Source organism: Melospiza melodia, chromosome 12 (genome assembly GCF_035770615.1).
Source record: "Melospiza melodia melodia isolate bMelMel2 chromosome 12, bMelMel2.pri, whole genome shotgun sequence".
In the NCBI taxonomy this organism is placed as follows: domain Eukaryota; kingdom Metazoa; phylum Chordata; class Aves; order Passeriformes; family Passerellidae; genus Melospiza; species Melospiza melodia.
Genome location: NC_086205.1, coordinates 19,387,424 through 19,612,337, shown reverse-complemented (window position 1 = coordinate 19,612,337; position 224,914 = coordinate 19,387,424). Strand labels below are relative to the sequence as shown.

The following is a 224,914-nucleotide window of genomic DNA, read 5'->3' as shown; positions in this document are numbered from 1 at the left end:
TGTGCCCAGGAGTCCAGCCTCAGCTCCTTTGGTTAAAAAGTGCAGCTGCATTTCCGTCACTTCGGGGTGCAACAGATGCCCATGACCCCAACTCTGTCCCTGTAAAAGGAACTGAGGTTCCAAGGTCCCATGTCCATTTGTGCGCGGCCCATCTTTGCTAGGGGGCAGAGATGGGTGCCTGTGTCCAGAGATCTGTGTTTGCTAGGGGTAGGGGGTGTCCGTGCCCTCATGTCCTCTGGGGAACAGGGGGTGCCCGTGCTCAAATCTCTGGACTCCACAGGGGTACCCACACCCCGCTCTCTGCCCCCAGTAAGTGCAGCAGGTGCCCCTGTCCCCATCCCTATTTCGAGTCCTGCGGCTGCTCGTCCCCATTAGGGGCAGGAGCGGCTCTGTGCCCGCGCTCCCCCTGGTCCTCCCGGCCGCGATGGTGCCAGCGGGGCGCGGACAATGCCGCTTCAGTGGCACATCAAAGGCACGGGCTGCCCGCGGCTGGCACGGCGACAGGCCCGCCGCAGATGAAAGCCCCGGCCGCGCGGGCTCCCACCTCGGCCGCGGGGGCACGCTGTGCCTCCGTCCCACGGGGGACGGCGGGGCCGAGTGGGGGGACACAGCCCCGCGGCTCACAAGGGCGCGCTCTGCCGCCCCGTCCCGGTGTCCCCGCACGGATCCCCCCACCAGCGACACGCGGGGATCCAATCGATCCGCTGACCGCAATCGGCGCCCACGCGGGAACTTGAGGCCGGAGTGGTGCTCGCCCCCGGCCGCACCGTGCCCCCCGCTCCCGGTGCCGGTGCCAACCCCATTAACCTAATTGGCGAGGCGCTCGGCCGCCCCGGGCGGCGGCGGCAGTGGGACCCCGGGGCCCGGGCAGATCCCAGCCCAGGCAGCGGGCAGGGGGAGACGGTGCCCCCGGGGCCCCAATTGTCCGGTAATTGGCGCGGGCAGCCGAGCCCGGCCGGCAGCGCCGCGGGGCGGGTGGGCGGACATGGGCGGGAGCTGTACCGGAGCTCCCGGGAGGGCCCGGGGCTACATGAGCGGGTATCAGGTGTTGACCACTGGGGGGTCGGGGGCAGGGGGCGCGTGGCGACGCAGGGGCGGGTTTTGGGGTGCGAGAGGAGTGGGGCGAGTTCGGAGGACGCGAGTGGGGGGACAGTGCCGGGGACCAGAGTGGGGAGACCCCGGAAGGGCCGAGAGTTGTGGGTGTAGAGTGACGCAGGCTGGGGAGGAAGTCACTGTGGGGGTGTTGGGGTGTGGCTTGGGGGGCGGTGGAGGGGACCACTATGGAAGAGCATTTTGGGACGGAGGACAGGTGACAAGAGAGAGGGGCTGTGGGCGGGGCCACTAAAGGGGCGTGGGCAGAGTGCACGGTGGGGCGGGGCCTCAATGGTGGGCTAGCACGGGGCGGGGCCTATCGAGGGGCGCGGTCGGAGGCGTGGCCTGAGCGGCGGATCGTGGGCGGGGCCGTGTGTGGGGCGGGGCCCGGCGGGTCGGGACCGGGTCGGCGGGCGGGGCTGCCGGGGCGGGGGCCGGGGCCGGGGCCGGGACCGAGACCGGGACCGGGACCGGGACCGGACGCTTTTCGGGATCGGCGGGGCCCGAGCCGGGCCGGGCCGGGCCATGGCGAGCTCGGAGCGGAGCGCGCTGCTCACGTACCGCCTGTGTGGCGGCTCGGCCGAGGAGGAGCGGGGCCGGGAGCGCGGCCGGGCCGCCGCCGCCCCCCGCAAGCTGCCCACATTCCTGGGCGTTGTGGTGCCCACGCTGCTCTCCATGTTCAGCGTCGTCCTCTTCCTGCGCCTCGGTGAGTGCCGCCGCCCCCGGGGCACCCCCCGCTCCCGGCCGCGGCCCGGGGACCCTCGAGAGTCACCAGCTCTGCCTGGTACCCCCAGCCCGGCCACCGTCTAGTCTCGGGGCCCCCGCCTCTGGAGCCCCGAGCCACCCAGTCTGGGTGCCAGTGCCCTCCCAGTGCCCTCTCCTGGGCCTCCGTCTCTGCTGCAGTCCCAGTGCTCCCCTCCAGTGCGTACCCCAGTGCCCACAGTTTGCGGTCCCCTTGCCTTTCCCCTGCCTGCTCGATTCCAGACCGGGCTGGGGTCCTGGTGCTGTGTCCCCACCTGACCCCACTAGGCTAGGGGCTCGGGACAGGAACCTGCACTACAGGAACCCAGTTAGGACCTTAGGGACCTGCGTAAGGGACCCTGGTTCAAAACCCTGATGTTCCGGGAGTAGAATCCTGTGTCTTCCCCTAAACGGGATTCCAGTGCCTTAATGTCCACCTGTCCCCTAGTGCTGGGATCCTGCTGCCTCCCAGGCATCCTGCAGCGCCAGGCTCCAGCACCCCAGTTCTCTCCCGCATCCCATCCAGTGTCCCAAGGGCAGAACCCTGGTGTCCCCCAGCAGATTCTCAGCTTCCCCTGTGTGCGTGTGCAAAGGGCACGCATTGTTTCCCAGTCTGCCCCCAGTTTGGTTATGAGTCTGTTACTGTGACCCCTGGGAGACGAAGGGGGCAGGATGGGCATGGGCTGGGGCAGCTGGCAGCCTTTTGTGGGGCCTGAAGGGGTGGGTGCCCCAGCATGGCCCGGGGCAGGCGGGGCGGGCAGTGTTTGCTCTGGTCCGGGAACGGGAAAAGCTTTTCCTCTTTCGCTTTCCGCCCACGGAAAGCCCAGGGCGGGAGTTGGCGGCGTGCCCGGGGGGCCCCGCCGGGCCATGGGGACCTTGAGACCATTCCCCTGTCTGGGAGGCCCCCAGGATGGGGGCACGGGCCATCACCCCTGTCATCGTTCACCCCTTTCCCACTCCCCTGCCTGGGGACTTCGTACAGGCTCTGCCTCCCCCAGCCCCACAGCGGGCACCGGCCTCTCCCTGCCTGACCTGGCCCCCGCCCGGGGCTGTGTTACCCCGGGCACCGCGGGGCTCTAGGGGAGGTGCGGGTGGAGGGGAAGGAAAGCTGCCAGGAAGAGGAACTTTCCCACTCTGGGGAGCCAAGGCTCTCCCGGTCGGCTCCCCGCTTCCCCCACACCCTCACATGCTCCCCACATCTCCTGGGTTAGCAGCCCCTCCTGCTTAGACCCGCAGTGCTTCTGGGGCATCCCTTTATTTCCACCACACCCCCACCCCCCCTTACATGTGGCACTCGGATGCCCTCCGGCTCTCTGGGGACCGCAGCGGGTGCCCTCAAAGCCAGCGTGTCGCCCCGAGGGCTCCTTGCGGTGCCGGTGCCCCGGTCACCCCCCCTCGCCTCTCCCGCGGGCACATCCGCGGCCTGGCCTGTGGCTGAGATAGGGCAGCGCCCACAGCCGCGGGCAGCCCCTTCCCGCCCGCAGTGTCGCCAGCCGGGATCGCTCCACCGGGATCGCTGCCGTCACCCCGGGCAGGGCCGGGGGGACTCTGGGCCCCTCTCTGCGGGAACACCCACCCGCCCCACTGGGAGCGGTGCCGTGGCTGGCAGGGACACCCGCACTGCTTCTACTTCCTGCTGTGCTGTAGGCAAGCAGGCAGCAAGGGGACCCCTGTGGGGAGCTCCTGACTCCCCACTCTGGGGAACAAGGGTGGCAGCATGGCACGGGGGTCCCAGTAGCAGAGCCCCTTCCCTATTTGTTTGGTTTTTGGGCACACCTGGGCCGGACACGGGTGGAAAATGGAGATACCCTGAAAGAGGGAGACACTGGTGTGGGCTGCTGTGGGTGGGAGGTGGAAGCATCCTCATCCTGGATGGAAGGGGGCTGGCAGGTCCTGGGGGAAGGTGTGGGCACAGGGATGGGAGTGGCCACGTTCCTCAGTGGGGTGAGGTCTGTGTGGTGGCAGTGCCAGGGACTCTGTCCTGCAGGTTGTCCATGCTCAGCTAATGGGCACACTGGCCTCTCCCATCCTTGGCAGGGTTTGTGGTGGGTCATGCTGGGCTGTACCAGGCTCTGGCCATGTTCGCAGTGGCATATTTCATCATTGGCATGACGGTGCTGTCTGTGTGTGCCATTGCCACCAACGGGGCACTGGATGCTGGAGGAGCCTACTGTATCCTTTGCTGTGGGTGCTGCTGGGACAGTACATGTGGGACAAAGCTGAGTGACTACCCAGTGGCCTTGGGGTGCCATGCTGAGGCTGGGACCCTGTTGGCCTGGGAGAGAGGGGAGGGAGCATCTGATGGTGGTTTGTGCTGCTGACATCTTCCCTTGACGCGAGCAAGATATGATCAGCCGTGCCTTGGGCCCGGAGTTTGGCGGCAGCATCGGGATCATGTTTTTTCTGGCCAATGTGTGTGGCAGTGCCCTCTATGTGCTGGGGCTGGTGGAGGCAGTGGTGGACAGCTTTGGGATCCCGCCTGGTGAGTACCACCCTGCGTGGTGGCAGGGGACAGCAGGTATTCCTTACCTGAGCAGCCCTAGTGCTGTGCCAGGCATGCCAAGCACTATGCCCAGCAGAGCCAGCATGGCTCACCCAGCCCTCTGGCCAGTGAGTTGGTGCCCATCATGCTTGACACAATGCTAGTAGCTCTCAGCTCCCTGTGATGCCCCCTCTGAGCTTGGCTGATCCTGACTTGTCTCTGTGCAGGGCAAGAAGCGGGCACAGGTGTCCACGTCCTGCCCCAGAGCTACTGGTTCGAGCTGCTCTACGGCACCGTGCTGCTGGCGCTCTGCCTCCTTGTGTGCCTCGTGGGTGCCTCCATCTATGCCAAGGCCACCTTCCTCATCTTCCTCATTGTTGCAGCTGTCTTGGGCACCATCCTTGTCAGCTTCTTTGCCACACGGCCCCTGAAGGTGCCCATCCGCCTGCCCGACAGCAATGGCACTGAGACTGATAATGGCTCCTTCACCGGCTTCTCCCTCAGCACTCTGCGAGACAACCTGGGCGGTGAGGAGAGGCTTCTCCCACCTGCCTGCCGTGCCCACTGGCACTGCCACATCACATGGGGCTTGCTCGAGGGTGGGGGCAGCTGGTGGGCACAAAGCAGGTGCTGTGGGGTGGTTTCTCTTGGAGGTTATGTGTGGGGACATGGAGGAGTGGGCCTGTGGCGGGGCTGTGCCACCCTGGACAGCCTGTCACAGCTTCTGTCTGTGTCCTGCAGGTAAGTATGATGTGGACTACACCACCGGGCAGATGATGAGCTTCAGCTCCGTGTTTGCAGTGATGTTCAACGGCTGCACTGGCATCATGGCAGGCTCCAACATGTCAGGTATGGACAGGAGGTGCCTGGCAGGGTGGCACGAGGAACAGGAACTGGGAGAGATGAGGGGTGTGCTGTGCCTGTGGGCACTAATGCTGCCTGCTCCTGCCCACAGGGGACCTGAAGCGCCCGAGCTATTCCATCCCACGGGGCACCATCTCTGCTGTGCTCTTCACCTACCTCGTCTACAACCTGCTGGCTTTCCTCATGTGTGCCACCTGCAACAGGTATGGCCACCTCTCCGCCTGCCAGGGTGTGCCTGGTGCCAGGGCAGGCTGGCCTGGGCTGAGGCAGATGCCAGTGTGTGTGTGTCCCTCTCCAGGACCCTCCTGCAGAAAGACTATGGCTTCTTGCGTGACATCAGTATCTTCCCACCGCTGGTCACTGTGGGCATCTATGCTGCCACTCTCTCTGCAGCCATGAGCAACCTCATCGGGGCATCCCGCATCCTGTACGCCCTGGCCCGGGATGATCTCTTTGGTGAGTGCCCAGAATGCCCTGGCACTCGTTGGAGCCCCCTCAGCAGGTTGTCCCTGCTAGGGACCAGCCCTGACAGCAGGGAACTCCCTTCTTGGTGTGGAGGTGATGGTTTGTGGGCTGGTGTGTGCCCATTTGGGTCACCTGCATGTCCTGGAATTTGCCCACGCCCCAGCACTCAGGGTGGGGATGGGACTCTGGCTGGTGGTTGAACCTGTGGCTGCCTACTGGGGTGTCCCAGCCCAGCCTCCCTGCTCTGCCTTGCAGGCCAGGCACTGGCACTGGCCAAGAAGACATCTGCCAGTGGGAACCCAGTGATGGCAGTGATCCTCTCCTGGCTGGTGGTGCAGGTGAGTTTGTCAGCCATGCTTCTTTCCTGGCCTTGGTGGGTGAAGGTTGGTTGTTACCCGGGCTGGGTGTTGTGGAGCCTGGCATGTCCCCTTGCCCTGTGGAATTCCTCTCCCAGCCCCCCTGGGTGTCCTACTGAAGTTGTGCCCTTCCCTCCCTGAGGCAGGAGGTATCCCATAAATTAAGGATAAATCACAAAAAGGAAGAGGGACTCCTGTCTGTACCCTTACCCATCATACCCTTGGGATACACCCCAAGTGGACAGGGGTGGCTTGGGCACATGCCTGATGTGCCATCCCAGGGTATGCATTCACCCTGTGCTCTCTGCAGCTTGTGCTCTTTTCTGGGAAGCTCAACACCATCGCAAGTGTCGTGACAATCTTCTTCCTCCTGGTTTATGCCACTGTCAACCTGGCCTGCCTGGCACTGGAATGGGCCTCGGCCCCCAACTTCAGGTACCCACTGCCACAGGGGAGAGAGGCTGTGCTGAAATGTTTGGCAGGCACCCATCCCTCCATTCTTTTGTCTGTGTTTCCCCTGCCACCCCTGTGCCTGAGATTTATGATGAGATGGTGGGCAGAGATGCTGAACTCCCCTCTCCTGGGCATTAGAGGGACAAAGACACCCCTATCCTTGGGGAGAGAAGGGGACAGGTCCTGGAATGGCACTGGCTTGGCACGGTTCTTGTGCACTGGCACTGCTTTGCTGAGTGGATATGGATAAATCCAGCACCATGGGTACCACCTGCCCCCTCCCCTCAGGCTTCCAGAGGTAATTTATAGCCTGGGCCCGGCCGGCATCCCCCGGGCAGTTTGCCAAGCGGTGATGGAGCCCACTTTCCATTAGCGCTAATTAAACTAACAGAGAAGGGGGAGGTAGGAAGGAGGATTCTGGGTGGGAGGAGGAGAAAATATCTTCCAGGAAGAAGGAGTATGTGTAGCAGGCAGGCCCAGCCTGTGGTACAGGGTGTGGGGTACCCTGGTGTGAGTCTGGGCTCGTGGGGCTGCCCAGATCTGGGGTGCTGGGAATGGCCGGGGAGCCTGATCTCCCTCCTGGGTGATGCCCACTGCCCCCAGTGCAGGCTGCTGACTCCCCAGCAGGGAGAGTCCCCCAGGTGGGCAGAGGTGTTGCTCAAGTAGGGCTGGGTGGCACTGCCTGGGAGTCCCCCAGAGGCCCCATTCCCAAAGGAGAGCTGATGCCTGTGCCAGGCTGTGGCTTGGCCCCCATCTGCCCTGCCCAGCTGCTTCCTTGACTTGGCACGGAATGGGGCAGGATCAGTGCCTCGGGGGAGCCTGCTGGGACGGGTAGCAACAGGCCCCTCACCCACCCCACATCTGGTGCCTCCCCCCTCCCCTCACTGAGGTCTGCATCAAGCACAGCGGAAAAGGATTTTAATTACCTTTCAGGAAAAACAGCAATTAGAGAAAATAACAGCTTCTTGCCTCCCCGCCTCTGCCTTCCTGCACCAGAATGAGCGGGCACCATGGCTGGCAGCGCTGCCATGCACTGCCCATTACTACCTGGGTGTTCCAGGACACTGCCAGTCCCATGGCCATCATTGCCCTGTCTGCCTAGGGCTGGCAGCAACAGGCTGCCCACTGCCCTGGGAGATACCATCTCCCCTCCATAACTTCTCCTCCAGGTGCATAGGTGCCCAACATGCCCTGGGCTGGCACAGCAGAATCACTGGGGGTGGGTGGTGTGGCCCTTTGGCACAGCTCCCCTTGCTGTGCCCTTCCCACAGGCAGCATGGGCACCACATGATAGCAGGTGTCCCCTCCTCCCTGCTGCAGGCCCACTTTCCGGTACTTCACCTGGCACACGTGCCTGCTGGGCATCGCAGGCTGCTGCGTCATGATGTTCCTCATCAGCCCTGTGTCGGCCTCAGCGAGCCTGGGCTTCCTCCTCCTCCTCCTCCTTGCCCTTCACTACCTCTCACCCAGCAGCACCTGGGGCTACATCAGCCAGGCCCTCATCTTTCATCAGGTAAGTGCTGTCCTCTTGTTGTCCCCTTGGGGTGGAATGCTGGTGTCCCTGTGGCAGCTCAGCTGTGTCCTGGGCAGCATGTGTTCAGGACTGGCATCCCCAGGGGGTGGAATGGTGAAACAAAAAGGCTTCCTCACCTGTTTCCCTCCCTCCGTCCTGCAGGTGCGGAAGTACCTGCTGATGCTGGATGTGCGGAAGGACCACGTCAAGTTCTGGCGCCCGCAGATGCTGCTGATGGTGCAGAACCCGCGAGGCAGCGCCCGCCTCATCGACTTTGTCAATGACCTCAAGAAGAGCGGCCTCTATGTCCTGGGCCATGTGGAGCTGCAGGACTTGGGTGAGGATCTGCACTGTCTCCTGTGCTAATGGCCTCTGCACTCTGCTGTGGTGCCAGAGGGCTCCTGGGCTTCTTGGATTGACACTGCTGACCAGTTGATGGCTGAGGAATGTCAGTGTTTTGGGCACATGTGTGGCACATTGGGCTTGGCTGCTATGGGGACATCAGTGAGTTGTGTCTGTCCCATGCCTCCTGTGCACACACACTTATACATGCATGTGCATGAATGTCCATCCCTACATGTGCACATGGGGCTCTGCATGTGTCGGTGTTGGCATGAGGCGTGTGCCAGCCAGGTTAGCACCTGTACACGCCCAGCACACACGTGGGCACACACTTGGCACAGACTTGCACACATGTGTGCCTGTGTCCATCCTCACCTCACACCTGCTGCTGTGTGTCCAGGTGCCTTGTGGGTGTTTGCACTCTCATGTGTGTTGCACACGCGTGCTCTCCCTGGCACATGACATGGCTGATGCACAGGCTCTGTTCCCCCTTCCCTGCTGTTGCTGTGGTGACTAATGGCCTGAAATTGGGGAGTGGGGATGGGGCTGCCTGGGGTTTCTTATACATTTATATACAATTTTATATCTCTCTCTGTAAGCACCTCTCCATCTCACCCATGCTGGGGTGGGCACAGGGTTTTGCAGAAGGGGTGGACACCAGGGTTAGCCCCAGTATGGGATATCTGTCCCACTGATGCTGGTTTTGTCCCCCACCCAGACATGCTGCCCTCAGATCCACTGCAGGCCCAGCAGGACTCGTGGCTCAGCTTGGTGGACAAACTGAATGTCAAGGCCTTTGTCAGCCTCACCCTTGCACCCTCAGTGCGGCACGGTGTCCGACAGCTCCTCTTCACCTCTGGCCTTGGTAAGTGGTGCCTGGTCTAGACATGGGTGAGTGTCCATCCTGCTGTCCCCGTGGGTTGAGAAGTGCCAAGGAGTTTGGAGGCACCTGGATGGTTGATTCCACCAGAGCCAGGTTTGCTCTTGGAAGCGCCTGGGATGAGCTGTAGACATTTTGGGGTTTGGAAGCATCACTGTTGGCAGTGTTGAGGGGCTTGAAGATCCCTGCATGAGATATGCCAAGGAGTTTGGAAGCACCCAGTGTGGGCAGTCCCAAAGCCAAATGGAAGAGGTATTGAGTGGGCAGTGCAAAAATGGAGTCAGGTCATGGAGCTATCTAGGTTTGATCCTGAGGGGTCTGAAATTGGCAGGCTGAGCAATGCCAAAGTCAAGCTGTGCCTTGTTGACACCTGCAGTGCCAGGAGGGCTGGTGGAGCCCTCTGCCTCTGCTCAGCTGGGCTGGCACGGTCTCTCTGGCAGGCGGGATGCGCCCCAACACCCTGGTGCTGGGTTTCTACGACGATGAGGCACCGCAGGACGGTCTGGCCCGGCACCCCGCCTTCACCAGCGCCCGTGAGGAGGTTCCCCTGGGCTTCCCCCCACTGCGGGCAGCCGCCACTCCCAAACTGCTGTCAGCCCGGGAGTACGTGGGCATTGTGGCTGACGCCCTGAAGATGCTTCGCAATGTCCTGCTGGCCCGGCAGCTGGAGAGCCTGGACAAGGCCTGGGAGCTGCGGCGGGCCGCCAGCCCCCCACCCACCATCCACGTGTGGCCCGTCAACCTGCTGCGGCCCGACAGCGCCCGCTATGCCGACACCTGCAGCCTGTTCCTGCTGCAGATGGCCTGCGTCCTCAACATGGCGCGGGCCTGGCGCCGGGCCCGCCTGCGCCTCTTCCTCTGCGTCGAGGCGGGCACCATGCCCCATGCCCAGGAGGAGAAGCTGCGCCAGCTCCTCAAGGACCTGCGCATCCAGGCCCAGATCCAGCTGGTGCCCTGGGATGCCATCACCCGCCTGCACTGGCAAACCTGCCAGGGACCCTCAGGAGGGCCAGCGGAGGAGGAGGAAGAGGAGGAAGGGGTTGTGAACTTCCCGACCAACACCACCCAAGTGTCAGATGAGTACGTGCGTGCCGCCAACAAACTGGTCCTGGAGCAGAGCCCCGCGCCGGCCGTGCGCTTCCTGTACTTGCCGCGGCCGCCGGCCGACACCAGCCTCTACCCGCTCTATCTGCACCAGCTGGAGCTGCTCACCCGCGGGCTGGGCCCCACCGTGCTGGTGCACGGGGTGAGTGCCGTCACCAGCACCCAGCTCTAGGTGACCCCCAGGTCCCCCTCGGCACCCTCCACACTCCTTTGCCCAGTGCCTTTAGCAGCCCGAGCCTGAGGATGGCCCTAGTGTCTCCATCCTGGTGGGCAAAGAGGGTACCCCACAGTGAGATGTGGGTGCAGGGAGGGGGTTTGATTTTCGGGGATGTCTCCTGCAGAGGATTAAAGCTGCCCTGGCAGGATCCCGGCACAGCTCTGGGGCTGGATGGGCAGCACGGTGCATTCACGGTGCCTTTTCTTTGGAGTAGGGCATAGCAGGGTCCTGGAGGGGGCGAGCACTGGGTGCCCCAGTTGTCTGCTGGGAGCCCCTTAGCTGCACCGTGCAACCCTCTCTGTAGTTCCTCCCCTGCCGCAGCCCCCGTCCTCTCCTCCGCCAGCTCCTCCGGGCACCCAGCCAGCAGCGGGGATTGATTAAAGGCAGCCTCGACCTTGGTGCCCCAGCTCCCCGCCATCCTCCTGCCTTTCATTAGGAAAAATTAAATGGGAAAGGGTGGGGGAGGGGAGCCTGGAGGCCTGGGCTCCCTTTGTGAGGCTGGGTGGGGGAAGCAATCGGGTGCTGGCCCTAATGGCTGCAATGTATGGCACCCTGGATCTTGCTCCGTACCCCCAGTGCTCTTAGATGGGGGCTATCCAGATGCTCCAATCTGTAGTCCCCCCCACCCCCATGGCTGCTGATCCCTGGTGCTGGCAGAAAATGGGGAAATTATTTGTGGTGGGGTCCTTACCCACACACCTGGGTCTCCTGACCTGTTTTTTGGGGCATTTTTATTTCCCCACACACATCATGACCTGCAGGGGGAAGCTGGCCTTGCCCCCTGCCCTCCCTTATTGATTAGAGGAGGGCAGGAAATTGCCTGGGTGCAGCACGATAAATCCATCGGGTGCCTGGTGGGTGGGCAGTGTGCCCAGTGCTGCCTGATGAATTGCTTCCTATTAACCCCAGCACGGGGGGCTGCTCCCCGCCAGGCTGGGCTCCAGCAGGGGTGACAAGTGGGGCACTGCTGCCTGTGCCTGCTCTCACCAAACTTGGCACTGCTGGCTGGCAGCTCTGGTCAGGCAGAGGGCTGGCAAAACCCAGGTGGTTGGGTGCAGCTGGGAGGAAAAACGGTGGAGACCCACATTTTGCAGTGGATTGTGCCCTGGCTGGGGAGGAGGGGGCTGGGGCTGGCTTTGCTCGCTCCTGCAGGAGCTGGGTGCCCTGGGGCGAGCACCACGCGTCCCACGGGATTTATTTACAAACAGTCGGAAGCTGGCACAGGGCAGCCTGGCACCAGCGGGACCCGGAGGCCTATAATGTTAATTATCACCACGTAATTAAAAGCCCATAAAAAGCCTCACACTTCATTAAATTAAAGCTTCCCCTCACTGTGCCCATGGGCTCCAGCAGAGTTAACCTTGGCCATGCCAGGCACCAGCACCTCTGCAGGCAGGGTCCCGGGGCTAGGGGTGCATGGGAGCCCAGGCTCAGGACCGTGCAGCCCCCACAGCGTTGCAGGGGGTGCAGCATTGCCCATGCATGAGCACTCTGCAACACCATTCATGTCACACCTGAGCCGCTGTGCCTGGGCACATCCAGGGCTGCTGTCCCAGTCAGAGATGCCCACGCAGGGACATGGACACGTGTGCCCATGGCACCGCTGCAGACACACTGTCACACACCCCGTGGCCCGGGCAGGGGCTGACACGGGCACACACAGGCACAGCCAGGTGTGTCCGTGCAGCATCACGGCCGCTGCAGAGGCAGCACCACGCGCCCGCGCCGCGGCTCCGGCAAACCAGCTCCGGCACGCACCGCCCACGCGGCACACACCTACACAAACAGCAGCTTTCCTCTTTCCCAACAGCCAGAGGTGCAGACAAACAGCCACACTCACACCCCTGCATCTCCTCCAGACTCCCACCCATTGCTGTCTGTGCCCAGAGGGGATGGACTGTGCAGAGAGCACCCATCTGTGCCTGCCCCCTCTGTGCCTTGATTTCCCCGAGCGCTGGGCTGTGCTGGGGTAGAGCCCAGTGAATGGGTGACCCCCAAACCCTCTTGGTGCTCTGCATCAGAGGTGCTATGCCAAGGTCTGGGGAGGGACACAAAGTGCCCACCAGCACATAAGCAGGGATGTGTGTATGTGTGTAGATGTTCAGGCAGGGATATGCATAAAGGAGGAGAGTGTGCGTGTGCACATGGGAGGGGTGCTGTGCTGGGGGCTGTACACGTGCACAAGGGCTGTCTGTATGTGCACACACGTTGGTGTGGGTGTATATACCCACCCCTAGGTGTGACACCCCGATGTGCACACAGGGCTCCAGGAAGGGGGAGCCAGGGGGGCACGCACCCTTGTGCATTCGGGGTGTGCAAACTGACACATGCATCTGCCCAGAACCCCAGGACTCTGCTGCCAAGTGGGGCCGTGGGCAGGGGCCTCCGGGGGTGGGTGCCCATGGCCCGGCCCTGCGGGGGTGGGCAGCCAACAGGGCCTCGGCTATTTCTTGGAAATTTTGCAGCATTCATTTCAGTGCAAATAAAAGCTGTCATTGCCAGAGAAATGATACTGATCGGGGTCTGAAAAGACAGCAAATTACCCGCCTGAAAATGCACCGCTGGAAAAAAATGCATATTAAACACACAAAAAGGCACTTTGCCATCAGCCGCGCTTCCCCCGCCGCTCCAGAATAACCACACTTTACATAATTCTCCCTCTCCACCTCCGAATTAATTTCGCAGACAGAGGCAGAGGCAACCCTCTGACAATAGCGGAGGGGAGACGCGGCGGCTGCGGGGGGAGTGGGGCTGGGGGCTGCTGGGGAGTGCCGTGCTCTGAGCTGGGGGCACGGCACTAAAGGGATGCCAGGTTTGGAGCTGGGGGAAACCGAGGGGTTTTGGTGGGGAAGGGGACAATGACGACGACTGAGGGGTTTGGGAAAGGTGAGTCCACGGGTGAGGGTTGTGTGTAATGGGTGGATGCACCCAGCTGTGGGGCGGAGCACTCTCCTACTCCCGCCTTGGGTGCTGGGGATGGGCCTCCTTGGGGTGGGACTTGTGGGGTGATGCCCACCCCAAACAGGCAAGTCTTGGGCCAGGTGTTTCCTATAAGGGACAGCCCCTCACTGGTGCAAACCTCCGCCAGCCTGTGGGTGCACCAAAAGGCCGTATTGCCCACCCAGGCTGACACTCCCAAGCTAGCATCCCTCTAAGAAACCCCCGGGAACCTGCCCTGCTTTATTGGGCGTGAGGGCACCATCCCTGCGCCCCAGCGCTGCCGAGGGAGCACAGCGGGGCTCTGGAGGTGATGGTGGGGGGGTTCATCTGGCTGGGTGCTCAGCGCTGAGGGGCTGACAGAGGTGAGAGCGGGTGGCGGAGGTTGGCACCGCGCTGCTTTGCATTTTCAATGACAGACCCATGCCGGGTGCTCGGGAGAGTGGAAAAATCTTATTTGTCACCTGCTGGCGATGCGCGGAGGCTCCCGCGCCGCGGCTAATCTTGGGGAAAATGAGGATGCCGGCGGGGTGGCCCGCGGGATGGGCAGGGCGGAGCGGGGCTGGCGGGCTGGTGATGATGAGCGCCGGGCCACGGGATGCTCACACCCACCTGGTGATCTCTGGGTGTGTTGACCCCATGGCACGGATCCTGCTGTTGGGTGTGTGTGGGCTGGGCAGCGCTTGGCATCCAGAAGCAGGTGCCCTGTCCCCCAGGCCAGTCTGCAAAGGGGTAAATTCTTTTCTTCCATTCCAGCTCCAGCAGCAGCTGCTTGCCTTGCAGTGCCAGTTCCACAGGTTGGCACTGCCTGCACATCCTCTCAGGGCACTCAGTGGACCTTTTTAGGGACAGTCAGGGTGCAGGCACTGCCTGATGCCCCATATTTACCCACAGGTGCCCACCCCACACCTGCTGTACCCTGGCTTTTTGAGATGCCAACACCTGCGGGACACCACAGCGCTCTGCGGCCAGCTCAGATTTATCCATTATTTTATATCCACACGCCTTTAATTTTTACAGCCCTGTTGGAGCAATACCCAGGGCTGTTAATAACACCAGGCCCTCCCCGCCCCCACGTGCATCCATCATGCTCCAACCAAGGCACCAAGCACATCTCAGGGCTGGGTAAGTGCAGGCATGGGGAGTTCCATGCTCCTATCTCCCTCATGAACAGCAGGGTGGATTCCCTGTGCCCAGCCTGATGGGGTGCTCTTGCATCCCACTGGGGTTGGTGATACCTGGCTGCTTAGGGTGCCTGAGCCTGAGGTGCCTCTCTTGTGGGACTCATGATTCTCTCTGCTTTGGTGTGTGCCCCATGAAAGCTGAGCTGCAACACCTGAGCTTTAGTTTAGTGTGCCAGGGTACACGTGGAAGGCAGTGAGTGCTTGAGTGTGAGAGCGTGTGTGAAGGCACAGAGTGTGTGTCTGTGCTGGTGCATGTCAGTGTGTGTGGGTGTACACGTGATGTACATGTGTGCCACTGCCTGTGCAGGTGATGCTGGGCCTGGCTGCTGCGGAAGGTGCTGTGCCCGGGCCATGCCCAGCAGCCCAGCACAGACAGAGCAGCCTCAGCAGCCCCAGGCACCGAGAGCTGTGCCTGGGGCCAGCCCACAGCACCCACAGGACGAGAGAGCAAGTCCCACATCACTGAGCCACCTGTGCCATGACAAGCAGGGCCCCATGCCACAGCACAGCACATGCTGTCCCTCCCCAGCACCCAGGAGACCCAGAGCCCCCTCTGAGCACCCAGGGATGCACTGCCACAGGAGGGTGAGGGTAGCAGGGCACCCCTGAGCATGACAGGCAGGGTGGCCACAGGGGGCCAGAGTACCCAGGCACTGCAGGGGGCCACCGTGGGAATCGCTGGGCTATAAATCTCCTTGCTGGGCCCCCCCGTGGCAGAGCAGCTCACGATATTTATGTTGGGGATTTATCTGCAATGCAGTTTAATATTCCCGGACCTTTGCCTGTGTGCTCAATGCACGGCTTCCTCCTCGTGCCACCCCTGCCACCCCCGTGCCCGCCATCTCACCCAGAGCCTTTCAGGCTCTGTCTCCTGCCCACCCGCAGTCCTGTCCCCCTGCACCCACTGTGGCAGAACAGGGCCGGGCCGGGCTGGGCCCCCGGGGTGCCCGGGCAGGGAGGGGGTGCCAGGATGCCTCTGGCACAGGCCGTCGGCTGTGCCCACTCGTGCCCCTCGGGGATCCGGCTGCCGGGGGTGACGGCACGGTCCCCGCACGGGGAGTGCCAGGCGGACTGGCACTGCCAGCCCTGTGCCAGCCCCCCCCCCCGGGGTAAAGGGGCCCAGGGACACCCCTGCCCTACCTCCCCGCCGGCGAGGATGAGGTAAGGCTGGCGGGTGGCACAGGGCTGCTTCTTTTGCATAATAATCTCGTTAATGGAGCCTGGCCTGCGGGAGAGCCGGGCTGGAGACACCACCCCCTCCCCGCCCCGCCGCCTCCCTCCGGCCCCGCCGCTCCGCCAGCCGCGGCGCGGGGCGCGGAGCGGAGCGCGGGGCGCGCAGCCGGACGGGTGGCGCGGGGCTGGCCAGCCCCCGGCAGCCTCCTGACACCCCTTGAGAGAGCCGCTGAGCACCCCCAGGGCCCCCCGAGCATCCCGGACGGCGTCCCCGAGCATCCCGGCAGCGTCGCCACGGCATCCCGGGAGCATCCTCCAAGTATCTCGGTGAGCAAACCACGAGCGATCCCCGAGCACCCGCGTACTCCCGGGCAGCAGAACGAAGATCATCCCCCCAGCATCCCTCGAGTACCTCGGTGAGCACCCCACGAGCAGCCCGGGGAGCAGTCCCCGAGAATCCCCCGAATATCCCGGGAATCATCCCGGGGAGCACTTCCCGAGCATCCCTCGAGCAACCCTCGAGCATGGCCCCGAGCACCAAAGGCATCATCCCGACCGGCATCTCCCTAGCACCCCCCCGAGCATTTCCCTGCCATCCCGGCATCACCTTCCCGAACATCCTGGGCAGGCGGCATCCTCCGAGCATCGCGGGCAGCATCCCCCGGGAACCCCCGAGCATCCCCTGAGCATCTCGGGCAGCGCACTGAGCAGCATCCCTCGAGCTTCCCGGGCAGCCCCCTGCCCCCCCACGCTTTGCCGTGCCGGCTGCCGGCCCCGCTAACTTTCCGACGGCAGCAGCTCCCTGGCACGGGCACTGCCGGGCTGCTGCGCCGGGGCACAACTTTGCCCAAGTTGCGGAAGGACGGGGCACGGGGCAGCCCCGCTGTGGGGATGCCGGCCACATCCCGAGCGGCTTTTTGTCCTCCCCCACCTGCAAATCCGGATACCATTCTTCACCTAGCAAGAAGCAGGGTGTCCCTTTGAAGACCTCTCCTCACACTCATCTATGTCCCTACCCTCCTTTCCCCATGGGCAGACCCCTCCTCCCAGCGTGTCACCCTGACAGACACCCCTGCCTGTCGTGCACCTCCCAGTGGAGAGGGGTTGGGTGGATGGTGGCGATGATTGTGGGGGAATGCTGTGCTGCGTCCACGGGGTGCAGGGTTCCCCCCAGACTGGAATTAACTTTGTTCACACATCACGCACTGCTCCACAATTTGACACAATGCAATGCAACACGGCGCAGCACCACCCCACACAGCACAATGCAACACCGCCCGCCATGGCGCAGCACCACCCATGCAACCCAGTGTGGGGCCACTCAACCTGGCCCAGCCCACAGCTCCCCTCACAAATCTCCCCAAAGCCCCTCTTCCCCAGTCTGCTCACCCCATCCATACCCCACCCAGAGAGACTGGCAGCCTTCTGCTCCCCCTTGTTGCGAAGGGTTCTCATGGTGCTGAGTTTGGGTTCATGGAACACCTTGGACATCCACCCAGCATGGGTACTCTGGCTGGAGCACTGTGTGGGTGTGGAGGGTCTGAGATTAGCTGTGCCAGAGACTGAAATCTGCCATCATGCAGGTGTCCTGCATGCAGATGACCTGCCCTGTCACCAAAGGAACTGGCAGAGGGGACAGACATGGGTAGAGGTGCCACCAAGTTCCTGGCGCTATGGACAATCTCAGTGCCAGCAGTGGGGCACACATGGGGATGGATATACAGGCAGCAATGACGACAAGAAGTAACCCCCCCACCCTTGCTCCTCCCAATCCCCCCCCCCCCCATCCATCTCCTCTGCCTTTTCCAGGAGCTTCCTTACTCACCCGGACATCGCCAGTTCCCCGTGGCAGGCACGGCTCCGGCATGAACTGCGGGCTGCCTGAGCCTGCCCTCCGCCTGCCCTGAGCCCCTGCACCAGCGCTGCTGGCGGGGAGCCCCATCCCCGGCCATGGAGAAGACCTACTCGCTGACAGCGCACTACGATGAGTTTCAGGAGGTGAAGTACGTGAGCAAGTACCAGAGCGGGACGCTGCCCAACGGCTTCGCGCTCCAGCTGGGCGCAGGTGCCAAGAAGCGCCGTGGGGGGCTGCCCCGCTGGAGCCGCCGGGAGGTCTGCCTGCTCTCAGGGCTGGTCTTCGCTGCGGGGCTCTGCGTCATCTTGACGTGCATGTTGGTCCTCAAGTACCTGGCGACCGAAGGGGACAGCTACTGCCTGGAGGGGTGCCAGGAGAAGAAGGCCTTCCTGCGGGCATCCCGCTTCCTAAGTGCCAACATGGATGCTACCATCGACCCCTGCCAGGACTTCTACTCGTTCGCCTGTGGCGGCTGGCTCCGGCGGCACGGCATCCCCGAGGACAAGCTGGTGTACGGCACCATCGGGGCCATCGCCGAGCAGAACGAGGCCAAGCTGCGGGCGCTGCTGAGCCGGCCCGTGCGGCGCCGGGCCCGCGCCTCGGCAGAGAGGAAGGTCAAGGAGTTCTTCCGCTCGTGCCTGGACCGGGCCGAGATCGATCGGCTCGGGCCCCGGCCCATGCTGGAGGTCATCGGGGAGTGCGGTGGCTGGGACGCCCCTCCGGAGCGCAGGGACATCAACGAGCTGCTCTACAAGACACAGGGCGTCTACAGTGCTGCCGTGCTCTTCTCCCTCACCGTCAGCCTGGACGAGAGGAACACCTCCCGCTACGTCATTCGGGTGAGGGCACCGTGCCCCTGGGGCTGCCCCTGCCCCGGGCACCCAGCAGTGCCGCTGACACCTGGCGGTGTCACTGTCCTTGCTGCAGAGGCACCTGCGCAGGGGCTGGGCTTGGCTGCAGCAGGTGGCTGGGTTGGGGACCCCTCCTGTCCCTGGGGACCCTCCTGTCTTTCCAGCATGGGACCCCTGTGTCAGGGGCACCTCCAGGACAGGGCTGAGGACATGGGCAGAGGCGTGCATGGAGTGAGGCAGTGCCACCTGCCTGGGTGCTGAGGACAGCCCAGAGGGCACCAGGGTCTGCAGAGTGCTGGCAGCCAAGCCCTCACCTTGGCATTGTGGCTGCCACTTGTGCACAGGGACAAGCCCCAGACAGTGGCAGGGGGATGCCCACCAATCCCCCAGCACTGTGCCAGGGCATTTTCCCATGGCTTTCTCAGTCTTTCCCATCTCTGCCAGACCACGTCACTCACCCTGAGGTGCCACCAGAGTACAGGTGGGCTTTGTCTGGCTAGCCAGGTCTCCTGGTGGGTGTGGGGATGCAGTGGTGGGCATGGAGGGAGCACAGCAGTGGCACAGCAGGGATGCCGTGGTGGGCTCGGTGATGGGCACGGAGGTGGGCATAGCCGGGAAAGGGTGAGCACGGGTGGGCGTGGTGGGGACGAGGTGGTGGTGATGGCGAGGGCAGTGGGGGGACGCAGCGGTGGAGCCGAGCCGCCCTGTTCCCTGTGAGGTAGTGGGGCTGTGGGATGTGAGTGTGAGTGGGTGTGCGGGGCAGGGCGGCTCGCTGCCGGCTCCGGCCGCGCGTCTGCAACACTAGAGGGAGCGTCGGTCACAGGGAAAGGATGGGAGGCTGAGCGGGACCGGGAGTGCGCGGGGTGGGACACCGGGGTGAGGGGGGAGATGGGTGTGACAGCCAGGGCTAAGGGTCAGGGCTTGGGGTATCGGGGGTGTGATTGCGGTGGTGTGCGATGGGTGTGAGTGGACAGGGTGTATGGGGGGCTGGGGGGTGTGTGGGGGCTGCAGGTTTCAGCACCCATCCAGGAAAGCAAAGGGGGCAGAGGGGATGAGGAAGATGGGGAGGAAGGCTGGAGGTGCCCGTGGGTGCGCGGGCAGTGCTGTGGCTGTGTGAGGGGAGGGGGGCTGGTGCAGTGAGCTGGGGGGAGCTGAGCCAGAGAGAGAGAAGGAGAGAGTGCGTGTGTGTGTGTGTGTGTGTGTGTGTGCGTGTGTGTGTGTGCGTGCATGGAGCAGGGGTAAAACAGAAAAATGGACGTTGCTTGTGTAGGCATGTGAACATCCATAGGTGTGTGTCCAGAGGGGTGAGTTACCTGTGTGCTTGTGTGTGTGAGTGTGCAGGTAGGTGCAAGTGTGCTCAGGTGTGTGTTTGGCTTGGAGGCTGTGCCTGTGGTTGCAGCCCAGCAGGGCTGTGTGTGAAGAGCGAGGGTGTCCATGCAGCTCGCCATGCAGGCTGCAGCACAGCAGTGGGGCTGGCCATGGAGCAGGTGGGGGACACCAGGGAGCAGGGATGGGGCAGAGAGTGCTGGCAGCATAGGGCAGGCTGTGGGGCAACCCATGTGCCAGTCAGGCCGTGGAGCAAGGGCCTGCTCTGTGCCCGGCACTCCCAGCCTGTTGCATGCTGCCTGCTGCAGCTCCAGCAGCCTCCAGCAGGAGGGAAACTGAGGCAGGGACGTGCCCATTCCTGGGGCTGCTCCAGCACACTGCCATCCTTGGCTCCAGGGACACCGGGGCCATTCTGTGATATGGGGAAGGCGAGGGGAGCCTGGGCCTGCACAGGGCCCTCCCTCTGCTCACCCAGTGCCCATCTCTCGCCCCAGATCGACCAGGACGGCCTGACCCTGCCCGAACGGACCCTCTACCTGGGGCAGGACGAGGAGAGCGAGAAGGTAAGGGGGACACAACAGTGCCCTGGGGACAGCAGGAGAGGGAGCAGCATCCAGCATGGCTGGCAGAGAGAGGGCACCCAGTGCCAGCAGTGCTGGGGACTGGGGTGCCACAGGACAGTGGGGGGTGGCCCTGAGCATCCCTTCCCTCTGAACAGATCCTGGCCGCATACCGAGTGTTCATGGAGCGACTGCTCACCCTCCTGGGGGCTGAGAACGTGGAGCAGAAAGCCCAGGAGATCCTGCAGCTGGAGCAGCACCTCGCCAATGTGAGAGGGATACATGCCGTGAGCCTTGGGGTGCCCTTGTCCAGCCCTTGGACATCCCAGTCACAGATTTTGGGGGACATCCATATCTGCTTCTAAGCAATCTCATTCCAATCCCTCCATGGGGACTTCCTCTCCCAGCCCTTGGGTACCTTCAGACCTAGAACTTGGGGATCTCATCCTCTTGACGACCTCATGGCAGAGCTTCAGGCACCCAGTCCCACATTCTGAGAACCCTCAGTCCCAGCCCTTAGGGCAACCAGTCCAGCCCAGCATCTACTCCTTGTGAGGCCACTCTGGGCCCTTGTAGGCTCCACATACAGGTCTTAGGGACCTTAGTCTGGACTATGGAGGAATGTGTGTGCCCATTCCTCAGATAACCCAGTTCCTTGGCACCTTCTGACTAGCCCTCAGGGTCCCTCTGGCAGCAGAGGGTTCCTGGGGCAGGGAGTGGGAAGGATATGGGTCAGTACCCACATTAGCGATGCCCAGGGCACTATCCCTGTGTCACCCCAAGGGGGGCAGTGGGGTGGTGACAGCCATGCCCACCCTGTGTAGATCACGGTGTCCGAGTATGACGACGTGCGCAGGGATGTTGGCAGCATGTACCACAAAGTGACCCTGGCCGAGCTGCAGCGCATCACTCCCACGGTGAGTGCCCCCGGTGCCAGCCTGCCCCCATCTGCCTGTGCCCCACACTTGTGCCCGTCCCCCTCCTCCATGCCCTCAATGCCCACCACCTGTCCCAGTTAAATCCACCTGAGGATAATGCACTCCTCTGGTGGGAGGCTGGAAAGGCTGAAGGGCGTCCCCTCCAGGGTGGCATGGAGTGGGGGTCCCCATGCCCCCCTGACAGTGCCTGCCCTGGCAGCTCAAGTGGAAGCGCTTGCTGGATCGCATCTTCCATGACAGCTTCTCAGAGGAGGAGGAGGTGGTGCTGCTGGCCAACGACTACATGCACAAGGTGTCCAACCTCATCCGTGTGACACCCAGCAGGTGAGGGGGCTGGCACCCCCTGTGCCCCTGGCACCTTTCCCAGCCTGGCAGGGGGCACAGGACAGCTGTGCCTGGAACCTCCCACCATCACCCTCCTCCTGGTGCGGGAAGGCCGTGCTGGGCACAGGAAATCTGGGAAAGCTTGTGGGAAAGGCTCTGTTGTGAGCCCCACAGCATCCTGGTCGTGCCTGGACACCTGCTGAGCCACCCCCGCCAGAGGTCACCAGACTCATGGCACCTCAGGGAGGGACGTGGTGCCGGCCTGTCCCTGTGCCCCACCAGCCATGGCCCCTGTGTCCCCGATCAGGGGTGTCCCCAAGCAGAGGTGTCCCCGAGCAGGGGTGTCCCCATCCTGGCACATGCTCCCACGGTCCCTGTGCCTGGGGACATGCTGAGGGCCGCCCCTGTCCCTGTCCCAGGATCCTTCACAACTACATGCTGTGGCGCATCGTGGTGGTGCTGAGCGAGCACCTCTCCACCCCCTTCCGCGATGCCATCCACGAGCTCTCCAAGGAGATGGAGGGCAATGAGAAGCAGCTGGAGCCGGGTAAGATCTGCCTGAGCCAGGCTAACAAGCACTTTGGAATGGCCCTGGGAGCTCTCTTCGTTGAGGAGCACTTCTCCTCTGCCAGCAAAGCCAAGGTAGGTGATGCTGCCTATGGGCAGAAGCCACCCCAATCTCCCATCACCTTGCCAGAGTGCCCACTGCCCCCAGCAAGGGCTGTCTGGCCGGTGGTGGATGGTGGGGATGCCATTCCAGCACCATGGTGACCCACCATAGGTGCAGCAGCTGGTGGAGGACATAAAATACATCCTCGACCAGCGCCTGGATGAGCTGGACTGGATGGACGAGGAGACACGGAGAGCAGCCAGGGCCAAGGTAGTGGCCCCTAGCATGCACTCGTGTCTTTGGCCCCATCACCAGCACAGAGGCACACGGGATAGGGGCCTGAATACACCACTGATTTTGCCCACAGCTCCGGTACATGATGGTGATGATTGGGTACCCTGATTTCCTCCTGAAGCCAGAGGCCATCGACAAGGAATATGAGGCAAGGGATAGCCTGGGAGCATGTGAGGACATGGGCACATGGTGGGGGAAGATGGTCCCCACATCTGCATCAGGCTCTGTGGAGATGCCACCACAAAACAAGCCCCCTCCTGGTGCTCACTGCTGGCAGGGTGCCCCACACTGGCAGTGCCATACAGTCCCTGGAGTCTGGGATGGTGTTTCCTTCCCCACATTGCAGCTCCCAGAGCTCAGCCCCATCCTTGGCAAGGACTGGGGGTGCCAGCGTGGCCCAGGGACCTCCCAGAGCTGGCAGAGAAGCAGCTGCCCCTGTGGGCACCCAGCATGGGACATGAGAACACACTTGTGACACTTCCACACAGTCACCAAGGCTCACAGGGGTGGGAGGACACCACAGGCCTGCCCTCCACACTCTTGGGGCTGGCATGTCCCCTGATGTGGCTGTGTCCCCCCAGTTTGAGGTGAATGAGAAGACCTACTTCAAGAACATCCTCAACAGCATCGCCTTTGGCATCAGGCTCTCGGTGAAGAAGATCCGGCAGGAGGTGGATAAGTCCGCGTGGGTATCCCCTTGTCCTGGGGGCACATGGAGGGGCCCAGCATGGTGCCAGCAGCGTCCCCTGTCCCCATGCCTGGATGCAGCCCACAGGCTGTAGGCAGAAGGGCACAGGGATGCCAGGAGTGCCCCCCTGTTCCCCAGCAGTGCAGAGGGATGGCACTTCCATGTGCCTCGGTGTTGTGCAGCCCAGCACTGCTGTCTCTCCTTGCAGGTGGCTGCTGCCTCCCCAGGCACTGAACGCCTACTACCTGCCCAACAAGAACCAGATGGGTGAGCACTGTCTGCCCTTGATCTGCCCCCGGGGGGAGCGGGGAGGATCTGGGATGGGGACAAGGCCCAGGGTCCCGTGGTGCTGGGTGATGCTGTGGGTGGGTACAGGGCAGGGTGACACCAACTGCAATGTTCTCCTGTGTCCCCAGTGTTCCCTGCTGGCATCCTGCAGCCCACGCTCTACAACCCCGAGTTCCCGCAGTGAGTGTGGGGCTGGGGGATGGCTGGGCGTTGCCATGTCATGGGGTCACCCCCATCTCTGCCAGCATGGTGCTCTCCACCCTCTCACCTCTGTTCCCCATCCAACAGGTCGCTGAACTATGGTGGGATTGGCACCATTATTGGACATGAGCTGACCCATGGCTACGATGACTGGGGTGAGTGTCCCTGCTGTATCCTGCCCGGATGTGAGGATGGGCTGGGGCAGCCAGGCAGGACGCCTGGGTCCCTTGGGACTCCTGGAGGTGGCGGTTGCCTCGGCAGGGGGACAGTATGACCGGCACGGGAACCTGGTGCACTGGTGGACGGAGCGGTCGTACAGCAAGTTCCTGAAGAAGGCGCAGTGCATCGTCAACCTCTACGACAACTTCACTGTCTACAACCAGAGGGTGAGACCCCCTCTCCTTCCAGGCGATGGCCAGCCGGGCACAGCTGCCCCATGGTGGGGTCTCTGCTGCCCCATCGCTTAGGGCTGGGTGCCTGCAGGAGAACTGACTCTGCCCTGCCCAGCCCTGAGACCAGCAATTCATCACCCTAAGCCTGGAAATTCCTCAGGGCATTTGGGGAGTTCTCATCCCCTCGGTGCCAGCATGGGGATGGGGACACCTCTGTTGATGCTGTCACTTCTCCTTTGGCAGGTGAATGGCAAACACACACTGGGGGAGAACATCGCTGACATGGGGGGGCTCAAACTCGCCTACTACGTGAGTGTCCCCCCACCCTGGGTGTCACAGCCATGGGGAGCTGCTTTTGCCATCCCTGTTGAGGGGGAGGAGATGCTCCAAACCCTCCTTACAACCTGCAGCAAGGGGTGGTCAGGATCCTGATTGCTGCTTGCTGGGGGTTTGGGGTGGGTCCAGGGTGGGTTTGTGGGAGTATCCAGGCCATGCTATCCAGGCATCCCTTGTTCTCCAGGCCTACCAGAAGTGGGTGAGGGAGCATGGCCCTGAGCACCCCCTGCACCACATGAAATACACACACGACCAGCTCTTCTTCATCGCCTTTGCCCAGGTGAGCCCCTGTCCTCCTCACATGTAACAGCTATTGGGGCAGGAGGGTCACCTTGTGTGGGGCCAGTAGCCCAAAGGGATGGGCAGAGAGCCTTGTGGAACACATGGCCAATGGCCAAGAGCTGGGCTCAGCTGCATCAGCAGGTCCTGAGCTCAGGGTACAGAGCTCAGCCCTGAAGGAGCACCCCCAGAGACCCTACAATAACAGACATGACTCCATGCTCTCCCAGCCCACCATGTACACAGGCTCCTTGGAAACCCTACACTAACAAATTCAATCAGGGCATCACTGCCCTCAGTCCCTAGCAGCCAGAAGGGCCACGGTGTCCTGGTGGTTGCCAGGACCCAGGGTGCCCCGTGTGGTTTGTCCATGGAACTTTTGTCCCCTGCAGAACTGGTGCATCAAGCGGAGATCCCAGTCCATCTACCTGCAGGTGCTGACAGACAAGCACGCCCCGGAGCACTACAGGTACTGGGTGCTCCCAAATGGGGGGGCTGGGGGCATGGTGGGTGCCAGCCTTCCCCACAGATGTCAGTGCTGTGCAAAGTGGGACGAGCACCCTTTGGAGTGCTGGTGCCAGCAGATTTTGGGTGATATCCCTGGGGCAGGGGTGGGGTTCTGCTGGGGCGAGCACGTACTGCGAGTGGGGTGTGAGGCAGGAGTGCAGGGGGTGCTCTGAGGTCCTCTCCTCTCCCGGCAGGGTCCTGGGCAGTGTCTCACAGTTCGAGGAGTTTGGACGGGTCTTCCACTGCCCCAAGAACTCACCCATGAACCCAGTGCACAAGTGCTCGGTGTGGTGAGGCTGATCCCCTTCAGCAGGCTGGGACCCTCCATCCCCTCCCCTGCCCAAGTGACGCATTGTGCCTACTCCCCAAATTCCCATCTCCCTTCTGATTCTCCAGATAAAGGGGGCACCCTCGGGTGTCACGGGGGTCACCCCAAAGGCAGGCAGCTGCCATAGGGCTGTAGGCAGCAGAGACAATTGGGCTGGGCAGCTTCCTCCTGCCCATCCCCCTCCCATCCACTGCCCTGTGCAGTGAGGGATCCTCATTACCCATGGAGGAACAAGGGCACACCCAGGCACACCTGTACCCCCTTTTGTGTCCACCCAGCCCAAACCCTTCACCCAGGCCAACCACTTCCATCCCAGCATCAGTCAAGGCAGGTGGAGGACTTCACTGTCTCCAAGGGGCTGCCCCATGCCAAAAGCCTCCCCTGCACGGTGCCCTCCCCATGCCAGCCCCCTGTCCACGCACCAGCCCTGCCCGGGGGGGCACAGCGGCGCAGCCGGGCCGGGCGATGCCGGCCTGCCTGGGAGCGCAGGCACACGGACACTGCTGTATTTTCCGCTGCTGTTTCTGGTCAATAAAGCGCTGGATATGCTGGGTGGCTGCCAGGGGCCATGGCCAGGGGATGGGAGCAGTGGGCAGCACCCCCAGCCCTGCCCACATGGCACAGGCACCCCCACTCCATGAACACGCCTGTCCCACCAGAGTCACACTGCGTGTTTATTTAACCCCCCACTGCCCGGGATTCGATGTCCCCATGGCTGCTGCGTCCAGAGCAGCGATGCTTCAGAAAGCTGCCTGCAGGTGCCACACCGTGGGGAGGGAGGGGAAACGTGAGTGTGTCCCGTGGGGTGCCCTAGGGACACGGCATCAGCGGAAGAGGGGCAGAAGGAGGGCAGGCAGGAGCAGGGCCAGGGGGCTGCCGCGGATGCCGGGGCCGGAGTTCCGCTGGCGGCAGTCAGTGTAGGGCTCGATGCAGGCGGCGTAGGCCATGGCATGGGCTACATAGGTCTGCTCCTGCACCCCGTGGAAGAGGTGGGCCATGGGGCCCTTGGCCAGGATGGCCACGTCCTCACCGCCATGGGTCTCTGAACCCAGTGGCACAGCTGCCTGTGGCAGGTATTCATATTGCACTGTGGAGGGGAGAGAAGGAGGTGAGGGAGGGCAATGATGGCCCCCAGCCCCACCCCACCACCCAAGCCATGGCCTCTGTGTCCTCACTGGCTGTTTCTGGGTCCACGTTAGGCCGTATACCGCTGGGATATCCTGGCCCATTCCCGTAGAGGATCGATGTGTAGTTCTTCCCATCAGTAGTTTTCTTTTGGCCCAGAGCTGGGGAAGGGGAAATGGAGGAGGAAGATGAGGAGGAGAAGAAGGAGGGGGATCATCCAAGGAACACCCATATCACCCCTCTGGCCACAGTCAGGGTGGCACAGGACTGGCAGTAGCCAGGACAGGGCACGGCCCTACCAAAGATGGAGGAGCCACGCAGGGTGTAGCCCCCGAAAGCGAAGACGTGCGAGTGGTCAGCGGTGATGACAGTGAGGGTGTCATCCTCGTCTGTCATGGTGCCTGCCCGCTCGATGGCCCAGTCAAACTCCACTGCTTCTGTCAGTGCCTTATGGGCTGCACCATCATGGTGGCCGTGGTCGATTCTGCCACCTGCAGATGGGCACACACGATGGGCTGGGGACCAACAGCAGCACGCACAACTCATATCCCCCCACCCTACAGCCCCCTGTAACTGGCCCCAGGGACATGAGCCCCAAACTTATCTTCCACAAAGAGGTAGAAGCCATTGGGGTTCCTGCTCAGGACGGTGATGGCTGCTTCTGTCATCTCGGTGAGAGACGGGTCCAGGGTGGTGTTACGCACCAGGTTGTACTTTGTGTCCACGGGTTCAAAGAGACCTGTGAGGGAATGTGTTGGGGACAGCATCAGTGCCTGAGTGTCCCAGCGCCTCTTGGGTCCTGGCACAGGGATCATTTGTTACCCATCAAATAATTCACGTTGGGGTCGGCAGCAGCTGCCAGCATCTCTGTCCTGTTCCAGACATAGCGGGCACCCTGTGGGCAGATCCCCCGGGGGGTCAGTGGGTGCCTGTCCCTGTGCCAGGGCCAGTGGGCAGAGGAGCGTTCCTGACACGTCACGCACCGGCCGTGCCTGCAGCCACATGTCGATGAGGTTGTTGCCATCCTCGCGTATCCCATTCTGGCTGCTGTCGGCGGGGTACTCAGGGTCCGGTGTCCCCGCGGGGGTCATGTATTTCCGACCACCACCCAGGATCACCTGGAGGGGACGAGGTGGACAAAGTGTTGTTAGTGGGGGTGCCCTGAGAGGGGTCTGTCCCTGCTCTCCTCCTGCGTGCGGCGCTCACGTTGATGTCGACGTTGTGGACCAGCTGCCAGGCGATGTCCTTGCAGCCCTGCTGCCGCGCCTCCTGGGGCATGCTGGCGTCTGCGTACCACTCCCGGTTCACCACGTGTGCGTAGGTTCCCGAGGGTGATGCGTGCTGCACCCGTGTCGTGGTCACGATGCCCACTGCCTTCCCTGCCCAACCCGGCTCATCAGGCCCCACCAAGGACCCCAACACAGAGTCCCCACCACCGAGGGAAGCCCCCAGCGTGGCACCCCTTGTTCCCCCAGGGCTCCCCCCAGCCCTGCATCCCCCGTTACCAGCTCTGCGGGCTCGCTCCATCACTGAGATCACCTCGTTGCCGAACGTAGTGCTGCACTGTGAGTGGCGGGCGGCCGCGCTCACCCCGATGGTCTGGTAGTTGCCCTTCACCCCGCAGAGATAGGCTGTGGCTGTCCCTGCACTGTCAGGGACCTGCCTGTCCACATTGTAGGTCTGCCAAGGATAGAGGGACTCAGGGCAGGAGTCCACAGTGGGGTGTCCACCCAGCAACCTGTGCCACACTCCTTCACTCACCCATAAATACATGTGGCATGGGGAGGTACCCCATACACAACATACGTGCAGCTCTGGGCTGCCAGCAGCCCCATGCTTGGGAAAACCTGGCCCCATGCCCAGGATCACAATGCCCCATGCCCGGCAGGATGAAATTTACCTTAGACAGAGCCACGTAGGGGAAAGCATCCAGAGCAAGAGGGGTCTCAGGGCCGAGCTTCCCTTGCTGCTGTGCCTTGAGGATGCGGGTGGCTGTGATGGTGGGGATCCCAAATCCTGGGCAGAGAGAGGGTCCTGGTCACCCTTGGGACCAGGTGCCCTGCACACATCCCACTCAGCAGAGTACTGGCCACGTCAGCCTGCTTGCTGGGGTGCAGCTGGACTCACCATCCCCAAGGAAAATGATGAGGTTTTTGGCTTTGTGTATCCTCGGCTGGAGTTCTAAGGAGGCTTCGATGGCTGCAGCTGCCTGCTTGTACCAGAAGGATGGATTCTCCTCCTCCGCTGGGACAGTGCAAACACCCATCAGTCCCAGCACAACAGCACCTGCATCCCTGGGGCATCCCTGAGGGGTACCCAGAGCCCAGGGATACTTGTTCCCTGAGCACTCCCATGCTGGGGCCTCCTCTCACATGCACCAGGTGGTTTGGGGCTGTTTGGGGTGGGGAGAGACCGTGCAGGCTTGCACGGACTGCCTGGCCCCAGGGTCCTGGGGCAGGGAACAAGGGGGAACAGCAAAACCAGACACAGCCAAACCCATGGTAGGGAGTGGTGATAAGAGGATACAGGCGCTTCCCCCAGACCAGCCCCCAGCACAGAAGCAAGTGAAAATCTGAGGGAAAAGTGGTGCCCAAGAAGGGCAGGGGTGACAAAGCCCCATTGATTCTTGTTCAGCTGGGCAGCCCCAGCTCCTCTCCCCAGGCCCTCCTTGTGGCCAGCCTGGCTGACACCCTGCTTCCCTGGGCACCCACCGCAGCCAGCCGGGCCCCAGCCCCGTCCTTGTGCCCACCTGGAATGACAGCGGTGCCAAGCCCTGCGCAGAGGCAGAGGCTGAGGGATGCCAGGAGCTGCATGCTGAGATCTGACAGGCCAACACTGCTGGCAGTGTCTGTAAATCCAACAGCTGTGGGAGGGACTTTGGACAGGGATCAGCCCTAGCAGGGTGTGTGGAGGTGTGTGTCACCACATCTCTGCCGAGTGCAAAGGCCGCGGCCTGGGCTCGTGTCACCTCCTTGGCACAAGGCCCTGTGCCTGCTGGGCACACATGGGCTTGGGGCACAGGCAGATGCAGGGACAAGAGGAAGTGCGGTGATAGCATTAAATCCTGCCCTGGGCACCCTGGCTGTGGTGCCAGGCAGGGCCACGCCCTGTCCCAGGCTGCCATGGGCAGCTCTCAGGTGGGATAACGGTGGGGATGGGAAGCACCTGTGGTCACTCGTGCACTGAGCACCCTGCTCTCTTCCCAGGCTTTCATGGGCAATAAATCCATGGATGTGGACTACAACTCTGCTCCTTGCTCAGCCCTAGATAGGAATGTACCAACCCTTGTGTACAGTGCTCCAACCAGGCAAAGCTGGGCAGGACATTGCCTCTCCTCACCCGCATTTCATCACCTCCCGCACCCCAGTGCCTGCAGTGCTGGTGCCAGGGTAGAGCCAGGAGGCACAGCCAGCTGGGGGGGCAGGCACAGGGCAGCAGCACCTCAGGAGGTGACAGCCACTGAGAACTTTTGCAGGGCAGATGGAGACAAGCAACCCGTGTTTATTGCATCCCTTGGTCCTGCCCACAGTGGGACTCAGCCAGAGCCTGTCAGCCCCTCCCTGTGAGGGCAGCCATGCAGAGGGCCAGGAGGGCCAGCAGGGGCTGTGGCGAGCACCGTGGGCCATGGGAGGCCCTGCGGGCTGCTCTGCACCCGGGCTCTGTGGCATAGGGCTCGAGGCAGGCGGCGTAGGCCATGGCGTGGGTGATGTAGTGCTGCTCCTGCACCCCATGGAACAGGTGGGCCATGGGGCCCTGGGCCAGCACCACCACGTCTTCCCCACTGTGAGTCTTTGTCTCCAGGCGTAAAATTGATGTTGCCTGTGCAGGCATGTGAGCATCCACAGGTGTGTCCAGAGGGGTGAGTTACCTGTGTGCTTGAGTGTGTGTGTGTGAGTGTGCAGGTAGGTGCAAGTGTGCTCAGGTGTGTGTTTGGCTTGGAGGCTGTGCCTGTGGTTGCAGCCCGGCAGGGCTGTGTGTGAAGAGCGAGGGTGTCCATGCAGCTCGCCATGCAGGCTGCAGCACAGCAGTGGGGCTGGCTATGGGCAGGTGGGGGACACCAGGGAGCAGGGATGGGGCAGAGAGTGCTGGCAGCATAGGGCAGGCTGTGGGGCAACCCATGTGCCAGTCAGGCCGTGGAGCAGGGGCCTGCTCTGTGCCCGGCACTCCCAGCCTGTTGCATGCTGCCTGCTGCAGCTCCAGCAGCCTCCAGCAGGAGGGAAACTGAGGCAGGGACGTGCCCATTCCTGGGGCTGCTCCAGCACACTGCCATCCTTGGCTCCAGGGACACCGGGGCCATTCTGTGATATGGGGAAGGCGAGGGGAGCCTGGGCCTGCACAGGGCCCTCCCTCTGCTCACCCAGTGCCCATCTCTCGCCCCAGATCGACCAGGATGGGCTGACCCTGCCCGAACGGACCCTCTACCTGGGGCAGGACGAGGAGAGCGAGAAGGTGAGGGGGGCACAACAGTGCCCTGGGGACTGCAGGAGAGGGAGAGAGGGAGCAGCAGCCAGCATGGCTGGCAGAGAGAGGGCACCCAGTGCCAGCAGTGCTGGGGACTGGGGTGCCACAGGACAGTGGGGGGTGGCCCTGAGCTTCCCTTCCTTGCTGGCCCTGGCTGAAAAGGATGGAGGGGGTCTCCTCCAGGGTGGCATGGAGTGGGGGTCCCCATGCCCCCCTGACAGTGCCTCCCCTGGCAGCTCAATTGGAAGCGCTTGCTGGATCGCATCTTCCATGACAGCTTCTCAGAGGAGGAGGAGGTGGTGCTGCTGGCCAACGACTACATGCACAAGGTGTCCAACCTCATCCGTGTGACACCCAGCAGGTGAGGGGGCTGGCATCCCCTGTGCCCCTGGCACCTTTCCCAGCCTGGCAGGGGACACAGGACAGCTGTGCCTGGAACCTCCCACCATCACCCTCCTCCTGGTGCGGGAAGGCCGTGCTGGGCACAGGAAATCTGGGAAAGCTTGTGGGAAAGGCTCTGTTGTGAGCCCCACAGCATCCTGGTCGTGCCTGGACACCTGCTGAGCCACCCCCGCCAGAGGTCACCAGACTCATGGCACCTCAGGGAGGGACGTGGTGCCGGCCTGTCCCTGTGCCCCACCAGCCATGGCCCCTGTGTCCCCGAGCAGGGGTGTCCCCAAGCAGAGGTGTCCCCGAGCAGGGGTGTCCCCATCCTGGCACATGCTCCCACGGTCCCTGTGCCTGGGGACATGCTGAGGGCCGCCCCTGTCCCTGTCCCAGGATCCTTCACAACTACATGCTGTGGCGCATCGTGGTGGTGCTGAGCGAGCACCTCTCCACCCCCTTCCGCGATGCCATCCACGAGCTCTCCAAGGAGATGGAGGGCAATGAGAAGCAGCTGGAGCCGGGTAAGATCTGCCTGAGCCAGGCCAACAAGCACTTTGGAATGGCCCTGGGAGCTCTCTTCGCTGACATGGGGGGGCTCAAACTCGCCTACTAGGTGAGTGTCCCCCCACCCTGGGTGTCACAGCCATGGGCAGCTGCTTATGCCATCCCTGTTGAAGGGGAGGAGATGCCCCAAACCCTCCTTACAACCTGCAGCAAGGAGTGGTCAGGATCCTGATTGCTGCTTGCTGGGGGCTTGGGGTGGGTTTGTGGGAGTATCCAGGCCATGGTATCCAGGCATCCCTTGTTCGCCAGGCCTACCAGAAGTGGGTGAGGGAGCATGGCCCTGAGCACCCCCTGCACCACATGAAATACACACACAACCAGCTCTTCTTCATCGCCTTTGCCCAGGTGAGCCCCTGTCCTCCTCACATGTAACAGCTATTGGGGCAGGAGGGTCACCTTGTGTGGGGCCAGTAGCCCAAAGGGATGAGGAGAGAGCCTTGTGGAACACATGGCCAATGGCCAGGAGCTGGGCTCAGCTGCATGATCAGGTCCTGAGCTCAGGCTACAGAGCTCAGCCCTGAAGGATCACCCCACACTCTCCTGTTGTTCCCGTGGACCCTACAATAATAAATTAGTGTGTCCGTCATGACTTCCAGAGCATCAGAGTGAAAAACACACTCAATCCCAAAATTCTAGGAAAAGCTGCAGCCAGGCAGCTTACAGTCAAGGCAGGTGGAGGACTTCACTGTCTCCAAGGGGCTGCCCCATGCCAAAAGCCTCCCCTGCACGGTGCCCTCCCCATGCCAGCCCCCTGTCCACGCACCAGCCCTGCCCGGGGGGGCACAGCGGCGCAGCCGGGCCGGGCGATGCCGGCCTGCCTGGGAGCGCAGGCACACGGACACTGCTGTATTTTCCGCTGCTGTTTCTGGTCAATAAAGCGCTGGATATGCTGGGTGGCTGCCAGGGGCCATGGCCAGGGGATGGGAGCAGTGGGCAGTACCCCCAGCCCTGCCCACATGGCACAGGCACCCCCACTCCATGAACACGCCTGTCCCACCAGAGTCACACTGCGTGTTTATTTAACCCACCACTGCCCGGGATTCGATGTCCCCATGGCTGCTGCGTCCAGAGCAGCGATGCTTCAGAAAGCTGCCTGCAGGTGCCACACCGTGGGGAGGGAGGGGAACGTGAGTGTGTCCCGTGGGGTGCCCTAGGGACACGGCATCAGCGGAAGAGGGGCAGAAGGAGGGCAGGCAGGAGCAGGGCCAGGGGGCTGCCGCGGATGCCGGGGCCGGAGTTCCGCTGGCGGCAGTCAGTGTAGGGCTCGATGCAGGCGGCGTAGGCCATGGCATGGGCTACATAGGTCTGCTCCTGCACCCCGTGGAAGAGGTGGGCCATGGGGCCCTTGGCCAGGATGGCCACGTCCTCACCGCCATGGGTCTCTGACTCCAGTGGCACAGCTGCCTGTGGCTGGTAATCGAAGTGCACTGTGGAGGGGAGAGAAGGAGGTGAGGGGGGGCAATGATGGCCCCCAGCCCCACCCCACCACCCAAGCCATGGCCTCTGTGTCCTCACTGGCTGTTTCTGGGTCCACGTTGGGCCGGTCAGGGCCAGGGTATCCTGGCCCATTCCCATAGAGGATCGATGTGTAGTTCTTCCCATCACTGGCTTTCGTAGGGGCCAGACCTGGAGAAGGGGCAATGGAGAAGAAGAAGGAGGAGGATCATCCAAGGAACACCCATATCACCCCTCTGGCCACAGTCAGGGTGGCACAGGACTGGCAGTACCCAGGACAGGGGAAAGCCCCACCGAAGATGGAGGAGCCACGCAGGGTGTAGCCCCCAAAGGTGAAGACATGCGAGTGGTCAGCGGTGACAACGGTGAGGGTGTCATCCTCGTCTGTCATGGTGCCTGCCCGCTCGATGGCCCAGTCAAACTCCACTGCCTCCGTCAGTGCCTTGTGGGGTGAACCTTCGTGGTGGCCGCGGTCGATTCTGCCACCTGCAGATGGGCACACACGATGGGCTGGGGACCTCCTACTCCTACCCTACACTGGCCCCAGGGACATGAGCCCCAACTTATCTTCCACAAAGAGGTAGAAGCCATTGGGGTTCCTGCTCAGGACGGTGATGGCTGCTTCTGTCATCTCGGTGAGAGACGGGTCCAGGGTGGTGTTACGCACCAGGTTGTACTTTGTGTCCACGGGTTCAAAGAGACCTGTGAGGGAATGTGTTGGGGACAGCATCAGTGCCTGAGTGTCCCAGCGCCTCTTGGGTCCTGGCACAGGGGTCATTTGTTACCCATCAAATAATTCACGTTGGGGTCGGCAGCAGCTGCCAGCATCTCTGTCCTGTTCCAGACATAGCGGGCACCCTGTGGGCAGATCCCCCGGGGGGTCAGTGGGTGCCTGTCCCTGTGCCAGGGCCAGTGGGCAGAGGAGCGTCCCTGACACGTCACGCACCGGCCGTGCCTGCAGCCACATGTCGATGAGGTTGTTGCCATCCTCGCGTATCCCATTCTGGCTGCTGTCGGCGGGGTACTCAGGGTCCGGTGTCCCCGCGGGGGTCATGTATTTCCGACCACCACCCAGGATCACCTGGAGGGGACAAAGTGGACAAAGTGTTGTTAGCGGGGGTGCCCTGAGAGGGGTCTGTCCCTGCTCTCCTCCTGCGTGCGGCGCTCACGTTGATGTCGACGTTGTGGACCAGCTGCCAGGCGATGTCCTTGCAGCCCTGCTGCCGCGCCTCCTGGGGCATGCTGGCGTCTGCGTACCAGTTCCTGTCCACCACGTGTGCGTAGGTTCCCGAGGGTGATGCGTGCTGCACCCGTGTCGTGGTCACGATGCCCACTGCCTTCCCTGCCAAACCCGGCTCATCAGGCCCCACCGAGGGCAACACATGGTCCCACCACCAAGCTATGGGATCCGCACTGCAGGGGAAAGACCCCAGTGTGGCACCCCTTGTTCCCCCAGGGTTCCCCCCAGTCCTGCAACCCCCTTTACCAGCTCTGCGGGCTCGCTCCATCACTGAGATCACCTCATTGCCAAATGTGGTGCTGCACTCCCCGTAGCGGGCGGCCGCGCTCACCCCGATGGTCTTGTAGTTGCCCTTCACCCCACAGAGATAGGCTGTGCCTGTCCCCGCACTGTCAGGGACATGTCTGTCCACATTGTAGGTCTGCCAAGGATATAGGGGAGGGTCTCCAGTAGGGTGTCCTAGCAGCACCCCCTGCCACACTCCTTCACTCACACATGAACATATGTGGGATGGGGAGGGATCCCAAATCAACATACGTGCAGCCCTGGGCTGCCAGGGCTGCACATATGGGATAACCATGGTCCATGCCCAGGATCACAATGCCCCATTCCCAGCATGCTGGAATTTACCTTAGACAGAGCCATGTAGGGGAAAGCATCCAGAGCAAGAGGGGTCTCAGGGCCGAGCTTCCCCTTCTGCTGCCCCTTAAGGATGCGGGTGGCTGTGATGGTGGAGACCCCGAATCCTGGGCAGAGAGAGGGTCCTGGTCACCCTCAGGACCAGGTGCCCTGCACACATCCCACTCAGCAGAGTACTGGCCACGTCAGCCTGCTTGCTGGGGTGCAGCTGGACTCACCATCCCCAAGGAAAATGATGAGGTTTTTGGCTTTGTGTATCCTCGGCTGGATATTGAAGGAGGCATCAATGGCTGCAGCTGCCTGCTTGTACCAGAAGGATGGATTCTCCTCCTCCGCTGGGACAGTGCAAACACCCATCAGTCCCAGCACAACAGCACCTGCATCCCTGGGGCATCCCTGAGGGGTACCCAGAGCCCAGGGATACTTGTTCCCTGAGCACTCCCATGCTGGGGCCTCCTCTCACATGCACCAGGTGGTTTGGGGCTGTTTGGGGTGGGGAGAGACCGTGCAGGCTTGCACGGACTGCCTGGCCCCAGGGTCCTGGGGCAGGGAACAAGGGGGAACAGCAAAACCAGACACAGCCAAACCCATGGTAGGGAGCGGTGATAAGAGGATACAGGCGCTTCCCCCAGACCAGCCCCCAGCACAGAAGCAAGTGAAAATCTGGGGGAAAAGTGGTGCCCAAGAAGGGCAGGGGTGACAAAGCCCCATTGATTCTTGTTCAGCTGGGCAGCCCCAGCTCCCCTCCCCAGGCCCTCCTTGTGGCCAGCCTGGCTGACACCCTGCTTCCCTGGGCACCCACCGCAGCCAGCCGGGCCCCAGCCCCGTCCTTGTGCCCACCTGGAATGACAGCGGTGCCAAGCCCTGCGCAGAGGCAGAGGCTGAGGGATGCCAGGAGCTGCATGCTGAGATCTGACAGGCCAACACTGCTGGCAGTGTCTGTAAATCCAACAGCTGTGGGAGGGACTTTGGACAGGGATCAGCCCTAGCAGGGTGTGTGGAGGTGTGTGTCACCACATCTCTGCCGAGTGCAAAGGCCGCGGCCTGGGCTCGTGTCACCTCCTTGGCACAAGGCCCTGTGCCTGCTGGGCACACATGGGCTTGGGGCACAGGCAGATGCAGGGACAAGAGGAAGTGCGGTGATAGCATTAAATCCTGCCCTGGGCACCCTGGTTGTGGTGCCAGGCAGGGCCACGCCCTGTCCCAGGCTGCCATGGGCAGCTCTCAGCTGGGATAACGGTGGGGATGGGAAGCACCGGTGGTCACTCGTGCACTGAGCACCCTGCTCTCTTCCCAGGCTTTCATGGGCAATAAATCCATGGATGTGGACTACAACTCTGCTCCTTGCTCAGCCCTAGATAGGAATGTACCAACCCTTGTGTACAGTGCTCCAACCAGGCAAAGCTGGGCAGGACATTGCCTCTCCTCACCCGCATTTCATCACCTCCCGCACCCCAGTGCCTGCAGTGCTGGTGCCAGGGTAGAGCCAGGAGGCACAGCCAGCTGTGGGGGGCAGGCACAGGGCAGCAGCACCTCAGGAGGTGACAGCCACTGAGAACTTTTGCAGGGCAGATGGAGACAAGCAACCCGTGTTTATTGCATCCCTTGGTCCTGCCCACAGTGGGACTCAGCCAGAGCCTGTCAGCCCCTCCCTGTGAGGGCAGCCATGCAGAGGGCCAGGAGGGCCAGCAGGGGCTGTGGCGAGCACCGTGGGCCATGGGAGGCCCTGCGGGCTGCTCTGCACCCGGGCTCTGTGGCATAGGGCTCGAGGCAGGCGGCGTAGGCCATGGCGTGGGCGATGTAGTGCTGCTCCTGCACCCCATGGAACAGGTGGGCCATGGGGCCCTGGGCCAGCACCACCACGTCTTCCCCACTGTGAGTCTCTGTCTCCAGGGGCACAGCTGCCTGCTGTCTGTAGTCCTTGTCCTCTGCAGGGGGAAGAGGAGAAATGAGGCTGGGGTCTGTCTTGCTGACATGTCACAGGACTGGGGGACAGCTCCCATCACTCCTGCACCAGCCTGATTTCTGTAGTGGGGTGACTCCTGAGGCTCACAGTGGCACCTGGACCCTGTGTGGCATCCATGGCCATGCCAGTGTGATACTGTCCCCAGCCAGTCTGTGCCTCCACCCAATCCCCATCAGACTCACTGGGAATCTGTCCCCAGCCACCCCATGGCTCTGCCACCTCCCCAGCAGACTGGTACCTGCAGCAGGGAGGCTGGCAGCTGGACGGGCCCCATCACGGATGCTGTAGCCAGGACCGTTGCCATAGAGGATGCTGGTGTAGGCTCGCTTGTCCTTGGCTTTCTTGGGGGCCAGCCCTGGCACAGGGAAGGACATTGTCACCTCCTGTCCCAGTTGGGTACCCCTCCCCAGCTCCCTGCCTGGGCAAGCTCAACCTCCCTTTGGAGCAACAGGGTGAGGTGGAAAGAGAGATGCTCACTGCCCCTCTCCAGGACCCACCAAAGATGGAGTTGCCTCGTGGTGTGCTGCCCCCAAAAGTGAAGACATGGGAGTGATCGGCCGTCACCACGGTCAGGGTGTCAGCAGGGGACGTGAGCTCTCCTGCCCGTGCCACCGCCCGGTCCAGCATCACGGCCTCCATCAGCGCCTGCTTGGCTCGGCCACTGTGGTGGCCATGGTCGATTCTGCCACCTGCACAGGGAATGTGGCTGTCACCCTCTCCCTGGTCCCCTTGCATGGCCACCTACTCCCAGGACCTACATCCCACCTCAGCCCCAGCCACACTGCCCGCCTGGAGCTACTCATCTTCCACAAAGAGGAAGAAGCCCTTGGGGTTCCTGCGCAGGATGCGGATGGCCTTTTCCGTCATCTCCACGATGGAGGGGTCTGTGGATGTGTTGCGGTTCAGCTCATACTTCATGTCCTTGGGCTCGAAGAGGCCTGGGGGAGGAGGGTGAGGGGGTCCATGCCGGGGCTGCTTTGTGCCTCTGCTGACATGTCCAGAGAGGGGAGGAGGAAGCATTGCCACTGGTGCAGCCAGTGATGCTCCTACCCATAAGGTGGCTCACAGAGTCGTCTTTGACCGCATCCAGGCTCTTCTTGTCCCAGACATAGTGGGCACCCTGCCAGCGAGAGCAGAACCAGTGCCAATGACACACACCCTGTGCCCAGGGTTCCATCTCCTCTTCCCCCACACACTACCTGCTTGGCACTCAGCCACTCAGCAATCAAGTCCCGACCGTCCTTCCTGGTGCCATTTTGATCCGGGTCCTCTGGATACTCGGGGTCCGGAGTGTGCCTGGGGGTCATGTACATCCTCCCGCCGCCCAGGATCACCTGTGGGGAGCTCAGCAGACCCTCCCAGTGTTCCATGGCCCCTCCCTCCCGCTCCCGCTCCCCAGCTCACGTTGATGTCAGTGTTGTGCACCAGCTGGAAGGCGATGTCCTTGCAGCCGTCCTGCAGGGCCTCCCTGGGCATGTTGGCATCAGCGTACCAGCTCCGGCTGGCCGAGTGCGCGTAGGCTGCCCCGGGGGACGCGTGCTGCACCCGCGTGGTCGTCACGATGCCCACAGACTTGCCTGCAGCGTGGCCAAGGGTTTACAGGGAGCCCATCCAGCCCTGCATGGCACTGGATAGCCGTGCCTGGCTTTCCCACAGGGTTTCCTGCTGTCCCATACCCGCCAGCCTGGCCCGGTGCAGGACAGAGTCCACCTCGTTGCCAAAGGTGGTGTGGCATTTCCCATAGACGGCTGCCCCGCTCAGGCCCAGGGTCTTGGCGTTGGCCTTCACCCCACAGAGGTAGGCGGTGCCCGTGCCAGCGCTGTCGGGCACCTGCCGGTCGATGGTGTAGGTCTGGAAGCAAGATGGGTGCAGTGGGGTTTCAAGCAGGGGCAGCAGGAGTGTCCTCCCAGCCCTGCCCCGCTCACCTTGGCCAGGGCCACGTGGGGAAAGGTCTCCATGGCCAAGACGCTCTCCTCGCCCGAGCCACCGGCCAGCTGCCCCTTGTAGATCCGAGCTGCTGACATGGTGGACAGCCCCATGCCTGTGGCCATGTCTGAGTCACTGGGGGGCAGCGGGCCGGACCAGGGACAGCCCTGCCCTCCCCAGGCACTGCCTGAGGGCTTGCCCCAGCCCCATCTTCTCATCAGCCACATCCCCTGGCTGCTGGGGAGCCGCAGGGCCTGGCAGTGACCCGGGGCACTCACCGTCACCCATGAAGAGGATGATGTTTTTGGCCCGCTGTGCTGCTGGCTGCAAGGCCAGAGCCAACTCCAGCCTCCTCCTGGCACCTTTATTCCAGTAGCCCGGGGTCTTCTCAGCATCTGGAGGTGAGAGCAGAGCTGGGAGCCTCCAGGTGCACCCCTGGGATGTCCAGCATGCTCATCTCTACCCAAGGTGAATTTAGCTGCTGTAAGCCCACCCCATGGAGGACCAGGAAGCCCCAGGAGATCAGCATGACTTTTACAGACCAGCATTGCTCAGAAACTACCTGCAGAAAGGAAACTGAGGCACAGCTTGGCAGGGAAGTCGCTTGTACCTCTTGGCAGAGTGGATGAGGAGCCTGAGGATCAGCCACAGCAAGTGTGCAATGGCTGGGTAACCACGGCTGGCTGTGGCTATTGGGCCACTTATCCAAAGTCAGGAATGGGGGTTGGGAGCAGCAGGGACGGGGCAGGGGGGGAGCAGAGCCTGCTCTGGGGGGAAGCTGAGACAAACCCATTCAAAGGTTGTGGTATCAGAGCACCCTGAGGTGGCAGTGAGGGTTCCCATTTGCTGGCATCCCAAGGGGAGGTGACATGGTCCCTGGAGATCCCCAAGGAAGTGACACCAGCCCCAGCATCCCCCACCAGAGGTTCTTACCCCACTGTCCCACACGTGTCCTCTCACCAGAGGCTGCAGCGGCGAGCTGGGCGAGGAGGCAGAGGAGAAGGCAGGTTCCAGAGGAAAGCGGCCGCCCCATGCTGCCCACCGCGGCTCCTCCTGGAATGCTGCCTTAGTCCAGGCCCAGGGACAGCCCTTTATGGTTCTTCCCTGTCCCGTGAGATGATGAGCTGATAACATTCACCGGCTATCTCCCAGCCCTCTCAGGGCCCTCCCAATGCCAGCGCCCCACCCTGGGGCCATCCCTGCCCCCACCAGCAAGGCAGGACCTCCAGCCTGTCCCTGAGGACCAGGGCACCTCTGGGCCCCAGCTCCCATGGGGGCGGCTGCTGGGGGACCCTGGGGAGTGGGAGGGAGAACACAGGGCAAAGGGCTGTTTTTGCAGACAGGCTGATCTGGGCCAGGCTGGATTTGTCTGGTTTCTCCTGAGACAAACCCGAGGAGGGGGACACTGGGCTGAGGGGTAGGGAGTGGACATATTGGCTTTGGTGTCAGTGTTCTCTGGTCCCCGCTCCCAGCAGAGTTACACGCTGCCTACTGGCTCCTGGGACAGCTGGTGCCGGACATGCTGGGTGCCCTGGGGTACCTGCTGTGGGCAGGAACAGCCCCTGTCACCAGCATCAGGTGACATCCACCCGTGATTGCACCAGGCCATCTGGAAGGGCACTGCATGAGCACAAGTCCTGGGGACTACAGGTGTCACTGATGGCTTCACCAGCTCCTAGGAAGTGTGCAGTGCCCAGCCCTGATCCCCCATCCTGACCCAGGCAGTTGAGGTTTGGCCAGCTCCTGGCTCCTGCAGATGGCTGACGTGCTGGTGCTGGCCATGGCTGTCACCACAGCAGAGGGATGCAGGGCACCCTTCCTGCCTGGCACAATGGATCCATTCCTTCTTGCCAGATGTCAATCCCTTCACCAGCCACTGCTTTTGATGATGTGGAGGCTGCCAGAGCAGCCCACGCCCCCAACACATGCTCAGAGTGTGGGTGGGGGACATGGGGAGAGAGCAGGCAGAGGTGGCTGGAGATGGCAGAGGTCAGTTGGTCAGTGAGGCACTGGATGCAAGGACATGGTGCCATAGCGCCCCTGAGCAGGGTTAGGCTCGAGGCCAAAGTGTGAGGGACTGGAGCAGACACACAGGAACTCCTGGTGAAGTCAGAGGGACTGAGGGAATACCTGCAGGATCAGGAGCTGGGAACACCTGCCCTGATCTCACATCTTCTGGCCAAGCATATCTGAGGCTGGGACAGGCAGTGAGGCCAAATTCCATAACGCCTGGGAAGTGGCAGGCATGGGAAGGCAGGGGGCTGCCCAGAGGTGAATTACTGCTGGGAACATGGAGGGCACAAAATAAAACCTGCACGAGCTCCACACACAGCTGCTGACCCGGCTTTTATTATATGACACACAACCCTGCAAGAAACCCTCCTGTGCGGCCCCATGGCTGCATCCCCCTGTGTCCACATCCCACCTGGGATGGTGGAGCCAGCCCCTCTCTGCTCCTGGGGACACATATCCCCTCTCTCAGCCCTCACCACGGGCACTGAAGCTGCAGACGGACACCACTGCCTTAAAAAAACATTAAGAAAGCATCATGCTAAAAATACCCAAGAGTAGAAATGTTCTGCCTGGGGCAGGCTCAAGCCCTGAGCCCTGCTCCCAGGTGGAGTTAAAATCCAAACCAGAAATAAAACCACAATGGTTTTAAAACTCAAAACCCCAAAGTCCTTGTGGGTCCCTTCTGCCTCCAGCAGGTGCTGGAGCAGGGCCTGGGAGGTGAAGGAGCATCAGGAGTGGGGAGCACACAGAGCCAGGGCTCTCACTTGTCCAAGCTTGGCCTCTTGAGCAGGGCAGTGTACTTGAGGGGGCCACCATCTGCCGTCAGCACCACCTCCACCAGCGTGAAAATGGTGATCACCTTTATCAGGGGAGAGAAAGAGAGAAAAGAGGGTTTTCAGGCAGCCTGGAATCACACCAAGATTTGCTTAAAGCTGTGTTGGCTTTTGCTGCCTCCATCAGTGCACCCATGAGGAACCAAGAATTAGGGCAGGATGGATTCAGACAGCTCTGCTGGGGTCCAGGATGCTCCTAGGGCTGGAGACAGCATCCTCAAGGGCAACACCACGAACTCTGACACCACCCAGGGCATCCAAGCCAACCTGAATGAGCCTCCCAAAACATCCTCACTTATCCCAGCATGATCATGCCCCACTCTTGCTCTCCACACAGTCTGGGAAGAATTGTGGGCATTTGTGTCCTTGGCTTTGGGTCCCAATCTCCCCTCAAGGCCACCCGTGCCTCCCCTCTCCAGCCACAGAATCACATCACCCCTTAATGGAGCTTGGCCAAGAGCCAAGGCTGAGCTGTGCTGAGAAGGGTTTCCACATGACTTGAGCATTTCATCAGCATCCCACAAGGAAGGAACAATGTGCCTGTGCTCCCACAGGGAGAGGAGACCCAGGAAGGGAGCACAATAGATAAGAGAGATGCAAGGGAATGCAGACCCCAGAAAATCAATCCCTCCTGTTCAGGAACTGCACTGCTGCTGCCCTCTCCCTGCTCCTCCGAGCCCAGCTCTTCCTGTGATTGATGGATTGGAAAGTATTGATCTGGTCTGTCCTTGAGGCACACTTAAGGGGCTGGCTGGGACATTGGGAAGGGCTGTCCTGGGGTCATGCACAGGCATTTGGGGACTTTGCTTGCTGGAGCCTGTTCCCTGTGCTGTAGCAGGGCACACTGGGGCCATCTGCTCAGGGCTGGCCCCACCAGAAGCAGGCTCAGAGCTACTGGGGTAACCTTGTCCAACCCTTCCCAGCTCATCCAGCACCAGCTGCTCCAGATTGATCATTCAGACAAGGAAAATCTCATTGAGACTTAAATGTACCAAAGTGTCCAGTGAGGAGCAACCTGCAGGAAAATCCTATCACAACTGGCTGCCAGAGAGCTGTGAATTACTGAGCATCAGCTCCTGCCCGCCCCAGCTAGCTGCAGTGCAGGGGCTGGTGTTCAGGGGAAAGCCCCCACATATGGGGGAGTCAAAGGGGGAGAATCAGGATCCTCCCTTGCAATCCTGCATTATCCCTTTGCTGAACTGCTGTGAAACAGCACAATTTCACATCAAATCCTCTGAGTCTTAGATCCACTTCTTACTCCACCCCTGAGTGATGTCCACTAAGGCCCTGGTCATCTCCTGGAGATCAGAGAGAAATGGGGGCAACATCTGCCCTCTATAGCAGGGCCAAACAAACAGCCAGACCCCAGGACACCTCCTCACTTACAGCCTTCCCTGATGCTCCCACTGCCTGGCCAGGCTCAGCTAAACTAGGAAGCAGAGACCAAGGGCTGGGGCCAGCTGGGGAGCTGGGATGCTGTGGGGTGTCCAGGTGACATCTACCAGAGTTCAGCATGGCTCACAGGAATCTGGCTCATCCCAGGGCTAGAGATTTATAAACTCAAGGATATGCTGGCTTGGAGGACAGCTCAGAGTCTGATCCCATGGGAGAGCTCCAGTGTTTTCTTAGGAGGTGTGGAAGGTTTGTAGAGGAGTTTCCTCTACCAACTGTTTTCTTAACCAAAATGGGCCCTGCTCATGCTGGGGCATCATTTTTCATCAGTTCCCTGCTAGGGTGTAAGTGATCCCTGCTCCTGTAGGAAAGGGGGAACTGAGGCCACTCCAGGCTGCATCCTCAGGGCTTCTCTGAGCCAAGCTGAGAGAGGAAAGCTCAGCTTCAAAGGGAGGGAAGCCTGCAGAAATGTTTGCAGAGCCAGATCCAGCTCTGATCACAACATCCACCCTGGGAAGGGAAGGACTCTCCAGCACATGCATCACCCCAGCTGGGAAGGTCAGCCCACTCTGTGTCAGGAAACCTGAGTGGGCAAGGATGGGATGTGCTGGGCTTGGATGGAACTGGGGCTCAAGTGCAGAGCCCCTGGAGCAGTGCAGGGAGAGGCTGGGATTCAGCCCTTCAGGCAGAGATAGCAGCAGTCAACACAGCTGGGGTTTTACAGCCATGCCAGACAAAAGCTGGCAAAGAAGCACCACTTAATCAAGCCAGACAAATGTGATTGCTCCCTTTGATTGAGTTACCAAGTTAATAGATGACAGGGACACAAGAGAGAGATTTCTAGATGCTGTTAAGCCTTTTGAGACTGCATCTCAGGAAGTCTGATTTAAAAAATTTCTCCTAATTGAGGCTCAACCCTGTCACAGGGATGGAAACCCCAAGAAAAAGCCATGTCAGGGACAAAGAGTGCCAGGATGGGGGAAGGGTCTAGACAAGAGCTGCCTTAAGGCTGATTTTACTTAACATCTTAATTGATGATCTGGAAGGAGGAAGTAAACAGCATGTTAATTCAATTCCTGGAAAAACCTGAACCGGGAGGCAGGGCACACAGCAGGCAGGGCAAAGACTGAAGGCTGTGGAGGGGTCAGATTGTGAGGGCAGTGATGGGACTGGAATGGACGGCACAGGAGGCTGAGGTTGAAGCTGGGCTCACTGGGAAGGGGACACAGCAGGACTGACACCCTGCGAGGCAAGTCCTGCCTCCCAGACCTGTCCCTGCAGACATCACAGCACCCACATGTTGCCCACAGCCTCCCTGGTGTTGTGAGCCTGTCCCATGCCGTGGAGGTCTTACCTGGGGCACAGATTCCCCCTCCAGCTCCTCTGGTTCCCACAGGAGTGTCAGCTCTGGCTTCTTCCCTGCCTTCTGGTAGCGGAAGTCCACCAAGGGCAGCGCCTGCAGGCAGGGACAGTGTTGGGAATGTGCCCCCCCAACTCTCCTCCAGCTCCCCTGTGGATGGGGCTGAGGCTGCTTCTGCCCAGCACAGCCCAGCTGCCTCTGCAGCTCTTCAACAACTGGGATGCAGCAGCCTGTGAGCCTGAGCCTAGCACGTAAATCAGGGGCTGCTGCCATACACTACCAGCCCATATATCATGCTCTATGTCCTGTTTAAAGATGTCATTGCCAGACATATAACCAGGTTATTAAGAGAGGATGCTGTCACCAAGTGCAGGTGCTGGCCCACAGCACTGCTGTCACAGCCCCAGATAAACCACCTGATTAAATGAAATGAAAACCAGCCTTGCTCCCTGTCCCCACTTCAGATCCACACTTATCTCTGTTCCCCTGAATCTGGCTTTATTCCCTTTTACCTACGTAAACATGTCACAGGGAGAAGCTGGTCCCCAGAGACTGGGCTGATCCAGACCCCCCAGTCCCTTGTGCCTGCCTGGGCTGAGGGATGGAAGGCAAACTCCAGGAAGGTTCCCTCCCCTCTGGCTGGCCCAGCTAGGGCACAGCTCTGCCTCATGCAGGGCTGGCACAAAAGGGCACCGGGACAGCCGCTGCCCTCAGTGACGCCAGGCTGCTCTGGCAAGGCAGGGTTGGCACTGTCTCACACTGGTGAGGTACTTACATTGCAGTAGATGCGCTTCTGGACTCCAAACTTCAGCACCAGGACATCAAAGGCCTTGCTCAGGACACCCATGACCATGGCTTCTGACTCCAGAGGACCACATTCCTGTCAAGAGACAGAGCTGTCACTACACAACAGATCTCATTCAGCAATCCCCAAGACAGTGTCTCAAGGTCCTGGGATCCAGCAGTGGTGGCTGCTGAGTGTGTCCTCTCACTGTTTGCTTTTCCTAAAGACAAGTGGGCAGAAACAGCCCCTGCCCATGTAGGCTGGGCCTTCACAGGGAAATCCACAGATACCTTGGGAGACAAGAGCCTTGGGTCTTACCCTGACAAAGACAGAGAAGAAGAGGTCAGCACTGAGCTCCTGCACCCTCTTGGAAGCCATCTTCCGGTCATTGCAGTGATCGGCCTGTTTCTGGATGGCCTCCTTCTCCATTGTGATGGGGGATCTGGCACCTGCAAAGGGAACAAGTGACAATAACATGCCCATGGTCCCTCCTGCTCCAGAGCCATGCATGGCCCCTGTCCCTGTCCCAGCCCAGCAGGAGCAGGGGAGCACACGCACCGAGCGAGGCGGAGAGCAGGCGGTGCACGACGATGTCGGCGTAGCGGCGGATGGGGGACGTGAAGTGGGTGTAGAACGGCACATTCAGGGCGTAGTGGTGAAAGAGCCTCTCGTCATCCAGGACGCCAGTGCAGAAGTAGAGAGCCATCTGAAACGGGGAGAAACCAGGCAAGGCTGTGAGCAAGGCTGGTGCCATGAGGCTGGAGGGGTCTGGCTCTGTGAGACACAGCGCCAGCAGCCAATGGCCCTCCTGTCTGCTTATGGTCCTTCACCTGCTGCTCAGTTTGGGCTGCACAGGCACTACAGAAACTGAGCACAGAATAAAAGGGGCAAAGCCACTGCCAGGAGCTGCTGGCTGCCAGCTGGCCCTGCCTGGCCCCAAGGATTGCATCAACTTTCACATCATCCATAGGTCTAAGCAGCTTCCTGCTTCTGTTCAGGCCCTAGGGCTCATTTGCCTTCCTCTCATCTTCCAGGGGAGAGCCCAGCTTGTTCTGTGCCCACATCAGGTGCTCTTTGGTTCTGAGTCTGGCTGCAGGCTTTACACACACACTGTGCATGCTTGGAGAGCACTGGGGGCAGGTATGATTGGCTTCCAAGGAGGAGAGAGAGCCCTGTTGTTATCCCTGCTGCTCCATCCCACCACGGCAGCTGGGGAGCTGAGCAGCTGAACCACCCATCTAAACCAACACCAGGGCAACAGCGGCACCACTGCTCAGCAGCCTCTTACAGCAGGAACTGCTCCTGTGTCACCCCTGTTATCCCACAGGTTACAGCTTTTATTTTTACATCTGTGAAACACCAGCTCTTGGGGCTGGGAAAACACTGGGGGCTGGGCCCAGGCGGGGAGGGGAGGCTGTGCAGGTCAGGGGGGTGGCGGCGGGGTCACGGCACAGTGGCGATTGAATGAACTCATTTAAAAATAAGAGCAAGTGATTTAAAAAAAAACAGGAGTAGCCAGCTCTGATTACAGAGCCGTCCTGGGATCCTTGGTTTGGGCAGCTGTATCCTGCACTCTCCAGGCCAGTGGCGCAGCCAGCTCCTGCTGAGCAGCAACGCACTGATCCGGGCAAGTAAATAGAGCAGGTTAAAAAAAGCAGCATCAGTCCCAGCCTTATTATGAGACCCAAGAGCTGGGATAGGAGCTGTAGTGGCTGCCAATTTCCACAACCCAGAATTAAATTGTTTCTGATGGACTCCACGAAGTATGGTCTCCACTCAATGAGCTCAGCTCCCACAGAATGAAGCTGGGCAGGGAGACACACCGAGCTCCAGAGGCTGCTGTGGGGGAGGATGAGTGCCCTTGTGCTGACAGGCAGCACAGAATCACAGGGAGCTTCCAGCCACTTGTGCCAGGCTTCTGAGCAGAAGGCAGGAAGGTCCCTACAATGCCAGGCAGGCAGAAAGCAGAGCACCAGTCAAAATCCCTGCTCTGAGAAAGACAATGGGAAGAGCCCATCCCTGCCCTATGCCTAGCAGTGTTTCGAGTTATACCCCACCTTGTTTAAAGTCAGAAAAGATGCTGAAGGTCCTGTGCTGCTTGCTGTTGTCTTCATTGATATACTGGGGCCACTGTGGGGTCCAGCACCATTCTGGACACCCTTTTGGCAGCCCATGGCTCTCACTGACATTTGCAGCAGCTTAAGTATCCCAGCAAAAATACTGCCCTAGGCCATGGAAGGGCTGCAGCCTGCAGGGAGCCCAGTCCAGTGTGTATCTGACACCCACCCTCACCACTGACAGCACAACCCAGTGACATCAGCCTGGCATGAAGCAGATGTTTTCTCATTAACAGATTCGACTCACAAGAGGTCTCAAATCCCCAAAGTTTGCTGCAATCCCCGGAGAACTGCGAGGAGCCTGGAAATAAATCAGCCCCAGCCAACCAGGGGCAGCTTTGCTTTCATGGACAGATTGAATTCCCGAGTGACTGAGCCCCTGAAAAATGGTGTGTCACTGCTCCTTCATCTGTTACAGGGCTCCTGGCATGCCAATCCAGGCATTCCCTCAGGCACACACATTACCAGTTGCTTCCCATCTCCCTCCTCCTCCCAGAGGCTGATGTCTTGACCACCAGCACTCAGTGAAGAGCGAAGACACAGGCTTGGCACAACCAGGGGTTAAATCTGTGGACAGGTTGTTTAGGCTGATTTAGCTGCAGCCTTGTCCCTGAAGCATCAGCTTTATCACTGGGAGCTGTGACATGTGCAGGGACACAGGTGACTCCTCAGTGCCCCGACCAGACGGTCTCGCTGCACCATCTGCCAGAGCAATGGCCCAGCCCTCACCACCAGCCTGGGCCCCTCAGTGCCTGTGCTCTGCAGCTGCCAGCACTCAAATCTGTCCTCTCCCCCATAAGGGATCACGACATCCAGCAGGATGGGGCTGATTCTTCCATCTGCTCTCATGCTGGTGGCAGACAGCAAAAAATTACTCCTCTCAGGGAAAGCTCCTTCCTTCCTTGGAAGCTGTTTGCCCCCTTCCAAATGTTTTGCCTATCATGGGAGTGTGCCAGGCAGCAGGTTTGCCACGTATGGGAGGACTGAACAGCACACCTGAACACACAGGCACCTTTGTCTTCTGATGATGGAATGAGACTAATTCCTGGCAAAATCACATCTTGTGGAGTATCTCCTTTAAAAGTGCCTCTTTCTCTGTCTGGTATCTACTCTGCAGAAGACTTCATCCCCAAAACCTTGGCAGCTCTTTCATGTAATGAAATCTAACATATTCACAAGGCTAAATCTTAATGAGAGCCACTGTGTGGTATCTGAAATTATTCCCACTGCTTCTCCAACCACAGTCTCAGGAGACCATAACAGCAAGATCTCAGCAAGTCCATGGGTCCCCAAAAGCCCATCTCCTCCTTGGTGCCACTGCAGAACTTTCTCCTTGCTCATCCATCCTGGCCAGCAGCCAGGCTTGCTCCATGTGCTCCTACTGGCAAAGGCAGGCTTGTGCCACAGTCAGCAGGACCAGAGAGGGAATCAAAGGAACTCATGTCATCAGTGTACCTTCCACCAGAAAAGGAGGATGTGACAGAAGGGACAGGATAACCCAAAACAGGATACAGGATCTGGGACAACACATCCAGCTCCAGAGGACACTTCCTGCCCTTTACAAAGCAGCCCTCCTGAGCTGGACCCATGTGAGAGGATGATTTACTAAACAGCCTCATAGCCCAGCGCCGTTTGCAAACAAGCAATAAGTCCCGGAAACACAGCAGGACTTCAGGCACTGCTAATGAGTAAATGAAGCAAATAAGCTAATTACAAGAGTGACAGTGAAATGAGTGATGTTGGGAAGATGATTCATTCCTGCAGTGATAAGCAGGCCACAGCAGAGAGATCATCTCAGGAACCTGCCCCTTCTCCCCACGGGGTAGGACTTTCCTCAGAAGAGGTTGTGCCGTGCCCAGCTGCAAATGCAGCTGATGCCTCACAAAAACTTTTCATGATGGTGATAAACACCCAAGTAAGTGTCCTGAGCTACAGATGCACCAAACATGACAACTGGTGTGAGCAGCACAAGCCTCCATTGCAGAGACTGTCAAAGAAAGCCACCTGGGCTGGAGGGAGACTGAAGGGTTTCCAGAACTTTCCTTCTTCCAAGAGCAGGTACCAGACTGTGCCTATGGCCAGCTGCACACCCCTACTCTTAATTCCTTCTTTGGACCAGTTGGGATACCATGACGTGAAGAAATGACACAAACATGAACCATGAAGGCCACCCCAGCTGTTCACAGGGCTGGGTCCTTGTGAGTCTGCTAACAGCCCTCATGCAACTTCAAGGGTGAAATATCCCAACCAGTAATAACAGGGACACTGTGGGCAGTGAGGAAAGACTCAGCCTGACCTTGCCATCCAGTGAAGCTTTGTTGCTCCAGTGCCTCCAGTTCCAGCTGCACAGGGCTGGAGGCACTAGAGGAAGCTGCTGGCAGCCCTGGAACACCACATTCAGTATTCATTCTCTCCCTCTGTGTGCAACAACCAGCCTGGTAACTCAGAAGGGACAAGGATTGAAGATAAAGCCACAGCAGAAAGCTGCAAGCAGCCATACCCAACAGCACAGCGTTGTTCTCACCTGCATGGGCCTGGAGAACATGTAGGTCAGCACTTCTTTCCTTGCTCTGGAATATTTGTCAGCACCAAATGTTTCACTTAAGCTTTTCTGGAGGAGAAAAGAGAGAGCATTCAGTGTTGACATGTTATGGTGGTAAAGGGACCCAGGCAGACCTTACTGATGGTAACAGCAGCCTGTCAAAGCCAATTTCCCCTTCTTCCTGAAAATCCCCTTGTAAGCCAAAAGGTGCACATGAAATTGGGTTTTGCTGTAGTCCCAGCAGCCCCAGGTAGGACTGCACACACAGTCCTGAGCACTGGCTCTCCTCCTGGGGTCAGTGGCAGGGAGCACCAGGGCATGGGGACTGCTGGCTCTGCCCCAGTTGTGCAGTGTGACAGAGAGGATGCAAACCCTCTCCTGACTCGTGCCTGGCTCCCATCCAGCTGCTGAGAACTTCAGCACAGGGACTAATGGGACTCTGGGGAGACATGGATATGGGAGGCCACTGCCTGGGGGTAGCAGTGAGGAAGAGCTGGAGGGTTCAAAGTGCAGGAGAGGAGCTGAGTGAGCAGCCTTGCCTCTGCTGATATAGGCTAGGCACAGCAATCAGGGAAAGCAGTCCCAGCTGCTGGAGGGGTGTGCAGGAGCCAGCAGGGATGGGATTAACAGAGGATTATCCACAGTCCAGTTGCGGTGAGTAAAGAAAATCCTGGAAGCTGCGCGGTGCTGTTCAGCTGGAGTTCAGCCTCAGGACATGCTCCGCACAGGAGTGCTTGGACACCTCTTGCCCTGGCTGCATCTGACCTTTCCCAGCACTGCTTTCTAGTGCTTCCCAGTCAGCCCACTCCCCACCCTGCCCTCTCTGAGACCTGCACCAGCCCAGACAGAAACAGCCCTGTGCAGAGCTACTTTCCTTGTGCTATGGAGCAAATTCCCTGCCCACAGAAGGAAATCTGGGTGTCCCAGTGAGTGCTCCTGCACTGAAACATCCTTCCCATTGCAGGGAGGGCAGTGCAGGGGTCACTTGCAAGGTCCTTTCCACCCTGCTCTAATCTCTGTGCACAACATGGCTGACCAGGCCAGGCTGGGCCACCCCTGCCCAGTGCTAATGGGATCAATAGTGGGTGAGGGAGGTGTTTTGTTTTGGCATGGCATAGCTGTCAGCTGTGCTTGGGCAGAGAGGGCCAGGGAATGAAGCACACACTGCCACGAGCATGCCATCACATAGCTGCCCACCCTTGTCCCCACAGCCCTGGCAGGCCACTCACATGCAGGGTCCCCGCGCTGCTGAAGTCGATCTCGAGGCCAACTTGGTTGCAGAAGTCCATGAGGTCTTTCAGCAGCTTGGTTTGGGGCGGGGGGTGGCGGCGCAGGAAGGCCTGCTCGGGGAAGGAGCGGTAGATCTGATGGGCCACAGCCATGTTTGCCAGCAGCATGAACTCTTCCACCAGCCTGCGGCACGAGAAAAACAACCCCAGGCCTAGGTTAGACAGGGGAGCCCCTGGGAAGCCAAGCCAGTCCATAGTGATGGGAACTAATATGACACAGGGGACAGGGGAGCAGCTTGTAGTTGCTGACATAAGCACAGATTAGCCGTGAGATTGCAGCAAATCCCCCCCAAATTCTCACTTTCTAGTGGAGGTTTCCCCAGGGACTCAGAGTAAGCTGTCCTGCTGGCGCAGACAAGCAGAAGTCAGTGATAAATTGACAGCTTAAATTAGGATAAAATAATCTCCCTTTAGGTCATTTTATCTCCTGAAATGCTTGACAAGCAAAACAAACGCCGTGCGAGAGATAGCACAGAAAACAAACACACATCTCTGTCTTCCTGGGCCAGAGCAAACAGCGCCTCGCTTGCTCACCATCCCCAGCTCCACATGTGTGGCCAGGCCCAGGCTCTGAGCCCTGCCCCACGCCAGGCTCCCACCCACAGCTCTGTCCCCAGGCAGGACAAGCCACCAGCGCTGCTCCAGCAGGGCTGCCTTTGGCATCCAGGGACTCCACAGGCTCCTCCACACAATCTCCAGAGTGCTGGGGTATTCCAGGCTGGGCTGAGCCCCTCACTTTCCACTCTGAATGTTCATGCATTGAATGGAAACCTCTGGGGTTGCACAGTGCTCAGGAAAGCAATCCCAGCACTGAAGATCATCTTTGGCATCTGTATGGGCTGTGCTACCAGCAGCAGGGTTGTGCCACGGGGGACTTGTTTAACTGGGCTTGATAAGCCAGAGATGTGCTTAACTGGGCTTCCTGCTATTTCCTGCACATATTCCCAGGGCTCCTAACTGGTGCTAATTGCCAAAAAAGATAATAGATTTACAGAAGCAACCTCATCCTCCCAACAATGCCTGAGTGAGCTATTGCTGGTTGTGCCAGCCCAGCCCTGTTGCTCCTGCAGGCAAAGCAGTGATTTTGCAGGGCTGGCTGGGGGACCAGGGCTGCAGCCAAGGGTTCCTGCAGCTCCCAACCCTGGCCACTGCTGGGGACACTGGCCAGGTGAGATGTGCAAGGAGCTGCACTCCTGGGGCACTCCTACAGCAGTCATACATTCTCAGCCTGGGAGTACTTGCCAAGAACTAGAAAGAGAAAGGAAATAAAGGCAAGCCCAGAGGAGAAATAAGCACCTGAGAGTGATCATCAGCAGTAGAAATATCAGTCTTTAATGGGAAGGAGCTCCCTTATTAAGAGCCCTGTGGATTCTCACAGAGGGTTTTGTGCCAGAGGCCAACACTTGAGGCCCCACAGGGAGGGCAGGAGGGACAGGGGCAGTGTGGGCAGGGCAGGAGCAACACGGTCTAAATGGGAATGGGCTGCCTGCCCTGTCCCCTGGAACACGGGCCCATGGGGACATGCTGCCAAAGGCCAAGGGCTGGGTCGCAGGTGGGCAATGCTGAGCAGGATCAGGACAACTCCTGAGGGGCCACTTCAAGGGGGCTGAGCCAGGCTCTCGCTGCTCCTGTGCAGCAGAACCGGCAGATGGCAACCTCGGTCCCTCTATGGCCACCGGCTCCGGGGGGTCCGGGACAGTGTGGGACAGCATGGCCCGGGGGCACGGGGCACCCCGGCCGTGGGACAGCCAGTGGCAGCCAGCGGGTCATGGCATGGCCATCTCCATCTCCCGAGAGTGGGGGTCACCGAGCAGCACGTGGGGAGCATGGCCTGAGGACGGGTGTGAGGCTGTGCCAGCCCATGCTCACACCTGGGAAGCCCCTTCTGCCCGAGCCAGGTCACAGCGAGGCACAGAAAACAGGGCAGGCTGCAAAAGGCTGCACCTCTCCTTCCCATGGGCTTTGGTGCAAGCAGAGGGAGGCACTTCCAGCATCAGCCTCAGCTACATAGATGCACACTTGGGCAAAGGTTGGCCATGGAGTCCCCCTGCATCTCCCTTGAGCTGCAGCCTCTACAGAAAGAAGATGCAAGCCCATTTTTAAGGACAAAGCAATAAACACCTGTGAACAAAATCTCCTCCTTGTCATAGGCAACATGTGCTCATTGCATGTCTCAGAGAAGAACACTGTGAGCAAATGCTGCAGCAGACCCTGGTGTGTCTGTTCCTGACGAGCACGGGAGCGTAAACCCTTCATCTCCCATCTACAGTGACACTTTTGGCTGGATGCAATTTCCACCTGATTATTAACTTCTGCATTTTGTTTTATCATTCTGTGGCTTGGGCTTTTACAATTTCCAGGACATATCTTTGTTCTGATGTTGGAGGTACTAAATGGAAGCACATACCTGAGCACCTTCCTGCCAGGGATGCTTTTATTGTTGAAGTAAAACTAACAGCACATACTACCCACTCTGCTCTGCAAAATCCCTTACCCTGGGAAGCACCCAGGAGCTTTGCACCCATGACAGGGTGTGCAGGATGTGACCATGGATATTCAGAATTGAAAAGCTATTCTTGCTCTCTCACCCAAAGGCAGAGACAGGCTCTGGGAGATGCATGTGCAGCTCAGGCTTTCAAGTATCAGGTAACACGGATAAGGTTGGACACTCCTCTATCTGGGAGGAAAGGAAGCCCCAGGATCTGATGGGTTGGTTTGTGTCAGCTCAGAGTAACAAACCAGAGTGCCCTGGGAAGGCTGCAATGCCCTGGGGGCTGATGCCAAAACCCCCTGCAGGGACAGAGGGTCCTTCCCAGCTCTGGATCACTGCAGGGTCATGGAGCTGCTCCCCAAATGCACCCTGCTGCAGCATTCCTGCAAGCTTGAAAGGGAAGAAGAGTGTGGGGCTGCTCTATAATTCCTAGTCAGATTTGCTCTAAACATCGGGAGTTCAGGAAGAGAAAGCAGCTTCCAGTAGGCAAAGTCACAGCTGGGGTAATCCACAGCATGTGAAAGCTCACCAGGGTCAGAGGGAACAGGGAACAGGAGACAGTGAAGGAGCTGGCACCTGTGATGGGAGTTAAGCCATGTTACCTGTTCCAGCAGAGCAACAGAGTCTGGGGCTCAGGACACAGACAGGAGACAAGATCTGCATGAAACAGCTAAATGTGATGGCCTCAGTGCACCTGAAAGGAAAACCTTAATCCTGAGAGGAGCTCACACTGTGACTGCATGGGATGTTGGTGACTCAGGAGGATGAGCGAGGGATAGGACTGCCCATGAAGCCAGCAAGGCTTCAGGTGCTGAGGAGCTGGAGGGCACAGCAAAGCTGCTGCCTTCCTGCCCTCCCCACGTGGCCTTTCAGTTGCACTTTTAGCTCATGTTTTCACCAGGGCTTCAACTAAGCAAGCACTACACTGTGGCCTGGAGAAAAGCAATGAATGCTGGGCTGGTGGGAGCAGAGGTTGGCTGGCAGAGCATGGACCCAGCCCAGTGGCTGCTGCTGATGCTGCTGGGAGCTGTGCTGAAGCCCTGCTAACTTGTCAGCAGGTCAAACGACAAGAGGTTTTGGGGTTTCTGTGGGTTTTTTTCTTAAAACAGCCCAGCTTGGAGTCTGGCTCAGTGCAGCTGGCAGACAGGAGTACAAAGAAAAATATTTAATGGCTAAAAAAATGGAGACAGAAAGACTGGTCCATCTGAACGCGCGCTGAATGAATCCCATGTGAAATGCATTCTAACGCCATCGCTACAGTTTCCTCTGGATTAGCTGAGCTATCCTTGGCTCCTGGCTCCATAAAATCCCATAAACAATCTGATCTGAACTTTTGCCCTTTCTGTGCTGATGTGAGGCTTCCTCGGCCATCCCACAGACAGGGCTAGGGGTCAACAGGTGGCTGTCCCTCCATAGGTGCCTGCAGATCCCAGCTGTCCTGCTAACCAAGCTGCAGGAGGGAGCATTTCCAAACATGTTCCATGCATCATTTAACATGTGAGGACAAGGAGAGGGAGGGATGGGATGGCTTTTGAGCTCTCTAATATGTACATCTCCTGTCAGCTCTTTCAATATCCAACTTTTGCTTGTGAGTTATGTGGATGAAACTCATCCTCAGCCTGCCTTATGCAAGAGGTCAGCTGGAGTGTATGGGCTCACACTCACCCGGGTTTCAAATGTGACCAAGGCATGCCAGTGCCTACACCTCACCAACTTCTGGGGAGATTTCAAGCTCCTGAGATGTTCTTAAACACAAGTCTTGGTGTTTTTCAAAGTATTTTTGATAGTCATAGCTTCTGTAGGGAAACAGTCACCTATGAAACCATTCACTGAAGAGGACTGATGATATCTTCATTACATCCCAAAACTTAAGCTAGTGGCCTGTAATTCCTCTCAGACAACTCCTGCCAGTGCCAAACATCTATGGGATGTGGAGAGAGGAACTGCACATTCAGACCCTTGACCTGCTTTAGTATCAGCATTACTATTTGCTCCATTAAATGTTAGGTAGACCCTTCCCAATCTCCAGATAGCAACCTTGAAAAACTACTGATGTCCTCAGCAAGCTGTTTGGTTGATGGCAAATAAAATAATGTTTTTTCATGGCAAATCTGCAAAGAGAGGCAGGGCAAGTAAAATGCCCATTTGGCTGCTTGTCTCCATGGCAATGCAGCTAGGCTGCACAGCAGCCATCCAAGTGTCCACTCTCCCTGATTAACTTGACAAATGACATTAGCTAAGAAGGGTTTGCTCAAAGGGAGAGACAAGGAGTACTTTGTGTGCAATCCAGTAAGTGCAGGAAGGAGGCAGGCAGCTTCCTTAAAGCAAAAGGACACTAAAATACCTGCTGTTCCAGAGGGTAACAGATGCAGGACTTCAGAGCAAAGGGCAGTGAGGTGGGGCTGGACAGATGAGCCCAGCTGTTCCCCCATAAACCCTTCCACACCTCCATCCTCTCCTGCAAGATGTAACTGATGGGTATATCCAGGTGTTGGAAGAGTTATCACAGCTGAGGTGTGAGAGATAAACCCAAAACACCACACAGCCCTTCCATGGCAGGGTTCTTTGCTTTTGATGGGCTGGAGAAGTGTAGCTCATTGTGGAAACCTACTCCCAAAAGGACGCAGCTGAACTGTTCTGAGCTGGAGTCTGAGCCCCCCTTCCAAAGGTGGTCCCACTGGCTGGGTGAGCTGCCACCAAGCAAATCCCCAGCATTCTTCCAGCAGTTCAGACTAGAGCCAAATGTGACCAACCTCTTCTGCAAGGGTTACCAAACTTCTTTCTCCTAACCCATCACAATATCTCATCTGCTTCTCTCCATCTTGCCTCTCTCTCATAGCACGCACTCCCTCCTACAAAAGGAACAAGATTTCTGCTATTCAAATTTCTTCCTATCTACAGACAGATTTACCATCCCAGATCAGCATGGGTTAGTGCTTCAACCTGCAGTCAAAGGCATCCTGTTTCTCAGCCCATATCTATGTGCCTGCCTCAGGTGTGTCCAGCTCCGTGCTGGGTCCAAGCAGGGTTAGGACAGTATAGCTTTGAGAGCATCACACTGGAACCAAACAGTGTCATGGAAAGCTGGTGCTGAGAAAGGCAGCCCTGATGTGTCTGTGTGTGTCTGAGAGAGCTCTAAAGACACTGATGGATTTATGCTCCCTTGCCAAGGGCAGTACACTGCTGGGAGCCCCTGCTCTCTGCTGGCTTGGAAGGGATTATTGTTACAGCACAATCTCATACCAAACGGGAGATCTACAGCCACCCCCTGCGAATGGGACTCTAAATCCTGCTGCATTCACCCACAAAGTCACCTTCCACAGAAGGCTGCAAATAGTCCTGTTCACATCCAACAGGAGCAGCATCAGCTGAAGGAAAACAGTAAAGAAACAGCAGCAAGGCTCAACCAACAAACCCTCTCCCAAGGTGTTAGGTCCAAAGATGCTGGATGTGGTATGACTTTTTCTTCCTTAAATCGTGTTCGCCTATTTTTGATTACAGCTCTTCCATGAAGCAGAGGAACTTGAGAGGTTTCTATAAAAGCTCTTCTAAAACCAACATTAGCTAATCCCACATCTCCTGAGAGTGCAGCCAATGACACAATTATGCTCTTTGGTGAGTAGCTGGGCGGGCACTTCCAATGGCTCTTTTCCATGCAAAATTATGCAAGAATAGTGTGCTGTTTTCTTGGTGACACTCTGCCTATCCAACAAACAGGAGCATCTTCAGCCATCCACTCTGGAACAGCACTGCTGCCTGAAGAGCCATGAAAATCAAATCCGCTATTATCCAAAAAAACTGGATTACAGAGTTACATATGAGCCTTGTAATGTTGGTGTGGAGCTCCTGTTGCCAATGACAGTTGCCAAAAGACCAAAAGACCTACTTTTTTTTTTGAAAGAAAAAGTAGTAAAAGGCAAGAATGCTGGCGGTTCCTGGCTTGATGAAAGTCATTTGTGCTCCTCTCACAGCTAGCAGTAGCCCTGTACAAAGCATAGCTGAATAATGGAATTACTCCACTTTCTGAGATTGCTCAATTAACTCTTGGTTAAAACTGCTACCATTGAAACTTGATGAGAATAGCAGCTCTGAGGCAGTTTTAGATTCATTTCTTACTAAGCTAGAATGGCTTTTCCCTATAATGAACACCCTTTCCGGGGTATAAAGAATGCCCTTTATATTAGCTATGGTGCCTTCCCAGTAATAGATGCCTACAACACAAATGCATGGGAGGGTTCTCTGAATACAAATGTCACTTATGGACCACTCTCACACCTTGAGGCTGGAAATGCCACCAGACTGCTCTCTTTGCTTTATCCAAATTATCTGTGGTACAGTGGAAAACTGTTTTAAGTTCTCAATGCTGACGCTGGGCTCCTGAAGGCATTTGGCATGATTACGAATTAATTGCTTAAAGCCTGATGTACTGGTCTGCACACAGGGATTAAGACTGCTAGAAAAACCTCAGCCATTTGACTGAATTTCTTTGAAATTATCAGCACCACTTTGCAGCCCTGTTAAATGAAATTGCTGAGTACATCTGGCAGCACAGCATCAGGCCAGACGTCGCAGTGCAGGATGGCACAAGCGGCCACAGAGCTTTGGGACCTCTTGGCTCTCAGCTGTGTGGGTGGAAAAGGCCCCTTGCCCAGCCTGGAGCTCCTCACCCTCATCTGTGGTTCATATGGAAGGGATAAAGTCAATACCTGCCCGTCCTATCATCCTCCCTCCTTGTCTGGATTCAAATGGCAAAGGAGGCATCCTCGGACTGAAGCGTTGGTGTTGCAGAGGATGCAGTCACTGCGGGCTGTGTCTCTTCATTAAAGGTTAATATGACTGCAGTCTGCTCCTTTCCATGCTAATTGGTGGCAACCTTCAGACTCCTGGCGTGGTGCTCAAGTGCCCCTCTGTGCCAAAACAGAGTTTTCAGCTGCTGTGGGCCAGGGATGAAAGCTTAGACCTGCATGCATGTGCTGGGCCACACAGGATGGGGAGGCACAACTTCAGCAGGCTCCCTCAGCCTCAGCTCCACTGTTCTCCACAATCTTCTCACAATTACCATATTTTTGAGCCCAGGGCAGAGGACTTTACTCTCAGCATCACACACAGAGGAAGAACTCCATCCAGGAATGGCCTTCCTAGATCTAGACATCCCTTTTTTCATGGGCCCCAAAAAAGCCCCTGGAGTGCTGCTCACTCACAGTGGGCACACAGTCTCATATACATCTCCTTCTAGGAATGTCTCCAGTCCTCAGGGCTGCCTGGCACTGCCATGCTGACCTCCTACTTGTGCTGGGTGTCAGCATCAAAGTGACAGCAATGTTAAAAACCCTCCCTGAATGCACAACCCCTTCACCTTTGTGGGGAAGACAATGGGAAAGAGTTTGCAATCCTCCAGAAGCTGTGCAGTTGGGAATCCCAGTCCTGCTTTCCATAGATCTGTATCAGATCCAGTCTGTCTTTCCAAGGAGCCACCAGGTCTCTAAGATCTCGGCTCTCAGAGGCAGCTATGATGCCAAGAGCCCTGCTCCCATTCTGCAGAGCCACAGGGAAGGGATAAGGATGGATCACTAATGCACAGTGCTGTCCTCAACTACCGGGTCTCACGAGAGCAATGACACCTGGGCTGGCAACCCTTACATCTGGGAATGCATTAGGATGCTCCCAAGCAAGGGAGTGCCCAGCCACCTTGGGCCAGTGCAGGCACCTGAGACCTGAGTTTTCTCCAGCCCATGGTAATTTCGGGAGGGTGAATGAGCTCAGAGCCAGGCTGGGGCTGGGATGGGGCAGAGGAGAGGGGAGATACCTCACAGCCAGTGTCCAAGCTGGGCAGTCCACATTCCTGAGACGTGCAGTCTGATACGCCACTGGCTCCCAAAGCACAGCTTATGACAAGACACATAATATTAATGTCATCCAGAGTCTGGCTAGGAGGAGAATGGAAAGAATTCCTAATGAATGCAGACAGTCCCTCTGCTGACAGGAAAGTCTCCAGCCCCACACATCAGGCCAGCACTGCCTGTTATCAGACTGCCTTTCCCACTGGAAGGAGGAAACAGGAATGAAAGGCACTTTTCCTCACCATTTAAAGTTTATGCAAGTTATTTATGGGTCACAAAAATTAGCAAGTGCGTTGCTGAGTGCTCCACACAGCAGCGTGTGTTACGTGGCTGCTGACCAGAAATGCCAAGACTCATTAGGTGGAAGCAAAGGGCAGCATGATGGAAAGTTAAAGATGCTTTTTGCCGATTTAATTAATTAGCCAGGTCTTTTCTCCATCCCCTGCAGCCTTCATTAATGTAATGTTGAAGTGAAGAAATATTAACAATTCAGACAACACATTAATATTAACACAACACCTGCAAAATGCAAGTGTAAGTCCATTAGGTAAACATGATCTTAAGCCATTGAGGCAGAAATAATATTCTGACATTTCCTAGCCTAAGTATCCTGCAGAGATACTGTCCATCACTTATGCTGCCTTATAAGCCATGGCCCCTGGTACATGGGGGCTCTTCATCTGTTACTAGTCCCTGAAATGATGAGAAAAACTTACATTTCCATTAAGATATTTACCCGTTCCATATGGAAAGTGTCTTACTAAAGCCATGTCATGAACCAGAAAGATCAGAAGGGATTTTTAAAAGGATTTTATCTCTGTGCCAGCAAGGGATGGAGATAAAACCTGAACCTGATAGCTTGTAAATATTAACCTACACTTGGGAATGCTCCAGAACATCAGCTTTCTATTATGGTGGTTTCATCTGAGACAAGTTTTCATTAAGGGAGGAACAAACAGTTAATCACCCAGAGAACTGATAGTGCTGCAGGGAGTCACAGACTGCTAGAACCAGCCTTCCTGTTTCACATTCCCCATCAGCTACTGTTCTCCCAGACATTCCTGCTGAGGAGATATTCACATCCTGTGTGTGCTACACCCTTCAGCCTTTGGACTTGCTTTTTCCTAGTTTACCTGGCATTAAAGAGTTGATTACTTCCAAAGAAGGAGATAATCTGATGGTCAAGGGGGAAATAAAGAATACTGGATGAACATTCCAGACTAGAAGCATACTCTGAGATAGTCAATGCCTGGGAGAGCATACATCTCCCAACCAGGATGTGATCCAGGGACAAACAAGGAGTCTGCACAAACTCATTGAGAGATTAACAACAAAAGATAACAAAAAAAGAGTTCAAAATACCAAACCCACGGGAAGTAACCTACTTAATCTGGCAGCCAAAGCCAGTGGTGGCACAACAACTCAGCATACACCCCTGATGTTCATGAAGTGGAAGTCAGGCAGTGACTTGCTAAGTAATGCCCTCTTCTGGTGCAAGTCTCTGATCCAAGCAGTGCAGAGTAACTTCAAAGTTGCATTAGGCTGGCCTTTTACAGTTGAGTTCTAGCAATCCCCACCTTCAACTTTCTCACAGCCTCTCTGGGTGCTTGTTCCAGTTCTTAACCATGCTCACAAACATTGTTTGGGCTCTTGGGAAGGGACCTCCAGGAGAAGCAATCACCCAGACTGGCCAGCCTTCAGCAAGGGCATTGCCATTGCTCAAGAGAAACGCTGCAGATCAAGGCAATCAGAACGACCACTGGGACCACTGGTTCTGAGAATATCTGTGTCAGAAAAACACATGTAACTTAGCAAGTTCCCAAGGTCCCCAGCAGACAACACCCAAAGGTAGCTGCTCCCTGGCCATGGGATGCTCTGCTGGGGGTGCTGCTTTCCAGGCTCACAGCATTTCCATGGGTCAGGGCTCACAGCACTGCCCAGCATCGCTCTGGTTCAACCTCAGATTTGCAGTTGTAGCACTGAGTGTGGGCAGGTTAAGGGGAACAGTTGTATCAATACAGAGCGAGGGATCCAGCTGGCTCTGGCTGTATTATTCTTGGTCTGAAATGATTGCAAAGCAATCATGAACCTTCTGGTTACCAGGACTTTCAAAGACATGGAAACCCGAGGGGGAGGGAAGCAAGGTATGGGGGGACACTAACAGCAGATTGGGGTTAAAACAACCGATAAAAATTGGCAGGGAAATGAAAGGGAAATGGGCCACAGAGAATTTGGGGGGTGATGTTTTCTAAATATGCTACTGAAATACTCTGGATAACTTCTGCTTTCAAGCAGCCTCTTGGCAGATTACAATGTCCCAGAAGGTTTTATATCCAGCTCCTACGATCTTAAACTAAATATTAGGTGAGAAAAACATGCTTCTAAGGAAAAGTCAAACATAGCCCTGAGTGAAAAACAATGATCAGGAGAATGAACATATTGGGTTTGCTGAATATACAACCAACATCCATTTTCTTGCCCAAAAAATAAAGCCAAGGGAATAAAATGCAGAGATGAGCAGAATGGAAAAGCTGCAGGAAATTCAGGCAGTCTCCCCTCACCCCACATATTTCCCCAGGCAGGACTCTCACCCTGCCTGGCCTCAGCCAGCAGGCTTGTAGCTTTGCTTTGAATTCCTCAGAGAGCCTTACCCACTCTGCAGCAGGACAGGCTCAAGGTACAATGGGTCTTTTCCATCTGTAACTTCTCTCCCTTGACTTTTATGTGCATCGATTCAAAAGCTGTTTGATTTACTGATGCAGGGGCTGTGAAGAGTCTAGTTTGGTCTAAGGACAGCCTGAGGTTAAAGGCAGCAGTGCAATTTCACCACCCTGTCCATTACAAGAAAATGTTCAGATCTGGATTTACAGTCATGTTCCAGTGAGCCCACACATCATGGCAGGCTAAAATTAGTCTCATTTTCATAATGGGATTGAGTAAAAATGGATCAACATCCCACTGGGGCTGGACACCCCATGGAGAAAGCCACGGGAGCGGGTCCTGAACGGCACCTTGGAGGGTGTGTGGCTGTGGGTGACAGAGAGCTCTTTGTCCCCAGATGGAACTACAGCAGCCAGATGGCAGATGAGGATAGACGAGGCAGTTTCAATGAGACCACAACAAGTGAGGATGAGTGGCATGGGACCTATCACTGTAAGCAAGGGAGAATTGTATCCTTCAAGTCCAGAGATGGATATGATGACTCTCCAGAGCTGCACTGCAAGAAAGGACTTTGTAATGTGTCCCAGTCCCTCTAGTGTCTGCAAAGCATCAGATGCTGCTGGGTGAATTTAGCAATTACCTCCCTCCCTGATTGTCACAGTCATAACCTGGTTATTCCAGCTAGTTCCTCCACTGACTTTTATGGATCCCTCAGCTCCATCTAAGACCAGAGAAACCAAAGCTAGATCCATGATGATATGCTGGAACTGCTCCTTTGGGTTAGTGTTTTACTAGACGAAAGGAAGCTTGGTTAAAATGAAGACCTAGGTGCAATGAAGAACTCTTGCAATGTTACCTTGCAGCTCTTCCAGAGTTCAGCAGCACAGATCAACCTCCTGAAAAAAATCTACCATCACAAGAAAGCAGACACACAGATCTGTCAGCACATTTGTGCTGCTGAAACTTACGGATCTCAGCACTGGATCGTGGTAAGATTTGCAACACTGTCATCTTGCAAAGCCTTGGCAGTGCCTTTTAATCCTTGGAAAAGGAGTACTTCAGGCATCAGTTCTTGACTTTGCATTTGAACGTTGCAAAGCCAAAACAACAACGTCTCTTGGAGCACAGGGCATATCCTAAGATGCCCTGGAGCTTTCTTGTCCTACAGACATTGAGTAGCAATCTCCAAATGACAAAACAGAAATAAAACCATATATCCTCACGCTTTGGTGAGCCTCCAATCCAAGCCTGACAGATACCTGGCTATGAGTGCTGTATCTCTCAGACTGCTTAGCACTTGAATAAACAGGGGAAATGTACATTTAGAAGAAGCCCGGGTTTATCCCTTTCTCTTCCAATGAGCCCTATTAACTCTTGGGGAAAAATCCTTTTTCCCCTTTGAGACATGTGTACCCTGTCTGTCACCAGCAGGCCTGGTGTTGTGTAAAGTAACCAATGAGCAGGAAAACCCCAAATTAAACCCCAAAATCTTCAGTGACCCCAGGCCTGGAGCCAGCGATTGACTTGCTTGTTCTTACTGTTTCTTCCCTTATCATTTCCTGTAATTGGAAGAATAGGGATGATATTGCCTGTTCTCCTGATCCCTTAGTCATCCCAAACCATTGAAGTATCTCTTGAATGCCCTTGGACTTGTTGCAACATCATTGCTGCCTACGTGAAAAATCAATAATGGACCATATCTGAGGGCCATACCAGGTGGGAAGTTTTCACTTTTATAACTTGGCCTCAGGGAGACAGCAGACTTCCCTATGGAGTGGGTCTAATCTATGTATTGGGCCTTTGGCTCTCTACCAAGGGTTACTCAATAACATCCAAGTAAAAGCTTTGGAAGCTTCCTCCAACTGATCAACCTGTTGAATCTGGACAGTTGAGAAGGATGGTGAAGCTCCATCAGATACCCTTCACTGACCAGTTTCAGCAGGGGACAAACCCACTCAGAACCACTGCCTGCAGCAGCAACATGACTGTGCCAAGAGGTGTTAAGAAAGGGGACACGCAATAGTTAAAACAGACAATCCAAGTACCTGGAAAAGGGAAGGGATTACAAGAATCTGGTAACCACCACAGGGGATACAACAGCTTCTCTTACTGCCCACACTTCATGTGCTCACTTACTGCTGTCTGGACATAACAGACCCAGCCGCTTCTGGGGATGCCTGTGGGAGCATGTCCCTCCACAGCAAGGGAGGCACCAACCCCACTTCAGCCTGGCCTTGCTCCATATCACACCAAGACAGATCCCATATGGAAAGGAAACAGTTCGGGAGCGAAGCATGGATGGGCTGAATGTCAAAGCATGGGAAATACAGCTTAGGGTACGTGCAATCCAGGCACATTATACCCTCTTTGAAACTCACTCTCCCATTGTTATTTAACATCCTGAAGTTTCAGCCAGACTCCCATCCGCGCCCCAAACTGGCCTGGGTATGGCTGGGAAGAAGAAAGGGAGCTTGAAATGAACTGTGGAAAGATTTAAGTGCTCTAACTGCTGCTTTCCAATACAATTTTCCACTTGGGGCAGGGGAAGGGAAGGAGGAAAGCCTGACAGTAGTTTAGAGCCAGTCACAATTGTGACAGGTTCTTCTTTTCCATTTCCAACCAGCTCACAGGCAGGAGGAGCACTTTAACTTCCATTAATTATCACAGCCTTATTCCAGTGCAGGGTTTCAGAGCAGCAGTGGCAAACTTTTAGGACCTGTGAGGAGCAGGTCCTGCCTCAAAGTGTGCTACACTACTCAGTGCACTAAAACTCTGTAATTCATGGAACCAAAAGCTACTGCAACTCTTCCTAGAGTACCTCAGTTTGCAGCTACTGAAGGCAGTACAAGGGCATCTCCTGTAGGCAGCACCAGTTCTGTCAGAGAAGAGGATCACACAAACAACTTCTTGCACTCCAGACTCTGAGAACAGGTTAACAGGCCATTTAACAGATGGATCTCTTGCACACCCAAGCTGTACACACAGAAAAAAAGGAGATTAACAGAGGAGTAGATTACTTCTGTCTCCTCCCTGGCAACCAGAGACTCCTGTTGTAACTCTACGGCCACGTGAAGTTTATGGCATTTATCAGTACTGATCACTGGATACACAGCCTCAAAGTGCAGGCGTGGTGTTTAGGGAGATGCAGGCAGCTCAAACACACAGTCCTCATGCAACTGGGGCAAAACTCTTATGAAATATTGCTACGTGGTTTCTCCCACTTTTTGGCTTCATTACAAACTATCAATGAACATTATTTAAAAATAGCTGTAACAGAGATGTGCCTGTGCAGGGACTAAGATGCCCTGCACAGGCACATGCTGCCCCCTGTCCCTTCCTGCTCCTCTGCCAACAGGGCTGATCCATCCTCAGCTGGTCTTCCCTGCTGATACCCAGTCCCTGCTTCTAACCACTCCCAGCACCCAGCTGCAGGTACCATCCCCTCATGCTCACTGATGACAAAATGTGCCATTCTCCATTCCCCAGCTGACACCAGACCTTTCCAGAACTGCCCCCTCTGACACTCACAGGTATTTTGGCACTGAGTAATGAAAGCAGGGAGATGCTGCTGCTGCTGCTGGATGCAGCCAGACCTGCTTCCCAGGGACCCCACAGTCACCCCAGCAGATGCTGGTGAGCATGAGGGATTCAGGTGCTTCATGGCTCTGAGTGGAAAATGAGCCCAGCCACAAGCACTGTTTCCCTGCCTGCACCACCTGAACAGCTGATCCCTCCAGCTGTGGCAAATCTACCAGTCTGGAGCAGGTGAGGGGCAAGCCTACATCTGCATGGACACATCCTAAAGGAGGAAGGAGGACTGACTATGAATTCAAATTTAGAGTGACTGGGATAGCTCACACAGCAGCTCCACATTCAGCTCTGAGTCACACAGGATCCAGCCTGGGGAGCAATTACTGGTGCACAAAAGCTCTTGAGCTGCAACAAAAGAATGGCAAGGAGCTTCTCATCAAAACCTCTTGAAATCTTTATCTTGCCCACTTAGGCTTGGGAGGATACTTCCTTCTGCTAAGAGAAGTGAAGCCTCAGCAGAGCATTTGGGATGCTGGAGAGGAAATGTCCAGTCAGGGGTGAGCGGCAGCCACTGCAGCACAGCAGCAATGACAGCCCTGACAACATCATCCCATTCCCATGCCAGCACTTGGGACTACAGGAACTACACTCCATTAGGAACAAGCTGTTCCCCTAATTCAGTCCTCCTAACTCCTCTGTTAAAACATTTTCCTGAAACTGTGTAGGACTTTGACTAAGCAAATGCACTTTGGCATCTGAATTCAGCCCTCTAGCTGCCAGTGCATCACCCCCTGCAAGCCCAGCCTGGGCTACTGAGAGCCACAAGGCAAGAGGAAATCCCCAAACCACAGCCTGCTCCCAAATCAGGTCTGTAGCACCAAGGAGCTCCCCACACTTCAACCCTCCTCCCTGCATCCTCACACACAGAGCTTTTTACTCTACAAACCTCACAGACTGCTCTAGGACTGAAAGGGAATTACATTAGAGCAAGCACACGCCCAGCTGTTCATTTAGTATGTGCTGACAGTCTCGTTTTGACTCCACTTTCTACGTTTAAGGTGTTAATGGGAACCTTGATGCATTTCAGAGGGAACGTGCACAGATAGAAGACAGATGCATGAGGCTAAAACCTGGCTCCCAGATTTCATATCAAATGCTGGATTTGTTTATATCCATATGATGCAATCTCCATAAAAGCAATCAACTACCACCAAAAGGAGATGTTTCAATATCTGCATAGCCTTCACGCACAAGGCATTAGGGTTGCTTTTATGATGCAGAATAATATAATGGATTTCTTCCACAAGTTCCCAAATGTTGTTATTAAGTGTTGCTTCTCTAATAAAATATGCTGCAACATACAGCAGTACATGATGTGGCATTTACACAAGCCTTTTCTCCATATAGGACTTGCTGGCTTTTAACAAATCTGTCTCTTCTATACACTACAGAAGCACAAGATGAGTAATTATGTTCTCTGCTTAATAATGTTTTTGCACTGGCCAATTTAACAGCTAATCTCCACAAACCTATGAGATCGTCCCCCAGCAGCTAAATTTGCATGTTGTAATCAAGTCTTGCTATTAAATCATACTTTGCAACAATAGCTGAGCTGTCAACGACAAGCAGCAGCTCTCGGCTCTTGCACTGGCACCATGCAGGCAAAAGCCCTGGATAAACATGCACAAAGCCTCACTGCTCTGCCAGCTAGGAGAGCATCCCTTTGCACTTTTGGGAGCCTGGAAATGGCTACACCCATGACAGATCTCAGGACAAGCATCCTTTGTCTCGCTCAGCTCTCTGGTCAGTCAGCTTGCAAGCTGTTTTCTCCAGGCCTGCCTGCTGCTCTCTGCAGTGATGCAAAGCCAAACTGGTTTGGCTGTGGTGTGCTCTGTCATACTTCTCTGACTGCTTTTTATGGTGTCCTTAAAAACTGAGCATACTGTGTGCAACAGAGAGTTCCCTTTGTGGTAAAGGTCCTGCCTTGGCTGCGTGGGCAGAGCAGCTTGTGCAGCCAAGCTGTGATCAGAGCACTGCCCCCTTCAGGGTTAGCCATGCTCCTTGAAAATGCCCTGCCCTATTTTCCAGTTTCTTTGCTGTCCTTGTCGATCACAGTGCAGCAAGAGGATCAGAATCAGTTCAGTTAAATGTCCCTGTTAGTGTCATCACAGTTTGGATGAATAGCTGGTGTGACACACACATTAAACAGATGTTTGATCTCCCTCCACTGGCTTTGACCAGGGACTGATCCCCTGCTCTGTACTTCCCATTTGCCCTCACAAAACCTCATCCCCAAAGAGACCCACATAAACTCCAGCTGAGCTCAGCACCATATTCTTGCTCCTGTACATTCACTGAAGCAATGTGTCCCTTCTCCTCTGCTTTCCCACAACCTCAGTTTTCTCTCAGTGACTGTAAATATCTGAGTGACCTGAGTGCATCTGTCAAAGAACAGCACCAAGAGGCAATTCCTCTGAATTCCTGCAGCAAACATCACTGCTCTGGTCCAGGCTGTTACTGGTACCAAAAACTCTTGCTCTGAACCATATTCTGACTCTCTGCAAAATGCTGCAAATGTGCAATAAATAGCATAGTCCTTTTGAATCCTGCCTTTTGCAGTACCTTTACCAGAGGCAGAATTTCAACACAGCAACGTGGATCAGCCCCAGCCTGGCAACATCGATGATGTCTTTCTGTCCTAATGATTCTTCCTAGGCATTAGCACAACATTTATTTCTACCTTGCCCTGTTCTTCCCATTTATCCACAGATCTGACAAGGTCTCCTTCCTTTTAAAACACAGGGAAAGGAGAATTTCTCGCTGGAATAGGCTCACTCTGTGAAAGCAGAAAGATCAATCTAGATTCAATCTGTCTCACTAATTGTTGGAGGCTGGAACTGACCTGGGGCTGGCCTGGCTGTGAGTGAGCATGTGAGCAGAGACAGCCTGCTCCCAGCTTCTCCTGCTTTATGCTGCAAACAAATCACACCAGACTTCTTTGTGCATGGTGGACCCTGTCTGCTCCTGTTACCTGGACCCTTGTGCCCAGCCACATGTCACCAGGCAGTGCCTGTCTGCCAGCAAGACTGCAAATGAGCACTGAGCTTAAATAAAGCATGAACCACTCCTTAAGGATGACTTATCCTCACCTCACTTTAGGTCCTATTTTACTACAAAGTCCCTCCCAGGAGTACTTCCAGAGGGGCTAAGCCAGTGTGTTCTTCCTTGAAAGTCAGGACAACTGCAGGTGTAGCTGATCACTAAATTGATTATGTTGAGATGAGCAGAGTTTGCATCAACTCTTTTATTACATCAGACTGTTTAACCTGGACTGTCTCAGCAAAATGAGATTATGCCAGAGATGCAACATGTACAAGAGCTGTGCTAGGGCTGGTTTTCACCACAGGGATGGTTGATGAGCAGTCGAGATGTCGGTCTCTGTTCAGCTCAGTGGAGACGGAAAGAAATATCTGTGAGCAGCCCAGAGGCAGGCAAGAGCTGTGCTGTACAAGGCAGGAGTGAGCAGTGATCTGATCAGCCAGAGATGTACAGGAACAGTTCATCACTGCTGTGCTCAAGTGTCAAAGTTACTGGAGGAGCTGAACGGCAGAGAGCAAGGAAAGTAGGAGGGGAAGAGGGGGATCCTGCGCTGCTCAGCTCACCAGGCCAGTGCCCAGAGTAGTGTGGCCATGCAGAAGAAGGAAAGCCAGACAAGACCTGAGCCAGGCTAAAACCCAGGCTGGGCTCTGCACCTGTCTGTACCAGCCAAACACCATGTGCAGGTAATTGTGCCCACAGCAGCAGAGCTTTGCAAAAACTGAGAGTTGAGTGGCAATGATAAAAGTTCACTTTTTTTCTATTCTCTTCTTTTTGATGATGGCAACATGCTTTATAAATGCTAATAAAAAAGCCCCCAAGGATTCTTGAAGGATTCTTGCTCCTTTTCGCTCTACAGAGGGTGGTGGAGCAGAAAACAGAAAACGTGACTTGCCAGAGACCATGCAAGGAACAGCCTCTGAGTTGGGAGCTGACCATGGAGCTCCCACCCCATGTGAGCTGGTGAGGGGTCCAGTGGGACCAACAGAGAACTGGACATTCCCAGAGGCAGAAAAAGCTTGCAGCACATCTTGGCCAGTAATGAGGCTGCTCATTTAAGAGTGCTGCATTTCAGATGAGACAGGTGAAGGACACAAAATTTAAGATGTTCAAAGCTGTTCTGAGGTATTTCAAACCAACTTCCATTAAAATTAATGGAAACATTAATGCAAAGTACACTCAAATCCTCAAGCAGGTTCTTTTCAAGCAAAATCTTTCCATTAACTTGAAAGGAACTTGTGCCCAAATCCTCTTACATTGCTGGGAACATCTGAGACAGGCAAAGTCAGGTTACAAACCCATTAGGCTCCAGACTGAGTAATAAATGGCCAGTTGAAAGAGGTGAAAGTGCTAAGCTGTGAGAGGAACCCCACTCAGGGTGACCTTGAGCGAGGGGCTGAGCACACAAAACATGCATGTGACTTGGAGTTCCTTTTTTCAATGGAGAAGAAGTAGGGAGGTGTGGAGAGAGTGGAATCCACTGCCAGACTGATGTAGCTGCTCTGAACCGTGGAAAAAAAAACATTGAAAAAGCAGCAGGACCAAGAACAACGCTCAGCAGTAGCTGGAAAAATAGAACTGGGACCTTAGCTGCTCAGGAGAGGGTAAGAAGAGATAGTTCCACTCTCACCCTCTAATTTGTGAGGACATAATTTCAATAAGGTCCATGGAATGCCCAACTCAGCAGAGTATATGGAGAGAGGAGTAGTGTCAGTGCAAAATTGGTCCTTTACACTAACACAGAGCAATGTGTCAGGGATTTAAGACTGGAAGGATTATTTCACCAGCTGATGCTGTGTGCCTGGACGCCTTTAGGTAGCTACTACTCCATTAAAAAAGACTTGCAGGGTCTAAAACACATTCCAGAAGCATTTGTCCTTGAAAGAGAATTCACTGTTCCTCTCTTGGCCCAATTTCCCAGTTAATCTCTCTTGCCTTTCAAATGTGTGCTTTATTTCTAATCTGAACCCTTCAGCTTTCAGCCAGTAGCTCTTTATGAGAGAGCAATCCCAGCTGGCTGACAATCCACTGGGTTACTCCAGCTCACACTGCCCATGCCCTGGGGAACCGAGGCACTCGGTGCTGCACAGACCATAGAGGTCCTGCCTGTGGCAAACCAAAACCCTGGCTCCCTCTGGGCAGACAGCACAGATCCAACAGCAGGATGCTGAGCAGGAATGGCAGGTTTATCCCCAAGCAGAGCATCCCTCATCACAGCCAGCTCCAAGTACTCAGGATTCCCTTCATCACCTTTGGTCTTACCCCACTGTCTGTCCTTGCAAGGAACTCTCCATCCTTTGTACCAAAGCACCTCCTGACAAAGCAAAAGAAGGCAGCACATCCTCTCACCCTCTGTTCCAGCTTGTAACATCCCAGGGTGGCCACCAAACATGCTACTGGCAGAGAAGTCACTCTGCACTCTGCCTATACATTCAGTGACACAGAGACCAGGCCAAAACAAGGACACCATTTCCCTAATCATTAAGAAAAAGACATAGAAATCCTACTGGGAGAGGGATAGCTGGGGGTCTGGTGGTTTTTCTAGCCAGATCCCAGCTCAGGAGAGTGCCTTCCTTGACACAAAATCAATTCTGCAACTAGGGTTCATGATGAAATTGAGAGGTGCCTCTTGTGGAGGGATGATTAGTCATTCTTTCTCACGTCACATCTGTCCTCTCCCATGTTCATAAGGACTAATCACAGACTCATCCAATTCAGGGCTGCTAAGAAACCCATATGCACAGGCTGGCAATTCAAGCCCAGATATAGCTCACTGCCTTGAGCATTAGTCAGACACGTACAGGCCAGGGAAATGGTGCCGAAATGCTGCTGAGGGCTGTAAAAAACATATTGTTAAACAAATGGATGTGTAAACAGAGCTCTGGGATGACACATGGAGACAGCACCTCTGACTCAATTACAACTGCAGCTGATGGTCTCACCTACCTGACTGCCACCAAATACCCAGACACCTAACACCGACACAAGGAGGTTTTACAGCTCCTTCCCAAGCAAACACTGAAACAGGTAAGATAACAAACTCCTTTGATTCAGTCTAGGGAGAGAAGAGAGGTCCCACACTCACTGGGATGTGAGAGCCCAGTCCTTCCTGCCTCTTGTGGGTGGGAGCACACACTGACTGCTCTGGAACCCTGATGAGGATTTAAAGAGGGCTACTGGTCACTGTGGGATACTGTGTAAGTCCCTAAAGAAAGCTTCAAACATTTTTTTGTAAGGGATAAGTTTATGTTCAAATCCCATCTGCCTGCTCAAGAAGAAGGCAGGTTTCCTTGATCACCTTTTCCATTTGCATCCTCCTCATTGCACTGACACTTCAAGGATTTGGCAGTTACTATTTCTACAGCTCTGATGGACTGGAAAACTATTATTAAGCAGCAGGGTGGCAGGAGGAGACAGGTCTGTGTCAAGAAAAGCAGCTATGTAGTACCTGGGCAGAGCCTTTTGCAATAGTCATTTTACCCCAGCTAGGAATGGCCACAGGGCCCCTCTGGAAGGAAAGAACAACTCTCTGCTCCTCAAAGTCTCAAGTGACAAAGGCTGCTTTGCAGCTTATGTCCCAACAGCCTGTGGAGGTGCAAGACAGAAAACCCAGCTCATGCCTTAGGCAGGAAGGATTCCATATCTTTCAGTTTTAAAGGTCAACCTCCAGACTTATTCTCCTGGACAATTTACCCTTCACTGAACCAATGCCAAAACCAGGAGGACTGGTTTATCTCCATGTACAGTGACAGAATAATTCACCAGCCTTGCTGGCAAACTCCAATGCTCACCCTCTGCCAGGTGAAGGGAGTACTTGTGTAAAGTTTAGTGTCAACAGAGAAACAGAAAACAACACATGGTATCAAAAAAAAAAAAAAAAAAATTCCAATGTGCTATCCTATCCTTTTTTTTTCCCCTGGCAATTGCAATGATTTTGTTTTGTTCTGAGATCTAAACAAAGCATTTCACAAGTTTCAGGTGAATAACTGCTGCAAGAAAGCATCTGTCCAAACCTGTGACGTCAAGGGACATGCACATGGATTCTCCCCATGAAATTCCAGTCCACCTCACAAGACAAACAGGAGAAGATGCCACTTTCAGAGACTTCTCTAGCCCTGCAAGTTGGAGTGGGGCAGAGCATGATCACTAACTGGGAAATCAGACGCCACAAGGGGAGTTCCTTTACACAAACAGAAGCAGTGCTCATTCACTGGGATGTGTACCATGAAACAACCATGTAATAAGGCAGGTCAGACACCCAGGGACTGTGTGAGCTGTGCAGCAGCTTCTTGTGCAAACAACTCACTCTGCAAGCCCCAGTTTCTCAAAAGGAGCAAAAACACGGTAAGCCTGCCAGCTCATTGCAGAACAACCAGGTCCATGCTAAAGTCCAACACATGAGCTGTACACCTGGGAAGTATCCCTGAAAACAAATCAGCAGCTGTGTCAGCTGTTGTACATATTTTCTTCCTAGCACTGCCAGTCAATATCTCTTCTAGCAAAAAAGAATAAACTCCAAACAATTCTGCTTTGCTTTTTCAGTAAAAACAAACCCTCCCAAACCTCGACCCAAACTCTGTTTGCACCAAAACTGCTTCAGTCCTGAATAGGAGCAATAAATGGAGTGAGCTAAAGTGTTAGTGACAAATAACCCATTCAAACGATTCCAGCATAATTATAGGTTGGCTCTCTTGATGTCACATTGGGTACATCACTGCAGATATTACATTCACCTTGTGAAAAGATTGCACAGAGCAGCTCAGTTGGTAACCCAAACAGCATTATGTATCATGAGTCTGTCAGCATCAGGAGTGCATGCACCCTGGCATTTGAAGTCCTGGTGTTTCAAGTGATAATCCAATGTACCAGACATCACTGATCTCTATATAAAAGGGGGCACCACTTTTCCTTTCAACTGGAGCTGTTTTTCACTTCTCATTCTGAAGAGTTGTGTGGTGCTGCCCGCAAGTGGCTACACTGCACAGCAGCTCAATCTGCAGCACTCTGGGTCCCCAGAGAGAAGAAGTGATCAATACTCCAATGCTGCTTTTGTATGAGGTCTCTAAGTGCTTCCATGCAAGATGCTGCTCCTCTGGGTTTTGAAATTACTCTGAAGAGAATGTGAAAGCCCCCACTGCAAATTCATAATCCTGACACAAACTGCAGCTGTGGTACAGAATGAAAATGAAATTCATTGGTGAGCTGCAAGCTGGTCTATTGGCAAAGATGGAATCTGGGATGTGGGGAAGGGACCTCAAAAACAGACCCAAACCTCGACCCTGAGGGAGCAGGAAAATCATATTAGAGAAGTACCAGCTGGGGACAAGGAAGTGTCATACTTGACAGGGATTTACACCTCTCTGGTGGATCTGGGATGGCATAGACCCCGAGCACTGCATCATCTGAGAAAGGTGGCAGTAATCAGTGTTGGGAGGGAAGACAAAGGCATTTGAAGGATCAGACTTGCTGTGGGTAGATGGGCAGAGTCTAGAAGGTCTCCAGAGAAGCATCTGGATAGTGATGGTGAGTGCAGAGAACAGATTGCATTTTCTATTTCTTGGATACAGCCAAAAGACACTGAACTTCTCGCAATTAATTTCTTCCAGGGGGATCTTGAATTGGCTTTGGCTCTTCCTGCACACAGGCTGGAAGAAGTCTTTCATGCTGAGCTGTAACATTTAGGACTTCATCCTTCCTGCTGCCTGCAGCCCACAGGAGCAGGACCAGGCACGCCAGGCAGGCTGGCTTCAGAGTGGGCAGCTGGAGCTTCCTCAGCACAGCCCATAACACATTCCTGGAGCAGGGCCTTGGTGAGGGCATGTTGTAAGACAGGATTCGTGAGCCATGGTGGGTGTGAATGAACTTGATGGTCTTTTACTGCCTGGCTGGGTTTTGCAATTGGATCCTGTGCAGGATCAGAGAAATCCAGCCTGTGTCAAGTGGCAGTGAAAGAAAGCCAGTCCCATTGTCAACACCTGATATGTGCTGTGTCAACACCTGACAGGATGCCTGGCAGGGCTGTCCCCTCCTTGATGTCACTACTCCAGGGCCATCTGAGGGTTGACAGTATGCTCCTGTTCCAAGTGTCACCCAGCACCTGTCACTGTCTGTCTCTGTGTCACAGCACAGTGCTCCCCTCACAGGACCTGGGTGATCCTCCTCTGGCTGATCTCCATTAGGGAGAATTTAAGCAACATGACTTAAAAATGTGAAAGCACATTGCTTGCTTCCGTCAGGTCAGGCCACTTCCTCTGGGGCCAGGAAGGACTGACAAGCTGGAAAGGACTGGATGCCCAGGGGATGAAAACACCTAGGTCTGAGCAGGAGGAAGGGGAGAAGTGATGTCCCCTGGTCTCACCCCTGCGACTGCAGGAGCAGTAACAGCTCTGTTCCTCCATACAGCTCCAAGCTGCCACTGGGACTATCAAGTGCCACTGGATACCTATCTATTATACCAGGGGTTGGAAGGGCAGGGCAAGCAGCTGGGAGCTCAGCACCTCTTTTGCTCTCAATCCAAGGTGTCCAAGACTTCCAAGGTTCTGCTGAGTCCAATCCACCCAAAGTGCTTGGCACCCAAGGTGGGTGGCACTGTGCCCATGAATGTTCCTGCAGACAGGCAGGCAACACACAGCTGACTGGAGGAGGAACATATCCTTGGAAGGGTTTTATCATTTTAAAGGGAACAAATTCCAATTGATTGCCCTTGTAAGAGCCTGCATGGTACTTGCACTTCTAGCCTAATCAATAGAAATTTTAATTGCTCTGGTAATTACACTTTCAGCAATGCTGCAGTCCTTTGTTCTCCAAGTGGGAGACCAATATCCGCTGTTCTCCGGTGGCCCCATCTGGCTGCAGCCTGGAACAGCATTTGCCACTTGCAGGGGAGGGGACATTCCATCAGTGACCAAGGTGACACCAAGCCTTGACACACACAGCCTGGCTGGTGCAGATCTCTGGGGCACAGGGTGCACTCCCCAGGTCAGAATGTGATTCTGCCAGCCAGAATCACCTCAGCATTCTCCTGTTAAAGCTGCTGCTCAAGAGCTTCACACATCTCCATGCCTGCCATAAGTTTTTCCCTGGAGCAGGTCCCAGTTCTGATGCTTTGCTGAGGGCACTGGCCTCTAGGGTGCACATTTCCAGTCCCTCCCATGCATGAGCTTGCAGTGTGTCACCAGTATTTCTTCTCTGGGCTGTAAATGGTTCCAAAATACAATGTAGATACCAAGGTTATGTTACTTTAGCTTCTGGCTGCATCTTCAGGAGGCAGAAGAGCTGTTACCCCCTAAGTCCTGATGGGTACTGTTAATGCCTGACTGCACTTGGGAGAACACAGGCCCTACAAGTTACCCTGGAAAATTACTATAATGAAGAACCATCGTGACAAGTGCCATGTTACTGTATGGACATCAGATTAACCCTATGGCAGGCCCAGTGCTTGAGAAGAACAGTCTCTGCTTTGCTGAGGAGGAGCCATGTCTGGTGCTTCCCAACACTATTCAAATTTAAAGGTCTTGTGCTTGGTTCCAGAACCAAGCACGTGTTCAGCTCAAGGGTGTTTTACCTGCAAGAACACGTCAGCTGTAGCACAGACCTTCATGCTTCAGCTCCCCAGCCCAGGACTGCCAGAGCACTGGGCTGCACACAGGGTTTGGGGGGGCTAAGTGTGTGTGCAAACCTAGCAAGGCTCTCCCTGGGAAATGGGATCCTGCTCCCCACAACTTGGTAAAGCAAGCTATGAAATATAGAGTACTGCATGAAGGTGTAACTGCAGTGTGGATCTGTCAGGCACACACAAAGTCTGGATTTACTTGCAATTGCACTCATCCTGCCCACAATGTATTTTTTCAAGCCATGATGCTGGCTGGCATGGCCCAGGGTGGCTCAGCTCCCATGCCTGCCAGAATCGCAGGACACAGCCATACATCTCTCAATCAACAGCTGTTAATGTGACACAGCTACTTTGTCACACACTGGGCCTCTCACAGCTAACAGCAAGGTTTCCAAGAAGAATTGCTACTGGCCTTAGCACTTAAACAAAACAGTTCTACTCATGTCCCTGGAGTTTGCTCAAACAATAGCAGAAAACACCCACTGGAGCCTGAGGAGAGGAGGGTCCGTGGCAGAAAAACCACAGCTGCTGATTTTTGAGATATATACCACACAATTAGAAACACTGGTCTATAAACATCCTCAACAAAGCCTAGCAGGTCTGGGGGGTTTCTTTTCCTCACTGTCCATTGTGTGCCACTGCCTTTAAAACCCGCAAAAACAGAGGCTCCTCCCTTGGTGATTTTATGCTTTGGTGCTGAACTGCACGTTGCCCTGTGAGCTTGGTGGTGCTGGAGGCACCAGCTCTGCCCACACAAGGCTCTGGGCCTGGGATACTTGGGATGGGACCATGTACCATGGGTGCTAATCACCCACCCACAGGCAGGAAGGAGTCTGCCACAAATGACCTCCCTTCCTGTTTAAATATTAAGATTTCTCAGCTAAGACCCTGCTCTGTGCATTTGCAGATGTCCCTCTTCTTTGCTGGGACTGCTCTTGTTGGCCTTTCTGAGAAGATCTAATTACAGGCTGTTCTGTTCATTGACAATTTCATATACTGTCGTTTTTTAGGTTAACTTGAATAACTGGCAAGAAGCAGAACTCCATGGGTGGAGTAACAGGCCATGGATTTATGACATGCTGGTATTCAGGGCGAACACAGAAATATCCTGAACTCTGCTGCTGCTGTCAATTTGATAATGAGAATGTGATTTGAAATAAAAACATCTTGGGTGCCAATTCACTACAGCAGCTAGTAAAAATAGGCAGAATACCTAGAAATAGAGGACTCTGTGCTCTAAACACATCCAAAGCTTGAATATCATATAGTATCTTACAAAAACAGAGCACGTGGCTGCACTGGGGCTATGGTACCTCCCAGGCTATTCAGTGAACCCCTGCATGAGCCCCAGCAGAGAGAACAGGATGCTCTGTGAGTCCAGCTAAGCACAGGTGAGGGCTCTGCTTTCAAGTGCTCTCAGCCTTTGGGTGCTTTCCCCCAGGCCATGCTCCCAGAGCCACCCCAACAGTGTAGAGTGTGAGTCACAAACACCCTTGGGCAAAGCCTGGGTGAGCTCTGTCAGAGCTCGAGGTACCCAAGAGCAGGCCTTTTAGACAAATAAAAGCAGCCTTTAAAAGCTAGAGAAAAAAAAAAAAAAAAACCAAGGGGCTGCAGGGCCTCGTGCATTTTAAAGAATCTGGCCTTTACAGGAGTGTTCCTAGTTTCAGGTCAAGCCTAGGGTCTTCTTTAATCCACTTTTAAGTGGTACAAGCAGTTGAAGCAGTTGTGATCCCTTTTCCAGGAGGCAGGGCAGTCTCCTTTCACTGCACCTTCCCGTGTTTGCTGTGTGTAATCTTCCACAGGACTTACCTGTTGCTGTCCCGGTACTGATAGATATAACAGCCCTGAGGCATCCCACTCTCCTGGTCCAAGGCAAACGAGAGCTTCATCTGCACACAGGAGAAGGGGTGTGGGACAATGAAAAGAGAGAGAAAAAAAAAAGGAAACATTTTAGGCTCTTGATAATTACAGCAACTTCAGGCAAGGCTTGTGGGAGAAAGCTTAACTCACCAAGGCTGACACGCAAACACCGTGGCCTGGAACATACTGTGGGGTTCCAAACCTCAGGGAAAAGTCACATGCATTGCAGAAACCTCTTGCTTTTTCCACCCTTTGTTACTATAAAGTGTTCGTGGTTCCTCTGAAATGCACGGGTTGTAACAGCTGAGCCCTCCAAACCCACCCACACACAGCACCCTCAGCAGCGCGGCTGCGGTTCCCCTCAGACACTGCGCAAACGACTTTCTCCAGCGGCAGCTGCAGTTCCCACGAGCCTTTCTCTGAAAACCTTCCCGGCTCCATCTCGTTCCTCCAGTGCATTAGAACAGAGGAGAAACCACAGAGGGAAAGGTGACAGATTTTTCCTTCTGTGCAGAGTTATTAAAGAGCTGTTAGAAGGGTTTGCAGTTTGGATCCGCCTCCGGCAGCAGGCTATAATGGGACCTGGAAGCTGCTTTGGTTGCAGCTCCAAGAAGGCATTCAGCAAGGGTTTTTGGATTTCAAACACAGCTTGTTTTATTAAGGGGGAAAAATTAATCCTCTTTCAACAAGCAACAGAATGGTTCTGTGGGGAGACTTTTTTGCTGAAAATGTCTTCAGTGATTTTGTACACTGAGCTGCCTAGAAAACAGCATGGAACTGAGTTCTGCAACAGCCCTGTACATCCAAGCAGGTCCTCATTACCCTGGGGAAGGCTGCTGGCCCCCAGGTCAATGTCCCACCACTCTCACAGCCATGACCCCTGGGCTCAGCTAAAGAGCTGCAGACCTTGACCAGGAGCCAGCAGGGAGGGTAAGAGGGGCAGCATCCTTTAGAGAAGGCAGCTGCCAGTCTTCATGCATGTTTTTGGGGTCACAGAGATTACTATCAGCAGGGCTGTTGCCAGTGCTGGATTGTGCAGGACTCCTGAAATGGTCTGGGAAGATCACCACAAGGGCTAGAAGTCAAAGGAGGTTTGTTATGATGAGCCTGACCTTTTTAAGCAAAGAAAGGAGGAGAGCAGTGTTGAGCCACTGCGTTTGATCCCAGACTCCTCTCCTCTGGGCTCCAAGAAAATTGCTAACTCAAATTAATGGCTTTTTCAGGAATGAACACAGAATTAAAACATCTTTCTCCTCTAGGCTGTAAAGAAACCCTGTGTGCTGAATCACTAGATGATGCACTGATTTTCCCCTCCCTAAAGAGTAGCAAAGTCACACACTGTGCTCTCACTGACCCAAATAAAACTGCATGCCAAGAAATCATTGAAAAATTCACCACCTTGAATACTGAGTTAAGAACCAAGTACTAGGCTGAGGCCAAATTCAGCTGAGCTGCCTTGACATCCACAGCCCTACCAGTGTAAGGCACTCTGAAACAAGCTCGTGAACACCACAGAACATGAGTGCCCATGGTACACACGTCACATTTATAGCACTGTCAAGACAGCTCTTAACACTCTCCACAGCTCCCCCTCTTGCAAGCCCTGATCTTGCACCAAGCAAGGTCACTCAGAGCCACTCTGGAGAGCAATGTTCATGGCAGGACAGCAGGGCTGGCTGGGGATGCTGCTTCTGGCCAAGACCTGTGAAGCCTGGCTGTGGATACAGCCTCTCCAGATGCTAGGATGGCTCATGGCAGCTACCACATGGGAGCAGGAGGTCAGCAAGAAACAAAGGAACCTCCCCAAGACAGACAAGCAATCACCTTGCTGGCCATATGTGCTCCATAAGCAGAGTTCCTGGTGCGGGGAACTGAAGGAGAAACTGGGAACTGCTTAAAGCCATTTTTTCTGGGCCAGGTTTTTCCAAAGCTTTCATGCTAGGATATTAGGAAGCATCTCTGAGTCCAAAGGGACAGCAATTATTGCCGACACAGATCCACCAGACCCTTTTCTCTGTGGAAAAGGTGCTGCACCAGAGAATCGGTGGAGACGAAGCACAAAAGGAGTGCAAAATTTGGCAAAATTGTGGCTTTGGCAACTTCCAACAATAATTTGATCAGGACAAACTCAGGAGTGCCTGAACCTCTTGCAGCTCTCAACTAAGTGGGCTGTGGGGTTACACTGACTGAGCATTCCAGAGCTCACCTGGGCTCTGGGTGCCCAGCACAGCTCAAGGGTGGAACCACCTCTGTGCAAGGACACAAATCCAGGGGGAGGGAAGAAAGGAAGGAAGGAAAAAGGCTGGGAAGGAAAACAGCCTTGTTTTGACAGGCTGCTAGGGAAAGCCTTGGGGCAATCAGGTATGGGAAGGTGACCTTTCCACTATCTGGGGGGGATGCGATCCCGTGGAACCTGCCTACCCCAAAAGGAAAGATCACAGTTCCCAAAGATAACGGGTTTTCAACTTTCTGTTATTTCAATCCTTCTTTGTCTGCTCATGATATTCCAGACAAATAAAACACACCCTGCTTGGCAGGCTCAGCCATCTCTGCATCATCTACCAGTGCCAGCAAGGCCTGGATAGTGGGGACTACACATGGCTTGACCATCTGGGTCAAAGCTGTCAGGCAAGAGGATGTGGGCATCACCCACAGTGACAAGAGGACCACACTCAGAGAAAGGTCAGGGTCAGGCTGTCACACAGAGAGGTGTGTAACTAAAGGTCTGTCCCAGCAACCAAAGCTCAAGGCAGCAGTCACTGACTCACAACCCATGCTTTTCTGTCCATCTGCCCTGCTCATGCACTGTCATGGTCAGCCAGGAGGGGGAAGAGGGGACCTATGCTTGTCACCAGGAGTCCTTACAGACCCCAAATGAACAGTCAAGCTCTGACTGTGCAGCCACCAGCAATGGTCTGGCTGCCTTTGCTCCTTTGGTGGTATTTGGCCTCTGCAGAGAGCACAAAGCCCTCAGGCAAAACTCATCACAGCAGGTAAGGCAGCTAGGGAAGGACTAGCTGTGCAGGGAGCACACTGGGAATGCAGAAACTATAAGCTTCCTGCTAAGCTTAACAAGGTTGTTCACACCTACTCAACATCTTGCAGTTGGGTCCTCTCTGGCACTGGAGCCTCGGGAGAGCTCCACCGGCCAGACTCTGTCACTTCTGCACTGCCCTGCTCACTGTAAAGGCACGCATGCTTCCCAGCACATCAGTGCTTTGGAAGGCCAGCACAGATTTTTCCTCTCATGCTAATGCTAATCTATGAATCTAATCTGTGGCCTGCTGCCATAGACTTCTGAAAACAGAACTCAAGTGTCCTTTCCCAGCTCTCTGCACTCCTACAGCGCTGCTTCTCTCTGGTCCTATCTTCTCCAGAAGATGCCCTTTCCTTGCGCCTTCACTCACAACACACAAAACCTCTGGTTACTTCTGAATCACAGAAGGCTGCAGGGCAAGGCTGGGACAAATGTCAAGAGCTGATTGACCACTTCATCATTCTTCTGACTTTTGCTGCAGCAAGGTCACGAGACATCGAGACATCGAGAACCTCCTGCATACACAAGGCCCTACAAATCCAGCAGCCTTTTGCAATTACCCCTCTGGCACAGCTTTAACTCTTAACCAATTTGACAGCATTGCTCCAACACCACATTGCTGCTTTGAAGCTCCTTTTTGTGTGTGTCACTGTTCCTTGTCAGAAAGGGCTTGCTTTAAAGCCAGCAAACAAGCCAATACCACAGCACAGGGAAAGGCACTGCTCCCAAAAATATTGCATTTTATACCTGCAGGGGCAATGGGGGACTGAAGTATCTTAGAGAAATGCAAGTGCAGGGTGACCCCCATCACAAGGGAGGTTCATCAGATCAAGGAATCTTCACCATTAGACATATGAAATAATTTCATTTTACAAGACTCTGCTGTGCTTCCCTGGGAGAGGAGGGGGAGAGCAAATTTCCAGTGCTGAACTGTGGTGTGATTTGGCTTGCACTGCCCCGTTTGGTAGTGCAGCCCTGGAGCTCACATGCTAATAAAGATCCCTTTCCACTCCAGTGTCTCTGCGCATAAAGGAGCGTTCGGCAGGGTGTGTGCATGAACTCAGTGGGAAGGGGAGCTGGAAGGCAGCCATGCTGAGAACAGAGTGCTGCCTACCAGGAGAGCCCCATCAATAATTGAGACGTCAGAGGCACAGGGAGGTGTGTGAAAAAGAGTTGTCAAAAGGAGTAATTTGAGTCTCTTTGGATACAGTGATGGATAGGCTCACTCGTCACCAGACACAACTGCAATACACCCGAACAGAAGAGCAGCAGAGCACTGAAATTCAAAGGGGCTGGGGCAGGATGCTGCTGACTCCATGGATGGGAGTATCTCTTTTAAGGCACCAAGCAGGTGTGAGCTATCCTGTGACTGGTCAATGGAGTAAGAGAATGTACTCACAGCACACAGAAGGCCTCACAAATCCTTGGTGTGGTTTGGTGGCATGGCATGTACAGCAAACTCAAGGTGAAGGCAATGCCACCTCCTTGAGGAAAGCCACCTTAAGGAAAGGCATCTCCTGAGCTCACATAACACTTGTGAGCACATAACACTTGTTTGTACAATTACTCCACTCTTTGGATGAGTAACATACTCCCACTCTCTATCCCTACATCCTTAAGCCAAGGATGCAGCTGGCTGACAGCAGGATGCTCCTTGTTTCCCCATGTGCAGACACTGATGCGCTTCATCTGCACCCAAAGAGCTCATCCCACCCTCAGCATAGGTGAGCAGACACTAAACCAGTGCACAGATATGAGACATCAGTGAAGCAGAGAAGCAACTGCTCCTCAGTGCACGCTGTGCTGCCTGAGCCCCGAGGGGATCCCATGCCCTGCTCAGGCAGACAGGACTTGGTGAGAGTGTCAGGGAAGCTCCCCACATCTTGTGGCTTCTTCCACCAAGGCTAAGAAGAGATTTTTAGAGAGAGTGAACAGTGCTTCGCATCATCACGGACCTCCAGATTTGCCTGGGTTTTGGTGCAGCCAGCAGCCATCCTCATTTTAAAGAATGCTTTAGACCTGCAGCAGCTGGGGGCTCGGCCATGCAACAAAGCCTGGTGTAGGCTCAAGAAGAAAAGAGCATGAGGAGCACTCCTGGCTGCTGAAACACTGCCAGTCTCTATATTGACCTGACTGGGCAAATTCTGCATGCCCCCCTTGAGTAAATGGCTTGGCTTGGATCCTCTGTTCCCAGCCTTGGCTCTGAGCACCAAACCTTTGTCATGAGATGAAAAGTTTTCCCTACACATGCACTGTGTCAGAGAGGTATTATCGGTTCAGCTGGGGAACCAGGTCAGACCTGAGCTGTCCCAGTCACAGGGCGATGTAAGGGCAGCCTCAGTTGGAACTGGTCAAGGTAATTCCACTGATGTAGGGGGAATTCAAGCAGAAAGAGTTCACCCAAGGCAAGGAGGTGAGGCAGAATATGAGCCTCTGAGACAAAAAACAGGGAACTGATCTAAAGATCACACTGAAAACAGTTTCCTGAAAGGCAGGGCTTCTTTTTCACCAGTTTTAACCCCATTTGCATGGAAGTCCAGAAAGACTGGTATCTGCTCTGAGTTGGAATAAGGCTCCCCTCTCCAGCAAGCTCTAGAAAGCTTTTTAAGAATAAACTTAGTCATCAAGCAGGTTTTTATGCCCTGCCCAAACTTTGGTTTTGACCCGAAAAAGAAATAGTCCTGAAGTCCTGACACTCACTTTTAAAACCACAAAAAACGAGCCATGCTCCAGTAACGTAATCACAGAGTTTTCTGGCACCTCATCCCTTAAAAATACATCCATCTGCCTCCACGCAGGCCATCAAACTCAATCTTGTTCACAATGGATTTCCCAATTCCTGCGTGCTGGAAGCACTGCAGCGGTGCTGGCTGTGCCGGCTGGATGAGCCCTTACAGCAGCACAGGCTGCAAACCTCACAGCTGTGTTTTCACTTAAAGAGGCTCCTCTGGAGACCAAAGCACTTCTTCCATGAGCTTTTCTATTTGTGCTGCAGCTCAAAATTGCTGGAGAAAGACCCTGGGTAGTGGATGAAGAACATGTGGTAAGGACAGGATGGGGGTAATAAAGGACAAACCAAAAGTCCTACAGTGGAAAAAAGAGGAAAGACAAGGAAACTTGCTACCAGCTCAGTGAGTTACCTCTCACACTGGGCTGGAGCAGTCCTTTCCTTTTGGCTTTGTAGACAGCAAATCTCAGCACCTGATTATGGGACTGCTGCTGCTACTGGCCGAAAGTCATTAATTGGTCCTAAGGTGGTACATCACACCTACACTACCTCCTCAGTGAGGCTTCTTCTCTCCATCCCTACAAGCACAATTTCCAGGTGAAGGTTTAAATTCTCTAAAAGGTCCCTGAAGCTGTCCCTGCTGCCCCACTTCCTCAGCACATTAGCCAGCAAAGTGCCTTTGTTAACAGGCTACAAGGTCCATGCGTGTGGCTAAGGACAAAGTCAAATCAAATCTCAAAACAGTCTAGGAGAAGGAGATGAAAGACATTTGGGGTATTACTCTGGTCTGAATCCCACTGCTTACTTTTATTTTAAAATTCTATCATTTACTTTTACTTAGCTGCTGTCTGCATTGCAGCTGCATAAAACACAGGAAAAGCCAGTGAATTCCTGACATGGCAGATGGAAGACAGAAGACAGCTCTTCCCTCTTAAATTAATCTGGAAACCCAAAGGTTCCCAGCCTGGGACCCAAAGCCACAATAAGCTATTACTAAATCATCCCACAAGCTGCAACAGCTCTTTCTCTGCCAACATCAGCCCTGGGATGCAGTGAGGGGTCTCCCTGTCACAGAAGTGAAGTCACCAGCACATATTCCCTGGCACATAGGAGGACTGCCCTATTGATGGCTAGTGGCCCCCAAAACCTCTGCTATGGGTGGCTGGGCAGCACAGCAAAAGCAGGAAGATCTGTCACTGGATCCTTTGCAAAGACAGGCAGATGCTGTCACCAAAATGACAAGCTGGCATCACACCTTTGGCTTTTACATCACAGCTGCAAGTCAAAGCTGAAGAGCCTTTCTAGAAACACGGGGCACAAGAAAACTTTCACCACTTGGCAAAAATATAAACTGCAAATGAGTTTATTTTTAAGCATTCACACTTGCCTGCATCGGAGGTTTCGGATGCAATCCACAAAGAAATGGATCCAGATTTATTTAGAAAGAAGAGCTGGATACTTCCGTTCATTTTATAAACTGGATGAGCTCATTCTCTACATGCACGATTAGGAAACCACAAAACTAAAATACAGATTATACAACTGTGAAGGGTTTGAATTTGTGGATTAAAAATACCTTCTTCAAAAGCTAACAAACTATGACACTGCACTGCATGCCCTAGACCACTAGGGAACTGTCAATGAAGTTAAAAGTATTTTCTACACATATACCAATTTGAAAATAGAAGCAAAACATCCCTAGGAAATGCCACATTAAAACAATGTGACACTAACAAGACATATGCCAAGTTTCACTGCTTGGCTGTTTCATTTTCTGTTATTCTGAGAGCTGCCTCATGCCAGGAACAGAGCAGAGAGCAGTGGTTACCTGGAGGAGGAGGTGACACTGTGCTGTCTTCAAATTGCTCCAGGCACAGGGAAGGCAGGGTAAGAGCCGTGGGGGCAGATGTGTCTGGGTATGTGGCAGGAGGAAGAAAAGTTTGGTGTCTTTTACTGCACCTGACTATAGCACAACTTTCCCTCACCCCAGGAGCCCTGGAGGATGCTGATATATGTTTTACAAATCAGCCTATTTTGTGTCTTCCCCATGACTACTTTGTGCCTTCCCATAATGTGCCCAGTCTGTCATTGCTACTGGGAGGGTACAAGGAACCGAGGGCAGATCAAACAAAGCAAATCCTATTTTCTTAAGTTTGTTAATGGAAACTGCTTCCCCTGCTAAGCCACTAATGGAGCTGTGAGAATCCAGAAGCACAGATTAATTCAGCACCCAGGTACTGCCTCATGCCTGGAGGGATTTCCATAGAGTCTCACTGGAAGACAGATAAAGCTTGTAATACCCTCCATACAAGAGATAAATCCATTAAAAAATGAACAGCCCCTGTGCTGACATGGGAAGAGCTCTACCAGGTAACAAGAGCAATCACAACAGTATTTCTAGGTTCAGTTATATCTGCAACCCCTTAACTGGGACTGTGAAGAGCAGAATACCCTGATTACACCACACTGATCTCAGTTTGACAGACACACAATTCTCCCCCATCCCTTGGGGTGCTGCTGTGAAATACCTGGCAGTCCTGAAATCCAGACCTAGTGCTGCTGACTCAATTTTTGTTCAGTCTCTGGGGACAACCTGGACTTCCCAGCAGGCAGCTGTACCATGTCCTTGGCCTAAACCTTTTCCCCCTGACACTGTTACAGCATGGGGATGGGAAGACATCTCCTGGCATACACACAGAGCTGCAGAGCATCTTCTCCTAAGGCTGCATGCCACAGAACACTGCTCCACATCCCACCAGGGCAGTGCTGGCACCCTCCTCCATGGGCACAGGTCAGCTGTGTGCCATGACCTCCTTTCCCTGACTTCACCAAAATCCCGTGGTAGGTCTAAGCACAGTTTCTCAGTGCATGAGTAGGGGATCCAAAGCTTTCCACAGACATCCCTCTCCATTCCCATGGACAGCACAAGCTGCTGCTGTGAGCACAACTGCTGGGCTCCCCTGGGAAGAGACTGTTTGTGGCGTGGTTGAATTCTTCTGGCAGCAACCTGCTCCTGCCCACATTTTCCTAGAGGCTCCAGGCTCCTCTGTCACAGCAAAAGAAGGAAGCAGGAGTGGACAGTGGCCAGGAGAGTTGTCCCAGCAAGCCCAGACCCCTTGGCAGTGGGACAGGCACCCGGCCCTCCAGCTCCAACACGGCTGTGCTTCAGCAGAGAAGCAATTTCTGCATGCAGGCACTTCAGAAAGGGCTCTGGCAAGGTTCACACTGAAAAGGTGTAAATTCTATAGCATTTTTGTAGGGCCAAATTAATTTCAGAGCCTGTGATGGTGCTGTGGATCTCTGGGTTAGAATGTAGGGGGTAGGATCAGGGAATCCTCTTCCAGTGCTAATGCACAGCAGGCTGTTACAACCCTCTGTTCCACACTGTGACTAAACATATGTAAGGGGCTCAACATGGTTTATGTTCAGTAGCTGTGGTTTCCAAGCAGTATTGCATTTCTTTAAAATGAAGATACATCATATTTTAAAACTATTTTTAAAACCAGCCACAAATCTGCAACCTTTTACATCATTCCTCCTTCTTCCCACCAAACCTAAAACACAGCACACAGTCAGAGAAGATCAGCAAGCTCATGTGTGAGAATTTGGCTGCAGGGATCTCATGTGTGCCCATGCACACTCATACACAGAGGGAAACTCAAAGCTGAATTCAGGTACAATCTATGTTTAGGGTTACCCAGGATGTATTCCATTATTTACAGGTGTGAATACCAGCATGCTGTACACAGGGTAGGAGAATCCAAGAGCTAAACCAAAGCATGAGGTCGTTTATTTAACAATCTGCCTCAGCAAGTGTAAGGTTTCCTGCCTCTAGTTCAACATACAAGCAACCTGATTGTGTATCACCCTAAAATCTCATCACAGCCTTCCCTTGCCAGGACTGCTCCCATTCACACCTAAAGCAAGTCACAACACAACTGAATCTCAAATTTCCATTTTTAACATAGCCCTCCACAGGGCAGCATCAGCTGGAGCAGGGAAATCTTACCAAAATCCTTAGAAATTATCCTTAAAAGACATTCTGCAAAGGCTGCTCCCTAGAAATGCCTGTCTGCTGTGAAGTACAGCAGCTCTTGCGGAGCTCTCTGAGTTTTGCAGTAGTCTTGCATAAATCAGGCTTCTCAGTTACCCAGCTTGATGGACTTGAGTATTTGTTGGGTTAATTTTGTCCAGTCAGTCCTGGAATAGGAGTTGTCCATACCAAAGCAGTAAGTTTTAAAGGCAAAAACCAACACCGTATTTTACAGACAGATTCAAGTTCTTAAAATTAGCTATTTATTCCAACAATATTAAAAGGAGACACACCACTTTCTCAGTCATTTTTCCATTCGTAGTATTTTTATTTTTTTTAAACCCATAAGCCTAATCCCTAATTTTTCTATGGAAAAGCTGGAAGGAAAAGATCACAGGGAAGAAGGATCAGCCTGCTAGAGCATCCAGTGTGCTTGTTCTCCCTTTGGAGAGGTTGTCGGGCTTATGGTTGAGAGTATATTTTTAAATACTTTCTGAAAGTAAATAAATAAATAAAAATCTCTCCAGGCATCAGTATTATCTTGTGAAGGAGACCCAAACAATGCATGGGAGGCTAGAAAGGAGCCAGTAAATTCTAAGGGTGTAGAACAGGAGAGGGGATTAAGCCTGGTGATTAAATTAGGCGACGCATGAATACATTCCAATGCACAACATCACTCAAGCACTGGACAAAACATATGGCAACAATGGAGAGCGCTGCCCACGAGGTCACCTTTAATATGATTAGCCATGGACGCCTGAAAGGAGATCTCCCGAGTACCAGCGTGGTAACCCTGCTTTGTGCAGCCTGGAGGAGCTCCCTGTGAAAGCCTTTGAGGCTCCCTGAACCCACACAAACGCTGCTGTGTGCTCAGGGATGTGCCCAAGTCCACTGAAAGCAGGACACAGACAAAAAAAGAGCCTTGAGGCCGGGCGAGCTTTTTGTTCCCCACTCCCAGGGCAGCGTTGGGCCCGGTCCCCAGGGTGTCCTGCCTGACAGCTGGGTCACCACACGGGCTCCCCTGTCCCACTTGGACTTTTCAACTCTGCCGTGCCTCATTCACTGGCACCGCTCCTCACTTTGAAGGGGGAGAAAGCGCCTCATCCATCACTGACACGAAGGCAGTTAATTCACTTCTTTACAACTGGAAAGGCTTTTGCTGTGAGCAGGAGGGAGTGCAGGAAGAGTAATGAAATCCAAAAGGGAGCCAAATGATGCTTTCCTCTGCTAGATGCCAGCGCTGGCAGTGCTTGCTGCTGGCACTGTGCGTGGTGGGTGAAAGGAGACTCTTTTGTGGTATGCCATTAGCTACATCCAAGGCCCCAGTTCATGTTTACCACAGCCACTGCCTTACTTCACTTGGTATTTTTTTCCAGTCCTGTTGATCATACTGCAGAACTGACCGAGTCCGTTTGGAAGCCTTGCTCACAGAAAGCAGAAACAAATTGCTTTTAGAAAAGATTTTTTTTTTTCTTTTGTAAACCAAACCTCACGCTGCTTAACCTAACCTAACCTAAAGCTGAAATCCTCACTTAGAACTGAAGAGCAAAGGTCTGTGCTAGACTTTGCCCACACTGGTGGGCTCAGCCATGCCACTCGCCCATGGAGATGCCACAACCCATGGGAGCATCCAGCTGTGCTGCCCAGACTGCACAAGAGGGCATCTCACACTCTGGCACTACTCTGCAGCCCCAGCAAGTAAAACCCCATCACAGCTGCAGCCAGCAGGTTGTCACAGGATCACAGAATATTCCGAGTTGGAAGGGACCCACAAGGATCACCAAGTCGAGCTCTTAAGTGAATGGCCCCTAGGGGCATCAAACCCACATTATTACCATGCTCTGACCAACTGTCCTGTCAACTGTAATGGGAAGAAACACTCCATGACATCAAAGATAATCTCGTGTGAGTCACTCTGCATGACAACCTTGCTGTAATCAGGTGAGCCCTTCAGACTGCTGAACTCTACCCCAGAGGACCTTGGCACACTCAGCTGAGTTCCCCACAAGATTTCTCCAGGCCTTTGGCATTTCAGATTCCAGGCAATGACTAACTGGGGACACATGAGGGACAGGTCCAACGGCAACTTCTTTCACACACTTTGTATCTGCATGGCTGGAGGGTGAAAGTCATGGAGACAACCCCAGGAGCAATTTGTTCTGGCTCACAGGTCCCAGCAGCTACAAAGGCTCAGTGACAGAGCAGCAACAAACACAGCACAGGACTGCTACCAGCTGAGCTCCTGCTACTGCCAGGAAAAGGATCATCTCCTAAAGCCCTTTCCAGTTTTACATTTCCAGCATGCCATAACTGCAGAGCCTTGACACAACACACGCCAGGCACTGCACTGTCACAGCCGACATTCAATAAGCTGGGAGATTCCTACCCTCTCATACCATAGAGTCACCTTTGATCCTTCTAATAGATCTCTTAGACTCTCATGGAATCTGCCAAGACTGAAGATCAAGCCAGTTTCTAATGAGACAAGGCAGACCGTGCAGCTGCACACTAGTTCTAAAAACATTTGGGGCAACAGGTACATTAAAGGTTTGGGGTTTTTTTTAATTTCAGACAAACAAAAAACCCTTCTACAAACCCTTCCCTCTTCCACAATGAAAATTAATGAGGGCTGGGACAAAAGCCTGGGTAGCTCCTATTTCTTGGCCATTCAAGCTCTTTTCAGTAAATCTTCCTCCTCTGAACTGTGTTTTGTACCCATTGCTGTGCTACCACTATGACAAAGGCTACTTGAGGCAAAACTACTGATCCTCAATGTTGGGTCTAAAGTAAGTTACAGACAATTCTCCTGAAGGGATGATGCCCAGGTGATGTTACTTTGTCCAGCTGCTTGGGGTTGGGGCAAGTCCTCTGTCCCCTGCAGAGCTTGGCTGCAGGTGGCAGCTGTGAACTCTGAAGAAAGGTGGTCATCCAGTTCACTCCTGAGGAGTATCCATGTCTCCCTATGAAGTGGGCACACAAGGACAGGTTTGACACATCTCTGTCTGCTGAATTTCTTCATGCCAAGAAAAATGTACAACATCTTGTTGGTCCCAGCATGTGGAGACCAACTGGCTCCTGTGTTGGGCCTGGCCTGTGGAAACTCCATTCAGATATTCCATATTTCTATCTGGCATCTCCCAGTGCTCACTGTGTGCTCTAGTCTTTATCTCACAACTCCTGGGATTCTCAGCAATAGCATTCTTCCAGCGTGGAGAACCTCAGAGTAGTCTCTTGCACTCTTTAAGGAAAGACACACCCCTTTACTCTCTCAGCTGGTGGCAACAGCACCATATGCATGGTCTTTAAACTGATTTCAAGGAACCTCTATAAATGCTTGAGAATCTGATAACAGATGACCACACTGCCAAAGGATTTCAAGGTTGGCCCCCCTGGGTAAAGGATATTTGTCAGCAGCCCCCCCTGGAACAATGTTATGGATCTATCAATATATCTGCCTTTTATTCCTACCTAAACATGAGAATTCAATAACTCCCCAGCTCATTTAACCACCTGCATGTTGCCCATTGTCTTATTTAAAAAAAAAAAACAAGCAAAACACCTAAACAGCAAGGCAATGTGAGCACAGAATTCACTTTCAGTAATGCTTGAAAATAATAAAAAACAGAGAGCTGAAGTGAGAATTCAAAACCTCAAAGTAATTTCAACCATACATACATGAGTAGGGAAAAGTTTATACATGATGCAACAGAAAAAATTACTCACTTTCTGAAATGCCAAAGCCTGTTTTAGTTCATTTTGTCTTCTATACCTGCTAAACACATCAATGACTGAGAAATAATTTAATAAATTGCATTTTTTCAAATCCCATTTTAGCTATTTAAGCATTTTATTTCCCAGTATTGTAGGTCAGGTTCTACCTCTAACATGCTAATCAGAAATAGAGTGCAAGCTGGATCAAGGGGTTTGCTCCTCAGAAAAGCAAGGATAGTCTTGAGATTAAAACAGAGACCTTGAAATTGAGGTGAAACTACAACCCTAAAGTTAATGCAAAATCTCCTGCTGACTCATGGGACTGTGAATTTTTCAGCATTGCCATGAGACACTCAATAAGCAACAGCTCTGAAGCTCCCCAGTTCTGCAGGATCACACAGATCAAACCCATGACAGGGCAGGTTTACTTCAACTGTCAAGGATGGTACAAATTAAATTTTGTTGCATTCAGGCTAGGCTGGTTTTTTACAAAAAAGGCCAAGCAAGAGTGACTGCTTGGTTAGTTTGTATTTCTGTGACAGAAACAAGTTTTTCAAGCCCAGTTAAAGGAATTGCCCACAAGAACCCCTCCACAGTGATTTTGCATGGCTGGTTTCTTCCAGATGTCTCAAGTCCCTCATGTCACTCAAGTCCAACAAACTCTTGAGGCTACTTTCTCACTGCCTCTTGCTTAGTTTTCAAGTGACCACCAATTTAATGGCAGCCCATCACAGATGGGCAATGGACTGTGGCCAGCTTGGTTGGTAACTAATTAGCACAAATGCAAGATATTAGCTGCCAGATGAGATCCAAAATAGAAATATGCTTCCTTCAGAGGGCAAAGTTTAGCAGTGTTGGCAGGTTTAAGGTGTGACAATGCAGTAACTTGTGAATACATATCATGGGCACTCACATGATGTGTACTCACAAGCTGATGGGAGCGATGGGTGTTTGTGCCTCAAGATGGAAGCAGGAAATAACAGGGAATGTGTCCCCCAGCAGTGAGACACAGAGCTGCACAAAGAAGGAGCACACTCAGGGAGAAGGTCTTCCTCAAATCCCATCTAAGGAAATAAGTGCAACGTGGACCAACAACCTTATCTGAGATGTCATGCCTCATGCTCCCATTTTACGCAATTTCATATTGAGGGGAAATCCATATTCTGAATTATGTTTGTTTGCTTAAACAACTTCCCTGTTACCACATGAAGATGCAGAAAAGGGCAAGATAAATGATCCAGACTACCCAAGACAGATTCAAAGCCACTTGCTTTCAAAACAAACCCAAGAGGTTGCTCAACAAAATGCACTCCAAATGAATCACTGCAAACTTTAACAGGACATATAACTTCAGAAGATGTGAGCCTGCACTTGGAACATTTAAAGATAAACCCAAAATTGGACTTCGGCAGGCACTGGTTTCCTCAGATGGGGCAAGATCAGCTCTGTCCTCACCTGCTGGGATCTTGGCTAAAATCTTGGCTATGCTTGGATCCTGTAGTCTCATTTCAGAGGGCTATGAAAACCACAGGTGCTTTCTGAGCTTCTTTGTACTTCAGCATCCGTATGCTATGAATGACAAAAGATAAAATACCCCAGGACTCAGAAGGAGTGATCATGCCCAGAAACACCTGATAAAATGAGTTGTGGCCATGAATATTTTCCCTTCTCACTTTGGAATTGAAATGAGAAATCACAGAACTGTAATGTCAGAATCTTTCATCTCCTTCCAAACGTTGTCTTTTGTTATTATACAATTAGCCTTTCTTCTATATACTGTTGGGTGAAACTGAAATGGCTCTGACAAAGAGCTGCTACATCTTCACCTATGGCAGATTGATCACATTTGCAGCTATATCAGTCAACACCCAGTGACTCCATCTAAAGAGGATGATGGATTAGCCTTGCAGTCAACTATAATTAATACCTGAAAAAAAAAACCCTTGTCAAGTCTTTGTTCAAATACGTGACAAACAGAATCTGGAACAACAAGAGACTTTCTGATGACGTCTGTTCATCACCAGGGAAGAAAAACACCATTAAGTGGAGGGCAGGAGTCTCAGAGCAAGGATTGTTCCCTCAGCAGAAGATGTAAAATAAGAATTTCCTCCCAGCACTCACCCCACATGCACCTCTACACAAACGTGTTTTCCTGGGTTTTATTTGTCTTGCTATCAGAGACACTGAAGAACCAGTTTGTTTCTGCTTCATCAAGAACCAGTTTTTCCATCCTGAACCTTTTTCAATATAGCCAGCAGAAGCCACTACTCTCCCTATCAACCTCAAAAATACCGGAGAGCAGCTTTCTCAGCTGGATCAAGCACTGAATCCTCTGTCCACCTGAGCTATCAGCATCACATTTGGGACACATTCCATCACACTAAGCCAACACAGATGCCCTCTATTTCCCCTAGACATGCTATTTGGCACTGTCTGAGCAGATGACACCAGGCTGTCTGTCACAAGGCAAGGGCAAGACCCATCTGCGAGCAGTTAATCCACAGAATCAAGAGATGTGTACTTCATGTGTGAATCTGGAGTGCTTGCAAACACCTTCAACCTTGCTTGCAGGTCAGCATGCAATGACTGCCAGCTCATCCCCCTTCTACAATGGCTGATCACCAACTGGATTCAAGCAACAGAAAAAGCCAAGCGATTTGGAAGGTCTAAGGATGTACTTGCCCACTGCAACTCCATCCCAGGCAAGCAGGAGGGACTTCTATAGCATAGCAGCCCACTGGCTTGGTCCCGGCACACATAGGCAAAGCCCAAGAACTGAAAAGAACGGGGAGGGAGGCTACTTGTGAAACACACCAATTGCTTCTGCACTGCTGAGATGCGCTGGCCACAGTTCAGCCCTCATGTTTCTCTGCTCTGAATTGTGAGATGTATCTGCTGGGGAAGCAGGATAAAAACCCCTGTTCTTAACTGGGCCAGCAATACACAGCAGAAACAAAGAAGCACCAGTTCTTATTCAACAGGTGTCAGTAATAAATATGAGACGAAGAGAATGGTCAGCATTGGCCCAAGGCACTGGATTGGCAGGGAAATCAGATAAAGTCCTGTCAGCTCTGCCACCAACACACCATGTGAGCTTGGGCAACTGTTTCACCTCTTCATACCATTCCCATTGTCTGGAAGGATGAAGCCAGCCTTCCCTCTGATACTTGCTCTGAGGCTAGCAGGTGAAAGAACAACTAACACTTCTGCTGTGTCACACAACATCTCAAAATTAAACCAAAAGACCTGGTTTTTACAGGGAAGTTTCTCAGCTTGCACGTCTGCAATAAATTTACTAAAACTCAAGGGTTAAGCTGTGTTTGTTTAGAAGAAAACCACTCGTACACCATCAGAGGTCTTGAATATCTGAACAAGTGGCTGGAGTACTTTCTCCAGGAAGAATAAAGTCATAACCCACTCTTGCATTACTGATGGTAAATTAATGCCAGAGCACCACTGTGTGGGGAGCTCCTTCCTGGCTGTGTTTGCCCAGACATCTGGCTGCAGTGGCTCCCGGCACAACGCTGCACAGCCGAGCCCTGTGCTCCAGCGCCCGACTCCCCGCGCGTGCCGGAGCCAGCTCGGCCACTGCCCAGCTGCTCCTGCTGGGACACAGCTGCTCGGCTCCACCGGGGAACGGCGGGACGCGCCCGAGGACATCAATCCTACTCACACCCCTGGGAAGACTTCATTAAAACCCCAGGGCAAAAGACTAGATTCGGAGAGCTTTCCACTCAAAATCCTAATTTAATCAAATTATTTTAAAACCTCCTGGCAACGCAAACATCTCTATGCAAGCAGAGAGATGCTCAGCCAACACACATCCCCTCTACAACACGATCCCAGAACTCCTCCATCCCATGCGGATCCTCGGTGTGTGCGCAAACTTCCTGACCTAAGCTGTAGCTGCTCCTGACCACAGTGGTGACATCTCATATTCTCCTGCCAAGCACCATGTTCCTCTGTGGTATGGCAAGGAAGACATGCTGAAAATCCTCCCTATTTTTCTGACACACCTTTGTACAGCTTTGTACATTTTGGGTACTCCTGCAGGAGAGTACCATTCCCCAGGAGGAAGCTGTGGCCTCAGATGCTCGTTTTGATGTATTAACTGGGGCTACACAAAAGACACAAAATCCCCAAAGGAAATTAATCTCCAAGTACATCCAACACTCCCCCAGCTGCCTTATGTATCACACAGTATAAGCAACTATCCATAATGATCATATAGCACCTGCTGTCCCCATTCTGGGTTTCAGTGATGTCTCTTTAACCAGACATCAAAGAGAAGGAGCAGACAATGCTGGAATTGTGATAGGAAGTGAATAGTGAAAGCTCCTTGTCAGTCTGAGTTTCCATTTATCTCACAGCCCCGTACACACTGCCCACCCTGCCTCTGCTGGCATGTTCATGCACTTTTGCTGTAACAGCCTCTTTAGGAAGGTAAAGAGGCAGTTTTCAGGCTTTTATAGATGGGCCTTTTGGATTTTCTCTTGCACCAAAGCCTAGTGCCCAGCCAGGTACCTACACCTCAACCTACCCTGATGGAACCAAATCCGAGATGAATTTGGTACTCTCACATGCCATGCAATGAGCACCACGACTTTCTTTTTGAGACTGACCAAGAGATGCAGCCCCTGCTCCACTCAGGGGCTGCAGAAAAGCCATTTACTCCTCCCTTGAACAGTCCACACACTCAGTGTGCCGGGGAAGCACATACAGCAGCCTTGGACAGAAAACTTAAGGATCACTCCAGAGAGTAGCCAAGCCAGGATGAACCTTTCTGCCCCAACTGCATTTTGAGACATAAATTCAGAATATGCTATTAAAGAAAACACATCAGATTGAAGTCTGTGCAACATTATAGCCCTTTTCTGTCCCATCTAAACACTTCTTCCAACCCTAAGTCTTCCATTCATATACTAATTAACTGTATTTTGCACACAATGACTGTTTAACCAGGGTAGAAATATTTATTACTTTCACAAAGCAAGAATAAAAGACTGTGAATGCTTACTATACAGATATGAGGCAGGAAATATGACAAAACAATTTTCCATAATTATTTCCAGCAGTTGCTCATATTGGAAAATGTTAATAATGAGAGTAATTCATTTGTGGTTCTTGAGATTTACAATTAAACAGCATTAGCAAGGACAGTTGTCTAAAAATACATCTTTCTGCTCTATCCCATTAGCTACAACCAAAACCGAAATTTCCCAACATACAGTTCCCCAGGCAGTGTCCTTCCTCCTCCTCACCTTCCATGTGTGAGTGGCTTGAGTCAACTTCTCAAAGCCATTTGCACCAAGCAGGCAGACTAGGTTCTGAGGGCTTCAAAACCTATATAGAGCTGGCTACTAAATCCCAGATGTCACATACCTGGGTGGTTTGGAGCTGGCACTCTGCACACATCTTGGTGTTTGGGACCTTTGTGCTTGTTTCCCTATGTTTCCTGAAGCTCTATTAAATGCTCTCTTACTTCAGCAGTACCACCAGTCTTAAATAAACAAAGCTATTCTCAAAGATCACTGATTTCCTTATCCTCAGCAGCCATGGTACAAGACCATAGGTGTCCAGCGTTCTACAGAGCTACAACAACACAATTTTTACTACCTCTAAGTTACTCAAAATAATACAGACCCATAGGGAACAGCAACCCTTGCTCGCATGACAAGACAATGGCATCCTACACAAGCCGGGAACAAGCACAAGTGAGACCATTTCACTACCAATTCAACACTTAAATTCGTGTAACACTCTCATCTTTGTCATTTTTGCCCTTTTTCCCCTTCCCTTTTCCCACACACCTGCAAAGCTAAATGTCTGTTTTGCAGAAAACAAAGAGAGAAGCTATTCTAGCAAACAATTCAGTGCCATTAACTGGTACAATGCAAATGCACTTTGGGTTGTTCTCACAAGAACTTTGGTCAATGCTGATGTTTTGAGCGCCCAGGTGTAAATGTGCTGGTAAAGGTAGAATCACTGGCACAACAAAAGGAAATGCTTAGCTCACAGAGAGTTGTCATAGAGACAGATCAGCATCCCGGGGTATTCTCATTTTAAAAAGGCACAGAAATCCTTTTTAACCTGTCTTCCCGTAGGCATCTGTCCTCGTGATTCATTTCTAAACTGCTGAGGCCAAAAGAGAACCATTTATCAGCACGTCTCCTCTAGGCAGGCTGGAGCTAAGAAGCTTTTCTGCAAACTTGATGGTTTTTGTTGAAAGTAAGTTTCTATCTGATTCTCTGGCTAGTGTTTCTAAAAGCTGTGGGCTGGGGAAGTGATCCAGCTTCAAAGTAACCTGGCCAGGAAAAAAAAAAAAAAAAAGAAAGCTGTGGGTTGTGCTCACTTTGCTTTTTAAACCAGGTCAGATCTCTGCTCCAATTTATAGACTGGCTACACCAGGAGCTGTGAGAGGACAGCACAGAGGGGGCATTTCATGGTCCTGTGCGGGAAGGAGGTGTGAGGGGGAAGACAATATCGTAAATACCTGAACATTTTTTCTTAGTCACATACAAGACTTCTTGCTTTGCACCTAAAAGCTGCAGCTCTGAATGAGAAGGAAAAGAAATACATTAATCTCTGTCTGTGTGGACAAAGTTTCATAAGCTTCTTAGCTGTTGAAGGTGCAAAATCTTTAAACCTTTAAAACTCAGCTCAACTGCTTTTTGGAACTAGGAAGCTGGCAGGCAGCACAGGAAACCATATTCTAGGGAAAAAACCCCAGAAGGGGCCTATGGGGACAGCTGGATCCCCACGGAATGACAGATGCGTGGCTCTGGTTGCAAACATGGTCCTCAGACCCAAGGTCCAATGCAGCAGGATTCTCTGCAATCCCAGCAGGATTCCCAGAGCTCAGCAGAGGCATGACAGGAACTGGAGAGTGGGGGGAAAGAGGGGTCACAGGTATGTGGGTTAAAGTCATGGCCAGGATTAAACTAAAGCAGGAATTCAAAATTGCACACCCCCAAGAGGCACACACATACTGACACTGAACCCACAAACTCTGAGCTTTCCAGACTGTGTACTATCTCTGTAATGTCTCATGGTCTTTTGTGTGACACAGATATGTAATTCCTAAGTTATTAAAATATATATATATATATATATATATATATATATATATGTATATTCTTCATAAGTTGAGCTATGGAGATTCTGCTTCTAAAATTGCTGCTAAAGGATAAAACTATGGGCAAGCAGATGCTGCTCTCACATTAAGTCATAAAAATTCAGCAGTGACATTCAAAGAAGAAACATTCTTCTCATCCCAGCAGGACCAGCCTGACACTGCTGCATCCTACTGGAGCCATTCTGTGTCATGTCCAAGGAGCTCCCTGGCCACGCAATATTTCTGCTGTTATAAAGATATGCCCATGAATTGCTTCATCTGAGAAATGTTCTTAGCTTTGGGGAATAAATCCTAAACTGCATGGATACTATGGGACACATCAGTATCAGTCCACAGAGAAAACTGAGGCAGACAGGGAGAGCACTGGCCCAAAGCCACCACAGCCAGTGGCAAAGGAGAACAGGAGATTCTTTCCCCCAGGATTTTCTTAATACCAACAGGAAGCACATGAACACTTCACACTGAAAAATGGCAGGGTGGAAGTAAACAAAAAAAGTTATCATTGTTCAATCAGGAGTTACCCCATGGCAGAACTCTCAAACATAACACAATGTATAGGAAGAGGGCTCACATCCCTTGGAAAAAAAAGCACAGAAGTCATCCATGCTCAGCCACCCCCTCCCTTAAGACTGTGAGATGATCATTTCCTTCACTCACATATTTATTTGGAATCCGATAATTCATTGCCCCAAGCTTCCTGCTGGAGTTTGTCTGCCATTGTTCAGGATTTACATTACTCAACAGGAAATCAGTGAGAGGTCCAGTGATTAGAAAGGTGTGTTTCCCATTTGGGCCCACCCTTGCTTGCTCATTTGGGGCTGGAAGTGGGACATGGCACACAACTGTGCCCATGGGAACTCAGGGAACTGGGGAAGCAGGAGTAGAGGAGTTTGTCCCCTTCTATTAAAGGACACAGATTGCTTTGTCCTGCCATATGCCACTGGCCACGTCCTCAAACCTGTCCCTCAAACACTGTTCATATTCAGGCCTTGGAGCAACCACTTCCTCCATGGGCTGGGGAGGGTGTAGTTTATCAAAATAAAGCTATCAGGGCAGTACTTGACTCCACTAAGTGTGGTGAAAGTGTCCCTTGATCTAAAATATGCTTCCTTCTCAAAGACCATTACTTTGACACTCTTGCCAGGGGAGAGAGATTCTGCACAGTATAAAGTGGCATTTGTGACACATAACTCAGTTTATCATGATGGCTGGGAATAGGCTGAGCAGGAATCAACGGCCTCTGGTGCCCTTAGCTGTGGCTTTTAATCCCAATCTCACAAATGATGCTCCAATATGTTCTCTTTAATGGCTCCTCTGCAGGAGCACAGAGCAAAACAAAACACAGCTAATCTTTTATGGGCTATCACTGGAACAGGATGCTTCCCTGGCCAAATCCTCCCATTGAAAATGTCACAGCTGGTTTAAAACATATTTCCCCTGAGGTTAGCTTGATAACAGGTAACTCAACTTGGGGGCACACAGCTAGCAGTCAGCACTACACTGTAACAGTGACTTGTGGAAAGCAGCTGGTGACCTTTCTGGGCCACAGCTTCCAGTCATCATGGACTCTTTTTCCAAGCCAGATACCTCCAAGGCTTCCCAGGCAGCTGATCTCGTGCAAAAGCTGTGATTTTTATGTTTCTCTAGCATTCAGGGTGTGCTTGGGAACAAAGGCCCAGTTTATTAGCCATTGTGCACTAAGCCTCAAAGAAGGAAGTCTCTGTTCCAGAAGAGGTTTAAGAAAACTTCAAAGTGGAATTTGATTTCCAAAAATAGTTTTCAAATTAATTTAGGGAGACCTTAAGCAAATGACCTTGCTCCAGGCTCACTTATGTGTGCTGAACCAGTCCTCTGAGACCTCCTACAACAGACGTAGGCAAGACAGCCCCAGACACTTCACTGCCTACAGCAGGTTTATCCTAAAATAAAAACTCCTCTGCTGAAACTCAAAATACAAATTTGTCATTCTGTCCATCTTAGACATGGGGGAAAGCACATTGCCTCTTCTTCACAGCAGCTCCACCAGAATGTTGAGGAAGGTCACAGATTAGAGACACCTCTTGCTCCTGTTGCTCTGCAATGATTTCTCTAAAATTAGACTTTCTTGCAACTGGAGACAACACTACAATGCTGAGTCAAATGGAAGGGTTTCAACATATATCTTACATACAATAGCCCTGTTTACACCACTCCTAGCTTCTTTCTCAGCAATATCCTTATGTTTACTCACACTCATTTTGCAAAATGAAACAATAGAGCTTCCTTATATTAAAAGATTATTTTATCTCCTGCTCAGGAAGACCACTGGGTTCTACAAATTACTGGAACCTCCTATCCAAAAAAACTATCAGAAGCCACCTCAGAGCAGCTGAACATCACGCAAAAGTATTTTTTGCTGTGATAGCCTAATATATCTGGATCTCCTTGTAAAACAGAAATGACACATACCACTACTGATACAAGATTATTTAAATCACCCCAGACAGAAAACCTCCTCACTAGCATTTTTTCCTCTGTAACACACCCAACACTTACAAGTATTAGCTTAGATAACATTTAGTCATTTTCCCAGCATAGAGAACCGCTGTGAAAGCTGTGGAAAACAAGAATATTGCAAGCACAGAAAGAAATGTGGAGGATGAGCCTTTCCCAGTGAAATGTGCATTAATATCTGAACTGCACGATAATGAATGACATTGTCATGATTTGTTTCACTGCATGAATTACTTACCCAGTCCAACAGGGTTTTAGGATTTTGAAAAATGTTGGAAAATGGATCACTCCTTAAAAACCAGGGATTTTTTTCTTTTCATCCTACTTACTGCTTAGGGTACATAATTTGATGCCGCTCTTAAGACAACACTGGCACTCAAACCTGCCTTTCTATTCCAGCCTTGATTTTACCCTTCAAGTCTTTAGACTGGTCAGAAAATCCGTAGAGAGCACAAGGTGAAACTGCTGTGGTGGAGCCTGAAGGGGCTGGACTCACTCACCTGGTCTAAGTGCAGGGCGCCCTCGGTGAAGCGCTGCTTGCGCAGGCGCTGCGCCACGCGATGCAGGCTCAGCACAGCCTCCTGGATCTCAGCTATCGAGTGCTGGGGTGAGACAGGGGGGAGCTCTTCAGGTGCCAACACCTTCCCAGGGCTGTCAATCATGCTCTGGGCATGGTCATAGCTGAGCTTCACGCAGGAGCAGATGACCGTCCTCCCAAACCACTCGTCAAGGATCTGCAAAATTGCCAAGTGGAAATGGATCTGAGGACTCATTCTTCTGGTGCACAAAAGCTTGGGGAGTTCCACAAACACTGGGAGGAATGACAGCAGACTTCCCCACTACCTGTGATCTCTGGGTGAAGATCTTGTCCTACTGAGACCTTCAGGCCTTTTGCCCATGCAGATTCTCTGGCATCTAGTAAGGTGTATACCAAGCAACAGGTAACAATGTACTGTGCACATACATAGGAGACTGCCTGGATCTCCCTCCTCTACCTGACTTCCCTCCTCCACAGAGCTCCAAGAACTACAGACCATCTGGGAGCTGAACCCAGTCTGTTGACACACAGGTTACCAGGTGCAGGAGTGACAACAGGCAGACACACACATGCCAGAGAGGTTCTCCTGCCTAAAACACAGCAGAATGGCCTAAAGTCTGGCCACCAGAGCACAAGAGACTGGTCTTAAAATCCTGTTTTCAGGAGTACTGCAGGAACCCCAACATCTGACTAGCACTTGTGAAAGTGCCTGAGTAGGACTTCAGTGGGTCTGGAGGAGAGATGGGACAGCCACTGACCCCTTGCTTCTCTGATCATGTCCATGGTTCTAGGTCCAAACTCAAGCCAGGAACATTTCTGGGCTTCCAAACTACTTTGGAATTGAGAGGAAAATATTCAATAAACTGCTTAAAAATTAATTTATTTTAAACCAGAAGCCACTCTCATTTAGAATTCCCTAAAAGAATACTGGTGTAAAAGTAGGAATTCAGAATCATTTCTAAAGCAGACAGGAAAACCTATTTTCAGCTGACATATATAAGAGAATCAATCCAACAGCTCATCAAGACAGTTATAAAGTGCCAAGGGACATGGGCAGAAGGATTTTCACAAAAGTAAAGAGCATTGGCATGAGGGCTCTGGAGACAGATGCAGTTTGTGATAAACCATTCAAAGCACAAGTGGTCAGAGAATGACTGAAGAATTGTAATTCTGCCTTAGCTGCCAGTGCCACCTTACTCCTCCATCAGCCCAACAGGACAAGGTAAATTCTGCAAGTGACAGAGTCCAGGGAGAAGGGCGAGCTCTCTAGAACAGCCTTATCAAGGACACTGCTTCAGAGACAAACCTTCCTCTTAATAGGAAGGGACTGATTCCCAAAATACCTTTGCTGCCTCCTTCCCTAATGCATCACAGATGTGCTGTATAACTCAGCAACCCAGAGCTCTGAAAGTCACAGGGCTTTTAAGGTTATTTCTACTTCGAGAGTGCTTTAATAGCAGAGATGCAGCAAGTAGCATCTTGCAATGTAAAGTACAGCTCATGGTTATTCCCTGTATCTCTTCTTCTGTGCTGTGGAGAAAGAAAGGAAGAGAAAGAAAAAACAAAAAAACCAAACCAAACCAAACAAAACAAAAAAAACAAACCCAAACTGGAGATGTTGTGACAGTGGTGAGTGGTGGCAGCACCTGCTCTGTGTTCTGCTGCATCTGTGCAATGCAGCTCAGCTTCTTGTGGTGATGGGGGATGCATGTCCAGTAAGTCAGCAGCCCCTGCTGCTTTGGAAACCCCCCCAGAGGAATGGGCAAGCTCCCATGGGCTGGCCCATGTACCATGGCTGAGGGATGGGCAAGGCACAGTGGAGGAGCAACATTTGGGGGTTGTGAGCTGGGACCTAGAGATTACAATGACCAGCCCACAAGATGAGTCTGCAAAGTTTCCCCCATCACAGCAAACCTGGTGCACCCAGAGTCCACAAAGAGCACCAGCATCTAAAGGATTTCTAAAGTTATGATAAGGTTTCCCCAGTTCTGCCTGCTTTTGAGCAAAATCCATAGTCCTGAGCAGCATCCTGTCCTCACTGTCAGTGCTCTCAGGGCTCTCCACCAACAGCTGAGGTTCAAGGGCTGTGTTGGGGCCTTTGACTCACCCCCCTTTCACCCAGCAGAGTGTCAGGGAGCATGTGATCCTGCTTGCACTGAGAAACAGGTATACTAACACCTAGAAATACCAGCTTTCAGAAGAATGCCCTCCTGGGCAAAAGCCCTACAACCACTCTTCCTCTTGGAAAGAATAAATTCTTCTCCGGCCTTCACCTGACATCCACATCAAGTGACCTCAAGTAAGACTGTAACCCTGAAAGGCCTTGTAGGAGAAACCAGTTTGCTGAGATGGCCATGGGCAGTCTGCTCTCCCAGGGACAGCATGGCCACAGCCCAGACCACTCCAGAGTCTGCTCTCTGAGCTGAATGCTACAGCTCCTCTATTTTCTCACTGGTCAGACAGGGTTGGACTGAGCAGTGCTTGAAACACAACCGATATATTGCATGGAACAAGAGACAAGATGTAATTAAAAGCTTATTTTAATTAAGACTTGACTTTTAGCTGTTCAAAGACAACTCAGAGTCAATAAAAGGTCTACCTAGTAGAGTCTGCTCTTAGAAGGTCTCATGAGCAATCATGCTGTTGCTACAGGAAGGTGAACACTTTTCACAGCAGACAAATACAACCCACTTCAATGCCAGAGCAGGGATTCACTGCAGAAATACAGAATCAGGTTGGCAACTGTATTTTGCTAAGGCACAAAGATAGATTCAGCATCCTTTAGAGCAGCTGGGACAACAATAAGGAGGTGAATCTTTGTGGAGAATTACCAAATTGGCACAAGAAATACTGTCTACAGAAAGATTTGTAAATATAATGACAATGGTTAAAAAAAATCTCTGAGTACAAAAAGTGTATTTTGCATAGACTAAAGTGTGCTCTGGTACTGCCCTCCCTGATTAGTAAGGGGAGATTACTAAGGGGACCCTGTGATCACCAAAGAGAAGATTTTAGGGTAACAAAGAGTGTGGGAGAGGAATAGGGAGAGAAATGAAGACCTGGGGAGTGGTGGAAGGCAGCTGCAGGCAGCTGAGTGCACCAACAGACTGCCTCCACTACTGCTCCCTGGAAATAACACATGCAGAGAGGATGGAGCCATGCCTTTGCTGAAGGGCTATCATGCTTTATTTGGACTGATGTAATTTGCAGCTCTGAAGAGGAATTAAACAGCCTGTTTAGCAGAGAGGCCACAGAGGCACAGTGCTGCATCTGCCGCACTGCACAACTGCCTGTGAGCTCCAGGAAGGCCTGGAGTCAGGGGCACAGCTCATCCACCCAAAGCATCAGCTCTGAATTGCTGCTGGAGGTAAGACATTACATGGTTGGGTGACCTGGCAAGGAGCAGGACATTCTTCATTCCTCAGATTCATACAAATGTTCATCCTCTCCCAGCCATACTGAGAGATGATTTCAGTTAGAAATTCCACACTATGTATTCAGCAAGACAAGACATAGGGACAGTCTACATCCTCCAGTATTGTTCACCTTTGCTATCCACCTGAGTGTTGAGGGATGACATTTTTACCATTACAAGAGACGGGGCTGGCCATGAGGAAGGATTGATTGGCAGGATGATTGCCTGCTGCCTAAGGTACCTTGCCTTCCGGAGTCAATTTCCAAATCACAGAGAACGTCAGTCTGTCTTGCATGGGATTGAGACTGCAGAGCTCCTCACAGAGCAGCCTGGGAAGCATTGGGATCACCTGTAAGAGAAGAGAGCCTTGGTGAGACACAAGCTTTTAGTGGGGACAAGCTTCCCTGAGCAGCTGGTGAAGAGAAAATATGTTAAGCTGTCAGCATCACATTCTCTGTGGCAGGAGTGGCCACGTCACAGCTCTGGGATGCATCACCCATGCCAGAGCTGTATCACATGGCAGAGAGTGTGCTGGCATGGAATGAGGAAGAAAACCAAATCCTCTGAAATGAGAGGATTTCAGACATGGCTAAGACCACCAATATCCACACCAGCCCCATCCCTCAATGAGACCAGAGGCAGTTTTAAGTCTCCAACCTGGGAATCATCCCAGTGCTCCTCTCTGAAGAATGGAGTAAGCATCCTGGAGTGATCTGCATCCTTGGTTATGCAAACACTTACACTGCAACTTTTAAGGTCACAAAGTTTGCTCTTTTCCACTTCTTTGCCACTGGGAAGAATGAGGAAAGGCACATCAGGAAATTTAATGTTGAAGAAACATGGTCCTGGCAGTCAGAAGCTGGAGAGGTTGGATTGGGGAACTGCGTTTCTTGCTTTCCCACTGAAAACCATGTAACCAAGAAGTAAATCCAAGTCCACTCTCTGCAGAGCATACATGAAACTTCTCCTACGCAACACAGGAGCCTTGCTTGGCTTCAAGATTGGATCATGCTTTACAGCACAGACGGGAACTTGTAGATGCAGGTGAGTAAAGTAAAACAAACGTACCTGTGTTATGACTATTGACCATGCTGTTTGCAAATGGAGAACAATTACTTTATCATACTTAAAATTTGAACAAAATGTCAGCCAGCATAAATTTCTGCAGGATTTTTTAACCCATGTCCTAATTCCTTACAACTAATCAACATTTCTGCTGCTGAACGTTGAATTACCAAATTCCAAATTACTCACCTGACTACATCAACAAAGCTGAAAGCTTTTGAGCATATTCATATTCATGCTAGAGCAAACCTGAGTAGCTCCGTTTCCACCATCCCTGAGTTATTTCCTAAGTGAAGTCTGTATTAAAGATAAGCTTTAGCAGCTGCTTAATGAAGCAAAACTCATTATTTGAGTTTCACTTCTGACTTCCCTTCTCATTATTTACCTTTGTGAAGAAGCAATAACTGCCCTCAAAAAACCACTACACTACTCCTCCAGTTTATTTTGAATGGCAACATGGAATGGTGCTTTTCAGAAAAACAGAGAGAAATGCTCTACTTGTGTGCCATAAAGTAATTTAGCTATTTAATTTAGTTTCCGTTTTGACTGCTCTGTGTGCCAGCCTGTAAATATAGGACCAGCAGGAAGCTGACTGGCATACAAATCCCAGCTCTTCCAAACTCTGACACCTATTTAGTGATTTCACAGATAACTTTCCTACCTGGAGGCAGGAGAACCACTGTTCTTCAAAACAGTATGAAAAAACAGTCTCAGGTGCCCATTTTCTCCTCAGGTGCCCACAGTTTACACTTACCTTTTGCTCTGAAGGAAAGACTTAAAATGTTTAATCACATTTGTGGTTTGGCACCAGAAAATGACTATAAATCTCTTCTAACTGCGGTGCACACTAGTGCCAAAAGGTTAACTGCATGGTCTGGGGCTCTCAGGGAGTCACACCATGAATCAGCAGCCCTGGTTCTCCTGGCAGGTCACAAGGGCACAGCCTATGATAAGCTGTTTCCCACAACACAAAGCCGCCAACTCTGTTATTGCAGTTGCGAGCAGAACGTTAACAATGCTGCTACATTCATAACTCACTGCCCTGGTACGTGAGCCTGCCCATGCTGCCTGCAGGGACCCACAGGGGTATAAATTCAGTGTAAGTGATGCCAACCCATAGCAGAAAAGAGAGAAAATAGCTTTATAGACTCTCGGAAATCCCTGCCTGCTCAAGATCACCCATGGCCACCCTAAGACCCCGAAGTTCAGGTCACAGTGAACAAAGTGCTAGCAATTTAATAAAAGCTCCCATGCCCTTTCCCACCCAAATTAAAAGCTGCTTTTCTCTCTCTCTCCAGCTTTGATAATCTGATAACGGTCTGTACTTACTGAATATTTGTGTGCTTTTGCACATCCTCTTTCCCTTCCCATCTCCTGGAGCAATATCAGTTTGCTAGAAAAATGCCTGCGTGGAACATGAAGGCCCATGCTCGCTTTAAGTGTACTTGAGCAGGATTAATATCCAATTCAAGTGGCTGTAATTCAGTGGAAGGGCTTTCAATGATGTGAAACACAAGCAAAGCTTTAACTCAGATCATAATTACAGCACAAAACACTCACCAAGCAATTAGCTGTAACAAATCTACTGTTAGGGAAGCATCAGCCTGTGTTACCTTTGTTTTACAGGAGAGAAACTTTAGGCAAAGTAACTTAACCTAAGCCATGGAGGAAGTCTCACGGGAGAATAAGAATGCAATCAACCTTTTCTTGGGCTCAGCAAACACATACATAACATAACCTGACCTTGCACTGAAGGTATCTCAATTTATTCTACCTTACTGAATTAAAAGAAACCTGTTTCCAACACCACAACAGTCTTGCCTGATTGCCTCCTGCCTTAACATCACAATTCCTCTTCACCCTCTACATGGAATAAAAACCCACTGTCACAAGGCACAGGAGTTAAAGTTATAAATACACATTTCTTTTTTCCCTAACGTGATACAGTCACAGCCTGAAAGGATTCCCAGGAATTGCAAGCCCAGCATTTAACATACAAAGATGTCACAATTGTATCACACTCAGAGAGCGAGATGTTCCAGGAGTGATCCCAGGGGCTGCCCAGAGGAACTCTGGCCAACAGGATTATCTCCATCTCTTTCTGACAGAGACACGGAGTGAGAGATTTCCCTAAGCACATCTTTAATGTCCAGATTTGCAAAATACCAGAGTTGTGTAGAATTGCCTTGAATAATCCAGAGGTTGCCCAGCACCTTTTTAATGCTCTGCCCTTCCCGTGACTGTCTGCCAAGAGCAGCAGTGGCTGCCAGCTGTCCTGTGGAGTGCCAGGGCACACAGGAATCCAGCCAGTGAAATCCTGCTGAGGGATAGCACCTCCAGTGGGAAGTGGTTTCCTTGGCAAATTGCTACGGATGTGCCTATGTTGGGGATCACACCATTCAGGCTGATTTTACTGCAGATGGAAATCAAGTCACCTAGGCTTATACAGGGGTCATAAACCTGGAATTAAGGGTTTATAAATGTAGCTGAATCTAGAAATGCAGTTGGAGAGGCCCAGCAAAGCTAGGCAAAAAAATTTCACAATGTAAAAAAGGAGCTACACTCCCCAGGAAATCCTTTCTAATGAATATGTCATAGAAACCAGGGCTTGGGTGGTGAGAGCTTGTCTGGTTTTAATCCCCCTCTATTACTCAGGCTAATAAAAGACATCATCTCTCCCCACAAGCCTAGCAGTGCCCAAGAGATACTGGAAAGGGCACTTCTTTGAGTGGAAGGTTGATATCAATGCTGGCAGCTGCAGGTCTGCATTTCAAATCAAACCACAGACAGAGGATTTCTCTCTCCCTATTTCCAAGTCTTAAATGCAAAATCTTCAGCACTACCCTTGAGACTCAGTTGTCCAGCACTGCCTGACAGCCTGCTCCATGCCACTGGTTCTCCCTGCAGGCAGCCCCACATCCCAGAAAGCCAAAGCAATGGCACCACTGGAAAACCACAGTGAGAGAGGGCACTTCTGGGGCTGGGGAGGTCCTACACACCATCATGCTGGAATTATAAAACAGATGGACCTGTGGCCATGGCTAGTCACACTGCTCAGCAACTGGCTCCTCTGCAGGGGAAGATCCAAACCCCTGCTTGTGAGAGCCCAGGGGTTTGTTTTGTTTTGTCTCTTCAACTAATAAAGTGCTTCCAGAAACCAAATGTGAGTTTCCAGTCTCAGACTCATTCCTAAGGAGTTGGGCAGGGGAGGGAGGAAGCACATGCATGCTGAGATGACAAAAGTTCTTGCTCCCTATAAAATCAGAAACATCTGCTGCAGCCAGCCAGGACTAACTCACTGGCAGGTTCAGAGCAGGTTAGCCCAGAGCAGCCCTGATCAGTGAACTCACTGTAGCAGCTTTTCAAGGAATAGAAGGGGAAAACTGGTCAGCCAGTCAAGGGGAAAAAGGAACAAACCCTGGTCAAGCATAATCCTCTATCTTCACCACAAAGTTACATGAGCAGTTTTGCTCCCTTCAAAATTCATTCTGCTGGCATCCTGCTTTGGCTGCCCCTTAATTCTTGGTTGGTGATGACCACCACTGATCCCCAAGGTGATCCTTCTCCCACAGGCAGTCCAATGGGGAGGGATTGTATTAACCAAGAGTTTCCACTAGAGCTGGTAGGAGAACCCTGAAGTTCAACAGTGGAGTGGGCTCAGCAAATCTCTTGCTTGTACACTGAAAGTCACTCAAAGGAAATAGGCAATTTATTTATGAGCCAAGATTTCTCCTCAGGAGTTGTATCAACACTTCCATGAATTCAGAGTTCGAGCAACTCTTTGTTACTCAGCCTGAAATTACCAAAATATCAACACCCTGACAACCTGCTGGTGTCAAAAGTGAATGTCTTGAAGTCCTTGGACTCAACATGAAGACAGGCTTACAGTTCTCATCTTTGATCTCCAGTGTAAAATAGGACCAGTAAAATATTATAGGGATTTATGGCTGAACTCTCACTCAAGCTGCTTCACACCTAAAATAACACTGTGAGATGTGCCAAAAAAGAGGAAACTGTTTAGGTTTTCTTGCTTCTTAAAACCTGATACATTCTTATTTCAAAAACTTTTGACTTGTATTAAATAGACCACTAGCAATTACACAATAACTCCCCTTCTGATTCAGGAAAATTAAATATGTGGCTTTATTTAACTTCTTTTGGAGGATTAGCATGGTGCTAACCTCTTGCAGAATCACAGCTGTCTTAGGAAACAGTTTCATCAAAGGAAAGCATATTTTCTACAAGAATCATGCTACCATCTTGTTTCAGACAGCCTGGCTGTGTTCCTTTGCCCATCCCCTTGTTTCTTTTCATCTCTTGTAATTAAAATATTGAAAATTTCATCATCTAACCTAGTTTTGTTATTTTTAAAATGTGTTTTCTGCAGGGCAGAAGTGTGGCTAAAACACCAATCCTGACTGCTGGGCCATGGTGGGTGAAGATGAATTGAAGATTAGGAGCAGCAGGTAACTTATGCTGGCATTGCACAGGACTGGCAGTGCTGTAGGGAAAAGGCACTTTGAAAGAAAATTCAATTTGCTTTGCATCCAACTAGATTTTCATGAAAAATGTCTCCTTTCTTTATAAAAATCTTCCTTCTTCCTTGACTAAAAGAATCACATGGCCGCAAACCACCAAATTTTGACTTGGAAATGCTGCCACAGGATCCTCCTGGAGGACAGCTTTGCTGCCCCCAGTGACACCCCCCCTAGGCCAGCCCACACCTCCCACCATCGAGTCATCCATCAGAGGGGGAAGCCAAGGCCTAACAACTGGAGAGACTGCAGGATTGGGAAGACTGGTGCCAGAACTGCTGTTTCCAGGAGATACACTATATAATATTCCATTGCTTCCCACTTGTGGAGAACAGCAAGCACAGGAACTGAGCTCTCTCAGCACAGAGCAACTCTGTGCTTTTGGTGTCACTGCCACTGACCTGGAAGAGACACTCTGGCATTGCTTTCACAGTGGTTCCACAGGGAGCTGAAACCCACCAGACTCCCTGGGACCCCCAAAGCTGTGCCTTGCTGCTCCTACCCAAAGAATGCTATGGAACAGCTGCTAAAGGTAACAGCTTGATATCAAACCATTAGTCTGATTCCACTAGTGCAACATAAATCATTTTATCATCCAGAAAGTGAAGAGAGGACACAGGAAGCTACTGAAACAAGCATCATTACAAAAACCTCCCCAGATAACAACCCTGAAAACATCCAGGAAGGGAAGGGACAGGAAGAATCACTCCTAATCCTGAGTAGCAAGTAGGACATGCTTATTTATTATAGAAAAGACATCCTGTCATTCCAGAAGAGGCTGTGGAGACAAGGACTTCAGCCTGACTGAATGGGAGTGTGGGGATAGGTAGATAATTCTGCTCCATGAAACTGCTTCAACACTCCTTTTCATGCAGCTCATGCCCCAAGCCTGCACAGACACTGACAGCCAGGTTTTCCAGCTTCCCTACATGCACAGTGCCAGTGGTATCTGATGGGCCACAAAGTGTTTCTTCACATTCAACTGAAAATGAGACAGACACAGACAAAGCCTACATATTTCCTTTCCAACAATGTTAAACCTGAATCTGCTCATTTGTAAAGCTTAGAAGTCAACTTCAAACTTGAGCTTAACATTTGATTCTGATAAGCTAAAATCAGTATAATTTCAAGCATCCTTTCACTGCATGATGAAGGAACACCATTCCTCCATCATTTGGGATATCCAGATAAAGTAAGAGTGTGAACCTTTTGTTTTACCTCAAGATGTATGTTTGTTTGTTTGAGTGTTTACACCCTATTCTGACACAAAACCATTTCTCTGAGGCATTAGTTGGATTCTTGGACCAAAGGCAAGACAAAATCCCCCACATCTGCCAATCTGAAGCCCCCAAAAGCAAAGCAGAGGATCCAGCTTGGGTGGGTAAGGCTTGGCTCAGGTCAGCACTGACCAAAGTTAGAGGGTTACAAGCTGCTGCTCCACCCCAGCCTCTCTCCATAAGCTCCAAGGTAGTGAGCAGCTATACCAGCTTCTGTGTTTCCATCAACTTACTCATTTTTGTACATGTCCTGCAGTAACAGCCAGATTTTGATTGTGAGCTTCTGAAAACTAACCTTGAAAATGAATTTATGGTAAATGGAAATCACAGTCATCAGACAGACAAAGGAAAAGCTGTCTTACCTTCTGCACCAGATAGACACTGGTGGCCCTTTCACTTGCTACTTTATCCAGGGCTGTCTCTTCCAGTACGAAGTAGCTCACATCTGCAATGTGGACTCCCACTTCCAAGTTCCCTGGAATTGCACAAGGAAGTCAGTAGGCTGTGAGCAGAAATGAACTGATTACATATTTAACCCTGACTCCTCTCCCCCTCCCCCAACCTTTTTGCTTTATGCCAAAATCTCACAAAACCAATACTTCTTTCCACTTCTTCCACCTGGTATGAAAACCATGGTCTCTCAGGACACTCTCAAATTCACCACCATGGTGGCTACAACATATAAGTGAATGTACACAGAAGTGAATCCTCAAGTACAGAGGAAATGTGAAAGCCCTTCAAAATCATGTGGATAAATCTTTCCAGTTAGGAGCTTGTCATAGTGAGCCCTGTCCCCATCCCTTTGCTGCCAGACAATATATGAAAGAAAGATGGAACCCCACCTCAGAAGCACACAGGCAGTGCAGGATCCCATTTTCCTGGTATGGAGCAGTCAGTCCCACACACTTTTGGGTTACCAGAACTGCACCAACCTGGTTGAGCCCAGTTTGCTGCTGGGGACATGGGAAGTCTCCAATTACTTTGGATCAGGCTATGCTGAAGTGCAGCTTTCCACTAGAAGAATATTTCCACCATTACCCTGCCTTTCCTTCAGATTTGGCCTTTTATCCTTTAATTAGAGTCCAGTTTAAAAGCATCTTAAGTCAAAGTTAGGCTGGAGAGGAGTACTACTGAGGTTTATCATGAGGTTTTGGCAGTAATTCCGATTTGGAAGTAGTGATCATCCTCAGCTTTGGAAGTAATTAGTACCTGGGTCCAAGAAATTCGGGTTTGCTAATCCTCAAAGCAGCCTATTGACCTTTGTTTTCTCTGGAAGGACTAGGCTGGATTTGAGGTGCTTATTTGTAGAATAGTTCTAAGTGCAGTGGGTTCCTAATTATAACACTTGGTTCTTTAGAGGAATTCACTAACCTCTTGGTATCTATAAATATTTTTTCTTTCCTTAATTTTTTTAAAGAGACAAAGTAATAAGATCCCACACTGGTGACAATCCTGTTTATTTATATACCTTGCAAAGAACATTATCAAAGGCCTTCTCTCGAGTGTCACGTTTTTGAAGGATAAATGGTTCATAGCTGTTGTCATTAAGCAGTCCATGTGCCCGTGTGCCCTTCTGATGGATACCAGAACAGGATTTCAGCAGAGTAGGAGTGGAAACAGATGAAGAGGAAGCACGAGAGGGTTCAGCCTCCTATTAGTGGGAGACACCCAGCCCACTGTGGCCCAGCTGGGAACTCGGGGAAATGAGTAGCAGCCCACCCTGCAGAGCTGCCTGACTTCATAACGATTTAACCTCATTAAGCCATGTTTGCACAGCACTGTGAGCACATAAAGCATAACCTTGCCTTTTGAGCAGCCTTTGTGCATCAACAGAGCACAGATGTAAAGGCAGCAGAAACACACACAGAAGGCAGGAGGGATGGGGTTTAGATGTGCCCACATAGCCTCCAGCCACTGGGAGGGCCTGCAGAGACTAAATATGATGGCAGCAGGGAGAGAGGGCAATAATCCCATCGCACACCAAGGGACAAATTCCACCACTTGTCAGGAAGCTGGGAGCAAAGACTGCAGATTAAATGGTTCACCTCAGAAAGCTGCCTACAGCTGTGTTGTGATATTATCACATGCCTTGAAAGCTGCTCTACATGGATTAGGCATGCAAGCCTGAAACTACTTAGACAGTAAGTCTTAGACCAACAGTTCAACCAACAAGTTTAATATTACACACACTCGAAGCCAACACACTCAGAAGGTAAAAAGATATTGAATACTTTGAAGTCAATATTGTAACGTATTGACCCTGCAGGCAAATATTGACTAAAGGAAAAGGAGAGGGGGTCATTACATCATGCCTTTAATCGCACTTTAATTCAATATGTGCACTGTTACATACATGAACTTTTTGTCCTCGATAGAAAATCGACAAACCAAGAAAGATCTCATTGCATGAGATAATAAAACATGGAGTCAGCCAAGGAAAACACACTGAGCAGAGTTAAATTTCATTCAGGTTTCCCACCAGAGCTTCTAAAAGCTCGGGTCAGAGTGAGCCCCTTGCTTTTGAACTTTTAATGGAAATTCTATCTAAATATTTTCTTACATACATTGACATAATGCAAACTGGCAGCTCTTGGGTTTGTCTTGCTCATGTATGAATCACCCTATCCCCCTCACCCCCAAAATATTCAGACCAAGAGAACTTGAAGGTACAGCACAGTGATAAACCAATCTGATTTCTCTCAAATCATTGCTTTTGAATGTGCTAGACAAAATACCAGCCTAAGCCTGCACAGTTTATTTGCTAATTAAAGTGAAAGAGCATTGTGGATAGAGAAATACTATTCACTAGAATTCTGTTCTAGGTCCACAAATTGTTTTTCTAGTCTCATTAATTTTTATGACAAAGTCACAAAACATTTCCCACTGTAAGTCTCGTGTTATTTCCCAAGGAAAAAAAAAGTGGTCTGAAAGGGAAAGCGAATTTAACCAGGAGTCATGGAGTAAAAAAGTCTTGTCAAAGAGATCAGAGGAAAGGAGCAGAGGGCCAACACCACATGGTCCACACACCATAGGCCACTACACATGGTCTACTTAACCTCAATTTTGTTGAAAAAAATACACTTTTCCAGCAAAGAGAGGCTACAAACCTCTCCACAATGTAGTTCTCCATTGTGACAGACCTTTTATATCCTAAATTTCTTAGAAATACAAGTACTTTTACAAACTACAGATTTTTTTCATCCCAAATTCTCTAACAGGGAACTTAAAGCTGCACAACAACTCCTTATGCTAGGTATACACTACCAGTATAAGGTTAGGGGTTTTTAAAAGGAATTTACATAAAAATGTACAGAAGATTAAGCCAGACACTTCACATGCTGCTATTAAAGCAATAGCTGCAGGGAGCATCTATTGCAATGAAAAATGCTGAAGGCACTTGGATGGTTTCTTTAACTCAGGATCTCTGGGACTCTTTCATTTAAAATCATTTCATCTGAAAGTGGATGCAAAACTGTCGTGCCATTCAAATTCTACCACTGCAAAGCTGCTCTTGGGAGATGTTTAGCAACAGGGAATGCAGTTTAGAATCAAGCAAGGCATGTTTTATTAACCAGCTGAGCCCTGTAAGCTCCTCTCTGCAGCCACAGAGATGGAGACAGGAGCATTGTCTGAAATCACACCCCAGTGAAGAGGCCCTTGGCAATGAGGAGCTCTCCTGAGATCTGCAAGCAGAAAGGGAAAGGGATGGGCACTCAGCCACCCAAACCCCCCTTGGGCCAATGCTCTGTGCCACAGGGACAGGACTTGTCACCCTACTGCAAACAACACAGCTGTGAGCCACAAGCAGAGAGGACGACTTCCCTTTCATTTACCATCACGGGGCTGTGAGAATGGCAGAACAGAATGGACCTGTGTCTCACCAGCTCTCTGGAAGCCTGGAGGCCCTTCTTGGAACTCACCAAGTGACAGAGCCATGAAAGGCAGATCTCCCCCAGCACAACGGGCACACAGTGGTTTTGGAGAAGGTTCAGCCCCTTGAGCTGAGGATCTGGCTTGCTTGAACCCACCCCAAAATCTCCTGTGCGTCAGTATGATGCTAATATCAAAGGAGAGCAGTGGCACCTTGCAGAAGAACAAAGAACAGGCTGTTTCTTTTTTTTCTGCTGATGATCTCATTCTCTATGACAAAACAGCTCAGAAAACTTATTTCCTTCTTTATTGAAAAAATTATAAACAAAAAGGGATTAGTAAGAAGGAGCTGGAAGAGAAGGAAAAGGCATTTTCAGCCTGTAAATGCTTCATAAGAACTGTCAACCCAGCAGGGCACGTCAAGCACTTGCCCCTGGAATTAGAAAGTTGAGTTGAATGCATTTGAACAGTATGTGAGGGAACACACTGGAAGTAAATCCCTCCTCTCTCTCTTCAGCAACCCTACTCACTCACAGCACAAATCCAGAGACAAAGCAATTTCACTTCAAACCCTAGCATATGTGAATTTTAGGGCCATATAACTGAAAAACACAGCTCTTCAACGATAAAACATCAGAAAGTATTTCTCTACCATGCAGACACTCCCCCATTTATTTCCATCTCACCTTCAAGCATCATCATTCTCAGGAAGGAACTCAAACATGAGCAAATGTGTGAAGTCAACTTAAAATCAAATGCCAGGGTTTTTGGTATATCACTGCTTCCCACACGGTCTTCACCTTTCAGTGAGACAGAGAAGAGTTCAAACCAAATTGCAAAGTGTTTGCTGTATCCAGAAAACAGCCAACTCCCCACCTGCTGCCAGCAGTTCAAGGCAGTCCCAAGCTGTTCCCTGGTTAGACCAAACTCTTGCAGCAAATAATTACAGCTCTTCCCATTCCACAAGCCCTGGGGGTTTGATGCAGCTGCTCTTATCTGCTATGCAATACTTAGCACCTTGCAAAAGTATGAAAAGCTTGCATAAAGAGAGAGAAATGAGGCCTTTAACCTACATGCACATTTTGGTGCTGTTGGCAGTGCTGCAGAAGATCAAGAGTCTTCATCAAGAGGAAGGACAGTGTCTGCCACAGAGGGTCACAGTTACAGAGGGGACAGCCAGAGGGGCTGCACGCCATAAAGGGGTGGTCATAAACCCAGTGTAAGCTGCACTGAAGCAGAAATTGGCACCAGGACTTGGGGAAGCTGCTGGAAGCAGGAAGGGCCCATCACAGACCTTCAACACACACACCTTTAAATGAATGACATGACCCAAATATTTCTGCTTCTTTTTGGCATATGTATGAACACTTACAGCTCAAGGGTTATAGAAGTGAACATCTTGGGATAGAGAGAGAAGAAATGAGAGAAAAAAGAATGACTGATAAGGAGAGAAGAGCAAGTGGGAAAGCCAAGAAAGTGCAAGACAGAGAAGTGGAGGAGAAGAGTTTAATAAAAAATAAAAGTGGAACCGTGGAAAGAGCAAGTTTTTTGTCTGCTCTGGAGTCTGAAGACAAAGGTGGGTGGCTTTAATTCTCAGTTGAGGTTACTTTTCGACCAAAGGAAGCCAAGTTGTTGTTCAAGAAAGCAGACTGTGTGTTTTACTTATTTTGAAATAACAAGGAAAGTGCTTAAATTTTACTTGCATGCCCTAGGGCCATTTTGCTTTTTGAAGACACAGTGCAACTGAGCATAAGAAACCAAGAAACCAAATTTTTAAAATTATCACATGATGGCCCTTTAGCCAACTGAAATGCAACCAATTGCACCCTTTTTTGGGCAAGCAACAGCTTTTTCCTTCTCTAAAGGTCTCTTCCTTGACATAACCTCACAAGAAGACTCTGGCAAAAGGATCAGATCCTGTATCTTGAGAGCAGGACAGGTCCCCAGAGCACAGAGCAGCAACTCCATCCAAACATTTCCATCCACTTTGTAAATGTTGCAACAATTTCAAAACTGAAAAACTGTCTGCCCAAACAAACAACAAATATCTCTGAAGAGTAACAATCAAAAAAATGCTGCATGCTATCAAACCCCTCTGCCACTGGTTTGTGTGAAAAATGTCCCTCAGAAATAACCAAATTCACCTACCAGTGACAAAGAGACTTAGACCATCAGGAACAGCCTGGCCAAGGTTTCAAGAAATTTCAACTCTTCTTTGAACTATGCTTGGTCACTTTTTTGGGGTCTGTAGCACCTGGAGAGGTGGCCAAGGTCAGACCCTTGACATTCACATGGCACACTGTGGGACATGCACTGCGCCAGCATCAGGCTGCAGAGCGCTGGCTGGGTCTGGACTTTTGCTTTGCTTCTTAAATCACAATTAAAACCTTCAACCTTCATCCTCTCCTTGAGGAGCTAGGCTGATGTAGAGATAATAAAACCTGTGACTTTTCTTATTTAACTGCTGAATTCCCAACATGAGCAGAACTGAGAATGGCCCCAGTTACTCCAAACTGAGAAACAGCACGAGATCACAAGAGAAGAGAGGAAAAAACCCAAAAACATCTTTACATGTTAACTCTCCCCATAATGAAAGTCTAGGCACTTCCTCAACTCCCACAAGCATCTGAGAAACTACTGACAGGAATGGTGACGTTGCAAAGTGATGCTTTTAGCAGTTCTAAGAGAATAAAAAAATATTTGTTTTTCTCAAAAACAAACCATAACAGGGTATTTGTTACTTTCTTTTTTTCTTCAAGTTAAAAGGTCAATGTTGGACATCATTGAAACTAAAATCCAGAATAACATGATTCTTAAGGTACTGTTTTATTCTGACCTTTGGCCACATTGTCCCTTGCATCAACTGAATGTTACAGAGACAACTACAATTGTACAAACCAATTTCTGACTGGCTCTAGGTGAGGTCCAAAACAAAACTCATCTGTTCATTAAGTGCAGCAAAGGACAAGTGAAGATGAAAAGCAGAAATATTTTCTAGAGTTCTCCATGAGCCATCAGCAATCCTTAAAACAGTTTCAGAATTATGAGACTATATCTATTACTAAATTAAATTCTGGAAGCAGGTCTTTCATGTGAATTGCATAAAATTTTTGTCTGCAGCAGCTAATAAATTCAGCAATGTCCTAAAACCACTTTATATAATTTTAAAGCCACATTTTATACCTCAAAACAAAGCCAGGACACCTTCACAGGGTGGCATTTCATGCACTATGCACTACAGAGCCCCGAGTTTTACACACAGACCAGCACAAGCCCCCGCAGGAAAGGTGGCTCTCCACATCTGAAGGGGATGCTCAGAGATGGCTCTTGGTCAGCATGAGGCTCTCTCAGGAGAGCAGGAAGGTCAATCCTCCCATGGGAACACAGGGCAGATCTTTGTGCTGGTGGTGTTCCCCAACTTCCAACCTCCCATGAGCTGGAGACGCCAACCAGCTCCAGACCTCACGGATGGTATCACCCCACCAGGCAGAGTAACACAACAAGCTGCTTGGTGAGCAAACCCACATCAGCTCTTCCTCACCTTGTGACAGAAGATGCTGCCACCCAGAAGGCACCTACTACCTACACCTGCCCTGAAAACTACTTTAAAAACTGATGCAATAACTCTGGAGAAGAATGAAAGAGCCCTTCTGTGCAAGCACTACTACTGCACCATTAAGTTGGATACTTACACAAGGAGGGAATTCTCCTGAGGGAAAAACACTAAATTCTCAGGACAGAATTCACACAGCATGTATAAGATAAAACATTTAATTGCAGACTGAAGGACACAGGCAATGATATCTAACAGAATAAGCACACTGAATAAGGATTTTTTTCACACTGCTAAGCAAGATACGAGCAGGAAAATACAGATACAAATGCGGCACAAGTATTGCAACAGTAAAAAATCAGGAAAGAGCACAGAACAATTGGGGACAAACAGTATAACGATGGAAAACAAAGGGAACGTGACATTCCTTTGATGTATCAAATGTGTCCATTGGAAGACTGAGACCAGACACAGTGGTTCCAGCAGTGCCTGTGTCCCACCTTCTGGCCATGCAGCTTTTGTCCCCACTCCTGTGCTGGCACCTGCTTACACTGCAGAGGTTCACAGCAGAGCTGATTTCCTCTGGGCCTGCATGAGTGCTGAACAGACCGTGTGAGGTGCCAAAGACAAAACTTCCACCATGGTAAACTGTAACAACTTCTTTGCAAGACTCAAGGAATTAGCAACTTAAGAGAAGCTACAAATCCCAAACACATCAGATTTATCCACCGAATGCCGTCACTAATTATATGGTCACATTTGGGAGAACCTCTAGTTGACTACTTAAAACTTAGACCCAGCATGAATCTTAGTCATGTAGACTCAAATTCAACATTTGGAGGATGGATCTTCCACCCTTCATCAAGACAAGACGTCAAGACATCAGCACACACAGGCAATGGCTGTGCTGCTGTGACTCAGGTTCCTGGCTCAGAAAACAATCTCTGCTGGTGGGGAAGAGTGACCAAGGCAGACTGTCCTGAGCTCTCTCAGCAGCCTCTCAGCAGTGAGGTTTGCAGCCAACATGATGAAGGTAAAAGGACAATTTCTGGCATTCACATCATCAATTGTTTGTATTCCAAGACTGATTTAAGAGGCTCTATCAGGAAATCAGCAGTCTTTGAATTTAAAGAGATGGGAAGTGGCACTCAGCAGCTTTGAGATGTATTTTTGGGTGTAGGATATCATCCTGTTCGTGAAATTAAAGTTTAGAGTGGGGAGGGACCAGCCTCTCTGTACTGCTAGGTCAGTCCCTTCTGTGATATCTCTACTGTACTCAGTAATCCAAGGCTGAGTGAGCATTCCAGGCATTCAAAGAGACCTTGGGATGCAGTGCTAGGCCAAACACATACAATGTACTTCCACAGAACAGCCTTGACATTTCTTCAACTTCTTTGGAGATAGAATTAAGCCACGGAGATTTCAATTTTAGCCATCTAACTGTTTTGTTTATTTTTGGAAAGATTTCCAAAACATTTCCATCTGCACTTGGTTTTACATCTTTCTGTGTGTGCAGCATAATAGTCGACTATCAAGAAATACCGTAATGAATTACAGTGTAAGATGTTTTTTCTGTTCCTCTGGGTTCTGAAACCCTGCACTGGAATACATAACAAGTTAAAACAATATCCCAGTGATTCTGAGGGATCCTGCCATTTCATAAAGTTGATAATGAAGATAATATTCAGCAGTGACTCCTTTGCTGCCTACATGTAACAGAACATGTCACTGAAGATAACCATGTGGGATGTACTGCCAGCTATTTGTACTGTTCTAAAGTTTATCTGCCTCACATAGCTTCTGTCTTTCTTTTGATACATTCACTGAAAAGTTCTGTTCTCTCTACATCTGTCTGGTCATCCCCTATCATTTGTGGTTCTTCTCCAAAGACTCTCCTGTTCCTTGGAGTTCTTTTTTATGAATGGAAATCGTAGGCAAAATGTTTTTAGATCTGTTTGTGCTAAAATTTCTGGATCTTCTTTCCATTATCTATCTACTTAAAGGCATTCTCTTTTTTTTTCTCTTCAATATACAATCAGACACTCTCTTTTTTTAAGTTTTTATCCACAAATACCAATGAGATCCACCAGGACACAAAATCCTGCGCCTCTAAATCTTTGGGGAATTGTCCCAGGTCCTGAATTCATGAACTGAAAAGATCCGGAAGGCGGCTTTGCCCAGAGCATCTCTCCTCCCTGCAGAAAAGTAAATTCACTTTTATGAGTAATTCTACTGGTATTTGCACATCTGTTTGCATGTTCTGCAGCCACAGTCTTTGTTACCTTAGTCCTTCTCACACAATATATCTTTTATTTTGTTTTAATCCCATGTCTCTTTGCTACATGGCTTTCTTTGCATACCGTAAAAAAAAAAACCCAAAAGCCACAAACAACTTTTGGGATAAGGATGAAATATTTATAAAATATTTATATATGGATTACTAATCACAAACCCTGCCCAAATTTTGCTTAACCAAGCTTTCCAAGCTTTTAATCAACCTCCTCACAAGCAGCTTTCAAATACATGCAAAAAAAAAAAAAAGTTTTAGCAAATTATGTTCTAGCAATCAATGCTCTAACTAAATCCAAACTTCCTTAATCACCCCAGTACCTTAACACCCAGTTTAATGCACTTGTCTGGGGATTTGGCTCAGTCTATTTCCCTTTCAGCCACCAGCAGTTTGGAGCAACCTGCCCTATTCCCAGGGGAACTGAGGGGAGCCCCACGTCATTAAGTTGTCCCACCAACTTCAAGAGAGATATTTGATGGAGAAAAGCTGACTCAATTCAGCCCTGATTCCATTCAACCCTGCACTTGGAAATTGGAAGTGATGTGTGTTTCCTCACACGACCCCATGTTACCTCAAAAAAAGAGACAGAATATAGTGCACACACTGCAGCTCCCAGCATTACACACGAGCCTGCTGTGGGGCACAGCAGGGATCTGCATTTGGCAGAGAGCTGAGAGCATTCTGCATATTTCAATGAATCTGCAACCACAAGCCCTCAATAGGAAGAAAGAATATGTACCTCTTTCTAATCACTGCAATATGTCTTTTTCACTCTCCTGGTGACACAACAAAACATCCCCAGATTAACCAGCAGGTAACAGGAGAGATGAGCTAATTACGTCTGATACTAAAGTAAAATTTGACCAAATGTTACACACAATCCCACTCCTGGCAGATCTTATTTTACCCATATTTGACTCCTGCAGTAAGCCTAAGCAATTTGCAGTTTATGATCATTTAACATTTGAATCATACGTCAATGTGTTTCTGTCATTTTCTCTGTAGGTCTGGTGTCTGTTCAGCTTAAATAGCTTACAAAGAAGGAAGTATAGTAATTTCATCAATTATTTTTGGTAAATAAATCCATACTCATTTCAAAAGTAATTTTTGATCCAACACTAGTTTGTTCTTCGGTGTTTATCTTAAGCAAAGATTTACAAACTTACAAAAATATTTACTCCATTTACAAACTCTCCTGAAACTCTGTCCTGCAGGGACCAAGGGGATTTGCTGAAGGGTCCTGTACCACATTTTGCTAGAGCAAATACCACCCTGCAGTCCTTAAGTGGCCAGGGAGACAAAGCTGAATAGGGGAGGGAATACTTACATCTTAAAAATAAAATATAAGTGCACAGAACTTTGCAAAATTAAAACATCCTAAGTGTTTGCAAACTATACCAAGAAAGAATGAAGGTCAAAGGAGAGGAAGAGCAGATGGTCTCCTGAAATGGTAGAGAATATCTTGGGGCTACCAGGGCTCTACAGGTATTTTTCAAGTGCAAGATTCTGGAGCTCACACACCAGGAGATGTCTACTAAGCTGTCCAGGTCTAAGAAAGGCAGCCCCAGAGCCTGGAGGCCTGCAGTGGACAAGGGAGAATTTTAACAATATTTGGCAAAACATTAGTTGGCTTTACCAAAACATGTGAAATAGGCTCCTTGAACAGAGATCTAAGTCTCAATTTCTGCAGATCTGTTCCCAAAAACCACAGCTCACAAGGAACTTTGTGCTAAGCAGAAAGGTCATGCTGCTCTCTTCCCAGGTTTGGGTCACAAAGAGAAGTTCTCTTCTTTGCTTATACTCCATTATTACACCTACAGAAACATAATGTGTTTGCTGTTTCTATCCCATTTCCCTTAGGTACATCAGATTAAAATTCACCAACAGATTGAATGGATTTAAGGAAAACAGAAAGAAAGAGGGGGCTGCAAACTGCAGAAGCCTCGTTTGTTTAGGTCATCAGGCAAACACTGGGAAGAGTCAATGATTGTGGCCTCACTCCAAAATGCAGACAGCCAGGGTCACTAAGGACATGGAAACCAGGGCAAAGAGTCTGCAGAATATATTTCTATTCTGCAGCACAACAACTCCTCCTAAAAATGATGTAAATTATTTGAACTTAAATTACTTTGTAAAAGACTGTAAGAATACAGGAATGAAAGAAAAAGCACAAGTGAGAACCATGTTAGTTATTAATATACAAATAAAAGATGTACAGAGCTCTGTCAGTACAGCCCAAAGCACTGCTTTGACATCAGCAGCAAAAGACAAGCCCTCAGAAATACCTCCCCATAATTTCTGCTGCATCTTTTCCCATCATTGCCTGACCTTTCACTACAAGGAATGCCTTGAAATGTGCCAAATTCCATTTCTACTCCTACCGGTAAGCAGCCTTCAATCACGACTGCATCAGTAGTGTACATTACCAGAAATACACGCACCACTGGCAGAGAATGCCCAGAAGAGGTTTGGAAAGTGTGAGAAACATGCCTGGCATCGCTGGGACTCACAGGTCACCTGCCATGCTGAGATCAGAATAAATCTTTAAACCTCTGCACCCTGGGTGAAAACATTCAGGCTTGAAAATAGTACAGCTGTTTTCTGCAACATCCATACGACCTGAGAATGGTTCTGCTGTGCCTTCCTGGCTGCAGCAATTTGCTAGAAGACGTGCAGAAAGGATCACAAAAGAGCATTGACTCAAATGAACTTGTTTAAAACCTCAAAGCTCTACAAAGGCTGTAGAAACTAGGTGCAGGCCAGAGCCATCTTTTACTCCAAAGTTATGCTGAATCATCTAAATGGAGCACAGTTTGTTCATATTTCTGCAGCTGTTACATAAATAACCCTATTTTCCTTCTTTATTGGAGCTGATCTCTTTTAAAATATACACTCACAAATGTGAGCAGCAAGCTCACCTCCCTACTGCTATCATTAAACAATAACGAGGAGCACGGCTGTTAATCAGAAACAGACTCCAATATAAAATCCTCTCAAAACCAGACTGGCCCACTTAAAACATATATCCCTGGAAAAGTTTCCAACTGCTGCAATATCCTACTGCAAGCTCCATTAAAAATACAGCTCTTCCCAAAGCCATCCCATGCTTCCTCTGCTAGTGACACCCTGCTACTGGGTAGTGCTTCATGATAGATTTGTGAACTATTTCAGCAAAAAAATTCCTTTCCACCTTTTACTGAGGATGTAGCACGGGTGAAACCTCCATCCATTGATCAGATCTGATAGGAGGAGGCTGGAAACTCCACAAAGGTGCAAAGACAGTGGCTTATCTCTCTGCTTTTGCCTAAGATCCTTCAAAGCAAAGAAACTGTCACAGTCTTGAGTAAATTAGCAATGAATGCTCAAAGACAATTTAATTTTCCAAATCTTCTGAAATGCCCTGATTTAGCTGTCTGATAGAGGAAGTGTGGGCAATTAATGTGGTTTTTTTTGTAGAAATTCAGTGTGCTATACACCAACAGAGAATTCTGAATTAGGTTCTGCATTTTCTGTTGATTTTTGGAGATCTCCTGACATCATGAGGATGCCAAGATATGTGGTTTGCTCATGTAGGGATTTTTTGGTGAGGTTTTTAAAATTGTTTTACATATGGGCAAAAGGGATGGAAAAAATAACAATTTCTTGTAACCACGTTTACATTTGGAATAAAAGCTGCGTTAACTCTTAACACAACTTTGCCCTCATGAGAGATTCAGCCTTGCCAGACCTGGACACCCTCTTAACTTCTAAAACAGCTCTTTGTCATAATAATTGCAGCCATCATAGCAACTTTTAGAGCCAAAAGTTCACAGGGTACCTCCAAAACATGTCAAAAGGCTCTACAAGCACAAGATTGAGGTTCCCAGAGGGGCTCTCCTAAACACTGAAGAGCTGCAAACAGCCACAGCTTTTCAAGCAAGTGAACACAAAGAAGTGACCCCAAAGGACTCCCAGCACTGGTTTTGGACCTGTCTAAGTCTGGAAACTGCTGAAAAAATTTTAAGTCAAAGGACAGATACCTTAGAAAATTTCACTAATGCTGATGGACTTATTGCCCCTGCTTTCTCCAGCCACATTTCATGGGCTTATAATAGTACCCTACATAGTGCCACAGAGGCCAGTGGACCACAGACTGAAAATCACTGAGCAAGAAGTTAAATTCACACCAGGACAAAAAAGTAACAAGTGCAGAGAGATTCATTTTGCATGCAAGAAAATGTCCCAGGAACTTGTGATAGGAGATAGATCTGGGTGTCTTCTGCCAGCTGCAGGTCTGTGGGCGGAAGTTCCCTGTGCCAGAAACTGAAGAGAAGCATGTCTCCAGCTAGACAGAGCCCAGTCCCAGCCAGGAACAGGCTGAGGGAATGAACATTTCTAAATTCCCCATCAGCATGCAAATTAAGGACTGTGGCCACACCCTCAACATCACTACCTATACCCACAATCCCCAAGCCCAGTGACAGGGCTGCCATGGCTTTGCAGGTTTTCTGGCAGAAAGAATTCTGAATAATTCTTGTTCACACTGATACTTTCTTTGAACACTTTCTCCAAATGGCTTATGGGTAAGAGAACAATGCAGATGTGTGCACCACAAAGCAGCTCACTGAGTGGTTCCTGCAGCATCTAAAACCCACATGTATGTGAACAGTAAACAGTCAGAAGGCAGAGTTTCAACACTTTAGATCTGAGGACCTGTGGGATCACAATGCTGTCATAAACCTCCAGTGATTCAGATGGCAAAGTGACAGAGATCAGCTTAGGATCTCTCAAGAAGACTCTCAATTTTCTGTGAAACAGAATGGCATTTTTTCCTTAATCTTGCCTCAAAACGGCTATTGCAGAGTACAAGTAATTTTATTAGCTTCAAATTGTCTTTCACCTCTGTTTTTTTATCCATTTTATATCACTGTTATAGTACTCTGTACTTGGGTCTAAATGACATTACAATTCATTGGCCACATTACACAGTATGAAATCAACTTTAAAAAATGGAAATTATGTCTTGGATGTCATCATATTGTGATGATAAGCAAGAGCAAGAAACCCTAAATCCACACCAAAAAGCCCCACCAACCTTTATCTTCATTATTAGGGGTGGATAGGTTAATATAATCACGCAATATTTCTAACCCAGCCTGTTACTGGATCTTATCAAACTAAATGAACTGAGCTTGGATGGCAAAGTAAGATTACAGGAGAAAAGTTCCTTTGGTCATAATCATCAAGATTTGGCTTCTGGAGCTTTACTTTCTGTTCTGTTGGCTTACGGCATAGTAAAAGTACAAATAAGGCAGAAGAGAAAGCTCAAAAGGCGATGAGAAGAAAAACACAACTTATAAGGCACACTGTGCTCATCTGACAATTCCCAGCATCCCATAAACACCAAAAAACAATTCAGGCAGTGACCTTCAAAAGACTGGATTCCTTTACCCACGGACTGTGTACACAAGGTCAAAGTTCCACTCGACTTCAGCCTGCAGAAGTGGTGTATTAGCTATTCAGCTGTAACTCCCATAATGACAGGAGACAGCTGAGATCTGCTCAAATCAAATTACAGCTCTGATTATGCAAAACACCGTGGCTCTGCATTTTCTAACACCAAGTCTGAGTGCAATTTGAAGATGTCTGCTCCAAGATTTCTAAAAACAAGCAATTAAAACAACTGGAGAATAACTAGTTTATTACTCTACTTATATTTGGCAAAGAATACTTCAGGACAAATTATAGATACAAGTGTGTCAACAGCTGAATACAAACACTAGAAGTATTTTGTAAAATATATCTCATACCGTCAGGGAGTTGTTTACAGGACAAAGCATCATCAAGATCTCTGGCAGTTGATGGGTCGATGGTGAAAATGCATTCTTTCCTATCCAAAGAAAAAAAAGAAAAGAAAAATTTATCTCCCAGTCATGAAGAAGGTATCAAAACACAGGGTCCATCAGAGACATCCAGACAACAACAACCATGTTTTCAGAAGACTCTGCTGAAACATATTCCAATCTAATCTGAATTCTAAATCTAATCTATTTTTTAAAAAACAGTTTAGACAAGTGAATCTCCTTGGGTATTTTTTCATTTTACTTTGTGGTTTAACTGCTTGGTCTTAGTAGCTTTCATTTCATTACAGATATTCCCTCACAAAACCTAAACAATTTAGCCCATCAAGTTCACTCCAAAGAAACAAGCAAGAAAAAGTCTAGATGCCTTGCAGCTAGAGTAAAAATAGATTGTTCCTAATTGCTAAGTTAAATGGAACACAAATAACCCTCATGCCCATGCCAAAGAGTGGATGTCACAGCATCTGACACTCCATGAGCACAGCTAGCACAGAGCAGAGGCACTGAAACACGTACAAACTGAGCTGCATGTGACAAAACTGAGTGAGAGTTTTAGTCCCAGTAAAGACACCCAGGAGATGCGGGACTTTATAAAACCTACACTGACAATTATAGACCAAAGGGAAAAGCAGGTTCAGTAGGAAAAAAATATGAAAGTTATATGAAGGGCAAGCTCCAAATCAGCTTATTAGGTCTTACAAATCAACTTGGTGCTCAGGAAAAGCTGAGCATCCTTTTGCATGTGCTGTACCAGGTGGCACGTGGAATTTGCAGCCCTGCCCTGGAAGGCTCACATGTGTATGTCCTGTAGCAGTGGGTGGCAGAACACTGGGAACACACCAAGCAGGACCACAGATATGGTCTGTGGCCACACAGATGGGACAAATAAAGCATCTGACTCAGGAACCATCACCTTTAATAGAGGAGAGCCTGGCATCAGTGAGACACAAAACCTGAAGCATTCAACAAATAAAACTTCCTGAACTCCTCCTTCAGGGCCTCCCTTCATCCCAGGCTGTCCTACAGCAACTTCTTTCCCAGGCCTCTGGACTACAGCAGAGTTTTCCCAAGCACTGTGAGGAATGTGAGACCAGAGCTGAAGAGCAATGAGGTCAGTACAGTAATGGGTTTGCTGGCTTATTTTACTTTTATCTTAACTTCTAGAGCAAGTTCAGCCCCTCCCTAGTTAAAAGATCCCCAAGCACAATGGCATAGGCTGAGACTGCCATGGAAGAGATCAGGCTACCTCTTTTCTTTTTTTCTTTTTGCCACAGAAAGACTCATATCATGATGGCAACTCCCTTCTAGAGATGTATAATGCAAACACGCAATATTTTTCTTACAGCATAACCACTGGTATTACTCCTGGGGTAGGAGAGATAGGAGGAGAAAATTACAGTGAATTCTTAAAGGAGCAAGTGTACATGCAATTAGAAAGTGTTTTTGTATGGGTGCTATCTCAGTGAGAGCACTGTTCCCAACTTTGCAGACCTATCACTTCCATACTGAAATGCTCTGGGTGGTATTTGCTGGTGTCAGACAGCTGGCAGCATCTATCTATGTAATTCCACCAGGCACACTAAATAGAGATTGTCAAACACATAAAAATCAGTAAAGCACTTCACTGCCTTCTGAGACTTTGAAAATCTTTTGGAATATGCTGGCTTTCAGATTGGATAGCAAAGCTGCCTTAATCCCCAGATGCACATTAGTTTCTGATCCTTTGCATGCATCTAAACAAATTAAGAGACTGTGACACTGAAAGATATAAAATCTTTCAACTACACCGGGACTTTGATCTGTTGGTGCCAGCACTAAAAATCAACCAACTTTTAAAGGTTTGCAAACAACCTTAATTCCATAAATATCTATTCCTTAAAATTCCACCTAAGGATGGAATTTCAGGATACCACCACTCCAAGGCACCATGCAATTCACTTTAGGGAGCTGTCCATATGCAGACAGACACTCCTATACTACAAACAGAATGGGGACACACACATGTGCCAGCCTGCATGTATTTACACCAAGTCCCATTAATGCACAGGGTACAAAGTGCTCTCCCCAGCTACATCCAATAAATCTTTAAGTTATTTCATTTAAAAGACTCAACTGAATGAACACAATTGGCTTGCTTTATCTAGCAAGTGAGCAAGAAAAAAGTTAAGACCTGCTTCAGAGAGAATGAAGGTTCCTGTGTCAGGGGAATACAGAGCTTATCCCAGATGTTCAGGGCCTGCTACCACAAGCATCTGCCACCCATTGTGAATTGTAGCTCCAGGCAGTTAAAAAATTAGCACATTCGTTTAATCAAAGTGCATATTTGCAGCCTGCCCTAAATAAAAGTGAGCAGAAAAACAGGGTGCCAAACATTTTGCCACATTTATACAGTGGTAGGAACTAATGGGCTGTTTTGCTGAGATGTATTTGGCCAGTCAAGTCCACTGCAGAGGCCAATGGTGCTCCTAGTTCAGAGCATTCAAACCTGTAAGTCTGGGGGGCAGCCCCAGCCTCCCTTTGTGCTCAGCCCTTGGGGACATGTGGCTGGCTCTGAGCTGCCTCTCAGCACAGGCATAGCCAGCACAGGCACAGCTCACAGCTGTCTGAGAGCCATGAACTCACAGAAGCAAAGCTGAAGTGAGGTCCAAATTCTGATCTAGCATTTCTCACCAGCTCAGATATGTTTAAGCACCAGGCTCAGATCTGTTTCTCCTTTAGAACTATTCAAAGGACTTGGACCTGTAGCTTGTCACAGGCCCTTTATTCTGGGCACAGACTGCAAGGTGAGGTAAGGAAGTCACTGAGCAAGTAAAACAAGGCATGATACTCCTTGGCATAAGGATACTGCAGAAGTGCTGCAGAGCCAATGGCCAGGTAGTCAATGGGACAAGAGAAGCCAACCTCAATGCAGAGCTCCAAGCCCACAGCAGTCAGATAATCCTGGCACACAGGCCTACACCTAGATGAAATTTTCTGAGTGAATTCAGGTCACCAGTAACAACATTATTAAGTGTGACAACATTATGAAGTATTCTGGTTTTCAGTTTTTGTTACTGAAGAAGTTTCAGATAGCCATAGGAACAAGGGCTGGCATGTGGGATCCATGGAATGATGGGACTGTAGCTCTGAGGGCTGCACCCTGCACATATGCTCCTTCAGGGCAGGGTGTCATGTTCCCAGCTATCTCCTCCTGCTTTTCCTCCAGGCCCAGTGGAATCACTTTTATCTCCAGGATGCTGCAGAGAGCTGTCTCTCATCCTGGAGAACCAGGCAATGCAGTGGAAGCAAGGGTAGGAAAGGCTGGGTGTGGGCAGCACAGCCTGCCCTGCAAATTGTCACCTCCCTTGGCACCTACACCAGCCACTCCTGCACAGCTGAAAAAACCACCTGGGTGAAGGAACAACACTGCTCTCAGCTATGTGGCAAGTATGCCCTGTGAAGGGGAAGGGGATGACCAAATTCCTGCCCTGACCATGCTGTCAGGCTGTGCAATACCGCAAAGGCTGTGGCAGGAGGGATCTCAGAGACATCAAATCACATTTCTGACTGTAACCAGTAGCAAGACCAGCCTGCAGCGAGTTGATTCATTAAACCACAAGGGACAGAATGTTTCATGCACCTGCTGAGGAAGATGTTACTTAAATCCACAGCTACGTGCACACACATTTGCACTGATTGACTACAGGTATATACAAACTGGCAGTGTTTCCAGCTTCTGAAGGGCCACCAAGGTGACCTTGTGGGTTAAGAAGTTTGGTCATCTCCCTCTGTCCCTTCTTTCAGGGCCTCAAAGGAAGCATCTCTCATTGTCATCAGACCTAATAAAAACCTGGTTTATTCATTTCAAATTGTCAAAACATACTTTGTAAAAGTAATGAGACAATCTAAGTCCACTTGTTCCAACATACACACAATTTGGTTAAAAGAAAATGGTTTAAGAGATAGAGACACACAGAGTGAAGGAATTTTCTGGTCCTCATGCTGGAAAGGACTGGAGATACATATGTGTCTTTAAGGACTCCTCAGCACTGGTCAAAAACAAAACCCCAAAATTTTTTCAGTATGGAAACTTCCACTTTTTACAGGACCATCTTCAAGTAAAACAGAATGTTTGTAGGTTTGCAGAAGTGAACTTGCTCTGGCGTGGAGTTTCTGTCAATGGGAGAACAAAACCTTTCCTCCCTTCTCCTTGTTTCAGAGTTTCAAGCACCAGAGCAAGGCAATGTCTGCAAGACTTGGGGAGGATCAGGGGAACTTCTCACAACTGACCATGGTGGACCTGCAAGCAAGAGTCAGGAAAGCAGGAGCCACCCAGACCCTGCCAGCCCCCAGCAGCACTGGCCAAGCCACCTCCAGCCCCATGGCAGTGACAAGGGCCCTGCTGAAGCTGGCTCTGCGTGGCATCTTGCAAATCAACCACCTGGGGAAAAAGAATTATAGAATAGAGCACTTAGTTTATTACACAGTAATGACAGTGTCAACCTATACAGGCTGGTATATCAATCCTAATTTAAGGAAAGCTAATTAAGTGCAGTGCTCTTTGCACAGCTTCAGGAAGACTAATTAAAGCAGACAAGCATGTCTGCAGAGCAGTTAGTCTTTTTACCTTTAACAGGACCTAAAATAAATGGCTGGTGCAGCAGTAGAGGTAAGATAAGTAGTCTGTTGGTGAGCTGGAATTACCGTCGTGGTAATTAAAATGTTCACAGATCACAGGATTGCAACAGCAGTTTGTTTTACTTTGTGCAAATACATACATCTAAGTATACATCTATGCTAAGGTATTCACAGGCATCAGCAGAGAAAACACTGCACAGTTGGTGCCTCAAAGACTGGTACAATATATTCATTTTTGCCAGTTAAACTGTTCAGAATTAAATATACCACTTAGTTTAACCATAAAATATGAACACCTACGACATCAGGAGATTACAAATTCCAGTGGTCAGGGCTCACTCTTTGCTCAAGACAGAGGCTACCTGCATCGGGATGAAGCATTGCAATGGCAAGCCATGGGCTCAGGCTGTATTAGAGGCAAGGTTTTTGACATGACCACCCAGCTGGGCAAAGCTTGGGTGTTAACAGTGCCATTTTCTTGCTGCTTGGAGAAAAGTCACAGTTTTGTACACAGTAACAAAGCAGCACCCTACAGATCTTCCTGTATAACTCAAAGATCTTCCCAAGCAGCAGCACACAGATGAGTCAACTCCCTGGTGGAGACATGGAGCCCAGATTTTCACCACTAATAAATGCCAACATGAAATACCAGTCCAGAGAACTGCATGTACCCACTAGAGCATCAGAAAACCCTTCATGAAGCAAGACATTGTCCTTACCAGCTGGTGTAACCTCTCGTGGCAGGCAGAGGCCTTAAGCAGCAAAGGATGACCCAGCTATTCAGGAACCAGGCAAAGCAGAGGATGGAGGAATTTCACCCCAAGCAACACAAGTACAAGTCAGCTGGCAGCCAAACCATGTCCATGCTGCTGTGTGACACAGATCACCACTCCTCCTAGTCCTGCAGCAGCCACCACCATCTCAATGCAGTTGGGCTGAAGCCCCAGCTTTGACATTTGTCTGAACTTGGACTGCTCAGGAATGAGGCTGTGGGCAGAGTTTAGACTGCCAAGTCTCATGAGAGAAAAAGAGAGATTCTTTGCAAGAAAATCAAAGCACCTAAGAAAGGTGCTGAGCAGGGAATCTCTGGAAGTCTTCCAACAGGAAACCCAGACACAGGCACTGGAGTAGAAGGGAATGGAAGGGAAGTGAATGAAGTGGAACAGGACAGAACTGTTTCAGTTGGAAGTGACCAACAACAATCATCTGGTCCAACTGCTTGACCAATTTAGGGCTGACCAAATTAAAGCATGTTGTAGTTAAGGGCTTTGTCCAGATGCCTCTTAAACATTGACAGGGTTGGAGCATTGACCACCTCTCTAGGAGACCTGTTACAGTGTTTGACCACCTTCTTGGTACAGAAAGGCTTCCTAATATCCAGTCTAAGCTTCCCTGGTGCAGCTTTGAACCATTCCCACATGTCCTGTCACCAAGGAGAAGAGATCAGCACCTCCCTCTCCACTTGCCTGTGTTAGGAAGCTGACAGAATTAAGGCACCTGAACTTAATTATTTAACTTAATTACCTTATTTATCCCCCACCATTCTGACTCCCCTCCCATGGGCAACTTTCACACCAAAGCAGTCTCCAGTGATGCTCACTGGACATTTACAAAGACCAACACACCAAAACAACTACAAAAGAGAACAAAGAACACACCAGAAGCCTGAAGGTGTTTGTGAATTCCAACATTCAAGACTCAACCAGCTCATTGTCACCCTGCCCCACTCCAGGCTCAGCTGTCATGGCCCACAGTCCCTCCAGTCATCCAAAGGCTCCTGAAGCACCAAGCTGAATCTTTTGCAGAAGCATCAGCCCATTTCCAAAGTCCAGACAGCTTCAGCCGGAGGTGAGACAGGAATGACCATCGTTTATTAAAGTTTCAGCAGTGCAAGTCTTCTTTAAACTTGAGTAGGTCAGTGCTAAGACACTCACAGTACGACTGACTGCATGTCTAGACACTTGCAGTGCATTTACATTCTTCCAGGGACTCCTCAGAGTGTCCTGTTCTCTCCACTTTGTGAATACATACAATAGCCTGGTGGGAGTGAAAGCTCAGCCTCCTGGTTTACCCTTATTAACTCCAGCTCAAAGCTGGCATTTTAAAATTAAGCATAGCAAAGGCACTTTTAGAATCTTAAAGCTCTTCAGGTCATTTCTAAGACCCTGCTGAGCACCATCTTGCAAAAGCTAAGTAGACACCATTTCTCAGAGCTGGAAACAGTTGTTTTAATTTGAGAACAGGCATCCTAGAGCTGTCAACTCACTCCAGTGAATGCTACTAACATTTTTTCACACAACAATCCCATTGTTATGGCAACCACAGAAATCAATCTCATTCTTCAATCACAAGTAAACCCAGCTTGACCACAGTGTCAGTGCAGGTTTGTTACAAAGTGCCAATAAGCAAAGGATCAATCTGCCAATATTCATCACTCAAATCTGGACAAAGTACCCTTTCTCCAAGAGAAATTTCAGAGACCAATCAGTGCCTGAGCATTTGAGACTTCAACATCTCACTCCTAAAAGCACTTATTACTTGTAGTGTCTACCACATTTGTCACACTTGATGCTGGCAGATTTTAGTTAAAACCCAAGAGTGGCTGCTTCCAAGACAGTCTCTTAAAAGGAATATATTTAAAAAATATGCCTGCAAGAGAAGTACCCTGACAAATCTCTGATGGCACTCTGAATGCCTTGTAACAGACTGACAAAGATACTTGACACATCACAAAACTCTTTTGGCATGGTGCATAAATTTAAAAATGAACTATAATTATAAAATAATTGGAAGCAAAAACTAATCTCTCCAAACACTGAGCATTATAAACCCCCCAAAAATCCAGCAGAGCACAAAATGCACTGAAAGCCCAACTTCAACCCAGCACTACTCTTTTTAATTTCTCTGTGTTTATGTTTTAGCTAATGTCCTGTCCTGGTTCAGAAAACAGACCTCGGTCCAACAGAGCAGCTGACAATGACTCCTGGTGTATTACACATCTACAACAATAAACTTTTACATTTTCACCAGGGACTGCTCACTGAATTGCTGAACCAGAACCAATTATTCCTTCTATTTATCCTTCTATTCTTTCCTCCATATTTATGGCCTCCAAGTAAGAGGGAAGACAGAAAAAAAAAAAGCACTGCAGTCTTATATCTATATAGCTTGAAAAGCCAAAATATATTTATAAAGGAGATCAGAGTCTCTGGGAGGCCAAGCACCAGCAGTATTTCCTACAAGTCATCTGTAACTGTGCCACAAGTATAATGAGTTCTGTGCACCACCACCATCCCACGCAAGAAAGCAAAGTGTAATTGAAAATGCACTGCATTATATAAACTGTTTGAATCATAGATGCACAGTGCAAGAGACACCAGGTCATCCAGCCCCCACAGGTCAGAGCCAGGCTGCTCAGGACAATACATCTGCAAGGACTTTCTCCTGTATGGCATCAAGCATCTTTAGTGATGGAGTTTCCAGCCCTTTAGCAATCTCCACTACAGTCTATTTTGGGCTGCACAGGAAAGGCTTCCTCTCTGTTTTACCTTACTTGTCCTTATTACACCCCTTTCTACCCTCCCATCATCGTAAATGATTCTCATTTTTTCATTTTGGTCCACATATTTTTAACTATCAACTACTATATCTTTCACAAACTTCTAGTTTCAGTGTTGGCAGATACACATTGAACAGTTAATCCTTCCTTGTAAATCAATCTCTTATCTCCCAGAATATTTTTGCTAGTCTTTTCCAGACTGTCCCACTTCTAATCCATGCTGTGATATCTCCAGGACAGCTCTGCCTCATACACTTGCATTTGGGCCATCTATGTTACAATTTATGGGCTGGTTGGTTTTTTTATGGAGAATAATCTGGTAACAAAGATCCAATCACCCAAAAAGTGAGACAGACTGACAGGTTAAAGCATGTTTCAGATCGCACCATCAGAGTGGAACCCAAGGAAAATACTGTTCCTTGTAATGACCAGCCAGTCCTTGTGATCAGCTCTGAAATACCACAGCAGGGATGCACCACCTCCCCAGCTGGAGTGGTGCTGGGTCTCTTCAGCTACAGCACCAGAGACAGAAACTTGGGTTGACACCAGGACCTGGACACTTCATCTCTTGTCCACCCTGTGCTATCTGACCTACAGGGAGAGCAGGGCACCAGCAAAGCACTGTGATATCAAGTAAAGGGGCAGTACTTGGCACACCTGAACTGTCCCACTTAACATACATAAACATGAGAGGCTATGGCACTTTCCTCTGCTCATCAAACCCCTACCTTGTGATCCAGTGGCATCCAGTAAGAAACACAGACACTGTCAGACTTATTTAAGATTTTATCTTCATCTCCTTCTGTTATTCCCTCCACTTCTCTCCATAAAATAAATATCCAGGCAAGAACAACACTGTATGTATAACAATTGAGGTGCAAAAATTACTGTTTTCCCCAGCTGAACAGATTTCTAACAAAGCAAGATTAGGTGTGATGGCCTACAAGATCAGAAAGCAAAAATTCTATCCAACCACACACCACCAATTCTGTTTGAAGCAGCACTTCCAGTGATCACATGCACCTTCCTATAAAGAAAAAGGTGAAGTTGCCCTGTGTCTCTCTACACCAGGCACTGGTAACAGCATCTGAGAGCACAGAACATGCATCATTTTATTCAAAACAGGGCCACCATAATTGCTATACTGTAGTAGAAAATATTACGAAAACAGAGAGGAGAACCAAAAGAAGCCAACCAGAAGCAAGGAGCTGAATCACATCACTGGCAACAGCACCTTGAGCATATTTACTCCAGAGCTTTACTTACTCAGCTAATGGCAGAGAAAGGAGCTAACATGAGCTCTCCTCATCAGTCCAAGAATGGTACAGTCCCTCAGACTGCCTGGAAAGCAGAAGTAGCCAGAGCAGGTACAGTCACCATCACCAGGTTCTGGAATCAATCCTATTACAGAGGAACTGGATCTGATATGCTTAAACACCACTGAATAATCCTTTGTAAATCACCTATGTATCTAATCCAATGTATCTCTCTATGGAGAACATTTAATCAGTCACAGAACAGCTCAGTGAGAGCAGAGATCACAATCTGGCCCTTTTTGTGTCTCCACTCCAAGATAACAGTCAGTTCTGAAGCAATGTTGCTTATACATTTGCTAAACAAGTAATTTCTCAGTTTCCATCAGAAACCAGAGCATATTTACATATCCTATTATAGCTGAGTAAGACTTGCTTTACTTAACACTAGCTTTTTGTAGTGGAAAATCTCCAGGAAACAAGCTGTTTAACAATGTTTTATCTGCCCTGCACTCATTCCTAACTGAAGTTGTCCACCTGCCTTGGAAAGACATCTGTTTCAGAGGCTGACTGCTTTCCTCCAACACCCCTTGCACAGCTCAAGGCTGCCATTTTTACCATCACCTCTAATTTTAGCAGCCAATAATCTCCTTGGGCATCTACAGCAAAGACCATGCTGTCAAACCCTTACTGTACACAGTGCTAATCCCTGTTACCAGTTGTAACACTCCTTGAGAAAGAAATAGAAGCAAAATAGAGCTGCAGTGCAGGTACCAACAGTGCTGCAGAGCCTCCCTCCCCAGTGGGCAGAGGGACACAGCAGAGCACCTCTGCTCTTCTTCCCAAAGGAAGGATGCCACACTTCTGAAGGGGCAGCCAAAATTACAAATTTGACCTTCAACAACTTGGATCGGTTGCAGTTGAGGTCCTGTGCTGAAATAGCAAGATGCAAATTGTAACTGAAAGCTTCACTTGCCTGCAAGAGCAAAGTTCAGCAACTCTGCCCTGCCAGGGAAGCAAGTGAGCTCTAATTGTCTCCTGCCAATGCAGGGGATCCTGCCGACCTCCTCTGCTGCCCTTTCAGCATTGTGGGAGGAACAGCCCTTCAGAGGGACCTCAGCAAAGAAAGGCTCTGATGGGAATCTCATGAAGCTCAAAGGGAAAAACAGAGTCCTGCACACAGGGAGGAACTGCCCCATGCACCAGCACAGACTGGGGAAGGACCACCTGGAAAGCAGCTTGGCAGAAAAGGATGTCCTGATGGACAAGTTAAACATGAACCAACAAAATGTCACTGCAGCAAAGGTGGCCAAGAGCCTCCTGGGCTGCACCAGTAGGAGTGTTGCCAGAAGGCCAAAGGATGCATTCCTTCAATCCTTCCCCTCTGCCTGGCACTGGTGAGATCACAACTGGAGTGTTGTGTCCAGTTCTGGGCTCCCCTGTACCAGGGAGATGTCAACAAAGGGCTGCAAGTTTGCTGAAGGGCCTTGATGATGATTAAGGAATCAGAGCATCCAACCTACAAGGAGAGGCTGAAAGAGCTGGGACTGTTCAGCTTTGAGAAGAGAAGGCTCAGGCAGGGAGATCTTTTCAATGTGAAAATACTATCAATGTGATAAAGGTGTATTTTCACCTTTAGGGAGTAAAGACAGCAAGACAATTTCCAGTGGTATCCAACAGGACAAGAGACAATGGGCACAAAACACAGGAGAATCTACTTGAAGGAAAAAACACACGTTTTTCTGAGGAACATGTTCCTCAGAGGGGCTGTGGAATCCTCATCTTTGGAGCTACCCAAATGGGCACAGCCCTGAGCAGCCTGCTCCAGCTAACCCTGCTTTGAACAATGGGGTTGGAGTAGATGATCTCTAGATCTGCCTTCCAAGCTGAACAATCTGATGATTCTTCAGAGTTTAGCCCTGCTCAGCTGAAGTCAGTTTCTGCCCCTCAGAACACATCCATCTTGTAGATATTTCAGAGTTCCCTGCCACAACACCCTTTCTCTGCTCAGTATTTTTAGCTCATTGTTTTGTATTTTGCCAGCTGAGAAACTGCAGTTTGTAATTTTACCTTCAGCTTCATATTTCTTCTTAAAAGTGAATACAATGTCCTGTTTATAATAATAAAATCACTAGTTGGCAGGATGACATCAAATGGAAAAAGAGAAAGCAACTGGAAAATTTAGAGCAAGCAATTTTGAGTGCCAAGTTTCACATTTGTAATAGTCCAGCGGAGGTCAACGGGCTCACTTATTATTAGGCAAATGGTAAAGAAATAGATATCCTCTAGTTCTTCCATGTTAGACTATATAAACCATCTCTACTTGAACAGGTTCTAACACTTTCCAAAAAAGTGATGTTATACATTTTCCACAGTAACACCAACAATGGGAGACAAGCAAAAGGCAGAATTGCTTTGCAAAGAAAGACCTTTTTTCTCTCTCCAATATTTAGGTTTTTGTTTCCCACTATGATTGGACTTTCCTGGCTTTACTTTCTTGTCCCAGTTAAGCAGTAAAGGAAACAAAAAGATATGAATGAAATTAGAAACATTTGGAATGAGTCTTAGAAATAGCTTTTGGGTTTCTTAGATTCCTGGCTAGACCTCTTCAAATGGCCTCCTCCTCCTCCCTCTGCCTCCAGCTCCTGTACCCATCTCTGAAATTTGTATTTCCTTCTTTGCCCTCACCCCTCTTTTCTTCAGGGGCTACATTTTGTCCCAAAGCAAACATGGAAATGAAAATTACATGTTGTAACACTGGAAAAGACCGGAAAGTGGTTGAAACTTTGCACCCATCAACATTTGTCTCTATGACATTAATCCTCCAAAGTTTCCCTAAAAGCAGAAACCAAACACTTCTCAAACTTCTAATGAAACAAATACCATCTCCAGTCAACCTGAATAATAAAATGATCACTCCAGTCCTATCTGTATTATCATATTTTAAGTCTCTGGAAGGGAAGTTTCCTCAACCACACATTCTGATACTCCATGAACCTTCCTGTTCTCTCTAAAATTCAACTGCAGGATGCAATGCCAACACCTAATACTTGCCCAGTGCTTTTCATTACAAGTTTTGGGTGCTCTTTAGAAACAAGTAAGTTGGGAATGCCTGTGAAATACTTGTCTAATTTTACAAATAAACCCATGCAGGTGAGAAACAGATGTCCACGGCAAAACTGTGTAAAAATGGCAGAGCAGAGTGCTAAGCCAGTCAAATAATGTCAAAGCCATCCACAAGGTTTGGATCTTTTCTGCCTTAAGTAATATTGAAATATTATGTAAACCTTTCTTTGTGAGCTATTACTGGAGAAGTGAAGGAAAAAAATGATCTCTTGGAAGCAATTTTACACAGGCTGTGTAGGTGAGATCACACTTGCTATCCAAATAGAATATGCATGGCAAGAACAGGATTCCTGTAAAACTGGAAGACTTGCAGGAAGATCAAGGAACATATTTACAAGATGGCATGGTTAAAATGCCTTTCCCTCTTGCCCAGCCTCAGCAGCTTGGTGAAAACACATTGTCTCAGCTCCATCTATAACCACACTGACAAACACCTCTGGTGCAGGGCGCTCTCTGCACGCTCCAAACTCCCAGACCACACCTCGGACACTGCTCAGCAGAACACACAAACTGCCTTTTGAGGAGGAAAGGAAACAAGGAAAAGTTATCTCAGGAAGAGGAAACACACAAAAACACAAGACATTTTTTGGGTCTCAGTTCCAAATCCAACTTTTGTACATGACACTAGAAAATTTACAGCCCTATGTTACAGAACTGTAGAGGATTTACTAGAGGTGGAAGTATTTCAAGCTAAACTCTAACATGTGCTTACTCTAGTCAAGCAAGCAATGTGTAAACTGAATTAGATGAGGTATTTACAAGTGTTAACATGTTTTAGGAGAAAAGATGAGTTTTTATTTCATTGTAATGAATTTACATCATACTTTCAGACTACTGTACAGTAATCTGGGAAGCCTGACAGACCACCATGCACAAAGTACAGCAAAGATGGGCACTCACAGAGGCAGGTGTGAGAGATCCCCAGGGAAACAAGGCATAACTCAGATGTGCACCCAGAACAGACACCCAAGTTCAGGTGTGTTCCTCTGGATGCCATCCTGGCCTGTGCGTACTGGTCCTTTGTAGGACAGTGCAGACCACAGCACACCTACTGCTGACAATATGAAAGCTGATATCTAATAACAAGTTAAGGCCAAGCTACCTTGGGACTTGTCAAAAATAGTCTCAAGGTCTTCTGGCCTCACTCATCAGAGATGCCAGCCAGATCTCCAACTACCTGCATTTACTAATAAAATTAGTACACTGCACACTGCATTTACTAATAAAATTCATCTTCTTCCTGGATAGACAAACCCTTTTCTGTGAGGAAACAACAAGGAAAATTCATCTGTATTTTATTTTCCATAACTAGAAGTCTCATGTTATCTCCATATGTGTTTAGACCACAGACTGGTTAGTCAGCAGTGTGGCAGTTGACATTAAAAGGATTAGCAAATTAAGCTCAAATAATTGTCTTAAAAATTTTTACTGTTAAATGTTTATATTTGAGAGGATCAAAAGGAAATCTACTTTGTAGTGTGCACTGCGGTCAGGAAGGGGCAGAGAGGGATTTAAATGGCTTAACCGCAGAACTGTTATCACCTTGATAAGTCCCAGTGTAATAATTCAGCAATAAAAGCAAGAAATGCACTTGGAATTTGTTTCCAAAACTGACTGTCTGACTGGAGAAAAGTCAAGCTCTTTATTTGCTTAAAAGAACTCGGTCAGAAGAAACAGAGAAGGCTACTGAACTGTAGTCAAGAATATAAAAATAAGCACTTTCAAGTGACATCTGAACAGCAGCATTCAGTGTCTACTTTTTTTTTTTTTTTTTAATGCTACCTGAAGCCTGCAGTCTGAATCTGGTATCTGAGTGTTAGCATTAGTCAGTCAGGAGTGTGATTCTCTGCTGAATTATTCCACTGTATGGCAGTGGAAATCCAGAAAGCTGAAACAGTAAGGAGGCTACAGGCTCCAGAGCAGAATTAGGTCCAAAGTAACACCTGGAGTACAGACACAGATACAAATATATTTTCAGCCTTGAAATAAAAATGGCTGCAGTTTATCAGTTTATCTGCTCAGATTGCTAATGTCCGTACCACAGATAACACAGATAAATTAGGAGGAGCTTACTGTTTCTCCTCCAATAAATACAGGTGTTTGTACCAGTGCAGTGTCCAGAGGCATCAGCCTCCTAGGGCTGCTTCACCTCAGCATTACACAAGACAGCAATGAATCTGCCAACTGAGTCAGGATGCTCCAACATAAGCAAGGCTGGAAGCAGAACACACTGTGTCTTCTTAATAATGTGTTTATTGTTTGCCTGCATCATCCTTTATGGCAAAGTGAGGTTCTAAACAAATAACTTTTCTTTGGTCTTCAAATCTTTTCTAGTAAGGATGTCTCTAAAATCTGACACTTAGAAGTGTAGCAAATCCACTAGTTTTGGGTAGTCCAGCAATGTCAAGGTCTGCCACTCAACAGGCTGTGAAGTTCCTGAAAGCTGGCTGGGAGCACCACTGAATTGCAGGGTTGGCTGATGTGAGGTAGGTGGACAGTCTTTATCTGTCTCAAATCTCAGAGCAACAGCATTCAGAAAATCTCTGCTATAAAACTACCACTAAAATGCATATTACATTCCAGACAAAATCATAAAACTTTCAGATTAAGTGCCGAGCACCAAATTTTCAATAGTTCTTTTGAGAAAAAGCCTCTCTGTCTCACAAAATACTTCTCCAAGTAACTGATCTTCTGGTTTGTCAGTACTTTCAAAAGTAGTTTCTTTCTACACTTTCTAGCACAGCTAAGGTATAACATGATACATGTTATAGTCAGTGCCTTTACAAAATGTGATAAAAGCAAAACAAAATAGCACAACTCTGCACCAACCCAAGGAGTGTTAGACCATGCTTTTTGCTGTTACCTTAAATCTCTTCTTTTGGCCAGCTCTTCTGGTGAGATAACCCAGGGCAGGTTCTGGGGTAGACATTCCAGGACTTCAGGGGAAAAGTCAGAGAAATCCACACCATACTCCGTCAGGATCCCTTCCGATTCCGGCTCGATCTCTCCGGCCTGTCCAAGACTTTTGCACAACTGCCTGCAGAAAGAAAGGGATGCTTTTTTGAAGTGTATAACTACTACTGTCATGTTGTTATTGTCCCTGCAGAGAGGCTGCTGAGCCCTCAAATACACTCTTTCACCCATTCACTTCTCCCTGAGTTTTGGCAGAGGACTTAGCAGGAATTCAAGCCATACCATGCATTGTATCTACTGGGGATACAAAACACTCACCAGGAACTACCTTGGGCTATTTTTGTGTATCTCATTTGAAACAGATGTGTTAAACTCTTAGGATTTTGTGAAGGTAAAAAGTTTCCAATTCTAGAGAAAAATGCATCCAACAGGGATAAGAAAAGCACAGCCATCCACACAGGCAGCTCTAGCGTTACACATGGCTGCCTTGAGACCTTTGCTCCTCTCCTCACCTCCTCACCACTGAAAAAGGGACTCACTTCTAGTACCAAAAATGAAGAATAGATTCACACCAGATACCAGAGAGCTCCACAGGGAGCTCAGTACACTGCTCTCCATCCCAAAGGATACACAGCTCTGCCAGGCAAACACATGCCCTGTGAAGACAGAGGTGTGAAGAACCCACACTGCCTCCCTGACAGGAGTCACACAACACGCCCACAGATCATCTTTCCAACCATTTTCCAGGCTCCTTAGAGAACCTCAGCATTCCCAATCATTTGTTCCTGCTCTCATGGCTAAGCAAAAGCCTCTGAACCCAGAGCTGACTGGAGAGGAGCCAATGATCTAGAAACAAGTCCCAGATAGGGGAAATTGCCCCCCTCCATGCTAACAGTGCTTGATGAAGTACTCTGCACACGTAGATGAAGTTGCTGCTCTATTGTGCTTGGAGAAAGTTTCCATCTGCTCCAGTGCAGACTCCAGCATGGATCTGTCCAACAGCTCTGGTGTCACACAAGGCTCAGCTCTGGATACTGTGCAAAGCAGGACTCCAAAGGAGCGAGACATTTGTTCCCCCTCCAGCTGATTACAAATACCCCATGAGAACCCATGTCATACGGTGGCTCCCCCTGTCCCCTTTCTCACCTTTAGATTGCTCTACAGAACACAGAGTTAAATTACTTTTTATTTTTTTAATATACTGCCATTAGGCCAATGCACATTACAGTCAATAGAGATAATGTTCCTGACCCAAGAAGATTACAACTGAAATTAAAGTGAATCCATCAAAATATGACACAAAAGAGAGGGGTAATAACACAGCACAAAAACAGCCACTCTAATAAGTGTTTTTCCACTGCATAAAATACACAATCATTATATTGATCCTTCTGCTTTAATTCCAATGAGTGAGAACAGACACTAATTACTTTCCTAAATTAGGGCCAAAACAGTGCACTTGTTATTTGGACAAGCAAGACGGTCTCAAGGCTTCAAATGTGCCATAAACCCACAGAACAAACCCCAAACTCTCAGCACAAGCGAGCCCATCTTCTTTATGGGAGCAAAGCTCTTTCTTCACAACGGGAAGGGCTGTGTAATAAACCTGTCACATTGTGTAATATGCTGGAAAGGATTGCTTGCTTCATGGTGTGGTAAATTGTAGAGTTCACATCGTCTAGCTTTAAAATAAAAATGAAAACAAGGATAAAAGATATTTCCCTTTATTGTTTCAATTTTATGTACAAACTGTATGGCAGAAATACGTGCACATTTGGCATCGTGGCTGAATTCTCTGTTCCTGCAGCTGGGTCCCAGTCTAATCCTTATTTTAATGTAAATAAATGAGGCATAAGTTTTATCTCCCTCTCTCTCAGCAGTAACAATAAAACAGAGAAATCACCACTTCATTTCCAACGTCTGGTGCAGAGCTGGGACTGAGCAAGGATGAGCCTGTGGGTCTACAGGCCCACCAGCACTGCCAAGGATGGAAAAAACAAAACAGGAAAAGAGAGGACACATTGCCCTATCCAGCAGAAATGTCAAGGCCTTGAATCTTAGGTGTCCCTTCTCTTGGCAGGGCAGATCTGGGAAGTGCACTGGGAGGGCGGCTGGACATCTACAGGACAAGCCATGGAAAGCACCTCTGAGTGCCAGAGTGCTTTCCAGCTCACTCCTCAAACCCATGCTCCTCTTGATCCGTTTACTGAAATTAGATTACGAACCATAAGGGGTTTACCCAGAGGTTTGATATAGGACTAATATTTTTTTAATAGTAATTAACATTTGATTTACAGTGTTCCAGGGAACATTTCCCAAGTACCTTGAAATAAAAAGTGTATAACTGACTTTAATTGGGGCCATGTTACAGTCACCAAGGCATGATGACTTGCATCAGAGCAGAATCTGACAGGACTGCATGTGATCAAAGGTAATGCATATAGGATCACCGATGGCCCCAGAGTAACAGCCAGGCTGCAAAATCATTCCTGGGGCTCCACGGCCACCAAGGGTAACAAGAATAGTTCAAGAGGCTTATGAACAGCCAGGGGCACTGGGCCCAGCAGCGCTCAGACGTTCACTCCCAGGAGTCACAGTGTCTGTGACACCCTGGGCTTGCGTGCATCTCCTTTCTTTTTAAATGTCAAAAGGCAAAAAAGAGTTACAATGGTTACAGACGTAAACATTTCTCTTCTGTGACGCTGATGGCAGAACATTACCTTGAATTCCTTGAATACCCTTGGATTGATGTCAGACATGGTGCAGCGTGCACTGACTGGAGCATGCCATGGTTGGGGCAAAACAGGCTATTTCTCCAAATCAGCCATAGCTGCGAGATTGCTGAACTGCTCCAAGGTGCCCACTCACCAGAGTCTAACCTGCCAGGATGTGCACCAGGGGCAGAGCCACCCCCAAGCTGCCATCTTCCCCCTCATCATTCCCCCATCCATTTCTAGGAACATTTGAGCTCACTCTACAGAGCTGAAACTGGCCTGTGCATTCAAAGGTTACATGATAAAAACTCTCCAAAAAGACAAAGCAGGATTACATAAGGCTTGTTTCCTTTGAAAAGCCAGGCAGGCTCCCACAATGAGTGAATAACTTCCATTGGGAACTCGCTCAGTTTCTCCTGGAGCAGATTTGTCCACACTCATCCTACATGGAGGGTTTCTTTCAACAGCAGAACACTCCCCACATAAGCCACCAGTCCTTAAGGAAGAAGCCCCACCAGGATGCTCCCACTGCCCAGAGCTCAGACAGAGCTGCACAGGCTTGAGGAAGGCCACAGGTGCCAGTGGAGATGGTGAGAGGGCTGCAGGGCTGAGCATCAGAGGGACAGAGAGCTGTGCCATGGGAAGCCCAGTGCTCAAGAGCACAGTCCAGCCCTGCTCCACATCATGGAGCTGCCTTCCTGCAGCTGCCATTACATTTCATTTTATTGCCATGTCCCATCGTAGCCCAGGAGCAGCGTGGTGCTCCCAACACACATGGAGCCGTCCCACAAGGTGGTTATTTGTGCCAAGGGAACAAAGCTTTACTGAGGGACACTCCCATCTGCAAGAAGGTGTTTTTTCAATAGAGCCACACTGCTCTGTTGAGAGGATTGGACCTTCCCTTGAGCCTTACACTGAACTACCCAAGGTATCTCATTATTACCCCTCACACAAAACACACTCTTGAATTAAAAAAAAAAAAAAAAAAAACTGAATAAAATGCCAGAGATGAAAAAATTCCAGCCACTCAAGTGGCTTTGGAAACAGCAGCAAATGAAGTAACATCCTGCAACATTTCATTTTATTGCAAAAGCTGGAACAAATCATGTCACCTTGACAGACCAATATCTAAGACCCTGAGCTAGAATGGTCACAAGCCCAATGTGACACAGAGGAAGCCAGTGATTCCATGCTTTTCTATTAGCTGGTTTTTTTATATAGTCCCTTCCATCATCACATGTGGGGACAAAAAAATTCCACCTTAACCATCTGCATAAGTGCAGAGACATCTGAACTAATACTCCAAATAACCCTGTACTCCAACACTGAAATCAGTCCCCAAAAAATAACAGTACATGGCAGTACTTGCATTATTTCTCTGGAAAAGGAAAATGTCTTGGAGCTAATTTGCTTTACCTGTTACCTGAAGCAGGTACAGTTATACAGCATTTCACTGCCAAGGTAAAGTCACTTCACATGCAGGAGGGAGCACAGCAGCTCAACTCAGGGCATGGCCAGCATGACCTGGAGCCATGAGTTCCTCCTCACTCCTTCCCAGCACAGTCGGGGTGACAGGGTGACCTTTGGAGGGGACAGTGTCACGCTGGTGACCACCAGGTGGCAATCATGACACAGGAACGCACCCCCTCCTCAAGGGACCTCCAGGGACTCTCAGGTTGCCCCTGTGCAGGTTAACACTCTGGGCAGCCAATGCCACCATCAAACTCTTGGCAGGGGCATCTCACTTCTCCACCCACACATGGTCACTGTGAAGGCCAATCTGGGTCATTAACTGTGCTTGGAAACCTGGCACTGAATTTCCCAAGGGAAAAGGAAAGCTGAGGAAGGTGCATGACCAGTCTGGGAGAGTTCAGCTGCAGGATAGAGAGTACCTAGGAACACCCAAGGCATCCAGGGGACACGACTGCCAACTCTGGAGGGAGTTTCCCTTGTCCCACTTCCAGCAGACAGTGCAGGGCAATGACCAACAGGCTCTCTGTCCAGACACCTTCAAAACCATGGTGGTGGTGCCAAAGGCATATCAGAAACTTTGTGAGCAGAAGTAAGGGGTGCACAAAAAAGTTCACAAAACAAATCTGCAGATCACCTGCTCTTCTCCCCTTCAGGGGGGCCATGACCAGTAACACAACTCATTATAAACAAGGCAGCATGGTTTATAAATGAGCTTAAAAATGAGCCCAAAAGCAAACAGAATCCTTTGGGACATTCAAGAGGTTTCCTTGTCTTTCAGTGTTTAAACAAGAGTTACTTACGGTTAAAAACAAAAGGGGTCACCAAGGTTTTATGCTCCCATCTCCACAAGGCACTTACTGAAGTGCAACCAACTCCCAGAGGAAACGATTATGTATGAACACAATCATGGACATTTTCTTTCCTGACAACACCCTTTACATCTTGGAAACCATCAAACCAGACAGATGAGAATATCCAATATTGTCAGAAGTACAGACTAAAGACACACACATTAGCCAATAAAAAATATATTAGCCCATCCTCCTAATTTCCCGTTTCTGCTGAAAGGGGGGTTGTTCATGACCAGAAGCCAAGCACTACAATCACCCTCCAGCCTTTTCTCAGTTGGAGTCAAAGAAGACAAAGCAAATCTCTGCCAGGAAGAAACTTATTCTCAGTGAGGTTCACATCACAGCCAGACCCAAGTTAAGTGGGGCTCAAAGAGAGGCCACTGCAGTTCATGCACTGCAGTTTATCTAGGAAACACTGAGTGATTTCATGGCTCACGTGGCTCTCAAGGAGCACACATGAAACTTGCTATTACTGGGCACACAAATCAGCTGCAACTGATAAACTCTGTGAAATGGGGACTTGAGCTTAGTTTACTCTTAGTTCTAGGGCTGATAGATTTGTGGCATCATATTTACTCTGAAAAAAGTTTTCACTAAGTTTCAAGCTTTACCAGCAATTTGAGCTGAGGACTCTCAAACCTGCAGTGCTGATACTGTACATCAGCTGTGCTACCCCATCAGAACTGCTTTGCAAGGGGAAGAGAAAACTGGACTTTATGGACAATTCCCACTATTGCACATGCTCCAGATTACATCCAGATGCACCTGTAAAATCTGACCACAGTATGGCCACAGAGTTATCCACTCTGGACTACCAACTAAACCAGGACTACTAAGTATTCCCAAGAAAACTGAACAGATTGACCAACATCCTCCATTTCTTATTGAGATCTATTCAATAGAAACAGCATGGTGGGAGTTTGTCACCCTACAGTAGTTCCAAAGAAAAAAGTGAAAATGCTGAAAACCATTTCTTCTTCATGGAGAGGCAAAATAAACTTGCAGTCTGGATCCAGCCCAGCATAGGCCATTTGTGTAGCACTGGCTTAAAATTTCCTTCTTCACAGCACTGCCAGCAATTTGAACTCTGGACAGTGATGACTTTACACTGCCTGATGAAACACACAGAGTACAACACCCTTCTCACATGCTTCAGGAGGGAATGAATCTTCTCTTGATTCCTCCTTGAACCAATGCAACTTCAAAACCACAAAAATCTGTGACTTCCTTCTAATTCTTACCAGCAAAGGCGTAAAAACTAAAGATGAGCCTCATAGCCTCTGATCTTCCCCTGGCAGAAAGGAAATGTCTGCACACTGTGTACTACTCTTCCACATAGGAAGGAAAGACAGGAAGGCTGCCAGCACCCCATGGTGCTTGTGCTGGTCAGGCTGAGCACGTGTGCTCCCCCTGGACCATGCACTCATCAATGCTGTGAAGCAAGCACTCGAGGAACTTAGCATTTATGAGATTAACTAATGATGAGCTGCCCTTCATCCCAAAAGAATTTATCCACCAGAGGGACACAAGATAAGCAGTTTGTTAAGAGATTTTTGCCTCTCCAGTTTGTAACAAATTAAGTGAAAACAAAAATTCCAACTAGAAACGTCAGTCGTCTCTAGTTCTGATGGCAGCCACATACCCTGATGCAAAGTTGCTGTCTTCTTTCCAGTCCACGATGCGACAGATGAAGAGCATCTGGGAATAGGCCTCAGGCTTGCTCACAAAGTCTGCAGGGCAATCAGCCAAGGGCACATAGACCCTGGGCACCCTGTGGTCCACAGGTGAGAACATGGCACACCTCTTGAAGAGCTCACTGTTCCTGTCAGCCAGAAGTTTGATGAAACCTGTAGCTGCTCGAGAATGCTTCTTTTCCAAAATATACACCACCTGGGAGAGGCAAGTTTCTACAATTAATACCTTCAGAGAAACTTACTTTATTTAGCAGAATGAGAATACCCAAAGGCTCAGCAGAGTAACTGGAAAAGTCACAAGGCCTATATCTTGTTTTCCCTGTATGTGTGTGTGTGTGTGCATTTTTTAACTGAGTACCTATTTACAATGTATTTTCCTTGCCATCTTGCTCATGGCTATAGAAGAGCTAAGTGCTTTCCAAGTGCTAGTTCTCTACAGCAATTTTCTTGATTACAGAACAAAACCAGACAAGAAGCAGATGCTTCCAAATGCAGGGAATTAGCCACAAAATACAAGCAACTCCTGTAAAATGTTTCATTTGTATTCTCGGCCTGTGATTTCAACAGTCAGCACAGACCAGGCCAGTCCAAAAACGGTGCCGCTGGCAGATCCAATGCTAACCACAGGAAAGGATGTGCTGTTGGGAATTTGGCAGTTCTCTCCTTCTCTCTGTGCTTTCTGAAGTTAGGGGTTATTTTACCTTTATACAAGATGGCTTTGAAAAGAATAATAAATTACAATATCACTAAATAATTGTTCCAGAGAGGTGTTCATCCAGGCTATATTTTTGTAGACCATAATAAATCACTGGATAACAGAAACATTATAGCCGATTTCCTAAGCTTATACAGAGGAGTCCTTCCAGAAGGTTTCAGGAGCTGCACCTCTGCACAATTCTGAGTGCTGGAATTGCCACACTGGATGAGACCAGAGCAGCCCAGCCAACAACAGGACCAGAATCAGAGGCTGCAAGGGAAAGCACAAGACGTGGATGAGACCTGACCCAGTCTGACCCAGCAGCCCTTTTCTGGTCTCTTAAAATTCAGAGATTGACTCAAATCTTGAATCAACAGTACTAGCAGCCTTTCCAAAGTCTGTAAGAATTAATTCTGACAACTTTGGATATCCTGACACTCATATTAATATCCAATCTTTTTCCTCAATCTTGCTAAGTAATTTTGCATGACAAACAAAGGGAATTTAACCTAGGAAAATTGGTAAAAATAACAAGTCACTTGATTTTTATCAGATCAGACAATTACTCTCTCTGAAATGGAGAATGAGACTCAAAGATCAACAGATAGAGTCTGTTGAGGGAGGCCAGGCCTGGTCTCCTTCAGCCTTTGGGAGCACACACGTGCTTACTTGTCACTCTCCATGGATTTACCTTGGCTGTCCTTTGAAGAAACTCATCTGGGAGGAGCCTGGGATCATTGGCCTTGGGTCCATCATCTTGCTTTGTTCTCTGCACACCAGAGACCTCAGCAGCCTTCCCTGCATCAAAAACACAGGACAGTTATTGCAACACATTTCCATGGCAAATCTGTCTCAGGCATTTGCTCTAAAGTACAATACAATATGCACGTAGTAGACTTATTTGAAAGGAAAAATCTCTCAGGTGTTAGAATTGCCAAGCATGAAGTAACTATTTCTCTGGACTACAACAGACAGCAGATACATGTTCACTTACCGTGCAGATGTGCTGAAAAACAACAAAAATCAAAATAAATCCCAACTTTGAAAGGAGGACTATATTAACAGACAAAGTGGTAGAAACAAGTTCTGTTTATTAAATACTAAGGGCTAAGAATTTTGTGGCATTTCTTAGTTGGAGTCATTAACATTACCTAAAGAGTCCTTTCCTACATATATTCATTTAATATTTAATTTCCTTTAAAAACATTATGCAAGGTTATAAAATGTGTGCTTATCTTTGAAACTGAAATTGTATCTACTAGGCTGACCCTCTTAAACTGTGGACCAGGCTTATGAAAGGCCTTATAGAAGTAATCACTACATATGATCAAGAGCTTCCTTCCCCTGAGATCTCTGGACCAGATGCTGATAATATTAAAATCAAGTGTCAACTAATTTCTAGTTTGAAATTTTCAAATATTCAGGTATGTGAGTTTGGGAGCATCTGCTACAGATGGCTGGCATTTAATGTTTACAAACATCCACAGTGATCTTTGCCATGGAGAAGGCTGGGACTGGGCTGCTGTTGAGCTGCATCCCTGCTGAGAGCCTCTGGTAACTGCTCTGCCAGAATTTTTGGGATGGAAGCATCCATGTGCTCTTGTCTGCTCAAGAGAGATGGCTGGCTTTTTCCATTTGTATGGTAATCACACCCATCTTGAGCACATGTGCTAAAATCAGGCCTAGAGTGTTCAAAAGAAATCTTGCTTTCCTAAAGAGAGACCGTGGCACCGACTGCAAGTTCCAAGGGACGTAGCTGTCACTGCTTCCCTTAGAAGACACGAGATAAAGCAATGCTTTGCTGAAGCCTGTGCTGCAGGAGGCCAGCAGCACTCACCCGTGTGACAGAGGCTGCAGAAGCTCTGTGGTGACACGCAGACCCTGGTCCCCAGATGGGGGCTGTCTGTCCCACAGAGCCCCAGGCTGGCTGCTGGTGACATGAGGGATGAAGGGTGGCAGGACCAGAGCTCAGGAAGGGGAGCAGTGGGACAGCAGCTTCCCCAAGGCTTTGGCTGTGCCCCACCACCACCAGGGCACGTTCACAGATGGCTGTGTCCCCACAGAGGGACACTGCACTGCCTCCAGGCAATGCTACCCCAGCTTGACAATGAGGCTTTGCTCTAATGACACACTCTGGTTCTCATATGCTGCTAATTATCCTCAGCTTTGCCTTCTGATATGCTCTCCTCTCCCCAGAGATCTTTTTCTAAGTGACTTTACTTTTATTTTATCTTCATCGACTTGCTAGCAATGCTGAGAGGAGAATGAACAGGTATTCAGGGGTTTAAATAAAAACCTACTTTTCTTACAAAAGGCCCAATAATAGAAGCAGCAAAACCATTTCTGATTTACTTCTACTGAAATGAACTCAGACTTGCCAAAACCAGCATTACTACAGGATAAAACCACCCAGAGTTTCATGGTGACAAACAAGGTAGGGGAAAAAATTGCTTGTAAAATTGTAAGCAGTTAAAAAGTGGGGAATACCAAGGTTACCTGATTTGCTTGCCTCCTCTAAGGTTTCTGCCAGCTAAAGGTCATACCAGGCAATCATTTAGCAAAGAAGGAAAGCCAGGAGCCATTTTGTTTTCTTATAAATTTTCAAGCGATCAGTTTATGGTGTGTCAATCATAAAGACAGCCTGGGCAAAGAACAAAATGATCTGGAACAGAGGAAAACTGGACAGGGCAGAGGACACAGGGAAGTTGGGAGCCTTCCAAAGGCCATGCCTCCAGGCACACCTGCCACAAGCCCAGGGCTTAACTGCAGTGAACCCTCCCCAAGGAACAGCACATACTGGTGGGAAGAGAAACCAGAACTAAACGTGTTTTGGAAAAAGCAAGAGCTGCATTCACTGCTCTCCCAGCGTAGCAGAACAGCAGCAGTGACTCAAGGTTCAGCAGGCAAGAAGGAAAAAAGCACCCAGAGTCATGTGAGGAACATGTCCTTGTTAGCACTGCCTTTTTTCCACTTATCCTTCCAATGCCCATCTCCCCAGAAAGTCACTTAGACATTTCCACTGAAGCACTTTTCTCTGGTGAAAAGAAGCCAGCAGGGGTGTCCTGGGGAAGTCACACATGCACACATGCAAAAGCACAGGAGCACCAGGATGCAGCTGTCACAGGAGAACAGCAAATGTGTGGCCAGGCTTTCCTGGGCCTGGGCCGAGGCACTGCCCCCCTTCCTGCTGATGACAAGCCTCATGTGAACCCAGTACAGGTATCAGAAAGCACCCAAATTCCCACCATGGCAGATGATAGGACTTGCCTTTTCCTTCATGGCCAGCATCAACCAGGGCCCTCTGGCTGGCTGGAAAGTGTCTTCTTCAGTGGTCTCTCCAATTTCAGCATCCCTCCCAAAAAATCCTGGGATTATGAGACTCCAGCAGGCAGAGTCTGGGGTCTACAATTACTTCATCAACAGCAAGAAAAAAGGAAGTAATCCCAGCCATCTACTTCTTCTTACCCCTCTTTTTTAACCAACTTCAGTATCTTAAATACCACTGCACACATTTACTAAGGGCAAATGCTCCTGAAACAAAGGACAGGGAAGAAGAGACATGAGGAACTCTCTATTCCTGGAGCTAAGAGATGTAGACTTCCCTATAGCTTGTAGCTGCTCCTTTTGAAGTCAAAATTCTGTTGATATCAGGGCTACATCTACTGCTCAAGGGTGTACAGCAGCAAAGCATCAGCCATGAGGAATCCCCGTGACAAAACCTTCAGCTCAGAAGAGACAACAACCCAGACCCAATGCCCACCTGGCTCAATTGTCAAAGTGCTGCCCAGGAACCTCAGCCACAGCAGCAATAATCTGCCACCAGAGTATGAAACCTGAATACATCTCTGACAGTCCCTCTCCCTCATTACACATCCTCCTCCCCTTCAGTGGGGCTGAGCACAGAGGGGCTGTGACAGGGCCCCACTAGAGACTGATGGTCTAGAAAAACTCAGCTGGGAGATACAAACATCTCCCACAACAGGGCAGAGGCATGGAGGCAATCCTAAAGGAGGGATAACTTGTCAGAGGAGCAGGATTTTGTGCTGGGAAGGTGGGAAGAAACTCCTTGCAATATGCCAAGCTAAAAATGAATTATTCTGACCCCTTTACTGCAGTGGTTATCCAATGACCATTCAATATTTCCACCCTAGGCAAAGACATGTTTTCTGAGAAAGATTTACTATGTTAGCTTGGGCAGTACTTCATAAGCTTATCTTACAGAGAAAACACACTTCAGCAACCAGGATCCAGTGAAACTGCATTATAATCTCAGTGTTTTCCTTTCAGCAATTATCTGACAAACCAAAACTGTAATAGCCTTACTTAAAAAAAAATTAGGCACTAGACACAAAAAGCAACTCAAATTAGTTATGTTATTACCAATGAACAGATCCAGGACACTTGGAATTCGCCTCCCTCTGTAAGAGATCCATTTAGGCAGCTTCAATACACACTTAGATTTGCCTGACAGGCATTCCTAGGTCAAACATTACTTTTTTTTTAAAGCCCCCCAAATTTCCTTCTACAAATCACTTACCATCACATTAAAAGGTGGCCAAAGTGGACCAAAAATCATCAGACTAGAATTCTAATTCCTTATGACAGATCCAAAATTATTTTCACTAGGTTTGCATTGGTCACTGTGGAAATTTGCAATTCTGTCCAAAAAGAATACAATTAAAGATGCAATATCCACTTGCAAATGAAAATATATCATAGTTTCAGATCTCAAACACAACTTACTGAAAAAAAAAATCTCCCTCCCTGAATGGAAAAAGCCAAGTTTTTTAAGAAAATACTTCAATGTTTGCTACTTCAACTAGAAAAAAAAATGTACTTGAGAAGCAGGGTTACTCTACATGGGAGTATTTAAGAATCCCATCAGAAAATACTGCTCTTCAGCTCAGTGCTCAGATACCAGCAGAGCTGTAAACCTTCCAGTGGCAAAGCCAACTACTTACTAATGAAGCAACAGCACTCAGGTTCTCTGATCTCTGCTTCAAGGAGCAGCTTTCAGGATATTGTGTTTTGGTACCAAATACCTGAGTGGTGTAAAACAGACTGATTTATTATAAATATCTCCTGACACTGTGTGTCACAGGCACAAAGGATGTGTTTTTGCAATTCTGTCTATATCAGCACACAACAGGCACTAGGAAATGATACTCCCTTCAATCCAAAAGTGATACATGCATACCCAGATATTTGCTCTGGGCTACACTATTCTGCTACAATCTTAATTTTTAGGGATAACAAGAAGGAAATGTTGCTGTTTACAAGAAAGTACAAGGACTCTTCATATTCTGCAATTGATGGTTTCTTGGCACAGAACAGTTTTTTTCTTCAGAACACAAACCTACCAAAAGGTAGGGAAGAAGAAAAGTGCAGTTTTACTTGGTACCAGGTACAATCCAAAACTGGTATCTATTTTAAACACCCTGTAAGTAGGATCACCTAGCAAAGTATCACAGAAAAAGCAGTACTTTGTATTTATACCTCCCCACCCAGAGCCTTCCACCTGTGATGGAGGAAAGACAGATATTTCACTGCAACAAGACTTAAGCCAACAGCCTTGGAATTTAACACATGCTGCCTGTCCAAAATCAGCCTAACAGCTCCCATGAGCAATGGAAGAGGGCTCTGCAGTAAGAAGGAAAGCAGCTCCAAACCATGCAGCACTCCTGAGCTGTCTCACTGTGTCTAGTGAACAGGACTAACCTCCTCAGAGATGTTTATTTTTGAATACTCATTTAAGCAAACTCACCCTGCCACAGCTGTTCATGTCTTAACACCTGAGCACGCACACCTGCCTGCCCAAGGGCACACTGAAGGGAGGACTGGGAGACTCAGACGATTAGCATCAAGATTTTTGGAGATGCACAGGCAGGAAGAGATCCTCAGAGAGGGAGAGGGAACGCTTAATAACAGATGTGTAGAGCACAGACAAGGATCTGCAATAGCAGAGCAAAGGCAATGTGAAGAGGTGAGTACAGCTGGCTTCCTCAGACATGCAAGGCAGCCAAGCATGTAATTATTTACTTATATTTAGCCACCTCCACAAGGAGGGATGGAGGAGATGGCAGAAAAACGAGACAAGAGTGTCACTTTTTCTTAGAACCCTCCAAGTCTGATGCACAGCAAAGACCAACATAATTTTGGGAAGCTGCCTTCTAGCCCAGCAGATAGATCACAGAAACATTGCTACAACCACAGCATGGCTGCACAGACCTCCTGGCCCTCCCATGTCCTTGAGAAGCACTCAGTCAGCAGAGGGGTTGGAAGCCTTATGGCAACAGAATTAAACCTATAAAAATTCAGGTGGTGCTGCAGCCTACAGAAATGCAGTTCTATTACATTGATAACAAGCAAAATTAAAACGTTACAAAAAGAATTCCATTGAGTATTTTGCCTATTTACTTAATGTTCTTCCTTCCTGCAGGTGCATTTGTTCCTGAAGTCTGTGTATCCAATATTACTAGTTCATGGAAAATATGTTAGCTGAATGAATCCTAATCTGCTTCATCCTGGAAATCTTGCTGTAACAATGACTATACTCTGTTTATTTCCACACCCACCATTCACTCTCAGTATCATGCCCTCTCATTCACTTGACCTAAACATGTAACTCAAAGGAGAAAATAGGTGAACTCAGGAACATATGGTAATATGCTGAACTTAATCTAATTCCTGTTACCTAATTGCCTAAGTAATTTATTTTTTCCAGTACTTAAGAAGTTATTTAGGGTCAAGATAACTTGCTAGGGAAGAACAGTGTAAGGAACTTTCCCAACATTAACTTCCATTGCAAGGCTTCAGCTTTACAACAGAAGAATAACTGGAGCTTTTTCAGCCCATAGCATTTAATCAATGCAACCATAAAGCCCAATTTGTTCAATACCAGTAGAACACTTCTCCTCAGCACTATACTGTTTATTCTCCTAGAAATGTATGCTGTCATTTAAGAAAAGTTATAGCAACAACCAGAAGAGCTACATCCAGAGAGCCATAAACATGAACTTAGGATAAGCTAATACAGAGCTGTCTCGAGCAGCTGAAACTGCTCCAGCTTCTCTGCTGGCTTTCCAGGCTTCAGCAGAGTGAAACTGATCCGATTTTTGACAGTTCCACCTCAAGGATTTCTATTAAAAGCCATGTAACTGAGAAGATTTCCTGGTGAGCTTTCGCTCTGCTGTGGCCTAGAAATTTTAAGAGCTATGCAGTGGAGATGATCCATCTCCAGAAGGCTGCAGGCTAGGAAAGAACAGTGAAGCTCCTTAAAAGCACTCAGAGTTGAACAGAGCCTCTGCAGAGGAGGGAGAAGAACACTTGTTCCTTCCAGCAGCCAGTGAGGTTGGTGGACTCCAAATATGCCAGACTTCATGGCTGCTAAACTGAAAGGGTGAGCCTGAGCAGAGCAGAGCTTCAGCACGTAATCCAGATTTTTATCACCATAATTTCATCTACCAGACCTGGCCAAGGAGAGGAACAGTAACTCTCTGAACTCTGCCTGGGCCAATAGGAGACATTGGTAACTGCAGGACCCCAGATGCCAGAAGAAGGCATGAAAGGCAAGTAGGCACCTTGTCAGGGTTAAAAGGAGAGAGAGAGGACACAAAAGCATGAGAGGGAACATGGAAGTGCATGAGAAGTGCAGAAGTGCAAAACAAAGACTAAACTCTGCATTATAAATACGTTTTTCTATTTTGCTAGAGAGATCCAAAAACCCTTCTAAGCACTGACCCTAGAACATCATCTGGAGAAAAGAAAGGCTTGATGCCATTGTTACACAACCATACAGTGAACTTACCAAACACCACCATTTCAGTTAAGTCAAGCAATACTGAAATACTCAAAATACAGCCTCCAGTCAGCAGCAGTGTGGACACCAAGCAATTTTAGGTTATCATTTCTGATCTTATCAGGACTACTAGAGACTGACAGTCACATTTGACTTGATAAAGATTGACCTCTCCACCTGGTGAATGCTGGACAGGGAGACATGAGCAAATTCTGCAGCAGCTTCCAAATTCTGTTGACCCTACCCATTATCCATTGGTTATTCACTTCAAGTGAGCCTACTCTGCCTGTAAATGAGCTATTTCTGTTCAAACTTCATTACGTCAAGGCAATGAGCAAGCTTCAGACATTCACATATCCAAGCTCTGATTTGCAGTAGGGTAGGTGTAAGTGGAAATCCTGAACAAACACAACTCTATGATTGCTGCCAGGGCAGCCAGTCCACCAGCTTGATGACTTCCACCCCTGTGGGAAGCAGGATATTTTGTGTATCTGGTGGAGTAAGATCTCCCGTGAGAAGAGTTGAAAAAAGCTGAGCAAACGAGTTTGACAAGGATAGCTTCTGGCATAGTGACACTGCTTTACAAACTTTTATTTGAATATCATTTTGCTAAAGAAGGGCTGAGGCACTTTTATGAGAACAGCCGCCATTTTCATGAGTGCAAGTAGCTGCTACTGTTCAATTTCTGATGTTTCTTTATCAGAGAAATCTGATTCCAATATTTAACAAGAGACAGCTCACATTTGTAGGAAACTCAAATGACTCACAGTCTGTGTAGGGATACAGTACCATAAACTATTCTGTACAGAACATTTTGCACTTTTCCCAGGTTGAGAGATACAGAGTTTCCATTTTTTATTACATATTGAAATGGAATATAAAGAAAATCCTTTTACTGCAGTGAAAAGTCACAGAAGTAATATATTCTAGGTCAGCAGTAAGTGATAAAAGTTATATGACCTCCTTTGCAGTGGTCAATGTGAATGAGGATTAAGAATTACAGACCTGGCAAAGGTCATTTTGACTGGTGAATGAGTTCTGTGGACAGTAGTAACACAGGGTAACCTGAGGTCTCAGGGTACAACACAGAGGACTTGCATGTCAGTACTAAGCACTACAGGGAATTAATTTTTTTCTGTGTACACACTGGTGATTCAGACTACTGCCAGGATGCTATTGCCTTGTTCTCTTGCCACATTTCAGTAGGGAACAGAAATCCCAAAGAGGGCTTGAAGGACACTACTAAGGAAGCTGAGAAACTTTATTCTGGGTGCTCATTCTTACTGTCTTTTTAAGGAAAAAAAAGCAAAAAGTTTGTTCAGCACATAGATATCTACACTTTGGAAATACATCTGAAAATGCAAGACAAAAAGATATTTTCAACTTTGCAAGACCAAATACCAACATTAACATTGAGACAATTTAACTGTGGAACAGGACAGTATTGGTCTTTGTGTAGAATCAGGTGCTGGAGAGGAGGAATGGCTGTCACTTCCTCAACTAAGGACTTTTTGAAGATGATCTTTAACCCCAACTCTTTGCAAGAAAAGTTCAGATAAGCAGAGCAAACTCATTTGACTAGGACATCTTCTGGCAGAGTGAAACCAATTATGAATTTCTATTTAAATATCCTTGAGCAAAGCAAGACTGACTCACTTTTATGAGCACAAGAAAGTACATGGGCTGAGAATGAGGCTGAATGCAATGGTCTCTTCACTTCCATGGACTTCCCTCTTGCTTATCCCATCCCTTCTGGGGACTCAGGAATAGAAAGGCAGGAAGCACAGCTCTCATAACAGCAGCACTTAGTGAAGACAGATCCAACATGTGAGTCTAAGGCTGCAGACTTGTGCATAATAACAATTTCTACCAGCTTGCCCTAAGCCCCACAGAGGCACAGGAAATCCAAGGTACAATGACTTCAGGGAAATTCAGTCCCTCAAATCTAGGCCATAATGAGTGTACACAATGTTTCATGCTTCAGAGCTTCTGACAGCGAGGGCCAACCCCAAAATTCTTTGCCCCAGCGTGTAACTGGAGATGGAGAGGGTGACTGTGCTCTGAAGAGGAACAGAGCCGTGAGAAGGGATGGGACACAGGCCAAGGAAGAAAAGACATCAAAACAGTCTGTGCTCCCAGAGTGCTCTTATTCGAATGACACGTCTACTTTTATTCTTCATGGTTCATTCTGACCATGGGCATCAGAACAAATGAGCCAGCAGAGATATTGTGCAATGCTACTCCTACATCAGGAAGGACAAAAGACATCTTGCAATTGAGAACAGAAAACTGCAGGGCTTGTGTTCGTGAACAAAGATTTGAGCACAGTGACAACCTGGCTCTGGGTTTTTTGCCCAGAAAAGTAAAATGTCTTTTTGATTCCATTACAGTAGTTATGAATATTTTTCACCTCCAAAAATCTTTTGGGTTTTTTATTTAGTTTGAATTTTGGGTAGGTCTTATATATATGGATCTTGTTATAAATATACACATACACACACATGTATGTAAGCAAATACATGCCATAAGTGCACATGAGAACATGACAGACTGTTTCTTGATTTTGTTTCATTAATACATTATCTTTGATAGAATCTTTGGCCAGTTTGAAACCTTCCAAAAACCCTTCCAAAAAAGGAAGAAAGCCCATCACAAGTGTTCATTTAAGACTTGTGCTGGCCACAGAAAATTCCTCCTGCTGCCTTCCATGCATAAGGCCATGCAATGGGACTGTGTGATAAGCCCTGCAAAGCAATGCTCTCAGGGAAGAAGGAAGTAAAGCACTGAGTTTGGTGGGCCAGGAAGAAATCCCCCTGTGAATCCCAACTTCCATCCTGCCTTACTGCAGTAGGTGTTTCCAGCAGAAGGGCTGCAACACGAAAGAAAAGGCTCACATGCAGGAAGTTCAGCAGCAGCAGCAGCCAAGCAGCTCTCCCAGGAGAGGCCCAAGGGCACCTGCACCCACCACAGCCCAACCCTGCAGTGCTCTCCACCTCCAACACCAGCACCACCTTCCAGTGCATGGCCTTAGCAAGTCCAACTGATTTTACCCTCTGAGGTTCAGTTCTACCTTGAAAAAGTGTATGTTTCGTGCTTTTAAAAAGCTTTTTGAGCCACACCTGTGAAGGCTGAATTTGCCAGGACTGTTTTCTTCTTTTCATGACAGTTATCAGTGATGCTAGAATAACTATAGCTGTTTTCCAGGCAAGATTGAAAATCTGGATAAGTGATGATATGAGAAATTATATGAAGGACAGGAAACAAGCCAAAGCAATCATCAACTGCTCAAAAACACCTTCAGAAAAATCAGCATCGTAAACTTTATATGTATAAAAAAGGGATGGTATTAAAATGCAGAGAAAGAAGAAAGTAGGGAAAACTCCATATGGGTTATATGGCCAAAGAAGCTGAAGCAAATATTAAAAGAGGCGATAGCAAAACACAAACTCAGCAGAAATCTAACTGGCACATCCACACCAGCCACAAAGCTTGTTAAAGATCAACATGGAAAGACCTTGAAAACAAAAGAAAACAGTTGGCTTAGGCAACTGCAGTGGAAAAGTTGGATTTCAACTGTGAGACAATAAGCTGATCTCACAAATATTCTCCAAAGACAAAATCAAAGGCAAAACCCTCTCAGATGGCACAGATTTTGAGAGATGACTTGATAACTTCCAACACAGGTCACTCTAGAGCATCTTGAGGAACTATGATGCACCAAAAAAAAAAAACTCTCATCAACTCTTTAAACTAAAGAACAGTCACACAACTGAAGTAAAATACTGGCTCAAGCCTGTATTTATTTTAGATGCTGGTATCAAGCTAGAATGTACTTCTACAATGTTTAACTTGGCACTGCTAGCAGAAGCAAAAAAGATGCAACAGACACAACAAGTGACTCAGGAGAATTGTTGAGTCAAAGCTGCCCAGTGGTGTGCAGCTGCAATAGACTGCAAAACAGCTGGTGTTAAAAACCACCTGTGTACAACATCCACAGACAAGATGAGCAACTCCCAAATCAACTTGTATCCTGGAAAGGAATGGAACAAGACATGAGTTGGTTCATGTGCCTTGGCAGGAACTCAAAAGTGGAGATACCCAGAAGGAAACAGCATCACAAACTGGTAAAGTGGCAGGTCCATTCATGAGGTGAAACCAACGCTTTGTCATAAAAACTACAACACTTCCATTCAAATATTATTTCCTGTTTTATTAACAGATGGGCGTGAAAAATGGAAGTCTACCAATAGTACAGGCAGGGGTCTGTGCATCTTCAAATATCTCAGGAAAACACGAGTTATTAAATGGGACACCTTTATAACCACCACCAAGATCTGTCAGAGTCCAACAACTTACTTGGTTCTGAGTTACTACCACCTCTTCTGGACAACTGGGGCAAGCAACAGGAACACACCAGAATATCTGCCATGTCAAACCTTTCATGGCAGGTTAAATGTGCCAATTGTCAGAATCCTTTCAACACACAGCTCTTCAGGAAGGGATTTAATACTAGAAAGGACATGCAAAGCGCTGCATAAGCGTTAGTTTTGGGACAGGGGAGCCTATTTTATTTTGCCCTAAGCAACACTTGATGGCTTGGACGGAATTCAGATTCAGAATAAAATAGGTTTGCCTTCAAAATAGATCGCATAATTGGCTTTAGGTTTTAGCGCAATTTCTTTTTAAACAGACCAAATCTTTAAGTTGCTCATAACTCAACTGTTTGAAAACAGCAACAAACTTAACTGCCCCCAAGGAAATATATTCTTATCCCCAGACTGAGACACAGAGATTGGCCAGCCAAGCTGCAAGGAAGGAAACCGCTACAGCAGCATCTTGAATTGAACAGCTACCAGCAGTCCCCAGACAGCCCCGAGAATTGCAAATCTAAAGGTGTGACTTCTGTTTCGCAGATTTACTTTGCATCAATCAAAGCTACATAAACTCCAGCCATTAATATCCATTCAAAACCATGAAGACAGTTTAGCAGAAAGGGACAGAAGTGATAAGGCATTAAGCTTTTATGCCTGTATTTTATATCTCGCAGCAAAGTGAGGCAACCAAGTAACACTTCAATGGTTTGCTCAAATAAAGGCCTAAAATCAGCAACCTGATCTACTTACCCTTTTCACCAGTATCCAGGGAAAGTTTCTTAATGTCATCAGTCAACATATCCTGCAAGTGGTCTTGTCCATGCTCTGCATCATTATCATCAAATTGAGCTTCTATAATGACATCCGGACTCTGAGCATCGCCTTTCGCTGTCTCTTGCGGAACGCAAGTCCCCAGCATGTCCTCAGGGATGTCTGATTCATGTGTGACTTCTGTTTCTTTGTCACTACCATCTGGCTTTATTACCTGAAGGAACAGGGGATTAAAAAAACAGAGGCAAGCTAAATCACTGGACTGAAGAAAGAAAACATTATCTTTCCTTTTTCATTTGCATCCCCAAGGAGCTGACAATGAATTGTGGGTGGCTGGTGGCACACTGCAATTGCCGTGTAATTAGCCACAGATATTGCACAATCGAAAGAGGTACCTCAGTAGGATAAAGACTGGAACGGCAGAGCTTTTGCAATACCTCAACTGTGACAATAATGTATCCAAAGTGTATCTAGAGCATAACCATACAGTTCCTGCCAAGCCTCTAATCAGCTCAGCAGAAGTTAGGAGTAAACACAGGCAGGGAGGAGGATACACTACAATTTAATAGGTTGCTTAGACTATTGTTCACCAAGATACACTCATCATCCTGGGATGTCCCAAAATTTAAGCAGTTCCAGTGAATGCTGGGATCACGTCAAAGCTCCTCCACACAATTAGGAACAGACTGAAAAAGCAGAGATTAGAGAACATGGTGCCCTGTGACCTGTGGAAGAAGTGGACTGTGGCAGCTTGGTAATGCACCAAGTTTTACATTTATTTTAGGCTGTGTGTTTATTGTTAAAGGCACTCAGTTATTGCCATTACTTATACAAATTTCCAAATCAAATTACTGAAGAAGAGCCCAACTACCAGTGAAGCAGACACCAGGCCTTGATGGCATCCCTCACTGCATGTGACAGGGGCAGAAACTGTTCCAGCTCAGAACACAATGACCAAAGTGGTTGATACCTTGGACACACAAGGCTTTACCAGCATCCTTCATGCAACCAACAGTGAGCTGCAAACACCTATGCAGCTGGAGAACCTAGATCTAGGTTTCAGTTTCCGAAATGTTTATGTTTCACTCAAGCTATGGTACTTCAGAGTGAGATGAAAATCAGTACAGAATAAGAAATAACCTGCTAAATATTAAAATCACAAAGATACTGAATAACTCCATAACAGTGCCCTCCTGGTGACTGAGCTCCCCTCCAGCTGGTGTTGGTGTTTGCCATGCAGATAATTCCCCAGAGCTCCTCCAAGGTCCCCAGTCCTCAGCATCAAACCCAGTACATGACAGCAGCAACTCATGCCGCCAGCAAGGCAAGTGAAGGCCCTTTAAATGCAATAAAACAAGAGAAACAACTTTTTGGTAACACACTTTATATGATCTATATATTTGCTAGAAATAAGCATAAATAACTTCAACAGGTGCTACCTGAAGGCAACTGTTCCAAGTAAGAAAATAGAAGTCAAAAAAAACTCCACAGATTATTCTTTAGTAACTAAAAAGCAAGTAAATCAAAATCAGACCTGTACAGGGAATACTTTTACAGCTTTACATACAAAGAATGTATGCAGTCATGCTTTCAAGCAGTATCCATTTCTTTGTAAGCTTTTCACAATACATAACAGAAATAAAATCAATTTTAAAATGGGGCTGAATTCAAGTCTTTAAAAATAAAAAACTCAAATGACATTTCTTTGAACTCTTGTTACCTTTTGTGACTCTTCTTTCCATCTTTATTTTCAGTTTTTAACATGTATATAATTTGTTACCATAGCAGATTTTGACTCAAACATTAAATTGTGACAAAAAAAGGGAAAAAGTTTGGCAGAAGGTGGGAAAATGGCTGATTATTAAAGCTGGCTACATTTGGTACATAAAATACTGACACACAATGGTCTGGGCAAGAACAGTCTATTAGATTAGAGAGCTGACAAGGCTCCACACGCTATGACTCTGCCAGTGTACCTATCCAAAAAGAAAACCAGTGTCAACAGTAATGTTTGGACCCTACCATGGTCAGATGTGGATCTCTTCAGCTCTTAAATTTCAATTGCACCAGATGTGTGCAAGTGTGCAACTGCAGCAGGAGTTCATTTCCTTCAACCCCTTCAAGTTTAGCCTGTATTTTTTTCTCTCCTAGTCTCTCTTTGGAGAGTGTGAGATCTGCTTTGGGTCCTAAATTAGTATGTTTTCTATATGTAAAGCAGCAAATAACATCAAACAGATCTTAGGAAAGGAAACACTTCTCTAAAATGTGGCACTGGAGGGGCTACGCTTGAAGAGTTTATGTGGTTATTAAAGAAGGCAGCAGATACAGATTTCATTTTAAATGCTCTGTGCTAAAAAATCGCTGTGCTTCCCCCAAGCTAGAGGACACACACTGCTGCCACCAGCAGCACCATGATACCCCAGCTGTGACTGCCTAAATCCCCAGTCACACATTTCCTTATGGATTTTCAAAAGTATTTTTCAGTAAAAAAATAGAGTCCACAAAACCATAACCTCCACACACAGTAGATCAGCAAAATGTCCAGATGCTGGCAAGCCTGGGTGATAGGATTTGTTTTCTTTTTATGGCCAAGACAGATCATTAAGGCTGACCTCATACATAACAGAGCAGGGAACTTCACCCAAAATTTCTCATATCACACCGAAAATTTAGAGAAGCTGTACATCAGAAGACTGGAAAGCTGCCTAAGACTCTACAAAATCAGGATATCAGTGGATACAATTACTCCTTTAAGATGATCAGAGCTGTTGGCCAGCATGAGCTCATCACACAAATTCCGAAGAGCAGCTCTTCTGTCTATGAGCAGCAGAAAATCCAACCATGGCATATTAAGCATTTCTTACAAGTGGCATCTCAGATTCAAGAATCTGATGATATTGCATTCTCCTGTTTCCTTTAACATTATTGCAGCTTATCCATGGCATAATGCACACAGCTAGAACAGGTCAGTTCTGACCACAGACACAGAGTAAAGCAAATACACAATTGGCTCAGTCTATCCTGTGGTCATATGTGCAGTACAGAGTCCCATTCCCTGGCAATGCAGCTGACCCTGCATGGACCTAGAAAAATGGGATTCCCCCTTGTTACATATGCATGATATGTATCACACAAAAACATCATTAAAGCCCTTTAAAGGACCTTAACTTCCTGATCTGCGAAGTAAAATGTCAACCTTAGTTGTTATTTTTACAGGCTCTTCAACAATAATTTAAAACAAGTTTTAATAAACATTTTGAAGAAAGCCAATTGTTTGTTTGGATACCTGATCCTGAAGACAGTGTCCAAGTATGTTTTCTTCCAGCTTAAAACAAACATCACTGAACAAGCGTCAAGTAGAAACTTGATGCCCCACTGGTGACTGGTTTAGATTGCAAAGCCATAGCTGACAGAACACAAGATATTTGAATCAAAGTTCCATTTCAACCATAAGTATAATAAAAACCAGCTAGGGGGCAAAACCACCCTGGCATGGACCTGTACAATCTGGACAGCAGAGCACCCAGCCCAGTCGTGAAGTAGCAATTGAATGACCAATTGTCCTTACTCAGGAGGAATTTGTTCCAACAGAAAACTGAACTGGGAATCTGTGCATCTGAAAGCATAGGAGTTACCTCCTGTGCTACAGAAGAAAAGGCCTCTTCTGCCCGAACCAATCTCATCTCTCTCCTGTTAGATCCCAGCTTTTCACAGACTTCCTACCTAAACCTCTACACAAAGACAAAGTCCAGGACTGGTTAATCTCAGATCAGGTGCAGAGTTTTTGCTGCTGCCTCCTCAATGTCTGTAAACTGAAACAGCTGAACACGACCAGTGATTTTCAATAATCTTTGAGCTATTAACCCCAGGCTCCTTCCAATAAATGTACCAAGCCCCCAAAGTGTTTAAGCCTGACACTAATAAGTTTGAATTTTGTTTTTATTCACCTCTGATCCTTACAAGCAATCCATGAATCCTCATAGATCTGAAGAAATGACATGACTGCTGGACTAGACACAGCTGGATGAATGCACCTTGCATGGCTAAAAACTGCTAAAAACTTTCCATGTAAGGTCACTGCTTTCAATGGACCCTTGTGCAAAGAGACCTCCTTTGCTGAAAGCACCTGGCAGGTAAGGAAGCAGAATTATCTTCACTACAGGCAGTTTGGACACAGATTCAATAAAAATCAAATTCTTCATCTCACTCAAAAAGCTGGTATTAAAAAGAGTATTTCCTGAAGGATACTGAGGCAGAATGGAGATTGTATTTCTACATAAATCAGTCAAAACCCTGTAAAGTGACTTCTAATGAGTACTCAAACTCAGAATGTGTAACTTGCCCAAAAGATTTTAGAATGGCAAGGTATTAATGGTAACTCTCTTCACTGGGGAAGACAGACAAAGAGGCTCCTCATGCTTGTACAGAAAGGTACAGTCAATTCATCAGCAAGTGGGAGCTGAAGAAGGTTCACAGCACACAAAGAACTCACATTAGACAGGGAGGACTGAATAGGGGAACAGTTAGAAGAGAAATTAAGGTGTTAGCCCAAGTCCACCTTGGCTTGCAAACCAAGGTAAAATGCCTTTCTTCTGAAAAATACTTTGATAAAACACAAGTTCTTCTTTACTCAAATGAAGTCAGTATGCTCAGCTGCTGATCCTCTCTGCAGTTGAGCCTTAGTTAAGCAACAAGTCTCAGAACCAGGTTAAAAGCAGTTATTTCAAAAGGAGGACAGCTGAAAACAGGGGCTTTGGACCAAATTACCATCCCCTCGTTAAAAGGGCCGTTGCTACCACAACACTGATACAAACACCACATTTCATACCAGGGCTGTGAACACCTGCACCTATTCCTCTCCCAGCTTCTGCCATATGAAACAGGCTCCACTTAAAAGCTGGTTCCCTAATGTTCCCTCACGAGGAGTGGGAACAGAGCCTGGCTAACACAAGGATGCTGTCACAGCTCCTACACAGATACCAGAGCCAAGCTACCATAAATACTGTGAGGAAGAGCTTTGATTTTCTGAAAAGAATAACCAAACAAAGGCTGCCTCACTCTAGCTCCTTCTTGGACAAAGAAAGGATGGCACTTAGAAGAAAAGAAACACCTGTCCCAAGCACCCTTCCTTCTTTTCATAATCCCACATACACCGAACAGTACTGGGAAGACAACTCAGTAAAAGTGACTAGTCTCAGTAGGAGCAATTATGGCATTACTTTTAAAATAACAATAATGTTATACTGAGGAGGTTTGTTGAGGTTTGAGATTGGATTTTTTTCATTACAATCATTTAATTCTAAATCACTGGAAACACTTGCTAACAGCCCCCAGGATAGCTATTTTATATTAACAGCACATTATGGTTTACATTTCAGACATCACATTGGATGCAATAATCATACAAACATCCATATTAAAATCTCTCCCTCTTGCATAGGAAAAGACTACTTGTTCCTCCCTGATGGACTCTGTTGTTCCCAGATGTCACACACAGTTTTGTCACAGCAGTCATTACAACATCATCCTGCTTGAGGATTCAAAGGGTAAATGACCTGAGTACACAAAGGCTTCTTGGAAACAGTGACTTTTCAGAATCTGCTCTGACTTGTACCCACTGCAGCAGATGAGAAGTGGAAAGGAAACAAATTAAATCTAAGGCTTGTGTTTTGAAAACAAAATATTGAGACAGATCTTCAGTATGGCCATCAAACCTGCTGAGACCCCAAAGCTATCCTGCCTGCCCTTCCCAGAATTCTGCAACTTCTCAGACTAACCTGCAAAGTGAGCTTTTACTGTAGTGTTAATTCAAATAATCAAACTGAACATCCATGTTTAGTCCAACCTGAGCAGATAGCCCTACATCCAGGCTTGTCAGGCAGCTGCATGAAAAACAGATTTAACTGTAGAAAAAACCCTCATACCTCAAAACAGCCACCTCAACTCACCACTTCTTTCTGCTTCTACCAATAAACTTCATTCCTGAGCTGTTCACTTATCTCTCTGTGCTTCAGGCTGTACCAAAGCAATCCAGGTTACAGCATGTTCCCTCCAAGTCCACCTGAAATCCTTCCCCAACCATCTTGCACAAATAACCAGAAAAACAAGTGGAAAAGCATCAACAAGGAAAATTCTCAAGACTGACCTTTCTGAATCCTAAAGCCAAAACAAGAACTGTCTCCTCACCATGTATTTCCACTCCCTATCTGGTCTCTGACCTGTCATTTGCCTCTGAAAGCTCCCCATTCCCATTCCCTGGCCCTCATCCCACACCTACACCCTGCCTCCACACATGTTTATCTACACCTCATTATCACTGACCAGGAGACAGCTGCCTCTGCCCCTGTCTCTCCTCAGGTCTACTCCTGCCTTCACTCCCTTCCTGCCACTTCTCTGTGGTCTCCCTGGACCCACCTCTCCCAAGCCTGGCTCTTGCCCTGGGATCAGGACCGTGTTGCCTCAGGTCCATTTCATCTGGTTCTCCTAACAGATAAACAGCTCCATCTGTACACTCCTGCCTTTTGTACTCTGTAACAACTGCTGAGAAGCAGGAAAAAGCTGTCAGAAGTAGCTGTCCCTGCTCAGCACAGGTATCCCACATTTCATGGATCAACCACTGCTGAGGGTAGCAGTGTCAGAGGTATGGGGAAGGACAATGTCCTTGATTCCCTCACAGGGAACACTCTGCCACGTCCTTTGTAGGCAAGCCAGCCCTGTTGGGAGTTGCTACCAAAGAGTTGTGTATTTCCATAGCCAGATCAACAAACTTGTTCCACACTTTCCACTCCTGTTGCCACCCCCGGGATTTGATTTGGTGCAAAAAAATCCAGCCTCTATTTTCAGAATACCTCCCTATATTGCACTGACCTTCCCACACACATTTCCCAAGGCGCAGCAGTCCCTGGAGCAGAAGTGATCCAGCAAACACCTCTTCTCCCAGCTTCCCAACCCACATGGTATTCTGTACAGCAAGATGTCACACTGATGAATCCTTAGCCATAGCCCATCTCTCAAGTGAGAAAAGTTTGACCCCAGAGGAGCACAAAAAGTTCACTTCAGCACCCAGCCTTTAACAACACCCAGGAATCAACCTCCCCCTGCACACTCACAAAATTCAAAGAAGCACAAACAGCTTCTTCATCTCCTACCAGCAAATTATTTTCATAAAAGAGGCCCTTAAAACTGGCAGCCTCCCTGCTGGACCCCAGTGAAATGTTCTTTGTACCTTGGGTCTTTGTAATGCCTGCTCCTCACAAGACCTCCCACTTTGGTGCATCTCATGAGCTGAGTGTTGCACTCCAGGCCACAGCGAACTGGAAACAAGAGTGCAATGCACAGGGCCCAGCTCTGAGGCTGCCAGAACATATTGGTTTGAAACATCACAGAAAATATTCAGCTCCATATTTTCAACAGTAGCCAGGAAGAAAATGCATGGAACAGTTTTGAGAACTGTTTTTCAAAAGTCATTTAAATCAAATTATGCCCCATCCACACCGGCAAGCAAAACCCTCTCTACTAACTGGAACTGCTTTTCTTTTCTTGTGTGTGTGTTCTTTTCTTTTCGGTTTAACTTTTTTTTTTTTTTTTTCAAAAACTGTCTCCAAGCCATCTTTTTTCTGGTAATGTGCACAGGCACTGCAACACTACAAGAATGGGTGCCAGGACAAAACCTATGATGCACAGACCCTAGAATAAATCACTCAAGAGGGAGGAATTAGAAGAAGAGAGTAACATAAGGCTACATCTTCAAAAGTACAATTCTCTGAAATCCCTGCATTGTCAGCAAATTACTGCAAAAAGATACCCAGTTTTCATCTGATGTAAAGAAGCAGACAGGCTTTTGGATCATTTGCAACTTCAAGACAATACCATGAATCAATACATATTTTAAAAGATGCAATAATTACACAGAGCTTGCATGTAATCAGAAAAGAATCTACTTGTGCTGAGCGTGTATAATTTGAAAGCTGCAATGCCAAGCAAATCCACACCGTTGGCTTGCACAAACCAAAGTATTATCCATTACTGCCTTTTTTTAAAAAACAATACAAGCATGTATGAAAAACATATTTCCTGGAAACAATGATACTCTTTGAAGAGTTTTTCAAGATTTCACAAACCAAACAAGCCTGTACCTGCACGTGCCCATAAGAAGAAAGAGGGCTGACAATGCAAACTAATCAAAAAGTACTGGAAGGACTATCCAAGATATTTGCATACCTATACTTCCCAAGGCTTGGAATTTTTCTTCAGAACTGTATAAAAATTATTTCCCATGTGTCTAAAAAAAATCTCCTACTGATCAACACCACTTTAACTCACCAAGGCAGGAAACAAATCAAGCAAAGATCTACATGTTGGGGCTGACACCCTCAGCCCCTCACTTGCAGCTTTTGTTCCTTTTCATTGGGCTCTTAAGTGCCAGCTCCCAGGGGTCTCAGCCCCAGGCATGTTGGGACACACTTTCAAAGCCCAGAATGGGACACCTGGGACAAAGAACATACTGTTCAGGAAATCCACAAGGGCCAAGAAAAGCAATAGAAATTTCCACAGTTAGCTTGCATTACTAGTTGCCAGTAAGCCTCTTATTATGAAAACCCATAATTGGAAACTGTCATATTATAGAACAATTTATGGAAGTTTTAGGACTATGTATGCCCCAATGGGAACTTCCTTTGACTGGTGTGTTCCATCAGCCCAGGTCAGCTTATTTATTCACACAGTGGGATAAGAGCACCAGGAACCTAAACACGTCATCTCTGAAGCGTCACTGAGACTCCCACTCTTAGAAGTGCTTCAAATAGTTCATTTCTTAGCCTTTCCAGTTATCCATCTTCAGGCTGCATTCAGTCAACTGCTGGACTGTCCTGTCTTTATTTCTTTTCATCTTCTACAGGAACATTCTTGCACTTGTTTTGTGTTCCTCTGCTCCTCTGAAAATATGGAAGGCAAAACACAGCTGCTCTGGGCTGAGTGCATCCCACTATGCCCATCTCAACCCCATCAAAAGGGCTTGCCAAAATCAGTTCCTACTCCTATGATCTCTACCTTGTCACACCAGGGAAACTGGCATCTACATTAATTTCTAAATCAGATTTGAAATGCATTAAAATATGGCTCCAGCCAAGAACAACAGTCTCCCCCACTGCCAGCACGATACTGTTAAAGTCACCCACACAAAACCACCCAGTGCTTCCTTTGCTAATAGTCACAGTTTGGTGTGAAGGTAAGGAGATCTGGTAACAGGTGATGGAGACACATTCCAGGAAACTTGTAGCACAGAAAACTGTAAATCCACTTTAACACTGTATTTTCCATGCAGGAGCCAGCAGGTACCATCTGACAGAGTGGTTCTAACCATGAGCAGCTCCATCCTCTAGAAATGGGCTGAGCCATAACTCCGCCTGTGTCCTGCCATGCTGTTCTGCTGCCACTTCCAGTCATGCACGCCAAGACCTCGATGAATCCAGCACCTTCCCCATCACCCCAGGACAGGCTGGAAAAGATTTGTGCTTAGGGGAAGCTGTGGCAGAACAGGGGCAGCCAGGCTGAAGAGGACCACCCACAGATGAAAAGAACTGGAGGAGATAATCCCTGCAAGCATGGTAAGTGAAGGAAAAGAAAAACAGATGATTCACTGAGGATTGAAAGAGAACAGCTTCCTCAAATGTTGAGACCTTTCCGTGTCCCTTTAAAGTTGTTTCTGAAGAGAAGACAAGCTGTGAGGTTAATGTACTGTTTCACTTGACTTGGTATCAGCAAATTCTGTCCCTGGACAGAATCTCACTGCAACATAGAGTACCAAGGGACTGTGGAAGAGAAGGGAGAGATGGCAGTAGCACAGTTTTGCTCCAAGATTCCTGCAAATACAGGAAATACAGGCTGGGTTATCAAACTGGGAAGCTTCACCTGTGAGCTAAAACTGCTACAAGTCCATTTATTTGGACAAGGGGTCTTTGAATGCCAGTTAGAACGTGCAGGTGGGACTGATTTCATATTAAATCACTATTACTGGCAGGAAATCCCAAGCTTCCATATCCATCTTAGACTTTCAACAAGTTCCTTACAAAGTACATAAGGAAAGTAATTCTGTTCAAGGAAAATAATCCTGCTCTCAGCTGCCCATGAATTTGGAAACTCACTCAAGCCAAGTTGCCCAGTTTGCAGCACTTGACACTGCGCTAGGCAGACCTGCACACTCTGTCCTGAAGATGTCACACCTGAATTTCGCACAGCTGGCAAGGCAAAGTCCAAGTGTGAAAAGAAAGCTGAAAATATCAAAGCATGCACATGTGGTAAGGCAACAAACACAAATATCTAAACAATTTTCATATATTAAGTATTTTAGGTCACTCTGCTCCATAGGTACTAAAGAACAACAGGCCAAAAAAAAAAAACAACACATTAGGCAGTTGGAGGAGGCAGGTGTTCCAGGAAAAATGAGGGTGCATTTCCCCACTCAGAAAATGGGGATGATATTTGGTTTACATGCACATGTGAGGATTAATGTTTTCAAACACTTCAAAGCATAACTTCACTCATGAGGCCTTATCAGAGACAATAACACATCAGTGAGGTTTCTACAAACAGAAGAAGGCTTTCCCTCTTCTTCTCACCCAGAGACCAAGGCTTAATCACAGATCCTGATCAGGGTTTCAGAACCCCAGATTTCACAGCAGGACTCACATAATTAAAGACCTGCATTAGTTTACTTACAGCTGCTGCTTGAAATCAGAATAGAAAGAAATGTCACACAGTTCTAAAAACAAAACACCAATTATATTTTATGTTGGAATAAAAAAAGTTCTTATTTCCACACAAAGCTAACAGACTTATCACTAAACAGAATAATTATTGAATTCCTATTTAAAGATGACCTGAGACATCATTCAGTTGTATCACACCTAGAAATTAGAATAGCAAAACAGAAGCAAAATCATGAATGACTCCACACTTATAACCATAGCACAGCTATCTCTTCATAATCTTCAGGCACTTACTAATAAGAATTTTTGACAGTTTGATTATCAACGTCTTTCCAAAATTAGTTCATACCTTGGACAAAACATTTCAAACCAAAATTTTAGAACCAAATTATCTGGTTCCAAAATGTTTAGACAATTGTCTGTTACAATAACAAAATCCCTTGCAGTTTTCATCAAAATTTATTCACTGAACTTGCCTCCAGCAGCAAAACTAGTTCACCAAGGTGTTCTCCAGAACCTTTCTGTGTGATTTTTTCTTATTATGCAGCTTCATCAATAACACACAATAGCAATGGTACTAAAAAAACTGATCTCGTTTTAAAAATGAGCACAAAACCTGCCACAACAGAAGACATTCTAGAAGGAAAGGCACAAGATCACCATCATTGGTCTGTCTCCAGGGAAGTGGTATGTCTGCCTATTCCTGCTGGAAGGCACAGGTTCTACACATCCCTACCTCTGATAAAATGCACCCTTCCCAGGTTTATTTGTTTTTCAGTTGTGCTCAGCTGCCCCAGTCAGAACCAGGCACACACACCATGCTGCACCAAACCATACACTACATTGTGGATGCTCAACAGAACTTTTAGGAAGCTTCTGTTTACAACAAAGCACATTAACAGAGGAGAATAGAGGAGCACAAGGTGACACAAAGATTGCATCTGAAGGGAGCCCATCTTAGTGGAAGTTAAAGCTAACTAGGACCTCAAGGCACAGTAAAGATGAGTGATGCTCAACATTTTGCTGAGAACTTATTTTGCTGCAGTGTTTCTTCTCCTTCCAGTGAAAAGAATCAGTATCACCAGGTGTCCTCCTGAAATAGGGCAGGGAATGACTGCTGGCATTTGCGTCACCAGGATCTGCTCACATTACTCGGTGACGAATCTCATTAACCAGCAGCACCTCAAGCAAAGAGTCTACAGCTCAGTTTGTTTGCATTTACCTTTAGCAACATGGCACACTTCATTAAATTTTGAAGCAGTGTTTATTAGAAGAGTAAAATGCATCAGCATCCACCACCAGGCTTCTCAGCATATTTTCATGACGTCAATAGTCAGGTTTATTTAATCCAGTGAAAATATACATTGATTGAACATGGTCTCGGAGCATCTTCTGCAGGACTGAAAAATGGACTCAATAGGAATGGCATATTTTTATTGCCTTCCCTCAGAAATAGATTTGCCATCACCATAAAAAAGCCTTTTCCAGTGGTGGGAAGGGCTGGCCACTACAGAGTTCCCTGCTTCTTAATGCCAGGTACCTTCTGGTCTGTTTTTCCTGCCCGGCAACGAATGCTGTTCTGTCAAAAGCTTTTCCACAGAATGAATCAAAAGTTACACTCAATTGTTATAACTCAATTTAAAATGTAATGCAGGACATGGGACTAACACTGGGGGTTTCTGTTGTGCTACTTCCTTACAAGCTGAGTTTTGTTAACAAGAGATTTCAAGGTATACTTCACCTGTGTAACCTCAACTTACAAAGCAGTTCAGGTTTTCCTTCCCTCTCTCAAAATTCATTAAAAAGTCTTACTTGAGCTGAGATGTTGTACACAAGTTCTCTGCCAAGAACAAATTTTTACAGCTTAGTTTTAAGCTCCTTCAAAAAAATCCAGAAATTTATAATGGAAACACTGACAGTGCCCATAATCACAAGTACAGAAACTTTATTGCAATAGGTAGTTCGCATTCCATCCAAAAAGAAAAGTTGGTCTCTCAATCAAATTCCACATGCATTCTGTAACAATGGCCAATTATGAGATCAGTAAAAACAGGTGCAAATAAAAAAATACTGGGGATTTAACCAGTGACTATGGCAGCATAAAGCCATCACCTTGGTCATTAAACTCTGATTGCGCAAGAGCCTTTTTTTTTTTTTATAAAGTCTTGAATTACTTTATAACTCACTTCTCCTGGGCAAACTCTTCTCCTAGTGATCATCAAAGGCTAACTTGGCAAACCTTTGAATCATGCTTCCAAGTCCTAACAGCCTGATCATTCCCAGATATTAGTAATACAGGATTTATATTCAGTTTTGTCAATTATGCCTTCTGGTTCAGCCTGATGGAGCCCACCACTACACATGTGCAGCTCAGTCACACAACAGCCAGATATTCCCACTGACAGACTCTACCCTACAACTTATCCTGAGTGCCTCAGGAGACCTTCTGTGTGCCAGTAGGAAATGGATGGCTGTACACTGCAGCAAACTGCATCTCACAGGCTATGCAAAAGCAGCGATGAGCTTCCTACATGCCCAGAAGAGTTAGTTGTACTCCAAGCAGAAAGCATAAGGATTCACCATTAGCAATACATTCCTCTCCATATTCTGAACACACTTCCAAGTCTCTTAAACATGCAGCAAAGACTGAAACACAAAATGCAGAAATACAAGAAAAATTATGCACTTGGTTACATTAAAAAGGTACAAAGCCAAGGTGCTAATGGGCCACGTGGGGAAGCAGAACAGCAACAAGTGTTAAGCCCATTCAACATGCTTGCAAAATAAATCTGAGAATCACAAAATTCAGAAACACGGCTCAAAAACATGTGACTGTGAACTAGCCTTGACACCTGCTTATGTCATTAATAAAATATTTAATATATGAAAAACAGTGGGTTTTCAAAAGTGCCTTAACCAGTGCCGAAATGCGTTAGTCATCCAAGAAGAACTCTCACTTGAGCACTGGAAATTACAGAACAAGGAAATCAAACCTTCACAAGAAAGCCAGCTCAAATGCTAAATCTGGACTGTGCTTACCTGCAAACATTCATTACCAACAATGACAGATTGCTAATCCTTTTAACCAGAAGGGAAAAGACTATCCCTCCCCTGCAATACATTGTGTACAATTATTGGATCTGAGACAGGCAGCTACCTTCATTAAACAAGCCCAGGAAATTCAAAGCTGCTTCATACAGATCAAATGAACTTAAAGCAATCTTCACTTCTTCAGTCTTTCCCTCTGGGTAAAAGTAAGTATGGGATGACATTTAATAATCTTCCTTACCTAGAAGTTGTTATTTGAATAATACTTAGAAGTTAAACTGCAATACAGTAAATGTGTTAATGATAAATTGTTTAAGCAATTTGACAAAAGGAAAAAAGCACCCAGCAAAAAAGTCAGACTGTTCCAAGAAATTAGGAAAGGAAATTTATGTTCATTACAGCTATTTAAATATAAATTAAATAAGCTGATTCCATAACAACTTCTCCCATTAACTTAAAAGGTCTTCAAAAGTATATTCTTGAAACTCCACAAGTGACAGCACTAAATCTCAGTTTCACTTCATCTCAGGGAAGTTTGGAAAGCAGCCTCTGGAAACAGTACTGCTGCTCTGCAACTCACCAATGAGTTTATGTTTATCTTGTTAAGAAAGAAAAAATTAGCCCTTTCATATACACATACTTTTAAGATAATAGGATTTTCTTCACAGCTTCAAGTTAGGCACTGAAGTACTTTGTTATGATTAGTTTTATCACATTGAATCCAAATGCTTTGGATTATTAACCAACTCTTCTGACAGGTCTCCAATAATGAAACACACCATACAGCTTACACTGACTCACCATTCATCTTAGCTGATAAAACAGGAAAGGAAGATGGCCAAAATCTCAGAGCCTACCCAGGGCAGTCCACAGCTTTAGGAACCCCCTTTCATTTGCTTTCTCACCAGCAAAAGCAGTTTATTTGTTGGCTTTAACATGTCAAACTTCACACTTGCCTGCTCCCATTCCATGGCACATACCACATCTAAGACTATCAGTACCCAACGCACCTACATTGTCTTAAGAGCTAAGGACATGTGAAAAGCAAGTTAATGCCCTCTCAAGTAAAACATTAGGTCCACCACTTCCTTGTTGCTAAAAACCTCCTTAAATTCCCTTGTTTCGAAATACCTGTTGACCCTTGAAGCTAATTTGCTGGTTAAACATGTACCCTGCCACAACTGTGCCATAACACCATCAGGAAAAAACTTCACACAACAGTTTGTCCTCAGGCTGCTGAGGATCCAAACTGAAATCCCACTGCTCCATTTGGGACCCAAGTTACCACTTCCACCTCCACAGTTTGGCCATGCTGGGCCCTGGCACTGAGGGATGGAGGACGTGCAGAGTCAAAATAAGTGAAGGAAGTCACAGAGGGATGGAGATTGGCAATGTGAAGGCTGAAACATGCACTCCCACCTCAGTCTACCCATCGTCACCCACAGGCTGTGGAATAAAGCACTTCATAAACCCTACTGCAATTCCACAGCACTGGGTGAAATCCAATGACACGAGGAAGTTGCATGTAAGCCACTGGGAGCAACTGCATTTCTTGTGATTGAGCAACTCTAACAAGCTGGGGAATACTTGCTCCATCCCTGCAACACCCCCCTCCAGACACCAGTTTTTACAGTCCCTGATCCAAAGCAAATTCAGAGGGACACAAGGTACACAAAATCATCCGGTGATAAGCATTTGTTCACAGCGAAACAATTGAGCGGAAGGATTTGTCTCGTTAAACACACAAAAGGTTATCGAGGACCCACCAGTTCACACCACCTCTTCCAGCTCCAGGGAGGGACAGGATCCCACCCCACAACAATCACCTGTGCAGCCAGCCATCAGCAGACACGGCCAGGCACCTCCACCAAAGGCATCCTTCCCCTAAGGATTCACACATTCAAACCCTCCCAGAGAGGCTTCTGCAGAACAAAGGCTATTGGCAAACTTCACATCAAGTGCATGATCAAACCTGCTTCCTTGTAAAATGCTAACAGCACTCCACCAAAATAAAACTAAGCAAGTTCTCAGTTCTTAACTAATAATTTTCCTTCTAATTTGACCACACTGTAAAGTTGCCTTTAAAACCTCCCACAAGTTATTTCATTGCACCTTGCAAAGTCCTTGGAGTATAATTAAAATCTTCTACCCAAGCTCTGGGTTTGAATGGGTTTCATAATTTCTTAACAGAATATTACTTGATTTGCCTAACACAATCCATACAGCCCCAATTTATCAAACCTTTAGTCTAGGCTTCTTAAAAATAAAGCAAATACTTCATAAACTGGATGAAAACCAGTTTCACTTCTCACACTGTTCAACTGTGTGCCTCTTGTTTTCTTCTCTCATCATGGCTTTATGAGCTGCTCCCCCCAAATTACACTGCAAATGACACTGAAGAAAGTTACAGATCTGTAATTGAAAGATGCAACTCAGACATTTAACAGCTTCAAAACTACCAAGAGTATTCAACAATGAGCCAGGATCCATCAGCCCTAGAAGCACTGAGACCTGACCTAAAGAAAAACAGAAAGCTGCTATGGTGCTTTAGAGGTTAAGGTAAATTAATACATAGAACAGTCTCACTATAGAAACTTTCTCACCTGTATATTTGCAACAAGTCATATAAAATATATGGATATTGCAACTGAGGTACTGTGAAACAAGTATGCTGCAATCCTCCCAGTACAAAAAGCAGTCTTTGTTTAATGGTAAAACACTGGATTTTTAGTACTGCAAGTTAGTACAGCATACAAGCTCAAAAACTTGCAAGCTTCAGTTCATCTAATTATGCATTGTTTAGGAATTTAAACCACTATTGTTTTCTTGGAGCAGTCACAAATTGCCACACAAACACCAGTGTACTCTTGACCTCCACAGGGAGTGGCTCATTCCCATCTGACATGCCAACAAACCGCTCAGGATGAAGTTTCCCCATCACTGGCCTAACACGTTCATCTCTCATATCAACACTGTCACGTGCATTTGTATGATTTACTACATCCTAAAGGTATCCACCTCTAATGAACATTAACTTTTTCAAAGTAACCTCCAAAAGTTTAAATATCTCCTAAAGACTGCGACTATTTCCTTCTCCTCTCTTCCTCCCATAGCCAAGTGCAAGTACATGTGTTAAAATTCCACCCTGCAGTCACCAGCTGCAATCTCGTAAGTAAGAGAAAATTCTTCAGGCAAGTCCCTCAACAGGTACAACAGGATGAAATGAAACATTTCAACACACAGCATTTTACTTTAATTTGAGAAAAATCACAGAGTGGACTTACCAAACTTTGTCCATAGAACACTGACTTCAAAACAAACCTCTGAGCTCAGTTTTCTGCCACAAACAAGCTTTACTGTAGACCTGCACTCACCTCTCTAATCTTGTAACACAAAAGGTTGACTAACCTCAGCTTTAACTATAGTGTTAACACAAGCATAAATATCCTGCAATGTGTAATGCAGTAAGGCATGATTTAAACATTCTTCAGCAAAAATTTAAAAAATAATTTCTGTCTATATTAGTTTTGAATTATGAATGATGCATGAACAGCTCACTCATTTATTTTGTATTTATTTCTGCACAGCGAGAATATCAGAGCAACGGTGCTTGGAAAAAATCTGACAATTTTGGGGTAGAACTTTTTTCACAGCCATGGGTGAAAAACAATTAATGCTTGGGAGAGTGTATTTTTATTGTGAAGAAAATGTTATGTATTCCCAGTAAAGAAATAAAGCAACTTCCCCTGGCATATCTTAGGGAAGAGCAGCGATTTTGCTAACATATTACTTTTCCTTTCAGAGCTGAGGGGACGCAACACAGACAGGACAATACTTACCCCAATGCTGTTCTGACTAACTCCGAAAAAAAGACCTGAAAAAATTTAAGAGGTGGCAGCAACTAATAAAGAAACACCTATGGCAAATTTTAAATATAATGTTGGTGTTTTTCATAATTTGTTTTTTAGTCATGTAACCCTATAATGTACAGTACATCCAGCTGTACATTCAGCTGGAAAAACATTTTACACTAGAAATAGTCAACAGAGTTGACCATAGAGCATTTCCTGGGGTGTCTTGCTAGCCAGGACATAGGAACCATGCTACACCCTCCTCCCATCTGCAAAGGGGAAGAGGTTTTTTCTTTAATAGAGTCAAGGACACAGAGCTGCTCATTAGAGGCCAGTACTTCCTCTCATCCTGGTCCCTCTCCTCACCCAAGCGGACATGGACCAACCTGTGCAACCAGCTACTTCTATGCAAGAATTTTAGACTGAGGCACAGTGCAGAGCATGGCACTGGGGCCAGGAGGAGGGGTAGGAGGGAGCACAGCCAGCCTGCTGAGAAGCAGAGGTGTTGAGGCAAGTCATGAAGACAAAAGGATCCGGATGTCAAGTATCCGAAGGAAGAGTATTTGATAAATACTTAGTGCTTTCTAAAGTAATCAACCCTAAGCTGGTGAAATCACAGCGTTTAATCAGAGGCTGATGTGCCAGTGTTGGGAGCTGTATTTCCTAATACCTCAAAGCCCTGCACAAAGAGTTATGTCTATTTTGCTGTCTGTCATTTTGTACGACGCCCTTCCCTCAAGCACCGGTCCTCAGAACGCATTAGACATTGTTAGAGGAGATTAATTTAACTGCAGATTATTTTTTGATTATTTTTTCCTTTCTTTCACAAAGCACTTAACAGAAATCAGTGCTTGGGAACAGAAGCTGTGAAGCACAGTCTATCCGTTTATTTGTGATCATAGCAACTAATTGCTCAAAGAGGAGCCTCGGGCCCCAGGACCATTCCCACGTCCCTGAAGCTGGCTGCTGCAATGAAGTGCCACTCATCCCCAAAAAAACAGTGTTGTTAAAGTGCTTGAGTGGCTTTGCAGGTCCAGAGGGCAGACAGCTGGATAACTGACCACTGGATAATGCTGACTCCTTCAATGGCAAAAAGACAATGGCGGGAAAAATAAAAAATCGATTCTGACATGTGGTAGTGCTTTTTTGTTAGCAAAAAGTTTGTCCAAGGTCTCAATCAGCTCATAGGAAATTCCTGTGTAGCTGGAGACACTGCCCTGACAAGGCCAGCCTTCCCCTCCCAGTTCTTCCTTGATTTGACAGCCACAGCTGCCACCACACCTAGTCTTTGGACTCCGTTATATCTCAGCACTGATAGGAGTCACCCCATGGGAAAGTAGGATAGTGGGACTGATGTCAGGTACTATGAAGAGCATTTTCCTTTTCAGCTTCAAAAATTTTGAACCTTACAGGAGCCACCCGCTCCTATGCTATTTTTTGAGTTCCTACAAATGAATTTTAACAATGCATATCCTGCCAGGAAACGTTACCATGCATTAGTGATAAACCATTAGATAAAAAGGTAAATTAAGTTTCCAAGACACAAATCTCAGCTGATAAACGTATTACATCCACAGCTTAACAATTGTGCAGAGAAGAAAAGGAAGAAAGCATTTTTAGAGAAAGTTTCAGGAATGGGGGGGGGACAGAAGAAAGAGTAGATAAAGTAATGCCACCCTGTCAAAATACTGCTCAGACTATGCATGAAGCACAGCTATGAAATTAAACCAGATTAAACTAATGGCCATCCACTAACCTTGGGTATGTCCACATGGTACAACACAGACCTGAAGAGCAGCTCAGGCACCACATGTCTTGCCAACACAGCATTCTCTCATGGCACCAGCTCCCTGTTCAGCTGGATAAATAAACTAGAGCCAGACAAGCCATTCATTCTCCTTCAGTGGTGATGCTGCACAGCTCTGCAGTCCAGGAGGCAGCAGCTCTGCTCCCAGCCAGGTGACACAGCCAGGCACAGTCACCAGAAAGGAGCGCTGGGACATTCCCCCTGGATGGTGCCCTAATATGAAGATAGTGCAAGGAAGCTGCCTCTCTAATACCAGCAAGGCAGCTGTACATTTAAGGGCCAGCTGCAAGACACAGGCTGAGGGGAAAAGCATTGCAAAGCTTTGCAGCTGCCAGACTGCTCTGCCCAGAGCACGAGCCTAAAGGTCAGGGCAAGAAAGAGACTCTTGAAATGGGCAGAGAGCTGTTCCCAAGGCAGTCGAGCTGTGCAGGACATGGGTCCCACAGGATTGTCAGACACAGCTGGGCTATGCCCAGATCTGTTGTTCACAGACCCTTTAGAAAGGATGCTTGTCAAGTGATAAGCTCTCAGACTTGCACCAAAGGGAGAAGAGCTACAAGTCCAAACCTAAGCCAGACCAGCACAGCAGTTGTAATTTCTGCAAGAGGCTACAGCTGCAAACCTGATCTTCACAGAAGAAAAAAAACAACCTAACAAATCTGACATCAAAAGGAGTGATAAAACCCAGCGGAAATTTACTTTACTGCAAAAAAATTCAAGGAGGGCACAGAGGTGAGCGACCTAGCTACCGTCCTTGAGACTTTTACCAGAACTCCCCACGCCCTGAACAGTCATTAGGTCAGGAAGAAAGAAAAGCTGCTGAAATATTCCTTCCACTTCACACAAGTCCTTTGGACTTTCCCCAGACAGCACCAACCTGGCAAACATTACACCATGAGGGATTGAAAGAGATCACAAGAGAGATGCCAGTTTCTATAGAGCTTGCCAGCAAAAGTAGCCAATGTTCATTCCAACAAACAAGCCAAAAGCAAGGAGACTGAGAAGAAAAGGACGTCCTGGCAGCTAATTAGTGAAAGCATAACAGTCAGAACTTCCAAGCACCAACAAGAACTAAGCAGGATATACAACTTTATGCAGGATTATTTTCACACAGAACAGAGAACGTGTCTGGGGAATTCTTCACCAGTCACTTTTTGCGACCAAAATACACAAGCACTAATTAGATCATGCCAAGACTTCATTTTCACACTTCCAAAGCTGCTCAATTAAAAGTATGTGTTTTGGCACTGCTCTCTGTTTCAAAACAATTTAGACAAAGCTAAAAACAAAGAAATGCTTCAACCCCAGGAGGTGACACAGCTGAAGATGGATGAATCAATAGCATACTGGAAACCTAAAAGGCTCATAAGCAACACAGACAGACCTACTTTCATGAAGCAGATATTGCCTGATATGACAGAACACAGAAAACAAAAATAAACCAACAATTAAAAAGAAATAAAAATAGTGAGAAAGTAAGGAAATTGCTTTTTTCAGCAAAGTTGGTAGATCAGCTCTGCCTTGCAGTATTTTCTTAGATCATTACCAACATTTTTAAAGAGCCTCCAGGTAGTTAAGGCTAGGGTAAAAACTGGAAAGGGCAGGTAGAACCAGGGACCTTCAAAAACCCACACCAGATGTCTTACCAGCGAGCACATGCTGGGGAATGATGTCATATCCACAGCTAATGAAGCTGTGAGGAATTTGTGGGAAAAGATAATCAGGAGGAATTTTAATTTCCCTTTCAGTGTTCTGAGTGGCACTTTTTAAATAGGAAACTTGATTCACAGTATCAGTTGCAATTCTTCAAGATACTACAGAAACAGAGACTGTCACAGCTACAGGTTCCAGGACATTGATTTGTATATTGAAGGATAATCCCAAATAGCAAGCAAGAAAGACTTCCTGTGTTAGCAGTGTTAAGAAAACTGCTATTGATGCACATAAATCACTGACCACCTTGCACTGCATGATAGTGCACCAAGACCAGACTCATTCCCAGTTCTTGTGATGTGCACAGCAGTTAGGACATAAGCTTCAGAAATCTGGGGAGAAGGGATCCCCCTCAAAGCAAGTAACATCACAAAGCCAGGCCAGGAGAAAGTGGGAGGCCAGGAGAGCTCCTCAACCTGGCTGCACTTCGCCTCATCTGGAGGATGACACAGGAACAGTGTCTGGGAGAAGGCAAAACTGTTCCAGCTCTCTGAAGGAGCAGCATGCTGACTCAAAACCTGCCTATTAGGCTGCAGATACCTTTATCTTAGATGGTTACAAATTACCAACAACAAATCTAATGCATCCCATCCCTGATGACAAATATCCTTCTTATCTCTGAGAACCACGTGGTTACAAATGAGGTTCCACATCCTACCCCAAAGAACCTGTTGTAGAAAAATCCCTGTCACTCCTCCAGCAGCTGCAATTCTTCATTTACATAAATCACCCCTATTTTAGATTCCTTGTCCCTCTGATTTATGGCCTTAAGAAAAATAAACATGAGTTAAGGAAACAAGGGAAAAGAGTTAATGAGCCAAACTCAGTAGTTTTGACCACATGTAAATACTGCAAGCCAACTGCTGTTTCTCTGACAGCCAATAACAAGAGCAAACATGCAAATAGATATGTAGAAGTTTTCCTATTCCTAAGAACTTAGGGATACAGTCCAAAACCACATCACCTCAGGACTTAAAGATCATCAGGTTTTTAGTGTCACAGCAGCTCATTTCACCAGCTATCAAGCTAAATTAGGAATATAGTCTACTTTAAAAAAACAGAGTATGACATTCACTGTACCAAGTTTAGGCCAGATGAAACTTTTAGTATCAGTACAGTTGATTTAAATTTATTCCTAATTATGCAGATCAGAAAGAAACCCAGACTACAGAAAATCTGGATAGTCTCTCAAGAAAGCATTTATAAAAAGTTAAGTGAGTTTAATGTGCATGACTTTCTAAAAACCAATCCCATCACAACAGGTATCCTGACTCTTATAAGGTGCAGACTCCAAATACTCATGTGATATCACCAAATAAGTCTCCAAACTGGCAAAAAACAAACAGTTCTAAGAAATACTAATTCCACAGGAACCAAGAACTAAGAAAAGTCCAAAATGATAGTGGTTATATAAGAGATTGGATTAAGAATAATCTACTGTGATGTGTGCATATTTACAGAAGACTTGGAAGAACAAAGTTTAAAACAATCACTTGAAGAAAAGTTAGTTGTTAAAGGAAACAATTTGCTGTACTAGATTATATTTATGTGACCAAGAAAAAAGTAGTGAGCAGGAGCAGACACCAGGTATTAAATGCTGGCTTGACTCCTCTTCTAAAGTAAGATCAGATGCTCCAAGAGCATTTCCCTCAATGCAAGATGAAGCTCTTTGAGCAACACACACTGAAATTTAGCAGTATCTCACACAGCCTAAACTCACTCCCATCTGCTATTATTACACTGGGGATGTAACAACTGACCACATGTCATGAATGATTATTTAATGTTTAATTGTTCACCTAAGAGAAACGTTTTTATCTTATTCTGTGCCTGTGCAGCCAAACCACAGCTGCAATGTGACTCTGTCTGCACTGGTAGGACAGGATGCAGACAGTCAGTAAAAAGAAGTTTGTCTTCCTACCTAACCAAACAATTTGCCTTTTAATATCACTCTTTCTCAGCACAGAATGAGGAAGAATAAAAAGAATATTAGACTCTTCAAAACCTCCGCCCTGTACCTTTCTTGTGATTTTATTATTCAGAATCCTGGTTTTGGCTTTACCATCTGAGAGAGGCAGGAAAGGCCCTTCTCAGGAAGGCAAGGTTGCTTGCAACATCCAAAAGGCTGATGTTTCTGCCTCCTTGTTTTGCACATGCAGGGGGAACAAGGGCTGAATGCAGCACTGGGTCATGGCAATCTCACAGAATTCAGATCATTACAGTAATTATATCATTATATACCATAAAGAGCATGCCAGTGCTTGCTATTAAAACTGGCTGTGTTAAGATGTCAGTTGATTCACTTCAAGTGATATTTGATTAACAAAATGTCATAATGACATCTGTGAGAAAGCAAATGCAATGCCACATGTCTCAGTGAGCAGCACCTCCTATTCTCTCAGCTTTTCTGCCACCAATCTACTGCATTGCTGCTCCAAACCCAGTGAGTTTGCAGCTCAGCAAAGCCTGGGAAGAGCCATGCCAGCTCACAGCAAAGGCCCAGCAGTGTGGAACAACATGTGGCCGTCCAAAGAACGGCACAATTAGAAAGTTAGCATGTAATTAAGCTTTTCCAGATTCCACCAATTTGTGGTTTGGGGATTTGCCAAGATGGGGAGGGATATGCACACACTTGTGTGTGACCATCAACTTACAGCCCTCACTGTAAAGCCTACAGCAAAACAAATTAAAAAACCAAAACAACTGCCCTTCCTCCCTGAGGGCATCCATCAACCTTTCAGATTTGCTAGAGCTCTGCTTTTCTGGACATCTTCCTAGCTGGCTTCTTAGGCTTCCCGCTTTACTCCTGAATATCATGAATTACACTTAAATGCTTTTTGTGTGCCAGAACACTTACTATTTCAATAATGACTTCTCCAGAACTTTTTTTTATTATTATGAATGTAATGTTTCCAAACAACATTCTTGATTGTTAGACTCAAACAGCCTTGCTGTGATAACCCTCTAAGAACCTCATCTCCTCCTGAGTTACTGTTATCTTTACATTAGCTGCAAGATTTTGAGAAGAAACTGAGTCTCAGAAGAATTTGGTTGAAATGAATTATTATTCAGCAGGGCAAATCCAAAGCTAGCATCCCCTCTGGACAACTAATGCTTCATAGGTTTTCACCAACAGTGGGAGGCAGTGACTTGCCAGGATACGTAGCTCTGTTCAAACTTTACGTGGTGATATTTGTGATGACTGCTTAAATCAAATTGTTCCTTCTTCACATTTGTTTGTAATTATGCCAATAGTAGTCACAGCTGGGAAAAGTGAATTGTACTTCATGTCTTCTGTACAGAAAGTGTTTAAATATTTATCTGTGATGTATGGCTCAGAAGAGGGAGCTTGAAGATCTCCTGCTGCACTGCATTGCATCTGACAGCTCAGTGTTGAACAGAACACGTGCTTTCATGAGCTATGAAGCATTACTATTTCTATCATTGTTGGACACTTTATCACTAAAATGTTGGACCCATTATCCTATTATCCAGCAACACACACTGTACATAATGAGCAGCTCTATATCCTTGGCCTTAGAGACCTTCTGTCAAGATCAAAGGAACTGGAAACTGTGCAAAGAAATACTGCAAACTGATAAGGAAATTATTCATAAAACAACAACAACAGAGGCACTGATTTGCACTAATTTCTGAGAAACTGTAGGTTAATCAGGAATTATTTTATCTGCATATACAGTATATTTATGCAAAACTGGAGACCTCACTGGCATATTGTAGCAAGCAACAGGGAGTTAGACCCCAGAATTCTTTTTTGTAAGTTTTGGGCATCACCAAGGCCTTGTCTGGGTACTATTTTCAGACTAAGACTAAAATTTCAGCTGTAGCGTGCAATACACGAGACGGTTGTCATGAAAAACATTCCACGTTATAAACTACTACTCTAAAAGCACCAGGGATTGGGCCAGGAATCCAAGCCCCAAGTGATATCAAATGACTTATTATGCTATTTCCTTCCACAAAAGAAATTACATCTTGCAAGAAAAACCAAAACAGATACCTGAAATTAAACAAATTCTGTCTGGCAATTAAGCAGGCGGCAAAAGAGCAAAAAGAGGCTGTAAGGAAAAAACAGGTTAAGTTTATCCTCTATACTGACACACTGCTTCCCTCCTTAATGAGCCTACAAAATATTACTGTAATCATAATATCAACATTTTCTTTGACTTCAGTAATTATACACAGTATAACTGAAGCTTCTGAAATTGATGTATGCACAACTCCATAAAATATACTAAGAACCCAGGGGTAGAAGTTAAAGCAGTAAAAACCAGTCAAGAAATAAAGCACCATTTTTCTTCTTTATCAGAGTAATTAACAAGGACTGAGGTAAATCCTGTCACTGGCTATCTTTTATTGTGATGTTCTTCCAGGAGATAAAGTCACAGACTCAGGGAAACCCTACAGCTTGAAGTCAGGAGACAGTCTTGCAAACTGCAGCAATACTCTGACTTCATTCGCTAAGAGTAGGTTAAGTACCTGGAAAAACAGCCTAAGTCAAATACCTTGCTTTGCAAAAGCTAAATATTTGAAAGTTACCATAGCACCTCAATATTCCCAAGATGTAACACAAGAGGACAGGAGAGGAACTTCTGAAAGGCGGCCTCCAAATGCGGTCACCGCAACGCAGACCGCTCAAGCCTGGCAGGAAGCTGATGGCCACCTCCTCCAGCAGAGCAAGATAACAAGTTCCAGGGACAAAAAGTCTCTCCGTCAAGTCTGTGGTGCCACACTGAAATTGTTGGCCCTTGATCAGAACTAATAGTAAGCAGAGAATTATGAACTGACAAACTGATCATTGCTGAACAGTGCGCAGCTCTCAGAGTGGATGTGTGAACAAACAGAGCTTTAAGAGCAGACAGAAAAAGCACAGGGAGGACAGGACCACAGTAGCTCATCCAAGCAATTGATGCACATGCTGGGAAGGACACAATGTTGAGAAATTCAAGCCTGATAAATTTCCCACCACTGAGCCAAGAAGTAGAAGGCTGGAGAGAGAAAATATTGCTGTCTCTCTCAAAAAGATATTACATAAATTATAACCACACATCCAGAGTATTTCACCATCCCCTTACATTTCACTGTGGCATTTATACCTGTGTGTAGGGTATCACCATTACTGCTCAGTGGGACACTGAAGTCCCTGAAGAAAATGTTCTCCAACTGGTGTCTCTTCCCTCACAGGCACTTCACCTGCAATGAACAACTCACCAGGGACAGAGCAGCTCCTAATTTTCTCAGCAATTCAAGCAAACACACAGGTTTTTCTGTCCAAAATCCAGAGCTTGTTACCAGTCACAGGTTTTCCCTTTTCCTCCCATTTACACATATAAATTGAACTGAGGTGCCAGCTAAGTCCTGCCTTTACTGGAACACAGCAATACACTGTGACTGCAGCAGGAGAAGGTGCATGAAACCACCTGCTCTAGCAACAGGAAGATCTTCCCTCAGAGCATCCAGAGGCCATCCAGGGTGCTGGAAACCCAGAAGACACAGACTGAACACACTGCTGAAATAACAGCCTTATCTTGTGCAAGAAGCTGGTACAGCAGCAAAAAACCCAGCTCAGTTCTCAGTGGAGCACTGGGTAATGTATTGGGAATAGAGAACCATAAAAATAATCAGCACACACATCTCAATCCTAACAAACCAATATGTACAGAGCCTGTAAAGCCTCCTCTGAGAGCATCAGTTATACCATATATCTGATTTACATTTTTCAGAGAAACAACTGAAGCTCTTCAGCTTGTTACAAAGGCCCAACGGGAAGGAGAAAACCCTCAATACACCTAAGTGGCAGCTTTGCAGCAGCATGAGACTAAACAAATGGAAAAACCTAAAATAGCTTCTGACAGTTTATCATTAATCAGTATGAATTACTTGGCAGAAGGCAGTATCTTTCAGTGCAATTTATGGCACCTTTCCCAAAGAACTAATACAAACATGAGCACATAGCAAGAGATTTGGGGAGCAGGGGAAAAGGAATGTCATCGCTGATTGAGTTGTTGATGGCAAGAAACAAAAAATGAGACTACACAGGGCAGCACCTGTGTGGCTGAAAAACATGACTGGCATGTTCCAGCTACTTCATTTGGCAAGGGTAAATTCACCACAGAAGAATCATAATCATATTACAAAACACTGAAGTCTTTTGAATAGCTTCCTTGCAGTCAGATACCACTTCTCTAACAGTTCTATTTATTCATGCATTTTGCCAGAACAGAGATAACATTCTGAATGCTTCCTCTTATATTCATAAAAGATCATTACTGTTGAACATATGAAGGTATGAGAATAGAAAAGAGAGGGAGAGGCATTATCTTTGTTTAGAAATTGATATAAATGGAAAACTGCAGACAAAGCTTCCAGCTCAGGCAATCTCCATCAAGCCTACGAAGAAGCCCTTGTGCTGGCAGGTCCTAGCAAAGGATCCAAGCATCCAAACTATTCCATTTTTCCATCTATGTGAAATGGTTTAATACAAAAGATAATTTGCCTATATGGAATTGATGACTAAAACACATAGTTATCAACATAGTTTTAATGAACTTGAAGTCTTGAACAGCTATCGAAGAAATTTTGCTTTGACCCTCAAAACTAGTTCTCAGAGATTACTGAGATAGCAGCAGACCTCTTTCTTTTATTTATATATGGATATAACTGTAATACCTTAGAAACCACTTATGATTGCCTTTTGTATTAGGTTTAGTTTTGTACTTAGGTGTGTCAATAAACACTCAGGTAATTCACTTATTTTATGCATACTTACTTAAAAGGAAGAGACAAATTCTAATATGTCTCAAACCATCATTTCAATTGTTATTAGATTTAACAGTACAGGTAGATGGTTCAGCAAATGACCAGACTTGGCAAGAAGTCTTGCATTTGCAAGTCTAAAATCACATAACTTCAAGCAAAGACAGGCAGAGAAGGTAGCTACACTAAGTAAAAGCACCAGGCCAAAGTAGTTCAGACCAGGCCCCATTCTGCTGGAAATATCCTTTTGTCCAAAAGATCTATGACAGTCTCTAAACTCTTTAGAAGAGTTCAAAAACCATGTTTGGAAAACAATTTGTGGTGATTCTGTCATGCTTACATGTAAAAAGCCATGATAAAATTGCTAACTGTAGCTTCATCTCCCATCAACTTGAGAAAGGGAGCAAAAACTGCCCTTGCATTGTAGTGTTTAAAGATAAACCTGCAAACAAGATAAAATTATCCAGATATTTGAAAGGACAAAGTTTGATTGGGGAATGAAGTTTTATCAGCGGGGAAAAAAAATCCCAGACAGTGATCTTACTGAAATCCTCAGTCATGAAAATGAAAGCAATTGTCCCATATTTGTATTGCTTCAGTCATTTCACACATGCTTCATTCATATTAAGAAGGGTATTACCACAAAATCTGGAGCTGTGACAAGATAAGCTTTTCATGGACTGAGGACCCAAAAATTAGAGAGAATTAATCATAACTAAAGCTTTGTGAACAACACTTGTCAAATACATAAGCAATTGCAAACACCTACACAGTGCTATCCAAAACACCACAGCATGAAGACAGCCAAATAGCAAATACCAAAAGTCACCTCTGACAAATGTGCTTGGAATCAGCCTCATCATCAGACTTTCCCATACAGTGATAATGAAGGCCATTCCATGCAAAGGATGAGGTGTCAACGCCTCAGGTTATCACTTCTTCCAAACATTGTAATGGATAAAGTATTTTAATCAACAGCAGCATAAACTCAATTTAGCTAATGTGATTTGTAGGAAATTCTCTGTTCTCTGTCTCAGGCCTTACAAGTTTAGTCATGAAAATTGTAATAAACTCTTTCTATCAAATCACAGCAAAAATATACTGAACTGACCTTCCACTGATCTCTGGGAAGCAACTTCACCACCACGATGTCACTGTTCAGGGCTCTGTTGCGAGCAACCACTCCGTCAATAAAGATATCACGGCTCCCATCCTGGTCACAGAGGAAGAAGAGTAAGTGCCAGACCAAAACATATGAAATCATGGTTGTTATGAGGTTTAAAACACTGTCATCAAGAAAGACACACACTCTGGTAAGGCAAACATCCTGCACTTGTGTACAGGAACAAAACAGATTCACCATATGCCCTTTAACATAGAGGATCTTCTAGCAAATGAGCACCTTTGTATGGATGTGCCAGTACAGTAGTTCCACACTATGTACACAAGACAGAGCCAAGCCCTCAAGATGTGCTTTCTCAGTTTCTCTACACAGTTACTCCTGGGAACAGGTAGAGAATTTTCTGCTGTCACAGCTCTTGACAAATTAATTTCCCACCTCGAACATTCAAAGCCAGCACTGAGAATAGACAAGTGTTCAGAACTGTTCACAAGGCAATCTCTGCAAAGTGCTCCATGCAGAGCTCCTGCTGCTCTCCTGGTGAGCTGGGAAAGCAGGGACATGCAGCTCCTGGATCAGCAGGGCACTCTGTGAAGGTGGTCTGGATTGCGGTTAGGGATGCAATCTCTTCTTTTTCAAATCAGTTAATACCATATATTCTGCATTTGGTACGATTTATGTTAGAAGGTATCCCAAATAATGACAACCACAGATGCCAACTGCAAGCCAGGAGATCTTTTACTGTAACAGACATGTCAGGACACCTTCTCTGAATATTCTGGATTAGCATCCTTGCACTGTACAAGAACCTCTACTAATTGCACACATCATGATTATCCACCCCAGACATGTTTGGCATTTGGTTACTCTAGATTTGGTTTGGGAGATTTTCTTCATGGGGTGAACAAAGTTTCCTGAAGATGCCAAAACAAAGATTTTAGTTTTTAAAGGACTCCGAGTTTTGTCTTTTTTTTTTTCTTTTGATAATTATTGACCGTGCTCTTGCTGCTTTCATTTCTGCTTGCCCATAATTCAGTATACAAAAAATTCCATGTGTCTGTTTACAGTGCAATGAACATGTCAAGCAATGTGAGCATTTGGTATCAATATGACCAGTTTAAACAGTTTTTCTGAGGAGAGTTATCTTTGCATGGTTTTGAAGTACAAAAAAGGAGGTTGAGTTTCTTCAGATTAGTACTTCATTGTCTTTCAAAGAAAAAAACAGCTTCACAAGATTTAAAGTTTTAATCGCAACTTCAGCTATTTCTCAGACACTCCTGAGTTTCATATGCATGAATAAATCCAATCAGAACTACCAGCATGCTCAGTGTCCAAGAAAAACTTCTTTTATAACCTGAAAACATGAAGCCCAAATATCACATAAGTATCTTACTCTGCTTAGATACCAAAACAATAAAAGGAAGAATCCTGCCATGATGTGAAACTAAGGCTGTCCTCCAAGAGACCAAATTACTCTTAGAAAGAAAAGCAGCAGCAGCAGCAGCTCAACAGCTGTGTGAAAGCTGCCTCCCATGACAAGATGCAGAAAAATTGCAAAGCCTCTTGGACCAACATAATTCAAATTGGAAACCGTTCTCTTCAAAAAGCCAGATTTTTTACACATGGTCTTATTCCTTATTTCTCCACACCCTTTCCCTTCAGCTCTAACTCTTTACCTAAATCCATCATATACATAAAAATGAAATGTTCAAAGTCACTTTCTATGGCAAATTCTTGGTTTGGGTTAGGATTTTTTTTTGGTCTGTATCTGTAGCTGCTCTGTGCTTCAGGACACAGGCTGGCACTCACAATAATTTGCTCTACACTTTTTCTCCTCTTTTCATGTGTCCGTGAAAATACAAGACATTTTCTTCCACTCCCTGTAAAGGTGCCTAATGTATCACACCATCTGGTTAAAGCTTCATCTCCACACTCTGCAAGAGTCTTGCCTTTAACTGCACCCACACCCTCTCTTTACAAACAATACATGTATATATACATATACACAAATTTAGATATGTGTGTGTACACCTATTTTACAGCAGTTAATTTCAACATCTGCAACAAAGCTGTAATCAGAAAATTGCCATCAGTTTTGGCTTTCCTTCCAAAAAGAAACACCTTTATATCTCGAGCTCCAGGTTCTCAACTATTGGGTGAACTTACGCACTTCCAAGAAAATTTGTGCACTTTTTCCTCTGCACAGCTGACACTTCAGATTACTAATGCAATTAAAATGGCACTGAATGACAACAGAACACAATCACTTGCAAAGTCTCAGCTGTCCCTGGGGTGCATCTACTCTAACAGCCACAATGGCCTCAAGACTTCCCAGCCCCCTCCAGGGAGCACAGGGCTTTTTCTCTGCAAATATCTCCAGCGGTACTCCCTATCCTCCTCACAAGAGATCTGCAGTACTTCCATCTGCTCTGGAAGTGTCTCCCACAAGCACAGCACAGCTCCAGCCACTGTCACTCATGCTCAGCAGCACCATCCTTCACACTGACACCTCAAACCACACCACCCTGCACAGGGAACACATGAGATGCGAGGCAGAGATTTCAATTCTTGGGGTGTGTTCTCTGGGTAGCTTCAAGAAAAAAGCCCTGGGCCTTCCCCTCAACAATTCATGCAACAATGAGATGAGCAGACAGAGCACATGTGCAGCAAGAAACATGCAGGGACTTCTGGTGTCAGAAGGTGAACAGCTGTTGCATTGAACTCCATGAAGGCATGGCCAAGTCATAGCTGAAGTGAAAGGAGCATAATGCCCTCATCAACAGCAGAAAATAAAGAGTGATTTTTCACAGCTGCAGCTCTTGCAGCATCTGGCAATGATGGGAAGTGCAGCAGAACACCAAGGCTGCAACCCCCCCATTATGGTAAATCATGTTATACAAAGTATAAGCTTCCCAAAGCATCTGCCTTAAAGGACTGTGCCTACATAAACCAGAGTCATCTTCACCCAGGTGTTGATGCTACTGGTTCTGGTATTCATCTCCACAAAGGGCAGAATAGTAGAAAGATAGTAGAGAAAACCACCTCTGCTAGCCCTCCTTAATGTATGCATTCCTGCACACAGAACAGGCACAAGGCAACAGCTGGACACCAGAGGGGCGATTAGGGGTAAAACCTCACATCCAAATAACTCATGAGAGTAGCTGAGCTTCTCTTTTAACCTTGCATTTTGTAAATGCAGAGAATATATTTAACAGCTTACACTTACCACACCTACAAGGACACCTGGCAGAGGAAGGATCAAAGTTCCTTTCACTTACACACTTCCTTCCTGATGTACCAGAGAGCTGCTCTGCACTTCTTCCTCTAGTTAATGCTAGTGTACTCTCTGCAGCCCCAAACTTTCCCCATGCCTGTAATGCCAACCTTCTCTACCAAAGCTCCAAAACATCGCCCCAAATCAACAACATAAACTAAACAACACCATGAATTTCAAGGTTTTCCCAAGCCCCAAAACAATAGCACTGTCAGTAGTAGGGAGAACAACATAATCAGCATTTGTCTCACTGTCTCAGGGCAGGCTCTGCCTTCTCATCCCCACACCAGCAAAACATTTCAATATAAAACTCTCTCATTAACAGCAACACTTTGAGCAAGTCAGTTCCAGATAAAAAGCATTGGCTGTGCCAGCTGTGAGGTCACCTTCCCAACTGGAAGGCCCTGAAATTGCAAGAGTCCTTCTTTTCTGTCAAAACAAGGAAAGAAGAGAGAAGAGGTGCAAGGCAGTCCCATGTGGCAGAAGCACATCCCAAGCCAAGCAAGATCCAGCCCGTGCCAAAGCGGGCACATGAAAAGGAATCACGCATATTATTTCTGGAATGACTTTTCAAATTAGCTCATGCAGCAGATCGAAAATGGAGAGCATATTTGTTTAGGGAAGATTAACTTAAATCAGTGGAAAATCTATAAAACCTCTGCAGCCATAAACCAAGGGTTTCTGATTACACTATCTGGTGGTCCTCAAACCTGACTTCAGCTGGCCTCTGTGGGACCCTGCAGTATCCCCAACTTCAGCACAAGCAAAGCATTTCTTTGAGGTATGAGAAAGTGGGATTTGGTTGGGAATATTTGGTATAAAAGAAAATCCAGAATGTGTTCATTTATTCCAACTCATTCACCTCTGAGTGACCTTCTGTGCACAGCATAACTCCTATCTTAATGCACCTTTACTTATGAACTTTAAAGCATTATAAAATTACACTTACTGGAGATGGAATGAAGGCTTCATGGTACTTCTTGGGATTTATTCTCAAGGGTCCCTTAAAAAAAAAAAAGGAAAGAAGGAGAAAGATTATGCCAGAATCTTATTAATTTTATTTAACACCAGTTAAATTAGAGAGCTGTGGGTAATAGATCTGCAGTGAAACATGAGAGATACATCTAAATTTCCATTATACATTTCAAGTCTTGACAACTTAGCATCCAAGCAATTTCAAGCCAAAAGGCAGTTTCATGATAGGCTTAAGCTGATCTATTGCAGTCTGTCATCAAAGAGATGTTGAATCATTAGTTGTTGCTGCTACTGGGTGAACTGAGGATCCAAGCTCTCCTGTTCCTTTCACACATTTTCTGCTGAGCATCCACCAGCTTCGTTAACAACTGGATAATAGAAACAATTTGGCTTGCTCTGTTTTGGAAAAGGAGAATGTTGGGTTTGCTTATTTTGGAGGATGCAAGGAAAGAGGAAAAGAAAAGCTGAGCTTGCATGGCAGCAGGTATCATTCTTATGGGGCTCTGGCTGCTTAGGCTGTTTCTGCAAACAGACAGCAGCAGTAGCTGTGATAATAAAGTACATTTCCAAAAAAGAATTTAAAGGATTTTCCAAAAATAAACATTTAAAGTCTACAGGATTAAATTCTGTTTAAACATACTTAAAGGCAAACTATCTTAAATACATTTGAAAATTCCATGGTCTATCTATTTCTGCATTGTTATCTGCCAACTTAAAGGCCAAGTCACCTGCAACAAATTCATATCAACCTTCCAAAGTAAACCAACCAGTTTTGCTGCTTGCACTCATGTCCATCCAAGAGAAAGGCAGAGCCAACCAAAGCCTTATAGGCTACACATGTGCATCCCAAAAGTATCCTGGAAATTGGGATTCAGGTGACTGCAGCTCAAACTGACAGCATTTGAATCTTATGGGAATACAACTTAGCTATCTGCCTTCCAACAGGCTTCTGCTCTGGGAAGTAACTTTAGAAATTTCTCCTCTTGTGTATTTGAAGTAATTTTAGCCAATTTATTATATGAACAGATTCCATCTGTTTGCACTTCTGTGTTAAGCAATCATAGGAGCATCTCACAGGAATTGCTTCATTAAAGCTTTACTGCAGCAAATAATTTTTTATGTATTCTGAGAAACACTCAGACAATAAGGAAATCGAGCTGATTACATGTGAAAGTTCTGCTGCCTTGAAGAACTCACAGATTTACAAAGATTTTCCATTGCACTTATTTGCTAAAGTTTACCAGCAAATACAGAATACCAGATTACCAGCAGCATGTATTCCATACTCTTTAGATACTATTTGAGTACTTTGCTGCACTAATTTTATGTCTCACATAACTTGTACTAACAAGGACACTTGCCCCCATGGCAGGCATAACCCAGGACAACAGCATGGAAACAAAGATGACCCCACTGAGAGAAACCCTGGGGTATTTTATCCTTAAGCAAAGTGAGAGCTGACTTGCTGTCATCAGTTTCTATTAGCATTGGTACCCACTGATGCAAAACTCTCAAAGATTGTCCCTCATTTATTTCCCAGAATCAGTCATCAGAAGCTGCTACAGAGAAAGGAAAAACTGGAGAGGGATTGCTGCTCTGTTTGACAGTAAGTCAATTCCTATATATGGCTCTGCCTACCAGCACTAAGCAGATATGGAGATATCCTGTTTTCCTCTGCACAGTCCCCTTCAATAGTGTGGGACAGCTGTCAATCAGTCAGGTGTAAATGCCAATCATGTACATGAAAAATCAGGGTTTGTGTCCATGGCCCAGAAGGCACCAGAGCAGCAATGGGACCATGGATGCCCAGCTCCAGCAAACACACAGAGGAGCACAGTGTTACCACATTTACTGTGCAGCCTGTTTATCTGCATTTTATATGCACTACCTAATTATGATCAGCATTAGAATTCTTACGTCAAGTAATATTAAAAAACTTCAGCTCTTCCTTTAAGCAAGAAACTCACAAAATTTATCTTAGAAAGCAGATGGGCCCTATTATCTGTGCCCATGAAAATCCTATTTACAATGTTGTACATTTCACACTGTGATATCATATCTGGAACCAGTCACTCTCCCCATCTGCAATGAACAACTGTTCTCATATGTGTATTAGGGGGTGAGGATCTGGCTGCAGAGTCTCATGATGTCACACTAATGTTGTATTATTTTACAATAGCTTGCAAATAATAGCTGCTATATTTATCAGTGTTTTTCTGTCATTAGGGCTTTTGTTATGAAAGGGAAGAACAAGGTCTGCAGGAAGGTTTCTAAAACATTTTCTGATGATTCAAGGCAGCTTCACAAGCTCTTGCCAATAAAGTTTCTAACCTTACTGAACTTTCCCAGTGAAACATAAAAGGGTCACGATTTCTCAAGCTGCTTTGCTAAATGCAGGGCAGGCAGTACTCAGACTAAACTTGAAGCATCCTAAACCAAGCAGTTTATAACAACTATTGTAACACATGTGCCTAGGTTCATTTGTATGTACAAAACACCAAAAAGAGGTCAGGGTTCACAACTATCTGATTGCCACCAAGGCTTCCTTAAAAAAAAAAACAATTCATGAAAACCCGGGAAACCCCAGCTTTCACATCCACAAAAGAACAGCTTTCCAAGGAAAAACACCCTTTTCACAGCAAAGCAGGCTCTGCATCTCTGTTTGCTCCACCTGACCCCAGCAGCCCGGCAGGGAGGGTGTGGGAGACGCTGGAGGCGTGGAGCAGACATGAGTTCCTGGCTGATGCTTCAGAGGATGATTGGAGTCCTTTGGGTCCATGCTCCTCCATACACAGCCTGATTTCATCTGTTGTGTATAACCACCAGCATGTGCTCACGGCAGGACACAGGAGTTGTTCAATCTTGTTTGCCTTCAGGCTGCCCGGTGTGATTCCAACCAACCTGACACCCCTGGGGTTTGCTCCCTGCAGTCTGAAGGGCAGGGAAGGGGGAATTCTGTGCACTCATAAACACCTGAGCTCAGATCCCTTTTTTTGCAGAACGACACTTCCAGACACGTCACACAACAAAATGAATCCAGGAACCTGCAGGTCACACTTCTGCTACTCATCAAACATGACTTATGTCAGCTACAGCACCAGAAGCCATTAAGATCACTATTACTGACACACGTCAGCACCCATGAAGATAACCTTTCACTTTTCCTGATCTAGGGCTGCCTAATCATGGCACTTGTGTCATCTGAGCAATCTTCAGGTCTGTCAGGAGTTTCTGTGGGTTGGACTTTCAGGAACACTTCATTGCACAGCTGCCTTGCCAAGGTCCAAGAATCTCAGTGTTATGGTAGGCTCTTTTCTCCCTGACAGAGCACTCAAATTCTCATCCAAATATTTCCAGGATGCTCCAGGAGACAGCCCATGTTCAGAGAGTCATGCTGCCTGGGAGTACTCCAGTTTCCTCAGGACCATCAGATTCAGACCAATAGGTTTGTCTTCCCATTCCATGGGCTCCTGTGGAGCCTTTTTGCAGATCACCATGCTAGAACATAATGCCCTCCTTTTGGGGTTTAACACAACAGACACATGTTCATTCTGTCTCGTGCCATTGTAGCAAAAACCACCAAATATTCCTCCATTCACTAAATGGAGGATTTGCTCTCAGGATCTGACCTATCCTGGTTGAGACTGCAGTGATGAATGGTCTTGATGAAATCATAAGGATGAATGAACTGAAGATGAGAAATACTGAGCTGGAAAGCCCATGATCTAACACTCAGCTCTGAATTATTAAATCTAGCTTCCACAGTCTCCATTGTTTCCCTGAGATGTGGAACTGGATGAAAGAAAAATAGACAGAGCCTAAGAAAGCACATATGACTCTTCCAGTTACGCAGCACATGACCTGGAGTAGACACACACATTTACAAGAATTAGGGATTCTTTTGCCAGGGATCATGCAATCACAGGTCCGTGGGGACTCAGCATTTCAGTGGGATTCTCAGGTAGTAATCACAGCCTGATGTGCCTCATCTGCAGCTGCACTTGACCTCATAGACAGTCTACACACACTGCACTTAACACTATCAGGCTGTGTTACCAAAAATGGTGCCAAAAACACCCCTGAAGGTAAGGCAGAAGCTTTAGTTGATGCCATATGCCAGCGCAGCCATGAGGGAAGTCACAGCCTAAGGCTCCCACTTCCTCCCTCACCATTTGCTTCCCATTGCAGACATCTGTGATGGTCTTTAAAAATGCACTGGCCTAAGGTCCAAGTAGCCCAGTGGACCACACAGATCATCAGCAGGGATATGATTTCCTCAAAGCTAAGAGTGCATGAGATTGGTCTTCAGGATGGAATCAGGCAGTCTTTTATGTAAAATCCTCATCACACCTACAGAGATTATGCCATTATAATGATATACAAGAATTATTATAAAATGATAACAAAAAATCAGACAAAAATTGAGGTGATGTCATTTGAGACTCTAGTCTATTGATGAAAGTTAAGTATCACAACCTCACCAGTACTACTAATTAAATGGCAATGGACCTGTGTATGTTTGGGTAAACAAAGCCTCAGTGTGGATGTCATGCCTTCATTGACTTCCACCTGCCCCTTTTCTCCAGCCAGACTGATCTCACTGGGATGCCAGGTGTGTCCTGAAGAACATTACACCATGTTGAGGACTACTACGAACATGGTGCATGGATGTTTTCTTCTTCTCCATCTCAGCCCTGCCAACCTCCATGTAAATTCTTCTCTATCCAGCAGATAGGACAGCAGATCCATACCCACATTCTTTAGAAAAGAATTGCTACCTACTGATGGCTGCAGTTTTGCTGCTCCAAAACCAAGCACAAACAATTTTGTGAGAAATTTCAGAGAGGTATCTTGCTAAGGGCATTTGTTTTTGCTTATACTGACACAGACAGAGGCTGCCAGCAACTGCTGTTGTTTTGAGCATCATTTGTAAAAAGAAGTGTCTCCCCAGTAATGACCATCGTGGCCAGGAGACTATTCCATAAGAAATCTGCAATTTATCACTAGAGTGGATCAGGAATTTTACAGAACATTCAATCAAACAAAGGACTACTTCAGAGGAATGTAGGAGATTCCATCCCACTTGTAGAACACCCAGAGAAAGGGAAAATATCTTCCTCTGGCATCTACAAGTGCTACATCAATTCCCTGTCATCAACTGCTGCTGATTTCCAACAACTGCCTGTGGTTTCCACACTTATCACAAGAGCATGGACAGTGTACATTTCAGGCACCTGAATTAGCTCTCCCCTTTTCAGTCCTGCTGAAACATCTTCCTTTGATGCGTAGGCTTCAAATATACTCTTCTTCCTCCCTCGAGTGGGTTTATTTAGATTCTTTCTGTCACCTGATGTTGGGACAGTGGCAAAGGATCCTCCTGCAAACAAAAATTCGTAAGTGTTACCTTGCCCACCAAACTTGTCTGTGTATCTTAACAGAATCTGTACAGAAGTTTTATGTTCAAAGTTGAACTTCTGAGAACAGTTTGCCTAGAAATACTGGCACCCGACTTGAGAACACTGAAAAGTCTGTAATAATCATATTTTACAAATAATCAACAATCTTTTACAGCTCATTTTAAAGTCAGTAGCATTCATCCCAGCCCATCTTTTAAAGCACAGGCTTCAAGGCAGCTTATTCCTGAAGCGTGTACACACACTGCTTTAATACCTCTGGGAGTTCCCAGTTGTCTGGGATTTATTCTGCTGTCTGAATTGTTCATTGTTTCTGTCTGCGATTCAGAGAGTTGCCTCTTCCTATCGAAGTTCTGGGGAGTTCTTGCAGATTCAGAGTTGTTTCTGGTCCTTGCAAACCCTCTTTTTTCTGCACCTGAAATCAAATACAGGTTTGAAATGACAAGGAAGGGAAGAGGAACCCCAGTGCCAGGTTGTGGTCCTGGTGAAGCTCACGGTCTCTAGTTCTTCAGAACAAGTTACAACCATGAGTCACAGCCTTTATCCAAGAGAAACAATGTCTTCATAAGTTCATTTGCAATCTGTTGGCTCTTTGGGCCTCATAACACAGCACTAACTTATTTTAGCATAAATAAAACGCTGGAAATTACGATGCTGAAGTTGGATACAACCCTTCCAAAATCCTGGGAAATTCATTAGAGCATATAAAATGTGAAATTGTTAAACTGTTTCCAAAGTCTCCACCCCATTAAGCCCCCAAGTAGTGAGAAAATATAACCTCCCTACAACTTAATTAAGCAGGTCAGGAATCAAGGAGGCAGAAAAAAAATTAACAACCCACAGTGGAGTTATTAACATTGGAGCTACCAGAGGCAGCACGGTACACAAGGACACCAGAAAGAAGTGCCAAAGCTCCAAATGTCCAGCCTGCTCAGAATAGTCCACAATCATATGAAAATATTCTGCAGAGACTCACCCCTTACTTCCCTGCCATCACCTCAGCCCCTTCCCTACAGCCAGGAGAGCAAGCAGCAGCTTCCAAAGCGTATGCCAACGCTGTTCCACGGATCAGCACATTGGAATGCAACCCAGCGCCGCGCAGCTGCCCTCTTGGCCCTCCACCTGGATACTGAACATGTCATCACAGCTTTGCCTTCCAGCCCCTCCTGGCTACGCTCCCTGGGTCCAAGCTTGTACCTGCAAGTCAGAAAACGTGCAACGCCAACTTATTTGCTACGGTGCTATCCAAGTTACAAGGCAAATTTTTTACCTATGGTATCCTTCTCAAATGAAATAGCAGATTGCTTCACAGCAGCGAGGAAAAAATGTTTTAAAGGCTCTCTTAAGCAGAAAGCTTTAAAAAAATATGGTGCAACAAGAGAAAACTGCTACTTTGCCCAATCACAGAGAAAAAGTAATTTTCATATATATAAAAAGAGGCAAATCAGCAGGAGGGAGGGATCCTCCTGTTTCAGGAGGGAAGACATCAAGACAGGCAGAGGGACAACTGAAGGTGCCAGCTTAGACCAGTCTAGGAAGAGATTACATACCACAGCAGTGTCTGCAAAGGGGAAGCTGAAACAAAGGGGAGGCTTCTGTTTTCAGTCACAATAACACAACATAGTTGGGCCTTTTTCTACACAATCAAGCTTTTCACACTCTGAGGGTGCTTCCAGGGCAAAGTCTGTTTGAGGAGGCTGCAGCTGTAACATGGCAAATTTAGCACAGCAGCAAATTCAGTTTTCAGAGGAGGCGACTGAGGCAACGCAACCTGTATGACTCACATAATGAGATGGAACTAAAATTAACTGATTTGCAACTGCCTAATGAACTGATTTACAAATGTCCTAAGGGTCAAGTTAAGTTTAAAAACAGACACCAAAAGTAAAAGTACAGACTAGAGAATTGGCAACACAATTTGCTCCTGGATATGTTTTCAGAGACATTTTGGTGAAGGAATCTGACTTCAACTGCAACAGGCAGGGTTTTAGGCTGCTCACAGAGAGGTCATGCAATCTGCTTCGTTGGAGGTTCTTAAAAATAGGTGAGACAGACGTCTGCCAGAGTTGGTCTAAGAAGAGTAGTTTTTTCCTTGAGGTAGTGAAATGGATTACACGAGCTCGTAAGGTCCCCTAAAGCCCTCGTTTCTATGACAGCAAGTCACAGAAAATACTACTATGAATTAAAGAGCCCAGGATAAAAAGGAGGCTAAATCTTAACATATAATTAAGAAGGAGCTGAAAAAAAATAAGAGAGCATAAAACTAAAATGCAGAGGGGGAAAGCAAAAAAATATCTCATGAACTGGGCAGCAAGCTAAGAGCCAGAATTAGGCACTGCAGAGGAAAGTTGTCCAGCATTTGGCTTGTTCAATGGTTCCAAAAATCTGGGGCCCCTACAGTCAAAAATAATGTACAGCAACAGCAAAGGGTGGAGAAGCATCTCTGTGTGATAAAAGGTAGACATGCAGAAAGGCGTCTGCACATTTTCAGCACTTTAACCTTGGGCTTGCTCCGTGGTGGGATTTTTCATTTACTCAAACTCAAAAACAAAACTCAAAGACAAAATTCACTCAAAACTACAGACTCTGCTTCAAAATGGCTGGCCTGCATGGCAGTTTACACACAGCCACTTTGGATAGTATTTGACCCCCTTGGCCATGACATTTATGGCTAAACAAAGCCACCCCTGTTACAAAGCCACAGGCAACTGTCACAATTAGCATTCAACTGGAACACATCAAATTCTGCATGACTGTAATCTCTTGTATTTCTTCTTTTAAAAGAAAGAGACCTAACTACAGGTCACCATCTGTTTCAACTAGAGTCGGTATTTGTTTCTGCCATGCACCTGTCCCCTAAAACTGGAAGTTAAAAATACCTCTCAAGATGGGCTTTCCTGCTGCCCCCACTGCCCAGCATTAATATTCTGATGCATAAACAGACATCATCCCATAAAGCAAAAAGTAACTTGACTACTCTACAGCATAGGATATATTGAGACTATTCTTTCTGAAAAATCTATCACAACTATGGTTAAACCCTATTCCAGCACCACATGTGTCAGTCTTACTTTTTCCTTGGTGTCACAGTTGAGTGATTTGTAAGATAGAACAAAATCTCTCATGGTAGGACGTCACACAAAGTACTAACATATTCTAAGCATTAAAATAACCAAATACTAAATAAATTATTAAGCAATGAATACAAGAAAAAAATTAAAATTATTTCAGTGGATGGAAGACTAAAGCTCAGAGCTGAGGTTGGCTGATCCATCCTAACAGGAGACTGGAAGCAACCACAGAGCACCAAACATCTGTTGTGCAGAACCACTCAGGCCTGAACACAGAGCAATTCTAGTGCACAAGATGTAAATATTCACAACATGCAGCAAATGCCACATGTTTGGGTGTTTATCTGGCTGCAGAGATGTTCCCTGTGGATGCAGCCAACACTTGCCTGGGATTTCTAGATATTCTGCCATTTTCTTGGGATATGACAAAGGACTAATAATTTGAGGAAAAGTGGTTGACTGTTCCATACTTAAAGTCCTCTGGAGGAAGATTTGGGTTGAAAAAAATCCCAACACCTGCACCAGGCATGGAGGCTCCCTACAGGGGCAACAGAGGGACACCTAAATGGGACCAGCAGTGCCCCCCAAGGAGCAGGGAAACCCTTCAAACCAGCCAAAGGGAAGCACCTGTGGGGAGCAGAAACACACAATTCCCACCTACACAGCAGTGAGTACATTCATGGGCTTTCAGGACTGCTCACAAACAGTCATTCACATTTATTCTCATCAGGAAAAGAAGATGAAAGGATGCAGGGGCTGGTTGAGCTCTGCCGGAAGGACAGCACTGGAGCTTCATCTGAAATCCAAACCACCTCACTTCATCACAACAATGACATCACACAATGGCACATTTTGGTCTTTAAACCTAAGTACCTATTAATCTTTTCTTATTTGGGGTGAAAAAATGCATGCAAGCAGCTTCCCAGAATAATTGATCTGGCTTACAGTAAGAGAGGAGGCGAGATGTTTTAAATCAGCTTATTTGGACATAATTTATACAAAATCACTCTAGAGTTCAGCTTTTGAAAAGTACAGCATTTAATTAAATTTACATCTATTAGTCAGTTGATCAACTAGATGGTCAACTAAATCAACTAAAATGGTCAACTAAACATGAAGTTAGCAAGGCCAGAAAGTCTTTAATTTTATATTAAAATTTGCATATTGCTTTACATAAGAAAGAATCAAGACCCTCAATTTTATTTCCCAAAAATAAAACATTCTAACTGCCCTCTCACACCTGACAATCTCTTTGATTACTGCCAGCAGAGCAGGAAAGTGTTGCTGAATCTTCATCAGCACATCCGTGACAACTCCCATCCAGAACCCAGCAAGAACCAGTTTTACTTGAGAGATCCAAGTGAATTTCAAGATAAGGAGATCTTGGTTTAGTTTCTCCCATTCCTACCAAAGGGCATCTACACTTTCACCAGACATTTTCACCTCCAAACTTCCAGCTTTCCATCTATATCATTTATGTAGACACCTACAATAGTTAAGCAGCTCCCTGGGGAGGGCAGGACTGTGAAAGCATCACAGTGGTGCTGGGAACAACTCTGCAGTGTCTGAACCCCCCAGACACTATCTCAACATGTAATGGTTCCTTTTACATTAAAAAAAAAAGGAATTTATGTTGAAAGCATTGGAAAGAACAATTTTGTTACAAACTTTTCCAATACAAAATACTTGCATCTGCTATTTACTTTTATCAGTCCATGACTGGACACCAACATGTACACTAACTCTGCTATTGCTAAAAGGATTTTCCACTGCTTCCCAGCTTTGGATCATGGTCTAGATATGGCAAGGAATCTTTGGAAAACCCTGTTTTCCAGTTAGCATAAGCATGAGAAGAAACAGAAGCATACCCCCAAACTGGTAACATGCAATAGAACAATTTGTTATCAGTTAATGAGACACTCTTAACACAAAGTTCCTAAATATTTGTCCATATTTCTGCAATGTTCCATTTCATTGCTGACTCATTTCAATGACTTAAACCAATTTCCTTCAAAACTTCCAAGTAATTCTTCAAGACATCCCAGATGAGCACTTAGTAAGACAAGATAAGGATACACCCATGATCTTGAAGATATGGCAGCTACCAAAAGAAGGATCACCCAACACTGCCCGAGCCCCAAAAGCAGAAATTAACCAACCAAAGACAACAAGAACTACCCTGATACCAGCCTGTGGTTAGTCCCACACTCCCATTTAAGTCAGACTAGGTTAAACACAGCAAGAAAGTTAAAGAAAGCATGTTCCTGCTCATCTTTACTAGAGATTTAATGAATTAAGTGTCCAACCACAAGGCAGCCCAAGGCATCACCTCACAGATCCGTCAATTCAAGTTGGCCCTTGACTCCTGGCACAGCTGACAAAGCAAATTTTAGAAACCATCAAATTTGGTCTTTTAGCAAAGGAATACTCTCCAAGAGCTGCTAGGAAGTTCTATCTGCAACTTTATGAGGCACTATGGATGCTGATGTGTAACAGGGTGTATTAATAGTCTCAATACCAAAGTTCAGCCAACACAAACTCTGCCTTGTTTTGGAAAGACATCTGGGACATTAAAAAATCCACAAACCTACATGGCCCCTGAACAACTCATCTCAGGTACTTTTGTGAATCTGTCTCTGCACAGCTTTGATGAGCTGGGGGGATGCAGATCCTGGCTGGGAGCTCTGGACAGGCACAGACCTACTGCTGGCACTGCTGCACCAGGCAACTGCCCCTCTCATTCTCCAAAGGCAAATCAGCTCTGCCAGCAGAAGATGCTGTGCCAGTACAAACTGCATTAACATCAGGGTGGTTTTGCTAGGATCCCTGTGTCTGTCCCTTTCATATACTTAAGCAGGCAATTTCAAAGCTATTTGGTATTTTCTGCAGCTCAAAGAAGCCTCTAGAATAATTCCCCCTCAAAATTCAAAAGCCAAAATGTGTTTGCTAGATTGTTTTGAATTTCTGATGCACCAGTGACATCCAGTAGATGCCATATTATAGAAGTGATGAAGCCAAAAATCTCCAAGCACTTAAATGAGTACTACAATATCCAGGATCAAATTACCACACACAAGCAAAAACAACAGGCAAGACCAACAAACACCATTGAAGTGATCTCAAATGTGAGTTATGTCAACAAAAACACTGGTCACAGGCAGGCCAGAAGTAACAAGCTATTTATGTTTTGCAAAATATTTTGCGGATTTAAGAGATTAAATGCCCAACTAATGGTAACAGCCAAATCCTTTTTTGTTCTATTTAGTTTTAAAAGGAAAAACACAAAGACAGCTGTTGGTGTAGTTGCTCAGGGAAGGAGTTCTGTACCAGCAATTAAAAAGACACTCCTTGGAATCAATCTCTGTGCTAGAGCCCCAATAATACACATACAGGACCAAACCCCATCCACCACACTCACTGAAAACACAGCTCTGCTTCAACCTATGTTAGGAACAGTCAACCTTCCAAATTTCTCTAAAGATGAAGTAAAAGAGTTCAGAATTCTTAGACAGCCTTGGAACAGAACCACCTCCATGCATTTTACAGTATCTTGAAGCCAAGAGCTTAAATAAAGTAGATGGCTCAAGATTAAAGACAAAGCAATAAGACAAATGAGGATGTCACGGGAAGGAATTCATTAGGGATGTAGGAGTGGAAAGGCAAGACTTGGTGATATCAGTTCAGTGATGTTTCATTGCAACAGAGACCTGCAGGAGATAAACATGGTAGGCAATATTTCAGATGCTCAATCTGGAGTCCAAGAGAAAATCTGAGAGTGCATTCTCCTTATCACAAGCAACTAAAAGAAGATCCTTCTTGTCTCATGAAATGTAAATTCAAAGAATCTTAAACTGGAGGTTCTGAAGCACATTCCTCTGTTTGGTCCAAGCCAGACCATGAGCAGCTGCAGCTTGATCATGATTAAAGCTAAGAGTTCCTACAGTGTTGCTCTGAGTCCTCCTCAAAAGTAGCCAAGGAAGTGAACAATTTGAAATTCTCTTAATAATTGAAAAGGAGGGAAAACTTCCAGGAAAGGGAATATCTTGGTGGAACTGGAAAAGAATGGTAATACAACAGCACTGTAGGGATTTAGGCAGATGGCAGATTGCATAATTAAGTTTAAAGTTAATTAAACAGTCATTCAAAGAAGAGAGACAATGCAAACCTACATTTACATGCACGGGCTCAGCCAAAATGCAAATTCTATGCAAATGTCCTGAACTGAGTGGATGCTGTCTTGAAATCCAGCTGTCAGAAGTAGCTCCCAGGCCCCCCAGCCTCACTAATTGACCCATTATGATAGGCCACCAGGGTCCAGCCACAGCATAAATCTAAATGTAACTTTCCACCATGAAGACAAATCAAAATAAAATGAGAAGACATCCTGTCCACACAGCTCTAAAACGAGTTCAGCAGTAATTCAAAGGACTGGAAAAGCCCAACTGGTTACCAGCAACTCTCTACAACCCAACACAGCTCTGCCTGAGCCAGCCAGCAGGATGTCTATGGGCATGGCTGTGTTTGTGCACCAGCACCCTGTGAGCCATGGGTGCAGCCATCCAGGAACCAACCCAGAGAGCTCTCTCACCTGCCTCTTTGGAGAAGGTGATTCTCCAAACAGCTCTGGCAGAAAGTCTGCCAAAATCTGCACAGAAGAGCTGAACGTCCAACAAAAAATGAACAAAGGGAATTCTTACAACATGGGGAACAAGCTGGCCACAGACAGGCAGCCTATCCCCCAGCCAGTGATTCCAGGTGGGGAAACACAGGATGTCATGGTTTGTCAGGGAGTTCTTAGGGCCATGAGCTGTCTTTGGAAGTGATTGTGCCACTGCAGCCAATCATAAAAGATTCAGATATCCAACATTCTTAAAAGGAAATACTGAGGAAGAAACACTCTGACTTAGGAATGAAGGTAGCAAAAAAGTGGCACGTCCATGGATATTAAGGAAAGTGAGGAGTAGAGACAGATGCTCATTTCCAGACTCATGAAAACAAGGTAGGAAGGACACATATGGTGGAAGGCACATGTTGCCACTGCTCTTTTGCTTTAAGCTGCACATACTTATTAAAAACTCTTGTGCTGCATGTCCCCAGACTTCAATATGGAACTAGGGAAAATGTTCATGCTGACTTTGGCTTTCAGAAAGGGCCTGGGCTTTGAAAAACTAAAATGAAGAAAAACGCATAATGGATTCTTTCTGCTGCTGAAAACAATGCTGTGGAAAGTGCTCCTGATGGCCAAGATCATGTGCTCACAACACCATGCTTCCGCTTCCAAAACACTTCCAAGCATCCTCATGCTTGCAGGCTTTTGACTTCAGTAACTCTGACAGTAATTGCAGTTTTATTCAATTCCTCAGCAGGGTTTGTGTTGTAGGAGTACTACAGGAGTGCAGGAGCCAAGGATACCATTCCAGGCTCTGAACGAATGGCTGGTGACGAAACCCATTTAGTAGCAATAGACTAAAAGTTTATCAAAATAGTTCCTGTGCTCCAGCTGCGTGCAGCAGCACAGTGGTGTTGTCAGGGAGGGGGAACATCTCTTCTGGTTTTCAGGACTCTCTGTGAACCTGCTCCACCCTGCTCCTGACCTCCTCACTACCTACTCCGCCTGATGACTGCACTCCTCCAGGCTTCCACTCCTGCCTTGGGATGTGGGTCAGGGCTGCTTCCACCCCCCTCATCCTTCCATCTTCCCTAAACATACTCCAAAATGCCTTTTGCTCTTTGTTTTATCCAGCACCTATGCTGTGAAAAGGCTTCTTCAAGACTTCAAGGAAAACACTTTAAAAACATAATATTGTGGAAGTTCTGGCTTTGATTTTTCTGGGCTTCAGTAGTTTGAGAGAAGCAAGTTGCTCAAAGATCAGAAGCAGCTAAGAGGCTTTGAAAAGCAAAATACCTGACAGGAGGTGCTAACATACTAAAAGACATTAACAGCTGAAGAAATCAAATAACTGCCTTCAGATTCCTACATATCCTGAGGTAACCCAAGGTGCTGCTGAATGTGTTCTGCTGATGAACCATTCCCCATACTATCCATTCAGCACAGTAAGTACATAAATCACAATCCCTAGCAGTGGGGGAAAATGCCTAAAAACATACAAACTGAACAAAACCACATTTTGGCCGCTGGCTTTTATTTGCAGAGAGCCTGGAATATTCTCCAAGGCAGGACATGCCCCATACATACATCTGTGGGCTGCAGCTGCTAGTGTTGACATTTTCCTTCAGCACCCTGGGATTTTTTTTTCCTTTTTTTTTGTCACAGAAGACATTATTTTATGCAATAGATCACAACATTTTGTTTTCCACCCTGCCCCAGCCAAGTCTCAATTCTCTGTAGCTTGGCTTTCCCCACAAGAGGGAGTTCGGGACATGCAGCTCACAGCATTTCATGGTGCCAGTGAGCAGGGGATTGGCCAGGGAGGGCAAGAGATGGGCAACAGCATTTGGGACAGGAGAGGTAGGAGCAGAGCTGGAGAGGAAGGCAGCAGAGAAAGTCCACAGCAGCCACAGGCTAGAGAGGAAGCACAAGAGCCACTGAATTCAGCTGCAAAGAACCTGGCAAATCTACCTGGATATCCATGGTAAAGGAGACACTTGGACAGTACCTGAATAACAGGCCAGACCTGACTGGGGTGCATGGCCTGACTGACTTCATGGATAGCAGAGCACAGAGGGCTTTTGCAAATTAATTCCTGTTCGAATGACAGCATTTTTCAAGGGTGGAAATTGTTATCAGGGCTTCTAAACATGCTGGTGACAGTCCACATACCACAAGCCTTGGTAAAACTGTTCCAATGGTCATTCACCCTCACTGCTAAATTGTGCTGTATTTCAAGCCTGGATTTGTTTAGTCTCAAATGCATTATATCATAATCTGCTCAACTGAGTAGCCTATTATTGAACATCTGTTCCCCATGTAGGCAATTTACTGCAAACTCCCCTCCCCCAAGCATCTCTGTGATAACTAAAGCAGGGTTCCTCCAATCACTCACGCACGATCCCAGCGTTTCATCTTCCCTATGGCTGTCCTCTGAGAATTCATCAATTCATCACCATCCACCTCAAACTGAGGGCATCACCACAGGATACAACACTCCAGAAGCTGCTACTGCCGTGCCAAAGTCACACAGAGTCCATACTCCATCTTCCAATTCCCATGCTCATCCATTACCCTTTTGGCCACATTTCACAGGAGGAAGACGTTCAGCTGATTAATCCATCAAGAGCTCAGAACTTTTTTCCAAGCTGTTGCTTCCCACACCAGGTTCCTCGCACTGCTATCATGGCTCTGTGCTGGCAATCCAATAAATGGATTTTGTTTTGCCTGCTCCCAGTCCACCAAGTGATCCAGATGGCTGCCAGTAACTACCCCCATTATTCAAAACTCTGCAAGTCATCAAAAAACCCCTTTTCAATCCTACTTATATATTTTCTTCCTGATGACTGACAGACATATTAAACAGCACAGGGTCAGGACATGACACTGCAAGAACCAGACACACCTGTTGGTAACAATTCTAAATTTACTGCAGCATTTAATTAGTTAGACTAAACAGGTTTTAAACTATTGCACATGTGCTGTGATTTAATTAAGTTCACACACTAACATCCATATTCACACCTTTGGCATCAAAACCCTAATCTCATAAGAAACTGACACTGAAGAGCTCAACAAGACCTTTATTAAAATAAAATGATGACAAGTCACACAAAAGAAAATATTTAAAATTAATTAAAAATCAATTCAATTCTTCTATGAGCCTATTATTTCCCTAGGACCAACACCACACTGACAGGCATAGTTACCTGCACTACATAATGGGGGCTAGTGAGTAGAAAAAATAAGTTAAAATAGCAGGTTAACAGCAAGAAGTATTTCCACTGAGGAACATTTTCACCTAAGCACTAGTAGGTGAAGGAAGCTCCTTCATTCACAGGGGTGAGAGCTTTGCTGCCAAATGCAAGGTCCTGCTGCAGCATGGTGTGCTCAGAGCTCTGGTAAATGGCATGGAAGACAGTTATTAGATCACATATAAAAAACACAGTCCCTGCAAGGGCAAGATCTCATCTCCCCAAGAGAGGATACATCAGATATTAACTCACATACTATAGCTGATGTTTGCCAAAAACATTAGTTGCACAAGATTCAGGAATGCAACATTTTTTTCTATCAAAAGCAAGAGAAATTTATGTCTGCGATGACGTTGCTAAACCATTAGAGAAAGGAGCATTCTACTTTTCATGTATTTTTCATATTTTTCATTTCTCAGATGGGGCCATACAGTAAATCCAGTTTTCCCTTCTCTCCTGTATCTTATTACTATGATTAACGTCATCTAAGGAACGTTACATTGAACCTGGCAAGATTAGCTACATTTTAAAGATTTCCACAGCAACCAACATTCTCCATTTACTGAGCTGATTCCATGGCCTTCAGTAGATTGCTGGCTCATGTTTACTGGTGCCAGATAGAGAGATAACAGCATTCTTGAGAACTGAACTTCACCACACAAGAATTGGACCACTAAAAAGTATCATTATCCCAGATTAGCATTACAAGAAAGGAAAAGCAGAAGCTGTGGTTCTTCCTCCAAAGTCCCTCCAGAGAAACAAAGGCAAACACACAATTACACTGCAGCCTACCATGGGAAGACAAAATACCTGAGATTTTGCCATCTTATTAAGGCTGATATTCTTGAGCAGCTGTGCCCATCAAATACATAGGAAAGCCAGTCCAGGATATTTCCTTTACCTATCCTGAACCTTTTAAATGCCAGGACTGCAGCCACAAGCACAACACCACCATCCAACAGCAACAATTGTTTTTAAAGCTCTGATGCTAAACACCAGCCTGCTTGCCAGCACCACTCCTCCCTGGAAGCTGCCCAAGTTGGTTAAGTACCACAGGCTGGGCAAATAAGTGCCAAGTGTCAGACAGAAGATAAATCATAAAGGGCTGTGGAAATCTTCCACTGTTTCATGTTGTTACCCAGGAATTGTCTGCTTCTACTGAGGGGGCATGTTGACCCTAACAGATTGGCAAGATACCTCCATCACATCATAAACCTATGAAGTTTTTAGTGAGAGGAGCCTCAGGAGGATACCTAGGGAAGCTGACAGTGTTCTTCCCCAGGAAGCTGTCTGCAGATACAGACTGAGACAGTAAATCTGAACCTATTTCACAGCAATCAGCCTTGACCAGCATCCTGCTCCACCCAAGTTTCAACATCAACAAAGCCACCTGATTCCCAGGTACTCCAGCTCCCAAGATCCTCTGAAATCAAGCATGGCTGGGAGATGGTATCCCACATTTGGAGCACAGTCCTTTCCTGAAGATGTCTGGTTTCTAGGCTTTCCGGCAGACCTGGGAATGTGCTATCAAACATCAATTCTCCCTCAAAAAACGGGCTAGCAAGTGGATGTCCTCAAAATGCAACTGAAATCTTGCTGTTCCAAATAAAACACAGCACTTGTTCTAAACTTCTTATTGACAAAGCAAAGCATCACAAATATTGAAGTTCCACATAGCAGCCATGCAAATCTCAACTCCCAGCATGTGACAGACAGATGCTGCAGAAGGAATCAGCACTTCTGTCCTCAAGAAAAACGAGGTTTTAAGCCCTTTTATAACAACAATTTCAGTCAGCCTGAAAGAAGATTTTGATTACTAACTATGGATTGAAATGGAAAAACCTTAAGAGCCTTTGATCAAAGACAGAAAACAACCCAAGGGACTTGATAATTTTCTGTTAAGAAAGTTTAAACCAAATTTTAGCACCCCAAGAATCTAGAGCATTGGAAATTTGAGGGAAAATACCAGGAGGAAAACTGTATTAGATTAAAAACTTAAAGCATCACAATTTAAAGTGATATTTTAGGATTATTTTCTGGTTTACTGGCTTTTGTTTGGGAAGAAACCTGAGAGCAGGAGGTTTTACAGCGATTCTCCTTGCAGAGGTTAAAACTGCACAGAAGGGAGCAACTGTGGGATTCCTCTATTTGCAGCTTTGCTTTCCCAAATCCAGGAGTGCTGATGCCACAGAGGGAATCCAACCTGCAGTCTCCTGACTATGTCATGCAAACCTTCACCCCAATAGACATTATGAATTCAAAAAGCATGGCTATTAGCTGATTTAAACGAACACAGAGTAATAGCAGCCAAAATTCAGTCAAAACAGGGTTTTTCCACTCTCTCTCTCGCCCCACGTTGGGCGCCAATATTTTGTCCTGGTTTAGGGCAAATTTGTTAAAGAATCTGCAAAAGAGGGCCCCTCCAGAAAGCAAAACCCACACGGCCCCTCCCCGCAACCGGTTTGGGAAAAAATTCCTTGGAGAGAGGTGGAAAGAAAGAACCTGTTTATTTCAGGCACAGCACCCCCCCAGCACACAAAATGAACAATACCAGCTGACACCGCTCTGAGAAAGATGACAAATCAGAAAGTCTCTTTCGGGGGTGGTTGCTCTGTTCTCAGTCCCTGCGGCGCTGGGGCAGCTGCTGCAGGCCAAAACGGTGCAAACCTTCGGTGTTCCCGGGTCCCAGTCCGGAGCAGGTTCGAGATGGTCACAGGAACAGGAGAGGAGAAACAGTCCAGGAAGGAATGTGGACTGTTTAGCTAGAACTAGCTAATAAGCAGAAGCAAGAGCAGAAAAGGGAGCAAGCAAAGCAGCAAGCTGAAAGCAAGAGGCCAAAACAGCCCTATGTACTGCTCGTACTGTGTCCCTGATAAGAGAAACCCAAACAAAACTTCCACTCTTCAGAGCTGGTCTTGAAGGCACAGAACAGATGAATGGGGATACAAGCATCATAACGTCACCCCAGGACACACAGGGACAACAAAGTTCTGTTCACACTCAGCTCTCTCAACTGCAAAGCCTCCAAGAGTTAGGAAAAGCAGTTTCATTATGGAACTCCAGACAGGAACCTATCAGCAGAACTGAGCTCCAGGGCTCAGAGATACCTGCCTGGGGCTCCATAAATCACTGCCACTGAAAGGACACTCTCAGGGAGCAACCCTTGCTGCCTGCAGCCTGCCCCAGGGCACCCAAAGGGTTTTCACTGATCACATATCTGCCTTCACTATTAGCTCTGTCATTGCCAGCCATGGCTAAGCCTGAGCTGAAGAGCTGTTAAGAAGAGGACAATGAAATGAAATGGTATAAAGAGAGATGCTTGCCTTTGAGATTAGCTCAAAGAGCCTTTTGGAAAGCCTACAACAGTCTGAAGAGAGCTAATTTGCGAGGAAATGTCACTCCTGAAAAGATGATACGCCTTGCTCTCATGGCAGAAGCAATTCTTGCCATCACAGCTTCACAAGGCTTGATTTAAACTGATCAAACCAGACACCTGCCTATGCAAAATAATATGACTTATATCAGCATCAAGAGAGAAATACAAGCTTTGAAGTGAGCAAATATAATCTGATACTGTGATGTGTGAGTTCTTATACCTAAGCACTTGCCTACTGCAAAATCTTCATTTCACTTAAACAACAGTCCTAAAATACACTCAGACTGAACAGCAGAAAAGACATTTCTCTGAAACAAGTGACATATTTATTTTTTCCCATTTCTTTCCCCCCCAAGAAACTGTTTTCACATCCCTGCAAGCTTTCTGGAGGGTAACCAGCTGCAGCTACACAGGAGCGTGGCTGGGAAGGCATGCAGGGGGAAGAAGAGGAAAGGTGTCACTGCTGAGCAAATAACTTTCCAATAATCTTTCCCACAGTGTGAGTTTTCCACCTGGGAAGTCAAACACAAGGGTCAACATTTTCTGCTTTAGGTGTTTACACTAAACAAACATCCAGTTTTTAAAGGGGTTGTGCAACCCCACTTCCAACCAAAGCAGGAGGTCACTGGGGGTGTTTGCTTTTGAAAGCCAGGCTATTTTTACTTTATCCATGTGGGCACCTGCAATTTTCCTGGATATAAACTCTGTGCCTTTGAGACTCTTCATCTGTCATCTGCTCTTCCTACGCTTTAAAAGCTGAAGGAAATGAAGTCTATTATGACAGGCTAGCACAACAAATAGTGTTACAATGAACCATGTCAAAAAAAATCCCTTCCAAAAATCAAGCTCATCAACAAATTTTACCATAATCTGCATCAAATCTCTATCTGTGATCAGTCTTGCAAGCACTCATGGAAGTTTACCAACTTTAGCACATTATGTATTGCCACATCTCAAAAATAACCCAGAAAAAGCGTATTACCTCCCCCTCTTGAGACTTAGGGCTTAGTTTTTAAGACTGATTTAGCTAAACAGTTATATAATTTTCAATTTAAGAGTTGTGATAGGCCTCAGGCTGATCTTACCCAGCTGAGAAATCCATCTCTCTTGTACTTGTTACAGAGAATTTAACATGGTGACATTTATGTGTTCCTTCAGTAGTAGTGCATAAGATCAGGCTACCAAAGTATTTCAGCATAAATAACATGCAGAGAAAGTTTTAAACCATTACACTGAGAAATGAAATTTAAAGTGTCTGGTTTTGGTTCCTTGTTCATGCTGTGTTCTGAAGTTCTTTTAATAAAAATTTTACTTATGCCCCTAAGTAGGCTTTTTGCCTTAAACATCACATTTAAGAGGCACATTCACTTCAGTACTGCAAAATGTGGCCTCTTTGTTACTAACAGCAAAATTTCCTGGAATCAACACTTTCTATCAGGAACTGGCTATTATACAGACATCTTAGCCCCTGAGTATTGGATTTACCTGGACCAAAAGCAAACCAGCACTCCAGATTCAAAGAACCAATGCAAAGAAAAGCATGATTGTGCCCTGAGTCAGCTCAGATCCAGTGGTCTTATTAATTTGGACTCTACACCACAGAAATTGGGCTCTTCTAGACCTGAGCTGATTCTGGAAGCAGCACAGCCACAGTCACAGAGTTCAGGCCAGGGAATTAGGTCCTGCCAGCACTGAGTTGGCTCCACATGAAGGCATTTGCACATGCCACATGGCTTACTTGTAAACCAGGACAAAGCCACCCACAGGTAACCAAGGGCTGACTAACTTGGACAGAGCAGGACTGGCTCCTGTTAACTCATTCATGACTAACACACTGCATTCAATTCCACAGTAATTGTAGCAAATGGACCAAACAATTCATCAGAGTGAACTCACCTTGGGCTCGACCTGGAGACAAGTGACTGTTTTTTCTGGCATTCACTGCCAGCACATCCTCACCAAACTGTTCAGTCAACAAGTGTCCAGCTGCTGCATCAGTGTTGGCAGGATATCTGCCTCGTTTCTTGTGTTTCTTCCTCCACAGGTCCTCCTCCTCCCTCTCATCAGAACCAGAAGATTTCTGCAGAGCCCCTCGGTGTCTCAGGCTGTTTGATGCTCTCCCACCAAGGCTGTCACTCACATTTGACAGGCCAGATGCAGCTCCACGCTGATACACATAATAGTCTTCCTCCACCTCCAAGTCTCCCCCTGGACTAACAATGGCATTTCTTTTAAGAGAACATCTGTTCAGACCACTTTGGGGTTTATCGTTCTCAAACCCAGGCAGGGGCTGCTCCAGGTGAGATGTTCTGACTGGTGAATAGCTGTGCATGTTTATCCCATTCCTGACTGGATTATCCTTCACCAGGCCTCTCCTCAGAGGCAGGTCCAGATCCAGGCTGGGGTCATTGGAGAAGCCTTCCTCCAGCTGCATCTTCTGTGCAATGTGGTTCAGGTAGGACTGGAAGCGGCCGCTGTGGTGCTTTTGCACCAGCCTGGCGTAGGCGCTCTTCCGGGAGGCAGCAGCAGCCCTGCTCAGTCCCTCCTTGGCACCCTGGGCAGGAGCTGCACTTCTCACGTGCCCCAGCTGATCCATAGCACAGGGAAAGGCCCGAACTTCTGAGAGTTATAAACAGATACAGAGGAAAAAAGGTTTATTTTCGTGAAACAAAGAGTCAAATAATTGATTACACCAAATGACACAAAAGTATAACGTTTTTGCTGAAAAGGAATTCTGGGTTTATAAATTATTCCAGTGTGGGGAAGGGTTTTCACAATGTACTCAACATCTGCCCTGCACCAACCCCCTGTCCATAACCTGTGAGTGACCACAGCCCATAAGCTGTACCTGCTCACACACCACATAAATACACAGGATTCCTTTAATCTGCTCTTCCTTGCCTTTGAAAAAGCCAGGAAAATTAAAGCAGCAACTGACAGACTGAAGCATCAGTTTAGAGGTTATCAGAAACAAAATCTTGTCATGTCCAGCCTGGGGTCCTCAAAAATAACTGCATCCTTACTGAAGCTCTTCACTGCTGCTGTCAAAAGCAAACACTGCCTGTCACCTCCCTCCCACAGTGACTGACACTTCTCCACAGCACAGGACAGTTCCTTCAAACACCAGGACTACCCATTTCAGCTTGTCTTTTCAGCCATGAACTCCCTCTTAGTGCAATATTAGTAAAACAATAATTGTCTTGCAAGAGCTCCTAATTCTTGCAGACTGAGACACACTGCCTGCAGCTCCATCCAGCACCACTTTCTGTAGATGGTGTCACATCTCCACCTTTGCTGCACAAGTGTGAAACTTAAATAGATCAAGCGTTTTCCAATCCTTTTCCAGGTGCTTTAGCTTTTAAGCTTTTGAAGCAAAACAACCCACTAAATTATGCTCAGCTACTTGGAGGTAAATTACAGGTATACACAGGACATAGCAATGATTTTTGCTGTATGTAAAATCAAAGAAGAATGTAGGAATTTCTCAATAATGGGGCCCAGTGCAACTGCTGGCTTATGCATGTTTTCATAAAAATGCCTCTTTTCATTTCAGGACAAGTTTGAAGGTGAACAGCTGAATTTCACCCCAGCTGGTACATGAAGAATTTCAGGGCTCACTGTCATCTCTGCTATCCCAGAAACATGGGGCACTGGACTCTAAGTTTAAATAAAGGATACTGCCCCCCATTACACCTCTTCCTTCCTTTCTCTAAGCACAGGGATGTTGGCAGGATGGAATACAGAGATCAGCAAAAGTGAAATTTATATTCACTTCCATACTCCCACCACGCTTGGAATTGTTCTTTGCCCTTCTCAGCCCTCTTCTCCCTTTCACTGTTGTTGCACAGAGGATGAGCACCCAGGCATTCTCCTCCATGCCCACCCTGCCTGGGAATGGGGCATTGCCCAGCAGGGCCAGCTCCTCCTTGGCATGCCCACTGCAGCCCTTTGGGAGAAACAATGCACACTGCACCGGGATGTACTTTAACTGGGCACGGATGTGAGCAGGCTTCACAATGCAAAGCAAAAATTTAAAATCCCTGAACAAATAGGAAAAATTCTTTCTGTGGTTTGTGATTCTTTTTCCTAAGATTTTCCATTGGTGCTGGCCAATTGCTAAACTCTTCTAATAGACTGACCTGCCACCGAGCTGTTACCAAACACACAGGTAGGCCTACACCAGCTTGCTTCGGACGTCACCTTCTCCTGTTGCCAATGCAACAGAAGCAGATAACATTTATAAAAGCCAGTGAGACTACTCTTCAAACAATGGTTTGGTTCCAGGAGACAGGAATTTGTCATTTTCCAGTAAAGAACAAACATTGACAGCTTGCCTTCACTGTATTTTCTACAGTTTTAACCACGTGAGCAGCCAACAACTGCAGCACTGAAATACACAAGCCCTTGTACATTTCAGTTTCATTGTTGTCTTCTGCGGGCAGCCAGGAACTGAAATGCTCCCAAAGGCAGAGGTGGGTACAAGTACAGCAGAGGGAAGGCAAAGGTGGGTACAGGTACAGCAGAGATGGGTACAGGTATATCCGCCCTGCCTGGGCACGGAGATGAGGGCGAGTGAAAGGCCACGATGGACGCGCAGAGGGAGGACACGGACACTCTCAGGGCCGGGCCCGGCATGAAAGCCGCCCCTGTTATTGTCACCCGGCTGGCTCTGGGGATCGCCGCTGGCCTCCGTCACACCACCCCGGGGTGTCCAACTCCCCAGGCAATGCTCCAGCTCCAGCAGCACAGAACCCCCGGCACCCTCTCCCGCCGCCTCTCCCACCACGCGTCCCCGGTCCCTCGGGAGCGCGGCCCGGGCCCGGACCGGCCGGACGGGACAGCGAACCGCGGGGCCCGGCTGCGGCGGCGCTGCCACCGGGCTGACCGGGGGGTTGGGCGCCGCCGGGCCGGGCCCCGCTGTCCCCCCTCCCCTGCCCGGGGCCGGTCCCGGTCCCAGCCCCGCTGCCGCCCCCCGCCCCGCTCACCGGCACCGAGGCCGCTCCGCTCCGTTTGAATGTCCCAGCGCCCCGTCCGCTTCCGGGGCAGCGGCGCCTACGGGCCGCGGCAGGGCCCAGAAGGGCTCAGCGCGAAGCGCTCGCTCTGCGCCCGGCGCGACAGGGCGGGCGGGGGAGCCCCGCTGAGGGCTCGGGTATCCTAGCCCCGCTCCCGCTCTGAGAGAGATCCCCGGGGCAACGGGAGCCTCCGGCAGCCTTGGCTCCTCTCGGCCAGGCACAGCCCGTGAGGCGGGCGGCCCACCGCGGGCTGAGCTGGGGCATGGCGGGGCCGCGGGAGGTGCCGCCGCCCGGCCCGGAGTGTCCCCCACCTGCCGGGTTTGCACCACCGGGATCCCGGGGGGTTTGGCAGCCACCCGCTCCTAGCCGGGGCCAGCGGAGCCTCCTGGGGTTGGTCGCTCCAGCTTAAGGCCAAGGCTCCAGCTTCATCCAAATTTGTGCCCAGATCAGTGGAAAAAGCATAGATTAGCTGATCTGATATTGTAAAGATCTGAGTCTGGTGTTGTTCCCGAGGAAACTCAGCTTTGCAAGCACCTGTACCTCCAAAAGCCCATGGGGAAATCTCCTTCAGCACCTACATGGGCTCACCTGCACTGCAGAGAAGAGCAGGCTCCAGGATCCCCTTCCCTGAGCTCTTTGGGATCCCATTCATGAGCTCTTTGGGATCCCCTTCCCTGAACTCTCCGGCTCCCCTGGCACTGGAAGTTGGGCAGAGCCAAACCTGCTGATCCCCTGCTGCCCCACACCACAGCACCCAAGGAGTGACCGAGCCCTTGGTGCTGAGCAGCAGTCCTGACCTCCTCCAGGATAAGTCGGAGCCTGTGGATCAGAGGGTGTCATTAAAGCATGAGACCAGAGTCAAGCACTGGCACTTTTATTACCTCCTCTTTTTGTGACCACAGACCTCTCACAAGGCTTTATAGCAGAATCAGAGCCAGGCTCTGACTGACTGAGAATATGTAGTTTGCTCACCCTGGTGTTACCTGCAACTCAGGCTGTGTTTGCCAAAGAATTTCAACCAGAAGAAAATCTGGAGATCAATAAACTGTCCTCATGGCACCCCCAGTCCCATTTGAGCTGTCTACCTGGAGAATGCCCTCACTAGATGGAGGAAGGATCCAAAGGGACCTGAACTGGTGTCTCCAGGCAGGGCTCTGATGGAGAAAGGCTCTGTTTAGTCTTCATTTTGGCAGGAACATCTGAGCAGGCATCCATGCTGCTTCTTCACTCAGGGTGGGGAATACACCAGCCTCACAGTCCTTATTCTTCATCCTGCAGATCAGGGCACATTGCCTGGTGTCAGCCACCTCTAAAGGCCATGAGGCCACATCTGCTCAGGGTGCAGCATCACCTGTGGCTCCCAAACACCAATGGCCCCTCAGCATTCCCACAGCCAGCACTGCTGAGCCTCCATGAGGCCGGGGCAAGCCCAGAGCCCTCCAGCTCCAGCGCTCGGCTGGGTCGAGGGAGCTGCCCTGAGAAAGCACCAGGCTCTTGTGGGGACCAAGGGCAGCAAGCACAGACCTGCCTGACAAGGACAGTCACATCCTCCCCAGGGCCAGGATGCTACCAGCAAAGGCAGTGTCTCATTTGCAGGAACCATGCAGAGCCAGCAGCCTCTGCCCACGACCTGCTGGCACTGATGCCAGCTCATCAGCTGCCCCACCCTGGCAGCTCTGGCCACCTCAAGGAGGAGAGTGAGCACTCTGCTCTGCTCTGCCATGGCTGAGAGGCCCCACACTGGCCAAGAGGCAGCGAGCAGCCATCTTCTGTTTGAACAGAGCCACCAGTCACACAGCAGCTGCTCCCATGGGACACAAAGACAGAGCAGCGAGACCATTTCTGCTGGAGCTGGCCCCATGGGTAGCATGGCCACACAGGATCACCCTGTCAGGGGGAGGATGTGTGCTGCCCTTCTTCCCCCTGCTCTCCTGGCTGCTGATAAAGCAAGGAGGTTGGCACTGGGAGGGTGGGTGCTCTGAAGGCAGGGTGGTGGCACAGCCCCAGTGCTCAGGGCTGCCCCATGCCACCCATTCAGGCTGCCCTTGCTGCATGGAGGAGAGCAGGGATGGGGTGGGGGCACCCAGGACCTCCAGCCCCACTGTCCCCCTCCCTGACCAGCCAGGTGGGAGCAGCAGCTCCTCTCCATGTTGCTGAGTCACTCTGTGTCTCTGCTCCTCTTCACTCCAGTGGGGATGAAGCCGAGCTGGGAGTTTGGCCAGGCTGCCCCCTGCACCAGGTGGTGCCACCAGCAGCAGTAGCTTCAGCACGCCCTGGTCCTTCCACAGACAGGAGAGGAAGAGGGGAGGATTCTGTGCTTGGTGGTGCCACTGCCAGCACTGGGCCTGGGGCTTGCAGGGATATCAGGTGTGGTGAGAAGGATGTGGCTCCATGGCTGGATGCCTCTGTCACCCTCACCTCCTGCCTCCAGCTGCGCCCTGCTGCACAAGGGGCCACTGTCTCCAGGAGGTCAGCAGAGCATTGCTCAGCCGTGCTCTCCTGGTAGCAGCTAGGAATGTGGGAATCTTGTCTGCTCCATGGCACAGGGCCTGTGTCTGTGCCCTCTTTGGCTCTACCCCATCACTGACCCAGATGAATGGGAATTACAGCAGATCTGTGTCTCCCTCCTAGTGCCCCGTGGGCACACAGAGGATTCTGAGTGGCTGGGACCAGCTGCATGCCCATCCTTCACACACTTGGGAAGAGGTCACAGCAAGCTGGTGCCTTATGCAGGATCTCAAACACAATCCACCAGGGAAGGGCTGCACTGCTTCAGTCTCACCT

General features: G+C 48.1%; 7 protein-coding genes across 8 annotated transcripts; 3 read left to right on the top strand and 4 right to left on the bottom strand.

Annotated features, from left to right (window-relative positions):
- The first annotated feature begins 1,617 nt into the window (after positions 1-1,617).
- Positions 1,618-13,016, top strand: SLC12A9 (solute carrier family 12 member 9). Its single transcript, XM_063167125.1, has 13 exons — positions 1,618-1,798; positions 3,871-4,005; positions 4,178-4,315; positions 4,543-4,842; positions 5,057-5,164; positions 5,271-5,382; positions 5,478-5,635; positions 5,900-5,982; positions 6,311-6,435; positions 7,774-7,966; positions 8,129-8,303; positions 9,027-9,173; positions 9,629-13,016. Exons 1-13 carry the CDS (start codon positions 1,618-1,620, stop codon positions 10,462-10,464), a joined length of 2,691 nt encoding a protein of 896 aa, XP_063023195.1. The 3' UTR covers positions 10,465-13,016.
- Positions 13,017-15,971: 2,955 nt separating this feature from the next.
- LOC134423763 (endothelin-converting enzyme-like 1) lies at positions 15,972-26,235 on the top strand. 2 transcript variants are annotated; one of them, XM_063167122.1, is made up of 18 exons: positions 15,972-16,130; positions 17,613-18,497; positions 20,330-20,398; positions 20,554-20,664; positions 21,220-21,312; positions 21,533-21,657; positions 22,077-22,299; positions 22,439-22,537; positions 22,635-22,709; positions 23,143-23,246; positions 23,458-23,516; positions 23,666-23,717; positions 23,826-23,893; positions 24,000-24,124; positions 24,374-24,439; positions 24,651-24,746; positions 25,138-25,214; positions 25,447-26,235. In XM_063167122.1, exons 2-18 carry the CDS (start codon positions 17,754-17,756, stop codon positions 25,544-25,546), a joined length of 2,286 nt encoding a protein of 761 aa, XP_063023192.1. In that variant the 5' UTR covers positions 15,972-16,130; positions 17,613-17,753; the 3' UTR covers positions 25,547-26,235. The 2 variants fall into 2 exon arrangements, with proteins under 2 accessions (XP_063023192.1, XP_063023191.1); XM_063167121.1 differs by having other exon boundaries at positions 15,972-16,219.
- Positions 26,236-26,404: 169 nt separating this feature from the next.
- LOC134423967 (intestinal-type alkaline phosphatase-like) lies at positions 26,405-30,640 on the bottom strand. The gene is made up of 11 exons (XM_063167536.1): positions 29,455-30,640; positions 28,833-28,949; positions 28,606-28,721; positions 28,211-28,385; positions 27,912-28,084; positions 27,689-27,823; positions 27,528-27,600; positions 27,312-27,444; positions 27,005-27,198; positions 26,756-26,866; positions 26,405-26,667 (listed from the first exon to the last, which is right to left on the bottom strand). The coding sequence occupies exons 1-11, from the start codon at positions 29,516-29,518 to the stop codon at positions 26,405-26,407; spliced, it is 1,554 nt and encodes a 517-aa protein (XP_063023606.1). The 5' UTR covers positions 29,519-30,640.
- Positions 30,641-30,744: 104 nt separating this feature from the next.
- LOC134423966 (endothelin-converting enzyme-like 1) lies at positions 30,745-32,166 on the top strand. The gene is made up of 4 exons (XM_063167535.1): positions 30,745-30,752; positions 31,067-31,154; positions 31,403-31,527; positions 31,947-32,166. The coding sequence occupies exons 1-4, from the start codon at positions 30,745-30,747 to the stop codon at positions 32,164-32,166; spliced, it is 441 nt and encodes a 146-aa protein (XP_063023605.1).
- A 991-nt stretch (positions 32,167-33,157) lies between these two features.
- Positions 33,158-36,743, bottom strand: LOC134423765 (intestinal-type alkaline phosphatase-like). The gene is made up of 11 exons (XM_063167124.1): positions 36,292-36,743; positions 35,670-35,786; positions 35,443-35,558; positions 35,059-35,233; positions 34,742-34,914; positions 34,519-34,653; positions 34,358-34,430; positions 34,142-34,274; positions 33,867-34,060; positions 33,633-33,743; positions 33,158-33,544 (listed from the first exon to the last, which is right to left on the bottom strand). The coding sequence occupies exons 1-11, from the start codon at positions 36,353-36,355 to the stop codon at positions 33,282-33,284; spliced, it is 1,554 nt and encodes a 517-aa protein (XP_063023194.1). The 5' UTR covers positions 36,356-36,743; the 3' UTR covers positions 33,158-33,281.
- A 284-nt stretch (positions 36,744-37,027) lies between these two features.
- LOC134423764 (intestinal-type alkaline phosphatase-like) lies at positions 37,028-39,468 on the bottom strand. The gene is made up of 9 exons (XM_063167123.1): positions 39,343-39,468; positions 39,094-39,268; positions 38,822-38,994; positions 38,617-38,751; positions 38,468-38,537; positions 38,217-38,355; positions 37,915-38,123; positions 37,656-37,772; positions 37,028-37,379 (listed from the first exon to the last, which is right to left on the bottom strand). Exons 1-9 carry the CDS (start codon positions 39,466-39,468, stop codon positions 37,093-37,095), a joined length of 1,431 nt encoding a protein of 476 aa, XP_063023193.1. The 3' UTR covers positions 37,028-37,092.
- Positions 39,469-41,676: 2,208 nt separating this feature from the next.
- DIS3L2 (DIS3 like 3'-5' exoribonuclease 2) lies at positions 41,677-222,169 on the bottom strand. The gene is made up of 22 exons (XM_063167119.1): positions 222,104-222,169; positions 219,015-219,737; positions 203,065-203,223; positions 202,629-202,771; positions 197,369-197,422; positions 193,137-193,238; positions 164,103-164,337; positions 151,873-151,979; positions 150,433-150,680; positions 143,703-143,876; positions 128,234-128,313; positions 113,094-113,206; positions 106,096-106,203; positions 102,402-102,635; positions 78,714-78,793; positions 51,614-51,797; positions 50,367-50,453; positions 46,284-46,431; positions 46,044-46,174; positions 45,717-45,821; positions 44,936-45,037; positions 41,677-42,215 (listed from the first exon to the last, which is right to left on the bottom strand). Exons 2-22 carry the CDS (start codon positions 219,712-219,714, stop codon positions 42,117-42,119), a joined length of 3,393 nt encoding a protein of 1,130 aa, XP_063023189.1. The 5' UTR covers positions 219,715-219,737; positions 222,104-222,169; the 3' UTR covers positions 41,677-42,116.
- Positions 222,170-224,914: the final 2,745 nt, after the last annotated feature.

Coding starts and splice junctions, on each gene's coding strand:
- SLC12A9 (XM_063167125.1), top strand. CDS start 1,618: ATGGCGAGCTCGGAGCGGAGCGCGCTGCTCACGTACCGCCTGTGTGGC. Junction 5,983..6,310: donor TCTCCTGGCTGGTGGTGCAG/GTGAGTTTGTCA, acceptor TGCTCTCTGCAG/CTTGTGCTCTTTTCTGGGAA. Junction 8,304..9,026: donor TGTGGAGCTGCAGGACTTGG/GTGAGGATCTGC, acceptor TCCCCCACCCAG/ACATGCTGCCCTCAGATCCA.
- LOC134423763 (XM_063167122.1), top strand. CDS start 17,754: ATGGAGAAGACCTACTCGCTGACAGCGCACTACGATGAGTTTCAGGAG. Junction 21,658..22,076: donor ATCCGTGTGACACCCAGCAG/GTGAGGGGGCTG, acceptor TCCCTGTCCCAG/GATCCTTCACAACTACATGC. Junction 23,517..23,665: donor GCCCAACAAGAACCAGATGG/GTGAGCACTGTC, acceptor CTGTGTCCCCAG/TGTTCCCTGCTGGCATCCTG.
- LOC134423967 (XM_063167536.1), bottom strand. CDS start 29,518: ATGCAGCTCCTGGCATCCCTCAGCCTCTGCCTCTGCGCAGGGCTTGGC. Junction 28,722..28,832: donor CATCATTTTCCTTGGGGATG/GTGAGTCCAGCT, acceptor CTCTCTGCCCAG/GATTTGGGATCCCCACCATC. Junction 26,867..27,004: donor GCGTGGCTCCTCCATCTTTG/GTAGGGCCGTGC, acceptor CCCCTTCCCCAG/CTCTGGGCCAAAAGAAAACT.
- LOC134423966 (XM_063167535.1), top strand. Junction 31,155..31,402: donor AGGACGAGGAGAGCGAGAAG/GTGAGGGGGGCA, acceptor CTCCCCTGGCAG/CTCAATTGGAAGCGCTTGCT. Junction 31,528..31,946: donor ATCCGTGTGACACCCAGCAG/GTGAGGGGGCTG, acceptor TCCCTGTCCCAG/GATCCTTCACAACTACATGC.
- LOC134423765 (XM_063167124.1), bottom strand. CDS start 36,355: ATGCAGCTCCTGGCATCCCTCAGCCTCTGCCTCTGCGCAGGGCTTGGC. Junction 34,654..34,741: donor TCCACAACGTCGACATCAAC/GTGAGCGCCGCA, acceptor TGTCCCCTCCAG/GTGATCCTGGGTGGTGGTCG. Junction 34,431..34,518: donor TGTGGCTGCAGGCACGGCCG/GTGCGTGACGTG, acceptor ATCTGCCCACAG/GGTGCCCGCTATGTCTGGAA.
- LOC134423764 (XM_063167123.1), bottom strand. CDS start 39,468: ATGGCCACAGGCATGGGGCTGTCCACCATGTCAGCAGCTCGGATCTAC. Junction 38,356..38,467: donor CTCTGTGAGCCACCTTATGG/GTAGGAGCATCA, acceptor CTCCTCCCCCAG/GCCTCTTCGAGCCCAAGGAC. Junction 37,773..37,914: donor ACGAGGCAACTCCATCTTTG/GTGGGTCCTGGA, acceptor TCCCTGTGCCAG/GGCTGGCCCCCAAGAAAGCC.
- DIS3L2 (XM_063167119.1), bottom strand. CDS start 219,714: ATGGATCAGCTGGGGCACGTGAGAAGTGCAGCTCCTGCCCAGGGTGCC. Junction 203,224..219,014: donor GTCTCCAGGTCGAGCCCAAG/GTGAGTTCACTC, acceptor ATTTGATTTCAG/GTGCAGAAAAAAGAGGGTTT. Junction 45,822..46,043: donor TCTTCTCTGTCTTTGTCAGG/GTAAGACCCAAG, acceptor GTCTCTTGACAG/GAATGTGGTCCTCTGGAGTC.